This window comes from Astyanax mexicanus, chromosome 24, assembly GCF_023375975.1.
Source record: "Astyanax mexicanus isolate ESR-SI-001 chromosome 24, AstMex3_surface, whole genome shotgun sequence".
Lineage (NCBI taxonomy): Eukaryota > Metazoa > Chordata > Actinopteri > Characiformes > Acestrorhamphidae > Astyanax > Astyanax mexicanus.
This window is the reverse complement of record NC_064431.1, coordinates 7,226,719-7,515,076: the sequence shown is the minus strand read 5'-3', so window position 1 is coordinate 7,515,076 and position 288,358 is coordinate 7,226,719. Positions and strand designations below refer to the sequence as shown.

The 288,358-nt window shown below is 37.1% G+C and overlaps 13 protein-coding genes, 1 long non-coding RNA gene and 1 other non-coding gene across 21 annotated transcripts; 7 read left to right on the top strand and 8 right to left on the bottom strand.

The window, feature by feature from the left end:
• The first annotated feature begins 13,050 nt into the window (after positions 1-13,050).
• LOC103034269 (BPI fold containing family C, like) lies at positions 13,051-38,093 on the top strand. Of its 4 annotated transcripts, none has more exons than XM_022682336.2 (18): positions 13,051-13,149; positions 17,186-17,376; positions 19,098-19,178; positions 21,260-21,380; positions 24,665-24,779; positions 25,870-26,001; positions 27,400-27,555; positions 29,833-29,896; positions 29,989-30,049; positions 31,862-31,953; positions 32,077-32,253; positions 33,229-33,288; positions 34,606-34,773; positions 34,859-34,926; positions 35,940-35,982; positions 36,074-36,137; positions 36,232-36,308; positions 37,895-38,093. In XM_022682336.2, exons 4-18 carry the CDS (start codon positions 21,272-21,274, stop codon positions 37,931-37,933), a joined length of 1,425 nt encoding a protein of 474 aa, XP_022538057.2. In that variant the 5' UTR covers positions 13,051-13,149; positions 17,186-17,376; positions 19,098-19,178; positions 21,260-21,271; the 3' UTR covers positions 37,934-38,093. The 4 variants fall into 4 exon arrangements, with proteins under 4 accessions (XP_022538057.2, XP_049327697.1, XP_022538055.2 ...); XM_049471740.1 differs by having other exon boundaries at positions 19,025-19,178; XM_022682334.2 differs by having other exon boundaries at positions 19,009-19,178.
• Positions 38,032-48,006, bottom strand: cdk5rap1 (CDK5 regulatory subunit associated protein 1). The gene is made up of 13 exons (XM_007251374.4): positions 47,488-48,006; positions 47,288-47,391; positions 46,654-46,688; positions 46,434-46,534; positions 45,252-45,456; positions 43,896-44,016; positions 42,317-42,550; positions 42,070-42,167; positions 41,454-41,509; positions 41,221-41,351; positions 39,879-40,028; positions 38,902-39,042; positions 38,032-38,319 (listed from the first exon to the last, which is right to left on the bottom strand). The coding sequence occupies exons 1-13, from the start codon at positions 47,747-47,749 to the stop codon at positions 38,209-38,211; spliced, it is 1,749 nt and encodes a 582-aa protein (XP_007251436.3). The 5' UTR covers positions 47,750-48,006; the 3' UTR covers positions 38,032-38,208.
• Positions 48,007-52,081: 4,075 nt separating this feature from the next.
• On the top strand, positions 52,082-59,468 carry ghrh (growth hormone releasing hormone). The gene is made up of 5 exons (XM_007251376.4): positions 52,082-52,339; positions 53,619-53,721; positions 57,321-57,425; positions 58,291-58,395; positions 58,508-59,468. Exons 2-5 carry the CDS (start codon positions 53,639-53,641, stop codon positions 58,626-58,628), a joined length of 414 nt encoding a protein of 137 aa, XP_007251438.2. The 5' UTR covers positions 52,082-52,339; positions 53,619-53,638; the 3' UTR covers positions 58,629-59,468.
• Positions 59,469-60,462: 994 nt separating this feature from the next.
• On the bottom strand, positions 60,463-74,199 carry rpn2 (ribophorin II). Of its 2 annotated transcripts, none has more exons than XM_007251377.4 (17): positions 74,096-74,198; positions 72,599-72,786; positions 72,394-72,489; positions 72,123-72,298; positions 71,301-71,376; positions 70,793-70,927; positions 70,068-70,244; positions 69,820-69,938; positions 69,160-69,265; positions 68,632-68,723; positions 68,084-68,198; positions 66,807-67,001; positions 66,597-66,683; positions 65,675-65,770; positions 65,394-65,469; positions 64,138-64,267; positions 60,463-61,104 (listed from the first exon to the last, which is right to left on the bottom strand). In XM_007251377.4, the coding sequence occupies exons 1-17, from the start codon at positions 74,106-74,108 to the stop codon at positions 61,089-61,091; spliced, it is 1,893 nt and encodes a 630-aa protein (XP_007251439.3). In that variant the 5' UTR covers positions 74,109-74,198; the 3' UTR covers positions 60,463-61,088. The 2 variants fall into 2 exon arrangements, with proteins under 2 accessions (XP_007251439.3, XP_022538054.2); XM_022682333.2 differs by lacking the exon at positions 60,463-61,104 and adding an exon at positions 62,297-62,390 and having other exon boundaries at positions 74,096-74,199.
• Positions 74,200-76,986: 2,787 nt separating this feature from the next.
• On the bottom strand, positions 76,987-90,429 carry mybl2b (v-myb avian myeloblastosis viral oncogene homolog-like 2b). Its single transcript, XM_022682332.2, has 15 exons — positions 90,178-90,429; positions 88,707-88,794; positions 87,348-87,419; positions 87,128-87,220; positions 85,528-85,748; positions 83,951-84,098; positions 83,783-83,839; positions 82,566-82,766; positions 81,469-81,744; positions 80,546-80,688; positions 80,356-80,455; positions 79,539-79,649; positions 79,098-79,214; positions 78,832-78,975; positions 76,987-77,792 (listed from the first exon to the last, which is right to left on the bottom strand). The coding sequence occupies exons 1-15, from the start codon at positions 90,204-90,206 to the stop codon at positions 77,664-77,666; spliced, it is 1,929 nt and encodes a 642-aa protein (XP_022538053.2). The 5' UTR covers positions 90,207-90,429; the 3' UTR covers positions 76,987-77,663.
• A 1,183-nt stretch (positions 90,430-91,612) lies between these two features.
• Positions 91,613-93,833, top strand: si:ch73-303b9.1 (uncharacterized). Its single transcript, XM_007251378.4, has 2 exons — positions 91,613-91,639; positions 93,045-93,833. The coding sequence occupies exons 1-2, from the start codon at positions 91,624-91,626 to the stop codon at positions 93,680-93,682; spliced, it is 654 nt and encodes a 217-aa protein (XP_007251440.3). The 5' UTR covers positions 91,613-91,623; the 3' UTR covers positions 93,683-93,833.
• Positions 93,834-95,370: 1,537 nt separating this feature from the next.
• ift52 (intraflagellar transport 52 homolog (Chlamydomonas)) lies at positions 95,371-107,814 on the bottom strand. Of its 2 annotated transcripts, none has more exons than XM_007251379.3 (14): positions 107,723-107,814; positions 106,470-106,629; positions 105,384-105,471; positions 104,820-104,949; positions 104,638-104,713; positions 104,478-104,549; positions 102,415-102,541; positions 102,210-102,293; positions 100,990-101,058; positions 100,332-100,486; positions 99,908-99,995; positions 99,025-99,133; positions 97,444-97,589; positions 95,371-96,484 (listed from the first exon to the last, which is right to left on the bottom strand). In XM_007251379.3, exons 2-14 carry the CDS (start codon positions 106,586-106,588, stop codon positions 96,440-96,442), a joined length of 1,308 nt encoding a protein of 435 aa, XP_007251441.3. In that variant the 5' UTR covers positions 106,589-106,629; positions 107,723-107,814; the 3' UTR covers positions 95,371-96,439. The 2 variants fall into 2 exon arrangements, with proteins under 2 accessions (XP_007251441.3, XP_022538052.2); XM_022682331.2 differs by having other exon boundaries at positions 106,470-106,615; positions 107,723-107,772.
• Positions 107,815-109,859: 2,045 nt separating this feature from the next.
• srsf6b (serine and arginine rich splicing factor 6b) lies at positions 109,860-116,164 on the bottom strand. Its single transcript, XM_007251384.4, has 6 exons — positions 115,934-116,164; positions 114,245-114,405; positions 112,650-112,774; positions 111,238-111,440; positions 111,021-111,098; positions 109,860-110,920 (listed from the first exon to the last, which is right to left on the bottom strand). The coding sequence occupies exons 1-6, from the start codon at positions 116,038-116,040 to the stop codon at positions 110,488-110,490; spliced, it is 1,107 nt and encodes a 368-aa protein (XP_007251446.2). The 5' UTR covers positions 116,041-116,164; the 3' UTR covers positions 109,860-110,487.
• A 944-nt stretch (positions 116,165-117,108) lies between these two features.
• On the bottom strand, positions 117,109-123,489 carry acot8 (acyl-CoA thioesterase 8). The gene is made up of 6 exons (XM_007251383.4): positions 123,329-123,489; positions 123,049-123,185; positions 121,939-122,164; positions 121,679-121,836; positions 120,128-120,319; positions 117,109-117,922 (listed from the first exon to the last, which is right to left on the bottom strand). Exons 1-6 carry the CDS (start codon positions 123,460-123,462, stop codon positions 117,807-117,809), a joined length of 963 nt encoding a protein of 320 aa, XP_007251445.1. The 5' UTR covers positions 123,463-123,489; the 3' UTR covers positions 117,109-117,806.
• A 3,748-nt stretch (positions 123,490-127,237) lies between these two features.
• On the top strand, positions 127,238-242,567 carry phactr3b (phosphatase and actin regulator 3b). 2 transcript variants are annotated; one of them, XM_007251380.4, is made up of 13 exons: positions 127,238-127,483; positions 180,995-181,156; positions 182,797-182,871; positions 185,902-186,054; positions 188,716-188,946; positions 190,228-190,423; positions 191,240-191,415; positions 194,652-194,805; positions 234,263-234,318; positions 237,153-237,214; positions 238,545-238,685; positions 240,109-240,185; positions 241,885-242,567. In XM_007251380.4, exons 1-13 carry the CDS (start codon positions 127,369-127,371, stop codon positions 241,898-241,900), a joined length of 1,614 nt encoding a protein of 537 aa, XP_007251442.3. In that variant the 5' UTR covers positions 127,238-127,368; the 3' UTR covers positions 241,901-242,567. The 2 variants fall into 2 exon arrangements, with proteins under 2 accessions (XP_007251442.3, XP_049327689.1); XM_049471732.1 differs by lacking the exon at positions 127,238-127,483 and adding an exon at positions 172,620-172,776.
• LOC125787478 (uncharacterized) lies at positions 238,692-240,101 on the top strand. The gene is made up of 3 exons (XR_007429349.1): positions 238,692-238,987; positions 239,094-239,285; positions 239,389-240,101. It is a non-coding gene; the product is annotated as an uncharacterized LOC125787478 (long non-coding RNA).
• Positions 242,568-259,654: 17,087 nt separating the features above from the next.
• On the bottom strand, positions 259,655-266,138 carry ppp1r3db (protein phosphatase 1, regulatory subunit 3Db). Its single transcript, XM_007251386.3, has 2 exons — positions 265,836-266,138; positions 259,655-264,244 (listed from the first exon to the last, which is right to left on the bottom strand). The coding sequence occupies exon 2, from the start codon at positions 264,231-264,233 to the stop codon at positions 263,334-263,336; it is 900 nt and encodes a 299-aa protein (XP_007251448.2). The 5' UTR covers positions 264,234-264,244; positions 265,836-266,138; the 3' UTR covers positions 259,655-263,333.
• Positions 266,139-267,769: 1,631 nt separating this feature from the next.
• On the top strand, positions 267,770-274,785 carry fam217bb (family with sequence similarity 217 member Bb). The gene is made up of 6 exons (XM_022682330.2): positions 267,770-267,859; positions 267,987-268,234; positions 268,442-268,511; positions 271,312-271,379; positions 272,001-273,012; positions 274,018-274,785. The coding sequence occupies exons 2-6, from the start codon at positions 268,044-268,046 to the stop codon at positions 274,255-274,257; spliced, it is 1,581 nt and encodes a 526-aa protein (XP_022538051.2). The 5' UTR covers positions 267,770-267,859; positions 267,987-268,043; the 3' UTR covers positions 274,258-274,785.
• Positions 274,786-279,040: 4,255 nt separating this feature from the next.
• pdrg1 (p53 and DNA-damage regulated 1) lies at positions 279,041-284,098 on the top strand. Its single transcript, XM_049471734.1, has 6 exons — positions 279,041-279,276; positions 279,908-280,054; positions 282,061-282,133; positions 282,938-283,012; positions 283,093-283,173; positions 283,617-284,098. Exons 2-6 carry the CDS (start codon positions 279,977-279,979, stop codon positions 283,697-283,699), a joined length of 390 nt encoding a protein of 129 aa, XP_049327691.1. The 5' UTR covers positions 279,041-279,276; positions 279,908-279,976; the 3' UTR covers positions 283,700-284,098.
• trnaq-uug (transfer RNA glutamine (anticodon UUG)) lies at positions 280,842-280,914 on the bottom strand. The gene has a single exon. It is a non-coding gene; the product is annotated as a tRNA-Gln (tRNA).
• Positions 284,099-288,358: the final 4,260 nt, after the last annotated feature.

Sequence of the window (288,358 nt, the reverse complement as noted above, 5' to 3'; positions counted from 1 at the left end):
CGAATTCACAATAATAGGCCACCTGACTGGTGAGTTTTTGTGTGTACTTAATATTTTGGCTGCTCTGGCATACTGTAGGCATACAAATGAGTGATCTTAGTTGAACGGCTGTACTTGTAGGAAAATTAAGCATTGATTGTTGTGGTCTGTTGGACAGTAAATGGTACTTTTGTTATTTGTAGCTGTATTTGTGGGCTGTTATTGTGTATTAATTTCATATAGCTAATTCAAGACAGAGAATATGTAGTTATTTCATATTCATTTATGTTCAGTATAGGTCGGCAGGGGTGGGGTGTTGCATAAGGAGTACCAACTATATTAACTGCAGGCCACTGTAAAATACAGAAAGAAGTATATGTTGAGATTTTGAAGGAAACTGAGGTTAGTAATCTGTGGTTTCAGACTGGCCTTAGGTGACTGAATTTAGGTCTTCTTGCAAAACAGCAACCTGCAGCATAAGTCCAAATTAGTTTAAAACTTTTAGAAGGACACCAGAATCAAGGTCCTGTCAGAGCCCAGGTTTCAAACCAAATGAGAATCTATGGCAGGAGCTCAAGGTTAAGGTCCAGACTCAAGAACCATGTAATTTGGATGAGCTGGAACAATTTGCCATGGAAAAATGGGCTAGAATCCCTCAGGAGACATGTGCCAACCTAGTTAGAACCTATACAGGGAAAATGTGATATCAGCTGTGAGTCAGACAGGTTGCAAGGTTGCATACTATTGACAGATCAAGCATAACATTATGACCACCTCCTTTTTAGCAAATGTTTCTCCACCCATCTTATCATTTCCACTGATTATATACAACACTTTGTGGCTCGATAATTACAGACTGTTGTCCTGTATCTGTTTCAATGCATACTTAATTATATATTATCCTTTTTTCACCCTGTTCTTCAATACTCAGGACCCCACAGGAGAAAAAAAAACACCACAGATCAGATATTATTATTATTATTATTATTATTTGAGTGGTGGGTCTTTGATTCTCAGCACTGCAGTGATTAGCACTGATTAGTATGGTGGTGGTGCATGAGGTGTTAGTGTGTGTTGTGCTGGTATAAGTGAATCAGACAGAGCAGTGCTGCTGGAGTTTTTAAACACTGTGTTTAATCACTCTGTGTCCTCCATTCTGTTACACACTCCTACCTACAGCTGTTCCACATTGCAGATAAAGTAAAGTCAGAGACAGAAGCTCTGAATCTGTTATTGCACAGTTTTTGTTTGTCAATGTCTAGTCCTTCATCAGTGGGTACAGGACACTGCCCACAGGACGATGCCCACAGGATGCTGTTGGTGAACTATTCTCAGTCTAGCAGTGACACTGGGGTGTTTAAAAACTGCAGCAGCACTGCTGTTTCTGATCCACACATACCATCACAACACACACTAACCCCTCATACACCACCACCATGCTAATAAGTGCCAATCACTGCAGTGCTGAGAATAGAAATAGATGTAGAAGTAACCTACTCTTTACTTCTACTCGAACATTTTTCACACAATTATCTGAACTTTCTACTCCTCACATTTTCATTTCAGATTGTTTTCATTCATTTCATCATAAAAAAACACTATCCAGATAAATCTCTCCATCCAGATAGAGTGAATCTGATTGTGATTGGATGTAGAGAAGTATAAACATATACCATTCCGACACCCTATTGGTTTGTACCCTATTGATCCATCACACCTGCACACGTCCCGTCCCCCACACTCCAGTAAGAACATAGCAGTCGAATGTAGCCTAGTATGAAGAAGAACCATGCAGAGACTCAGGAGAATTCCAGACAAACGTCCAACTAAGCTTCTTAATTATATTTACATTCTATTAAATACATATCATACTTATCAACATTAACATGTTGATAAGTATGGGGTAGTGCACTATAGTGCACTATAGGCTCCTGTGGAAAGCGGAACTTTTACACTTTTACTTGAGTAAAAAGCTTGAGTTGATACTTCAACTTCTACAGAAGTATTTTAAATCCTAGCACCTATGTACCTGCCCATGTTTAAAAGTGATTAGCAATCAGTATCAGGAGCAGTTATTTATGTTCCATCTCTTGATACTCTTTAAATTAAGCTCAGTTTTCCACATGTTTGAATATGTTCAAAAAGACAAAGGTTTTCTTGGGGTTTCCTAATATTGTCACATGACTGTAAAGTATGTATATAATTAAACATATAAGGTATGTCAGTATTATAAGTAAAGGTACCCTCATTTCAAAGCAATATAACCACCAGCCTGCTAGTATATTACTCTGGCTTTTTAACACATCCTGCAGCCACACAATGGAAGAATTTTATTGAAAGCGGATCTGTTGTGGTTATCAATGAAGGAGAACCTGGTGAGGATTAGGAATGCGGAATCCCTCCACACCTTCGGCACTGACTAGAAATTCAAAGGGCTTTTGGATGACGAATGAATAGAACATGATGAAGAAATAAAAAAAAGTGAGGTTTAAAGACACAGCAGAGAGCAGAGCTGAAAGAATGGCTGCAGGAGGAGATGGAGATGTATTAGGAGGACAACAGTGTCAGAGCAGTCATAAAGGGCCCAATGGTATGCTAATCTCTTTTCATTCTATACTGCACCCTGTAAATTATGGAGCACAATCTGCAGTATGCATTATGCATCATGGCTTTGATACAGTCAGTGCACATTGCATTTGTAATATTAGTGGCTATAAAGTAAATATGAACCTTATACAGCCAGATAGTGTAGCCACTCTGTCAGATATTCTTCAAATTGAACACGCTGTGTACACTCACTGACAAAAATGGTGTTGGAAATGAATTTTATAATAAAGTGAAAGGATTGAGTCCAATGGAGAAAAGAGACTCTAGAACCCTGTTAAAGCCTCTAGCCTTGATACAAGATGAGCTACAGTTGGGCATGTAGCCCTACAGGTTCCATATTGGCAACCTGCAACACATTTACCCACAGATGTTGAATTTAGGTCTGTAAGTCCAAATGAATAGAGCATGATGGATAAATTGCTGGGAATCTTTTGCTGTGTGTGGGTGAGCATTATCCTGCCAAAAAATGAGAGTTGGAAGTTCTGCAACGAGAGGCAGGACACAGTATGTACTGCAAACATTACTGAACTGTCAGTGTCTCTTGTATCATTACTAGAGGTTGACCAACTGTCGTATGCATGGCTGTAGTTCATCACACCAGCAGTTGGGACAGTGGGCCCTATTAAATCGCTCTTTGTCTTTATGCTTGACTTAGAGTGTGTCATTGTGTCTTGGCTATTTTAAAGACAGAAAAAGTATGTCTTGCGCATCTCAAAATCACTTTCCATACTCTTTAAGATTTGTCCTAGGTGCGCTCTGACTTTGGCGTATTGCTTCTTCAATGGTGCAGCTACCTGGACGTGTCCAGCTCTTCTTAGTAGAGGAAATTTGGTTTGCTGTTGATGTAAAAGTTGGGTTGGTATAGCTGCCAACAGGCACACGCTATGGGTTTGTGCACTCCTGCGTGTCTATCTGTGCATTACAAGCAGGGGTGTACCTGCATTGGGGACGCCCCTATTTTAACAAATTCACTGCCAACATAGCAATAAATGTCTGACTGTTGACATCTGTCTAGGTTGTATTCAGTCAGTGGTGCACATATGTTTGAACACACCTCATTTCCAGACCACCACGCCCATCAGCTTAGATATATCTTCACAAGCACTGTTGCTATTTAAACAAGACATTTTTCTGCAGCATATGAGGAAATTTTATTTTAAAGGGGACATGGTACTCAAAATCCATTCATCCGTATTCTGTGAAAACTGAAAGCTGTTTTCCGGAAACATATGCTTCCATGAGTCATTTGGCTGCTCCCTTATTGTGAAGTCACAATAAGGAAACCTGCATAGAACACCCTGGCCCCACCCACCAGCCGTCAACCCCACCAGATCCCCATACACTAGATCAGTTGGAGAAATGCCCTTTCGGTCTGCTGGTTGAGAACCTCAGTCAGTACACAGCAGGATTGGCCAGCAGACTTCTTCCGATGTAGGGATCTGTACCTACTGTATTTGGCAATTCAGCAGAGGGAGATGTAAGTGTGGTAAATGCTCACTGTAAACATGGTGTGGCCAGCGACAGCTTATTTGCATAAATGTGACAGAGCCCTTTAATGTCATTTTGAAATGGATTGGAAATAGTGAGATCTCTTGATGTGAGAGTGATTTTGTGTAAAGAACTTCATGAACATGTATAGCCCATAGACCTACTCTAACTTGTGTAAAAATAGCTATAACACGTCCCCTTTAATATAAGTGAACTCTTACTCCCTTTGTGCCGTGATGTGTAAAACACTGGACATTCCAGCCACCAGGAAACATGACAATATCTCTGTACATCAATGCACAGCAGTACAGGAAGTTTTCTTCTCATATGAGCCTTTTAGTCAGCAGATGGAGCAGAATGTTAGATTTGTTGTTACAGCCCAGCTAAAGAATCCTTTTCTCTAGCCGCGTTAGAAAAACAAACCGTGGCCTTAATGAACCCAACGCATGCACATGAACTCAGCCGCACTCTGAACGGAACACAGTGAATGTCTGATCCTTTATACTGTGCGTACCTTTGTCTAAAATACCGACATCTCTCGGAAAGCTATTCAAAGTCAGAAGAGGAAATGAATATTTCTGTTACTGTGCAGAAAAAACGGACCACCTATCAAATGTTGTATTTACCTTAATAACTGCAGGTTTTTCATTACCTGTTTCTGGATGATGCACTTCTCAGAAGCATATTTGCACAGCAAGTCAGAAAACATTTTTATATAATTTAAAGTGTCTATTTTACAGCTCTCTTTACGCAGGTTAGAAGCGGTATATGGGCTATATAAAAAACATGTTAATGAAGTTCTTTACACATCACCAGCTCACCAGCTCTATTTATACCAGTTTAAGTCCCTTTCAGAATGAGCCATATAAGGGATCTGTCACTTTCATGCAAATAAGCTGTTGCTCGCCAAGCCATGTTTACACTGAGCCTTTACCACATGTTAGTGTTAGCTTGTGCTAAATGGCAAAAAAGAGAAAAAAACAGTTTATGCTTAACATTGATGGAAACAAAAACTCAATTTTAAAGTACTTACATCTTCATCTGCTGACTTGCTGCAGACAGTAGGTACAGATCCCTCCCTCAGACAAAGTCTGCTGGCTAATCCTGTTGTGTACTGTCTGAGGTTCTCAACCAAAATGAATGAAATGGCATTTCTTTAACTGATTTAGTGGGTGAGGCTCTGGTGGGGATTGGCAGGTGAGTGGTGGTGCCAGGGATGTTCAATGCAGGTTTCCTTATTGTGAAGTCAGAATAAAGGAGCATCTAAACTTGTCATAAAAGCATATTCCTGACAGCAAAGACCCAAAAAATGAAAATACAAAAGAATGCAAAAAGTGAGTGATATCAGCAGTTTTCATTTGCATTTGTTTACTCTTTTATGACAAGCTACACATTGGTGAACAATTTTAGAAAATTGTCATTTAATAAAGATTTGCAAACATATTTAATTGTTCATGGGGACCTTGTTCTGTTTCAAAGATACAGTCATGGCTGAAAATGTGGGTACCCATGAAATTTCTCCCAGAAAATGATTGCAGTTACACATTTTTTCATACACGTTTATTTGTTTTGTGTGTATTGGAACAACAAGGAACAGATAAAATGTATAAATTTTCATTGAAAACTTCATAAATTGGCCAAAAAAAAATGATGGACACCTTTTCCAAACTGTGGGTAAATAACTTTGTTTCAAGCATGTGATGCTCATTTAAACTCACCTGGTACATGTAGGTGTGGGTAATATGAGAAACCAGAATAAAAAGGAAATTAAGGAAGTTGAGAAAGAAGTTTACTCAATCTTTGCATTGTGTGTCTATGTGTGCCACACTAAACGCGGAAAACAAAGAAGAGAACTGTCTGAGAACTTGAGAACCAAAATTGTGGACAAATATCAAAAATCTCAAGGTTACAGGTCCATCTCCAGAGATCTTGATGTTTCTTTGTATACAGATGGTGGATAAGCAGCCACAGTTAAGTTCCAAAGAACTGAAGCCGTCCTGCAGGCTCAGGGTGCATCAGTGTCAATGACACAAGAAACATAAAAGCTAGACTTCAGTTTGGTTTAGTTTTCAAATTAAAATAAAGAATAATTTACATTCAACTAAGAATTCAGTTGTATTTAATGGACATTTAGATGAATGTTACTTGACTATCAATAAGGCATCAACAGGCTGGATAGCACAAAGGTTTATCTCTGCTGAATATGGAGGCATTATGATCAATATTAGGTGATACGTTAGTACAGTGAAACTGAACTGCATTATGTTGTGTGTTTGTGTGTGTTTTTATGTGATGTGTGTGTCTGTGTGTGTACACATTCATTACATTCCTCACACGAGTCTCTCACCTCCTCTCTGACTGGTGACAGGTGGCCTTGTGCATTCATGAGGAACCTCAAATCCCAGCGGAGTGCGTACTGACACACAGTCACATACCGTATTGTCTCCCTGATGTGCTTCTTTAAATCTTCTATACAGTGCTACAGCTTCATTGTTACCATCTATAAACACAGTGCATTGTCCATTTTCTGTATCATAAAATAATAAGAATTATATTCTGCCTACCTGTTTCTGTTTATTTTTCCATGTGCTCTTTAAGCACATGGCCCTGTTTTGTTGTTCTCACCTGTGGTTGTCTGTTACCCCGCCCCCTTGTTATTTTCACCAGGTGTTTCCAGTCTCTTATTGTGTACAGAGCCCATTTGTTAAAGTGTTCTTGGTCTGGTCTTTTGTATTCAATATGTATTTCGTATTTAACATAATGTACATACAGGAGTCTAAACAGTGTTTAAAAACTCAAGCAGCACTGCTGTGTCTAATCCACTCGTACACACCTGATTCCACTTGCTTATTCAGTTATTTCATAAGTAATCCACTCCCTGTCCATATAAATTTGGCCCTTCTCACAGCAGCTTAGATTTTTGCACTTGCCTATTACTTCCACACCCAAAACTCTGCCAAAAGTCATGGGATAGCGGTATGTAAACTGATCATGAAGTGTTATCACAGGGAACGCATACACCTGTATAAGTCATGAGGAGTTATCTTGTGCATAAGGCTCAACACTGGTCAGCATGCTCATGGCAAGGCAACGTAAACTGTCTGAGATGGATTGAGGCATGATAGTGGGTGCAAGATTTTGCAAGAAGTTTGCCCTCCACACTCTGGCGTTCTAAGATGCTTTTAAAATAAATAGGTCAACTTCAATAAAAATGTTAAACTCAGGCTTTCAATTAAATGGACATTAATTATTTTTAAATAGATTTTATATTAGAATATTCGGTAACACTTTCTTTGAATATCTCTATAAGACTCTATAAACATACTCATAACACGTTATAATGCATTCATAAGGCATTATAAACATGTCTATACATATTTATAAAAAAATATAATTCATTATAGCCATGTTTATTATGCATCATGAACTGTGATTATAATGCATTAATAGCTGTGTTTATAACATGTTACAAATCAATACCAAGAAACTCAGTCCCTGCTTGCAGACTTTATTATGACTAAAAAAGATTCTAACTTTTAAACACACCCTCAATAATCCTATAAATATATTTTTACCAACTCATAAATTGTTCTTGTCTTGAACATAATATTAGTTATAGTCAATTATAATGTATTATAACAGGTCTTTGTGCGCTCTAAGTAAAGTGCCAGACTTTTATTGTAGGACTAGATTATTAATGATAGAGATATATTATTTTAACATATATATTATAAGCTTAGCTTATAATGTATTATGATCACAGGTTATAATGCTAAACAAACATGGCTATAATGGGTTATGCGTTTTTATAAATATTTATAGCCGTGTTTATAATGCCTTATGAATGCATTGTAAGCTGTTATGAACGTGGTTATAGTGTCTAATAAAGATGACATTCATAGAAAGTGTTACTGAATATTCTTCTTTTACAGTCTTCTTTTGTATACATTACAGGCAAAAAACATATTTTTATATTTTTATATTTTTATCATTTCCATCACTGGAACATAATTTAGGTCTGAAAGGGTTACAGTAGCCTTTCTGTCAGCTCGAACCAATCAGGTCATTTTCCATTCACTGACCCACTGACTGTTTTTCTTTGATGACTCTATTCCGAGGAACCCTAGAGACTGTTGCGCATGAGAATCGCATGATATCAAAACACACAGAATTCTGCATGAAATTCTCATTCTCCACCCTCCCTGTGGACTCCATTTTGGATCTAACAGGGCACGTGGAGCTTTGCCCGAGCACACAGACGAGGGGCACAGAAAAGCCTTCAGCATCGCACACATTGCTCCCTTTATCCTCAGCACACTAGGCTATTGATCCTGACTGCCTGTCGCATCGCCACACAGTTCAACACAGCTTCATTCCGTAATGCTTTTAAAACATCTCTACAACATCAGAAAAAAGATATTACATTCAAAATCCATTTATAGAAAAAATGATGCCATTATCTGAAGCCAAGTGCTACACTGAAAAGCTTCTATTTCAGAATGCTCTGGAGACAAACTGTTTTATCAATTGCTTTTTTTTAGCCACTTTCAAGACTTCAGAGAGAGATGAATGGCTCCTCAAAGGCTTAAAGGATATTTTTGAAATAACAAAACACAAGAACATGTTGCTCATTAGCTTCATATTAGCCACAATGATTCCTATTTGTTTTAATTACCTTTTGTGTATATTATTCTGCTAAATGCACTGTCAGTTTTCAAAATGCCTTAAATGCAAAGCAAGCCATATTTAATAAGAACATATTCAAAAAAATTTGTCTTTAAATGGGCATTTATCAAGATTTAAAGCATCAGTCTCTAAGGTATTTTTTATATAATTTGAAAGTAATAGTATTCCTAAGGTGAAACAAAATATTCTAATGGTAAATGGTAAAACTGTTAAAAAATAATGTGGCTTGCAAAAGTATTCATACCCCTTGAACTTTTCCACATTTTTCTCACCTTACAACCACAAACTTCAATGTATTTTACTGAGATTTAAGTGATAGACAAACACAAAGCATTGCATTAGTGTGAAGTGGAATCGAAAATGATACATGGTTTCAAAACTTTTATCAAATAAATATCTGAAAAGAGTGATGTGCAAAAGTATTCAGCTTTACTCTAAAACCCCTAAATAAAATCCAGTGCAGAAGTCACTTAATTTGTTAATATTCCAGCTCTCAGTATAAACACAGCTGTTCTGTGAAGAACTCAGCAGTTTGTTAGAGAACACTAGTAAACAAACAGCATCATCAAAACCAAGGAACTCACCAGACAGGTCAGCTGGTAGAGACAAACCCCAAAGCACTTACAGTTGTAATTTCAGTGAATGGTGGCTCTACTAGGTATTGATATAGGGGGTGAATACTTTTGAATGCTGTCAGATTTTTATTTGATATAAAAAAACATGTATCATTTTTGTTAGACACTCATTTGCGAGTCACCAACTGAAGCATCCTTGGTTTTGTTGTGTAAAAATAATAAATCCTTGTGAACACATAAAGTATCTCACAGTAGTGAGTACACCCCTCATATTTTAGTAAATATTGCATTATACACTTTGATGCAGTGTAAAGTATTCAGTGTACAGCTATAGTATAACAGTGTCAATTTGCTGTTCCCTCAAAATAACTCAAAACACAGACACTAATGTTAATGTTGAAGGTGTGTTTAAGTCATTTTAATATTGGAAAACTGCTTTGAGGGCCAGTTCCTGTAGGGAGGGGATCATGCTCTGCTTTAAAATGTCACAGTACATGTAACTGTTTGCAGGCTTTCTTGTGTATCAGCTTCAGAAGAGGCTACCTTCTAGGACAGTGCCATGCAGAGGCACTGCAGGCTGAACCCCTACTTCTTCTGGATATTATGCTGAATACATGGACTCAATTTCTGTGATCGACCCTGGAGAGGCCAGTTCTGCTGTATGACCTTCGCCATTGTGCTGTATCTCAGTTTTTTAGGGTGTTAGCAATGTTCTTATAGCCAATGCCATCTTTGTTCAGAGCAACAATTCTGTTTCTAACAGCCCAAGAGAGGTTTCTTGCCATGAGGTGCCATGTTGAATATCCAGTGGTCAGTATAAGAGAATTTTACAAACATGCTCCCCTTTCGCATCTGAGATGTTGTAACACTAATGAGTCACATGGCACTGGGGAGGGAAAATGGCTAATTGGGCACAATTGTGGTGTGCTCACTTTTTTGCCAGCAGTTTAGATATTAATGGCCGTGTTGAATTATTTAGAGGGAACAGCAAATTTACACTGTTATACAAGCTGTACACTGACTGCTTTTTATCAAAAGGTTATATCTTCAGTGTCGTCCTATCAAAAGATATAATAAAATATTTACAAAAATTTAAAGGGTGTACTGAACATTCTTGGACACAAAAACACACTAGAAAAACACATATAAAGAAACTGATGTTGTCACAAAGCAGCTTTAGAAAACAAAAAATCTGACATATAATAAAGAACCCCCAGTGAGCACAGAGGCAAGGGGATACTCCCTCAGAGCTGAAGGGGAAAGACACCAAGATTGACACAAGGTGTTATAAGGTGGACCATCCTACCACTGGTCAAACAGCATTGAAATGAATATAAATCATTATGCATTTACACAGGTCTAATATATTCAGGTGTATAGACAACACGAGTAATGTAAGCAGTTAGAGTTCATGTAAACTTCAATGTAATCAGTAGTGGAGAGTGAACAAGTAGTTCAAGGCATGTTGCAAAAACTGAATGATGGGCAGCTGATCTATGGTGAGTGATGGAGAAAGCTAACTTCCAGATACTTCCATCAGTCTGGCGACACAGAGTACATGAGATCCTGAGGGTCCAACATCCATCGGTATTGGGTCAGTGGGCAGTCAGTAAATCGGAGGAGGGCAGAGAGATGGAATTAGTTTTGATTGGATTCATGTAAAACAGAGAATATAAAACATTATCAGAGTGTGATTATCTAATGACTCCGGCAGATCTGAATAAAACAGCCTAACTAAAGGGAGAGAGCCAAAAGGTAACATAGACACGGAGGCACCATGAAACACTGGCATCCACCCACTCCACCGTCCACAAACCTGAGTGACTGTGTGCAGTGGAAGAACAACAGCACCAGCATCTCAGTTTACCCACAATTCCTTGTGTCCATTAACCCCTGGATCTGCAGCCTTATCTAAAGGGAAAACATTAAATACCAAAGCTAAACTAAACTTGAACATACAGTTATTCGGGAAGGTTATTCCAGAGTTGGGGCGCTTTATAAGAGAAAGCTCTTCCTCCTGCAGAGCTAATCGTGGTGGTTCATAATAGGAGATGAGGTCTCGCAAATAAGGGCTTACACACCATATAGGCCCTATAGAGCTTCTGGAAGCTCACCTACTGAGCTGAGCTGAGTACAAAACATCCCTCGACTCAGTAGTTTTCATTACACAGATGCCACTTCGCAAAGCTCGATCAAAATAAATAACACCAGCATTTACAGTAGCGTCACACCCTGATGAATGATCCCATCGCGGTGCCCTCCCAGCATTCACGGCAGCACCGCTGTGTCACTCTCCTGCTCTAACAGCACCGCAACATCCATCAATACAGCAGCCTGATGGGAGGAAAGCTGCATTTGCTGCTCAACTCGCCCAGTTTCCTCACATCAAAAGCAACTGCAGAGCAGCCAGAAAGAGACAGACTCAGCACCACTGCTCTTCTTTACTCTTCTTTGAGAGAACTCTGAAGGCAAAATGTTTTATGGATTGATATCTAAGCTTTAAATTTCAAATTTGTAAGAGATCACAGAATATTAACTTTAACTCAAATCACAAGAGCATAATGTTGATTCTGTTTAAATATGACTTTTTCACTACTGGGACAGAAAGCACCACACTTTTTTACGAGACCCAGAATGCACCACACACTGACATGACTCCCTCACATGATCACATGGCTCTGCACACAGCACCTCCAGGAAGTCAATCACCAGAATATTGATCACACCTGTTTACACTGATATACAGTATATATGTCAGGGTTGGGTCCAGGAAGGACCAGGAGGCGGACGCAAATGCAAGCTATGAGTATATTTATTATCCAAAATAAACACAAAATAAACAAGAAAAAACTTAACAAAGGCAACCAGGACTGAGAAACATAGAAAAACGACGTTGGGACGTACAAGAACCGACACCGGAACAGGAAACATACGGGCTATAAATACACACGGGAACAAGAAATACTTGGGGCTAAGGGGCGGAGCTACAACTGAACACAGATGACAACAGAAAAGGTAAAGAGCACAGACGGGAAACAGGGCAAAGTTGTGACAATATATACCTTCCTTCCACACACACTTCGCTGATTATTGTTTCCTACACCTTTAATAGACTCTTGGAATCTGGAGAAAATTGGTAATAGGGAAATGTTGACAGTGTCTGACCACACAAATGTGCTTCTGCTGGAATGGTTAAAAATTCCTATAAACACACTCCTAAACCTTGTGGAAAGCCTTTCCGTAAGAGTTTAAGCTGTTATAGGCGTAAAGGGTGGGCCGACTTCATATTAATATTAAATCATATGGATTAAAAATAGGATGTCACTCAAGTTCATATGCGTGCCAAGGTAGACAAGTGAATACTTTTGGCAATATAGTAATATAGTGTATTTTACATGTTTGCCGCCAAAGTCTTTTGGTAGAAATGGGACCACAGCATTCCAAGTTCAAGTCCAAATAAGGGCATCCACGTTGGTTTGTCTATAAGAAAAATGAATGGAATTTATGTAAGCACAAATGTACTAAAGTGCTTGAATGGCTCTATATACAATTTCCCCACTGAACATTATGGAGTCCCTGAGTCCCTGAGGTCATTTGCAAATACCTTGCACAGACTCCAGAGTGGTATCCACCCTCTTCTGATCAGCTGTTAGCCCTGCAGCCCTGTGCTTGCTTCTCCTGCTGTTGCTACTACTTGTTGGAGCACTTAACATACTTCAAGCAAATTTACTAAACACTGTCTGGCCCACACTTATGCTTTCATCCGGTCCACGTACCACCAAGGAACGATGCTGATGGCTTTGTTAGGAACAAGGTAAGTTCAAATGCCATGGGAATCTTTAAACATAGCTGCTGAAACTGGACCATTAGTTCATTACCTAGGCTTAGTCCTGAAATTTACATGAGGTATTATTAACACTTTACAACACCATAAAATTATTTAGTTCTAAATATTATAATGCATAATATTATACAATAGAATACACATCTCTGGAAAAAAGTAAGAGAGCACAAAAATAACAAGTTTCTTTGATTTTACGAAATTGAAAACCTCTGGGATATAATTAAGAGGTAGATGGATAATGACAAACTATCAAACCAAACTGAACTGCTTGAATTCTATAAAGCATAAAGTTATCCAAAAAGCAGTGTGTAAGACGGTGGTGGAGAACATGCCAAGATGCATGAAAACTGTAATTAAAAACCAGGGTTATTGCACCAAATATTGATTTCTGAACTCTTAAAACTTTATGAATATGAACTTGTTGTTTTCTTTGCATTATTTGAGGTCTAAAAGCTTTGTCTTTTTTGTCATTTCAGTCATTTCTCATTTTCTGCAAATAAATGCTCTAAATTATAATATTTTAATTTGGAATTAGGGGGAAATGTTGTTCGTAGTTTATAGAATAAAACAAAAATGTTCATTTTACTCAAACATATACCTATAAATAGCAAAATCAGAGAAACTGATTCAGAAACTGAAGTGGTTCTTCATTTTTTCCAGAGCTGTGTATTATGTTAGGTTAAATTAAACTGATGTTAACGATGATAGCAATTTTTGTGTCCAGTGATTTGATCCAAGTACACTACCAGTCAAAGGTTTTAGAACACCTCTGTTATTTAGTAGTCCAGTAGAAGTGCTGTTTTTTAAATCCATTTCTAAAGTTCACTTTATTTCCATTGAACAAAATTTGCTACCACAAAAAAACATATTAAAAAATGTCAAGATTGGCCATGATCCTGATGGAAGTCTTTATTGTTCTACTAATTCATTTTCTGTATTTAAGCTTGCTTGAGTAAATTCATTCTCTAAAACTATTAAATCTCCATTTTACATAATTAACATATTGTGTACACGTTGAGTGGACCAATGGGAATGCTTCAAAATGACACAATTCCATTGAGAGTTAAAAAAGTTCTTTCTTCCTGTGAAGTTCTTGTAAAGTAACTGGTTTGAATGGTATTTAAGTTCTTATAAATTTAAATTTAAAGTCCAGTGATTGTTCTCTATTTCTCATTCCAATGCCTCTTTCTTTTGGATGGATGGATGGATGGATGGATGGATATCTGAAGCATTATCTTTCATCATTTCTTCTTCTTTCTACTACTGACAGATGACAGTGACCGTGACAGTGACTCCATTGTGCTCTGCTGAATGATTCTGCTCTTTGAAAAGGCTTGAATGACAATCAATACAAGACTATCAGCATGGTCATTGATTTCATGCTACATAATCAATGTGTGTGTACTTGTTATGCTCAGCCGGTGTGGAGAATAGGAAGCTATGCGGGGAATGTCTGAAGACTCTTTGATATTCTGCTGTTGTTTATGGGCAGATGCACCTGGAGCACAAAGGAAGGGATTTTCAGATCATTTAATGACTTGTGAACAGGCCTGTGGAGTGCTGTGGCTTGTTTAAAATATCCATCATCCATCTACTGCTATCTGCTGGTGGAGTCATGCTATTACATTCTGAATATGAGCAATTACTGATACGGTTGGGAATAGGCAGAGTTGCCAGGTTCGCGGTTTTCCCGCAAATTGGGCTTGTTTGAAAATCCAGTCTCGAGTGAAAATTCAAGGGTGGCGGGATGCGTTTTTTGGGCTACTTTTAAAAAAAAGTTGGTGTTAAAGTAAAAATCATTTTTAACTAATTATGCTTCTATTAAATGTTCTTGACTGGGATATAGACTGTTATAAAATAACTAATAAAACACCAATGTTACAAAATTATTAATGAAAGATAAATATTAATACTGATAATAAATCCCTTATAAACAAAATACTAAGTCGTACACTCATAGATGTTTTGTCATTTGCTTCAAACGTCTGACAGACATATATTTCGGGCTAGTGAAGCTTCTAAAGGGCGGGTTTTACAACGACTTTGGGCTGGATATTTTTGTTGGACCTGGCAACCCTGGGAATAGGTGGGAAAACTATTCCCTTATTAATGACATCCACTTACCAGTACAGTAGTTTGAGAAAATAATTGTAGTCTTTAGCAGCACAATTTTATAAACAAAGTAATAAAAAATGTAAAAGATAACATGTGTAGCTAACATTAATTGTACTGTACAATTGGTGGTAATTATATCTAATTTAGACAATTTTAATTAACAATTGTAGAAGATGTACAGCGTATAGACTTAGTGTTAAATAAAGGTGTATATTTACAAATGCTTTGTTCATTTGAAATTTTTTAAGTATTATAAGGCGCACTATCAATGAACATCTATTTTCTGGTCTATTTTCATACATAAGTCACACTGGATTACGAGCATTTTAAGCAACATTATAAAGAAACAAGGGTGTCGCCATGTTTTTGCTTCTAATTCAAGCTGGTCTTGCAGCTGGGGCGACAAAACTGTAAATCTTCTTTTAAAAAAAATATTTCAAAGTCATATGAGTGCTGGATGTTAATCTACACAGACTTCTCTCCTGAAAACTGTTTATTTGGTGAAAAAAAGAACATCTGTTTACTTACAGTGAGCTTAGACTTGCAGTATTTTAGCATGGTTAGCTGCAGTGGTTTGTAGCAGCACTAGCTACAGTTAGCAGTTTGTTTTAACAAGGTAAACATGCAGACTAGCTAGCGCTTAGCGCTTAGTGCGGTTAGTAGCTAATGCTAATACTGCTTTAGCATCAGTGCTACAGAAACTTCACTGAAATTCCTGTTAATATAATGCTGTACTTTATTGCTCCTTACAACCTGTCTGGAGGAATTCATATATAAGGCACACTGGATTTAAAGGTACACTGACGGCATTTAGGAACATTAAAGGATTTTAAGTGTGCCTTATAGTGCACATTTTGATAGAGTATTTTTAAGTCTGGGTCTCTAGTACTTTATACATGTTTGGTTTCTACCATACACAGTTGAGGCCTTTACCTGCTATTTTAAAGGCATAATCCACCCAAAAATCAAAGTCTGTCAGCAGATTTTTTTTATTTTTGGTGGGGTTCAAGTCTTAGTTCACCCCCACCCCCTGTAATTCACTTCCTGCTTTTACTATACTCTTGTGAAAATGATCATTAAGGACCACTTAAGAGCATTAAAAGTATCTTCAAATTAGGTAAAGAACACTAAAAGTGCATTTCCTTTATGAAAATACACATTAAACATACTTTGTCTGTATTTCCATAAAATGTATTTCTAAACAATATGTTTTAAATTATATTTTGTGTAGATAGAAAAAAAAGTATATAGTGGCATTAAATCCTGTGGCATTTGTATTTCCTTTTCCAGTAGCATTAAGGTGTACACAATATGTTCATCAATATGCAAAAAAGTACATTTACAATATACTTAAAGTGTATTAAAAATGTGTATTAAAAAACACATATTTAAATCTACTTTTTGCAGAAGTGTACGAAAAAAGCACTTAAAAGCACAATTTAATGCTTCTATGTTGTGTTTAAATATAGCTTAATTACAAGTAAAATATATTTAAGTTGCCATTAGTTATTTCAAAGTACATTTAAGTACATATTTCTAAGTACATATAATATATATTTAAGTACATATTTTAATTTAAAAAAAATATGTACTTTTCCATGTTAAGTACACTTTTAAAAATATACTTAAATATTTTTTTTCTTTCCAATCAAACAATAAAAAAAAAAATTCTGCATTAAAAGTTATTTTTGTGTATGCTCTCCTCTGGAGTCTCCAGACAGAGCTTGCAGAAAGTGAAAGTAATGTTTTTTATGGTATTTCAACAAGTTAAATTTGCCTCATTTAGCAAAGTTTTGTGGTGTGTGACAGAAAAGGTTTGGTAAACAGTGCACTAGAGCAACATTCTCTTTTGAAGGAAACCTATTCATTGACCACTGCCAAACTTGTTTAGGCACATATCTAGTTAGGAGCATGTGGTGTAAGAGAATTTTGGAGCCGTCTCTTCCTGGAGAACTGGAGGTCATGCGTTTCACTTCCCCTTTCACTCGGCTGAGCTACCAGTTCCAAAACTGCTCCTGCACTGACAGATAGAGAAACACAGAGCGAGAGAGTCCACACATCACTTCATTACAACAAAACAAGGTAAAAAAAAATACTTTTACTACTTAAATTCACACTTTTATCTGTATTTTCTACTCCTTACATTTTAAAAATACCCTCATTACTCCTATTTACATTTCAGCTTGATTTCATATGAGTTTTCCTTCTTATTTTAAAAAACCCTATCCAGATAAATCTCTCCATCCAGATAGAGTAAATGTGGTTGTGATTGGCTATAGAGAAGTATAAACATATACCATTTTCTGACACCCTATTGGTTTATACTGTGATCCATCACACCTGCACACTTTACGCCCCCCCACACTCCAGCAAGAACATAGCAGACGTATGTAGTCTAGTATGAAGATGATCCGATGATCCGACTCAAGAGAACTCCAGACAAACTCCAGTCCAACTAAGCCTCTTAAATATATTTACATTCTATTACATGCATTTTTAACGGGCCTATATGCAGCTGAAACAGGGAACAGCCTAGTGCATCCCAAATGTATTAACATCAACATTTTAATATAACATTATAGTCATTATGTCTTTTAGAAAAACGTGTTTTGTGGAGGAAGGGGTTGTAATGCACTATAGGACCCTGTGGCGTGGCCTAAGCTTTTTTTCTTAATAGCATTTTTCCCCTTACATTACTTTTACTTTTATACTTTAAGTACTTTAAAAAAAACAGTACTTTTAAACTTTTACTTACCTTCTACAAAGGTATTTTAAAACCTTATCATCTATACTTCTATCTGTACCACTTTAAAATAAGACTACCTTTATAAAGGGTTTATAAATGGTTTACAATTAGTTTATTAATGGTTACTAATTAGGTTGTAAATGCCTTAAAAATTATTAATAATCAGTTATAACACATACGTAGAAAGGGCAACAGTATAGAAGGCTGTGGGTTTACTATTTGGCAAACAACAGGTCATTGTTGCCCTTTCTATGTATGTGTCATAACAGATTATTAATGATTTTAAGGCATTTGCAACCTAATTAGTAACCATTAATAAACCATTTATAAACCCTTTATAAAGGGAGTCTTATTTTAAAGTGGTACCGATAGAAGTATAGATAGTAGGGTTTTAAAATACCTTTGTAGCTAAAATATCTCAAGTTTTGTAATCAAGTAAAAGTTTAAAAGTACTGTTTTTTTTTAAACTACTTAAAGTATAAAAGTAAAAGTAATGTAAGGGGAAAATGCTATGAAGAAAAAAAGCTTAGGTTGTGCCACAGGGTCCTATAGTGCATTACAACCCCTCCCTCCCCAAAACACATTTTTCTAAAAGACATGATGACTTTAATGTTATATTAAAATGTTAATGTTGATAAATTTGGGATGCACTAGATTTTAAGGCATTTACAACCTAATTAGTAACCATTAATAAACTAATTGTAAACCATTTATAAACCCTTTATAGAGGTATTATTATTTTTAAGTCGTACCCTTCTATCTGAGTAATGAATGTAAATACTTTTCACACCTTTGTGTTTGGGTTAGATAACAGTCTGCTGGACTTTGTAAGCCCATCTAACAGCAGATATCTAGACACAGTCATAGCCTGAATCTCTTTCACAAACTAATCAGATGAGATCACATGTCCAGCTTTGTCAGGTCAGGCTTGACGCTTCGTTTTTTGGCTTCTTTTTAATTTGAGCCAGGCTTAATTCAATTTAGGCCCCATCAGGAAGCCAACCCCTCAGTCATGTGGATCCAGCCTGTGCTGCTGATAAACACACAACTCTTTCAGAGCTTCCCAAAACCCGACTCAGACACCACCTAACCCAGCAGCAGAGGAGCAGGAGTACAGCTAGCGGTCATATGATCAGAGGTGGGTAGAGTAGCCTGTTCGACCAAATGTATAGTTAGTTTATAGAAATTATTACTCATGTAGAAGTAAAAAGCAGACTCATTGATTAATCTAGGGTTGCACCGATATGAGAATTGTGGGATTATGCAAATATTTGTTTGTTTTTTTATGTGAAATGCTTAATAACTTAATAACAATATAGAAAAGGAGGAAGGAAAGTAAAAACAAAATGGATTAGCATAATGGGAAAATTGGACACTAGTGTTCCATTAATAAGCATAACAGTACACCACATGTTTTTTAAAACTAAAAAAAGAACAATAAATAATAAAAACAATTTTCTAGCAAATATTACTTACACAATACAATGTGTCAAAAAATCTTGTGTTAAAAATATTCTAATGGTAAGTTAACAGAACAAGAATCCTTGTCTTAACAATTGTTAACCAATATTTAGAATTTTAGTTCATTCCAAATTTTGCGGTAACTTTACTTGCATTTTTTAACTTGCAAGTTAATCCATCATAATACACATTTTGTGTTACAATATTAAAATATTTCATTTGAACCACAATTTCATTTATGTATTTCATTTATTTGTGTACTTATATAAGCTATATTTACATTACCAGACTGAAATGATTCAAATCTGTTTTGTTTTTTTTTGCCTTGATGTGAAACAGATCAGAAACAGATATACAAATATGGCAATTCAATATCTGTTTAGTTCAGATTTGCATCTTTTTGATTCTGTTCATGTTACTAGTTACTAGTCTCAGAAACCACAAAGTAACAGCACCCTGATATTGATATTGAATTATTTCTCAGGCCTAGTTGAAATTTAAACATCTGTGTGATGTAATAAAGGTGTATACTTAAGGAATGATTGCCTATGCTATGTGTTTAGCAGTATCACTATTGCTATTATTCCATTAAATGTATCCAGCCATATACTGAGTTCCCTTTTAGAATTGCAGCTGTACCTAAGCTGTAGTTTATTAGCCAATGTTCTTCCATTGTTGGGGTTTTCTGAATCAACAGAACAGAGGTATTCACTTTTCACCTCATACAAGTCTGGTTTTGCTCTTGTCTTGTGGTTCTGAGGTTTGTATAAAGCCTACTTCCAGCTTTTAATGGTTTCTTTCTCTTCTATGGTTAACGTTTTTCAATGACATAAAATTTTATGAAGTGAAAGAATCGTTTATCAGTTCCTTTGTCTTGCTGGGAAGTTGCAAGCTATTGCAAGAGAGAGTAGGTCAAGACAATGAAATGTCAGAGTTAGGACATTACCCAATCTTTGATCATGGATCAAACTGCTGGCAACCTTTTAAGTGAACTTTAGATTCAAATTAGTTTACTGTCATTATACACACCAATCAATCATAAAATTAAATGTGACATCTCATTTATTTTCAAGGAGGTCCGATAAACACAAATGCAACTTACACACAAAACATACATTATACGAACATGAAGAACTTACTCTTTCTCTCCTGCCCAGCCCCCCAAAATATAACTCATTATTTTATTGTTGATGATTATGGCTTACAGCCAGTGAAAACACAAAAGTGTGGGCAGTGTGCCAAGTCCTGCTGAAAAATGAAATCTGCATATCCATAAAAGTTGTCAGCAGAGTGAAGCATGAAGTGCTGTAAGATTGGAAAATACTGTACTGACCACTTGACAATACACAGAAGTCTGTGTAGGGCCACTGGCTCACCAAGAGCTTGTCTACAAGTCTCAAGATTCAACTTCCAGCAAATAGCGATATGAGACAAAAGATGCAAAACATGCAAAAAACGTTATCATTAAGTAGTAGAAGTGTTTTCTGCAATACGATGTTATGATGTATAATATCCTGTTTTTAAATGTTTTAAATCAGTGTTTGTTTAACGGTTGAGAGAACAGGCAACAGGATGATCAAATGCACTGACATACTGACTAAAACACAACACCATCAAAGCCAGACTGGAAGCATCTGAATTAGCAAGGCACAGAAGTGTGTCAGTGTGCTTTCCAGAAAAACAGCAGAATGCTTATGGAGAAACAGATTATTGGCCATGCTGCTGGACAGCTCTAATGACCATGTGTGCTTCTCCCAGGCCAGAGTGGACATGGTGACCCTGTGGTGCGTGCTGACTCTGCTGGCCTTGCTGTCTCCGGAGGCATTTGGAACTAATGCTGGAGTTAAAGTGAAAGTGACTCAAAAGGGCTTAGAATATGGTAAGTAGCATACAGCACAAAACATGGTCTGAATGCCAGTTTACACTGTGTTCCAAATTATTATGCAAGTGATATTTTTCTCAGATTTTCCTAAATGGTCAATGCAAATGACAGTCAGTATAATTTCGAAGTCATGCCCCATAAAATCCAGTTTTATTGAACAAACCTCCCAAAGATAATGGTATTAAAAAAAATGCAAAACTCAAAATGCAGTGTTCCACATTATTACTCAGGCCACAGGTTTCAAGCAATATGGGAAAGAAAAAGGATCTCTCTGCTGCTGAAAAGCAGTGTTGTGCCAGTTCACAGCTTCAGTTCATACATGCTCAAAGTGAACAGTTCACGTTCAAAGTTCACAATTTTAATTCTGAACTAGTTCAAAGTTCAGTTCATTTGACTTTTTTCGTGAGATATTTAAATAAATATATTTTTTTTAGAAATCACTATACGTTCTTTGAAACTGCTCATTGTAGACATTTGCTCATGACACTGTAATTGTGGGTTTCATACCAGGTAATGAAAATGTTCATAAGGAGAATCGGTGTCTGTCTCCATGCATCACTTCCACTAGCCATTTTTTTTTTTATTGCAGCGCTTTCTCTCACTCCCGTCATTGGTCTCTCTCTCTCTCTCTCTCTCTCACCCTCGCGCTCCACGCTCTCGTCGTTGGTCTCTCTCTCTCTCTCTCTCGCCCTCGCGCTCCACGCTCTCGTCGTTGGTCTCTCTCTCTCTCTCTCTTGCCCTCGTCATCAGTCTCTCTCTCTCTCTCTCTTGCCCTTGTGCTCCGCGCTCTCGTCGTTGGTCTCTCTCTCTCTCTCTCGCCCTCGCGCTCCGCGTTCTCGTCGTTGGTCTCTCTCTCTCGCCCTCGCGCTCCACGCTCTCGTCGTTGGTCTCTCTCTCTCTCTCTCTTGCCCTCGTCATCAGTCTCTCTCTCTCTCTCTCTCTCTTGCCCTTGTGCTCCGCGCTCTCGTCGTTGGTCTCTCTCTCTCTCTCTCTTGCCCTCGTCATCAGTCTCTCTCTCTCTCTCTCTCTCTTGCCCTTGTGCTCCGCGCTCTCGTCGTTGGTCTCTCTCTCTCTCTCTCTTGCCCTCGTCATCAGTCTCTCTCTCTCTCTCTCTTGCCCTTGTGCTCCGCGCTCTCGTCGTTGGTCTCTCTCTCTCTCTCTCTCGCGCCCTCGCGCTCCACGCTCTCGTCGTTGGTCTCTCTCTCTCTCTCTCTCTCGCCCTCGCGCTCCACGCTCTCGTCGTTGGTCTCTCTCTCTCGCCCTCGCGCTCCGCGTTCTCGTCATTGGTCTCTCTCTCTTTCTCTCTCTCTCTCTCTCGCCCTCGTCATCAGTCTCTCTCTCTCTCCCTCGCGCTCCGCGCTCTCTAGCCAATGTTTATTTACAGGGATGTCTGCCGTTCATGACACATAATGTGAACTAATTCACGTTCAAGTTCTTTATAAAACAATGTGTACCGTTCAGTTCAACGTTCACGAAAAAATTAGCGTGTTCAATGAACACTTTCTTTTGAACTCGTTCACGGACAACACTGCTGAAAAGTGTGAAATAGTGCAGTGCCTTGGACAAGATATGAAAACTTTAGATATTAATACAATAACAATTTATATAATTCTGCACATTTAAAAAAATACCCTTTGCAGTTCTTTACAACCAATAATATGCTTTGAAACTGTGTTGTGCATAATAATTTGGAACAGTTTTTTTATAAAAAGTATTACTGTTATCATTGGGATTTTTTTTTATAAACTGGAAGTTATACCTAACTGGTCATGACTTGGTCACACACTAACTCTCATTTTTATTGGACATTTGGAAAAAATTGAGAATCACTTGCATAATAATTTGGAACACTGTGTATTAGGTACCATTATATGTACATGCAGTGGCTTATCATAAAGTATTCATACCCCCTTTCCACCACACATAGTTCTTTACATTCAGGCCAAAAAGTTAAACTTTGTTCTTATCTGACCACAGCACCTTCTTCCACATATTGGGAAAAGTGTGTCCCCTATATGGCTTGTGTCAAACTGCACACAGCACTTCTTATGTCTTTCTTTCAACAACGGTTTCCTTCTCGCCAGTCTTCCATTAAGTCCAGATTTGTGAAGTGCACAACTTATAGTTATCTTGTGGACAGATTTTCCCACCTGAGTTGTGGATTTCTGCAGCTCCTCCAGCGTGACCATGGGCCTCTTGCTTCCTTCTCTGACCAGGGCTCTCCTTGCCTAATCTGTCAGTTTGTCTGGATGGTCATGTCTTGGTAGAATGCATGTACAATACTTTTTTCATTTTTGTATTATGAATTGAACAGTGCTCCTTTGGATGCTCAAAGATTAAAATATATGTTTTCATAACCTAACCCTGCTTTAAACTTCTCCACAATTTATCTCTGTCCTGTCTGGTTTGTTCTTTTGTCTTCATGATGCTGTTTGTTCACTAGTGTTCTCTAACAAACCACTGAGTTCTTCACAGATCAGGTGTGTTTATACTGAGGCTAAATTACACACAGCTAATTTAGCCTTAACTAATTAAGTGATTTCTGAGGGCAACTGATTGCACTGGATTTTTTAAGGGTTCAGAGTAAATTGGGTTGAATACTTTTGCCAACACTCTTTTAATTTTTTTATTTGATTGAAAGTTTAAGTTTAATCATGTATCATTTTCATTTCACTTCACAATTATGTGCTACTTTGTGTTGGTCTATCACCTAAGGTTGATTATTGGCCTGGTGGTTTACAGTACTACTCAAAAGTTCGGACACACCTAACCCACATAATGTGAATTAGAACATTACTCAAATATTCACTATTCACTGTATACCTGTAACTCTACCTCTTCACAACTTTACAACTGATGCTCTCAAACACATTAAGAGACAAGGAATTCAAGTAATTAACTCTTGGCATGTTCAGCACAGCTGTTAACTGAAGCCTGAATTCCAAGTGAATTGCTCATAAAGACGTGCAAAGCTGTCATCTAAGCAAGAGGTGCTACTTTAATAATTTAATTGTAGATGTTTTTCTTCATAGTTTGGATGACTTTAGTAAAATAATAAAAAAAAACACTGAATTTAAAGTGTGTCCAAACCTTTGACTGGTACTGTATATAAAAAAATACATGGAAAAAAACAGTATAAGGCAGGTATTTCTAATAAAATGATCAACCAAAGTAGATACAGAATGGGTGTTTCTAATTTTACGGTATCTTAGTGCAAGTATAACACTAAACATATTGAATCACTTTTATATCAACAATGGTCGGCATTTTTTGGACTGCAGGTCGCCAAATCGGGATTGCCGCCCTGCAGGAGAAGTTCAAAACCATCAAGATCCCAGACCTGAGCGGGTCAAAGAGTGTGTCTCCTATCGGCAAAGTCTCGTACAGTCTGACCGGGTAAGAAGTGCACTGTACTTACAAGTCAATCGGCTGCTTTGGCACATGGCCATGAGCTTCTAATATACTGTGATTTCATTTAGTAAATACTGTACATTTTCCAAGTACAGGGAAACACAAAATGTTGCCAAAAGTTTTCGCTCACCTGCACGGCTTGGATGGAGCAGCTCGACCATGGAAACATATTCCACAAAGATCTTTTCACTCTATACTGTTCTTGATCTAATCTGAAGCTATATGAAGTGTGGAGGTGTGTAGTGAAGAACTCTGAAGCTACATGAAGTTTGGAGGTGTGTAGTGATGATGAACTCTGAAGCTACATGAAGTTTGGAGGTGTGTAGTGATGAACTCTGAAGCTACATGAAGTTTGGAGGTGTGTAGTGATGATGAACTCTGAAGCTACATGAAGTTTGGAGGTGTGTAGTGATGAACTCTGAAGCTACATGAAGTTTGGGGGTGTGTAGTGATGAACTCTGAAGCTACATGAAGTTTGGAGGTGTGTAGTGATGATGAACTCTGAAGCTACATGAAGTTTGGAGGTGTGTAGTGATGATGAACTCTGAAGCTACATGAAGTTTGGAGGTGTGTAGTGATGATGAACTCTGAAGCTACATGAAGTTTGGAGGTGTGTAGTGATGAACTCTGAAGCTACATGAAGTTTGGGGGTGTGTAGTGATGAACTCTGAAGCTACATGAAGTTTGGAGGTGTGTAGTGATGTATTGACTCTGCAGAAATCCACTGACCCCGCACTGTTATTTTACACTGACAGAGCACAGAGTCACGGTCGTTCCCAGTCCCATTCTATGACAGTACCACACTGGAGTTCACTGAGCTCCTGAGAGAGACCCATTCATTCGTGTTTGTAAAAGCAATCTGCATGACTAGCTGCTTGGGTTGGCACACTTATGGTCATGAAAGTGATTGAAACACCCGATTTCTGAACTGATTTGGATGAATGAGCGAATACTTTTGGCAATACTGTAAAAAGCATTATTTCCAAACTGTAAAAAGCATTATGTCCATTATCCATATTATATTATAACATTTTAAAAGAAATTGTTCAGAACTGTTACCTCATGTTCTCAACAGGATACAGATTTTAAATCTGGGGCTGCCTGAGTCTAAGCTGGGGTTGGTACCTGGTACTGGAGTCAGCCTGTCCATCGCCAATGCCTTCATCAACCTGCACGGCAACTGGAGGGTAAAATACCTGCGGATAATGTAAGCAGAAGCAATCAATCCATACAGTCGAGGCCGGCACTAGCCATTTGGGCGCCCTAAGCCCTAAAAAATACTTTTGATGCTTAGTATTTGCCCTAAGTTTGACCCCACATTGACCTCCAAAATGCTACAGTAACATCATATCCTAATCTCAATTAATTCTCATATCTTTAATAGTTTGGAAAGGCTTCTTCAAAGATTTGATGGGCTCATTTGATAACAGTTTAATTTGCTGGTTTTATAGGACTCCAAATTCTAGTTTATGAAAAACAGGGTACCTCTTTAAAATAAGACTACCTTTATAAAGGGTTTATAAATGGTTTACAATTAGTTTATTAATAGTTACTAATTAGGTTGTAAATGCATTAAAAATTATTAATATTCAATTATTACACATATGTATAAAGAGCAACAATGACCTGTTGTTTGTCAAATAGTGAACCTACAGCCATCTATATTGTTGCACTTCTACGTATATGTTATAACTGATTGTTAATCATTTTTAAGGCATTTACAACCTAATTAGTAACCATTAATAAACTAATTATAAACCATTTATAAATCTTATTTTAAAGTGGTACCAAAAACAGAATATGTTTGACCTTTCTGTTTCTCCAATATGCTACAGTAATATGACTTGAAACATATACCTTAAATACAAGAGAATTATTAGATTTTCGTACTTTATAGGACAACAAACTCTGGCCTACATAATACAAAATTGGCAATTTTCCTACATTTGCCATCTCATTAATTACAATTCTTATATTTACTTATATATAAGTACAAATACATACATATTAAATACTATACAAGACCTTCGTGGAGTCATTGATTATCCTTTGATTTTCTTATTTTATGAGTCTAAATTCTGCTCTATATACAACCATTTTTTTTTTATTTGAAATTAAACATGATTAATACTACAGACATATTTGATTTTTTTTTTCTTTGATACGATTTTAAATTGTGTTTTTTACATAATGTAATGTTTAAAAAATAACGGACTTAACCTGAAAACAGATGTATTTTATTTTTAGTAAGAGAAAGGTCTACACTGTAGTTGTCTGTCAGGTGTATATTTGTTCATTAGACTTGTTTAAATTATGTTTATTTGCTGTAGCTGTAGAATTGTTCAACTTTCGTTTCCATTATTAGTCTCTGCATGAGTAGCAACGAGCAGCTTCTCCCCCTGCTCTGCTGTGAACGCAGCTACTATGCGATACATGGTTTAGACGCGCACTCCAACTTTCTCACAGATACTTTTTCTCACAGATACTTTTTCTCAGAGATCTTTTTCTTTAGCAAATATGCTGCTTTAGTATTTCTACTAACATGCTATTTTTATTTTAAATACAGTGTTATTATGCCTAGCTAAACTGGTGGATTGTTCTGCAGAAAGGACAGCGGCTCCTTTGATCTGGCTGTGAGCGGACTGACCATCTCCACCACCATCGCTGTTAAGAGTGACGACACAGGCCGGCCGGCGGTCAGCGGGGTCAACTGTGCAGCCACTGTCGGCCAAGCCAGGGTCAAATTTCATGGCGGTGCCAGGTAATCATACCTACTAGTAGGAGGAAGTTAAGTGACAAAGTGGCATTAGATGAGAACCTTTTTTATTTTGTTTTTTTTTAGCTGTAGTTTGCAACTCCTGCTGTGCAGCTTGCCATGATAGAAAGAAAAAAATACATATATAAAAAAGTGATTAAGCTGAGAAAAATATCATTTCTGTGTAGTCTGAAGTCTTATAGATATGATGAATAGTCAAACAAAGTAGAGTTGTTTTGCCAAGTTGGTGATCTAATATTGGCATGTAGTTGAACTGTTTTATTGAAGAAATAGTCTGTTAAAAAATCTAACTAATTCTATTTATCACTGACCCCAAATGCAGTCAATCAGTCAAGACATGTTTGCTATTTGACATTTGCCTCTTTAGTTTACAACCAGAGATGCTATGCTAATCTTGGACTTATACTGTTAAACTGCAATTTAAGCTTAAATGTTTAAATACGGTTTATCAGTGCTACTTTACTTGCTTATATAATTCATGTAAATGTGTGAAGAAAATATATAAAAACTTGGATGATAATCCAAGTCCAGTTAGCAAGTTTATTAGCAAATTTAGCCTAGCATCTACTGTTGCAAACTAATAAAGCTCACACTAAAACAAATAGTTTTGAGTGGTTGTTGATTTTACATAAATAAAAAATAATATATATGCTGGTATGACATATCAATTACGATTTCATTACAACATGAATACGTAGTATTTTTAAAACCCCCAAAAATGACATTAATGTGTGTTCAAACTCCCACACCCAAGGTATGATCTTGCATTGCCTGGCCCACAACAGATTTCACTGACCACTGAATTTCCTAGGTTTTCTTCCTCTATCTGGTTTTGTGTAATTTATTGTAAGTTGTGCTTGTCTGGTCTTAGTGTTAAAGGCAGTAAGAGCAAGTTACAAGTACAGAGATTAGCTATTGGCTAAATGATATAGTAAGTACTGATACAGTAATACAGGATTGTCATAGTTAAAATGTATGTTATGTGAAATCTCTGATATTAACTGAGTAAATATATTTCAGTTTAGTTGGATAAACAAATGGAGATAATTTGGCATGATCAGTCTGTGTATACAATGTGTTACCTCAGCTGGTTTAGGTGAATATAATGACTTTGAGTTGGATTGGGCAAATTTAGTTGTGTTTTGTCACACAACGATTTTGTCTGGATCCCAAAAATATACTTTTATGTTGAGAAACAGAATTCAATCAGTGCAACCACTGCCCACAACTCAGTTTAAAGCATTATTTGTTGACTACATGTGTATTAAAAGTGTTATAGCTAGTTTTCTGAATGTGTGGTTAATAAAAAATCCATTACATTTTTCTCTTAACTAGTATATTCTTTTACTACAACAGTTTCACAGACAAACCAAGTCTCCCTGAAGCTGTGGGAGTCTCCCACATTTCGGTAGCGGCTCCCTGATGCCCGCGAGTCACATATAATCTCCCGGAATTCAGAACGAGTGCCCCAAACGCGCTCACAGGCCACAGAGTTTTTTTCTCTAATCGCGTGTGGGGAAGGAGAGAGAGAAAACAGAGAGGGTTCTGATTGGCCTGTTCTCTGCAAAGAGTCTGTGAGACAGCTTTTAGTTTTTTTTAGCAGTTTTTAGTGTGGGCGGGCAGTGTTTTTCCCCCCTCCCGGACGGGATTTGTTCAGTGAGTGAGAGAAAGCAGATCATGACGGAGGCAATATTAATAATTATTGTAATATGATATGAAATGTTTTTGATGTTGTGCAATTTTTTGTGCTATTGTAACTGTAAATTTTTGGCAAATAAAGGCTTTTTTCCCCCAAAAAAAAAAAGGGAAAGCAGAGGCAGGGCCTTCCAAAAAGAAAAACGATAAAAATAATTTCACCTCTGAATACTCTAAATTTAATAAAAAAAAAAGTCAAATTAATTAAAATAAAAGTAATGTTTCGTTATCCTTTGGTGTGTGTGCAAGGTTTTTTTTGTTTTGTTTTTTTTGGCGGGGGGGGGGGGGGGGGTTCAATATCACTTCTCTAAAAGTAAAAGAAATGGTTTTACTCAACATATTCAAAGAAGTGGAACTGTCATTGTCCTGCACGTTCCCATGCTTGCTTTATTGTTCTGTCTAGTTCAAGAACAATAAGCTCTTTATCAGACAGACAGGACTTTCAGCAGCTGCACAGCTGTTCTGTCAGAGCAGTCCTGAGCTCACTGACTGTCTGAATACCTTACGCTGCACAGAGTAATTGATATTCAGAGTAATACCGCTTTATTCTATTTTCTCCCCAACCAGCTGGCTGTATAATCTGTTTAGTGACTACATTGACAAGGCTCTGCGCAGTGCCCTGCAGAAACAGGTGAGCTCCCTGGATGATGAAAAAAATAGCAAGCCAACAAAAAGTAATAATGCATGACAGCTATTTATGAAAAATAATGCCTGTTGTTTCAGATCTGTCCTCTGGTGTCTGATGCCATAAATGAAATGAACCCCCGCCTGAAAACATTAAATGGTACATACTACTGTTGAGAAGGGAATGAATGTTTTCAGTAGTACAGTATGTAATTCATTATGCTTTAGATACATGTTCAGTATAAAAAGTGTAATATGCTTAGTCCTATTCAAATTCACAGGTTACAGACATTTCTTTGAAGATGGTTTAATACGCTTAAATGCCACAGAAATGTTCACGTCCAATGATGTATGCTATGCACCATGAAAGCTAAAGAATGCTGGATATGATTTATGCCAGAGTTTCTTGCCTGTTTACACGGACAATTCTAGTCATAAGCCATCCCCTGGGTTAACTTTTCATGGTCAGTTTACATACTGCTAGCCTATGACTTTTGACATGTCAGTGTTAGTGTACCATTCAGCAATAATAAAAAAATAAAAGCTGTATAATTGTTTAGCTGTATAATTAGAATATCATTGAAAAGTTGCTTTATTTCAGTTATTCAGTTCAAAATGTAAAACTCATGTATTACATAAATGTATTACACACAGAGTGATCCATTTCAGGTGTTTATTAATTTTTTTATAATTGATGATTATGGCTTACAGCCCATGAAAAACCAACAATCAGTATCTCAGAAAATTACAATATTATATAAGAACAATTGGTACTTTTGTCAGTGTGGGCAGTGTGCCAAGTCCTGCTGGAAAATGAAATCCTCATCTCCATAAAAGTTGTCAGCAGAGGGAAGCATGAAGTGCTGTAAGATTTTGTGGGAAAACAAAACTGCACTGTATTTTTGACTTGATCAGGGGTGTCCAAATGTTTTTGTTGGGGGCCAGAAGGAGAAATATATTTGAAGTCACAGGCCACACTCAGTAATGAAACAACTAATGAAATATACCACTTTAATTAATAGTTTTTTCCTGATTATTTCATTTACACACCATTTTACTTGACTTACTATCTTTATCTTTGACAGTGTTGTGTAAATTAAGATTTTTCAAACTGATGTTTAATTTCATGATGTCTCTTAATATAAAACTCCTTAATTACGACAACTTGCAACAGCAAATGGCCCTCGGCCGTAGTTTGGACACCCCTGGACTTGATAATAAAACACCAGCAGATGACATGTCTCTCCAAACCATCACTGATTGGTGGAAACTTCACACTAGACCTCAAGCAGCTTGAACTGTGTGTCTCTCCACTTTTCCTCCAGGTGTTGGTCTGAATTACTGCAATAAAGTCAGTGTTCATTGATATTCACTTTTTTTTAGATGCACTAGTACTAATACCCATTTATGCAATTATTTGCTTATCCAATCAGATATACAATTTTACAGTGCACATAAAAGTAAGTTTGTGTGTGTAATATAGACTGACATGCCAAATGTCATGGGATAGCAGTATGTAAATTGATCATGGATGTTTCACTTTAGTACAGTTTTGGAATACCCACACATGTCTAACTTGGTATCATGGGGGATTTTAGATAGTAGGGACACCCACAGTGTCACGTGAAATATGTATAAAAAAAAAAAAAGGCATTACCACCACAGTGAACAGAGTGCAGTGGGTGATAATGATCGTGACAATACTGGTGAAAAAATTTAGAACACCTAGTTGTAGTTATTAAGATGAAAGTGTGAATGTGATGTGTGTAAGTGTGTAAAAGCTGCAGTAGAGAGTAACAGCAGTAACTCCATATGTTCCAGCACTGCTTTATTACAGACAAAGACTGATACTTTTGTCAATATTGTGTAGTTGTTTTCTATTGGACAATGACAATATGTGAGAGTGTGAGAAACAGTGTAATATGCCTAAAAAGTCATTTAATTCAGTAATTTTAATTTTCCAACTTCATAGTTTTAGCACAAGTTGACAAGTATGCTGAGATTGAATATTCCATGGTGGAGTCACCTGCCGTGTCTAACTCCAGCATTGATCTCAGTTTAAAGGTGAATTTCCATTTGATTGTCAAACCAAATCACACTCAGAGAAGATTCTGGACTCAGAAGTTTCAGGTGATTCACCTGATAATTTTATTTTATCTTCTTTCCCACCACTGCTTTTCCCTTCAGGGTGAATTCTACAATATTGGACAGCATAAGGAGCCTCCTTTCTCCCCCTCCCCATTCTCCCTGCCCCCTCAGGACAGTAATATGCTGTACATCGGACTCTCCGCCTTCACCCCCAACTCAGCCGGCTTCGTTTACAACAGCGCCGGAGCCCTCAGCCTCTACATCACCGACGACATGGTGAGCACAATCTACTGGAAGCTGCTAGCTTTAACTCACCAGCCAACCTGTGTGGGAGTTGTTAAAAAAGTCATATGCCTATGTGCAGAATCATAAGATCAAAAGACAATGCAACCGAGTTATAGATATTACAAACATAGATAGGATGTAGGTTGTAGATTAATACTAAAGTCATCTAAACTATGAAGAAAAGATTCTTTAAAGTAGCACCGCTTGCTTAAATGAAAGTTTTGCACATCTTGGCTGGATTTTCTCAGTCATCTTTATGATGTAGAGTCACCTGCAATTCAGGCTTTCAGTTAACAGCTGTGCTCAACTCATTAAGAGTTAATTAATTGAAAATCTTGTCTCTTAATGTGTTTGAGAGCATCAGTTGTAAAGTTGTGAAGAGGTAGAGTTACAGGTATACAGTGAATAGACCTATTTGAGTAATGTTCTAATCCAGATTATGAGAAGCATGATCTACTCAACCAAGTAAAGAAAAAAAATACAAAAAAAAGTAAGAAATGAAGGTCAGTCAACCCCCCAAAAAATTAAAGAACTTTGAAAGTATCCTCAAGTGCGGTCGCAAAGACCATCAGAAATGTTATGATAAAACTGGCTCTTATCAGGACCACTCCAGGAAATTAAGACCAAGAGTTACCTCTGTTAGAAAGGATAAGTTCATCAAAGTTACTAGCATTAGAATCTGCAAGTTAACAACAACCATATACATTGAGGTGGAGTAACACATATAACAATAAATAAATTATCTGGTTAGTTTATAAACAACAGCACTCATAAGCCATTTGTTCAAGTATTCAGTGTAACTGTTTGAACAAGTTGAACAAGTTTTCTCTCTGTATCTGATGTACTTGAATTACGAGGGACTATAAATGATGTATAATAAAAGCAAAAAACACTGCTGCACTTCTCAAACAATCAGTAAAATGTAATCAATATGTCAATATGTTCCAAACTTGTTTCCCCAAACAGATACCTCCAAGTTCTCCCATTCGACTCAACACAAGGACGTTCGGAGCCTTCATTCCTCAAGTATGTATTTTATTTTATTTTATTTATAACTCAAGCATTCTATACTGTATATAATTTGTCTGCTCTCAGACAGGTTGAGCTTGAATGCAATTTAGAGAAGCAGTTTCATGATCTTCTGCTCTTCTGCAAGAGCTTCACAATATACTGTTGAGCCCCTAAACCAATCACAGTGTTTCATTACAGTATGTTGCAAGCAGCACCTCAACCTATCTCAGTTACAGATTACAGAGTGAGATCACAGATCTCTGACTCACCAGCATGTTTTACTGCTCAATGTAGTAATTTTCAATTCCTAGCGCCCTGCTAGGACTCCCCCAATACTATGATGCTACTACAGGTGTGAGGGTGATTGCTAGCATGTGCTTCACATGACACTTGAACTGCTGCTAGTGCAATGTCTTTGCACAGATCAAAAAACGTTTAGAGGTAGAATGCTAATGCCTGGTTCACACTATGTGATTTGTGTGAGTGATTATGTCAATCATTCACATAATTGTGAGTCTTTCCTTCAGTTGCTTTGGCTTTAAGACTACATGACTAATCAGCAACATGGGGTGACCAATGGCACCATTTTTTGTTGTGGGAAAATCCAGACTCATCTGGCTGCTCAACACCACCACGCCAAAACTACACTAACACACACTTAGAACTAACAATGCCATGCCAGAGAATCTCTACAGAGGAGAATACACACTTGAAAGTAACTCCCAAATAAATGGGTTCATATGGAGCAACTAAGTCAAATCAGAGTTTATAAATGTCTAGACGTTTTTATGCTGAAAAGAGCTTTTTATGCTGAAAAGAGCTTTATAAGGCTCTAGAAATCTGATCCACCCAGAGACTTAAAGGCTGATTACACTGTCTTGAATACCAGAGCCTTTGAAAACATTCCTCCGATCTGATCATGCTGAGCGTTTGCCACATGTTAAATAAAAATACTAAATAATACTGTGCTAAATAAAAAAACACAAACATGCTGACTTGCTACTGACAGTAGGTACAGATCCCTCCCTCAGACAAAGTCTACTGGCTAATTCTACTCCGTACTGTTTGAGGCTCTCAACCAAACTATGCAGGTTTTCTTTTTGTGACGTCACAATATGAAGCCATCCAAACAGCTGATAGAAGCATATAATTGCTGACACCAAACTGTTTCAGCTGATTCACAGCAAAGGGATGGATGGATGTTTGGAGGGATTTTTTCATGATTGGAGTGATTATGGGGCAGCCAAACCCCATGTGGAAATACAAAAGCATGCAAAAAGTGAATTTTGCATAATATATCCCCTTTAACTTCTCTACTGGTTTGTTTGTCAGATTGCTAAGCTGTATCCAGGTCTGATGATGAAGCTCCTGGTGAAGACAGCGAAGGAGCCAACCATCATATTCAAGCCCAACTACGTGACTCTGCAAGTGAACAGCACGGTCACGGCTTACGCTATTCAGCCCAACACCACGCTGTCTCCTCTCTTCATCCTCAACGTGGTGAGTCACACAGAACAGAACCCGGGGCACCGTTCCGGCTGCAGATAATATTTTCCATGACACGTCATGCATCTTCTGCCCACAGGACGCCAGCGTGAGCGCCAAGATTTATGTGACTGGAATTAAAGTGGCCGGAGCTCTGACCCTTAATCAGTAAGGCACAGATAATAAACCCACTGTATACACTGATACACCACCACACTGCCTTTCATAGATTTGGAGCTTTTGTTTTCTAATACTTCTGTATTAAAAAAATATAAACTATTAAACAGCAAAATATAAACAATAAAAAAATACAAATGTTATAAGGAAAGCTCTCAACATTAACGTGTTGTAATTAGATTAAAAAATGCAATCCAATTAATCACAACAATATTCTGCGAATACCTGCGATTTATCGCACTTGTTCTTCTTAAGACACAAGTTTTTATAGTGGTTATTAAAATGTAAATAAAACAATGAATGTAATGTAAATGCAAAATGTAACAATTGTTATTTAAGATAGGACAGACATTTTCAATTATTTGCAAAAGAAAAACACACTTAGGCTGATTGTTCTGGCCTAGTACTGCCACATAACCTACAAAAATAACTGGTGCAATAGCATGCTAATCATAAATAGTTAAAAACAAAGACTACCAAAACTAAAAAAGCCTAAGGCAATTTAAACATGTAACTAATTTAAGCCTACTATGAATTAGATTTTGCTGTATTGTTTGTTTAAATTTAAAATGGTTGATATAATTTTTCTTGCATTACTCAGAACACTGTCTACAGTCATGGCCAAATGTGTGTTTTTTTCCAGAAAATGATTTCAATTACAGATGTTTATTTCTTTTTGTGTATTGGAACAACACAAAAAGAGGGAAAATTATATATAAAAAAATTATGCGCTTCCAATAACCATCAGCAAACTTCTACACCTCACCTCTTAAGTGTACTTTTTTCAACAGTAATTTATAGATTTCTTCACAGGAGTTCAGTGGGATTTAGACCGGACTCATTGCTGGCATCTTCAGAATCTTCAATCGCAATATTCTGTGGAAAATTTGCAATTAGACATTTTTCTGGGAGAAACACTTCATTTTCTGGAATAAAATCAGGAGTACCAACAGTTTTGGCCATGACTATATGTTTTAAATCTTAATACACTCGTTTGCCCACAGAATTGACATGACCTTGGGAACCAGCTATGTGGGACCATTCCAGGTAGGAGAACAAACATGCCCATTCAAAAATATCTAAAGAAAAAAACACCACACGTTACACAGCCACATAAATGCACCAATGCGTTCTACAGGTCAAATCACTTGACAACATCTTCCTAATGGTACTGAAAGTCGCAGTCATCCCCAAGGTTAATGGTGAGTACACACTCTGCACACACTCCATATTTCTCATATTCTCATTTTCTCAGCAGCTTTTTTTAAATCTACAAACTCTACACAATCTCCACAGCCCGCCTTCAGCAAGGTTATCCTCTGCCTGCCATCGGAAAGATGAATCTGGTGAACACTCAGCTTCAGATTCTGAAGGTACAATTCAATCATTGATATAAATAACCATTATTATGTGAACTGATGCAGTTTTTGAAGCAAGGGATGTGAATATGAAAGTTTTATATTTTTATTATTATTATTATTATTTCAAACCTCTACAAAACCTGTATAAGTTCTGTGTGGTCTGAAGCTGTGTGAGTATTTAACATTCCGCCATCAACAATATCAAATCTGTACCAGTAATACGTCACAGACAAATTACTGTACCTCCCACAATAGACAGTACAATGGAGGGTGACGATCATGACTGGTGGCATCCTGCTATAATTGTTCATGTGAACAGACAACCGACTCACATTACAGATTCACACCACACGTAATGCAAGGGGCACAACACATCCTATATCTTAAGGCACAAGCCTCTGGACAGAATTCTAGTGCCTGTACCTTGACATTAGGCATATCACTTATAGCATACTGAGTTAACGGGTTTGCTGGTGATTTCTGATTCAGTAAAGTAAAACTAAATATCATTTATATATATATATATATATATATATATATATATATATATATATATATATATATATATATATATATATTTCTGTAAATATTTTACTATATACCTTTTCATGGGACAACACTAAAGATATGACACCTTGATACAATGTAAAGTAGTCAGTGTACAGCTTGTATTGCAGTGTACAGTCTTCTTATAGCATAGGCCATCTTTATATAGAGCAAGAATTATTTTTTTCTTTTTTTTAGAGCCTCAGAGAGCTCTTTGCCATGAGGCACACATTGAGCTTTCATTGACCAGTATGAGAGAGTGTGAGAGCAATAACACTAAATTTAACAAAACTGCTCTCTATTCACATCTAAGACCTTGGAACACTAACAATTTGCATGACACAGAGGAGGGAAAATTGTTGGCCATTTTCACTTAGTGGTGTACCTAATTTTTAATCCTTTAATTTTCCCAAAAATTGACAGTGCACCTTATAATCCTGTGTGCCTCATGTATGAATTTTACCAGTCAGGTATTAAGTCTAGCACTATCGGCCGGCATTGTTGTACCTCTAGTGCTGTGGTTAGTGGCTAATGCTAATGCTGCTGCACCCAGCCATAGTGCTGAAGAAACTTCACTGAAAGGTTATGAATTACAGTTTTGATTAATTAGACGCTTTCCCAGCATCCCCATTCGAAGGGAAACATGGCAACACCCTTGTCCACTTCGATGTAGACATTCTTACTATTATCGCTTATTGTGCCTTATAATCCGCTGCACCTTATGTATGAAAATAGACCAGAAAATAGACATTCATTGATAGTGTGAAAAATACGGTACTAACTTTTGTTGCCAGTGGTTATTTTGGGTTATTTTGGGATATTTTGAAGGCACAGCTAATGTACACTCTTGTATAAGATGTACAATGACTACTTCATATTGTATAAAAGTGTCATATCTTTAGTGTTGTCCTATGAAAAGGTATAATAAAATATTTACTAAATATTTGAGGGGTGTACTCACTTTTGTAGGGTACTGGAGGTACTGTGCACTTTAAAGGCAGTTTTGCCATATCTCCTATGTTATTTACACCTAACGTATATTGTTTTTACAGGACTACATGTTGATCGGGACAGACGTTCAGTTCACATGATGAGCCATACTTCATGCCCACAACTGTTAAATTAGTGTATTAATTTCTCTAATGACATTCCCAATGAATATAAAGAAATGATTTTCAAATGAAGGAAATCTGTTCAGACAGATCATTTAATAGCACTGTTATAATACAAGGTCTATGTAAGATTTCAAATAAGATTCCAAACAAATAAAAAGTGATTGTTTTCCAAATAAGTGTGCTTTTAAATAATAATCCATCCATAGCCTCATCACAGTCACATACAGTACAAGTCCTGAGGAACCTGCAGGTCAACACGAGGCTGCCTGTTCACTGAGAAGCTTGTGGCTGTTGATGCTGTCGCTCAGGGAGGTGTGGCTGATGGCTTGTCCTCGCAGACTCTGGGAGTTTGCTGATGTAATCTGTAAAGAGAAACAGGGCAATAAGCATCACAGCAATACAACAGCCAGGTTACAGCTACACACAAGAGACTGCACAGCCTACCTGTTAAACTAAAGAACCAGTTTCACCAATGGAAAGCTTATAGCTTATATTCTCATTACTAAACACATACAGAATCATTCTATACCAGTGTCATTTTATCCTCAGTGCCAGTCAAAATTTTGGACACATCTCTTTCACATTGTAAATTAAATATTGAAGATATTAAAGCTATACAGGAATACGTGCAGAATTACAAACAAACCAGAATATGTTTTATACTGTAGATTCTTCTAAGTTCCAAATTGAGCTTTAAAGGCAGATTTGCACACTCTTGGTATTTTCTCAGTGTCTTCATGAGGTTCATCTCAGTTGATCAGGTTTAGATCAAAGGATTGTGGAGGACAAACAGGTTACAAACAGGGTTTTTTTTTGCCATTGTGCCCCTAATGTCTGTTACTATTAATATACAATGTATAAAATAAATTAAATGAAGAAATAAACAAACAACATTGAATGAGAAGTATGTCCAATCTTTTGACTGGTACTGTATGTGAACTCACCTTCACTAGTACATAGTCCCCGGCTTTAACAGGTACAGTACAGGAGTCTGTGGCCTGAGAGGGCAAATCCTTTCTGGGGAAAATCACCTTCAAGTTTCCATCATTCCGACCACACAGCTCCTGAGATGATCGTTTACTCTCCTGCAATGAACAGATACGATCTAATGAATGCATTTCCAACATTTTCAACATCAGATCGAAATGAATAAGCACCAACCACAAATCAATATTATTATACTAGTGCATCTTGAAAAAATTGGAATATCATTGTGATCTATCATATTTAGTGAAATTTATTCAATTTCAAACGTTTATTTATTTTATTGTTGATGATTATGGCTTACAGCCAATAAAAACCCAAACATCAGTGTCTCAGAAAATTAGAATAGACAAGTCCTGCTGGAAAATGAAATCTGCATCTCTATAAAAGTTGTCAGCAGAGGGAAGCATGAAGTAAGGTTATAAGATTTTCTGGAAAAACACTGCACTTTGGACCTGACATAACGCAGTGGATCAACACCAGCAGATGACATGGCTTTTTCAGCAGGACTTGGCACACTGCCCACATTGCCAAAAGTACCAATTGGTTTTATGTAATATTCAAATTTTCTGAGACACTGATTTTTGGGCCATAATCATAAATAATTAAAGAAATAACTGCTTAAAATAGGCCACTCTGTGTGTTATACATCAATATCATATATGAGATTAACATTGTGAACTTCTGAATTACAGAAAAAAAAAAACTTTTTACTGATATTATAAATTGTTAAGATGCACTAGTATATATTTCTCAAGGTATTAAAATGCTGTTTACTACCTATAGAGACACATAAATGTTTTGCTAATATTAATGAGCTAGCAGGCCCTGTAGAGTATTATATAAACTATTATTATTCTCTAGGCAAACTGTTACCATCAATATTACTGTATTTTTAGGTGGGGGGTTTCCTTCAAATAGCAGATGTAATACTTACTCCCTCCACTAGGATGAGTTGTGTGCTGCCAATGAGAGTGGAGTTGACCTTAGCTGCCTCTTCTCTGAACACAGAGATCAGCTCTTCTAGACGCCTCTGCTTCACCTCTGCAGGAACGTCATCCTGGAGACGGTGGTATGCATGCGTTTTCTATAGAAAACAAACAAACACTGTATTCTCAAAACTGATATGCCCTCATTACCATACAGCTAACTTTTGTATTCATTTTTATAAATATAGTAGTGCACTGTTACATGTCCACACAATATCTACTGTCAATGAAGTACCGATATTGAATAAGCATATTGAATATGATAGTTATTGCAGACATGTTGACATTTTCACAGTGGTTTGGTTTTTCAGCTCCACTGATAATATGACACTTTGTAGTTCCTAAATAATTAATGTAGTCCTGTATCTGTTTCTCTGCTTATGTAATAATTATTATTATCCTCCTCTCACCCTGTTCTTTAATGCTCAGGAAAAAGATACAGGACTACAGTCTGTAATTATAAAACTACAAAATGCTCCTATATGCGTAGTGGAAATGATACAATGGATAATGGGTGTAGAATATCTTAATACTGTGGCTTGACTGTGTATTAGGTTATGGCATTCTTGAGATTTTCCATGTTTACACAGACAAACAATGTACCCTAGTGGACAAACCATATCACACTTTATTGTACATGATTACAACTGCAGAGTGTTGCTGAAATGTATGTACAGAATCCTGTTCCTTCTAATAGTGCTCCAGATAAGGGGTGGGCAATATGGCCCTAAAATAATATCACAATATTTCTTGTTTTTTTCTTGTTTTTTTAATATGACAAATATAATGATATGTCAAAACACTGAATTAAAAAATACATATTTCAATTTCAATTTTATCATTGCACATGATATGATATGGTACACCCCTAACTGAGATATTAAAAATACAAGAAATCAGATTTGTGACAGAAGTCAATGATCCAGAATGTCATGATACTAATAATGCACTCCAAATATCTCCATATATCCAGGATTAAAGTAAAATAAATGATAAATGATATAATCTGTCCCTAGTAGATATTTAATGGTAAATGAGAACAGTATGAACTTTTCTTTGCTAAAAACAGCAAAAAAGTGGTACCCTGATGTGATAATTAGGGGTGGGTGATATGGGAATGGATAATATTTCAGGGTATAATATCGTTCACAATATTAAAAACTGTTGGCAATATTATTGTGTATGATACGATATGGCACATCTCTTCTCCATATTAGCCAGTATTTTTTAGAAATCTCCTCAGTTCCTTGTGTAAGAAATGGGTCATTATTTCTTGAACACTGAGCTCACCTTTCTCATACTGTAGGCGAACAGGAACCCTATATTGTAGCCCACCTCCCTAAGCAGAGACATGGTCTGCTGGTGGTCTTCCTCTGTCTCCCCACAGAAGCCTGCGATGAAGTCACTGCTCAGACTGGCCCCTATCATAACGTAACAAATTACAATTCACTTAGTTTACCTAAACACACAGTTCATCATCATTTGACTCCTGGGTAACTATCTAGAATAAAGTGGTATAATACCTGGTATAATCTTTCGGATGTTTTCCACCAATTCAAGGTATGCTTCCCTGGTATACCTGAATAATAAAAAAATATTCAAATCAAATTACAGAGCAATGTAGATTAAAGCAAATTAGAGCTTAGATTTTAGATGGGCCGAGATTTCCCACCACTTTCCTCGGGCCAGGTCGGGTGGGGTTCCAGAAAAATAGTCTGAGACGTAGGCATCTGTTTTTAATGCTATTTTTATTTTATACAAAGCTATGACATGATAATCACAATGTAGATAAGTAACAAATCAAACAAACTCTACTTGTTCGCATTTGTTTTGCAGTGTTGTGTGTAGATGTTCTTAAACATTTTTCTCAAATAAAAGGTCTATGCTTCTTCAGTGTTGCAATGTTAATTAGCATAATTCTGAACAGATTTCGCTCACTCAAACAGCCCAAAAACAGCCAGTTTATGGGGCGGGTTGGGTCGGGCTTGGGCAGAATGTCCACAAGCTCGGGCGGGTCGGGTTGGATTTTTTGGGCCCGATCTAAGCTCCAAAGCAAATTAAGTCAATAAACCTAAACAAACTTTCCTGGTTCTATGTTATACTGTATCACATTATAATAAAGTCCTTGGCATGGCTTACCCACGTCTCATCGTCTGTAAAACCTGAGTGCTGCCACTTTGAGCTGGCAGGTGGATCTGCTTGCAGATGTTTTTCCTTTCCTGGATCAACTGTAACACCTGCAAAAAATACAGACAGACAACACATAATAATCTGATACTATGCTAACGGACCTCCCGGCCTGTGTAGTAAAGCCACTACAGATGGTTCAGAAAGCCAGAAAGCAGCAGCTCGCCTTTTTTTTTTTTTACGGTTCAGTAGAGTTTACCTCATCTGGGAAGTCTTTGGGATGTGGGGAGGTGAAGCGGATCCTCATGTCAGGATCTATAAGGGACACGCGGTCCAGAAGTTCAGTGAATCGCAGCCCGCCCCGTTTGGAACGGTATTTGGTGCTGAAGCCTCGACTGAGGTGTGTACTGAGCTCAGAGCCCCTGAACTGCTCCTCTGAGAGGTCCCTGTAGCTGTTCACATTCTGTCCCAGCAGAGTCACCTCTTTCACACCCTGTACACACAATCATTTCACATGGTTACAATCTGAAGACATTTTTCTCTAGAATTGCCAAATTAACACATTAATATTGATTATTTAATCACAGAAAAAAATAACACCTTCCTTGGTGTTCTTTGACTTTGCTACAGTTCCAGTCACTGTAATGCCATGGAGGTGAAGAAAACAGCTCTGATTATTCTATTAATGGCATGTTTTCTCACTTGCAGGATCCAATAATCAAAAAGATGAGGGTGACATTTGACTCTAAAGGATAATTTATGTTTCTAACTGAAGTCTTACCGTATTTTAGACTACAAGGCGTACCAGATTATAAGGTGTATTTTAAGCGACACTAGTAAAGAACAAGGGTGTCACGGTCGTTTCCCTTCTAATTCTGCAGGTGTCACTTCTTTTGGGGTGAGTTAAACAAGCACTGGATGTTATTAGGTTCATTTGGGTGAGTAAAGCACTTCCTTTTATTTACAGTAAGCTTAGATTTCCAAAATGTTAGCCTAGCCACGGTTAGCAGCTGTCCCTGCCACAGTTAGCAGCGTTTAGCATTTGTAAACACCCGACACCCAACAGTGCTGCACTGAGGAAACCTGAGCGTTCTGATAACCTAGGGTGCTATCAGTTAGCGGTTTGTCCCATGTAGCTTGTTTTAACACTGTAAACATGCAGACTACAGTCTAATATTTTCACCTCTGACAGGCGAAAGAGCTAACGCTGCGGTTACCGGCTAATGCTAATACTGCTCCAGCCTTGGTGCTGGAGAACTTTACCCTTAGAGCGCTTTACTTTAGCGCAGGGGCTATACTGCTCCTTAATACCTGATTGGTAGAAATCATACATAAGGTCCAGCAGATTACAAGGTGCAGAATTTTAAAGAATTTTATTTTTAAAGTTATTTAGCTAGATAACGTTAGCTAACTAGCTAAGACATAATAGCACATACGATGTATCAGCTAAATAAGGGTTAAATCAAACACGTTCAGAGGTTTAAACCCTGTTTTTTCCCCTGATTTTGGCCTGTGTTAGCTTGACACAGAGCAGATATTTGGCAGACAGAAAGTAAGACACATTGTCATTTTCATAAAATATTGTGTTTGTTTGGAGACACCATTAAAATGTTTTAATATTGAGGTATACTGTCCAAACTTACATCACAGTATATCATCTCCACAAACCAGTCTTGGACATAATAACAAAAATTTAAAACATCTTATCTAAATAATTTCTGTGACATAAATAGAGCCCGTTCAATAGTCATCACTGAATAGCTGAAAATATGGTCCCTTTAAAATAAACATGGACAGTACACTCAATTCTACAGCTGTGAAAGTGAGAGAGCATTCACCTGATCAGACAGCATTCGGACTTCTTCCAGTATGGAGAACACAGGCCTGCTTCTCTCTCTCCCTCGAGTGAATGGTACCACACAAAAGCTACACATGTTGTCACAGCCCCGCATAATAGACCTACAGCATTCACAAAAACAGTCAAATAAATGACAAAATATAAAGCTAAGTGTCAACATTAGGACTACCATCTTACTGAGGGACAGTAAAGTTCACAGAGGAGTCCAAAACTAAAACCAGCAGTCAATATAACATGCAGGCCTTTTTGGCAATGTTCTGCCTGAAATGACACATCTATATCTTGAGGTTTTCTATTAAAGCACTACATATAAAGGTTTCATGTTTAATAAAAAAAAATATAAAGTGAATCTACAACTGTCAAAATATAAGCAGCAGCTCGAAAAGAAGCGGTGGCTGGCTTCAGATGTGTCGGAGGAAGCACTTGCTAGTCTTCACCCTCCTGGTGTTTTGGGGTATTACTAGTGATAGGGGTAGTCCTAATGCAGCGTTTCTCAACCTTTTTTCTATCATGACTCCCTTTAACAGTTTACAATGTATTAAAAACATATACTCTGCATTATTTATTTGAGGGAGCTAAACGGGGGGTGGGGGTTGGGGGGAGGGGGTGCTGGCGCAATACTTCAGGTGAGAACGAGGGGTGTTGCTGGCGGAATACTTTATTTCAGGTGAGAGGAGGGGGGTAATTTACAATTAGCGGGAATATTTTGGCGGCACCCCTGATGAAGCCAGACGGCACTCTGGTTGAGAAACAATGTCCTAATGAGTGGGTTGGTTAATTGGCCATGTAAATTGGGGAGAAAATTGGAAAAATTTAAAATGAATTATAAAAAAAATTAAAAAATTAAATAAAAAAATATATATATTTAATTGAGCAAACGATAAAGCAGTTCGTGCTCACGTTTTCTTTTGAGTGGTACGCGCACTACATTGCGGAGCTTATTGTGACCAAATAAACACAAATACAGTCAATTCCAGTCATGAATAAAGGAAATGAACATTTTACTGATGCAGGATGACTGTATGTGTGCTATATAAACCATATCAAGTCAAAGATATAATGCAGTGTGGAACACACCTCATCACAAGACTCACAAGACAATTCTTTACAACATTCATCACACCTGTGTTACTGAAGAGGATAAAATACTCCTAAATAAGCAAATACCAGGAATTATTGATTTATTTGGGTCAGTCTTACAGTCTTACAGAATTTAACAACCAATATTCTTTAACGAAAGTTTACCCTATTTACTTGATTAGCACCACCACATGGAGTAACACCACAATATTGCAATATTGATACATTATCCCACACCTAGGCTTGGTACACTTACACAAAAGCACTGTGTCCTGAATTGTGCACGGGCATGACATCAGCGTAGGTCTCCTCTAGAGAAAGCAGGACGTTACTGGCCCTCTGCCCTCCGTGAGCGAGTGACAGGAGCCTGGGCAAATCTCTGTAGGCATCTGGTCCAGCTACAACATCCACCAGTTTCTCCTTCTCCAACAACTCTGTCTTCAGCCTCTCTGCCATGCAGCCTAAAGCAGTGATTCAGGGGATAGGACAAATCACAGGGCATGCTTTAATATGATACAATGCCCAAGATAACGATAATATCATGATGTTTTCAGTATAACAGTATCACAGTATCACCAATATATTCTCTACAATACTTCATGCCATCTGAGTATGCACAGGCTGAATGTTATTTTAAGGAGGTCCTAGGATACTTGTATGTATTTTTTCCAAGAAGAAATGATTCTCTGAAATAATTGTTTGTTTAAGAAAATATATATTTTTATTAAACTTTGTAGTTGCTACAACATATGATTTAATTTTAATGAAGCGGACAGAGTACAGTATCTCCCTAACACTTAGCCAGCTAACGTTAGTTTAATGTCTAATGTTAGTAATGTTAATAATAATTATAATATATATATAATTAATAATAAATCAGAGTTTAAACTGTACAGAACTATTACAGACAGACTGTAGATTACTGTGAAGTTAAATGTGTTTAATGGACACTGTATTACACTGTATGCAACTGTGCTGCAAGTCCCACCCACACCAAGACCTCATTGGTCAACTAAGCATGAGGAGAGGCCAATCAGGATGCTCAGGATTTGTCACTCATTTCCTATGTCTGTCTTTTCTCTTGTGTGCGCTCTCTCTCTTTCTCTTTCTCTCTCTCTCCCTGTCTCTGTATCACACTTTAACGACACATCTACAATAAAATTCCACGTCGACAATTTTTTATAGTCAATGCCGTGTATGTCGGCTAATTATTACAGCCCTAGTCACTACTAATGATTTTTGTCTCCATGTGAAAACATTATAGTAAATATTGTGTGTTATGAAAACGTCTTTAAACATCCAGATAATTTTTTTACCATATTATCCAGCTCTACCTCTACTGATAAATATATAGTATCAAGGAGGGCACAAAATCCTACATATACAAATGACAGTGGCATCGAACAAAGCTAAAATACATTGATGAAGACAAAATTACCTAAGATCCCAATCTTTAACTGAGCGCTGGCCTTTAGACGTTTCTTTTTCAGTAATGTGAGCTGCTTAAGCCTGTTCCAGATGGTCTGCTCCGCCTTTTCCCTAAAGAAAATTACAATAGAGAAGTGTCACTTAATAAACACAACAGTGTGCAGATATACATGAATAATAATAAGTAGATTAGTGTTTATATTGCATAAACAAAAAGAGACCACACTAACCTTACAGAACAAGTGACGAGAAGCACCACATCTGCCTGGGAGAGAAAATTAAGAAGCATAAGTCAAAGTGATAAAATACAATACCAGTTAAAAGTACAGTCAAAATAACACGTCTTTATATAATGTGTTTTCTACATTTCTACATTCTACAATTAAGAGATATATCTATGTATTAAACAGTAAAAAAAAAAGTTTGTCCTTCACAATCCCCTGATCTAAACCTGATGAACTGAGATGGTGATTTGAGGTGATTTAAATGGGATGAGCTGGAGCTTCACAGCATGAAGGAAAAGCAACGACTATTGTTCAGCACCTCTAGGAACTCCTTCAAGACGCTGAGAAAACTATTTCAGGTGACTCTACCTCATGAAAATACCATTATTAAAATACCAATTGTGCAGATCTGTCCTCAAAGATAAGGGTGCTACTTAGAAGAATCTAAATCTAAAGAAAGAAGACACATTGAATAAGAAGATGTTTGTCCATACTTTGTCTGGTAGTGTATTAAATCACAATGTTTACAGGAATTTCCACAATACACAATATTATCAATATTAATCTGACTAAATGCATGAATGAGAGAATAATTTCAGCCATATAGTGTATCAGTGAGAGTCACAGTGGGAAAACTAACCTCTGAAAGCTCAGATGTCCTCAGATATCCTCCCTTTTGCAGAATGGACCATGCAATTTCAGTGTCGTTGACGTTCATCTGACATCCATAGGTTTCAAAATACACTAGATCAGAAAATATGAAACATTTTACCACCAGCTAACCTATATGATTTATTAGTTAACACAGAATACAGGTTGTTAGCTATCTAGGTTACACACCTTTTGGTACACTTGCTGGGGAAATGTGGGGCAGATAAGGCTGTTCATACTCAGTCTGTGGGTCAGGAGGAGGATTTTGGGGTGGAGAGGTTTTGATAAAGTCCTGAAAGTCTGGACCAGAAGTTAGTCTGCTCTTAAACCTCCCCACTCTGCTCTCCTCAGTGTGTTCAGAAACTGAGCAAAAACACCTGGATTTATTGGCTATTCCAGGCAAATGTCTACGAACTGAAAACACAAAAAGCCTGAGGGTGCTGGAGAACATTCTGGATTAATATTAACTAAAATATTCCAGATAACAAACCAGGAAAGTGAAACACACGTTTCAGACGTCCTTTATCCTGATAATAAACACGAATAAACTCGAGAAATTGTATGAAATAGTTCAAACAGCTATTAACTATATGAGCTGGTCTTGTTTTATAGCTAAACAGATTATTAGCTAAAGACGAACACTGTAAATAACACAATTCACGTGTAACCTCGCGCAGTGTTGACATTGCCGGTGTTCGGCTAAGCATGGCTGCAAAACCCGGACTTTTCAAAATAAGAGTTTAATAATTTTACAGTTCTAACTAAAGACGTTTCAGCGTTGCTTTAAACTGTATAAAATACATTTAAAATGTATGTATAAATAGAATTATTTGTTTTAAATATGTGTGAATACATTTTATGCAAGTATTTCCCATTATATGCCCAACAGGACTTTTATTTTTACAGGATTTAAACTTACCTCAACAGTGCATTTTAGTTTTAAAGTAAAAGCATCGTTTTATCCCTAATTTATTTAATAAAATATTATTTTAATAATAATTGAAAAAATAATGTTTTAATACATAATGCAATACCTAAAACAATTTCTGTCTATTTATCTATCTATCTACAGTGGCTTCCAAAAGTAACCATACCCCTTTTTCACATTTTGTAATCTTACAACCACATTTTAAATGTTTTTCAAAATCGGTTTTATTTTTTTTTTTTATCAAATTAAAATCTGAAAAGTGTGATGTACAAAAGTACGCTTAACCCCCTAAATACAATCCAGTGCAATCAACTGCCTTCAGAAGTCACTATATTAAGTAGTTAATGGAGTACAGCTGTGTGTAATTTAGTGTTAGTATAAATACACCTGTTCTATGAAGGCCTCAGTGGTTTGTCAGAGAACACTAGTAAACACAGATTATTTTTACATTATTATTACAGATTATTACACAGATTACATGTGTTATCTTCATTTTTCCCACAGAAAAATGTGTGTGCATTTCATTCCTGACTACTGTGAGAGAGAGAGTATATCTAATTATCATGTATCAACAAATTAACAATATTTAACTAAGCTAACTAAGTGTGTGTGTCATTAATGTATACTGTGTATAGGAGTATGTGTTTATCATTTATCATAAAATTTGCCTGTTTTACAGTTTGTAAAACTAGCTAACCAATTTTTATATAAGGCTATAGTGTGATATCACATATCACAATATAGCAACATAACAAATCACACTGTGTTTTTTTTTTTTTTTTTAATTACAATTAGAATATAATAATCTACAGCACTGGCCTGAGCAGTCACACACTTGTTTACATTACACTTGCATCACTGTGTGTAGCCACTGATAATTAAAGTTTTTAATCATTTGGAGTTCTATTATTAATAAATGTTTGTAAAAAAAATAGGCATGTCATTGTCATTCGCTCATCAATCATTAGCATTTGCTCATTAATTTTATTTATTAATAACTGAAATGTGTGAAGTAATAAAACATAACAGCTTGCTTAAAACAGCCTGCTTAAAAAAATATAAACCTGTCCTAACCTTTGAAAAACATTAACTGCAATCATTTTTTATTGTGATCAATTGTGCTATAGAAAGGATGATGTTTTTGTGTACTTTGGTATGTCAATACTCACAATATGTAAATCAGCCAATCAATCATACTTCCCCTCTTGGGACGTCCACACTGTTCAGCCCAATCAGCTCTTACCTAAACCCATACATCACCCAGTGCCCCTCTTGAACTACCCATCCCATTTTTTGCATTTTTCAAATTTGAGGTGGACTCGGGAGGCTAAAACCCGGGGATTTGGTTACCCATTAAAAAGTCAGTTTTAACACTTTACATTTAAATCAGGCTCTGGCTTATAATGACAGTTTATGGGGTGGGCTGGGTCAGGCTTGGATAGAAGATGCACAGGCTCGAGTAGGGTCTGGCTCAATATTTTAGTTCCAAATTAATTTCTAGTTTGTATGTGTGTGTGTGTGTGTGTGTGTACGCTTGCTTGTGTGCATTTCTATTGATTGTATTTACACAATTAATAAACAGCTAATTAGCTAACGCTAGCTAGTTTCTAGGAATTACTGTGAGTAACTTTGACCAGCTTTTTTGTTGTGTCTCTTTTGTTGTGACTTCTGAATATATCTCGTCCAGAAATGGTAAATATAAAGTCTGAAATGGGTTTCTCTGTAAATGTAGCAATATTTGTTAATCATCCATGACAGAACAGCTAGCTAGCAGGAGTAGCTACCTATCGAGAATAGCAAATTATATTTGCTAGATAGATAGATAGATAGATAGATAGATAGATAGATAGATAGATAGATAGATAGATAGATAGATAGATAGATAGATAGATAGATAGATAGATAGATAGATAGATAGATTATCTGTTTATTTATAAATGTACTGTACATATATATTTAAATATACATATTATACACAATGATTTTGTATTCAAGTTTGAGAACTTCAGGTGGGTAGATGCCTAGAAAGATGGGTAGATATTTGTGTAGGCACATAGACTTTTTTTAAATGTGTTTTTTCCAAGTGTACCAATATTTTTTATTGTTCAGAATTCCTAAATATTTCTAATTTAGTTTCAGGACTTTAGGACCTTCCACATGGATGAGGGAGTACTTGGAGGAGGTTTCTGCAGCTCGCACGAAGCCTTCCAGGCCCAAGATTCCATCGACCTACAGCTGCATCTCCAGGACCACTTGGGGTCTAAAAACAATTTAAGTTTAATTTAGGAACATATCAAGAACATTTGTTTTCATATTCATACTAACAACCTTTAATATTAATATCCTTTTTTGTGCTTCTCAGTTCAGGCTGCCTTCTGTCCCCCAGTGTGGTACCGGACTCCACCCCAGGGACCAGCTCCACTGGAGGACAGACTCTTCTGCCAGTCCATGGTCTCAGTACCGCGGTGTACCAGCAGGTGTTCGTTCCACTCTGTGGTGGACCCTCTGGTGAGATTTTAAGGAGATCTTCGGTCGTGCAGACGAACACCAAGGTCCCCACTGGGACTAGGTCCCCCCCTCACTTTGACCTGGACACCATTGCCTGGACAGCCCAAGAAAAAGAAGAGGTGCAGGTACTGAAACCATCATACTTTAACCTCAACTGCCAGTAATGATGGATAAATGGGTAAATAAGGTGTTTGGTAAATAGATGGACACATATATGAATAGGTAGATGGTAGATGGGTAAATAGATAGATGGGTAAAAAAGGATTTAGATAGAAATATAGGTAGATGGGTATATAGATAGATGGGTACATAAATGGGTATAGATGATGGGTATGCATGGGTAAATAAGGAGTTAGGTAGATAGATGGATAGAAAATTGGGTAGATAGGTAAAAATAGAAAAAAAAATGTTTTAGAGTTTAGATTTTTCAAAGTAGCCCCTCTTGCTTAAATCACAGTTTTGCACATCTTGGCTGGATTTTCTCAGTCAGCTTTATGAGGTAGAATCACCTGGAATTCAGGCTTTCAGTTAACAGCTGTGCTGAACTCATCAAGAGATAATTACTTGAATTTATTGTCTCTTAATGTGTTTGAGAGCCTCAGATGTGTTGGAAAGAAGTAGAGTCAGAATAGAAAAACATTAAATTAGAGGTTGTGTTTAATCTTTTTCTTTCATTTATTAATTGAAATCAATATACTTCTCCTAATTTATTGTATTCACATCTTGTATTCTTTTTTCTGTTTTTTTGCACTGAGCTTTTCAGACTTCCAACTTTCTAATAAATATAACTGCTTTTCTAAAGAAAAGAGCATCTGAAAAAAATATATATACATATAATCATTCGAATTTATGGAAGCCCATTTCCGCCACCTGAAGAAAAAAAAACGTCCTCAACTAAGTCATAATTATGAGATAGAAAAGTCATATTTATGAGATAAAAAGTCATCTCATAATAATGACTTTCTATCTCATAATCATGACTTTCTATCTCATAATTATGACTTAGTATCTCATAATTATGACTTTCTATCTCATAATTATGACTTACTATCCCATAATTATGACTTTTCTATCTCATAATTATGACTTTCTATCTCATAATTATGACTTACTATCCCATAATTATGACTTTTCTATCTCATAATTATGACTTAGTTGAGGACGTTTTTTTTTTCTTCAGGTGGCGGAAATGGGCTTCCATACGAATTTACATCATAATACTAGTAAAAAAAAATGTAGATAGAGTGACAATAATATTTAATTGTAATCTATCAGTGATGCCTAATTAATTAGAGAGAGGTTCAGTAAAGGCAGCAGTAAAGTATGTTTGATGCTCTTTTTGGTACAGTAGGTACTAATGAGGGGCTGTCACGTGGTACCTCCCTGTGTGGTGAGCAGTGGAGCTTCAGGAGCCTGTTGCTGCTGCTGCTGCTGATTTCCCTCCACTCTCCACAACCACTCACAACATCTTAACAGCTGTGAAGGAAGCTGAGGATGACACCCAACCTTCATAAGGACTAACCTGCACCCGCACTCTGCCTCCTCTCACACCCGGGACCACCTGAGCAGCTTTTACCAGCAACTGACCTCCAAAGAATTATACAGGTGAGCTTATTATAATTAGATTAGTGTAACTGGGAGAATTCTCTGTCTGGAATAAGCTTGCTTTTATTGTGATTTTTTATTTATTTATGTAATTTATGCGTTTCTGTTCTAGCAACAAGTCATACCATAGAATCCAATCATATAAAACTCCTCCAAAGACAAAAAAAAATATTGATGGAATTGTGATTGGAAATGTACAGAAAATTGTGTACAATTTTATTCAACTTATCATTCACAGCCTGGGTCAAAAGTGATTCATTATTTATATCTTTGCAATAAATGTATTTAATCACTTAATATTCAAGGTATTTCTTACTTAACTGGTTTTGGATCATCATACATCCTTATTTTATTTTTCCCTTTTTATTTTTTTGAATATAAACCCTTTTTATATCACTGCCCCTCTAATGTCACCTGTTCCCTGTCACTTTGTTTGTGTTTGTATTTAAGTCCTGTTTTCTGTCGTATTATGTTGTTGTTGTTTTTGTTGCATCGTTAGTGTTCCAAAGTAAATTCTGCTGTCCTTGTCTTTGACTGGTAGTCGTATTTGTCTTGTATTTGTGATAGTCTTAAGATCTTGTTGTCTTTTCCTGTTTGTCTTGTTCTTCCATTTTCTGGTTTTTAAACTGCTCTATGCTGTTTTTTTTTGTTATATTAAAAATGTGTCATTTAAAGTCCTTATGAGTCTACCTATGATGTCTGCATTTGGGTGCACCTGCTTCACCACCCTGAAAACCTAACTGTGTTTGTGTGTGTGTGTGTGTGTGTGTGTGTGTGTGTGTGTGTGTGTGTGTGTGTGTGTGTGTGTGTGACAAAATGTTGCAAATACTAAATAAGTGTTTGACCCACTCACTGTGACAGAAACTATTTACTAATGAATATGTAATTTTTAACCCCTGTTTGTAAATTCAATGTAGTAATATAAAAAAAATCAAAATAATGATCAATGTTAATCTAAAAGTATTACAATCATAAAATAAATAAAGACTTTTAAAGAATTAAAAAAAAAACTCAGCCAGCATGAGATAAATGGGAAATAAAGCATAGAAAAAAAAAAAAAAAAAAAAAAATATATATATATATATATATATATATATATATATGAGAAATCAGTCTTATAGGGCTGTATTGAAGAACTACAGCAGGCAATATTGTCAGCAGCTCTTGCATTGTCCACTGCAGTGATTAAAACAGAAGAAAAACAGGGGGAAAGAGGGAAGTGTTGGTTCAGCGTTTTGTGAAATGTAATCCTGGGTGTGTGTTTTTTCTCACTGGTCAGTGTGTTCAGGTCCAGTCAGGATGATGGAGAGAGCTGTAGTGCTGGCACTGTGCTGCTGCATGTTGATGCCTGACCCGTGTGCTCCGCTCTATCCATCACTACGGTACGACAGACTCAACCTGTGTTTCTGTGTATGATCAATATATAGATACAATAATTATTATAAAAAGTGCAGTTATCATTTTATTTGTTAAATTTCTATTTTCCTCTCATTTTTTCATAATTTTTTCACCTTCATTTTTCCCTCAGCTTTTTGGTGGAATTATTGGAGTACATTTTCTGCATTACATGCAGATGTTATTCACTGAGAAAATACTTATTGAAAAAACATTACTTTAAATGTGGTGTACAAACAGCAACACATTAACTATTTTTTAATTATTATTTTAAATTGAGAAAATAAAAAGTAAACCATCTTTTTATCATATGTTTTTAAATATTTTAGTCTAATTTTTAGCTTTGTTCATTTTATTAAAGCAATTTATTAAAATACAGATGTATAAAACACAAAATTCCATAAAATTCAGATTTGTAAATATTGGAAACCCCTAAAAAAGGACATGCTAATGTTATTCACTGAGAACATAATTTGTGAAAAAAAAATCAATTAATAATTTACAAAATCAACAAAGTTTGAATAGGATGCATAAAGCTTTTAATATGTAATCCATCACTGTGGGAAGAAAGACACAATCTGTCACTAAATATGAGAAATACATAGATAAAATAACAACATTTTTTAGGTTATGTTTCTTTTCTTAATATTTTAGTCTCATCGGTTTTTCACCAGCTTTCTGCTTTACATTTTCTCCTGTGACATGTTGATGTTATTTATAGAGAAAATATATATATATATATAAAAACACTTTAAATCTGGTGTGTGCAAGAAAAGATTTATTCCAAATATTTATTTTCTTTTTTGTGTTATTTAATTTGTTTCATTATGTTAAATACAGAAATAAAGAAAATAAATAATGAAATGTTAATTTAGAAAATTAGCAGAACAGAATATAAAACTTTAAATATATAATCCATCACTACGATACAACAGACACAACATGTGTTTCTAAATATGAGGAATACTCAGATAACATAACTATTTCTGTTTCTTCTAGTTTTTCCATTAGCATTTTCTTTGGCTTGTTTAAATCACTAATATTTTAAAGATCCTTTCGAAAGATTAGGACATCGGATATGAAATCTCATGAGCTCGGGGACAGTGTGTGCTGCAGCAGTAAACACACATTTATACATAGATTTTTTTTAAATAGCCCTTTAGGACATTAGTCTCATAATTCTATTGTCAGGCAAAACTAAGTTTATCCTTATCTTAGCTGTTTGTTTATTTTCTGACATATTCTGAATCTGGCAGTTGTTATTTTTTTTTTACATTGATTCATAATTTAATGATAAAGAGACCAATAAAAATGCTCTAAAAAGACCTGATGATTTGATAATTACATTTTATTTACATTATCTTTTCATTAGAAGTTTAAAAAATGCTTTTTTCTCCTCAAAAGTCATTTGGTAATATAGATTAAAATGTTTTTTCAAAAAGTAATATTTATCATTTGTGTTATTTGAAGCCATCTATTTTATTAATTATTTATAATTATAACATGTATAAATAAATATAAATACAGTAAAAAGTAACATAAATGAAAAAAAAACAAAATCATATATTAATTAGTTTATGAGAACTATAAATAAGATTACATGAGAAGAACTTTAGGTATATGTTAATGAGCACAGTGTTGTAAAAGCACTAATTTTGGGTATAATTTGTATTTAATTTAACCCTTGTGCAATCTTAACATTCCATTTACTCCTCTTGCCCTACAAAAGCCCCAAAATAAAGCAGCCTAATTGAAGTTTGAATCCTCCAAATTTATATTCTCCAGGATGATTTTTTTGGATGGCTGGTGTGACGAACAGTAGAAAGGTGGATGGGATACAATATGCTGGACATGGGCAGCTGAATACACTGTTGGCCCTGGAGTCATCCTTATGATGTTTGATGCTGTGTCTATTAGAGAGAGTTTGTGTGTGTGTGTGTGTCTATTAGAGCGAGTTTGTGTGTGATTTCTATACTTTTTTCTGGTGTTTAAATGCTTTTATAATTCATGGGTCAGAAATGACCCATAAGACCATCTTTGTACCCTAGTGGTGTACAGCCCACATGGAAACATAAACAAAAACAAAGTATCACTCTTTCTAATGATGGGGTGCCTTTAGTAAAAGTCAAAAACATAGTTTAACTTATTTTTTCTACAGCTAAACATGGGCGCGGGTCACTTTTGACCCGCAGGACAACACAATGGTTAATATTAGGGTTTTACTGAGCAAATGACCTCTTACTGCCCAGATTTAGAATCAAATAATATAATTGCTTTGCAAGATTTTTATTATATAGTTAGAAACATTGAACTTAATTTATATTACCTTATTCTATTTCCACAACATTCCATTGAAAACACACCCTGTGTTTTTCATTGGTAACTGAATGGAATCTAATTAGTGTCCAGTGGTTCATTTAGCACACCCATACTGTAGGCACTCAGGCAGTGTGTTGTGAAAGAGAGAAAGGGCTGTGAGAGGCTGTAGAGGAGCTCCACAGTCTGAACGCTGTGTTCAGTCTGGATCACAGGTCACTGTTCTGCCCTCAGGCCACACAAGCCCTTTGTTGTGTTAAGTAGCGCAGGGCTGCGTGATTCATTTATTAAAGATGATGAACGCGCTTTTATTGCGCTTCTCTTTTCCACTGGCCTTCTTTATTCTGTCCGTCTGTCACTAAATGTGTGTGTGTGTAAGTGTGTGTGTTGTGTGGATGTGTAAGTCAGTATGAGTGTGATGGCAAATAACTATAAAGATTAGCATTTATTTTACCATGCAGGACTTTAGCATGTTTTAGTTACAGAAGCCCATTCCTGCAACCTGAAATAAAAATATCCAACACAGTAAATTGCTATCACACTATTTTGAGACACTAAGTAATTATTTTTTAGAAACTACAGTCACATTTCACAAAAGTGAGTACACCCCTCACATTATTGTAAATGTTGTATCATATTTTATTTATGGAACAACACTGAAGATATGTAGAGGTATATATAAAGTGTTAATCTATAAAATGCTATAATAAAACATTTCCCAAAATGTGAGGGGTATGCTCACATTATTCTGAGATATTAAGTCATTATTTTGAGATACTAAGTCATAATTGAGAGATACTAAGTCCTATAGTATCTCAAATAACCTACAAATAACCACTTATATAAAAACACTGACATATAATCTCTAAATAATGACAATTATGAGGAAAATAATCACCTCACACTTTTGTGGTAGAATATATATACATACATATATACATTTGGAAATGTTTCTTACAATGAAAAGATCAAAATAGCTGGTTGTAATTAATTAGCTTTAACAATTTCAAAATTCAAACATGTGAATTTGTTATCATGTAAAAAAATGTTTTATATATTTTTAATATAAAAACTACATTGTAATATCCACGTTGACTTATCTTTTAGAATTAAAACCTAATTGGTTATTGATTTGACTGTGAATAAACATTTAAATGCCAGGTGGGTTATTTGAACTGTTTATTAGAAAAGTAGTTTTCCTCTCTTGCTATTGGACAGCCTTGAATTTATGTGCAAGTTTTTTATTCCTGTATTAAACCTTGTTTTCTAGATTTGGACAGAGAGCTACTGCTATTCTAATGAGCTCCTCTTTGGAGGATCCATTGCAGCTGCCCACAGACTACAGCACCGCCCACAGTCAGGAGGTGGAGTTTAGGTCAGTCTGGTCACTTCATTTCCTTTCATAAAGCTGCATTCAGTTAAATTGAATTTCAGTGCCTCTCCTTCTGAACTGTATTTTTAAAAAACATGTAGTTTTTTGGGGGTTAGGGGCCAACGGTGGTAGCAGCTCGGTGTACTATTCTCAGTCCAAGCAGTGACACTGAGGTGTTTAAAGAGTCACTAAACCCTAAACTATATTTTTTCCAGTAATAGCTGAAATGTGTTCCTGTAATGTAATGAAACATAACAGTCCTGCTTAAAAAATTATGAACATTTAATAACCTTTAAAAACGCTTTTATTGTGGTAATTTCTGTCTCTGCAGCGCCCTCTCAGCTTCAACTGTTCTATATATGTGGATGATGTTTCCATGTACTTTGGTACACAGACACATCATAATATGCAGATCAGTCAATCAATAATACGCTGCTGACATCTAACCATCTGCGTCTCACCGCTCAGCCAATCAGCTCTCCCTCCTGCCCTGCCTCTAAACCCATACATCACCCAGTGCCCTGCCCAAACTACCGCTCCCATTTTTTTTAACTTGTCACAACGTTGAAATGCATTTTGTCCTAAAATATAAAGTGTCTTATTATCAGATAATGAATAAAAGAACACAGCTGAAATTTTGTCAAAAATTTTGTCAGGAAGTCATCTTTTGACCAAAAGGGAATGCTACTTAATGAATGCTATTTTTCCCCCCAAATTTTTTCAAAACTTTCAAAACTTTTCTGGGATACTTAAATTATTTACATATGTATAAGGAGTGGAAGGGTTTTATTACTCAAGTAAGTGATTTAAAATGTTTGAAGAGTTGCTTTAGATTGATCATGTAAAACTACTGCTGTACTGTTTTCAGGTCTGGGAGACATGCTGATGCCATCTTCACTAACAGCTACCGGAAGGTTCTCGGCCAAATATCTGCCAGAAAATTCCTCCAAACCATCATGGGCAAAAGATTCGGGTACGTTTAAGCGGTGATGCAATGTTTACAGTTCTCATTTCACAGTTTAATACTGGAGCATTATCTCAAAACTCCTACAGAGCTGACTGTGAGTGTTTTCTTTATATAACAGGCCAACGTCTGAGCGCTTCGTAAAACGGCAGTCTGGGATTTTTGAAGACACCTTTAAACAGGACCTGGCGTCTATCGAGAGAGAACAAAGTTACAGAACCAAGAGGACTGCAGGCTCTTAGATAACAGCTCACACACACAGCAGCTAAGTGTACATTGTACTGTTTGTGAAACTATGTACCTTACATCTCCAAAGAAAATGTTCTCCAAAGTTTCATTTGCTGTCTTTTCAATCTTCTAAGTAAACAATGTGCTTGCTGAGTAGTGATCAAGAGACAAATCTGTAGAGGGTCGAGAAAATGTTTAGTTATTAGAGGCTGCAAATCTTTCCACTGTAACAGAGGCAAAAATATATATTAATATCAGTTTTAAGAAGCTAAAAGTTTTGTTATACCACCATTATAATGCTCCAGTTCTGACCCCCAATATGGTTGACTGAGAGATGATCTAAAAGTGCCAATATTGCACGATACACTATATTTCCAAAACTATTCACACGCCCATTCAAATCAGTGAATCTCAGGTGTTCCAATCACTTCCATGGCGATTCGATTGGACACGTTTGGGTTTGGTGGAACCCAGGAAAATGATATTTGTCTGACTGTATTGTGCCACGTGTAAAGTTCGGTGGAGGTGGAAGTATGGTGTTGAGCCTGTTAGTTCCAGTGAAGCTTTTTCAAAGAAACATTTTCTAAATGGAAGACCGTTTTTAGATGGGCAGTTTTTCTCACATTAGTGTCACTTGTTCATTTTTATTTGGTGCAGTGATGACTCTGTGGTTAGAGCACCAAGCTATGGATGACAAGGTTGTTTAATGCCTGGTGCTAAGCTGCCACCACTGGGCCCCTGTGTCTTCTAAGGCTGTCCATTATCGTATATTTGTGTGTTCACTGCATGGATGGGTTGAAGCAGTGTGCATTCAGGTTGTCTTATCTTGTCTATGTAGAACAAGCCACTTATAAACAGCTGCATTCCAATTGTTTAATACTCCCTAATGCAACAGAGTACAAAATAGAGAATAATCTTTATACTGCAGGTTTGGCTGGTTAGTACACAGACTATTAATTTACCAACTTGTTTTGTCCTAAAAGCAACTGTTAAGTATGGCAAATTACATCCAGCCTCTGTTGCTACTGCACTGGCATTAATATCAGCCAATTCTTCTAATATGGTTCCAGATGGGAGTAGCTCCTCCCTTTTCATTTCACATTGCAGGGTGGGAGAATAGTATCTATTCAAAATCAGACCAGACACTATGTATTCTGAATATTTGAGTGTAATCAACAAATGTATCTATACTACACTCTCAAACACTAAGTTAAAATTCGTAAATAGCACTTGTAATTGGAACCAGGACCAGCAATATACACATGTGGACCGTGTTTAGTATTGGCAATGAAAATAAAGGATGCAAGAACACTAGGGAGGTAGAGTTTGCTAAACCTCATTGTTTTAAAACGTTCTGCATTGTAGACTGACACTAAAGTCATTCAAACTATGAAGAAAAACTTATGGAATTATTTAGTACAAAAATGTAGATTTTAGTTGACAGCTATGCTGAACTTGTCAAGAGTTAATTACTTGAATTTCTTGTCTCTTAATGTGTTTGAGAGCATCAGTTGTAACTTTGTCAAGATGTAGAGTTGGTACACAGTGAATAGACCCATTTGAGTAATTTTCTAATCCATATTATGGCAACAAATCTTCAACAAAGTAAAGAAAAAATGACAATTCATCTAAAACATTACGCACCAGGAAAAGAAGAGTGAGTGTTTCCTCTGTTGAACAGGATAAGTTAATCAGAGTAACCAGCCTTAAAAACCACAAGTTAAGGCACCCCAGTTACCATGTGATTCCTTATGTGTTCCTTCAAAGTATGAATGACTTCAGTATTAATTTACAGTGTAGGAAATAAATGAAGAGAAAAGGAAAAAAAAAAAACTCCAAGACCAAGACTGGTGGTTTTTGTTTTTAATTTGTTTTCATTACAAAAATGTTGTTGGTTTGCTGCTGAGTTGAATGTTCAGACTGTAAAACTGGCACCAAATGAATTTCAAAAATCAACATTTTAGACTAAATCAACACATTATTACCTTTAGGAATGAGTGGGCATGACCAACATGCACAAAACCCTTTTGTGCTATGTTGGAAGAGTGGGGGGGGGGGGGGAAGACATACAAACATTCAAAGCCCGAAAAAGTTATGTTTGGAAAAACAAAAACTGAAAAAAGGGAAAGGGAGAATTTTTACAGTTTTTTTGTGAGAACCCCATGGGAATACACTTGGACAGAATCAGCAAACACCATGTAAAACCACCAGAACAAATGTATCAATTTTACAGTGCATTCAGTTTTTCCATTAATAAAAAAAAGTAATGATAATGTCAAACTGCATTCATGTTTTCAGATTTGGAGGCCTTTTTTTCCTGAACAGTCTATTCAAAATGAACTGTCTTGAGCTGTTACTGCCATGCCGGTTAGCTTCAACCAGACTTATGCTTCACTTGTCAGATTTCTTTACTTAAATAAAGACATGAACAAAACAAAAATGAAGCGCCGGTCTTCTCACGGCTGTTTTTTCCATCATTTTCCTTCAAGTCTGAAATAGAAAGAAAAATGTCAGTTTACTTTGAGCTCTGCATTGCCATACAACTGGTAAACATAGCCTACAGTAAGGCCCAATTCCATTTCACCCCTTGGCTCTAACATTTAGCTCTACCCCTGTTTTGCATGTGCATGCCTAGGGGTAGGATGTCCTGATTTTTGTTAGGCTGGAGGGGTAGGGGAGTCTTAGGGCTACATGACCCTTCAAAACAGAGATTTTTTAGAAGCACACTCAAAACGAAGGGTTGAGAATCACTGGCAAGATGGTGGCAAAAGCAACCAAGGAACCCCAAAATTCAAGTATTTTCCTTGTTAAAAATTACACTAACTACTACACTGCCAAAGTTTTAATGTGTTATCGCTAGTAGTTCATCTCAGTAGCTAGCTTGCTAACTTTACTTTTCCACCTTAAATGGTGCAACAGACAGCAAAAGCAGCAGCATTTAAGGTGAAATGGAAAAATAAAATGTAATAAAAGCTTCTAAAAGCTAATTTCAGAAACAAAAAATGAATGGACAATAATTATTAGGCAGGGTCACCTACAAGACCACCACCACCAGCAGCCTGGTAATGTTATTTATTTACTGTATTGGTGCTAATTGGCAAATGTCACAACCTTGAAGGGTTGTCCCAATTCTAATGGGTAGGGGTACAAAAGAAAAATGGCATTGGGCCTAATTATAGTGGTAGTAATGTACACATGAATTGGACAAGTGTGCTTAACATCAAAATGACAATGACCTGAATGCTACACAGAGTACTTCAGGGGAGGATCATGCAGGTCTTTTTAACCAGACAACAGGGAGGTTTTCAGTTGCAAATCACAGGCATGGACACAACAAGCACCATATACAACTCTCCAACAAAGTAAAACTGAGTGCCCCAATCAAGAGGCCTCTGAATATAAGCTTAAAGCTTGGAAACCACTGTCTGGAAACAAATGTGGCTCATTAGGATTGAATGAATTAATGAAGAAATGAAAGCAATGGGAATGATAGGAAGGCAGCAAAACCACTGGTCTTCAACAAGAATGAGTAACACAAAGGCGATGAAACTATTAATGAAGAAACGCATTCGCAAATGTACGCGAATGACGTCTCAGTGCTGCCCACGCGATGCAAACACGTCCATGCATTTACACTGCAAATGTAAAACGGATGCTGCTCTTTTGTGGATGCAAGCCTTACTTCAGCCTGGAAGACCGGGCTTTGTTACTATCAAAAGGCCTTTTACCGCAGACTTCTATACTTAGCCAACCTACTACTCTGCTCAGCAGCAATCCTGAAAGAGGAGGAGAGAAAGGAGAGAAGCAGCAGAATGGAGGGTTAAAGGAGCATTTAGTGGAAGAATCAAGTCCCCTCCCCACCACCCGCAAAATGTTTCGGCCCATTCCTAAAGCACTTTTAGGTATCCAATGCTGGATATTTTTTTAGTTTAGCACTGTAGCTTTGAGGATAATGTAGCCTAGAAGGACTGAAACTTTATACTTAAAAAAGCGATATGTTTGATTATGCTGTTGGATAGCCCAATATCAATGAAAACTCCTTCAAAGTGTTAATGTCATATCAGGGCTCCAGACTAACACCATACCACAATCCCAAGGATGATAAAAATAGCACACAGGGTGGGATTAAAGCTCTTTTTGGGTTGCTTAATAAAATCAGATTACATTATGGCAGTAGAAAAATACACAAATAAACACAGTGGTAAAGCTAGTATGGCATGACTGACAGAAAGCTTTGGGATGGTTTTGGGACTGTTATGCAGCATTAGCCACTTTCAAAATGTTCTGGTATCTATATCTATGCTGACATGTTTATGGACACACTTTTTTATTCTACTGCAATGACCAACCAAAGCCAATTATGGGGGATCACAGGGGCATAATGCCACTCAGCTCTGGGCTGTGGAGTAGTCAAACTGATTTCTAAAGTGCCAGAAGCTAGAGCCCAAACTCACCAATGCACAAATTGCTAAGTGGTCAAATCTTCACAGCAAATATCTCAAAATCTAGTTGAAGGCCTTACAAATATAATTTTATACTACTGATTTTGAAAGAAAAATGGGACGAGCTGGTTTCCATTGAGCAAGCTTTTTTCGTGATCATGTATATTCATATGCCAAAAGTCAAGAGTTGCATTTAACCTCACTCAGAAGATAACACCTCACAACGTATACAGGTGATACGATCAGTGTACTTCCTTCTATCCTAAGACTTTTGGCGCATAATGGTGTGCAGAAAGTGGGCTAACTGACTACTGAGTCACGCTACTTTAACCTCATAGCTCCAGTGTAAACTTCAGGCACCAAAGGTCCCCCCACTGATAAACCTGAGGTAAAGAAAACTGTGTAAAATAATACTTTTAAACAAATTTGCTTCAGAAAGGACAGAATAAGAATGTACAAGGGTGTAAAAGATCAGTCCCAGACAAAAAAAAAGTTGGACTAATCATTTAATTAATTAGCAGCAGCAAAGTGGTTGTGAAAGTAGGGTTAATTTAAGCATTTAAGTACTCAGACATTTTCAGCTGCATCTATAAACCCTTCATATCCCAGTGGAGGTTTCTGAGGACACTACACAATAATAATGTGAAGGATCGCTATCCAACAAGGCTTCATCTGCTCCTTATGGGCATGAGACACAGAACAAATGCTATTCTGTGAAGCTAGCACATCATCAAGACCAATGCACACAGGCTCTGAAGTGGCAGAGCAAATCTGAAGGGATTTGGGCTCAGTATCCCGCTAATTTTCTCAAGCACTTTAAGTGCTCTTACACAAACTACACTCTTATACTGATCTTAGATCAGTTTAACTAATTCTACTGATGCTGGGCCTTAGGGAGGAGGAACCAGTGATCTACATGTAGATCTACATAATATAAGCACCTTTAATTACCAGTGACTCACTCACAGGATTTCCACTAATGGCAAACTAGGAAACCTCAGTAGATTATTTTTCCCCAAACGACATACATCTGTTGAGTTTTTTAACCTCACTGTAAATGTGAACTGGATGTGTACTGTACCTTTTTACTGCTTTCTGGGCCAGCATTCGGTTTCCGGCCAGGAATGTAAGGCTGCCAATGATGGCCAGGTACTTAAGGGTCTGGAACATGTCGAGATGAGTCCAGTATACGTACATCAAGCCCAGCATAGCTACAATAGAGATAGGGACACAACGCAGAAATCCTTAACCGACATGATCAATTTGTTGTCAAAATACAAAAATACAAAAATTTAAATATGTCTTATACCTGAATTTGAGTAACACAATTTCACTTAAAAAATAAGCAAAAGTTCTCGTTCTAAGCATACTTTAAAGTTTCATATGCAGTGTAAGATTTAAAGGTCTTTTATTTTATGGTTCTTTCATTAATTTTGCGGCAGTCTCTAGTATAATGAGCGCCCTGTGAGCTGTTTTTTTACTGCTCCTGTTTCAGGCTGTTTTAGTTGGTGGAGGAGTGGGCAAGGAAGAACTACAGGATTTTGGCTCTTACACATGAATATTTATGAGATGCAAACTTCTTGCCTTTGATAAGCTAACAGCACTGTGTGACGCTCCCTCCAAAGCTCTGCAGTAGGCGGTCGCAAGCCAAGGTGGGCGAGGTCATGAATCCTAATTTACGGGTTGACATCAGTCCGGAGGCTTTTCATGATTCACGTGCAGCATGCATATGCTACTTAGAGTGACCTACTGTATTTCATAAAGAGCAGTAACTAAATGCTTTCTAGCAAAATGACATCTTTAATTCAAAGAAGTTTTAATTATGAAATATACAGCAAATCCAGGGTTCTTGCACTTAAGACCTTTTTAAGACCTTTAAAGACTACTCAATAATATTTTAGACCAAAGACTTTTAGCACCAATCTCAGCTTGTGTCAAATTCCATGTTTCGAGCTTCTGCTTCTTTTCTAGATGGGCTAGTGTTTCTCTGTCTTGGCTTAAGACTTAAATGCCTTCACACTCAAACTGGATGGTCTTCTTGCATAGTTTGCAGCAAAACATTTATTAAATAATTACAATTAAGGAATTAAGGAAGCGTCCCAGAAACACAGAACAAAGACGTAACCTCAAAAAGAAAAAGTAAACATTTAAGACTTGACTAAAATAAATGTGAGGCCTTGAATGGAAATCTGGCTGACCTTAAATTCATGGTTTCATTTTGTACATTTAAGACCTTGAAATCACTTGCTTGCTTAGACCCTTTTCTTGCTTGCGATATTTAAAGAACACTGACACCTGTTCAAATGTTTTCAGTGGTTCTAAGGTTTATGCACTCACCTGCATGGCCGATGTGGAACAGCAAAGAACTGGGAGACAAACTGAAGTTTGAAATGTTGGCACCCAGCTTAAACCACTGCACAGAAAAAAGGGGTAGGGGTGGGTTAATTTCTAAAACCCCCTTTTAAGTGGCAACACAAATACAAAATTCTGTTCTATGTAATGCAGAGAACAATATTTCATGCTTAACCTCTGACAGCTGAGCAAACAGTCTCATCCTCAATATGAACCAATATTAACTGAAAAGACACTGTTTCTGGAAACGGATGTGAAGTGCTTACCAGAATGAGCAGTAGTAGTAAAGGGGAGAGAATGAGGGCGGTGAAGGTGTTGGACAGAACAGTGGGTGGCCTCTTCTCCGGCTCACGGAACAGATGCTAGAGGAACAGAACATCATCTTTTAAACACTGCAGTTACGTTTACGATTTATGCTCAGTTTCCTCACATAAAACAGGGATAGTTTCCCCAGACTAGCTGCTCCTCCAAATATTATGTGAGGATGCCTCAGAGGTGCTCGATTGTGTTTAGGTCTAGAGACATACTTGTCTCTTGTCCCAATTTACACCCAAGACCTTGAAACACTAACGAGTCACATACCACCAGGGAGAAAAAATGGCTAATTGGGCACAAATCAGCCATTTTCAATTAAAGGTGTGCTGATTTTTGTTGTGAGCAGTTTAGATATTAATGGCTGTGTTAAATTATTGTGAGGGCATAGCAAATTTACACTGTTATACAAGATGTACACTGACTACTTTACATTGTATCAAAGTATCATATCTTCAGTTCTGTCCCACAAAAAGATATATTAAAAAAATAATTGTATAGCCCTAGCATTATCCATACCTGGGGAAACAGCAATTTATTTTTGTACTTTACATAACACTAAGCAGTTAACAGTCAGTTTGGGCACACCTTCACATTCATTGTTTATTTATTTTTCTCTATGTATACCAGTATTTAATTCTAACTCACAACTGATGCTCATAAACACAAAGAGGGACAGAATTACAAATAATTAACTCCTGACAAGGCACAGCTGTTAACTGAAAGTCATTCTAGGTGACTCTACCACATAAATCTGTGGGTTTTTTTTTCATATATAGTACTGTGTATCATAAAAATGATAAAATGTAAAAATTTTAAAATTTATATATTTTTTTCAGCATTAAACAGTGAAATTTGAAATTATAATGAGCCTACCTGGATCTCTGGTTTGGGAACATACAGATTCTTGGACTGAATAGTTGATGGAGCCTCTTCCTCAAGGAACTTGAGAACAAGATCAGCCTGTAAGGAACGTTTAAAAATATGTATTTGAAAATTAGTCAAGATCTCAAACATGTGCAGTGTTTAACAACACTAAAACACTGGTTCAGTTACAGATATCCCATGTTTAATATGCTTCCATACCACATTCCACAGGACTGGATTCTCCAGGGTAGCATCTCCCACCATCAGATACAGTGCATAGGTGCCGGACATGGAGTCAAACTCAGTCTTTCTCTCAGCCGTGTCCAGCTCAAATTTATACAGGTTCTTGCTGTCTGGTTCTGCCACAAAGACCACCTCCTGACCAGTCTTTTGGTTGTGCAGCCTCACAAAGGTCTGAGAAAGGCAAAAAAAAATTTATCAGCTTACTCAAGAACCTCAGAAATAGTAATACTCGTAGAACTGGGCAGGAGTGGCTGCCCATACAGACATCCTGTCATAGAGAAAAGCAAAATAAAACTACATTGGTTTAACCAGAGGCTTTTTGGTCATACTGTACATGCCCTATATTTCATGTCTGAAAAGGGTTACAAAAGCTACTCATTAGCACTGTAAATTTCCGGGCTAATACTTTTGGTCATTGACGGAAGTCTTGTTGAAAAAGGACATAGCAACATGGCATATAACTGTAATTTAAGTCAATCGTTACAATAAATGTTTCACTTTGTCAAGGGCTTTTACATTAATAACTGGGTGCACAATGAAAGTCAAAAAGTTTCCTGATGTTCACAGCTTGGTCAACCTCATACCTGTTTTTGCAAAGACAAAAGTTTTGTTGTGCCTTTAAATGATATGAAATATTTAGTAGTGAGGAAATGTCACGACTTGACTTGTTGCACAGGTGCAGTGTCCCATCACAGTAACATGCTGGAATTCACTGAGCTCCTGAAAGCGACCCATTTTTTCACTAATGTTTGCAGAAGCAGCCTGCATGTCTAGGTTCTTGTTTTTATATGCCTGCAGCCATGGAAGTGATTGGAACACCTGAAGTTAGTGATTTGGATAGGTGAGCGAATACTTTTGGCAAAATATTGTATCTGTTCGGATACATGCATTGTGTTTTAGAAAGACCAGTTTAAACCCCTTAAAAATAAACAAATATTTATTTAACTTTTATTATGCTTTTGGACTGGTGCCATTTTAAATGGGTGAGAAAAAAAAAAAAAAAAAAAAAAAACCCTCATTGTCTGGATTGTAAGCCATTCTTTTAGCACATAATAATACACTTCATTAACCACGTTTCATGAGTGCTATAATGTTTAAAAAAAACTGAATGCTTGTTGTTTTAATACAAATATATGGTGATGGTTTGAATAAGCTAAAACATGTTTTTAATGCTTGTAACCAACTCCGAATATAAAAAATATTACACTTTCTTTAATACACTATATAAGTGTCTGTGTGGCTGCAGCACATACCTGGTGAGGTGTGAGCTCCACACCAGTGGTTTCATCTACAAGCTGGAAGGTCATTGCAAAGTTCTGGTGACTGTCCGCTACAAAGGATGCCTTGGACTTGCTGGGATACTCCACTCTAAAAATTAAACATATACAATATAAAGCTGTTGTGTCCATGTTCACACAGCAGGTAAGTCAAATCCAATTCTCAGACATTTTTAATTCCGATTTGGACCACTGATTTTGTGCAATATGTGGTTTTAAAATTTGATATCAGATTTGTAGCAATGTGTCTGAGCGGCCAGATCGGAATTCATGGGCCCTTTTATGCCAAAAAGAATATTTATAAAAAAAACAAAACCCAAGTGACTTTTATGCCAAAAGAAAAATCAAAGTAAGTCTAGATGTGGAAAATGGGCAGCAGCAGAAAAACAAAGCAGAAAAAACTGGACTGGAGAAATGATGATACGTATGATCCATAATATTACATTCATGATTTAAAGCAAGTTCACACGTATAAACATCAGTTTCACAATGAAGCAATACAGAGCACATTTGACTGATCTTACCTGGTGGTCTTGGTGCCAATGCTCTGATCCTTATCAACCACAGACAGGTCCATGTTATTAATGGCCACCTTGGTGGAGACTTTTACTTTGAGCTAACGATACGGAAAAAGAAATAAAACTCTTTAAAAAACAGAAAAATAATTTAATACCAGGTAAAAGCTCTATTGTATACAAAACAGATTAATGAAAGAAAGAGCACTTTGTGTGCTGCACTGAAAGAACTGACAGCATTTTGTTCAGGGATGAAGTCAGAGAAAGACTTTACGGGGAAAGACGACCCCCACTTGACCTTACAATTGGACACTACAATGACTATATAATTGCTCTTTCAAAGCTGTGCTAATTTGGTTAAATTGCAGAATGAATCACCCAGCTTGAACAATTAAGGGGTGAAAAGAGAGCAACTATCTGACTTTCACGTAGCAGCTTATTCAGGGCTACACATTCACGTCATAAACACTCAACACTGAAAACAGGAATGCATGCATTTATAGTTTAGAGTCAAACCTGGAAAAAAAGACAACTTACCTCAACATGGTTTGCGACCAAACGGCTGTCTCCTTTTACAGCGACAGAAAACTGATAGTAGCCACTAGCAGGCTTGCTAGCCATGAAGTTCAGCTCAAAAATCCCACTAAATATGAAGAAACAGTTTAAACACATGATCAGGAAAAAGTATAGTACACTAGCTTCCGTTACACTTTATCTACAGTACTATAGACAATTGGGCTCTGACATCAAGCTGATTGGCTCTCTTTGTTGAAGGATAAAAAGGTCTTCTTATTTACAATGTCTCTGCAGAGACAACATGTAAACATATCAATGTGTGACAGATGTGTTACAGGGTCAGATTGTTTCACATTGCAGACAGATACAGGTCACGTTAAGATACCCAAATACAATCTTGTAACATGCGCATAGGCTAATTTATGCTTCTGTGTTCTGGGGAGGTGCACACCAGTCTATGGTGTAAGCTATGCATAAAGCATATGTAGGTTACAATGTAGAAGCATAAATTAGCCTTTGGCTTCAGGTGCATCTCATTTGTTTTATATTAAATCTAGTGCTGTGGCATGCAGAGCCTTAATCATGAAGATTGTGTCACTGTTTTCATATTATTGGGCATAATTGTGTTTATATACCTCTTATATCAAACAACAGAAAAACAATGGTTTGTTATACACATACTCTCTCAGGGTGAATGGAGTCTTGCTGAGGATGGCAGCCTTCGATGCCACAGAGCTGGCAGATTCCACCACCACATCAGCTGAGCTTAGAGGCTGGCAGAGAACATCTGTCACCTGGAGCTGTGGCACACAAACACACACAACATCAATACAGCATGCCTCAAATGAAATGCAGTATTAAATCTATGGTTAATTTTATTATTATACTAACTGCCTCACTTCATACCCTGCAGAGAGTGAAGTTTTTACCTGTAGGAGGGGCTGGCTGTGCGACACTGTGGCAGGGCCCAGAGCACTGACGATTACCGGCTTATGGAAGCGGTTGTTGGAGAAAGCTGCAGCAGCACTGGCCACACTGAAGATCTCGGACAAAGAGTCCCACGACTTCTTACTGAAGATGGAGTTCACCAGCTGGATCACCTGATCCTGTAAAAGAAAAGAGAGATAGTTTGCCCCAATGCCATTTCCCTTTTGCCCCCATCACTTAGCTGCACCCTCAATTGTGCAAGTTTGTATCTAGGGGATATAAACTTGAAACTTGTCTGGATAGAAAAAAATGGGGTAAACATTTCAGTGGGGCATTTCAATTAGATGGTTGTAAGAAATCATGGTAAGCTGGCTGCACAAGCGGGCAACAAAATCAGAAAATATAAATTTTCTTTGTTAAAAATTACAATAATTATTGTATTTTTGGTCCACCTTAAATGGTACAACAGTTACATTCTGGCACCTGTTGGCATTTAGGGTGGTATGGAAAAAATTGCAAATATTGACATTTTAGAAGATCCAATGTCCTATGAAAGACAGCAAGACGTGTAAAGATATTCGCAAGTTATTGATTTGAAAGCAGCAATTCATTTGGTGTTTATTGTAAGATGTCTAAATAGATCCAATTTACTATTATAACCTTCCTTAAAAGTGTGTACTCCTTAGCTATACACAACTTTAAACAAGCAAAAACATCAGAACTTTACCTCTTTCAAAGGGGGCTCCACATCCACATGGTCAGAAAGAGCATAAGCTGCAGACACAAATAGTGCTGTGGCCTCTAGACCTTCCTCAAACTGCAGGTAGACACCACCCAGGTCATCCAGCCGAGCAGCCAGATCCTGCAATTAAAAATTTACTAAATCAGTGGTCTTGTGAAATTAATAGATTTTCCTTTTTTGATACTTAAGCTTTACAGAACATTATACGATGAAAAGAAGGAAATAATCAACACTACCAACAAGTTTAACATCAGTAATCACAGCAATACATAATCAATTATTATTATTTTATCATCATCATCATCATCATCATCATAATCATCTTCACCATTTTTCTTCTTCTTATTATTATTATTATTCATAACATGCCCAAGATAAAAATAGTGTTCTTGGATTCAGATCTATTAATTCTCATTTAGGAATGAATAGGTTTTCCATTGACTCCAGACTGGCACACACAGCCACACACAGGCTGAAGTAAATTCTCCCTCACCTCAATTTCCTCCAGGATCTCTCCAAGTTCAGCTTGCTGAGAGAGGCGGGAGGCTGTCTGCAAAGCCAGGGTGATTCTGTACACACAGGAGCAGATTATTAAACATCTTAAAGGTGTATTCAGGTGTGATGCATCAGCAAAAAACAGTTGATTAGAACAATTTTAATATGAGTTCATGTAACGAGAAAAAAATAGAAAAGCTATGGTTAGTCCAGTTTAACTGGATGAACAGCAGGATATTTTAAATCAGACTGTAGTTTATGTGACAGATTCTTTTAATTGGTCACTGCTGATGCATCTAGACAGTAATCACATTCATAGCAGCAGAAGCATCTGGACACAACTACTGTGTTGGATCAATTATGTCAGATCAGTGGTAAGATTGGAACCCTTGCTGCTGAATGGAATTAGTTTGAACTCTGTTGCTCTTCTGTCTAAAAAAAAATATATTTTTTTGCAAATATGAATATCTTGTGTGTGTCATCCTAACATTGAAACATCCGCAGTTCTGAATGAGATTATAAAAATCCCAAAAAGTCATAACTATCAAAACATTAACATGGTTTACAGTTTTTCCTAAATTATTTTAAAACCGAAAAATAATCAAACACAACATGCTGTAATTGCCATCAGTGAAAATCAGTGGTACAACACAAACTCAGCAGATAATGTTGATTCAAAGGATTCACAATATACATTAAACTATGTCTTAATGTATTGAGTATGTACAGAATCCTTAACCCAAGTAGTCATCTTGCCAATGCTAAGATATGCCTGCAAGGCTAGTTTTGATACAGTGATGATACAGTGGAGTATACTCACGCCAGGACATTGTCCTCCTTGGAGATCCGTGCTTTTAGGGCACTCACCACCTCCTGGGAGGCCAGAGGGAGGCCGAAGGAGCTGAGAGCACTCACTGCCTGATGGATCTGTGAAACTGTGGAGTCCTCACTAACAGCAGCATGGAGTAAATCCCGCGTCTCATTCGACACATGGATCTGAAGAGGACCACATTAGCAAGAAGTTGTACCGAAGTTTTTAAGCAACAACCCATATAATTATCATTCTATATAAGTTAGTTTTGCAGAAATACCTCACAAGAAGCTAATGCTTGGCTAGCCTCCGCAGCATAAAAGAGAGACTCAACACTGGAGGAATCCACGTTTGCCTTAATGAAGCTGCATGCACCCTATAAAAAAAATAATAATTAAAAAAGCGTGTTACACCTACCGACAAGAAACAAGGAAGCAAAAGATATTATAGGGATTCTTAACCCACTACAGCATGCCAGTCCTTACATTTGCATCAGCCACGGACACTCCCAGCTTGCTCAGGCCAACAATGGAGAAATATGCAGATTTTAAGTCTGTAAATGGCTGGCTTAAAATTGCTTGAAGCCTGTCTACATCAGAAGGTGACAGATGATGTGATGGGGTCAGTGCTTGGGCTCCAAGAGCCAGCATGAAGACCAGCAGGCTGACCAAACCTGTAAACAGAGAAAGGATGTTAATGTTGCAAAATATAAGCATGAACATTAAGAAAAGCATTAGTTTATCAAACATTAATGGGGCAGCTTCAGAGGGACTTAGCCTTGAACTAGTACTGGACTGCACAACATTATGAATTAATATTGTTTAGGAATGCTTTTTCCAGCAGTATCTTGTTTTAGATGCATGCTATTAAAATTTGTATCTACATTTATCCAAGCCTAAATTAAATAAAATCTAACCATTATATGTGCTAACTTTATTGCCTATTGAGACACAATAGTGGAAGTTTGATTGCTTACAGACAAGTATTACTAAGTTTCCTAAAAGGGAATGTAGGAGTTAAGAGTTCAGAAATAAATATTTAGTAGAATAACACAGGGTTTTAAACACAGTTTCCATGCATCTCGGCATGTTCTCCTCCTCTCTGCATGTTCTCCTGCACACTACTTTTGGATAACTTTATGCCACTCCAGGTGCAAAAAAATCAAGCAGTTCAGCTTGGTTTGATGGCTTGTGATCATCAATCTTCCCTTTTGTTTATATTCCAGAGGTTTACAAGTTGGTAAAAACTCATCATTATGTGATATCGTGTATATCAGCGATTCTTGACTGCGATTTTGATTTTATTAGACCACTAATTACACCAATTATTTGTAAGCCAGTTAGCTACTGATGATAAAATGCTTTAACTTATATTTGCATTTGCACACGTTCATCATGAAGCCAAACCCGGATGCACACCCCAATGGAATTCTATAGGACGTCATCTTTAACCGTCTCTTATTTTAGAAGCACACTATTAAAATTTTACCTTATCTAACCTACAAGAAAAAGAAATACAGGAGTTTTTAGGAAACTTTAGGTTCTTGTCTTATTCATTATTTACCGACATGAGCTGCAATTCAGCAAATGAATGACAGCAGACAGAGAGCAGCAATAGGAAACATTCAACTATCCAAATCCTTACAGACCTTAACATTTGTATAATAGCTAATTTGCCGCAGTAGATTAGTCGGTATATTAATGCAAAATAAACACAGAGAAGAGCTCGAGCCTAAGACTAAATTAAACAAAACCTCCTTCACGCGCGTGAGCGCTTAAGCGTTAGTTACTGCAGTTAGCCACCAAGCTAACCTAGACCTGTACTAAAAACCCGGAGGATAGCGCCACTTTTAATAATTTTAATACAGAGCCGTTACCGGAAGTAGCTCCTTATTCAAACGCACGAGATAAACTCACATTTCTAGCAGAATTAGATACAGAAAAATAAGAAAAAGCGATAAAACTCTGAGACAGAGGACTTACGGAGCAGCGCCATGTCGCCGAGTGCAGCGTCACCCAAAGAGAGAGGGGTTAAACCTTTTCAGCGCGGCGCGGGGAGATCATCTCCAGCTCCACAGCCTTAAAACTAATACATATAAAGATACAACCCCGATTACAATACAATTAAATTTAATGCCAAGATTAAATGAACCGAAAAAGATATATGAAAATATAAAAAATTTTATACTATAGCTATTTTGTTAAATAAACGACAGTAGTTACAACCGTCACTCCCACACAGCGATAATGGTACACTCCAAACGCTAGGAACTAGGAACCAAATAGGAGAAATTATTATTTAATTTTTATTCTTATTATTATTTTATCTATAGTAAGCGGAAAAATAAATAAAAGCCAGGCATGTTGTATTATTTTTTTAATAAAGGTAAATATTATATTGTTAAGCAAAAGCAAATCTTGCAAGATTTATAAAAAAAAGAAAGAAAAGAAAAAGGGCGGGGGGCGTTTTTAGGCATTGTGTCTATCTTTGATTGGCTGTGCTCTGTACAGCGCGCTCGGATTCTGTCCAATCAGAGCCTTTATACTGAATAAGACTAGTTCCACAGGTTACCTGTAAGGTGAATTTGGCCCTTACTAGGGAATTTGCAGTGGTGGCCTTTATTCCTATAGTATATACAGTACCAGGGCCAACCAAACGTTTCGACACGCCTCTCTTTATTTCATTTATTTTTTGCATTGAAGATTATTATTAAAGACATGGAAACAATTAAGGCACAAATACGGAATTACATAGTAAACAAAAAAGTGTTTGGCCTCCAAAATTCCTTGACCTAAACTTAACCAACTGACATGGTGATTTGGGATGAGCTGGAGCTTCACAGCGTGAAGGAAAAGCAGCAACTATTCCAGGTGACTCTACCTAATAAACCCACTGAAAAAATACAAAGAGTGTGCAAATCTGTCCTCAAAGCTAAATTTGGTTACTTAAAAGAATCTAAAGCATGAAAAACATATTCTGGCTTGTTTCATTTAATTAGTCTTCAATATTAAGTTTACAATGTAGAAAATCACAAAAAGAAAGAACACATTCAATGAGAAAATATGTGTTCAAACTTTTGACTGGTACTGTATATGTAATGTCATATTTATACAAAACATACTGCATACAACTGGGTATCAGAAGGTATGAGGAAATTAAATGTAAGACGTTTAAAGACTATTTAATATCAATCAATGATACAATTAAGACACCTTCACAATAACAAAATGTCAAAATAGCATACAATACCAATACTACGTTTACTCTAAACTTGTGATAGATATTCTTAATTAATCCAGAGGGAAATTTAGCATACAATAGCAACAACACAATAAGATTAATAGTCAGAGAACGTAGAATAATAGATAGATAAATAAAGGGTGGCTTATGTGGCTAAAGCCCAGGATTTTTTGTCAGGAGCCTTTAATGTTTTTAAGATAGAGACAGGGATCAGGTCTAGAGATTGTGCTGGCCACAATAGGGTCTTAACCCTCCTATTATGTTCACGTGTCAGGAACAGTAATGATGTTCCAGGGTCAGTTTGACCCGGTGCATGTTTAATTAGATGTCTGAAACCTTACAAAGCAGTGTAAATATTGATCTGACATAACAGTAGGGGTTAATCTGGTGGTCCTTCATTCACACCTTGTTTGACCTTGCAGTCCTGGAGCAATTATGTCCTGCTGGAAAAAAAAGTCCTTTGCAAAGACAAATCTGACTGATTCCAGCCTAGCTGACACATTCACAGATCATCACCGATATTTGCGATTCTTTTTGTAAGTTACTTGATGTCATCCTGCAGTTTCTGGCTGATATTTGAATAAACTGACAGTAAATCTCCAGACCTGATCCCCAAACCTCAAATAAAGATGATCTGCTTGAATTTTTTTGCCACTGTATCTTTTTAATTTTTTGACCATTTCTCCTTTTCTGAAAAGGAATGCTCTTAATGACGATATATATATATATTTTTTTATAATTTATAGAATAAAGTGGTCTCTTATTTTTTCTGAAACTGTATAATCTGACTGTGGTAGATATGCTGCAGAAATTAAGAATATACTTATACTAATATACAGTACAAGCCAAAAGTTTTGACACACCTTCTCATTCAATGCATTTTCTCTATTTTCATGACTATTTACATTGTAGATTCTCACTGAAGGCATCAAAACTATGAATGAACACGTGGAGTTTTATGTACTTAATAAAAAATGAGCTGTCCTCCACAGTCACCGGACCTGAACCCAATCCAGATGGTTTGGGGTGAGCTGGACCACAGAGTGAAGGCAAAGGGGCAACAAGTGCTACTAAACACCTCTGGGAACTCCTTCCTTCAAGACTGTTGGCAAACCATTTCAGGTGGCCACCTCTTGAAGCTCATTGAGAGAACGCCAAGAGTATGCAAAGCAGTAATCAGAGCGAGGTGGCTATTTTGAAGAAACTAGAATATATGTTTTTTTTTTTTAGTTATTTTTACTTTTTTGTTAATAAATTCACATGTTCATTCACAGTTTTGATGCCTTCAGTGAGAATCTACTATGTGAATAGTCATGAAAATATAGAAAACACACTGTACTATATATACAAACTATGTATGTAAAGCTACAGAGCCAGAAATGTTCATTAAGGTGGGTTTTTTGAAATATATTCTTCCACTATTTAACACGTTTTCCCTACAAATGGGTTACACACAATATTACATCTTAAAGATCTGAAAATCAAATTTATTTACAGGTAAGTAAAAAAAAAGGAACTTACTGATGTTGTTCCAAATTGTATTGGGTATTTATAATAGGAAGGTAATCAGGTAATCATATATATATATATATTGTAATTTACACTAATCAAATTTGAACAAATTCAGATTAGGTTTATGTGGCAGATGATGATTTTATTTAATTTTTTTTCAGCACTACATACAGCAACCAGCAGTCAAGCTATTTAGACAAACAAAGCAGAGTGCGGTGGAACTCTCAAGGCAGAGAAGCATAGTTAAGCAATGTGTATAAAATAGGATTACAAAATTCTACACATCACAATTATCCTAGTTAGGAAACCAGTAGAGACTAGTGTCTACCTATAGCTTGGATGGTCCTCATTATCTGCTGTTTCTATATTACCATTATAGAAAATGTAACAAAAAGGTGAAACAACCCTGAATTGTCTTTTTCTACATAACTGCTCAAGTGTAAGGGAATGTGATGCCAAGGTAAAGGCATGGGTGCATATTTCACCAAGCATTTAAGAAGTTCAATAAATTAGAAACACAGAATGTATGTTGAATGTAGTCTGTGGTGCACACACTCTGTGGTATATAATCACCACAACCTGAGAGGAATGACTGATAGCACAATCACTAATTCACCATGACTGACGGTCATAAGAACAAAGCATTCCTGATATCTACAACACTGCTTTACATTCATCCTTTCTATTACACATTATTAACAATTCCTTTTTTTTTTACATCTTAGTTTGTAACATGAGACACATTTTATGAACATTTACGATAATTTATGAATGACCGTTGGCAGGTTTAGTGCAACCTCAGGAGAGGATAAGAGCTCGGGGGTGTGTGCTGCTCTTCAGTGAGCGAAGATAACGCCGGGCTTTCTCAGTCATGATCAGTTGATCCTTCGTTCGACCACATGCCACCGTTTCCCATGCTGGGGTCATCTAAAGGAAAGTCAAACCCGTATATAGATTAGTAGGAGCAAAAATCTAAGAAGGCACTTTAGGAGATGCAGATATAAGGTGTAAAGATATTAATAGTGGGTGAAGAGATATATACTGGACTATAATCAAAGGTGGAAAAAGTACTGAAAAATTGTAATTAAGTACCTTTACTTTGCTAAAATTCTACTCAAGTAAAAGTACCCATCTAAAAATCTACTCGAGTAAAAGTAAAAAAGTACTCAATTTAAAATGTACTTTGAGTAAAAGTTACTTTTAATTATTTGATGTAAAAAGTACAACAAATCATAAATTAAAATGTTTTTATGAACTATTATTCCACATAATTTTATTTAGACCTTTCAGGCAGTATTTGTTCAGACCACCCCATAAAACATTTTTAGAACGGCATAGGTTTCTATGATTTTTGATTCTTTGATGTGGAGGTTTTGAAAGTGGACAGCTCTATCCGGACTGCGGGGCACATTTTGTATTGCATGAGGAGGTTATTGCCTTGTTATTCCAACGGCAAGCATCTTTTTTTATTTTTTTATTTAAACAATTGTCCCCCCCCCCCCCCCCCCCAGCATTTTATTTTTTAGTCAGTAATTGGGAGTTTTCCAATGTAGCGAAGTTAATTACTTGTGTCAAAATGTACTTGAGTAAAAGTAAAATTACCTATTTAAAAAACTACTTTAATAATTGACAAATTACTCATAAAATCTACTCAATTACAGTAACTTGAGTAAATGCAATTCATTACTTTCCACCTCTGACTATAATAATATAACTGTTATAAAATAACAGTGGATCAACACCAGCAGATGACATGTCTCTCCAAACCATCACTGATTGTAGAAACTTCACACTAGACCTCAAGCAGCTTGGACTGTGTGTGTCTCAGATTTTGTATTTCCTTTGACCAAAGCCATAATCAAAACTAAGGTTGGGGGGAGGGTGGGGTGGATTTTTTGGGCCAGATTTAAGATCTAGCCTCTCATCCTGATTTTTTTTAGGATTCAATTCATATACCATAACTTACAGGAATCAGTTTGGAGGTAGGTTGTGCAGGTTTGGTTGGTACTCCACTTTCATTAGGGCCAATGATGAAACCCTGGTCCAAGACATTCTCTTCCTTCTTCACTGTAATTGAGGAGTTCAGGCAGCGTGACAGTGACTGGTCTGCCTGTCAGACAAAATCATGCACAAGCACATCTTAGTACTTACTCTTCATAGTAAAAAAAAAAAAAAAAAAACAAAACCAAACAACCATAACCAAATTCTTGTAATGCAACACAGTTTTCATACCTTTCTGCTGGGTTTGGTAGGAAAAATAGTGTGCTGTCGTCGAGCTGGGCCAGGGTCATTACAGTCCAACACATCCAGAGCCAATGATTTGCGGACTTTCTTCATGGGAGGCCGATGCTGAGGACCAAAACCAGGACACGTTCAATAAAGTGGAGCAACAAGTGCTCCTTAAAATGTAAGACCCCTATTGTGCATAACATTGATAAACTCCACTGAGCTTTTTTTCAAGCATAGAATAAATGTCAGTACATATCGGTTTGAGAGGTCTTGACAATTATCGGCCGATATTATTGTGAATCCCTAAGTGCTATATGACCATCGGCACACTCCAAATGGTTATGAGGGTTATGAGAAATAATGGCAAGAAGGCTTTGCCAAAAGACCAAAAGGCAAAGAGAACATGTACAACAAATGTAGATTGGGACTGGGTCGTCCACTTACCATTTGTTTGGGTCTTCGCTCAGGTGGACTCTCGTCCTTCACGATGAGCTCAATTCCAGCTTCGCTGCGCAGAACCTCCTTCAGGTCCTCCTCTAGGTTAGGTGTTGGGGGCTACAGAAAGGTATAAGAACATTTTCCTCAAGCACAGACCTTTACACAGACTCATAAGGTGCACAGGGTTCTTGCAGGTTTCAGTGAGTTAAATTTAAGACTTTAGGCATTTTAAGAGCAACTTTTTTTCTTTTTAGCACCAATCGTAGCTTGTGTAAAATTAAATGATGGTTTGATGGACCTTGAATGAAAATACATACATTTTAAGTCTTTTTACGACCTTGAAGGAATAAGCAGTAATAAATGTAAGCGAGTGTGTGAAGTGGCTACAGGTGTCCAATTTCCAAACATTGGATTTTTTTTTCCTGCACCAGACACAAGGCTCATACAGGTTGCCAGATTGACACACAGTGGCAAGTGACGAGTCATATTCTGTAGCTGATCAGTGAAAATGTTTTCATGCTGTTGTGTTCTATATCTGGCAACTATAAATGTGGAGATGGAAATTGGGAAATGGCGTCAAATAAGAAAATACTAGCTGGACCTCTCCTGACTAGACCTGGCAATGCTTAAACGTTGCATGTTCCCTTAATATTTAATCATATATCTTGATGATAGAGCTTGATCAGAGTTACTACAGAAATTTTTATCCTTAATGGTTCCAAATTTGAGACATTAAGACGGTTTACGACCCTGTCGGAACATTAAACTAAACTTTTAAACTATTATAAACTATTTTTGATCGACCTTTTAAAATTGTACTCACCAGAGGTCGTATAGGGCCGTATTTCTCCAAAGCATTTTTAAACGGGGTCGGAGTTCGAGGAGTATTGTCCAAATCAGCCTTGTGGTTTGGCGTGATGAACCTGAAAAAGGAAATGTATGAGGTTAGATACTACTATGGAGGAATGTTGTTTAATTAATTAAATGAAAGTAATGGGAAATTAGATACATACACTGAGTTTTCTTTCTGAGTAAGGGGAGTTTTGTCGCGGTGCAGGGGCGTAGTGACTATGGCTTTTTGGCTACAAACAGGAGTAGAGGTGAGGGAGGGGTTTTCCAAGTCAAATGTGTCTTGTTTGGTCCATAGGTTTAGAAACTAAAAAGGGATAAAACAAACAATTAAAGAACATTGGAAAGTTGTCTAAAAAAATTATGTACTATAGAGGCATCCAGCTCAGGTTCATCTAATTACTTAACACAAAAACGTTACGATGGTTTTGGTGAAGTTGTGTTGAACAGATTGTTTTAGTGGCAGAAGTTACTTAAGATTAGGTTTGTCACAATAATTTCGTTATCAATTTATCGCAGAACATATAGATAAAATTTTCTTATTGAGGAGAACCTGTTAACCTGAATGATTCCTTATTATTTCAAGAACAATCAATTCTCTCAGACAGGCCTGTCACAATAAGATTTATCGTACAGTTTATGGACTGAATAGCTGTTCACAGACACTCTCCATCCATAAAATAATACAAAGATGGTAGAAACATACCCCAAGAATTGTAGCGAAAGGTGGTTCTACAAAGTATTGATAGTGGGGGGCTGAATACTTTTGGAGGTCACACTTTTCAGATTTTTATTTGACTTCACTTTTGAAAATTTTGTTCTACCGCACAATTATGCGCTACTTTGTGTTGGTTTCTCACTTAAAATCTAAATAAAATCCATTTAGGTTTGTGGTTGTAAGCTGACAAAAATATATATATATATACTTTTGCAAGCCACTGTATGTCGTTTTTCGCTTTTATTTCTGAAATAATAGTGTATCACTGTATTAAATGGGATATAAATTCTAAACTAAAATGTAATCTTTAATATAGCCAATACTAGGTCTCAAAAATACTCTAACAGCAGAGTATACATGTATTCTTACCTGTGAGGGAGAGAAGGGGAGGATCTTTACAGGAGTGCTTTTGGGGGTCATGGAGTTGTTGGCATCTGGAGACAGGGCAATGCGACGGCGTGTTCGTCGGCTCAGTATAGATGGGGGTGTGGCTCCACCAGGAGAGATTGGGATGAGCTCCCCTTTACTGCCCTTACTGAGCTCCTGCAGAGCGCTACCCTCAAGCCGAAACTGTAAAACCTCTGAACTCTGGCTTTCATCTGCAGAAAGGTCAAAATCAGCCAGATTACACCAACCCTCCAGGTCCTGCAGGAAGAGAAAGATGGGGATTATTTCATAGCAAGATCAACAAGACCTTGTTGGTGGTCATTAACTTTCAAAAAATTAAAAAGTAAACCTCAGCAATTAGCTGTTGTAATCTTTAAAACAAACAAAAGCACCCATCCAAAACTTGGCAACTCGGGGCACAGAGGCAAAATAAGTAAATAATAATCTAATTAATAAACAAATAATACAGAAATATTAAACTGACTTAATGGCAATTCACAAAAAATATACAAAAAAAAGTATTAAGTACTTATATATTTCCCTCTCAGTAAAAATATTACAATAGAAAAAAAAGCTTCTTCACAATAGAAGAGTGATACGTTTTTTTTATTTATCAAAATATAGTTAAAATTCAAATATATAAATTCCGCTAATATTTACAGCTCAACTGAAGATATATTTAATTAATTTTTGGGTTAACATAGGTACATCAATCAAAATATCCTGCAAAATCTATCAGGGGCAGCATATGTTTAGCCATCAGTGTGCAGAAAATATGCATTAAATCAACAATAGGAAGCATAAATGAAGGGAATGACAAAATAATCATGACCCATCAATAACTAATCAATAAAATATAAATACATACATTTTTTTCGCTTTGTTTTTGTTAACAGAGCTTTGGTTCAATAATTAATTGTAGTGCTTCACTCTACCTAATTTTATTTCCGTCTTAAACAGAGCACTGTTTCAGTTTCTAGTATATTAGTCCTATGCTGAGAATAATCTGTGTATAGCAGTCAGCGATTAGCATAGAACTGTAGAATACTGAATTACTCATTTGTGCTTTGTAAACTTACCCCATCCATCATATCCATAACCTCCTTCAGAGTGGGCGCTGCCGAGGGCGAGAGGAAGCCGGAGCCGTCTGCCTCCCAGCCCGATATACTCAAGGCGGCCCCGTTATCAGATTCACTCTTAGGGGTTGCCGGAGCTCGGGGGCGTTTAGGAGTCGCAGAGCTGACTGGAGCAGCTTCAGCTTTCGGAGGTTCAGGATGAGCCTGTAAAATTTAAAAGTCCATCAGATTTCTACAGTTTATCCCAAAAACTAAGACTAAGATCTGTTTCCTGCCTGAACGTTGCTTCCTTAGTTTGGATAATACGGCAAACAATAAAAAGGAGGCTTTAAGCTCACCAAACAGACCTGTACCAAACTGCAAAATCACAACACTCACCTCAAATCATTTCTATTAAAAAAGGGATAAATTGTATGCATAACATGTCAAGACCACATAAGTAAATGCATTTCAGATTACTGAACAACTGTTCAAATGTTTTTGAATTGTGCTAACTGGATTTCAAAATTTAGAGTACCAGTCAAAAGTTTGGACACAACTTTTCATTCAATGTGTTTTCTTTCTTTTTATGATTTTTTTTTTACATTGTACACTTAAAAATGAAAACTAAATTAAAGCTATAAAGGATCACTTTACTGTACATCCTGTACATTTGCACTCCTGGACACTACACTACAAACCTAACTTAATTGCAATACATGCACAGGTTTATGTTTAGTATTTGTCATATCTGCTGATACCTGTTATCTCCTATACTTAATTTATTCTGTTATGCACTACCTCATATCTACTGATTAATCGACTGATTAATTTCACACTTTGTATAGTTTTTGTATTTATCTATCTATCTATAGAATTATTTAGTAAAAAAAATAAAAATGTTAAACAAACAAGAATGTGTTTTATATTTTGGATTCTTCAAAGTGGCACTTTTTGCTTTGATGCCAACTTTGCCCACTCCCAGCTGATTCTCTGGGTAGCTTCATGAGAGAGAACCTGAAATGGTTCTCCAACAGTCTCCGACTCCAGTACAACTAGACACGACCACAGACATGAAAATCCTCCTTATTTTTTTTTTTTTTGTTCAAGCTAGGAACAAACATTATTATTTATAATTAGGAGCTTGAACTGGACATAGGCATTCTTCATTGGTGAAAAGCACTAACTGTATCCCCAGGTTCTTGCAAATACACAGCACTTCTACAAACATAATGTTTTACCTGTGTCACAACTTCTACAGACAGACCCTCTGTGGCGTCCTTGTAGCAGAACTCCTCCTACAGAAACAAATGATGAAAACACTGACTATGAGAAAGAACACAATAATCAAAAAAAGAAATAAAGACGCACAAAAAAAGTCTACACAAAATGGGGCTTAAAAACTATACCGGCGGATCAGCAGTGTGTTGAACTACAACCTCCTCTGGCTCAGGCTGAGGAACTATGTGTAGAGTTGTGTCCACTCCAGAATAGTAACCCATCTCAACCTTACGCTTGATGGTGGAGTTCCAGTGGTTTTTCACCGCATTATCCGTCCTACGTGAGAAAAGATTAACAACAAGAGAAACAGTTTAGATGGAAACATCCTTAATAACTTTCTGCTTCTCAGGATCTCAGGGCGTTTTCACCCCTGAAAGCATGTCTTTGCTATATTGTATAAGGTACATTTGGTCCGGTTAGTTTCGGTTTCACACTGCAACTGGATTGTAGATTGCTGTTAACTTGACGAGTTGCTTTGCCGTGCGTAGTGCTGAATTCTAGCTCTGTGTCAGAATCCGCCTCCCCTTCACGTACACACACACACACACTCTTTTAATTTAAGTTTAATACTTTCTCAACACATATATGTGCTGCATCGTTATAAAGCAGTAACTTAAATGGCTTAACAGAGCGGCAGATGGCACAGACACCAGGTTTGATGAAGCTGCTCAGCATTGAGTGAATCTCATAATACTAGATACACGGATAGCGTTTTTTCCGCCAAAATGAGAACCTTGGTGCTCGTCAGCGACCTAAGCCACATTTGCACCAGATTTATTGGAACTGATGATACATTACAGCAGGGATGTCCAAACTTTTTTTGTTGGGGGCCAGAAGGAGAAATATATTTGAAGTCACGGGCCACAGACTCTGTAATAAAACAAATTATTAAATATACCACTTTAAATAATACTTTTTCCTGATTATTTCATTTACTCACCATTTTACTTGACTTACTATCTTTATCTTTGACAGTGTTGTGTAAATTAAGATTTTTCAAATTGATGTTTCATTTCATGATGTCTCTTAATATTAAACTCCTTAATTACGGCAATTTTTAGACTCATTTGCTCTTTTTCAGCGCTAAAACTGTGCACTCTCTCCGCTTTTAGGCTCTTTTGCCCCGTTTTTCTGAGCTAGAAACGTGCACCCGCGCCGCTTTTAGACTCTTTGGCCGTTTTTTTTTCCCACTAGAAATGCGCACCCTCTCCGCTTTTAGACTCTTTGGCCCGTTTTTCTGCACTAGAAATGCGCACCCTCTCCGCTTTTAGACTCTTTGGCCAGTTTCTGACACCTAGTGTTCAAACTTTGAATCTCACATTATAAAAACCTGCTTAACAGCGGGCCAACTTTCATTCTATTTCTAAAATACCTCGCGGGCCGCTCCAAAAAGGAAACGGGCCGCAAATGGCCTGCAAGCTGTAGTTTGGGCACCCCTGCATTACAGAATACATCATCAACAGAGGACCTTGCACAATGGCTCTAAGTTTGTGCTGAAGAACCATGCGTACTACTCTTTGGTTCTATCTGGGAACAAATAGAGTGAATTATTTATTTAATACCATGACTAAGTATATTTATTAAATACCAATACAATCAGTTTTTTTTCTGATACACTGCAAAATATATTGCAGCAATTATAGCACGCAAGAAAATGTTATTCAGTCTGCTAAATGTGTACCAAGTGGGTCTTTTTAGTGCTCACCTTCCAGGCAGTAGTTTGGCAATCTCAGCCCAGCGGTTGCCCAGAACGCAGTGGGCCTTATAAATGATCAGGTCCTCCTCTGCGGTCCAGGAGGATTTCTTCACATCAGGATTCAGGTGGTTATGCCAGCGCTCGCGGCACTGCTTCCCCAGGCGCCCCTTTAGGTGCTTAGCCACCATGGCCCACTGCTTGTTACCATATCTATTCACCAGCTCTATTACCTAGCACAAAAAAATGTACAGGGTGGAAACTGAGGATGTGAGTCATTTTAAATGCTTTTACATTTACTCTTCTGTGCAAAGGTTTTAGACACCTGTGTAAATTATGGTGTTTTCACACCTGAAAGTCCAGACCAGAGTCTGCACCAAGGTTTGTGTATTTGATACACGGTGTACATTTAAATCAGTGGAACCTGAGTTCACTGATTTGGAAGGGTGAGCGAATACTTTTGGCAATATAATGTATACAGTGCTGTAAAATAGATTTGTTTTTGTTTTTGCTTTTTAATCAAACTATTAAATATTAAAAAAAAAAATTTAAAAGTACATTTTATGTTAATGATAATTTCATTAATTAAAGGGAAAAAAATCTGTCGAAACCAACCTGGCCCTCTGTAAAAAGGTATTTGCCCCTAGACCCAATAACTTGGTTGTGCATTGCTTGGCAGCACAACTGCAATCAAGCCTTGGATGGTTTTCAAGAATGAACCATCCGCCTGTTTAAGATCATGCTACACCATCTCAATCAGACTTTGACTAGGCCACTCCAAAACCTTAATTTCATTTTATTATGGCCATTCAGAGATGGACTCGTTTGTGTGTTTAGATCATTGTCCTGAACTCAAGTATGCCTGAGTTAAGTCACAAACTGATGGCTGAATAGTCTCCTTCAGGATTGTCTGGTAAACAGCAGAATTAATAATTCCATCTATTACAGCAAGCTGTCCAGGTCCTGAAGCAGCAAAGCAGCCCCAGGCCATCAAACTACCACCACCATGTTTTACTTTCAGTATGATGTTCTTTTTTTTATTATTATGTGTTAGTTTTACGCCAGATGTAACAGGACACACCCTTTCCAAAAAGTCTTTTCTCGTCAGTCACATAATATTTTCCCAAAGTCCTAGAGTGCATTAAAATGTTTGTTGGTAAATGTAAGATGGGGCGTTGTGTTCTATTTGGTCAGCAGTGTTTTTTGCCTCTAACTGAGGTGGGTGATGCCTCAAATTCTTTAGATGTAATTTTGGGACCTCATGGATGAACTGACCATGCCCTTTCGGAGTAATTTCGGTTGTAATTACTTTTTCACAAAGGGCAAAATTTGTTTGAATTGTATTTTTCCCTTAATAAATTTAAAAACTGTCTTTTTTTATTTTCTCAGAGATAATCTGTCTGATATTAAAGTTAGTTTGATAATCTGAAAAAATGTAAATGTAAGTACAGCAAAAAGCAAAAACAAGAGAAATCTGTAAGGGGCAAACTTTTTACGGCACTGTATATATATCCATTGCCATTGAAGAAAATTATGTCATGCTGCTGCAACCATTAAGTCAAGTCGTTTAAAATAGTAAAAAAAAAAACACTGAATTTATATCCTGTTTTACCTTTTCATCTTCTTCTTTAGTCCAAGGTCCTTTGACAAGGTCTGGATCCAAAACTTTGTACCATCGGTGCAGACACTGATTTTCTGATCGATTCTAAGAAACCATAAGTATGTTTTAGCATTTACTTGTTGAGTAACTTAGTATTAAACAAAAATACCCAGAATCACTCCTGCTTATTAAATAAGCAACAGATTTCATACACAACTTAAAAAGGACATACTGGAAGAAAACTGGCGATGTATTTCCAGTCTGCCGTTCCTAAACTCTGAACCAGCGTTCGCAGATTATCATCCTGGAAAACAAACAGAAAACACTCAGATATGTAGTACATGTATACTGAGAAAGAAAGCTAATATTACCATACTCTACTATGCTTGCTTAGCTTATACTCAGACAGCTCTTGTTTTACAGCAAGACAAACAGTACAAACAGTACTATATGTACAAAGCAGGCAGGCTTCCCTTCCAACATCTAATTTGAAAATTCGTATTTCATGTGTTGAATATACTGATCAGTGTGGCTGGTTGGATCATAAACAGACACATTAACTATATCGATAGGAGGTGGATCCTTATGTTTGTGTGAAACGTTGCTTATCAGGAAAAAACATAAATAAATTGTTAGATTTTTATTCACAGCAAATATGTTTTTAGATCATGTTTGTGTTAAATGTCTGTAATCGGATCATAAACAGCAACAGCAAATTAGTTATGTGTTGGCTCTTAATGTTTAGGTTAAATATTGTTTAATAGATTATAAACAGCCACACGAAACTTAGCTGTTAGGTATTGGATATTTACGTTTTTTTAAATGTTGCTGATCAGACCATGAACGTAAACAGCAAATTAATTGTTAGGTTGTGGGTTGTGTATCTTCAGATTTGGGTTAAATACTGAAGACCAGATCATAAACTGCCACAGAATCTTAGTTGTAGGATCAATTTGTTTTGCTTTTATTTTACTGATTGGATGATAAACGTGTAGAGTAGCTACGTTGTTAGGTGTTGGATATTTATGTCTGTGTTAAATGTTGCTAATCTAATCGCGCACAGAAACAGCTACAGTAACTTAGTTATCTGTTGGAACTTAATATCTGTATTAATTGATCAGCTCATAACCAGAAACAACAAATTAACTGTTCGGGTCGTAAACGGCCGCAGTAGCTACGCTGTTAGGCATCGGACCTTGTTGTTGTTGTGTTAAATATCGGTGATCAGACCATAAACAGCCACAGCAACTCAGTTATGGTTGAAATCTTAACACTTGGTCAAACATTATTGATTGGATCATAAACATGGGTTAGATACACATTAGATTTGAAATCTTCATGTGTGTATTAAATATTGTTAATCGGATGATAACGTTTGTTGTATATGTTGCCGATCGGGTCATAAACAGCCAGAGCAACTTAGTTGTGTGTTGGAACTTAAAGTTTGTCTTTAACATTGCTGGTTACAGCAAATTAGCTGTTATGTGGTGGATCTTAACAATTGTGTTAAATGTTGCTACAGTAACTAAGTTTTGTGGCCGTTGGATCTCCCATTAATGCTCTCGACTTTTAGCCATACAGGCTAATTTACCTCTTCCTGCGCCCACTTCACTTTAACTTTCCCGCAGTCCTTCTGGTCTGCTACATCAGAATCAGTGTCCTGACAATCTGGATCCTCTCTGCAAACATTTAAACAAACAGGAAATTCTTGTTAACAAGCTAACACGATGACCATGTGGTCATCAGCAGCAGTGTGCTGAGTTGTAGTGACATCATTAGAACTTGTAGTGTTTCTAGCTCATTCCTAGGAAAACCAGCTTGTCAGCTAGTACAAATGGCTGTGATTATGTAAACACTTGTCTAGCTAATTATAGAGTAGTAGAATTAACTAGCTAACAAGAAAGTGGGGGGTCTGCCCACGGAGCTTCATTATACAGGCAAAAACAAAGAGATATATTTCAAATGTGTCCTTCAACCACATTTAGGCCCAAGGAAATGTTTGTGTACATTTATCGAGTTTAAGATATTCAATTCCCTAAATGTTTTATAATGAAAAGAAATATTGTGGAGGTCTATTTTGGCCATCAATTACCTCATAAAAAAGTTTTTTTTGGTTATAGTTTCCTGTCTCTGGGCAACATTGCACAGTTACAGAACACATAAAGTGGATTGATATAAAAATGGCCTGATTTTTATTCTGAACAAATACAAATATAATGCAATAGATACAGAGGGTTAAAAGGTCATTGTTTTATCTACATTTCTTCCTACACACAAGACTAGCTAGGTTATATTTCGTGAAATGTGGTCTAAATTCAGGTACCAATGATGCTTTTAACTTTAAAAACAACATATTACTATGTAAAACTTTGTTTTATTTTGTAGGCAGTTAACTAGTTAGGAATCACAGTAACTTAACAACGTGAACAAAGTTATATAAATGCGTCTACAGTTACTTTGAACTTCATGCAAACAGATTGCAATAATTATAAACAGTCTACCTATAATAATGAGTTTTTTTTCTTGCTTACTTGCTTTAATGTAGGCAGTCCAAGTCCGAAAAATAGAACTCCGTTTCCAGGATTTCGTTCCAACAGCTTAGGCGGCTCCGCTGCAGCCGCGCTATACACAAAACTGCCCGGACAGTTAGAACGAAATCCTGGAAACGGAGTTCTACTTTCCGGACCTGGACTATCTACTTATATCTTGAATAAAATACAATAAAAAACAATGTAAAACAAATTTCATAAATATTAGAACAATTCTAAACTAGAGTAGATTGTTCAAAAGCCCAAATAAACGTATAATACAAATTCTTTTTTTTTAACAAATAAACAGTAAACTAGTTAGTTGTTATATTATTTAGGCGGGTCTCCAGTTCCCCTTGTTGTTTAGGTTGGCTAAACCTAAAGCTACAATTACAAACTCTGATTTCAACAATAGAGCCATGTCAAACTTTACCACCATCTAAAAGCTGTTTATTCATGATTTAAACATCATATTTTTAATTTTCCTCCAAAATACAGATCAGTAAATATGTGTTATCTGAGTTATTAACTTACCCGCGCGTCCTAGAAAAGGACATCTCCATCTCTAGGCGCGTTTATCCGAGATCCTCTGATCAAAACCCGCCAATTTCCTCTGATTCTGCGCTTCATGCAGTGAGATGCTTTAAATCCAGACTCTGTATTTAATTATTAAGGGCAGAAATGTTCTAAAACTTCTCGCTCGGACCCACAGCCTCTGGAGCACACAGGAGTCGCTCTGCTGCTACTGCTGCTGCTGCAGATCCGCAAACTAAAACTCCGCGCTTTTTTCGTATGGCTTTCCCGGGAGCGACGTCACGCGCATGCGCACCACCAAGACCCAGACAAGAGCACAAATGTAGGCAAATTATTAATAAATTAACCAGTATATTAATATGTAAAATATACATAAATATATCAGAAAATAGGTAATTGTTCCATTAAAATAACATTTTTTGCACAAAATTAATTACATGACGTATAGTTTTGTTTTTATTTTTAAATTTATTTTTTGTTTTTAAATTGCTCGTTTTGCATTTTTTTATTTTATCTTTTTATTAATATTTTGCATAAAGTAACTGCAGCAATGTTTGCGATCTTGTTTATTTTTTTGCCTGTTATGTTAATTTTTAAATAATGTAAAAAAGATAAATAACTAGCCAAAAATAAAAGAAAAATAGAAAAAAAATTGTAGCTGTGTGTGCGCTTTTGCATAGTTCTAGTAAGACTTTATTTAATGTTTTTAACGTTCAGTAAAAATCCAGTAAAAAAAAGCTATTTACAATTGTTTTATTAAAATAAAAATGATTACCTTGAAGTAAATTACGTGTTGTGTTTATATTTGCACAGGTTTAGTACAACTGTAATTTTTTTCTATTTAGTTTTTTAGTAAACCTTTTAGGTTTTTTTACTAATTCATTTGACTTTTTTATTAATAAAAATGATGGTATGTGTGTGCGATTTTGAATAATGCTTGTAAGATTTTTTTTAACCTTTTGTCTGTGTATGTGCATATTATTTTTTTTATTTATTAATTCCTTTTTTATTATCTGATGTTGCACGATTTTATTGAAGAAGTGTCAGAAAATATTTTTTCATAGGGGTTGGTAAATTTTTATTACTATTTACATTTTTTGCATTTTTTAATAAGACTTGTATCTGTGTGAAATGTTGCATACTGTATTTTACATTTGAAAATGAGCTATTTTTATTCAATATTGCTATTACATATATTCCATTTAACATTTTTGTTCATTTCTATTGTATTAACATTTTTTTTACTTTGAATAATACTTCAGTTATGTTATTTAAAAAAAAAGTTTATTTTAAGTTTATTTTAAATTTCAATCGTATTTGTCTGAAAAGTAATTTATAGAAATATATCTAAAATGTTTGATTAAAGATTCCAATAAAACTGAGCAGAAAAACGATGCAAGCCTATAAATACAAGCTGAGAGTGAGTGAGGCCTAATCTGCACAGGGATGGAGGAAGAGAGGGGTAGGCCTGGCAATATGGCTGTTCTGTTTAGATCAGTGCATGTGTTTACTGTGGCTGTTTCTCGGTTAGATTCATGATTGGAGTCTATTAAGCTCTTGTAACTCAAGAGTAGCACAATAAACAGTAATCTGGCTATATTAACTGGCTAGTATCCTTTCTGTTGGAGCAAGGATCTGGTAATCATTTTTAAAACATTAATTAGTTGGGGGGAATGCATTTAGGTAAAAGTTACTAAAAATATTTTTTGTGTCTAATGTTAAATTGGTTCAAAATTTAATAACAAAAGCACTGTGAAATAGCTAGTCAGTTATATAACTTGGCTGGGACAGGAAAAATGTGGTTATTTAAAGAGGTTTTTTGAATTACAATGTTAAATACTACTATTTAGCTCTTTAATATTACAATTTTAACCTAAAGAAGCCCATGGTGATTATAGCTATGTGCCACAGATACCTAAAAAAATCTTTACAGCACTTTATCCATTATTTTAATTCGTTTCAGAGTGATATATAACCCACTGAGCATATTAAAAGCAGTATCACCGGACCGTGTTTGAATGCATGTTATTTCATCTGACTTATTTGTCTGACCGTGCTGGAGATAAAACTAAGATAGTTCCTTTTTAAAGGAGTGTTTTTGCTTTTACAGTTTGGTTCAAAATGTTTTAACAATTCAAGTGCTTTGTTTTCATGTTTTATGTCCCATATACATAGTTTGGATTTGATTTTTTTTACACAAAATGGTTGAAACATAAGTCAGCATTATAAAGTGACCATCCATAGGTTTTTAGAGATTATGTGCAATGGCACTGAGCATGCTAGTTAGAACTGGTTGGTTATTTATCTAAAACCAGTACATACAGTACCAGCAAACATTTAGACACACCTCTTTACATTTAATGTCTTCTTTATTTATTTATTTATTTTTTGTGTAAACAGTGTTAAACAAACCAGAATATGATACATTTATCTTTGAGGACAGATCTGCACACTCTTGGTATTTTAATCTCAGCATCTTCATGAGGGAGAGTCACCTGGAATAGTTTTCTCAGTTTCTTGAAGTAGTTCCTGTAGGTGCTGAACAATAGTTGCTGATTTACCTTCACGCTGTGAAACTTCAGCTCATCCAAAATCACCTCAAATCTCCATCTCAGTTGATCAGGTTTAGATCAGTTTGTTGTGGAGGACAACCATTTGTTTTACTATTTACAATGTTATTCCATATTTATCCCTTAGTTGTTTTCACATGTTTATTATTAAACTACAATGTGGAAATAAAGAGAAAAAAAAAAAAACACTGACAAGGTATCCAAACTTTTGAATGGTACTGTAGATATTTTAAAATGTTTATTATTGGGACACACTAGCACCCCAATGTGTGAACTGTCCTCTCTCTCTCTTTTTAGACGGTGTGAAGACCTTTGAGGGCCTGTCTTTGTCAGGGTTGGACAGGGGCTTTGTCACAGATGGCAGTCTTTCTGCTTTGTCCATTCAGATGGATCCCTTCAAGCCACCCAAGGAGATTGTTGTAGAATATTCAGAGGCCGCTCCTGCTCTACCAGCTTCTTTTGATCACTCCTCTAATGTTTTGTCACCTTTAAATGTCCCCAGCAAGAGCTCTCTACTGTCTCCAAGCACCACCTTGACTGCTGGCCTGAATAATCTGGTAGCAGGCAAGTCCTCCACGCCTTACGAAAGGGTTAAATTCCTAAAGCCCATCCTGGTCAACTCGCTGGACCTGTCCTGCATTGATCTGACCACCTCCCACCCTTTATGGGAAGTCTCTCAAATCAGGCCTTCTGTGGAAAGCCCAAAGTTGTGCCTGGACTCCAGCAAGTTTGAGTCAACATGGAGCCCCAGTTATCAATCAGTTCCTCAAACGCTGGCAGAGATTTCCTCGCTGATCTGTTCGGGGACTCCGCCAGGCAAATCTGCCACGGAGGAGTATCTGAGGTCTACCTTCCAGGATTCCAATCTGCGCCATGCTGTTTTGGAGCTTGCAGAGGAACAGCAGAAAGGTCTGGCCAAAAACTTGGCTATCTAATTGTGTACTGATGTTGTAATGTTTTCTTTTAGGGGCACTATTGGAAACTATTAGCTATTAGCTGCCTGCTTGAAACTGTATTTAATGGCTGTATTACAACTGTATGTAATGTGTATTTTTGTACCTTAAAATAAACTGTGGTATTAATGCATTTAATTAAATTGTTATTCAAAGAACAATAAAAGAGGGAGACTTTATTGGAATTATAAACATTAAAGCATAGGTGTATATATAATGTGCACATGCAGAGGTGTCAAGTAACTAAGTTATCTGAACTTTCTACTTCTACTTCTTGCCATTTTAAAAATAGCCCTGTTACTCTTATTTCATTTCAGCTTCAGCATTCTGACTTCTCTTTATTAAAAAAAACATATCCAGATAGAGTGAGTCTGATTGTGATTGGATGAGAAGTATAAACATACCATTCCAAAACCCTTTTGATTTATATGCAATCCATCACATCTGCACACGTGTCCTATAGGACCCTTTGTCCTTTATGGCATCTTTTGTCTGCTTACAATACATTAACCTTTATACTTTAAGTAGTTTTGAATCCAATACTGTTACACTTTTACTTGAGTAAAAAGAGTTAATACTTCAACTTATACAGAATTAATCCCTACTATATATACATCTATCTGATTAATGAATGTGAATACTTTTGTGCACATGAGTACACTTTTCTATTGCACTTTGGGTTCACTGAGAATACGTAGAGTATGTACTGGAGGATTCAATTGTTTCAGTCCTGTAAGTTACAGGAGGCATAAAGTGCATTCCTACACTGCCTGGCCAACAAAAAAAAGTCTCCACCTGGATTTAAGTATGTAAGTGATGCTACAGTTGGTCAGGTCTAGGTGCAGCAACAGTATGTGCTGATAACAGTATATAGCTCTTGCTTCTCAGTCGACTTGACTAGTGTCAAACTAACTCTAGTGCTGAACTTCAGTAACATGTCTTAAATGACTTAATTCACTTTGTGTGGAAAGGAAAATTGTCTACATTGCACATCTTTAAACATTCAGAAGAACTGCAGCTTATTAGTCTTGCAAATCAGGCCGAAATGTTGTCCCTGGAATCCCGGATTTCCAGCATACCAATCATAGGCTGAGCATGCGAAGGAACAGCAGAAGGGTCTGACCAAAAATCATTGCAAATTAATTGTACTATATAGTGATGCAGCAATAGGTTTCTTTTTTAGGTCACTATTAGGAACTTTTAGCTAGTATAGGATAATTTATTAATTGTCCACTTGAAACTGCTTAAAAGTACTGCTTAAGCAAGGGCTGAGCAAACACTATCATCTATTTGTTCGCTGAAACTATTATCTGTTTGTTAGCTCAATATTTAATGACACAAAGACACCAATGGGACAAACTTTTATGTTCCAAATTTTATACATGTATTTTTACTAACATAGCTGTCAATAAACATGAGAAACATTCTAGACATGAAAAGATCACTCTGCTATGTATCAGTATTGACAAACTAGAGAAGAGAAAGGCGAACTGTCAGAGCTAACTGAAATGCAACATAGTCTATATATATATAAAGGAATTTGTCTAATCTCACAGCTTGTATAAATATATTTAGATAATTCTTAAAAACTCAATATATTGCCCACCCCTAGCTGAAGTGTTCTGTAATGTGTTTGTTTGTAAAGCATTAAATTGAATTGTGATTCAAACAACAGTTAAAAAATGTGTTTATTGAAAACTGCATTTTATAAACATCAAGGCATGGTGATATTGTACACATGAATACACTTTTTTTATTCAGCCTTGGGTTCACAGAGAATGTACAGTACGGACCTGTAGGGAACCTTAATCTAACAGAGCTAATCTAACAAAACTCATTATTGGTTATTTGACAGGTTTAATGGATGTGTTTGAGCAGGTAACACACTAAACCATACTAATCTAGCAGTTTTTTATTGAGAATGAAAAGAGAAAGTAATGTTTGATTTGCTTAAAGACTGTCCTAAAACCCTATAGGACAGGGTTGCTTATTTAAGCATTTTAGATTGGTGTAAAAATGCCTCATTGTTCAATAAGTATATATATTGTTCAATAATAAAACGTACAGATGCATTGTTTAAGGTATTTTACTGACTTTGCAAAATAATGTTTGTTCTCCTTTAATTATGATGTTCCTATATAGAAACATAGGAAAAATTCAAGACTCATCTCTCAATGTAATTTCTAAAAGTACTGCTTTATAGCAGGCTTGATATTACAATATGCTCATTTTTAATATCTTACATATATATTTTTACATATATTTTAATATCTTACAAAATTTTTTTGAATATATCAGTATTTACCATATAGTGTAGTTTTTAGACTTTAATTCTCTGTGAACTTTAGTGCTGAACATGTGCAGAACATTCGGTTAAATATGGTTTAAATACGAGTTATAAAATAACTGGAAATGTGTCTTCTGTATACTAAACTCTGCCACACTCACACACACACACACGTACACATCAGCATCCAAAACCAGTACATTCAGGTCCAAATGCTCCTCGCAATGAGTGTAGATATGAGTGTCTGAAATGGGGTTGCTTTAAGAGTTAAATGTACAACTATCTTCTTGTCTTCTGATATTATAAGAAAGGCGTAAAAGAAATCCTAGATCCTGACTGGTTTCACACCAAGATGTAGTAGAAGATTACATGCTGTTCGAGTCAATTCGTGGCTTCATTCAACATCTTTTAGTCCAACTCTTCATTCCTTCACTTTCTTAAGTTTTCCAGCTTTAGAACGGAGAAAATCTCGCCTGTGTTGTGTCGATATCATGTTCCTACAGAAGAAGAGAACAATCATCAGTTTTAACAAATACTAATCCATGAAAAAGATTTCTAGTTTGAACTAGGGGTGGGACAATAATAATATTCCATTTTATTGTATCATATCAATACGTGGAATTAAATTTAAACATTTTTATTGAAACACAGGCACTCTGAACTCCTTAAGACTCGCCCCCCCCAATTTACAAAACTTACAAAAGTTACTGATTCATTACTCCACATGGTAGCGCTAATCAAAGAAGAGAGTAAACCTGCGGTAAAGTATATTGGTTGTGAAATTCTGTGGGACTGTCACAAATTAATCCATAATTTCTAGTATTCGCTTATTTAGAAGTATTTTATACTCTTCAGTAACACACATGCCATAAAGTAGAGCTGGCCAATATGTCAATATTTACTCAAATTTATTTATCTTTTTTCCCCCCACTTTCTTCCAATTTATCTGGGCAATTATTTCACCCTTTCAGCTGCTACTGAGCTCTATATTCCCCATCACTATTGATGCCACAACACAAAGAGGGAGTCAGACACCACCTCTTTTTGAACTGCTGCTGATGCACTCGGAAGAAAAAGCGCAGCGACTTAAACATCAGCTCACAGATGTGGGAGGGCCATCTACCCACCTAGAGAGAAAGGCCTCCGGCAGCGGATGGCAAGCTACATGAATGGGATTCAAACCAGTCATCTCCCAATCAAATTGGCCACTACTGATAAATATTTTGTGCCAAAACATTTCAATAAATATCATATATCATAAAACTGTCTTTAAATATTGTGATATAATATTTTTACAAATTAACAGATCTATATTGCTATCTAACCCTAGTGTGTGATTATGTACATCATTTGCATTATCGTGGGCAACGTATCGTGATTTTAATGTATCATAAGGTGCCCTGTGATTTTCAACCCCTAGTGTAAACATTTATATATTTATGGATGTTGGACCCACCTGGTTCAGCTTTTTAAACTCCACCACCTGAAAGAAGATGTGCTCTAGGATGTGTTTGGCGTCTCTCTTTTCTTTGTCCAGTTTTCCATTAATTCCTAGAATGTCTCCGCATTTTCGCACATAAAACTCGAGGTCATCGTCAGTGCCTGTAAGAGAAGAGAAACAGAGCAAGTCATGATTGAGTGATGGCATAATATTCTCCCCAAATTTGGTGTATCAGCCAAGATGTGTTTTGGTTTGTGTTTTGCAGTGGACGTATGAGGCTAAAACTGCTTAAAATAAATAAATAAATAAATAAATAAATAAATAAATTATATAAGGAAAGTTAGCCTAGAAGAAACTGAAAGCCCAAATCGTTAATTTGTCTCAACCATAACAGTTTGTTAAAGGTGCTACAGAATCATTTATTGACAGTTTAAGTTATTATTTGATTTAAGATAATGTAAGGAAATTACCTTGATTGGGGTGAAAAATTATAAATTGCTATTTAACATGTTTATTAAAACCTTCACAGCTGCCTAAAATTATTTTACTTTTACCTGATAGTATTGCTTTCCAGCTGGCACAATTATTTAAATAGCTAAAACATTTGAAACTAACTAACTCGCCAGTCAGGTTACCTTAAAGAATAGACTGTAGCCAGTCACCTGCATTAGCTTCTGGGCTTTTTACCTGCTCCAGAGGCATCCATGTGGACCTAGAGTAATATTTTAGGTTATGTTCACCCAGTGAAAAAAGTAAAATGGGCCCAAATCAGATTTTCTGACCAAGTGCGACATTTCTTTTTGCTGTTTACACACTCTTTTTAATGTAACCCATACCTGACATCTGTCTTAACAGTTTGTGCTGTGTAACTGATGTGCATGTGCAAAACAGCATCGCTTCACGTAAAGTTTTAGTTTTACCCTTGTCAGAAGCTATAAAGGAGTTCAGGCTGACAGCTTCCCCTGTTTGCTCAATGCCTTTTTTCATTTTGTTGACGTAAATATCGCATAAATTCTGATCTGGCTGTTCAGACAGTGTCGCACTGCCAGAAGACGGATAAGTATGGGATCTCAATACCACATCTTATTCGAGTTGCCCGAATATCAGATTAATTGTGTTTTTATTTACACACAAAGAACAGATCTGTGTCAAGGATACAGGCCACATTTACCTACTGTGTGAACACAGCCTCCATTTTCTTCCAAAGTAGTCATTGCAATTAGCTTGAAAAGGCATTTAATAGTGGGCCAGATGTATGAACACTTTTGGTTTTTGAATTGGCCTGTTTTACAGCTCTTTTCCTACATTTTGCCATTGCCTGAGGACACAACAGTGTTTGAAATTAACATGTCTTATCCATACACAAACCCAATATTATATATAGTTTTGTACTGTATGAGACTGTTATCTTCTTCATCGACTTGGTGAAAAATTAACTCAAATGCAAAATGTAAAATGAAAACTTAGGCACCAAATCATCTTGGCTCACTGAATTCACTTGGGAAAAGGGGAAAGCTGTCCACACCACAGCTTTAACCATTCCAAAGTAAAGGTCACCAGTCACAACTATACAGAATGTCATGACTGCGGACTTACATTTGTTTGACAGTTGGGCTAGTCGCACTTTCTCTGATGAGAAGGTTTCGTCAAGGTCAAAAAGGTCAAGCATGGGTGGGGGCAGGTCTCTAAAGGCAGGCTGGAAGACCTATGCAAACAAGTCAAACACAGTAAATACTTAAGACTAAACATTTACACAATGATAGGAAATACAAATGCAAATTTAGCACATACACTCTAAGCAACACTCTAAAAGTTCTGATTAATATTAAAAGGGTAATTTGTTTTTTTGGAATGCTTTTTGGTAGGGATGCCCAAATCCGAATCATTTGATTTTGAGTATCTGCCAATACCGAGTGCCGATCCGATACTTTGGCAATGCAGTAAAAATCACAACCATTAGTGTTTTTTTTAATTATTTTATAATTATTATTAAAACAATAGTATAAAATTTACAATTTTACAAAGTACCCAAAAGCTATCTAATTTATTTCCATTTAAATATGTATCTTTTCTTAAATAAATGAAATGTTTATAAAAATAAAATATAACACAGAAAGATGTTGTCACAATTCTCTGAGGACATTGAGGCAACTCAGTAAAAAAAAAAAACTGTTAATATGCATTTTACAAAAGATTAATTTCATTGTGAATATTCCTTGTGAATCTCTTAAAATAGTGCTTAGTATTACAACTCTTGTTCTTGTGTACTGACTTACCAGGGGGAACTAATCATAGGGAACAAATGAACACACACACAAACACACAGACTTTTTGGTGAAAAAAAAAACAGAACCCTGTGAAAGAACCCTTTAAATCTCCAAATGGTGCAATATAACACTGCTGAGAACCCTTTTATAAAGTATACAATACAAGCATGCCCATAAGCAATAGGAGACCATTGTACGAGAAAGCCGCTTACAGCGGGCTGCAGAGGTGGCAGTGGCGTTTCAAACTGTGGTGTGATCAACTGAAGTGGTTCATGTTTGACATTCAGTTGCTTGTAGGCCCTGGAAACAACAGAGACTTTATATCAGTACTGAAAGAAAAGATGATTGTGGTAAAGTATGGGTACTAAAAACTAAAAAATAAAACATTTATACACGAATATTAAAGAAATAATCAGTAAAAGTAAAAGGGTACAATACTAGTGTCCTGTCCTGTCTTATGACTTATGGCATGTCAGTGTATTTCAATGTTAAACTAGGTGATCCTAATATACATATGATATTAAGCACTTACATAAACATCATAGAGCTACAGGACACTAAAGTGACACTACTATCATAATATAAAATAAGTGTAGCATTTGTTTATTAACACACAAGCACAAATATGTTTGTTACCTGATAACAGATGGAAGGGTGTCGGTTGACAGTTTAAATAGAGACATATCAAAAAGTGAGGTGAAGTCCCGTGGGTTTTCGTCCCCCTCCTGCAGACACACCCTCAGTCTCTCAGACAGGCAGCCTGTGTCTGGTAACATGGTGTAATCTGTGATCTGGAAAAGTTAAAATCAATCAGTACTAAATGAGAACAAATGTGTGAAATCGCTACATCAGTCCAATTTTAAATACTAGACAGAGCTGACTGAAATGCCAAGATGATGCGAATGCGAAGCTCACACAGGTTGCCAGATTGGCAAACAGTGGCAAGTGACAATGAGTCGTACTCCTTTAGCTGATCAGAGAAGGTATACAACTGCAATGTTTTTATACATACTATATATAAAATGTGGATTTTATATAAATGTGAGCTTAAAGTACACTGGGCTGCATTAGCCAAAGCTGAACATCTCAAAAACTGTATGAGTAGAGTCTGCAGAAATAAGTTGCAATATTAAAAAATAACACAAACAAAGAGAAAGATAAAACAATAGGCTTTAGTGGTTATATGGGATAGGTTAAAGTGAAAATACAATGCAGTTACAGATAATAGGAAAAATAAACAATAATGGCTTCCAGAGCGTACAGGATTTTGAGTGATGAATAAAATATTGCAAACCTCTGGGTCTTCTGCATCTATTTGATTAAGGTGAATGTTGTCAGTCATCAGCCACTGGAACAGAACATCCTGCATCACAGAAATAACATATTAATGCAACAGAACTTATGACCAGCTAAAACATTCTCTTAGCCTTCATACATGTAAGAGTAAACAACCCAGTCAGTAATTATTAGTGCTATAAAGCAATTTAAAAATAATTTATAATACATATTTATATGCTATGTGATTATTTAATCTAAACTAATTTCATCACATTCATCACTTTTAGCACAATTTTAGCAATGGAGCAAATAAATGAATTGTTAAATTTCATATACATAAAAGTCCACCTTCTTTATTCCAGATATTTACCATAGCACCATCGTCAGGCCTAAATCATTACCCGAATGGAACAAAATACATGAACAGTTCTTTACACTTCTAAAATACTTTGCAAACACTGTATGTGCCCAAACAATATAAGGCAACAGACTGTAATTAGCTACATTTAAATTCTATTGATTACAGACCATCAAAACATTGTTAAGTTCATTTAAAGTCAAACGAGCAACAGTTCATGAATGCAGTTTTATTGACCATTTGTGATGAACCCATTTACCTTACTGCTCACGCCTCTAACAATCAGATACCCAGACAAACCAGACTACAGTCTACATTCTCAGGGTAGAGAGCACAGTGTAGTCTGGGAAAGCGCTCTACACGGGTGTGTTCAGGTTGCCCGTTTGTGTGTCTGTGTCACTCTGCAGTTTTATCTGTGAAAATAGAAATGCAATGACAGCTGCTGCTGCTACTGCTGCTTTCTGAATCACGCGTTGTGTAGTCACGTTTCTGGGGTGGTGCACATAAGTTATGCTGTAAAGTGTATAGCTGTGCATAGGGTATATGTAGGCTGTGGTGCAGATTTGAAACAGAAGCATAGATTAGCGTTCAGAGCTCAATACCACGCTCTTCTTTTGGATTATGTTACCTGCAAGTGAGAAAATGTGTCATTTAGAATGCAAAGCAGAGCAGTTTCATTCAGCTTCTTTACGTTATAGTGATCGGAACTGTAGCAACGAGATTAAGCAATTATTTTAAACAATAATCAGCCTTTATTTTTTTTACTCATTACTTTTTCTGTGATTATTTCATCTACATTAACGCATTCATTTGACAGAACTACTACTACTACTACTAAGAAGAAGAAGAAGAAAAAAAATATTATCCCTGAAGCTCACCATTATTTTACTGTTCTCCTCCTTGTCCAGATACTGGTCACTAAACATGTGACAGGAACCCATCACTGCCAGTTTACCTGCATTCTTTATTCAAACACAGACACATTAGCATAAACTTGTAAAGAAAAAGAACAACGTAAAAACATACAGCTGATCATAGGTCAGAGATGAAGTACTGTGTGAGAGAAGATAAACTGAAACTCACTGGTATTTGGTATAAGGCCAGAACTGGCCGATTAAGAGGGAAGCACACAGAGCCGGTGGAGAGAACAGCTGCAGCCGGTTTCATTACATTCAGTGTCGCTCCATATGGATACACAAATGTGAGGGCCCTGGTTAAAGCACAAAAGTTCATTATTGGCACATTATTTCATATGATCTTATGTTTATCAAATCAGGGCTCAGCAAATGTCAATTGTAGGAGAAATTCTGGAATCCAATGCAATACACGCAGTACCTGTTAAAAGTTTGGACACACCTCTTCTCATATAATGTGTTTTATTTCTTTTTATGATTTTTTACATTGTAAATTTAATATTGAAAACTATATTAAGGTTATACAGGAACATTTTGTAAACAAAAAGTGTTAAACCAGAATATGTTTTATACTTTAGATTATTCTAAGTACCACATTGAGCTTTGAGGACAGATTGAACACTCTTGGTATTCTTGGTATAGAGTCCTCATGAGGTAGAGTTACCCATCTCAGTTGCTCAGTTTTAGATCAGGGGATTGTGGATCACAATCACCTTTTTTGTTAACTATGCAATTCCATATGTGTCCCTTAATAGTTTTCATCTTTATCATTTTAATCTAAATTGTAGAAAATAAATGTAATAAAGAAAGAAAACAATGAATAAGAAGGTAGGTCCAAACTTTTGACAGTTATAGTAATGCACAGAACACTACAAACATTGATTATCCCTTAAAAGAATGTTATGTAGTTCCTCTTTATAGTTTAATATTGTTATATTCCACACGACTTTTTTTGCATGGATTACTAAATTATCTAGTCTGATCCTTATCTAGGTCACAAATGCAGATAAACACCACCTAAGTAAAGTTATAACACAACCAACTGCACTGTTGATTTTTTGTTCAATTTTGTGTTTTTTTTTTTTATCACACATAAACATCCCCAAGTGCAGGCTAGAAAAAGTAAGTGAACTGTCTAAAATACAGTACAAACCTCCACTAAATGTTTCCTGTAGTTAGGACTTAGACTTGCATGTGTGCGATTCCCTCTTAATAACATGCCATCACGTCTCTACAGCTGGAGTTACACTACACAACTTTAAGCCCAATTTTACCCCGGTTTACAGTTGGGGTGAGTCTGTGTGGTTCTAGATGGTTCTAGTCTGCAGAACCCGGTGCAGTCAGAGATGGCAGTCAGAGTAAAAGTTGAATAGTTTTTGATGGACTGAGACTTGATTTTAACCCTTAAAATTGCATCAGACTTTAGTCTTGAAAAATCAACATTTGATTTTTCGACCCAATTTTGGGCGGAATCTTGTAGCATAAACTCTTCACCAACTCGAATCTGAACCGACTCCATCAGCAGCCAATAAAAACTGACCTTTAATGAAGTAACCATTTATCTATAATAAAAAGTGAGACACATAAATAGCATAAATAACTTTTTTTAATATAATTCTAATTTTCCGTTCCATCATATAACGTTAACACTATTACAGCAGCTGAAGTCGTATCTGCATCTTCCATTCTTCCAGCTTTTTATGTAATGAGACAATGCTGTCCATGTCTCTCAGCCCAGCATGTTTTTACAGACTCTTTTGTTTGCTTCTGCACAAACAGCAGCACAAACAAGGACTGCAGCAAGCTCATGCACCTTCATTTTGGCACCTAAATTTCCTGGGTAACGCGAGTCACGTGGATAGTGGCACATGTTGACAGGAATCTGGTGGTATAGTGTATCAGGCCCAGTCGTGTAGTGTGTGCTCTATATTGGTTCAGATTCTATATTAATCGCCAAAAAACAGTGTAGTGTAATATGTCCAGTCTGGTTATAATCTGCTTCCACTTTAAAAGTTATGTAGCGTATCCAAGGCTTAAAAGATTAAGGTCAGAACACTGATGACCATTGTAACTTTAACTTTAAATGTAACTTATAACTTACTATACTTTTGTTTCTATGGAACAGGCTATAAATATTCTAAAAGCTTTCTTATATAATTCTGAACACAAATTCCCAGTAGTTCAGAATCACCATATTTTAATCCTGAATGCATGCACACAATAAAGACTTACTGTGCATTGTTTCCAGGGCTTTCATCATCAATGATCCCTGTTACCACTTTCCCAGCTGCACGACTGATCTCCCTGCGAGACACAGCGAGAACATACAGTATTAACAATAGAGATAATACAGGAGTCAAAAATAATATTTGTAGCTTTTAAAGTAAGAGACCTGTTAAGAACACCATTGGAAACAAGTGCTTCTTTGGGATGGAAATACTTGTAGTACACATTTCGCACTACAGTGTCTGCAAAGAGAAACAAATGCATTTGAGGTAAACTGATATCAGGTTAATTAAAAATGCCATATAGAGCCAAATGTTTGTTTACTGGTATTCACTTAATCTTGCTCACCACTGTTGACCATTATTCCAAACTCTTCCAGGAGAAAATTGATATTGGTGTCATATTTGACTTCTCCTCCTTCTCCAAGCATAGCAAGAATATTTCCTCCACTGTTTAGGTACTGCTTCAGGACCTCCAACTGTTGAAATTATCAGACATAATCCAGGTTAAAATACAGAGTACGCAGCCTTTTACAAATGGAAAATGTAATCTGTTCCCATTTTTCATGACTTATCTACATAATACAATATGACATTTTGCATCATACAGTGCATTATACATTATACATTATTATTCGGGATATGCCAAATTTTGGGCATCCAAAATTATTTAGCCGAAAATTGTGGGAAGATAAGAATACTTTATACCTAACATAGCAACACAATAAAGTTTCTTTAATAAGCAAGACAAAATTATTTTCATGCTATTTAATTAATTAACTGTAAAGAAATGTAAAAATAATTGGTGCCTTTTTGTGGTTCAGGACTTTTTTAACATTACTACTGACCAACGCTGTGGTAACAGAACAAAGTTCAAAAGAAACCAGTCTACGACAGGTGATTAGCACCTCACCTCAGCAGCCGTGAACTTCTCTCTGGGACCTGCAGTAATCCACAGCTTCACACCATGTAGTTTCTCTGTCGTGAGCTCTTCTTTGATGCTAAGGAGGAACAATTACAAAAACATCCAAAAATGCAGCAGTTAACACCACACACGTTGTTTTGAATAAATCTGAGAAACAGGATATTGATGTAGAAACTAGGGGTATGGAGGGAAGTGTTCCACCCATTACCAGAATCAAGAAAATTTGGCCCTTTCAAAAATCATACAGCAGAAAAGCAGAAGCTCTGTTTAAAACTTTTAATTTGAAAGCGAGTTTTGGCAGGAAATCGGGCAGCCTTTATAATTTACACACTGTGTTTGCTTTTAGGTTGCTCTGGGTCTTTTTTTCATTTTTTAAGGTTTGTGACACCTGTTCAGAACTGACCTCAGCTTTTGTCTGATTGGAGCATTTGGTTCATTTGCACCAGCTTTAAATTTAAGGTCAGTAAAGAGAGCACAACTACACAACTGGCCACCAACGTCAATAGACTTTAATTTCAGGCTGACATCAAATGAAGAAAACTGTACGTCATGATAATGTCTAACAGCTCCTGGAGAATGCACGCAAACCTTGCTTTAAAAGTAACATCTACTTATAAACAGAGTACAACATCTTATAATAAAAAGAAGTTCCGAAAATATTGTATTCTGTTTATTTTTTTGTGGTTTACTGATTCCACAAATGTTGTAATATGGTTTATACACTGATGTACTATCATAGCTACAGTGGAATAAGCTTATAGCTAATACAGTGGATTTGGGGGATAGGGTGTCTAACCCCTATGTATGCCTTGTACTTGGCCATGTGGTGGAAACTGGACCCTGAATAGCGATGGAAGGCCTTTATGTCTCTTTGTCCCTACATTTTGGAATGAACTCATTTCTAATTACAATGACATGATGGGGTGGCTCAACTCATGTACATTTCATCGCAACTGTGTCCAATTTCCACCACAGTCATCAGGGGCAATGCACACCAGAATCTTCCTGTTGTGTATTTGGGTTAAAGTAAGTGTCTGTGGAAGAACTGACTGATTTTGTGTAGCACAGTTGTACCTTTGAATCTTCCACTGTGCCCTTAGCCTCTTCTGAAGAGACTTGTATCCACTGTTGGCAGTAAACAGCTCACGTTTGGAGGAGTTGAAAATTACGGTGGTCCGTGGTTCTTTATCCATCGTGCCTTTAAGAGCTGCCTATGTTATCTAAAGACAAAAATCTGATGAAGAGAAAAACAACAATTGTTTTAACAGTTCTAACTTTCCAAGGATTCCAAGGCCCCTGTTAATATAAATAACTCATACATTTCTATTTAGACAAAAAACTAATCGTTTGAATCAGATGTTTTAGAGCAAGAAGCGAAATGAAAAATGGTTTCACAGTTGTAGTAAGTTAACAACAAGAATATAGCTAGGTAAGCTAGTAAAATCAATAAAACAAGCAAATACAGCTCTTGAAAAACATTATGAACCACTTCAGTTTCTTGATCAGTTTCTCTGATTTTGCTATGTGTTGGTGTATTTTTCGTGCATCTTGGCATGTTCTCCTCCACCAGTGTTACACACTGCTTTTGGATAACTTTATGCCACTCCTGGTGCAAAAATCCAAGCAGTTTATCTTGGTTTGATGGCTTGTCATCATACATTTTTCTCTTGATTATATTCAATTCAATTCAATTCAATTCAATCAAAGTATCTCATGGCTTTTAAGTGGTCTCTTTTTTCCAAAGCTGTATACTTTATTACATATTCTTGCACATATGTTTTTTTTTGGCCACTTGTACGTCTCATTATATTGGATATACATAATAAATTAATAAGGTACGGTTTAGTAAGTTACAGTGTAAAAACTGTCCCACAGAGGCTAACCTTTAGCTAGGTAAGTTAAACTACCTTTTAACATAAACAGTCGTGCTTTTAAAGGCAGTAAGTTAACTAGGCTGTTATATTTTTCCCATTAAATTATCAGAACTATGGCGCGTGCTAAGACAAGGAGTAATTAACTGTATGGTTTATAACCGTATTTACTAGCTAGCCCCTTCTAAATTGGATAAATACCTAACTAACGTTAAATATCTGAAAGCGCCGTGCTAACGTTAGCAGCTAGTTAGCTTAGCAAGCTAACTAACAGTCAGTTAGCCCGTTAGCCAGACCTGGGTAAGACTGGGGAGAAATCCGCGCATTATTAAAGTAAGCGCGTTTACAGCTCGGATACGAACTACAGGGTTATAAACTATAAACCGCGACCACTGCACTGGTTTCATTAATAAAGAACAGTTTGTTTAATTAAGAAGCAAAATATTGAAATTTTACCTCAACATTCAGCATCGTTTTTCACCCTTAGCTGCCGCGGTGCATTATGGGTAAGTGCTGAAGACAACAGTAACCACGGACGCGTCGCCCATAGTAACCAGTAAATCATATCCAGCTCTGGAAAAAGACCACTTCAGTTTCTGTAAATGTTCTATTCATGTGTATATGTTCGGGTAAAATGAACACTGTTGTTTTATTTTATAAACTTCATTAACTGAGATGGTGCTTTCGGATGAACTGGAGCTGCACAGCGTGAAGGAAAAGCAGCAACTATTGTTCAGCACCTCTAGGAACTCCTTCAAGACGCTGAGAAAACTATTCCAGATGACTCTCCGTCATGAAGATACTGAGAAAATACAAAGAATGTCCTCTGTCCTCAAAGCTAAATTTGTGTAATAACTCAGCGCAGACATTAATGTACAAATAGCTGCAAAAGCTAAGTTAAATTCCTCTTACACACTTCCATAATGACGTCCACGGAACTAGACTGCTTGCACTTATTAACCTTCCGCTTGACAATGCCCCACAGGTGCTTAATATGGTTTAGGTCTAAAGAAACATACTGGGCAACCCATCACCTTTACCTTCAGCTTCATCAGCATTTTGGAAGTGCGTTTGTGGTCGTTATCAGGTTGTAAAACTGCCATGCAGCATAGTTTCTGAAGGTAAGGTATCATATACCTTTGCTCCAGAATGTCACAGTACATGTTGGAATTCAGCTCACCAATGCCAGAAGAATTTGTTCAGCCGCACTGTAGACAAGGGACTGTAGTCTTGGTACTCCTCAACTAGGGCGCCGCTCCAAAAATAGTCACACTCAGATATTTGGTTGGACCACCTTTAGCTTTGATTACAACACACATTCGCTGTGGCATAATTTCCAAAAGCTTCTGCAATGTCACATCATTCAATTCTGTTCAGATTTGCATTAATTCTCTGCAAGATCTTGTATCGATGGAGATCTGGACCACTGCAGAATGTCTTTTCCAGCACATCCCAAAGATTCTCAAATGGGTTCAAGTCTAGACTCAGCGGTGGCCAATCCATTTGTGGACATGGATGTCTCATGTGCCCTGAACCTTTCACTCTTCATGGCCGTGATATCAGGGGAAAAAAAAAAAAAATAAATATATATATATATTAATGGAATAACTTTGTTATTCAGGTAGTCAGCGGACCATTCTTTGGGCACTTAACATTGCTAAACCTAGAACTGACCCACAGCCGCAACTCCAAATCATAGCACAGCTATGTGGCATCACTTCAGCCACCTTGCTACCCTGATGCTCAAACACTCTGGAACAGGAAAATCTGTTAATTTAATATTTAATGCCAAACATGATCATAGTTTTCTATTTGAATGTCAACCCTCAAGAATAATACGCAGTTTATAAAGATAAGTTTGAATAGTGCTCTAAAGAAAAAAAAAAGAAGAAAAGAATGGTTCTTCAGCAAACTTCAACTGTTCTCAGCACATTCTACCAATGTCTAGTTTTACATGGATATGTGTGGCTTGAATTCCTGTATAAGAAAGGTTATAATCATGGAGGCAGGAAATTGATCGTCCTACACCCAGTAATTTGTATTAAATCTACAATACATATGCCCTTCCATATACACAATATACAGACCTAAGTACTTTTTTGCTGACCTAAATATTGCTCATTGCGCTTGCTTTACAAGAAAACTTTAAACCAGGCCTGTCAAAATAACCTTGTTTGGATGATATACATTATCCAATAATAACTGTAATTGAAAGACAACTTAATCCCACTGCTCACGTTGCATAATACAATTACACCATAATAAGCACACAAAATGTTCAATAGTTTGAAAAGCTTTGACTTTGTGCACCTAGGCTAGTCCACCCTGTGTTTATGGAGGCACTGATGTATCAATCACTGCATGACTTTGCTAAAATGAGGTGCATTCATGCATACGTAAAAAAAAAAAAAAAAAAAAAAAACACCATGTCCACAAAATGAAAGAAAAGGGAGGTTAGCAAAAATAATTGTGCCGACCCATATAATTGAAGATGATTGATGAGCCAAGAACGTAAAACAACAAACCACTCATAATTGTAAATTGGGTGGCTGCCAACAACCCACAATTTCAAATGAAAGTGCAACACTCTGCATACAATAGAAAATCAACCATGTTTATTTAACTAAAACATTGCAGATTACTCAATCAATTTAAAAATGAAACAGGACATACATGGAATAAATTCCTACAACTTCAATCCTCAAAAATGCCAAAAGCACTAACAAGAAGAAAAAAAAGGAAAATTACTGTACAGTGAGTCAAGCCATTCTATTACTTAAACCAAGCTACTCCAGGTTTACTTAACAGATGACTAATGAAGACATTTGCAGTCAGGCTTTTTTCCAGCCACATGAAATGCTTACATTTCAGTGAAACATTGCAAGACCATCCTTTTAAATTTACCAATTTGCACAGGAAGGCTATTCAATTCAAAATAGCTCAAGCAAATCCTTATAAAGAAGGGAAACTGAGGAGGAGGGGTCCGGTGTATTACTGTCTAATATGCATTTTTAATATTTACAATTCATCATCAAATCCTTTGTTTTCATGCACTGTTGAAAACGTGGTTTTATCTACTCTGAAGCACCAGTGAAGTGCTCTGAAAATAGTCAAAGCCTATTATTATTTAATTAAAAAAAAAAAAAAAAAAAAAAAAAAAAAAAAACCTAGTCAGGCATCAATGCAAGCTCAGCCCCTCCAATAGCTTATGAATGAGACCTTTAGTCCTGTGAGGCAGATCTAGAACGAGAACGGGACTTTGATCGTGAAGGAGAACGGGACACTGAACGTTTGGCAGGTGATTTGGAACGGTCACGATCCTCTTGGGGAGAAGGAGAGCGTGAGGCAGACTTCGGCCGCTCGCCATTTCCGTTTTCCATCGGTGATGCTGAGCGGCTGCGTGACTTTTTGCTCACAGACTGCTCCTTTGAGCGGCTTCTAGAACCTCGCTCAGATTTGGGCTTCGAGTGACTCTTGGATCGGGACTTGCGGCTGTCAGAACGGGAGCGTGACTTGTGACTTGCTGAGCGACTGCGAGACTTTCGGGTGCGAGAGCGAGAACGGGACTTCTTGGACCGAGACTTAGCAGGAGACTTTGAGTGGGACTTTCTCCTAGACCTGGAGCGGGACTTGCGGCCAGACTTTGAACGAGAGCTGAAAAACAAAAATCAAAAAGGTCACACTGCTGACACTCATGTCCACACACACATTAAACGTTTAAAATTATTTGATAAAATAAAAAATGCAATCTTACCGAGAGCGAGACCTTGAACGGCTTCGTGAGCTCCTGCTCCTCCGGCTTCTGCTACGGGAGCGGCGCCTGCTACGAGACCTGTTACAGAAATGCCATAATTAAAGATGGCATCCAAAAATATATAAATAATTTTTTTTTTTTTTTTTAACAATTAAAAAAATAAGACAGACCTACTCATGGATAGGTATTCTATATGCAAGCAACCTGATAGACCTACCTGGATCTGCTACCAGAGTAAGAACGGCGACGTTTAGGCTTGTCCTCCACAAGACGAATTTTTCTGCCATTGATATCAGTGCCATCCAACTTGTCCACTGCTCTTCTCAAATCAGAGTAACTGCGGAACTCAATCACTCCCTCGTTGGGGCGTTCTTTGTGGGCATCAGCATAGGTCACCTCACCAGCCTGCCGCATAAAGTCCTAAAATCCAAAGAAACTCATAAGAATGCCACTCAAGCTAGTATTTGTAAAAATTATTTGCTAAAGGGTTGCAACGGTATGAGATTTTCACGGTATGATAACCGTCTCAGAAAATACCGCGGTATCACGGTTATCACAGTTTGTTACATATATTATTAAACTGACCCTTAAAGAAATTACAACAAAGGTTTTTTGTTCAATTAACTATTTATTGTAGAAACCTGGAACAACTATATAGATAATGTCTCCTTAAAAAAAATAAACTGTACACCATTAGGTGAAGGAAACCAGGTTTTTCCACTACTCTTAAGGTCATTAAGGGTGTATATAATTATATACACACACACACACACGTGTCACACATTACATGTCCTCTAAGAAGTAAAGATCCTGTGTTTAAACTATTCAGTACAATTATTTAAGTTTAAATTATTTAATATCTGATAAACTGAGCCTGGGTCAGTGTCTGATCAACAACTGTTGTAAACGTCCGTTTTACTGCCAAGTTGGTATATAACCAGATAGAGGGGATTTATTTGAGTCTGGTTTTAACACATGAAAAACAGGCACGTCAGAATTTGAAAATTAACGCATGTAAATGAATGGCGTCTTTCACATCCAGTCCGGCGAGCACCTTTAAACGGACACGTGAATTCGTCGTAGCACGCACTTCACGCCTGAACCTGCGTGCCCGAATTTCGGATAACTCAGCGCTTTTGCGGGCGCTTACCGCATGGGTTGTGCACGACTACAAAGATTTTATTTATGTTCAGATTAAAATTTAAACTAAACACATACTTTGCGCTGCACGACGGGGTGGTGTTCTTGGAGATGGGAGAACAGGTTTGACGTATGTCCACCTTTAGCTGTGACTTTACGGCCACATTGATTATAAATCGGATAACCATCCTCGGGTGCGCTCGGCAGGTATCTGAAATAGTCCCACACTGCTGATTTTAGTTTAGCCTTTTTTTAGGCGGACAGAGATTTGTTTAGTCTGATGCACTTTCTGCTGTTCTCACCGCTGTGTGCTGAGCAGCTGAAGCGGAGCAGAGTTGCGCATGCGCGGGTGAGTTTCTCCGCTGGCTTGCTTTTTACCGGTAATAAGCAAACACACACGGTATGATAACCGTGCATTTTAATACCATGGTATACCGTGAAACCGGTTACCGCTGCAACCCTACTAAAGGCTTAGCCAGCTTCATTTACCTTAAGGTCCTGCCAGCTGCAACGACTGGACAAATTTTCCACAATTAGCCGGTACTCTGTGCGCACGGGTGGTCCATACTTATCTCGACCAGAGCGGCTTCTGCTGCTGTAACCACTACTACCACCTTTTAACAAAAGGGGGGAAAACAAAAATTAGACAATCACACAGGACATCTCATAGCTCCACTGAGGGCAACCAATCAAGACTTTGAAATTAGCTCATGAATATTACTTTGAGCTCTCTACTTCCCCCCCACAATGTGGAGTCAAATATTCCTTACTGTAGCTTTACTCAGCACCAGACACTCTGAAAGCAATAAATGAGATTTTATATTAAACAAGAGGGGAAAAAGGAACATATATAAAAGGAGATAAACCGTGGCAGACTCCTGAATGTGTTCAGTCACATTGACTTATGTTTGTACTACTGTTTTTATCCAGCAGCCTAACCATGCCTCTGCTGCCGTTATAAGGAGCCCATTAAGTAACCGGCATACACAAGAACTAAGTGGAGCCCAGAATTTAGTTATGCATGGCTAACAAATGAGCACTCCCATTAACTTTACATACAGGAGCAATCTGACCCATGTTAGGCATTTATAACTAATCTGTGTGATAAATTATGAAGCACTTGATTTTTCAGTCAGTCACCTCATGGGCTCCGTACACTGAACAAGCCTAATTGAGTTAAGAAAATAAAATAAATTGACTCACATACAAGAAAAAAAAATGAACTGGAAAAGAACCCATACTACTTAGATGCTGACTAGCATTACCTTCCTAGTGACAGCATATGATAAAGCAACGGAAGCCCATTGCTCTTTCACTAAAGACTAGATGACTGCTACATCTTTCACATTAACCTCTCCGATATTTTGTTCAACATAAAAACCAATGGGTTTCCTCACCATCACCCTGGTCTATTGGCAAAAGGCTGCTGTCATCATGGCTTCCGGTTAGGTCAGCCAAGGGTCAAAGGGCAAAGGTCACACACACATTGTAAGGTGAAAGCCAAGGCCAAACGGGACAGGCAGTCATCTTAGCCTCAATGGACTCGGACTCAGCCCGCACTGGACTCTTTCAAATTGAAACATCAAGGACTTTTGTTAATGTTGATTTCAAATGTATACATATAGCATGATCACATGTCAAATGCTTTGTTTACATGCCAGTGAGGCTTCAAAACTTATTAAAAGGGGCAAAAACCACTATGTACCAGAAACTGACGTACAGCCATCACTTGACATGCAAACAGTCATGTTTCCTGCCAAATAATTTACTTTCAATAATGTATAATTAAAAAAATCTGCCCTTTGGCACATCCTTACAGAACACACCTAAACAAATGAAGTCACATTTTAGGTTGAACAGCCAATTAACATATAGCAAACTGGTCCGACTTCTGTGCATCATGAGGCAACTGCCTAATGTGGACAACAAGTGTATGTTGGCCAGTATGAAACACTAGGAACACTTCAGTCACAGCTCCTGGAAAGCTTTTCAAGAGAATGTTATGTTTGTTTGATCTGACCATGAGGGGATTTTTTGAGGGACAAAAAATATCTATATGGCTGTATCTTAAAGGCTGTACTTACTGCGTCCACCACCCCCATAACCCCCACCATATCCATCTCTGTCCCGCCGTGGTCCTCTTGCATGCTCAACTAGGACACGCTCACCACAGAGCTCTTTGCCATTCAGTTCGTACACAGCATCGTCAGCATCACGGGTGTCCTCAAATTCAACAAAGCCGTACCTGTGAAACATACAGAACAAGGTTAGAGGAGCCATTCATGGAACAGTGCACAGGCTCTTGCATATTAAGCAACCTACCTATGCAGTGTTCACATTTTGGATGAAATAAAAGGCAGAAGGGATCATGGCATGATTGTTCAAACCAGCTAATCTGGTGCTAACCACCAAGCCACATTTAAAAATTCCCGTTTTCTTGCAAACCACATGCATGTCTTAAACAGTGACAACTGATCAAAGCCAGCCTGCTAAAGCAGAACTGAAGTGTGACAGCACAAAGTCACTTAGAAAACATGCACAAATTATTATAACGTATTGGAAAATCTTTGCCTCTAAAGCTTTTATACAGAACATAATTTAACAAACTATGCCATAGAAACTGTAGCTAGAATTTAAATAATTTAGTTAATTGACTAAGCGACATTTTACCACCACACCGAACTGTGTAACTGTTTTTGGAAACATCTTTACAAAAAAAAAAAAACAAAAAAAAAAACAAACACACACACGCAACTATTGTTTTTGCGCTTCCCGTTATAATGTCCAATAATACTACGGCTAAACAACGTGACAGACGTGTCAATGTTCTATTGCATCTTGTATAAGCTAGCTAGCACGCAAACTAAATATTTTCACCCTCACTTTGGAGCAAGATGTACAACAATTAGTATTGCGCTCACCTTTTCAATTGTTAGGGGAAAAAATAGCTCCAAATGAACTGTGAAAACAAATTCTATGTTTAGCCTGCTAGCTAACTACTGGTTAGCTTAGCTACGTTCCTCCGTTTCAGACAAGGAAGTTGGTTGAATTCAACTAACGTTAGCTAACGTTATTTAGACAAAGCCTGGCTCTGGCCGCGCCTAACTTAGATTAACCCATGTGGGTTTGTTAATATTTACAACCCAACACACGTATACTTAAAATAATAAACGCGTAACGTTACAAACATTATCCAGAACAGGGCTTTTCTTCCACAGCTCCTCGAGTGCATACTCTGCACGGGGCCGAGAAACTAGCCAACTTACGCTACCCTAAACGCTAACCACTCAGGCCTAGCTAACTGTGCACGTTTACAACAGCTTTTCAGATTTAAGTTACACACACGAAATATAGCTAGGTAGCTAGCTAGCTAACTACACCTAAATTTCTTACATTTATACCTTAACATCTTCAATTGCTAGGACAAAACACGACTACCTCATTTGCACGCGCCCCCGTCAGCTAGCACTTCGGCTGAAGCTAACAAGCTAACTGTTAGGTTAGTTAGCTAACAGTTCTCCTTCACGCCCGCCATCTTGAGCACGCGGCCGAATTTGTTTTAAATTTCAAAATCAAACCGACAGCATTCAAACGGGTTTAACTGTCACATCGATGTGGTAAAGCTAGTTTTGCTGTGGCTAATATGTATTTGGATAGTTTTAGTTTTGGTAGATTAACGATTTTAGTTTAAAACACGCATATTGGTGCACAAAACAATGTGAACAGAATGGGAGCGTTAGCTACAGCTAAACAGTTCTGCTAGCTCCACTTACCCGTTCTTCAGATCGATCTCCAGCAGCTTCCCGTAGCCGCTGAAAAAGCGCTGAATGTCCTTCTCCCGGACGTGGTAGCTCAGTCTGCCCACGTAAACACGCGGCATTTTTGCAAATAACCTGCTTTTTCCTCACCAATGAACAAATGAACTGGATAACACTCAGAACAAAGCTCGGCCGTCCGCTGCTCTCCGCGCGTGAGTGTGAGTGAGGATCCGCGTGGCTTCAGCAGTGTTCAACTTATAGCAGTGACGACAGCAGCACGGCTGACCTCACAGCCGGTGTGTAGATAAACTATCCAGATCTGTCCTGAGACCGGTTTAATATTAAGATAAAATTTAACAGATTTGTATGGAAGCCAATTACAGCCACCTAAAATAAAATACATATCTTTGGTCCTTGCATGACTGGCTAAAATGTATCTTATTAACTTAGTATCTCAAAATAATGACTTTTGTGTCACAAAATATATCCTCACAAAAATTATTGCAATAAATTATATAATTTTTTAGACAATTAATATGGCACTATCATATTGATAATATAATAGCATAACAAAGCATTCATACCATTTTAAACAAAACATAATGTTAATTAATATTAAAATATATTTTTAATATATATCTTCACCTACTACAGTTCACACTGTTTATATGGAGTCACAGTTTTGAAGCATTGGTCACTGCATGACTGGCTAAAATGACTTAGCATCTCAAAATAATGAGATAGCATCTAAACATAATGAGAAAGCATCTCAAAATAATGCCTCAGTATATCAAAATAATTACTAAATAATTATAAAGTATCTCAGAATAATGATAGCCTCTCAAAATAATGAGAGTACCTCCAAAAAATAATGACTTTGTTTTTAAAACTAATGCCGGATATCAACAATATCACATTTTCTTGTCAAAACCAACACTGAGATCCTGTTGTGTTTCTTAAAAAATAAAACAGAACCGTGTACTATTTTAAGTTCTATTTGATTACTACAGGGCTAGATCCGATTTTTCTATAAGGCATAAAGAAAAAAGAATACAGTATTTTCTGCCAAAAGTGGCTCATTGCCATTTCTTACACAAACAGTTTAAAGCAATGTGTATACCATTTTATAACATTAAATGTTTAAAACAAAACAATATAAAAAATGAAAATATAGTGACTGAATGACAGCATTAATTAGGCAGAAATTACTTTACTCGTCTATACATTTATACAAATCATCCAGAAACTTAAGAGAGCTATACATTTCAGCCTGTATACAAACATTTTTATTTCACATCTGTACTTTTCCACACCTTTGGAAAATAGCCAGCTGCAAAACCACATCAGTATAAAGTGCAACCATCTCTGATTTACATTGGAAATCATCACATTATATAAGGCTGTATAATTAACAATAAAATAATACATTTTAAATATAAAGTATTGTTACATTCTGGTCTAAAGCAATTTTACTTGCTTTAGACACTGATCATTAAAGGCACAATGCATTCCAGACAGTATTTGTTTTATCAATGGTGAGTGTTTCAAATGTTTTTAATATACAAAGAACACAGTGATCAGTTTCAGATCTTCCTGTTGAGTGTTCTGTGAATGGTCAATCATCGGCAGATCATCTGAGTGCTTTGTGACTATGTATATGTAAATTGCTGTTAACTGCCATTGACCTTATAACTATAATTACATGTAGGCATGTGCCAATAAAAAAAATTAACATGATAAAATATCATGATAAAAGGTTTAGTTTTTTTCATTAAACTGTATTAAGAAAATACACTCTGTGTATAGGATTAATTATACATGTTCTATTCAGATTTTTTTTAAATATCAGTAGTGTGTTGGTGCGTGGACAGATTGTTTTCAAACTCATTTACAGTTTACTTTGAGTCGTCTGTTTTACTCTTAGCACTCCTTCTTGTGCACAAGAAGCTGCAAGAACGCCATCTTGCCTCCACAAGCGGCCATGAACCAGCCCCCTGCTTCCACCTGCAATAGAGAGTTCAAGAAATGTATATAACAATGAGCGGTGTTTAGAGCTGGCACAAATTTTGAAAAGACTCATTAAAAAACCTGAATGAAAAAGGCCAACAATGACAAAAATACCCAAATACAATGTTTTTGACACGTTATAATGAGGTTAAAAAGTTTAAGAAAGAAAAAGAGTATTAGAAAATCTTTTTCATGTAAACAATGATTCATCAAGCCATAAGCAAATCCAATACTAAGGCAAATAAGTCCGATTTTTTTTTGTTTGACATACAGTATATATAGACAAAGATGAACTTGTGTTACATTTACACCAAACATTTTCTCACTACCTTTAACTTGACCCTATTACTAATGGCTTATGGATACTGGTCATGATACATTTTTAAAGGTTGGTTTTGGCATTCTTAAGATCATTTTGCTCTAATCAATCAACCCTGGGATGGTTTTGTGGTGCTCGTTCTGTCTGGCATTTCGGAATTGCAAACACCTGCATAAAAAAAAAAACTGCATCTGTCTGTAAAGATGAATCTGTGAAGAGTGAGGGCCAATTAAATCTTCTAATCGCAGTAACCTATGCCAAATATGCGAAATTTTGTAACTGTGCATGACTTTTGCAATACATTTCAATAGAAACTCGTAATTTAGAAAACATTTGCAATATAAATTTTGGAATGTTTTTTTTTGTGGGTTGACTGAATGGCCCTAATTAAATCACTCAGTTTAATGCACGTCACAATTGGCAGTGTACACCTTCCTACAAACAGCTGTCCAAAGACATTGAGATCATAAACTACCGTTAACCATGGAACCTCAACTCTATCCAGAAAGTGTCAATGGAAATACATAGTCTGATGTTTTCTCAATATTCTCAAAGATAATTAGAATGAGTAAAGATACACATAATTTCGCTTCTCTTCAGACTTTAATTTTACCTCATTTAAGACATTTAATGTAAAAAAAAAAAAAAAAGGGTTGGTTAGTTGGAGGACCAAATGTTTGCCAGTGGAGGTGGGCTGTAGGGGCATTGCAGGCCATTTCATTAGCAAGGCGTATGGAGCCCTGGGCATCACAGGCCAAAGCAGAAGGAGAGCCATTGGGACCAGCATAAAAGCAGCAGAGAAGGCATCCAGATGGCTCTGGTTAAAAAAGGGGGCAAGTGGGGGCCATAGGGGGCCACTTGGACACAGACCAGGACTTGATCAACCCTGATCAGGTCACCTGGCAGAGGGTGTCTGTTTAAAAACCCAAAACACCCGGTGAAGCCAGGATACAACACTAATGATGTGTCCAAGTCTGGGCATCAGACGTAGATATATGTAGAATTTCGACTCATTTTAGAGATTTAATGTAAAAAAATAAAAAATAAACAATTAAGTGCCAATTAAACCTGTAGCGGTAATTATGTTATCAACTTGACTTATAATCTTATAAACATGGGATTGATAAGTTTTGCCGCTATGCCCGCTGCAACCATTTGTATTCTCTCATCTGGGGGATGAGCAGGAGACACACGTGGTATAGTTTTGCTGCTGCTTTAGTCTTTTACACCATTAAATTAAATGACAAACGGACATCTTTAGCTTCTGATGAAATGCAAGTGTCTTAACAGAAAAGCAAGCGTTTTTACATCAGCAAACAGCTTTATCAGCACAACAGTACATTGCACTTTATATGGTAAAAAATGATTTGATCTGTGGCTCCAGAACCACGATTCCTTCTAAATATTGAGATTCTTTTGCTTATGTGATTGAGCTGGTATGTTGAATTGATTTAAAACATTTTAATTTATTTTAATTATTTATGTTGAACATTTAAACACTTTCTATTCCACTTCCAATTTCCCAATCTTCCAAACTTGATTTAAAATGGTGTAATTGCATTTAACCATCATTATATTATTTGTATAACTGTAACATCTTCTATTGCAATAAATCTTGGTGCAATATATCGTCCATTAAAAAGTTATTGCAGCAGGCCTTGTGTCAGATTACATTTATTACTTCATGTTTAATGGTGTGTAGAATATGGTAGTATAGTTTGAATGTTGGAATAATCTAGAATGTTGTGAATGGGTTTAACTCAGGTGTGGTATAATATGTAGTGTTTGATTTATTTATTTTTTTCCATTTACAGGAGCATGTCAGACTGGTCAACTCAGGGCTTCACCAACCCACAGAGAGGTTCCCTTGGAACATAACTCACCTGCCCATGGACTCTCACATTCATACAGCATCCACTCATCTGAACGGAAAGTGCTGTGGAACCACATGGCATGGTCGAGGGAGGCTGAGAACTGGACCCTGTATTTAGGGTAGGGCAGCAGTGCAGTGGGAAGTAAAGAGTAGTCTGACACATAAGCAGCAACACAACAGTGCAGTTTCATATCCTCCTCCCCTGAAACAGCAAATGCACATACATTATTCATGTCAATAAGATGAAAATTGCAAAAAGTAATTAAACTTTGAAAATGGACAAAGAGTATACCAAAACTTTTGTCTCTGTGTTTACTTTATCTACAAGGTGAAGATGCTAAGTAGGAGTGTCTAAAAGCATGGATGACAGTAAGTGAACACTAGGTGTGGGAATGACAGGGAATCTCACAATATGAATATATCACAATACTGTGATTTTGAGATATTCAGAGGACGATTTGGAAGTTCTGGGACCCCTAATCAAACAAATATTTTTTTTAAAGCAAAATGCAAAGGTGAATCTTGCACAATCTTTTAATCTTCATACTGTAGTTAAAAATTAACCATCCTGGTTTTGGTTTTGGCAAAAGAGTTGATAATAAGTGCACATAATTCCTATTTAAGCCTGTGCCTGTTTTTAGCCTCTCTGGTAATGTCCTCCAGTTCTGCATGTTTGCACTGTTGACTCTCCTTTTTTCACAATATCTTAAAATGCTGTGAATACTGATCCAATACTGAGTAAAATCCAGAGCTATTGAGTGCAAACTTGCTTGCTCTTTCAAAAACTGTGCAACAAAAACAGAACACAGAATAAAGAATAAGAAAAGAATAAAGCAGCCAATTCAGAGTTATTTTCTCTCTGTTGTTGGTGTAAAACAAAGAAATAATGTGTTTAGCTGTGTTTTTAATTAAGTCCACCACTAGATATATCACAAAAAATTCTCTACAATACTTCCTGTGTCAGTGAAGAGGATAAAATACTCCTAAATGTGTAAATACCAGCAATTGATTTATTGGTGCCAGTTTTACAGAACTTAACAACCATAATATTCTTTACTGCAGGTTTACCCTATTCATTTGATAATAGCACCACCACTTGGAGTAATGAAGCAGCAACTTTATTTAATCAAAATGGGAGGTCCTTAAGTCGTAGGGAGTACCTAAAAATATGAATATCTAACATATTGATCCGATATGATCAAAACAATAAGATAGATTGCAATATTGGTATAAATCCTCAGGCAGCACTTCTGTGTCTGATCCACTTGTACCAGCAAAACATACAGTACACCAACACCTCATACAAAACCACCATGATAATCAGAGTCACTGCAGTGCTGAAAATCAAAGACCCGTCACCCAAATAATAATAGCTGTGGTGGTCCTGTTGGGTCCTGAGTATTGAAGAACAGAGTGAAAGTAGAATAGTAATCAAGTATGCAGAGAACCATGACTACAGTCTGTAATTACAGAACTACAGAGCTCACTTATGCTCAGTGGAGCTGACAAAATTGATAAGGAGTATAGAAAAATGCTTGATAATGCACAGTTTTGTCCATACCTATATGCCCTCTTGCTCGGACCCAGAAAAGCTTTTTTGGTTCCATGGAAACGCGTCTATGGAAATCAGGCGGATTCACTGGTTTGATCTCAATGGGAACCTCTTGTGCCAGTAATTTATTCAAACCCTGCTTGGTAATATCAGCCACATTTGGATCTCTGTAAAAGAAGATGCCATGGTTAAATGAAACTGTGATAAATGTTTGCTTCTAGTGTAGTTTACTTAACAAAACTGTGAAAGTGAATATTTTTAAGTATTACTCAAGGAATCTCTGGATGAGCTCCTCAACAGTAAGCAGGGCCTCAGGTGGTGGTACGCTGGGCATGGTGAACTGATGCTCCAGTGGACTAGGCTGCATCATGTGAAAGGATGCCTGACATATGAGTATTGGCTGACCGTGCTGGATGGCCTTCACTAATCGGACACAGAAACTGCGGCCATCACGTGTGCGTTCTACCTGGTAAAGCACTGGAACTTTGGGATCTCCTGCAAAACAACAAATAAATGTATACATATATAATATACCTTTCGTAATCTCATTTCCAAGTCACTAGGTAAACGTATCCAGACAACCCTTTTAATTAATGAATTCAGCCACTTAAAAGTGCAGCCATTGCTGACACAGCTGCTCATTAGCCAGAGCCTTTAAATTCAGCACCGATCAATAGAATGTTGATGAAAAAGATGGTCATAATACTAATCATGCTGGCGAGATGGATCCAAAGCCCTCAGCCACATTCTTATATCTAGTGAAGAGCCTTTCTAGATGAGTACAATGTGTAACTCCAGCAATAGGTGGACAAATCAATGCATTTGGCCAGTTCCCAGTCAGGGATTACGCTTAGTTTTTTTGTGTAGTTTTTGTTGGGCTGACTTGAAATGGGCAGCAGAATTTTTCCCTTTTTAAATCCAAAACTTGACAGGTATGTATATGAGCAATTAGTGCAAAAATTTCCTGAACATATTTTGTAAAGGCCATAGACTTATTCTAACTTGTGTAAAAGAAGATGTATAATGTGTCCAGGTTAATAACTTCAAATGTATTGATCCAAAACTCAGTATATCAAATCTAGGCAAAAGGTGAAAGAGCCAGAAAATAGATTTGAAGATAAGGATCTGAATTTTTAAATCTTTAAATGTATGAAAGTCAAAGTTATTTGATGTTTTTTTTTTCAACAGAAAATTTTGCCAGCAAGTTCAGAACACAAAAAAGTGTTAAAAATCTAATTTATGAAATATGACACTAAATATATATATATATATTTTTTTTACTTAATAAATATATAGACGAATAAGACAGCTTTTAAGCTCCATTGATTTCTGGTTTCTTGTACCTGTCCAGTACTGAAGTTCAGTGCCTGTTATCTCACCTGCTCGTACGAAGTAGCAGTGCAGTGAATGGGCGTGAAGATCATCGGTGACAGATTTGGCTGCTGCTACCAGAGCCTGGCCGATAATCTGACCACCGAACAGCCGCTGAGTCCGAGGAACCCAGTGATGCTTCCCTCTGAGGAGCATGTAATTAAACAGTTAGATATATAAGACAGGTGATATCGTTTATGGGTAAACCAAAACAGGTAATGGCAGTGAATGATCAGCAGGAGGAGAACACGTGGATTCAGCACACGCTGTAAATAATAGAGCCCCTACCTGTACAGGTCAGTGTCGAGCTTCTCCAGGTTTAAAACACTGGTGACTAAAACGCTCCTGAGATCCGGAGCGCCGGTAAAACCCTCAGCCGCGCTCATCACCTCCTGCTTCTGCTCCTCACCCGGCTCAGCCATGTTGGAAGTTCTACTAAAGAGTGTACAGAGAGGAGAGAGCACACTTAGAATCTCATCCTGGTTATTAGGAACACCAGAGGGCGCTTCCGAGGGAGTCCAAAATGAATGGGTTCATACAGAGAAATTGTACAGAGCCACTAACAGAGTCACGACTTACTAGGGCGTGGAAACGAGATATATAAATAGTGGGGACGACTCACTAAGGCGTGGGAACAAGATAATTAAGTCATAGGGACGACGTTTATAGCCATATATGGAAGACCATCTCATTCCCATGCTTAAATAAATGGTAGCTATGCACAACAATCTCGTTTCCACACTTTAATAAATTGTGGCTACACATTAGGATCTCAATCCCACACTTTAATCATTTTTGGCTGTACATTAGGATCCCATCCCCATGCTTTAATAAATTGTAGCTATGCATTAGAATCTCATTCCCACATTTTATTAAGCTGTGGCTATGCATTAGGATCTCATTTCCATGCTTTAATAAGTTGTGGTCACACATTAGGATATAATCCCATGCCTTAATATGTCATGGCCACACAGTAGGATCTAATTCCAATGCCTTAATAAGTCATGGCCACACATTAGGATCTAATTCCCACGCCTTAATAATGTCATGGCCACACATTAGGATCAAAATCTCACGCATGAATATGTTGTGGCCAAACATTAGGATTTAATTCCCACACCTAAATAAGTTGTGGCCACAAATTATGATCGCATTGTATCTACGCATTAGGATCTAATTCCCATGCTTTAGTAAGTCATGGCCACAAAGTAGGCTCTATTTCCCATGCCTTGTTAAGCTGTGGCCACTTATTATGATATAATTCCCACACCTTAATATACTGTGGACATACATTATAATCTAATTCCCATGTCTTAATTTGTCCCGGCCACGCATTAGGATTTAATTCTCACACCTTAATAATTTGTGGCCACACATTAGGATCAGCTCACCAACCAGTCAACCAGCCAAAAACGCACAGTAGCAGTAATGCTAGCGTATCTGTTGACCAAATTTCGATAGCTGTATAAAAATAGAAATATAAAAGTATGTTTTCTTTGGTTTCAAAGCGATATATGTTCATCTACTTTCTAAAACTAAATAATATTATGATCAAATGGTTAGTTGATATTTTTAATTTGAGTTTTTAGCCGATTAGCTTAATTTACCCCTATTCATTTTGGTCTCCCTCGCGGGCTCCCTCTATCGGTTTCAGTAGTGGGTGGGCTCTTTTTCCATAAACCGGCTCAGCCCATAGTACGACACGACAAACCCCGCCCACTGCGCTTAGATTGGCTAGCAATTTGTTTTATTCATTTATTGGCTGTATAAAATTTAGTAATTTTCGTAAGTAGGACAGAGTTCAAATATGAGATGTAGATAAGTTGTAGTGACCTCACAGAACAAAACATAGATAATAGAACGTCTTACCAATCAGATAAAAAAAGTTTCTTCAGTAAAAAAAATACTTGTATTTTAGCAACGTTTGTTTATTAGTTTTTAAATATGTGTTAATACAATCAAATATAAGTACACTTATACATACCAACAAAAAATAATAAAATAGTATATATAAGAATAATAAACAGTGATACAATTAGACATTAAAGTATCGACTGTCTTTCAAACCCTACGCAAATAAATTAATTGTTGATATAAAAATATCCATCATATAATTAAAATAAGACGAAAAACAAGCCATTGAAGAGGAACATAATATGAACCAAAAGACAGCATTTTTAATAATTTACGTGTTAAAATATTTTAAAATAATTGTATATAAAGTTTATAGAAACAAAAAAATATATAAGTGCTATTTTTTTTTTTATAAAATTGATTTAAAAAAAACATGTCTTCCACAAAAATTTTTTCGTCTTCACATTATAATAAGAAATGTTCTGAGGAGCAACCAGCCAATCACAGCATAAGGGGCACGGCACTGCTAGCCAATTACAAACAGTGAAGTGTGGCTTGCCACAATAGATTCTGTTTTTTTCTACATCACGCTTTAAGTTAAAAGCCACGTAAGGAGAAATTCATCCATATCGATATAGTTTTACTATTCAAACATTTCAAAAAAGGAACAACCTTTATTCTGGATGACCATCTAACACTGTTAGCATCCCAGCAGCATTAGCTTAGCATGCTAGCAGCATTTGTTACTCGGTTCAGATAAAAGGTGCTATCGTCTGAACTGTGTATCAAATCCAAGACATGTATTGAAACTGTCACATTAAAACCAAAAGGTGTCAGAAGTATTCACATTCATTACTCAGGTAGAAGTATAGATGCTAAGGTTTAAAATAATTCTGTAGAAGTTGAAGTATCAATTCAAGCTTTTTGCTCAAGTAAAAGTGTAAAAGTACTGGATTTAAATCTACTTAAAGTGTAAAAGTAAAAGTAATGTAAGGGGAAAATATTCCATTAAGTACAAAAGCTTGGTCTGCACCACAGAAGCCTGTAGTGCACTTGAGTCTCTGCACGGATCTTCTTCATACTAGGCTACATACGTTTGCTATGTTTTTGCTGGAGTGTGGGGGCGTGACGTGTGCAAGTGTGACAGATCGTATAAACTAATAGGAATGGTATATGTTTATAATTCTCTACATCCAATCACAATCAGATTTACTCTATCCAAATGGAGAGATTTATCTGAAGAGGGGTTTTATTTGAACGATGAGAAGCTGGAATAAAAACGAGCTGAAATGAAATAGGAGGAAGGCTATTTTTAAAATGTAAGGAGTAGAAAGTTCAGTTAATTGTATGAAAATGTAAGAAGTAGAAGTGAAAAGTAATTTAAAAAATATTTACGCCAGTAAAGTGTAGATAACCAACATTTTTGCTTATGTAAGGTATTAAAGTATTTGTACTGTGTTACTTACTTATACTTGACATCTGATAATGGCAGCATTTACATATTGTCTGTATTTAATAGTGAACTGATGAAATATATCAGGTATACTAACGCTTAGTGCAATTAGCGGCTAATGCTAATAGTGCTGAAGAAACTCCCGTATAGCACTGTACTTCAGAGGAGTGGCTTTACTGCTCCTTAATACCTGACTGATAAAATTCATACAAGGCGCAATGGCGATTTTTGGTAAAATATATATATATTTTTTGGTGCATCATATATTGCAAAAATATACGCTATTAACTATCATATATTAGGTTGCTAATAAAGATCTCTTTCCTCAATCTGCTCCCGTGACACACCAAAACATAATAATAATAATAATAATAATAATAATAATAATAATAATAATAATATATTATATATAAAAAATAAAATAATAAAATATTGTCTAAATAGGTCTAAAACTGCACTTCTAGAACTGCAGATCTAAAACTGCAGCTCTATAACTGCGGTATCTTAATATTAAATATTATATCCGCCGCTGGGGGGCAGCGCTGCTCTGTGAAACTCTCTTACAGTACAGTATATATATATATATATATATATATATATATATATATATATATATATATATATATATATATAACATATTCTGGCGGCTTATTATAAGACAAAAAGGCAAAAAAGCCTTAGAATCTTTAGCTGCGTTACAGTAATTATACCATATAATAATAATAATAATAATAATAATAATAATAATAATAATAATAATAATGTTAAATGAAAGATTGTAGAAGCATTGTGTGTGTGCACCAGATACTTGGATACACGCACCACCACCACGCTTGTTACACACACTCGCACACATACACACACGAGGGCGCACACGCTCGGATTTTCTCCCCCCTCCATCCGTGTTTGGCTCTCAGATGCGAGACCCTCGCAGCTGTCAGGCTGAATCGTGTCCAGGTTGCTGGACTGCGCGCCGCTGCGTGTTCAATCTTACATTAATCCAGCGCGCTCGTGCCTCTGCATGGCTACAGCGACCGGGACGACTGGGCTGGAGGAGTGTGTGCAGCGGGGGAGATCTCAGAGTGATCCGAGCGTCCTCACCGAGGCTCGGATAGTCTACAACAACAACAGCGCAGGTAAGAGAACCGAGAGCCTGCCTGGGAGCCTAGGAGCTTGTCACCAGCTTCATCCATCCATTCAGCTTCCATCCTCCATCCCCCCAGTCTGTTGCTGGCTGCGGTCTGCTGCTGCTGCAGTAGCTTTCAGTGGGAATGGATGGCAGCATTCATTGGATTGAGGGCAACGGCTGCTGTTTAGATCAAACCAGCAAAAAACAAGCAAAATCAAGCAAGAATCTAACATTTATTTTTTTAGTTTAATATTTATATTTAGAAGAGTTTACTGATTCATATTGATGTCTACTGATGTTTACTGAGGTCTACTGTACTTGGATGCCACTGGCTCGTTTGTGATGCAATGGACTAAATCATTAAATCATCAAATCAACTGAGATCTAATCTATTTCTGCAAGAAATGCAGCAAAAATATTAATCTAACTGGGTGCAAATGATGAAGGATTGAGCTAAAAGACTCTACGTCTAACCTGATGGCTTTTTATTATGACGTGGTGGGCTTCCCCATGACTAATGCAGAGGTCCAATACATTACATGTCTTGCATTTGGACATGCATGTGATGAGGCAGGCCAAACTAAGCCATGATCTTCTGTCTTGGCCTTCATTAATATTATGAACCAGTTATGAATCCATTATCTCATTTGTTTCACATTTGAAATTTAACGCATTAAATAAATAGTGGCATCATGGTGCCTAGTATTAGTGTATTTACAGCACTAGCCTTCGTCCTTGCTCATACACATATGTTCACACACAAATCTTGCATCCCTCCGTCATCTGCTGCTGTGCAGCGAATGTGCAGATGTGCAGCACTGCGTGTAGTAATGACCTCCAGCTGCTGAGCAGAATGTACAGTGGAGTGTGTTTTATTGGAGCCCCTGCCCGCCTCCCTTGCTGACATCACTTCAACCTGTTTTGTATGTGAGGCTGCTGATGGGGGGATTGCCTCATTAAAGGTGACTGATGATGCACTTGGGGATCTGCACACAAAGGTGGAGATCATTTAGAACAACAGAGTATTACATGCATTTGGACATTTTGCAGAAATTACTGACAAGGACCACTTCATCAAAGAAAATATACTGTATATATAGTGTGGAAAAGGAAAAGATGATCTTCATGTGTGTTGGGCTGTTGCTAGGAGACAAGGCACGATCACAAACCGCACAAGTTATCAGTATTGAGGTGTTGAGAGACAGATTTGCCTTAAGTTCTTCCACTGCAAATGAAGAGGTTCCTGTCTAGCATCCGCTGATACATCCAGATCAAAGCAGCATGTAGATGGTAACTAATTGTAGATATTCTATACTGTTTTTTAAAGGTTAAAGTGGTTGTAAAACTGGTCATCCAGACAAAAATAATATGCTGGTAAACCAGGTATTATCAACCCCCTCTAAAAGTGTTGGAATCCCCTTATTTCTGCTGTAGACTGAAAACATTATGGTTTGATATTTAATTATGAATTTGAGAAAAATTATCAACATTATAGTTTTTATTTCCCGGTTTACATAAGGATATGATATACTGTTCAGAAGGTGTTCTGAACTGTTTCTGAGAAGATAATGACACAAAACACACCTCCAAAACTACAAAGAAGTTTATCAGAAGCAAGAAGTGGAAGGTTTTAGACTTTGCCTAGTCGATCTCCAGACTTAAATGCTGTAGAGCGTAATTTTTAACTGCGAAAGTGGAGACTGAAGGGAGTAAACCCCCCATGCCCCAAAAACAAAGGCCATCCAAAATAGGCTGTGGTTAAAGCCTGGAAAAGCATTACAAAAGAGGAATACAAAAGTATAGTGCTGATATAGTAAAGGCTAGTGAATGCAACTAAATATTAAGTCTTATTCACTTGAATCTATTTTAAGTTCATCTGTTCCAATACTTAAGTTGGTTCCAGAAATGGGTGGGTTCAGAAAAAAGATGCTATCTTCTAAACTGTGTATCAGATAAAAGCTGTTGATCTTTTCTCTCATATTCCTCTTTTAATGCCATACGAAATGCCTTCAGTCTATTGCAGAAATAAATGCTACTCAACCAGCTTGGTCATCAAGGTCAACCAGCTTGGTAATTACAGTCATCCAGCCTGGTCATGCTAGTTATCCAGCTGATGGGCAACCAGCTTTGTCTTTATAATCAACCAGCTTGATCATCAGCCTCAACAAGCTTGGTCATCATAGTCATCCAGCTTGGCCATCAAGGTCAGCCAGCTTGGTCATCAGCCTCAACGAGCTTGGTCATCATGGACATCCAGCTTGCTCATTCTAGTCAACCAGCTTGCTCATTCTAGTCAACCAGCTTGGTCATCAAAGTTAACCAACTTGGTCATCAGCCTTAACGAGCTTGGTCATCATAGTCATCCAGCTTACTCATTCTAGTCAACCAGCTTGGTCATCAGCCTCAACAAGTTTGGTTATGCTAGTCAGCCAGCTTGGTCATCATAGTTAACCAGCTTGGTCATCAGCCTCAACGAGCTTGGTCATCATAGTCATCCAGCTTGCTCATGCTAGTCAACCAGCTTGGTTACAGTTAGTCAACCAGCTTGGTCATTATGGTTATCTAGCTTGGTCAGATTGATCAAGATTGCAGACCAGCAAAAATAGCTCAAATCAATACAAAAATACCATATGCTGGTCAAAATCTAAGACAGTCAACCTGCCTAACTAGCTTGACCAGCTAGAGTCAGCCATGCTGTTTTTTCAGCAGGGTTATGTTAGCACACTGTAACAAATACTGCATTAAGAACATAATTGAATAATTATGTAGATCTTTCTGATGGCCCAATTCATTGTTGGCATGGTTGCAAATGCATGCAAATTTCAAAGGACAGCAACAGGCTGTAATTAAAGATAAGATATATCCTTGTTTCAGAATTTTCTTTGAGGGCCAGAAGCCAATAAAAATCAGGCCACTTGTACAATACACAGTTCATTTATTATATCTACATTTTGCAGTGATGAGCATATTGAAAATGAAGCAGATAATCCTTGCAAGACCAGCATGGCCAAATATGACCAAAATCAAATGGAAGATGTTGTATTCTATGCTGGCCAAGAGCTGGTTAACCAGCTTGCTTACCAGTATTTTTTAAATAGATGGCCGTTTTTTCAAAAAGCTTGACCATCAAAGACCAGCTTAGAGCAACAAAAGCTGTTCTTAAGAATTTTCTGCAGAAAGATTTAACGTTATCCAAAAATCCAAGGGATGCAGTGGTGCTTAAAAGATTGTGAACCCTTAAGTTATGACCTAAAACAAAAATGAATATAACCCTCATAGAAGTCCTAAAAGTAGATCAAGAGAACCCAGTTAAACAAATGAGACAAACAATATTATACTTGGTCTTTTATTTATTTATTGATAAAATGATCCAATATTACATATTTGTGAGTGGTAAAAGTATGTACATTTCTACGATTAGCAGTTAGTTTGAAGGTGAAATTAGAATCAGAGTTTTTCAATCAATGGGATGACAATCACGTGTGAGTGTGCAGAGACTGTTTTATTTAAAGAACAGTGATCAAATCTATCAAATTCTACTCTTCACAACACATTTTGTGTGTGTTGGGCACAACCAATAGAGATTTCTTAGGACCTCAGAAAAAGAGTTGTTGATGCTCATCAGACAGGAAAAGGTTACAAAATCATATTTAAGGAGTTTGGACTCCAGCAATCCTCAGTCAGGTCACATTTGTGCAGAAATATAAAATTCTTTCAACTTTAAAGCATATTGTATATAGAAGCAATTAATACAGTAAGGTGTGAGTAAAATTATTTGTATATATTTGGCTCGTTTTCATTGATTTGTTCTATACAACTGATGTTAGCTAAATGCTAACGCTAGCAAACAAGCTGGTGAAAAAAAAGCAGCTGGCTAACTTAACAATTACATACTGTCCAACACAACAAGGTCATATTGTAATTTTTTTTTTACCCTGTAACTGTACTTACTATTTCACCTCATATATTATGTTATTGTGAGCAAACTTTAGGCTATATCTTATCACAGCTTTAGCGGATGCTACCTCTTTTTCCAGTAACATATGAGGCAGTGTTGAATTAGCACAGCACAGCAACAGCAGCTTCTCAAACTGGTCCAACACCCTGCTATTTTTGTATTTTATAATTCTGGAGATGCCACTGTGCTGCAGTGTGATGGGGAAATGTGTTTAAACTAATAACGAGTCTTTATTTAGCAGGGCTAAGTTGCATTTACATATATATATTCCTTGCTAGGCAATACAGCTGGGTAACCAGCAAAAAGCAAGTGATGTGTTTTGATCTCTGGTTGGTTAAAAAATAATACAAATCCTTTGATGCTTCTCAGATTTCAAATAACTAGTATTATGCTAAAATCCCTGAGAAAAAGCTACTCAACATTAGGAATCATGCCCACTGTGTAGTTCTGTGACAACCCTTCCGTTCTGGAAAGATGAAATGGAATTAGTGATTGAATTGTGTTAAAAGCTCTTTGTTTGCTCATCGGCAGCTGGTAAACATCCATCCTTGGATTTGCAGCTAATCACTTGACACTGTTCCAATATTGTTGTACCTTTGTTACATCCGTTGACACAGTTAACAAGTTGTTCTTGTAGGTCCAGGACTTTTACTTTTATTGAAAACTCTCGTTTTAGTTTGGAATGTGTAAGCAATTAGAAAGAGCATGCTAAGACTAGGTTTTATACTGAATTAACCTACAACAATAGTATTGCTAATTTTTTTTTACCTAGTGCTGGGAGGCTAATCCAAGGAATTTGATTAATGAAATTACAGTTTTAATGAAGATTAAATCATCTTCATTGTATATAGAATATATTAGCAGCCAGTAGATAGACTAGCTCTTGTGTCAAAAACCTGTAAAGAACTTTTATTTTTTTGCACCTTGTTCAATATAAAGGCTGATTGTAAGGTTGAAGGGAGCTGCTTGCTACTCTTTTTTTTTTTTTTTAAAGCTAAATGAAATATTTGTTTTTATATTGGTTTGCTGCAGATCATTGTTCTGCTGCAGAACCCAAATATGTTTGGGCTTAAGGTCACAAACTAATAGCCAGACATTCTCCTTCAGGATTTTTTAAAGAGCAGAATTCCTGGTTCCATCAATTACAGCAAGTTTTCCATGCCCTGAAGCAGCAAAGCAGCCCCAGACAAGCCTTTGTGTTCATTTTGGTCAGCAGTGATTTTGTCTTGGATATCTTCCATGGAGGCCATTTTCACACAGTCTCTTTTTTGTTATTGAATCATTAACACTGACCTTAACTGAGGGTGGGTAAGGCCTGCAGTTTTTAGATGTTTTTCTGGGTTCTTTTGTGACCTCCTGGAGGAGTTGTTCATGCCCTTTAGCAGTAATTTCGGTAGGTGGGTCACTACTGGGAAAGTTCACCATTATTCCATGTTTTCTCTATTTGTGAATAATAGCTCTCACTGTGGTCTGCACATGACGTTGTAACCTTATCTAAACTGACCGATGACTTTCTTCAGATCGGGGCATAATGTGTTTCATTTCATACTTCATGTTGTTGGACAGATTTTAGTGATTTCTTCATTTTACAGGTCTGGCAGTAATCAGCTGATTTAATTCAGCTTTTCAAAAGAAAAGTATGATTGATCACAGATAATTCATGGCAGTTACTTTTTGGTTTGCATAGTTTTTTCCCTTAATAAGTGAAATCATCATTTAAAAATATTTTGTCAGGCTATCTTTGTTTGATATCAAAATTTGTTTTGCAAATCTATAAGGGGGCACATACTTTTTCACAGCACAGTATTTGCAGAAATAGAGATTACATTTTTTTCAGCCCAAATATTACCTGTATAAAAGTGATGCATAATAATTAGATTAACTTCAGCCCCAGTTCTGTTCACTGTTGCAGCTGAACACCCGCATTACTAATTGTTTCAGGGGGTGGTCAGGGTGTACCATGCCAAATTCATGCCAGCGTGGTTTTACGGGTTTTACCTTGACAACAGGGCAACAGTTTAGTTCTTTGTGCCTTCTGGCAAGTTTGGGTGCCAGCACTTTTTACACAGCCGTTGTATAACAAGCTTGGAACATAGTGTGAGAACATATATATATATATAAAGAACAGGCCTGGATTTACGGACATCGCATTTATTTAACTGAATCTCTTCATTCTCAAATGAGGCTGACTGTATATTATCTTACTCTGCATAACATGTATACGCACAAAATGCTATGCTATAATTAAACCATTTTACCAAATTAATTAACTGCAGACCCACAGTAAAAATATACTGTAAATAAAAATAAATAAGACCTTAGATATTTGTAAGCATTGTGTTTAGCTCTATTCTAACCCAAAGTGTCAGTTGAGACAGAAATAGGCTAAATATATACATCATTTTTATTTAGACCTTTTTTTTGGTTTGACAGTCCAAAATCTGAATTTGCTCATGCTTAATACATTTTTACAAGATCCATTAGGTTTATTTTAAAGTGTTACATTAGTACTAAGTTTGGTTCACAATTCATTACTACCAAAAACAGTGCAGTCACTACTGAAAACAGTGAGGTCACTACTGAAAACAGTGAGGTCACTACTGAAAACAGTGCGGTCACTACTAAAAACACTGCATTCACTATTGAAAAGAGTGGCATTACAAACAAAAACTGAAAATAGTGCAGTCACTACTGAAAACAGTGCAGCTTCTACTGAAAACAGTGCAGTCACTACTAAAGCAATGTCAATACTAATAAAAACTGGGCCATTACTACCGAACGCTCTGTTGTCATCAAAGAAAACAGTGCACTCATCAGAGTGCAGTCACTGGCAGCAGTATCATTACCCTAAACGCTGCTGTCATTAGTGAAAACAGTGCCATCACAATAGAAAGCAGCCCTGTCACTGGTGAAAACAGTGCACTCACTAGCAAAACACAGTGCAGTGCCAAAAATAAGCTATATTGAATTGTGTGTCAAATCATTTCAGTCATTAATTGTGAAATTAAATTACAATAAAAACATTTAAGGTTGTAGGCCTTAAAGGGCACATCCTAAATTAAGTACACTTATGCTTGTGTGGGTTTATGATTTTTTTTTTTTTAAATAAATTTATTTCTAATTTTTCCCCATTTTCTCCACAATTTTGCAGAGCCAATTACCCAACCCACTCATTAAGACTCCCCCTATCACTAGTGATGCCCCAACACACCAGGAGGGTGAAGACTAAAACATGCTTCCTCTGATAAATGTGAAGTCAGCCACCGCTTCTTTTCGAACTGCTGCTGAATTTTACACAGCATGAATTTTAAACAGTTGTAATTTTTTTACATTTCATATGACCTTTGTCAGTTTTTCTGTATTCCTTTTTATTCTGTTTTGTGACATCATAATCCTAAAATCTAATCTATTTTAAAATTGAGAAACTGAATGCTTTAGGTCCTTTAACCCCTTCATTTAATTGATCAATAGCACATGACTGCACTGCAAAAAACTAAATCTTAGCAAGTGAAATGTTCTACATTTAAGGCAATAAATCTTATTTTCTTCTCTGATAAGACTTTTTGTCTTGCTAAACATTGTAAGTGTTTTTAGTGAGATTATTTTGCTTTTTTTAAGGGATAATTATCTTAATCATTCCTACTTAGAATTTGTACCTAATTTTAAGTAATTTGAACTCAAAATAAGCACAATCAAGCAGCAATCAAGTTATTCTGATTCTTATGTCCAAAAACAGTGACTTTTTTTGCTTGATTTAGGTGTTACTGCACTCATTTTGAGACTTTTCCATTGCTTTTTGTAAGAAATCTTACTAAGAAAATTTAGCTTACCCCATTGGCAGATTTTTTTGCTTAATATACATATATTTGTCTTAATTTGCATACATTTTGTCTAGTTTTGCCAATGGATTTTTTGCAGTGTGTTGGTGCAGATTCACGTTTTGCTTGTTTACTGTTTGACATATTTGGCATATGAGATGCAGTGATGACGCGCCGTTGGCCAGCCCCCTCTTTCTCCTCTTTCTCCGTTTCTGCTCCAAAATGAAGCCTTTCATCCCTGCAGCACACCCACTGCGGCTTTGATCTCGCCTCTTCAGCATGCACTTGAGGAACAGAGCGAAAGCCCTCGTTCTGAAAGGAAAGACTAAATAGACTGAGGACTGAAAGAGGAGAAAGCGATGGAGACAGGAAGGGAAGTAAAGAGGAGGGATGAAAAAAAATATGAGAGTCCGAGTGTCAGCAACCATCAACTGGTCAGAATAAATAGACCTAAATGTACAGACATTCTGGCCTGTTCTATAAATCTGTCACAGCTATGGCAGCATATGTTACAATATATACAGTGGTGTGAAAAGGTGTTTGCCCACTTCATGATTTCTTATTTTGTTTCATGTTTGGTACTCTTCACCCTAGAACACTAACGATAAATTTAGCAACAGTATCACTAACGTTGGGTATACACTGTATGACCAGTTTTGTAACCCTTCTTTAATTTAACAACATACAACATCACATAAAATATAAAAGGTACCATGGATGACCCTATAAAAAAGCTGAAAAATTATTGGAAAGTTTGAAACATGTTATCGCCTGATTTAAACACACAAACACTAACATCAGGTAAATTACACCCAGTTACTCTCCATCACTAATGTCGGATGAAAATCATCCAAATGCATGCCTCTTGAAAAAAACATAGATGGAAGGAGGGAATCAACCATAACCTTAATGACAGCAGCAACACAATGAAAATCAAATGAAACAATTGTGTGGGTGAAAATCACCCGGCGTTCTAGGGTTTAATGTTTCAGATCATCAAACGCATTTAAGTATTAGTCAAAGACAACACAAGTAAACACAGAAAAATTGTCGTTTTTAATGGATTTTATTATTAAGGGAGACAAAAAAAATCCAAACCTACATGGCTCTGTGTGAAAAAAGTGTGTACCCCCCAAACTGAATAACTGGTTGGGCCACCCATAGCAATTTTGGTCCACTCTTTTTTGCAGAATTGTTGTAATTCTGACAAATTAGAGGGTTTTGCAGCATAAAGTGCCTTTTTAAGGTTTTGCCTCATCATCTCAATATGGTTTAGGTGAGGACTTTGACTAGGCCATACCAAAGTCTTTACTTTGTTCTTCTTCAGCCAGTCAGAGGTGGACTTGCTATGTGTTTTGGATCATTGTCCTGCTGCAAAACCTACGTTTTTTCAGCTTGAGGTCGCAAACAGATGACCAGATATTCTCCTTCAGGATTTTATGGTAGGCAGCAGAATTCATGGTTCCATTTATCACAGCAAGTCTTCCAGGTCCTCAAGCAACAAAACAGCTCCAGACCATCACACTACCACCACCATGTTTTTACTTTTACCCCCGGTTTTAATGGGACACAAAGCATCCAAAAAGTTCAGCTTTTGTCTTGTCAGTCCACAGAGTATTTTCCCAAAAGTCTTGGAGATCATCAAGGGCTTTTTTTTGGCAAAATTGAGACCAGCCTTAATGTTTTTTTTTGCTCAGCAGTTTTCGTCTTGGCACTGTGCCATGTAGGCAAATTTTGCCAAATCTCTTTCTTATGGTGAAGTTATAAATGCTGACCTTAACTGAGGCAAATGAGGCTTGCAGTCCTTTGTATGTTGGTGTGGGGTCTTTTGTAAATTCTTGGACGAGTCTTTGCTGCATAAAAAGAGGTTTCTTAGTACTTAGAAAATCACACTTCTTTCATTTTCATGGTAATATCTACCAGATTAATGATTATATTTACCCAGTATTATTTATTTATCTTCATTCATTGATACTCACATTGCATAGCTAACATCAGGACATGTTGGATCATTGACGTCTAGCAAAATATTGTAATGTATTTCTTTTGGACAATGTCGTGCAGCTCTATACCCAGCCCTAGTGTTAAGGGGTGAGTGTTAAATGTATGGTTCTCAGTTCGGACGGTTCTGCCAGCGACAGATCCACGCAGCAGGGACAACATTGTGTGCTGTGCACTGGACTGGAGGAAGCGGTGACTCATGCCTTTCTCTTGCAGGTCAGTGAAGCAGCACCTTCTATGGACTGAACAACGAATGTTACTGACATTCACATGGCCTCTAATGCGGTGCGGTCAGTGCGGCCAATGTCTCACACCAATCATTTACCGATCATTTTAATCATGCTGAAAAAAACTGTAGGCCTAGGCTGTGCTGTTTTCTACATATATCTAGCCAGACTAGCTAATTTACTGCTGTAGACCTTGAATCATTGAGGCCTACAGTTACTAGTGCTGTAGACCTGGCGGGATTTTTACTACCAGTTACCTATATTTAGTTATATACACACCAGTGAAGCATAACATTCTTGTTTCCACTTGACCACCTAATTGTTTCTACACACCTTATCCATTTTTTCAAGCTCCACGGATCATATAGAAGCACCCTTTCATTAACGAGGCTCTGACATACTTTTTGGTTGAAAGTAAAAAGATAAAAAGAGGTTTATTCAACATTCACCATATCTATATATGTAAAACATGTCTTTAGATAAGCATCTTTTTAACCATATAGTGCTTGTTGAGGGTCTGTTTCTCTGTGTACTTTTAATAACCTCCTGTTCTTTAATGCTCTGAACCCCACAGGAGAGAGCACCACAGAGCAGCTATTATTATTCGTGTGGTGGGTTTTTGATTCTCAGCACTGCAGTGATACTGATTGGCATGCTGGTTCAGACTCAGCAATACTGCTGGAGTTTTTAAACACTGTGTTCGTTCACTCTCCTCCATTCTATTAGATATGCCATCCTCTAGTCCTTCATCTGTGCCCACAGAACGATGCTAACAGGACGCTGCCCACAGGACGCTGTTGGTGAACTATTATCAGTCCAGCTGATCTGAGTGCACATTAATTAACCCCTTAAATGTGTAAGTGTTAGCTAATTAACTAATTAGCTAATAAGTCTAAGGTGGAAACTTTGAAGTTTGATGCTCACATTGGCACTCTAGAGATGGAAAAGAATGCTTTTTATTCATTTTCTACATTGTAGATTGATATTAAATACATCAAAATAACTTAGGGATACATATAGAATTACAAAGTAAACAGTAAAAAAAGGTGTTTGTCCTCCAAAATCTCCTGACCGAATTTGATTTGAGTTGGGATAAGCTGAAGCTTCAAAGCGTGAAAGAAATATAGCAACTATTATTCAGCACCTCCAGGAACTCCTTCAAGACTGAGGCTGAGAAAACTATTCCAGGTGAATCTCCTTCATGAAGACACTGAGAGTGTTCAGATGTGTCCTCAAAGATAAATGTGCTACTTAAAAGAATCTAAAGTATAAAACATATTCTGGTTTGTTTAACACATTTTGTTTACAAAATAATTCAACATGTGTTCCTGTACAGCTTTAATGTGGTCTTTAATATTAAATTTACATTAAAAAAGGACAGTTATAAGTTTAATTTAGTCCTAAACCTAAACTAGAACATGTGTCATAATACACACCAGTGCTGTAGACCTGGTGTGACTGTCCCATTTTTATTCATATTAATTTGAGTTTTTCGATTTTCTATCTGGCTAACCCCAGTCCCCAAGACCTTGGCATCATACAGCAAGCCAACATGATGTTATAAACATTTCAAATAAATAAAATAAATGACCAGGTACAAGTGAAAGCTAGTAATTGTATGAATGTCTTTCTCTGAACGGAGCATCTCAGAACTGCTGCTGGGGTGGGTGTTGGTAGAGTCTGCCACTTACTGTATAAGCTGGTCTGAGATCATCTTGGGAAATTTTTGATACTGATTCGTGAAGCAAAAAACTGATCCTAGATCAGTGTAAAGTGGAGCGCCTTCCCTGCTCCCAGTGCAGCTCTAGGGCTTCTTTACCCGGATTACCCACCTCCCCATTTCCCAGCTGATCCTATTGAAATAAGCTGCCGCGCTCACACATCAAAGGCACCCACCCCCACGTTTTACGTTTTGGACATTGCTTTCTTATTTATTGGCTGGAAATCTGACGTACACTGCGGAATTCAAATACAGTAGTCTGAGCCATCTGATTTCAGTTAGATTGTATGAATCGTTCAGTCCTGTGTTCTGTACTGATAGCTGGCAGTCGTGTTTTATTCATCAGGCCCCTATATTTAGCCGTTGCATGAATATTCAGAGTGGTGATTAATTCGTAGCATTCTAAGGAGAACACTGAACCAAGTGAAATTGGGCTGCAAGACGATTTCGATGAAGAAATCTACTTATGACTTCCATGCAGCGGCTTTAATCTTTTGCAGATTAGAAAAATATTTAATAATAATACTTTGATTATTCAGTCAAGGTATAATTAGCATAGCAATAATAGGTCATTGCACCAAAGCACCTTTACTATAAATGGACTTTAAGACTGTTTCCTCACAAGCGTAGTGTAATTTACGTAAGGAGTGTATATATGTTGGCTGTGATGGTTTCTAACATGGGTCACTTGTTGTCTGTTTTAAAAAACACATAAAAATCTTATTAATCTTAAGGAATTACAGCTCATTTACAACATGTTTGACTGAAATGGGAAAAAGACAGAGAGGTTATTTGTTTGTAAATAATTACCTAAAGTCATTCCTGCTAACAAAAAAGAGAAGTATATGTAATTATTTAGTAAACATGTTTAGTAAAAGTGTTAAATAAACCAGAATATGTTTTATATTTTAGATTCTTCAAGGTAGCACCTCTTGCAATGGCTTTCAGTTAATAGCTGTGCTAAAGAAACAGGAATAAACTGAGAACAGAGCGCCAACTAAAACCAACCATGAACTGATGTGAATCGCACAAGACCAGACAAAGGAAGCCTGAAACAAAGGGATTATATACATAGAGACAGACAAGGAACACCTGGGGAAGATAACTGGAGGACTGGTTACAAATTAAACACAGGTGGAAACACTTATGACAAGATGGGGTTAGGGCGGAGACAAGGAAGGACACAGAAAGAACACAGAGCACTGGTAAAACACGACAGAAGCGTGACAGAAACACAAACTCGTTATTTGAAAGTATTTACATCTCCTTCATCTAATGACTTGCCACAGACAGAAGGTATAGATCCCTGCCTCAGACGAAGTCTGTTGACTAATCTGGCAGAAAATGGCGGATTGTCAGTTGATCTAGTTGGTGCAGTGCAAATTTCTTTATTCTGATATCAGAATATGGAAGCCATCCAAACGGCTCATAGAAGCATATGATTTCTGACACAGAACTCTTCATCTGATTCACAGAAAATGAATGGATGGATTTTTTTGAGCTTGGAGTGTTTAAAGAGACCCAAGTTAAGATACAAAAGCACGCCAGTAGTGAGTTTTGCATGATATTTGTCCTCTTTAATGATGGTGTTTTTGGCTTTGTATAATGCTAGCAAGTTTAGTATTCTGGCAGTATGCTGAGGCCTTTAGAAACAAGATCTTGTCTTCATTTCTTGAAACTGATACTCAGGAATAATCATCCTTTGTCTTGTGTTGTGTCTGACTGGGTTGAATATTACAGGCCTTGTTAATTGCAAATGCTCAGTATATTTGTATTATAAATCTGAATGTCCCCGTTTCTTTTCTCCCAATGAAATTTGCCAAGCCAGGATGAGATTCCTTCAGTCCAACCAGTAGCCTGAGTGCTGTGTGATAGGGTGTGTGTCAGCAGCTAAAATCTAGGCCTTGTCATTACTAATTGCTGCTAAAGCATGAGCATGCACACTGTCTTGGCTGCCATCATTACAGAGTCTCTATGAGAGCCAGAAGCCAATAAAAAGCAGGTCACGTAAGCAGGGCATTTCATATGCAGCCACAGTCTCCATTTTACAGTGTTGATTATGGGAAATCTCTACCCACAGTTCAACAGACTGGGTCATACTAGGCCAGCATTAGCATTCAGAAGTCTGGGTCCAGTGTTTTCAATAACGTGACGCCAGTGTGCTTGGAAATGTACACAGTCCAACCACAATATTGTGACCACCTTGTTATTTCCTTCATGGATTTTCTGTATTATCAGCTCAACTGATTATATAAGGGCACTTTTAGTTCTGCTATAATTAAAGACTGTAGCCCTGTATCTATATATGTTTCTTTGCAATGGTCAGGACCCTCATTTGTTGCCAATCATTGTGTTACGAGAAATCCAATTCATACTTTAGTCAGTGGCCCCTTTAATAAGGTCTTTAATAAGAAATCACCCACCTCCCAAATAATAATGCCTGCTCTATGGTGGTCTATCCTGTGGGGTCCTAATCATTTGAAGAACAGGGTGAAAGGAGGAAAATAAAGCAGTATATTGCCTTGATTGCAGCATCACAATATATAGTTGTAAATTGTAACTCCCATATCGTATCATGATACATATCACATCGCCACTACAGTCCTAATAGTGTATATCTATGGCAGTTAAGAAAACAAGAACTGTTGTTGTACAGCACTCTCATCCTTGCCTCATTAGGGGATTGTCAAAAACGACCTGCTCTAAAAAAAAAAGAAGCTCTACCCTGTGCTGAGAACTGGGCCACCTGCCTGCCTGCTCCCCTGACAAGTAAAAAAAAACAGAGCTAAAGATGGAGGTTAACAGACGAGGAGTGTGGCCAAGTGTATCTGCCAGAGCTGAAAAATGTCCTTGCATGTCTTAGGGTGTTTTCACACCAGCACTATTTGGTTTGGTTAAAATGGATTCTGGTTCGTTGGCACCCTTTGTGAGGGTACCACTAAGACCCGCGAGAGAAGGTGCTCTCAGACCGGTTCCAAACGAATTCCAGAGTGGTTTGTTTGTGGTGAAAATGTGATCCAACCTCAGTCAGACCTGTCAAACTGTCAAATATATAAGTCGTGTTTGAGCTAAATGGCTATTCAGGTGCAGTTTAAACTGATATATTAGCCAGATCTCTGCTTTTAATCCATGCTTATCTGTTGTCAAACTGAGAGTGTTACTTGCTGTGCTTGCTGCTTTACCAAATGGATCTTCACACCATGCATCCCATTGAAAAACTGTGTTTCCAAGTGCAATGGCAAATTTTCAGCATTCAGTGTTAAAGCAAATTCACACTGCACAGCTATACAGAGGCTGGTCTGGACCATAAGACGTTCTTGCTGTATTGCTCACATGGTTTGTTGGGGAGCATTTTTTTTGGTGTGTTTAGGTTTTTGCCTGTGTGAAAACAAACCAAACCAAGGGGGTAAGCGCTCCAAGTAAACAAACTCAACTCAACATGTTAAACAATAGGAAAACAATGTGTTGCATCTGCATTCTTGCCTTTTCCCTGGTCTGAAATGGATTCATTCATTGACTTTTATGCTTTAACTGAATTTAAATGGAATTGCAGTAAAATCTAGTTGCCAATGATGGAAAGTTTGGAAATTTGAAAAGTTGAGTGTTAAGAAAACTATTACAGTATCTGTAAACATTAAGTTATTTTTGTAAGATTTGTGCTCGGTCATGTCCACGCACAAAAGCATATTAACACTGACAACTGCGAGGTACATACTTCCAAATCCAATGTGTGACATGATTGGACACTCCTTTACTGTCCGACAAAGTCATCACACCTCAATCCCTGTTCTCAGACTGGTAAAACAGCTACAATATGTACCCAGTTAGAGTTAAACTGTTTGAGAGCCATATTAAAAGCACTGGTGTAGTCCTTGAGTGACTGAATTGGCACAGGACCACTATGGCAACTACCTAGAAACATCATAGCAACCACTAAGGAACACTATAGCAACCACCTAGCAACCCTGTAGCAAGACCATAGCTACCATGTGAGATGCAATTGTGGCCACTTAGCAAACCTGCAGGCATGTAACAGTAATAGACGTTATCCTGACGTAAAATTTCAACCCATTCAACCTGAAATTAACATGTATTGACATTGGTGGCCAGCTGGGAATATCATAGCAGCCACCTACTGTTGCAGTCCCGAAGCAGCCATGCAGCATTCATTAAGGAAAACCATAGAAAACAACTATTTTTTCATAGAAACCACCAGCAGCACCTTAGCAACACCATAACAATCACCTGATATGCCATAGTGACCACCTATCAACCCCAGAGCAACCACCTAGCAACACCACATCAATCACCAGTGATAGCACAGAAACTAGCTATCAACATGGAACCATGGAAACCACGTATCATAGCATAGTATCATAGCAACCGTCTTGCAACTTACCCCTAAAGTGGAAAAAATTCAGACATCTATAATTTTGTATTTTTTAAACAGCAGCTAGCATCATTATTAATGTTGTGTTTTGTTGTATAAGTTAAATTGTGGAGAATATATATTTTTGGACAGCAAGAATTTTATTCTTTAATGAAAGGATTGGTTAATATAATTTCATAAGTGTTTAATTTATTCTAACATTTTAAAATTTATACAGTAATATCTCCAGTTTTTTTAATCGATGTGTCACGATGCCCTGTTGCATTTTCACACCCCTGGCTGAGGCCATATGAAACATGACTGCTGTCAGTGTGGTCAGGCTGTGACGAAAGCTCTTTTTTAGGCATTAGTGGTTACCTGGCCACCTGGCTGGTGGGAGGGGGGTAGTGGTGTGCCACATTTAGTCATGGCCAAGGTCATCTGCAGTCCACATAGCCTGTTAGCATGTCCTTGTATCCTCCTGTACTGTTACTGTACATTAACAGCAGAGCAGAAAGTGAGAGAGAGAGAGAGAGAAATGTGGTTTCAATTAGGGCTGCATATCACTGTGCCCTCAGCTATGAACAGCTGACCTTGGATTTACGTAGTTTGTCATTAAGTGATATAAGCATCCTGACCCACGTTAGATCCTCACTGATGAGTTTCGGTAGGCATTTCTTATGGATCACAGGGATTGAATGCTCCAGCAAACATTCATATTTGGGTTGAAGCAACACAATGTAGCATTTTATCTTTAAAATAAGAGCTTTAAAATCATTGTCAAGCTCCACTGACTTGTAACAGTCTTGGACAGTCATGTCTTTGTCATGCCCACTTGTCCAACGTGCTAATTAATGCACTATGAAACTTTAGTGAAGCAGTATATAACACAGTGCTTCTGAGAGCTGCGAACCACTGTGTAACCCAAGACATATTTGTATAAAACCCTCTAATATTACTTGTTAGATAGAATGCTTTTGTAACTCTAAGCTTGTCCAGAAATGCATGTGTAAAGGGTGTTCTTTCTTTACTGTTTTTGGTATACAAGTATAAGTATAGAAGCTGGCCTGAGGACTTTTATTATGAAGCCCACAATAGTGTGTTAGCCACAATGGCTAACAGCTAACTGGTGATGCTAACTGTCTTTGTGAGCTGAATTAGTCACTGTTTTTTAATAACAGATATGCAGCACTGTGCTCGTTAGATTAGTAGGTTTAGGTGTTTGATAACAGATGGATGGTGCTGTGCTCATTAGATTAGTAGGTTCTGGGGTTTGATAACAGATAAATGGTGCTGTGCTGGTTAGATTAGGTTCTGGGGTTTGATAACAGATGGATGATGCTGTGCTGGTTAGATTATTAGGTTCTAGTGTTTGATAACAGATGGACGGTGCTGTGCTGGTTAGATTATTAGGTTCTAGTGTTTGATAACAGATGGACGGTGCTGTGCTGGTTAGATTCGTAGGTTCTGGTGTTTGATAACAGATAGATGGAGCTGTGCTGGTTAGATTAGTAGGTTCTGGGGCTTGATAACAGATGAATGGTGCTGTGCTGGTTAGATTAGTAGGTTCTGGGGTTTGATAACAGATGAATGGCGCTGTGCTGGTTAGATTAGTAGGTTCTGAGGTTTGATAACAGATGAATGGCGCTGTGCTGTTAGATTAGTAGGTTCTGGGGGTTGATAACAGATGGATGGCGCTGTGCTGGTTAGATTAGTAGTATTGAGGTTTGATAACAGGTGGATGGTGCTGTGCTGGTTAGATTAGAAGATTCTAGGGGTTGATAACAGATGGATGGTGCTGTGCTGGTTAGATAAGTAAGTTCTGGGGTTTGATAACAGATGGATGGTGCTGTGCTGGTTAGATTAGTAGATTCTGGGGTTTAATAACAGATGGATGGTGCTGTGCTGGTTAGATTTGTAGGATATGGGGTTTGATAATTGATGAATGGTGCTGTGCTGGTTAGATTAGTAGATTCTGGAGTTTGATAACAGATGGATGGTGCTGTGCTGGTTAGATTAGTAGATTCTGGAGTTTGATAACAGATGGATGGTGCTGTGCTGGTTAGATTAGTAGGTTCTGGTGTTTGATGTGGTAGGTGGATTATGGCTATAGTTCACTGCAGTCTTTAGTTATTGACCTCAGAACCCCGGAATGCTGCTGTTGGCCCAATGCTAGCTAGGTTAACAGACTGCTAGTGTCAGTAGAGAAGGCTAATTACTAACTGGCAAGGTAAACTGAATTCCTAAACTCAATTAATCACTCATTTTTGATGACAGGATGATATTTTGTGCTGAGATGAAGTAGTTCTGTTGTATGATCTGATATGTTTATTATATCTGTATGTTACTCTGGTTTTCAGTTATTAATTTCAGAACATTGTCATTGTCCAGCCCTAAGTATAACTTAGGAACAGATTGTCCCGTTTGCATTGCTTTGCATCTAAGTAAGCAATTAGTAAACCCTACCAAATATACATACAGAATAACACTAAAATGTCTAAAATGATGAAATGAATGACAGAGAATTTAACACCCACTCCCAACTAAACAAAAGCTAAGACAGTCTATACTTGTATAATAGCGCTTGTTGATGCACAACACTCAGCCATCCTCTGTCATTCCTTCAGCTAAATATCTGCACAAACCAAACAGAACATGTTTTGAAGGGAAGAGCATTCAGACAGAAAGAAGAGGAAATGCACAGCTGAAACGCTCTCAGAAAGGGGTGGGCATTTTGCGAGTGAAACAAATCTGAGATGAGAGTTGAAAGGAAAGAAAACAACCGAGAGCAAACTGGAAAAGAGAAAGAAAAAACATTCTCTCAAAATAGGTCAAGGCTGTGCAGTATTTAGTTTGGGAAAGACTAGAAGTTTCTGACTGCAGTGCCTGAATTGTGGCCCTTGTGGAGCTTGTATTTAAAAAGAAGGAATGAAGAAGCTTTTCTATGTGTTGGATAAACTGTGGTAAACTGTGATAAACTGTGTTAATTTAAAATGTAGTGAGTTTCTTTATACGACTGGTGTTCCGGTTCCGGTCTCCTCTACGCGCTGGGTTAACAATGGTGCTTTTCTCTGAAATAGCTGTAGTTTGTCATGCTGACAGGGCAGTTTGTAGAGATGAATATGCACCCTTGTTGTGAGCCTACAAGTCTCTCTCTCTCTCCCTCCTTTTCTCTATCTCCCTCTCGCTTTCTCTCTCTCTGTATCTCTCTCGCTCTCTCTCGCTCTCAGTACCTCTCAGAGATGTCCCTGACTTTGCCCTTCTTCAGCACCACGGACAGCGTCTCCCAGATCATGGCGCTGTCCCTGTAGTCCAGTCACATCCCAGGAGACTACAAACCCTACAAACCCTGCCTGTGTCATTGGCCAGGGTTAGTTATAGACTTAACTTGACTTGGGGAAGGTCAGAAATTGGACAGGGTTCGCTATTACCTTAGCTTTTGGAATAGTTGTGCCATTGGCTAAAGTTAGCTATAGGTTTAGCACAACCATTAGGTAGGATTAGCAGTTAACTTCGCTTTGCTACTGGCTAGAGTTAGCTATAGGGTTAGCTCAACCACTGACTAGATTTAGATATAGGTTAGGCTCAAACACTGGCTTAGGTTAGCTATTGGCTGCAATTAGGTATTAGGTTGGCTAGGGCTAGGTTTGGTTGTATTACATTGGCTAGGGTTAGCTAAACCATTGGATAGAGTTAGCTGGTTAACTGTAACATTGGCTAAGGTTAGCAATAGGCTTAGCTGTGCCATTGAATGGAGCTGTGGAGTAGCTTTACCGATAACTAAGGTTAGTCATAGGTTTAGCCGTGCCATTGGCTAGGGTTGGCTAAACAACTGGCTAGAGTTAGCTGACAACTCTAACATTGGCTACAATGAGTTAGCTATTGAGTTAGGTCTGCTATTAGATACAATTAGATTTTTGGATTAGCTCTGCCACTGGCTAGGATTAACTATAGTTCAAGTTCTTTTATTGGATAATAGTAGGCAAACCATTGGCTATGGTTAGCTATAAGATCAGCTTAACCATTGGTTAGGATTAGGTATTGGCCTAGCTCTTTTGTTGGTTTTGCTTAGGTATTAGGTTAGCTCTGACATTGACTAGAGTTAGTTATAGGCTATTGGGCTATTGAATGAAGTCAGCCATTGGGTGGTTGCTCTACCATCGGTTTTAGGGTTTGCTATTTGGTTAACTAAAGCATTGGACAGAGTTAGATGGGTAGACGAAGTTCTTGAGTTGAGTTGTCCTGTTGCTATAGAAACCATTGCTTCAATTAAAGCACCCTCAAAGAACACATTTTAAACAAGTAGGGTTAGCTCTGCAATTGGGTAGCGTTATCTAAAGTTTAGTATTACTTTTGTCATTGGCTAGAGTGAGATTTAACGTTGCTTCTGCACTTAGGTTAGCTTTAAGGCTAGCTGTGCCTTTGGCTAGAGCAGAGACTTTGACCTGGGTTAACAACAGGGCTAGATCTGTTATTAGCCAAGTTGAGGGACATAAGGCGAGAGATCATGGCCTATGCTTCAGTGCTAATTGATGCTGGGCATGGGCCGTTGGGCAGAGCGGTAGAAACAGTGACTGACCAGCTTGCAACCCCAGGCTTGAGAGAGCAGAGGGATTATGTATTGGAGTTGTCACTCAAAGCTGTCCCCAGTCCATTAATTTGCCAGTCTGTGCATAATTTGCTTAGGAGCAGATTAGCTCAAATGCAAACAGCCTCAAATTAGAGGAACTAAGGAAACTGACAGAACGGTACATGCTGAGAGAATAACTCCTATCCACAGCATCTGCAGTGTAATGAAGCAAAGCGTGTCCGTTGTATATTTGTATCTTGTACATATACAGAAAAAAATAACAGACCACTTAAAAATGATGGGTTTCTTTGATTAGAGGAAGATGGATGAACAAGGCGGTCAAAACAAGCTGAACTGCTTAATTTTTTGCACCAGGAGTAAAGGCATAGTTATCCAAAAGCAGTGTGTAAGACTGGTGGAGGAGAACATGCCAAGATGCAAGAAAACTCTGATTAAAAACCAGGGTTATTCCACCAACTAATGAATATGAACTTGTTTTCTTTGCATTATTTGAGGTCTGAAAGCTCTGCATCTTTTTTTGTTTTTTGTTTTTTCAGCCATTTCTAATTTTCTGCAAATAAATGCTCTAAATAACAATATTTTTATTCGGAATTTGGGAGAAATATTGTCCGTAGTTTATGTAATAAAACAACAATGTTCATTTTACTCAAACATAAACCTATAAATAGCAAAATCAGAGAAACTGACTCAGAAACTGAAGTGATCTCTTAATGTTTTCCCGAGCTGTATTTCCACCAACAGTACCGGGGTCATTAAGATGCTAATTTTAGCATCATCTTTTAGGTCACAAAAGAGGCAAATTATAGCCTACATAAATGGTTCCATGTACTGTTTTAACCTAGTTTTCCCCTTTCCCATAATATGATCAGGGAAAATGGTACTGTGCATACACATGCATTTTTAAAAAGGACCAAATAAGAGTGTGCCTTCTGAAATATTTAATATTACAGGCATCCAACATCAAGGACACACTGAATTTGAATTGTTAACCTCTGGTAAACATTCAGTTGTTGAATCTTTGACCGATCAGCCATAACATAACCTCTACCCTCCATACAGATTTTACTACTGTATCTGTTTCTCACCAATCATTATTATTAACCTCCTTTCTCCCTGTTCTTCAACGGTCAGGATCTCACAGGATTGGCCACCAGAGAGCAGCTATTACTACTTGGGTGGTGTGTCTTGGTGCAGCAGTGCTGCTGGAGTTTTTAAACACTGTGTTCACACTATGTGGATCAGGTGTAGCAGTGCTGCTGGAGTTTTTAAACAGTGTATTCACTCTCAGTGGATCAGGTGTAGCAGTGCTGCTGGAGTTTTTAAACACTGTGTTCACTCTTTGTCTATCACTCTATTAGACACCCCTACCTATAGCTGCTCCAACTTGTAGATAAAATAAGGTCAGAAAAAGAAGCTCTGAATCTGTTGCTGCACAGTTGCATGTTGGCCATCCTCTATTCCTTCATCAGTGCCCACAGGCTCAGGACATTAGCAGCTGGTTGTTGGCTATTCTCAGTCCAGCAGTGACACTGAGGTGTTTGTAAAATAAATGCAAAAAAAAATGCAAGTTTTACTTTAAAAAAATATAGCAAACAACATTTTTTGCTACCTTATTTTTAAGTATAACCCGCAAAGCTTTTTTGAACATTTTAACATTATTTTGTCATTTAACTTAACATTACTTAATAATAAGGATGCAAAAATGTTGCACTACATTTTTAAGTAAAACTGGTATGTCATTTTTGGTCATTTTTACAAAAAATCTTAAACTATTGACATTACTGCAAAAATGTTGCACTATATTTTAGTCATTTCTAGTAATTTTTAACCAAAAACTTAAAAAAACACATAAGTGTTTCACTACATGCCTTAGAAAATTATCTTTCTCTAGAAGGTAAAATTAAGCTCTTTCTAATGTGAAAAGAATAAGAGAGAAAAAAATATATAGCAGGTTGTAGTACATATACATTTATATACTCTTTTTTTTACATTTAATACTACTTTTTTAAATATGCATGTTTAAAGTAATAAAAGTGATATAATGATGAATAGGACTGAATATAAATATGTGAAATATGAAATGAATATAATCTATAGTCTTTTATGTCTTATCTAAATCTTCTTCTCATTTTCTGCATTACCATCTTGCATTTGTGTACAATTAGTTTTACTGAAAAAAATAATAATTAAAAGAGTATTAATTCCTAAGAATATGTCCTACAGTGAATCATGAAGTATGTGTGCCCTCGTCTGACTTAAAAAGATAAGGATGGAGTCAATGAAAATAGTGCGTAGGCCGCTGGATGGGTGTCTGCCTACACATACGCATTCGCTGTCTGCAGAACCCTGCGCCGAGCAGACATGTTCGGCTGAGAGACAGCATTACCCATGCCTGCTCGATCCCGGCGTATATGCAGTATGAATGTTGTAGGCGCTGACCTAAATGCTTGCAGAGCCGAAGCACATCAAAACACTGCACACGAGAACACACCCACCTGGTCCTCGCTGCGCAACATTTACAGGCCTGGAAAGCCTCGGGCTAATGCTGCTGCTAGTACAGAATGCTACATAACATAATATCGCTAAACATTGGACCAGAACCTTTTGATTAGGTAACACAGTTAGGAGGAGGAGGTATGGCGGTTTTATTTCAAGAACATACTACTGCAACAAAATAAATATTACATTTTTATTTGGTAAAACTATTAATATTAGGCCTGTCGCAATATGTTTTTTTTTTGGACAATATATCGACTCAGAAATTACTGCGATCAATGATATTACAATGATAGTCATTTTAAGACCATTTAATGCCACTGACATAGGGATAACAGAATAGGGTAACACTTTCTATGAATGTCATCTCTATAAGACTCTATAAACATATTCATAACACATTATAATGCATTCACAAGGCATTATAAACATGGCTATACATATTTATAAAATGCTATAATTCATCATAGCCATGTTAATTATGCATCATGAACTGTGATTATAATGCATTAAAAGCTGTGTTTATAACATGTTATACATCAGTCCCAGCTTGTAGACTTGTATCATGACTAAAACAGCTTCCAGCTTATAAACACACCCTAAATAATCCTATAAACATATTTTTAACCACTCATGAATTATACTTGTTTTGAATATAATATTAGTTATAGTCAATTATAATGTATTATAACAGGTCTTTGTGCGCTCTAAGTAAAGTGGCATACTTTTTCATTGCAGGACTGGATTATTAACGATAGATATACACTATTTTAACATGTATATCATCAGCATAGCTTATAATGTATTATAATCACAAGTCATAATGCTTAATAACCATGGCTATAGTGGGTTATGCATTTTTATAAATATTTATAGCCATGTTTATAATGCCTTATAAATGCATTATAATATATTATGAATTTGTTATAGAGTCTAATAAAGATGACATTCATAGAAAGTGTTACCCAGAATAGCAAAACAAAGCAATTATACCATTTTAAAGACAACACAATTTCATAGTTATGAATGGATCATGTATAAACCAATAGGGTGTCGGAATAGAGTATAATTATATCTCTCATCCAACCACAATCAGATTCACTCTATCTGGATGGAGAGATTTATCTGGATTTGTTGAACGATGAGAAGCCAGAATAAAAACAAGCTGAAATTAATAAGGAGTAACGAGGCTATTTTTAAAACGTAAGGATGAGGAAGTTCAGATAATTGTGTGAAAATTAAAGAAGTAGAAGTTATATGTTGTCTGAAATATAATTATTCAGTAAAGTATAGATAACCAACACTTTTACTTAAGGAAAGTAACAATGTATTTGTAATTTATTACCTTAATAACACTTCTGCTCAGGAATACTATTGCCTTTAATTTAACAGAAGAACATTTAAGGACTGTCACTTTAATTGAAATGCTTAAAATAAAAATAGCTAGTTTTAATGCACTGTTGCTTGATAGAGACATACTGGTGGATTGGATCAGATCAAACCCTCAAGACTGTAGTGTCTGTTCTGAAAAAGGAAATTTGGTATTGTGCCATCTCATCTCTAATTGGCAGGTCTGTTTCATTTAGTGCTGCACATCAATCAGACAAAAACTGCCATGCTTTCCTCCTGGACAGACACAGACCCGAGATTTCCTCAGATTTGTACTAAGACCTCTCCGGTCACCCGCAGAGAAGGAGGCGAAATGCTAAGAGCTTAAAATGGAGGATTTTTTTTTTTTTTTTTTACAGTGAAGGAAGATGTTCTTCCTTTCCTTTTTTTTCATGCTGTAATTAGGCCAGAAGGCTGCCACCCATGCACAGCTGCCTTTGAGTGCAGGCTGAAGCTCACGCTAACATGAAAGAGATGATAAAGAGCGAGGGAATTAAGAAAGAAAGAAAGAAAGAAAGCAGGTAATAAATGAGGAGAGGGAGGTTTGAACTTAAAGCTCATCCTCAGGCGCTGATTCTCAGTCTCTTATGGCACTGAGGAGACGGTTCATTGAGAAAGTGTGTCTCCATGCTATTATTACAGCAAGACCATGATCTGCACCGTGAGACCTAGTTCAGGAACCTGTACGGAACAGCACTGATGAATAATAAGAGCAGTAATGAGTCTTCTGCTGTTTTGGGAATGTTCCTTAATCACTATTCCTCACGCTGGAAAATCTGTACTATACTATACTATAGTATACTATACTACCTTATACTATACTATATAATAGAGCTGGGAATCATAGGGAACCTTAAAGTAACAATAACATTATGATACAGTGATTCTGTGATACTTGACATATCACAAGAGAATCCTCTATGATACTTCACTGCATCTGTTTTATCGAAGAAGACAAAATATTCCTAAATAAGCAGGAATTATCGACGTATTTGTTTCAATTTCACTGAGTTTAGCTGCCATTATACCACAGTTAGTGTTGACCCTGCAATGTGATTGGCTGAGAGGCGTTCTATGGTAATGCAGTGTAACCGAAGCTCTCCATGTATTACTGCGACACATACAGGTAACCCAACAACGATGCAGCGCTTACAAACCAAACAGCGCAGCTACAAACAGAGCAGCAGTGAAACTAATTTAACTCGCGGCGTTTTTATAACTAAACAGATCATATTTTCTCATCCTCTTTAACTCAAAATCCTTCAATAAACAGCAATAATGGAACTGTGAAATCACAATAATACACTCGAGGTTCATGCTATAACATAATATTTGCACTCCCTTTCATGTATTATTGCTTAACTATTTTCCGCCACAGGTTTACCCTAATCATTTCATAAGCTCCACCATGTGGAGTAATAAAATTTCAAAAGTTCAAAAGTGTCAAGTTATGAATCTTACTTAAGTAGAAATTTTGTTATCTTTACTTCAGTATAATTACTAAAGTAATTATTTTTACTTTTTTATCTACTCCATACAAATTGTACACAATTGTCTGAACTTTCTACTGCTTACATTTTACATTCACGTATGTAGCCTATTATGAAGACGATCCGTGCAGAGGTTTAAGAGAACTCGAGCTCTTGAAATGTCCCAACTAAGCTTCTTTAATATATTTACATTCTACTAAAATACATTTATTTGTAATGGACATATATGCAGCTGAAACAGGGAACAGTCTAGTGCATCCCAATAGGACACTGTGGCGCAGCATAAGCTTTTGTCCTTAGTAGCATTTTTTTCCGTTTACATTACTTGTACTTTAGATTTTTTTCTTGAGTAAAAAGCTTTCGTTAATACTTCTACAGCTTCTACAGAAGTTTTTTAAACTCTAGTATCTATAATAATACCTACAGAGTAATGAATGTAAAAAATTATGCCTCTTTTATATATCGAGTATTGCAAAATCACAGTATTGTAAAATCATTATTATGAATTGCAACATATCGTGATAATATCATATCATGAGATGCCATGTTATTCCTATACCTATCCCTTCTGTGTTTACTACATTGCAGCACAACATAAATCAATATTCTTGAGACAATATTAATGTTCCCATAAAGACCAATGTACCCAGCAGTGGAGCTTTGATTCACCATTGTAAGAAACATAAATGATACCCTAACAATGATCCCTGCAAAAAGCTCTTTTTTCTTTCTTGGGCTGCAAAAAAAAGACTAAACTAATCCATGAGTGGAAAACTTGAGGTTTCTAACCTTTGCACAGATGTTGAGAGACATCGACATCTGGATGCTGCAACCCTGGGTATGACTAGTGTTTTTATACGAGATTAGTTTCTGGGCATGCTGTGTGTGTGTGTGTGTGTGTGTGTGTGTGTGTGTGTGTGTGTGTGTGTGTGTGTATGTGTGTGTGTGTGTGTGTGTGTGTGTGTGTGTGTGTTTAGGTGTGGGTTTACAGAAGGGCGTCCTCTGTTAAGAACATAAACACAACAAACAAACCACATACAAACAGGCTAATGCTAAAAGGCCGTACATATTAAAATATTAAATATGATACATCATCTTTTGACCTGTTTGAACCAAATAGCCATTTACTGACTTGGACATGTGATTTGGGCCCCTTATTGGGCTATAAGTGAAGTGCAATCATTGACAAGCATCAAATTATTTTATTAAAACACTCCAAAATACAGTCAAACGTTTGGACACATCTGTTCTCATTCAATATGTTTTCTTTCTTTTATGATTTTTTCCTTGTAAATATATTATTTTTAAGGCATTGTTTTGTAAACAAAAAGTGTTTTTGTACAACCACAATATGTCTTATACTTTAGATTCTTATAAGCACCATATTTATGTTTGAGGACAGATCTGCACACTCTTGGTATTTTAATCCCAGTATCTTTGTGAGGCAGAGTCATTTGGAATAGTTTTCTCAGTGTCTTGAAGGAGTTTCTGAGGGTGCTGAACAGTTGGGTTTAGGTCAGGGGCCTAACACTTTTTTACTGTTTACTACAGAATGCCCCTAGTTTCTTCAAAATAGCCACCCTTTGCTCTGATTACTGCTTTGCACACTCTTGGTATCATTCTCTCAATGAGCTTCAATAGGTGGTCACCCGAAATGGTTTTCCAACAGTCTTGAAGGAAGGAGTTTCCAGAGGTGTTTATTAGCCCTTGTTACCCCTTTGCCTTCTTCACTCTGTGCTCCAGCTCACCCCAAACCATCTGGATTGGGTTCAGGTCCGGTGACTGTGGAGGACAGCTCATTTTTTTGTTAAGAACTCCACATGTGTTCATTCATAGTTTTGATGCCTTCAGTGAGAATCTACAATGTAAATAGTCATGACAATAAAGAAAACACATTGAATGAGAAGGTGTGTCCAAACTTTTGGCCTGTACTGTAGCTTAGCTGTGACGCAGCACTGCAGTGTTTCCTGTTGTCTTCCAGATTCAGGCTGTAGTACAGAACGCTTAATAACTCTGTGCAGTTCTTCATGCAGCAACGTCCTGCTTCTGAGTGACAGATAGAGCTAGCCACACTGTGAGCACACTGTTACCTCAGGGGCCAAACATGAACAGTGCCAGACTGGGCCTCGGAGAGCTGGCTGGAGTCCCTTTTTTCAGCCCCTGCGTTTCTTTCTCTCTCTCTCTCTCTCTCTCTCTCTCTCTCTTTGTCTCTGTGCAGCCGTTCCTCACACAGCATTGAGCACAGTAAAAAATAAAAGTGTTTTCACACCTAACTTGTTTGGTCCAGACTTTCAGACTGTTCAGTTTGGGTTTCAGGTGTGAAAGGGGCCGTGAACCACTGTCCCAACAAAGGACCAGAGTTTGGTCAGACCAAAGGAGACCAGAGGTGTTCTCGCTCTGGATCTGATAAACCATGGTCCAGTTCTTCTGGACGGTTTAGACTTTCAGACCAATTACAGGAAGTTCAGTCAGTCTGAAATTCAGAAGTTCAGAAATCCGACTCCCCTGACGTGCAGGCGCGTCACTTAGCAGTATGAGCATAAAAACTTAAACTGAGAATTCCTTTATTTACTGTAACAGTAGATTAACCTTTATTTATAAACAGAAATAAAATGAATCTGAGGAGAATCTTTACACTTTACATTCTGCTGCAGGGTGAAAGCGTGAAAGGGAGTCTGATTCTGACAGAAAACTAACATTCTACAAACCAATTATTATGATGTACAGAGCGACTCCGCCCACGTAGCTATGATGACAATAGAATGTAGTTAATTGCTTAAGTCCGCTCATTAAACTGCTTTGTGAAATCAAAACTAACTGAATCTAATGTAAACTGGAATTTAAGGCTTCATGATAAAAGTCCCCCAGGTCAGTTAAACAAATTAAGAGCATCCGGTTTTTATTTTATTTGGACTATTTTATTTTAATTTGGACTTCAAAATATGGTAAAAAATCAAAATTCTGTTAATATTTGCTTCTCATTTTAATCAGGGCTGGTATATTTTATTATTATAGAGCAACATATTTCACCTTTTAGTGTAAAAAAAATGTCTTAAAGTATAGTTACTCTTTATGACATATTTGAGCAGCTTAGAATTTTCTATAATAGTTTTGCAATGTTTATGTGAAGCTATAATAAAATAAAAAATGTATCATTTTAAGCTTTGTTACATACATTCATTTCGTACGTAAAAATATTTGTGTTAAAAAGCATAAATGGCACGTTTTATTTGTTTGCTTCTGGTTCAGACATTTAAGGACATTTGAGACATAGTGGAGGATCTGTAGATGCTGTTCTAGGCGATTAGCTCCTACTGAACATGCAGATTACAGTGTGTATGTGTGTGTGTGTGTGTGTGTGTGTGTAAAGCAGGGATTTCCTGGTCTGGTCTGAAAACAGATTTGGCTTTATTTTTATTCTGATCCATTATTAGAGCTATTTTACCTGTCTTTGAAGTATTTAAAAGATGCCACAAAGTGAATTTAATCAGTATTCACTATAAATTACTGTCCAAGTTATTATAAATGTGTATATAATAACACTTGCATCAGCATTAACAGACATTAGACCAGCAATTAAACAAACCACACACAAGATCTAAGTCTGTGGCCTGCTGATTACTAATGTATCAGTAACAGCACATTATTATAAGCTTATTGGACATGTAGTAAATTGGACATGTTGGTATAACCTCAGTTCATGGCTGTGCACAAATTTAAATATTGTGATATTGTATATATGATTATTCTAGGTTTATAAGAAATTGATATTGATATTGCATCATATCACAATGTTTACTGTAGTGATTTTTAAAAAGCCAGTATTGATTTTTAAGTATTGTTTAGTGTTGTGTTTAAAACCCCGTCCACCTAGACAGCAGTGTTGCACTCTGTTGTTAGATCCTACAGTTTTGTTTAAATAAAATTATGTGTTTTTTATATGTTTTTGACAGTATTTTGATTTAAACAATCGCAGTATATTGCAATATATTGAATCTTAACCCCTTTATCTGTTCGAAGGCCACACTGAGCCAGCAGCCACATTCCATTTCTTAAAGGATAATAATAATAACTGTTTACTATATATATTTAACAATTAATATATTATATATATTATATTAATATATATATATATATTGTTTTTTATTTACTTGAATGATACATTTTTTATATGTTATTTCCCTCTGTTTTTGTGAAGGGGTCAAAATTTGCTGTGCTGTGTGTTTTGCCTGGCAGGAGCAGGCAGGAGCCTTTTTTATTTTATTATAAAATATCTGGGTAGTTTTATTGTTTTTTTAAATGAATGAATGAATATTTTAATGTGCTGAGTTACTAAGTTTAACTGAGAGCTTTAATGGAGAAAATAAGCATTGTTGTAGCTCCATATTCCACATTTCACAACCTTAAAATAGGGAAATATGCCATCAGCTTTGTGTGTGTGTGTCACAATAGACTGCCGGTGTGAGCAAAGGACTACAACACAGCATGGGCATTCTCAGTGTGTCAATGTACATGTGCATTTTGATTGTTCTTTTTCCCCAGTGATTAGTATACTCAATAACGTCAGCTTGTGCCTAAAACTGTTGTTTAGCTAAATTGAATTAGTTTTACAAATCTTGACATAGCTAAAGTTTGTCCTTTACAGCTGTAATTATTAGGTTTATATAGATATTCAGTTCACTTTGTAAAGTGATATCAAATTTCTTGGAGGTTAACCACAGTGATCAGTTTCCCAGCTGTATTCACATGGTTAATGGCGAGGTGCATTAACTGCTTTATGTTTATGTCTGAAAAAGCCAGAACAGTCAGGGCGGTATGAGTCAGAGGCACTCTGCTGTTATCAGCCACTGTATACACTGTACATAAATATGGATGACTCCACCAGTTTAGAAGTGGATGATGTGATGGAGGACCCCAGAGACCCGAGGCTATTAGTTTCTGTCTGGAGGTTAAGTTGAAAAGTCCGAGCAGGGGGACGTTCTCGCGCTCCCTCTGCAATTTGCATGTTTTAGAATTACATGTTCTGCCTGGCATTCTGATGAAAACGGGTTCGATGGGAGTGACTCAAAGGTCAGTGTCGTGTTTGAAAAAGAAACAACAGCTAGTTCTCACAACGTGACGGAGAAACACTGCTACAGTCTGCCAGCCTGCGAGCGTGGGTGCGGAACAGAGACAGTTCCGCTGCAATTAGATTAGATAGCTCATAACACTGGGAACCCTTTGACAGACATCATTTAAAGGAATATTTCACTGTTTTCTCATTAGAAGCACTATCTGTAGCGTGTGTGTTGTTTTTTGTCAATTATACAGGATGCTCTTTTTTTTTTAAAGCATTTTTCTGTGCCCACAAAGACCTGAAACTCATTGACTCGAGGCTCGCTTATAATAGAATCAGGTGGGCAGCTGCTGAATTCTGTGAATAATATTTGAAATATGTTATTATATAACTCGTTTTCAAATTTTCATCAACTTCTGTTACATTTAACCAGGAAAAGTGTAATAGACTGTGACCTTTGTGAGGACAGAGAGCTCTTGAGTTCTTGTGAACCCTCTTTTAAGTTTTGAACAGCAGAGCAACATCCCTCTTCTCAATTTTAAACACGATAGCGACACAGTAAAAAGCTATTCTGGTTGAGTTTTCTTTAAATGTATCAGAGAATGGAAACATCTGAGCTTGGTAGATGGAACAAACACTATACTACAGTCATCTAATGTATGAAGAAAACATCTAGAATTATGTAGTAAACAAAAAAAAAGTGTTAAACAAAAAAAAAATCTATTTTAGATTATTCAAAGAAGCACCTCTTGCTAAGATGACAGTTTTGCACATCTCGGCTGGATTTTCTCAGTCAGCTGAAATGGCTCTCAGTTAACAGCTGTGCTGAACTTGTCAAGAATTAATTACTTGAATATATCGTCTTCTTAATGTGTTTGAGAGCATCAGTTGTATAGTTGTGAAGAGGTAGAGTTACAGGTATACAGTGAATAACTCTATTTGATTAATGTTATTATGGCAAGAAATACTCAACTAAGTAAATAAAAATACTTTAGGAAATGAAAGGTCAGTCAATCTGAAACATTTCAAGAGTTACCAGCCTCAGAAACCGCAAGTTAACAGCTCCCCAGATAAGAGCACTTAAATGCTTCACAGAGTATTTTGGTTTAACATTTTTACTTAATCATTGTTACTACATGATTCCATAGTGTGGATTATTTCAGTATTCATTTACAATGTAACTTTTGACTGGTACTGTAAGTGTGAATGTTTCAGCAATGTTCTGCTCTGTTCTGAGTACCACCAAATATGTCAAAATGATTGTCTATGGTAATCAACCATGCATTCTAGATAGGGATGAGGATAAAAACATTGCAGTGCTGCTTTTAACGAGCTCACCAGGACCTTGTTGCTGGAGAAGCCTCAGGGACGCAAACAGAGCCTGAGAGGAATCCACAAACTCAGCGCTTCTGAATATTTAATGCTAAATGTAAACAAGATTGTTTTTGTCCTCCAATGTACTCTCGGTCTATCAATACTTCACTTCTTATTCAGTTAAGGTGTGCTTCCAGTGTAGTGGAAAATCAATAGTAAAGCACTTATCAGGCATAGCTCTGTAACTACAGAGGTCTCTTTGAGACTTTGAGTTTTGCTGCGGAGTTGCAGATGTTGTGGCTAGTGCTCGCTTTCACTTGTAGCCTCTCGGGACTGACCACAATACTGCCCAGTGGGCCAGTGTTTGCAGACGTCTTGCCTCTCTTTGACCGCAATCATTATTGTATATGATGTGATTATGCTCAATAGTGATATACCGCCCTTGTTCAGCGCTGTTACTCTCCACTCTCCACTCCCAAGAGGCGAATTCAACCTTCCGGTTGCTTTTGATTTATAATATTGGAGGCTTCTCCTACCCTCTGCTGCCTGCAGCGTTCACACGTCTCCGCGGAAAAGCTGTCGGGAAACCGCAAAGGGTTCTATTTCCAGAGGCACATTGATCGCTGTCACAATAAACATTCAGTTAAAGCACTCGTCGCCCTGAAGAGACGCCCGCTCGAGGAGGCTCCTGTTACATGCCAGTTCTGGACATAGCGGGGCGAGCAAGATGGAAGGGAGCAAGGACATTCGACAAAATTGGACCACGACTAATCAATTTTACAACATGGCCTAGTTAGCGCCGGGCGTTTGTTAGCAGGCCCATGGACGCTTGTGTGGAAATGGAGGCATATGGTGGCAAAACAAACCTCTTGACATTTTGCCATGCGGCATCGCTCTCCTTGATATTCTGCACGCCACCACGAGGATGCTAGCTGTGCTGGTTTAAAGACTGTAGTGCTTTTTTTTAGAGCTCGCTACGCCACTTCATAACAACCTGAGCCACTGAAACAGTGTTCAAAATATTTTAAAAAGTGGCTGAGTAAGAGGTGTTTGCTTGTGTGTGCTCAGTATAACATGTATGGAAAGCCCATGGAAATACAGTGGTGCTTAAAAATTTGTGAACACTTTAGAATTTTCTATATTTCTGCATAAATCATGAAAGTGGATAAAAGAAAACCCAGTTAAACAAATGAGACCAACATATTATATTTGGTTATTTCTTTATTGAGGAAAATAATCAAATATTACATATTTGGCAAATGTATGTGAACCATTGAAAGTGAAATTAGAGTCAGGTGTAGTGTAATAAATTGTGGCCTTATCTTCCAACACTAACCTGTAGTGAGAAGGCCAAACTACAGGAGTTGGCCATCTGAGGGCCATGGGACTACAATGGAGGATAGTCCATAAGACCTCTTCACACAGACCTGTGGCTATAGGGAGCCCTCCTGTGTGTTTTTTAGCTTTTTTGACACTTTTCTTGTAAAACAGTAAAATGCCATGGCTGCTGAAAAAAGTCCTAGAGGAAACACCTCATGGTTTGGTATACATTATTCAGCCTTTTCACAGAAAATGATTTGTTTGCCAAATATTTGAAACATTCCTGCTAACCACTGAGCAACCACCAGCCATGGTGCATAGTCTTTGGTACAGCCTGAGTCCAAAAGCCTAGTCCAACTGCAGCGTAGACTTTCTCTAACCCCAGGAAAAAAACACTGCGCCACAATGTGGCCAGCTCAGCACATACAGTTACTCCAACAGCTAGCCCAGCATCAGCCCAGATATCTGTATCAGCACATGAATAAATGCTTAAACAAATATCTAAAGGTACTGTTTTATCGATCTCCAAAAGAGCTGAATGTTCTGTCTTCTGTATAACCTTTTAGAAATGCATTTCTTTATGTTATTGTTTAGGTCTTGTAATGTTTTTCCAGGTGGCATTACAAATTCTCAATTTGTACATTTATTTAATGTTAATATATCAGGACTGGCATCAGCAAATATCCCAGCTAGCAATTTCTGGTTAATAGAACGTTTTCTGAATGTTACAGTTAATGTCCTTTTTTGTAGACATTCTTATAATGTGTTTATTTAAGGGTTTTAAACGTTATGGTAACGACGCTGTAACGTTACTTGTGTCAGTTGTGTAAAACTTGTTTTAACATTTTGATAATGTTAGTATTCGTCTAGCTCAACATTGTAATGCAAACGATTATTATATTACACGTTTTCAGGCTAACCTTCCTGGAACTGGGATAGTACTATGGAAAAGGGCACCTGAGCAAATAATCTATTTATCTGTTCGAGGGCTGCTCCTATAAACACTCATTGACAATCAGTCAAATACATATTATACTGTCAATTACCACCTCATTAAAAATATTGCTTGTTTTGAACCATGTACAATTATAAGGAATCTTTTAAATCGATTGATGTGATCTATTAGAAACATGGTTATTTATGAAACCAAAAGTGGTTGTTCTGTGGTTGCAGAACTTAAGCATGTAAAGCAGCAATATGTGAGAACTGGTATTTCCTGTTACTGGCTTCCCCCTACAGTAGGTATGTGGAATTCACACTTTGTGCTGCCACAAAGGACATGCTTTACACATGCATTTCTTGACAAGCTGAGAGATACAGAGCCATCACCAACAGTAAAAGAAGCATTTGGACTGTGGTGGTAGAGTAATATTTCATGTGATTTTACAACTCACAAACAATAATAGTTATGCAGTATTAAGCAGTTCATGGGAGTGTTGTCCTACTCACTTCACCAAAGTTACACAGTGCAGTTAACAACCTTCAAGCCTGGAGTAACAATTCTACAGATGCTGTTCTCCCTATTAGCACCATAGCAATTTCAAAGTGGTTATTTTGAGGTAAAAATGCTACACTATCAGTAATAGCTGTGATTATTCCCATGCTACATGTGATTTGACAACTATAATTCACTCACTCACTCACTCACTCACTCATCGTCAACCGCTTTATCCGTTAAGGGTCGCGGGGGGGCTGGAGCCTATCCCAGCCGGCATCGGGCGGAAGGCTGGATACACCCTGGAAAGGCCGCCAATCCATCGCAAAACTATAATTCAATTCAATTCAATTGTATTTATATTGCGCTTTTTACAACAAAGGTTGTCACAAAGCCGCCTTACAGGTAAAACAGGTCCACGCCTCTTATGAGCAGCACCACAGAGATGCCAATTTTATGGTGACACAGTGGCAAGGAAAAACTCCCTTTAAGAGGAAGAAACCTTGGAAGGAACCAAGACTCAGTCCGAGGAACTCATCCTACTCGGGTTGACCCGCTCAGTACAATCAAATAACAAACAACACACAAATAACAGAACAAAACAGTACAGAGAATAAGCTATAGCTAATGTAACAGGTACTAATTTATGAATATAAAAATGTGATGGGCACAAACAATAGAGCTATAGCTAATACAGAAACAGATACTGAGTGTGTTAATGTTAATCAGTGCAGGGTTGCGGAGCCGGAGTAAAACACAGCGGGCAGTGGAGAGTCAGGCTGGGAACATCAGGAACAGGACATCAGGTGACTGTCAGTAAACAGTTAAAAGGTTGTAAATGTAAAAATCAACTGCTCACTGCGATTCAAGTTTTAAGTTTAGGCGATATCCGTTTTTTTTCATACCGTCATTAGGTGTCCAAACATTACCCTGGTATATGGTAGGGTATCAAGGGAATTCACTTAGTTTTCATGGTAACTGAGAATCTCTTCACCACAGAAAAACTCAAGTCTGTCTTCAGTACTGCTGTTTCTGACTAACTAACCTGAGAACTGATCATAAAAACTCACATCTAAGAAGTGAAGTTAGCCAGCTAGATAATAATGTTAGCTAATAGGCTAACCATGTTCCAGCTTAATGAGGCTAAAATCACAGGTTTGGAAGATAAAATATGATCAAACCTGTGCACACAGTCGAGTTAATGATCTTTATCTTGATGGCCTTTGATTTAAACTGAGCACATTGCTCAATTTGCAGTGTCAGATTTGTCAGTGAGTGCCCTTTCCTGGGGCAGTCTCAAATGCTAATGAATGAATGAGCTATTTTGCTATTTTGGCCTGCATTACCCAGACATGTCATATTCAGGAAATACCTTCTCTTTTTGAGATCCCGTTAAAATTAGTAGTGTCAATCTATAAAGAGTTTTTATCAGATTTATAACAGTAATATTCTGTGATGAATTGCGATTTTTTGAATTGCGAAGTTTTTTATAGTGGATATTTAAATGTAAATAAAAGAATGAATGTAAGAAATGTATATATTTATATATTTATAATATACATTTATATTAGTGGTGACAATGAAAATACTAGTATATACTTGTATGTATGAGGGGAGATAAAGCCAATGTGGGGAGCAGGAATAAAAAATGCATGATAAATTGGATAGAGGAAACTTTTGTTGCATTATTTTAAATTAGAACTTAATTTGCTGAGTATAAAATTATCAGAAGGTGTTTGGTATTGCACACATGCACACAATGGGGGGATGACCATTTAAATGGCCTGGGGAAAATTTGTAATGGCCAGTATTCAGTAATGTGTACACTGTCCCTTTACTAGACTCTTGCACTAAATGCGTGGGGCATGTGTGTAGCATGTGTGTAGTGCGTTGGGTGGGAGCAGCTACTGATTCTAAAATAATTGCGTGCTTTAACGCTTTAACATTGACAGAGCTAGGTAAAATGTTTTAATACTGCAGTGTACGGTATTACAGTTATACCGCCCATCCTCCTGCTGATGTTACAGTCATTATACAGGCTCTTATGGCAGACCTTCTCCTGCATTACCCAGATGTGTGATGAATGGGAAACATTATGTAAAGCATCCACAATTTACCCTCAGAGAAATGAAAGGAGACGCTGTAGGCTATCTGCAGTTATGTGCTGGATGAAAAGTAAGTAGGCTATATTGAATTGTATAACTGGTACACAGGAGCATGGGTGGAAGTGCTGGAATGTGCAGAGGCAGCCTGAGGTCTTTGAAGGAGGCAGTGATTTAAGACAAGGAAGGTGTAATTAGGAAAAAAAGAAGTGCGGAGGTTTAATGTGTGTAGCAGCACTTTAGTGTACCAGTTTTTGAATAAGTTTCATAAATTATATGAAACGTAGCTTCAAAACCTTCAAAAAACACAAAAAATGTATGATGAAAAGCCTCTTCTTGGCTTATCCCTTTCAGACTTGAATTATGTTCCAGTGAAGGAAAAGTATAAGAATGCCATTTTTTCTAGTATTCTAATAAAATATCTTGATAAAAATAATTAAATCCAATTAATTAAAATATTTCATCGTTTTTTAAAAGTGTATTGCATCGGAAGCCTGTGTTCGGGCCTGTCACAATAACTGTTTTTTATTGCAAGTTTAGCATAATTTTAAATATTTTTTATGCCACTAAAATATCTGCAGTACCAGTCAAAAGTTTGGATACACCTTCTCATTTAATGTTTTTAATTTTTTCCTACTTTGTAAATGAACACTGAGGTCATATTGACTATAAAATAACACATAGGGAATCATGTAGTAACTTACTTGTGTTAAACAAATCAAAAATACTGTGATTTTGCGATACTCAATATATCACAGGACAATTCTCTATGAAACTTAACAGCTTCTGTGTTATAGAATAAAATACTCATGAAATAAAAAAACACCAGAAATTATGGATTAATTATTTTCAGTTTTACAGCATTTAACAACCAGTATTCTTCACCGCAGGTTTACTCTAATTATTTGATTAGCGCCACCATGTGGAGTAATGAAGCAGTCATTTTAGTAAGTCAGATTGGCTGTGGGTCGTACAGAGTTTAGAGTGCCTGTGTTTCAATAAATATATCCATATTTGACACCTTGTATTGATACAATACAATACAGTGCAGTACAATTCAATACAATACAATACAATGCAGTACATTATGCAACAGTTAGTTCCGACCTCACAATCTGATTGGTTGAGAAGTGATCTAGCCGTGATGATATTTCGTGATAACATCACGGCCTTCTCACACTAAACTTGTATCTCTCCGCCGATGCGCTGCCGAGTAACGGCGTATATACACAGGACACCCGCAGCAGCGTTAGCTTAGCACAGACTAGCGCTAGTTCTTTCGTGGAAAAAAGGGAACAAAAATCGCTCGGTTAATACCGTCTTACAGCCAGAACGCTAACCAGCCAGGCCAGGCTAAGCTAAGTTAATGCTGAGCTAAAGCAAGCTACGCTAACCTAACCACAGTCCAGCCAGCTAGCTAAAACCAACACCACCCAGGAAAATAAGCAGAAATGCTAAAATTCGCAGTTTTCACCTGAAGACGACTCCATGGAGCAGGAGAGGAGAGTATTAGCGTTATTTCACGCTGCTAACGTTACCATCTTCACTATTCCCAATTTTGCTTTCAAGCTAAATTTCGTGGTGTTAGTCTGCCTGAACCATACACTGTATGTAGTTAAGTTGTGGTGGAACTACTTTTTGGTGGAAGGCACAGTCCATATTAAAGCATATTCAAACTGAATTTCTTAAAGTTCTTTGATTTATTTTCTTTATATATTTAGTAAAAAAAGAAACTGTTGTATAAAAGCAATAGAACACTCGAGGTCGTGTGTTATCGCGAACACACTCCCTCTCGTGTTCTATTGCTTAAATATAAACAATACAATACGGTACAATACAATACATCGCCAATGACAGTATTTTAACATTATTGTGATAAATTGCACCACACTACACTTTTTCTGAGCATATCATGGATATGGTCCCCATCCAGCATGTCAACATGGGCCGCTGAATGACTGCCCAGAAGCTGTCCTGCTATGGCTGCCAGAATCCTTTTTTATTTTGTTGATGCACTTCTGCTGAATAAAAAAATCAATACTTTATGTACTAAAATACAATAACAAATAACTATAAAACAGCAATATAACAATAGACCAGCGCAGGCATACATCACCTTCCTGTTGGCCCTGTTTGGGTGAAAATAAACCCAGTCTGTGTGCCAGCAGCTAATTGGAAGTACTATTGGCACCATGCCTAAAAGCTGCTGTATTGCATTTTGCATGTCTAACCAAAAAAAAACAGAAAAACAGTTTCCGACTTTACTTTCTTTAAATGGTGAAGGACTACAAAAGGAGAGATCTGTGGCTTCAGGCCATTTGCAGGAGGATGAAAGGACTATTTCTGCAATTTCCTTCTGGATCAATAGTTTAAAAGTACTTCTGTCTAAAAATCTGTGGCACCCTTGTGAATACTGTGGAAAGCACTTAATTGCAGGCTAGTTAATGATGCTGATGTCAACAGTTATAATGAGTAGTGAAGGATTGATGCTGCAACAGAGTGAAACACAAGTAAATTCCAATTGACTGTTGGCCTATAACACTAGGGCTAGGTTAAGCAAGGTCCAGAACATACTGTTGGGAGTATTGAGGCCAGGTCATAGTCTGGTTGAGCAAACTTTTGTCTGAACAGGAGAGAGTGTGATTGGCCACCAAAGGAGTGGTGGTTCTCTTCTCAAATGTCGGCCCACCAGTGAAGACCAAGAGTGTCTAATGAATAATGTTCCCATATATCAGTGTTTTGATCGTATCAATATGTGGTTTCAAATATCTATATTTTTATTGAAACATATGCGCTCTAAACTCCCTAAGACTCACCCCTAATTTAAATTACTAAAGGTACTGCTTTATTACTCCATGTGGTGGCGCAAATCAAATAAATATGGTAAACCTGTAATTAAGAATATTGGTTGTAAAATTCTGTGAAACTGGCAATAAATAAATCTATAATTCCTGGTATTTACTTATTTAGGGGTATTTTTAATCTTCTTAAGTAACACAGATGCTGTGAAGTATAATAGAGAATTGTCTTGCAATGTATAGAGTATCGCAGAATCACAGTTCAATCGTGATATCACAATTATCATGGGTAACAAATATTGTGTCGTGATGCCTTGCTATACCCACTCATATTAGGGCCAGGCCATAGTCTCTTTAAACATTTTTTTTTTTGTAACAGGAGGCAGCAAAACGTGCAGTGGTTCTCTACTAAAAGAGTAGTGCCCACCTGTGGAGACCCTTGTCCACCCTCTAACCCAATACCAATAAGGTTAATAACTCTCCATCCTACTGATCTAAATGAACACAAAAACACCAATAATCTGCACAAAACAAAATAAATCCCTGCTAACAGCCCTAATTAAGAATTAAGAGCAGACACTGAGCATGCTGCCACCCCATTCTTTTTGCCATTAGAGCAAAAAAGTGTCCCAAATCCAATTGACAGCTTTCCTTGTACAAGCAAGTCCACTGTGCCATAGACTTTTTTATCCTTTTGGTTGGCATAAAAGTCGCATTTATCCTGATCTGGCTATTCAGACAGAGTTGGATTACCCTAAATCAGATATGTATCAGATTTCAGCACCACATAATAAAGTGGCCCAAATAAGAATAAAAAATGTAAGATTCTATTCTTATTCTATTCTTTTTTTACACTGCCACACAAATGAGACACCTGTGTCACATATAGGTTAAAAGATGGGATTTGGGCCACATTTACCTGCTGTGTGAACATAGCCTTAATAAAGCAGTTCCCATACTTAGATTAGTCTGAGATTGTGGCAATGATAGCTTTTCTGTCTTGAAGCTCCCAATGGTGTCTACTTACATACTGCTAGCCTCCACCATGGTTCCATGGTTTGGGCTTTGCCAACGCCTCCAGAGACTCCTCCAGCTTTTGAGCCTGATATACTGGTTATATCTAAAGCGTAATAGACTCTGCCTACGCAGACAGTATTCTGACGCAGGAAAGCACCCAGTCATGTCCGGATCAACTGCTTGCATAAAATTGTGCTCACTGAAGTACTTTTGTTTTCCAGGGTTTTTAAAGGCAGCATAGACATAGACAGTGTCATTCAGTGTGTTTGTAATGCACTATTCAACTTAGCTGTTTTAATTTTTAATAACTATTACAGGATTTAAAACACTTTAGCTTGGCTGCTTGGCTAAAAAGATCTTACTGATCTTACTAATCTTAGCTAAATTGCTACTGTGTCCTTTTATCATTTTCTTCAACTTGACTTGTGCTGATATGTGTAACTAGATGGGATACAGTGCTAAACAGAGTGCTAAACATAATGCTATAGCACATTCTGTCTGATCCCACCCATTTTTCTTGTGAGCGAAACTACTGGAACATGTGACCCTCAGATGTGTTTTGTTGCGCAATTGTGTCCTGAAACATTCATTATTCAAACAACAAATAGCGCTTAATGTCAATGCTCAGTTTCAGATTTCAATTTTGGAACGCCCAGAAGGAAATGCCTTGATTGGAGTGTCCCGAAGAAGAAATTCGTCAGTGGTGTACTAAGTAACAGATGTTGAACAGGTTGACCAAATAAAACAAAAAGAAGTTGACAACAAAAAACTTGTAAGTGCTGTAAAGTACAACCCCAATGAGACAAATATTATCTTTTATGCTATCAATGTGATGGAAATCAATGTGATGGAAAGACTAAAGTGTGGAGAAAGAAAGGACAACTACCAATCGCGAGTCCTGTTGAATTATACACGTATAGAATTGCACAATCAATCCACATTTCGGAAAAAGTTATTGTGTATGAAAACAAACCAGTAATAAATAACTGCTCCCCCATAAGTCCATTGGTTTGGTTCTGAATTGGTTCTGGGTGTGGATTCATTTATTTGGAAAGCATCCTAACATCCTAAGATACAACCAACATACTTTTGCTTCCCATCATGATATTAAAAACAAAACAGCTCAAGGAGAGACATCAGCACTGGGGACATAATGTTTCTCAGAATAACACTGATGGGCTACATTGACCTTCCACCTATGACTCCTGCTGACAGATTTGCAGGAGCACAGACTGCAGTTACACCCACAGCCTACAGGCTTCTAGACTGAAGTTTCTTCATGGTCTTACTGACCCCCAGACGTCTGAGAAAGTCTTGGCCTCGTCTTCCATGTCAGACTGGGTGGCCACCTGACATTTATCACACTTCTACACTTCCAGGATTCCCCTTGGATCTACTGCACCTTGGTCATTTCCAGATGTGATAGCAGAGCTCACATCTGGGTATCGTAAAACACGAGATCACCACGTGTGGATACACAGCTGGTGTGCCACGAGAGGAATCCACACAGGAATTGGCCATGACTGACATGTCCCTGTTAGGGCGTTAGGTCGGGGGATGGTCTGGCAGCAGCATGGTATCAGTGGGAATCTGGCATGGGAACGTGTTCTTCCAGTGCTGTTGTACTGCAACCATGTGCTAATAGGTTTGGACAACATGGCTATGGTTTTCCACACCAATCAAGATGGAAACAGTGTGTTTAAGATCCGCGTTCATTTCACCTACAGCCTTCTGAGATTGGTGCTTCCCTGCTTTGCCTCATTGTGAAACTGTTAGGCCTGAACAACCAGCCCAGACAAAGTGGTGGTTCAGAGGATTTGGAGCAAATATGGCATGGATTCCGTGGATTTGTTTGCTAAAGTAGACCCGACCCACCACCATCTGTGGTTTTCCCTGCTGAATCCACTGAGCCCAGACATGTTAACCCCCAACTGGTTGGATTGGCTGCTGAACACCATTTTCCCTCTTCTTGGAAATGCAGCACTCCACTCAGCACTCCAGATGACCACCATACTTGTCAGTCACTGAGAATGTGCAATTGTGCTGGATTTCAGTGACTGTCACATGGCATAGCATGCCACTTCTAGATGATTTTTGTTGAAATAAGGTCTTTACCAGGGCATATACACAGAACAAGCGTAATATTATTACCAGCTTCTTGTTTCAACACACCTTATACATTTCTTCAGCTCCTATGACCACCACAGATATTATTTGTGTGTTGGATCATTCTCAGCACTGCAGTGTAGAGCTGCAACAACTGGGCGACATAATTAGCAACGTTGACTGTAAAATTTGGTCGACACAAAATTTCATTGCTGATGCGTCATTAATGTGTGATGTGGCAGACTACACACTGTGGGAGGGGTAATGAGCTCACACACAGGGTTCACTCTCAGTGTCTCTAAAATGTAAACACATCAGACAAGGGACAAAACAACACCCATACTCACTGTACATTAGCTCATTATACATTTAAACATATTATCAGGGTGTAAATTTCAAATATAGTGTCTTCAACTATCTATGGAGTGATACTGAAAAAAAAAAAGAGTAAGTTACCGCAAGCTGCACCCAGGGTTGCCAGGTCGAGCAAAAAGTCTGTCTAAAACCCTCCAGTCAGAAACTAGCCCCTATATCTAAGGTTTCCACAGAAGTACATATCCTAGTACATTTTCATTTTGAACAGTTTACAATTAAGACTATTTGGTGGCCATTGTAAATATAAAAGTAGCCCAAAAACACAACCTTCATTTTTTGAATTTTCACCTGGAACTATTAAACAAGCCATGTTTGGCGGGAAAACCGTGAACTTGGCAACTTGGGTTTCAAGAGGCAATTTAAGTGTGCAATACAATGGAAAATATTAATAAAAAAAGTAGTAGAACTAAATACTTATAAAACAAAAACATAATATACATAATAAACATCTTAAACAAACGTAATGGCAATTTACATCAATTAATTGTGTTGACTTTGAAGCTTTAAAGTCAGAATTACAAACTTCTATGGAGAGCAGCAGAGTCTCTGTCTGGAAAGGCAGAGTTCAATGTAAAGGACAGACTCGGTTACAGCCATATGTGTCTTAGTAACCTTGCTTAAAGGGAAATTTCACTGAAATCCTCTGCATAATTACATTAATAAAGATGTAAACAAAGTCATTTAGAGTGGTCTACTCTAAAATGTGTAATTTGGCTAAGTATTCCACTGATTTAACGAACCATTTTTGATATAATAAAAAAATTCCTCAATTTAATTTTTCCTTTAATTAAAAAAATCCCTCCTTTTATTTAATCTTTCTCAATTAAACAATCTGATTCTAGCGGGTTGCAAGTGGTCTTTTTGAGATACATATTTTAAGCATCTCAAATAATTACTTTGTATCTCAAGATAGTGACTTAGCATATTAAAATAATGACTTAGTATCTCAAGATAATGAATTAGCATCTCAAAATAATTACTTAGTATCTCAATATAATGAATTAGCATTTCAAAAGAATTACTTAGTATCTCAAGATAATTATTTAGTATCTCAAAATAATGACTTAGTATCTTAAGACAATGACTTATATTCTCAACATAATTACTTCGTATTTTAAAATAATGACTTAGCATCTCTAAATACTGACTTAGTATCTCAAGTTAATGTCTAAGTAACCTTTAATTAATTTCTTAAATATATATATTTTTTTAATTTCTTAAATTAATTCCTTAAATTAATTTCCTCTCAAAATAATGACTTAGTATCTTAAGACAATGACTTATATTCTCAAAATAATGACTTAGTATTTTAAAATAATGACTTAGCATCTTGAAATAATGACATAGTATCTAAAGATAATGTCTTAGTATCTCAAAATAATTCCTTAACATCTCAAAATAATGACTTAGTATCTGAAGATATATGAATATTTTGGCTCTTGTGTGAAGGTGCAGTCCAGGCTGGGCTAGTGGGAGAGCAGCGCGCATGTGCTGCCGGGGGCTGAGGGGGTTACTCCGGGGCCGCGGGGCGCGCGCACGAGTCAGTCCATTCACTGGCAGCAGCAGAAGCAGCCTCGCGCTCAGCTCTGTGCACGCGCTGGAGCAGGTCTAGGGTTGTGCCTGAAGAAGCTGCAGGAGAGATTGTACCGTAGCACAGAGCTCCGCTGGAGTCTCCAATTAAAAACTTTCCGGAAGGAAAAGGCGGCTGGACATGACGCGTGAGTGTGTGTTTAATAAAGAAAGCGTTACAGTTAAACTGAGGGTCTGTAGTTTTCAGAGTTTCAGAACTTCTTATATAGTTAGCTGATTGGGTTTAAAGGAGCGTGGTTTTAAAGGGGGAAGTTAATTGATTTTTCAAAAGTTGTATGATGAAAAATAAATGATTTATGGCGGTTTGATATCATTTTTGTTGTTGTTGAAAGAAAGTAACGGGTGAAAATAATACAAAATCTTCACAGGGGCTGTAAATGGAACCAGACTTACCAGAAACATATAATGGCTTCAAACAAGGTAGTCCAGAAAACATTATTGAACAAAAATGAAAATAAGTAAACAAATTATTAAAACATTGTTTGGGTCTTTTTCCTTTCCATTTTAAAATACTAAGATGATATTTTAAAATATTAAGTTATTATTTTTAAAATACTCATTCAGTAGTTTGAGATGCTGAGTCGGTATTTTGGGGTAATCTGTTGTTATTTTGACATACTAAGTCAAATTGAGATATTCTGTTGTTGTTTTAAGACGGTCATTATTTAGAAACTAAGTTGTTATTGAGATAATAAGTCGTTATTTTGAGATGCTTTGAGATGTTAAGTCATTATTTTGAGATTTTCTTTTAATAGTTTGAGATACTATATTGTTATTTTCAGATATTCAGTCATTATTAAACAAAAAATAAGCAAACAAATGCTTGAAACATTGTTTATTTTTTTCTGTTGTTTTGAAAACGTTTTGCCCTAAAAAAGAAGCACCAGATATTTGACTCTTAAATTATTTAGCTAAAAATGAACCTAAAACAATCTCCAACAACTTTCTGTGTTTGCTGAGTAAGTAATAAAACTGTATAATTTATACCAAACAATGACTAATTAATTTATTTTCAGTTAAATAACAGTATTTACTTTAGGGGGCTAATCAAATTTGCAGAAAAATCATATTTGCCGGTTAAAAGACGGCCTTCAAGCTGTACAGGACTGGCATAGTAAAGTTAGCGCAGCTAACCTAGCATTAGCATTTGTTTGTTTACTAAAAGACTGGACTTTTCTGGATGTAGCACTGGCAAAATGGGTTGTGATGTGCTGAACAGTACCCAGAGTCCATTGTTGTTTTGTAGCGCTAGCGTTAGCGGTTTTGAGCAAGTTTAATCCACTTTTCCTTCTCCTCGCCCTTCCTTATAGATCCATTGTTTCAAATTAACAGGCTTCTGTAGAGTTTTGCAGTTGCAATTTAATGAAATAATATAAAATTCTGAATCAGGGGGGACTAACTTTGCAACAGGAGGCCACAATTGTTCAGTAAATATTTTGAATATTATATTTTGCAGTTTGAAAATAGGTTTTTTAGGTTTTTAGGTTTTTTAGTTTTTTTAATTCAAGCAGTGGTAAAAAAAATAAAGAATGAAATGGCTCTGTTTGTTTTAAACAGTGCTAGTTCATATTGGCACTAATGTTAAATGTGTAATTGTACAATTTCAGTGCATCAACACATGCAAAATGCATCACTCTGAATGACTTTGTTTACATCTGAGCAAGTGAGGCATGCATAAATTTGTCCTGTGATGCTTTCTTACATGCGTTTCTTGCATTTCTTGCTCCGTGCATGGTGCATTTAAAAAATTTGTGCTAACTAAAGTTGGTAAATTACATTTTGAACAATTTAAAATGCAGCATTTGTGAGGGAGACTTTTGATTTGTGTTTCTTTGTATTTTGTTGGGCAAAAGTGTGTTTACCCTGCTGTGAGCACACGCTGTGCATCACGTCAGGCTCAGAGCACAGATTTGTCATGCATATGTCTCTCTGAGCAGCCTGCACAGTTTGCATTGCGTCTGCAGCCAGTTCACTAAAGCCCACAGATTTTGTGTCTTCTCCATCCAGCTGTTCCCCTCTCGTGCAGTGTGATCAATTTTTCACAACAGCAGCATCCCCCGGACCACGCTCGGATTAAAAATAGAGGGATGCCTGACTTGCATTATGCATCGCCATCTCCTGATTGGCCGGGGCCGGCTTCCTTGTCACTCTGCGTGGCAACAGCCTCCACGTCCGCCCAGCAACCCCCCGTTTTTCCTCTCGTGCTTTCGTGCCTCTCTGCCTCCGAGGGGCTTTTCTGCAGCATCCGGAGTGGTAACCATGGCAACCACAGTCTGACTGACCTAGGGTGCGCCCATGCTAGCTGCAGCAGCTAAAAGGCTTGACCTGGATTCTGCGCCGCTGGTTTAGTCGGGCAGACAAGACTTGAGCCGCTTGACCTGCTTCTCGGTGTTCAGGGCCGAGGGGTGCCTACCTCCCCCCCTCATACGCCCACCCACCGAGCAATCAGTGAAAAGAACCCATGCCAACGAGCCCAGCCTTCATAATACACTCAGAGATGTAGCCTGTCTCAGCCTGGAGTTTCATAATGTGTTTTAAATAGCACCCAATATAACCCAGCATTAATACTGCTTTCCTATGCAGCAGTGCATGGGATTTGCAGTCATTACCTCAGTACTGTGGTAATTAGCAGCGGCAGTGGCGGTGGTGATGCTGCTGATCCTCGCCTAGTGAAGCATGTTATTCTTATTATGGGTAAAGTGTAGACAAACCTGAGTGAGCCTGAATGATTTAACAGGATTAGCGGTTGGATAAGCCAGTGTTGAGCAGATGAGGGGTCATTGAGAGTGGAGGAAACAGCATGCAGGAAAAGTGAATGATGCTTTCGCTGCTATTTCTGCTGCCTGGCTACTCAAGCGATACTGTAACTATGGTCAGAGTGGACCCAGTCTTAAATTCCTATCGGTATATTTTGCAGTTGTTATATGCACAATAGGATACTATAATATAAACCTATATTTTTATTTATTTAGTTATTAAAATTGTGCACACCATTTAAATGTATGGATTTTTAATTTATATGGATGGCAGTTTATATGAATGGTCCTCAGTTCTTAATCCAAATGCTTTAGTCCTGTTTTGCGAAGGGGTGCATAGTTAAGGTGCAATGTGATCTATGTTTGAGTCTCTGTTATGAAAAAAAAAAACATAGATTGGATCGTTATTGTAGTAAATTAGAGAATTTGAAAGGCGTTTATCTTATTATTAATATGATTATGTGCATCAATATAGAAGTGGTTTTCCCCTCCTTTTTCTTATTGTTTTCTTATGGTTCGTTGTCAAATGTGGGCGTTTGTTGCCTTACCTAGACAGCATTGTGGGAAACCTCACTTAATACGGTTCAGAAAAAACAGCAAAATGGCTTGTTAGTTGTTAGGGGTGTGGGATAGTATTGATGTATTGCAGTATTTTGTTTTGCAGTACTGTATTGATTTTCAAAAACACAGTTTTGATTTTAAATATTTGTTTTATTATGTAAATATTAGTGTCAGAAGTGGTTCAGTTATTTCTGTGTTTAAACCCCACCTACTAGATATCAGTGTTGTGTTGTTAGATTCCACTGTTCTGGTTGAATAAAAGGTAAACTTTTCTTTTACTCAGATTTTATAAATTTGGTAATGTGTTTCTTTATACTATGATATTTTTTCTAATATTTGATTTAATCACCTTGCTTACAGTATCCCAGTATATTGTATCGTGATATGCATCGTATCGCCAAGTTCTAGCCAATACACAGCTCTAGCATTTACTGGTTTATGATCTCACCAAGACCACAGTATTTACTAAAAAAGCACAGTAGAGAACTGCCAGTAAGTTTCATTAATTTATTTCAGCTTCAAAATGACTTATTGAATTATATGAATTATTATTATTATTTTATGTAAGTAAAGCTTGGGTTAGTGTTGGGCGATATATCATAAATATCATCAATATATTTGATATTTGAATATATTTTAACTTATATAAATATAAACTATTACCATACTTCTAATATAGCACTTTCTATGCATTCTTCCCGTTTTCACCTATTCCATCTAATTCAGGGCAGTTTGAGCCAGTGGAAAAACTAAAAAGAGTGCAGTTGTCTTATCATTAGATATTATCTTCACAGTTCGATACTTACTTGTAAAGTACACAGTGTGCAGTATTGCAAAGGAATACAGATACTTTAAAACAATAATATTTTAAGGTTTTTCACCAGTTTTATGCAGATTTCTGCACAATAAAATCACTGAGATGCTGTTGTGAAAGGGTGCATTGTAGAGAAATATACTAACTTTACTAACTTTACAGTCTCTTTACAGTGACTATCAATGTTTACAGCCCAAATATATCAGTTTTATATGCTAATCCTGTACACCTACACTTCTTTTAAGTTTTTATCATTGATTCAGTTTTTTTTTATTATTATTATTCAGAACTATTTTCCAAGATGTCTTCAACACCCTGCATGTAGTTTCTCCACCATGAGTGTATATATAAGGAAGTACATTTAAGGTGCACGCTTTTAAAATACATATTTGTTACCATTTAGTCCAAGTATCCGCTTGCCTGCATTGCTGCGTTTGTTGATGTGAGGCTTGGATTTGAGCTGCTCGGTCATGGAAACTCTCCATTCCAAGAATCTCTCTACATTTTTCTGCTATTGATCTAATCTGAAGCTTTATGAAGTTTGGAGGTGTGTATTGATGTAGTGACTCTGCAGAAAGTTGGTGAACTCTGTGCACTATGCAAGTTGCTGCTGTTCTCAGTCTCTTTCACTGCGTTATAATATCACTGACAGTTGACTGTGGAATATTTAGTAGTGAGGAAATTTCACGACTGGACTTTACACAGGTGCAGCATCCTATCACGGTACTAGGGGTGGGCGATATGGCTGTAAAATAATATCACAATATTTCCGGGTATTTTTGTGAAAACGATATACTTGCCGATCTAGGAAAACAGAAAAATAATTTATTAATTTCAGGAATATAGTATAGAGTATAACAGCATAAACATAATGTGGCAAAATAAATAATATAGCATAAAATAATATAATGCAGCAAATAATATTGCAGAATATTTAGTGCATGCATATAAACTGCAAACTAAAACAATTATACAATAAATACACTTAAAGCTTCACAGTAAATGATGGACTACTTTTAAGACAGAACATCTCTATTATCACGATATGGATTTTTAATATCACGATATTTCTGTGTTACAATATATTGTATACGATATAATATTGCCCACCGCTACACGGTACCACAGTGCTGGAGTTCACTGAGCTCCTGAGAGAGACTTAATCTTTCACTAATGTTTGTAGAAGCAGTCTGCATGTCTAGGTGCTTGCTTTTATGTACCTGTGGCCATAAAAGTGATTGGAACACCTGAAGTCAATATTTGAATAGATGAATGAATAATTTTGGCAATATAGTAGCTTTTTAAGGGCATTAATGCGAAATTCTGCTGGCTGCAATGGCTGTGTAATGGCCTGCACACTTTTCAAAAATAATCTGTGCATATTCAAGTGATCTCCGTGCCTGAATTTTTTTTCTTATTTGGATCTTTGTTCAGGTTTGAGCAAGTGTTGATTTTTCTGAGCCGGTAGGTGTGACATTAATGCAAAGCCTGAGATAGAGATAGAACCCAGCGCTCACGGCGCAGCCCACGGCTCATCTGCGCCGTCCCTGAAGTGTCAGCGCTGTGTCTCCGTCAGACTGCGTGGGAGAGACTATTTCTGTCTCCGCTGCCTCCCAGGCCTCCTCGCTCAGCAGCCACTCCACCCCAACCCACAACACGCCGAACACTGCGCTGGGCCCAGTGGTGCAGCTCGCTCAGAAGGCCCAATCCTTCCTGTCTCTGAAGCCCCTGGGAGGCAGGAGCTGCCTGTCTTTTGACTGTGATCAGATCAGCAGATGTCTGTCTTCTAGACTGATGTATGCAGCTGGTGAAGGATGTAGATTAGGGTGGTAATCTCTGGGCAAGGCTTGAGAGGGTGATCGGGGCTCAGTGTGTTTGAGTGGAATTGTTTCTTTGAGTAATTTAAAGTGATAGTTTGAAGTGGTGATGCACAATATATCGTTTAAGCATCGATATTACAATGTACACAAGTGAAGTGCGTGATGGTCACAACAGAGAACATGCATTGAGAAATTACACACTTCTCATTTTACATGACATTATCTACCAGATTAACGAGTATATCTGCATAATATCGTTACTTTTACTCCATTGATTGATACACAGCTTTGGTAAGAATTGCTGTATTTTGTTTGTTTTTGTATTGCTGTTTAATACAGTACTGACAGTTTTAGAATACCACTGTGTTTCTCTTTATTTTTGCTATTTATGCTCTTCAGCTCCAGTCAATAACTGAAAATGGTACAAAATGCAGTGAACATAATTTTGCATTAAACTGCAAACTTTGTAAAAGTATATTGTATAAAAATCCACTTTGCATCAAGGATAAACACTCAACAAAAATGATCTTGTTGTTCCAACAGCTAAAAAAAATAAATTTCTTTCTCATTGTAATATGATTTAAAGAAACAACGCATTATTTATCAACAACAAAAAATAAAAGTTAGTGTGACTGGGTTGTAACTCAAATTGGGAGCCTGTTTAAATCTACCATTAATGCACATTTTTGTTGATCAAATTTTTGTTGATCAAATTTTGTTGTCTGCATAAAAAAAGCCGGATGTCAAAATGTATTCTTTAAAGTAGCACCATTTGCTTAGATTAGACAGTTTTGCACATCTTGGCTGGATTTTTTTCAGTCAGCTTTATGAGGTAGAATCACCTGGAATTCAGGCTTTCAGTTAACAGCTGTGCTCAACTTGTCAAGAGTTAATTATTTGAATTTCTTGTCTCTTAATGTGTTTAAGAACATCAGTTGTAAAGTTGTGAAGAGGTAGAGTTGGTATACAGTGAATCGCTCTATCTGAGTAATGTTCTAATCCAAGAACAAGAAGAAAAAAAAGTTGCAAACTTTTGACTGGTCCTGTGTGTATGTGTGTGCTTTTCACACAAGTAAAATCGGATCTCATCCAGTTGTGCAGTTACAAAGGACATTACTTCAGAAATATTTGATAATGGTGACATGGTCTATTGTGTTTATTTGTATATTTGTTCACATATATAACAGTGCACAGTTATTAGTTAGTCATGCAGTGATCAATGTTTTAATTACTCCATACACAGTGTTTACTGACTGCAGTAGGTAAAAAAATATTATGTATTTCCCAAACTATGTTTAATTAAAATGTTGACTTTGAAATTTTACAATTGCTTTGTTATGCTATCATATTACCATTATCTTACTGGCATTTAATAGCCTTAAAACGACGACAATATTGTTAAACGAAATAATTTCTGGGACAATATATTGCCTACAAAAAATCTTATTCTGGCAGGTCTACTTATCTCATTTATTTATTTTTTAAATATATATTTATTGTGACAGGCCTACCATAAAGTAATAAAAAGGCATTAAAATAGTATGTTTCTCTCTAAAAAAACCAGCATGTTCTTATATAGCATATTAATAAAACCATATAAATGAATAGATTTTAGATGTTGAAAATCCATTTTGGCATTTTTTCTGTGCTTAATGCATCTCAACAAACCAAACATTGCAGACGGAAATGGCACTCGTTTCGTAGAATGACTCAAAACGCCTATTATAGCTTATTTTAGCACAGCAGGCCAGCTTTTAGCTGCTCTGCTGTTCCAGATTTCAGTAAATACACTGCCATCTGAGTCTGTCTGGGCCGCGTGAAGCAGACATAATGCAGTTCTTCTGAATCGGCCAGTGAACTGGTTCTTTCTGTGGGGGAATGTAGGAAAATCAGGGATGATCACTTTTGTGTGGCGCTGGGCTGCAGGGCTGAGAGAGACAGTAGGAGCCATTCACTCCAGTCTGATGGTGATTAGGAGGTCTGCATGCTTGCGGGATCACTGCTGTGGTTGTTTTTCTCTCTTCGGTTCGCTCTGTGCAGCGTGTGCTCGCTGAAGCTTAAAAAGACACTGTGATTTCTGCGCAACGACTATTTCATTCCAGTGGGTTAATTACAACAAAAGCGTAGCTGCAGGGACATGACCCAGATGTGATTTCTCCTCTGTGTGAGATCCCTCTGGGTAGGGTACTTTTCACTTCAGCATCCTGAGATTCAATTAACGCTTCATTTTAATTACTTCTAATACTTTTTCTGTGTCTGTGACAATAACCGTTCACTAGTGTCTCCCGTTTGTATGATAAAGAAAAGATTTCCCCATAATTGCTGTGTCTTTTTGCGATTTTTCCTACCTGAATGAAGCTCAGTGTTTCTGTTTTTTCTCCTCTCTCTCTTCTAGATGTTATGGAGCAGCAGAGAGCCCTTCACTCCGGTTGCCTGGTGACAGGGGTCCGTACGCCCCCCATACGACGCAACAGCAAGCTGGCTAGCCTGGGCCGCATCTTCAAGCCCTGGAAGTGGAGGAAAAAGAAAAATGAGAAGTTAAGGCAAGGCTCCACAGGTGAGACCTTGGGATACACTAGACCTTAAGCCTTCAACAGGCCTTGGCTGGTATACAGGCCTGGTATACAAGTGTAGATGATTAAAAAAAAAATGTTTTCTCTGCAGTCTAATAATTTTATTTGCATTCTGTAAACTCTGAGGACTTTTGAAAACTTTGAGACTCCTACAGGACACTTGGAGAACCTGTGTTTTCACTCTTTACTGCCCTACTCTTTAATTTTATATCAGTTACAGGGAAACTTAAAAGCTCCCTGTTGCTGTAAATACTTTATATCTCTTACAACTCTAGATTAATTTATTATAGCTGCATTTTAATCCCCTAAACATAGCAAACTATTATAGAAGATGCTCACACAAATACCTGAGATTATTTTCCATAATTTTTGAGGAAGGAATGTGCTTGGAAAAAAATCTTGAATGATTAGGGATATTATTAATAGTGAAAGTAAGAGCATTTCCACACAAACAATGTGAAGGGAACTCAAGGGATGCTATGCTCTGGTGGACAACCTGAGTATACTGAATATAGACCAGGTTATTCTATCAATGGCATGGGCATATTCCAAGATGACAATACCAGGATTCATGGGGCTGAAATTGTGAAAGAGTGATTCAGGGAGCATGAGATCATCATTTTCACACATGCATTGAGAGTTCACCACAAAGTCCAGACCTTAACCTCATTGAGAATCTTTCTCCAAATCTCCCATCATCAATATAAGATCTTAATGTATCTAAGATTTAAATAAATGTTGACATTGCAGAGGTTTGTGGAAATGATGCCACAGCGAATGCATGCCGTAATCAAGGCAGTCCAACCAAATATACAGAACAGACCAAAAGTTTGAAAACCCCTTTTCTCTTTCAATGCGTTTTCTTTATTTTTATGACTATTTACATTGTAGATTTTCACTGAAGGCATCAAAACTATGAATGAACACATGTGGAGTTTTATGTACTTAACAAAAAAATGAGCTGGCCTCCACAGTCACCAGACCTGAACCCAATCCAGATGGTTTGGGGTGAGCTGGAGCACAGAGTGAAGGAGGCAAAGGAGCAACAAGTGTTACTAAACACCTCTGGGCACAAGAGTGTGCAAAGCATTGATCAGAGCAAAGGGTGGCATTTTTGAAGAAACTAGAATATAATAGAATAGAAGCTATTTCACCTTTTTTTGTTAAGTACATAACTCCACGTGTTCATTCATAGTTTTGATGCCTTTAGTCAGAATCTGCAATGTAAATAGTCATGAAAATAAAGAAAACACATTGAAAAAGAGAGACACATATTTACAGCTTTTGCTCAGTACTTTGTTGAAGAACCTTTGGCAGCAACCACAGCCTTTAGTCTTTTTGAGTATGGTGCTACAAGCCTGGCACTCCTATTTTTGGGCAGTTTCTCCCATTCTTCTTTGCAGAAACTCTCAAACTCCAATAGAGATTGGGCTCTGGCCTTAACCCTGACTCTCCCAGTACCTGCTGCTAAAAAAAAAAACACAGCATGCTGCTGCACAGTAGAGATGGTATTGGCCAGCTGATAAGCGGTGCATGGTTTCCTTCAGACATGACACTTGACATTCAGGCCAAAGACTTAAATCTTTGTTTCATCAGAGATTTTGTTGTGTGGTGCCCCCTGCAGGAATGGAGAGGAAAGTGGCGGCTCGACAGCCTCGTGATGAGCTGGTGAGGAAAGGTCTGGCAGAGGCGGGTACAGGTGAGAAAGAGCCACACACACACTCCTCCCCCTCAGAGTACGCAGAGAGCCTATTAGTCAGTGTTCTAACATTTAGCACGCAGAGTCCTGGACGCAGCTCATTTCACACTATAAGACCACCAGGGGAGCTGTAAGGCTTTTATGAGAGTGTGATGACAGCAGCGTAGTTCAGCCACCTCCCTCCTGAGAGGAGCCAGGATGACCTTCCTGATGAGCAATTGTGGGTAAATAATTCTGAGGGTAATGTTATAGTGATGTTAATGGAGTGCTGAAATAATAACTGAGAGATACTGGATTCTGTTCGTCTAGGTTGGTCTACCGAACAGAATTGTGGTCTAATTCACACTCTGTATAGTGTAGATTGTATGTGACAGTGAAAGTCAGACTTCAGACATTTATTTAGTGGTGTTTATAATGATTTTTCAAACAATTTAACTTACTTTTTTTATTGCTCACATATATTCTTTGTGTAGTTCGTACAGTTTAGGGTCAAAAGATACATAAAACTAGATGCTGCTAAATAAATGTCTAAAAGGATACCTACAAAAAATGTGGATGTGAGGAGATGATTTAGATCAAAATTACTTTTTTAGTTTTTTTTATAATTTTATTTCAAAATTTTCAAATTTTCTCCCAAATTTACACTGCAAATTACCCAACCTACTCATTAGGACTCCCCCTATCACTAGTGATGCCCCAACACACCAGGAGGGTGAAGACTAACACATGCTTCCTCTGATTTCAAGCTGCTGCTGATGCAGCATTGCCGAGCAGCCAGAGCGCTTGGAGGAAAGCGCAGCGGCTCGGTTCTGACACATCAGCTCACAGACGCCCTGTGTTGCGGAAATCTCCCTAGGAGTGATGTGGGGAGAGAGCGCCATCTACCCACCCGGAGGGAGCAGGGCCAATTTTGCTCCCTCTGAGCTCCAGCAGCTGATGGCAAAGCTGCATGAGTGGAGGTTTGAACCTGCGACCTCCTGCTCATAGTGGCAGCGCTTTAGACCGCTGGACCACTTGGCGCCCCAAAATTACATTTTTAAAGATTATTTTAGGAAGGTATTAGAACGATATTTCATTCACTTTAGTTCAAGCCTAATGTGTTTAATAAATTCCACAACAGATGCTGTCTCAAAGCAAAGTCTTCCAGATCAAGAGCCGTGATGAGAGGAAAGCAGTCAAATAAATGATTAGATGAAGTAACAATTCAAAATTTGTTTCTACGTTTTACATATAGTGCATTTCCACCAAAAGAACTCTGGTCCATGAGCCAGTTCCATTCAGGCTTATAAGAACCGTGATGCTTTTCAGTGAGCCAGTCCGTGTTTCCACCAGTTTAAGTGGAACCCATAAAATGTCACATCGTACGTCATCAACAGAGGGTGTTGCACAGCGGCGGTGAACAAAAGTGGTCATGGTTAATGCAGAAGAACCTATTATTCTTATCCTAGGTTTCCACTGCAAACTGATGTTCTTGATTCCAGAATCTACTTTTGTAGGAGGAAACGTGGTGAACGGTGCCGGTTCCATGTCATTGGAAAAGCGAGACATTCATTATTTTGTCTTTGGTGATTTGTAGAGACATAAAATGTTTTCTCAGCTTTTGTAGAGATATCATTTTAGGGTGATTTTACACCTCAGAATCCGTAACAAAGTCTTAACTAGGTTCTTATTTTAGTCACATACTTTTGGTCCGCAAGGTAGTTGTGAAAGCATCCATAAAATGCCCTACCTGAACACTAAAAATGGTCATGAATGCTCTAAATGGTCTCTATTTTAATTTATAGTTATGATGTATAATTAACATTGTTGTGTCTTGATGCAGCAAAAGAGCAAGCCTTTCTGACCGTAATGATTTACATCTTTGACAGGATGATTTAGAAATCTACAGTTAGACTGAGTAATCCAAAACAATTCCAAAATAATCAAAACAAAATTATCTTACTCATTTATATTATCTTGTTTCCTGAAAGGCCTTAAAATGTCTTAAAATGTCTGTGTGGAAGTGTGAAACCTTAAATTTAAGGTCATTATAAAGATTAAAAATGCAGGCAGGAAAAGGCCCTGTTTGGCCGCTACCTGCAGGCCAAAAGACGTACGTGGATATCAGAGTAACACCTCTGGAGTTTATTCAGCTGCTTGTAGTAGAAAACCTGAGAAAGTGTATTTCAGTGAGACTTGGCTTGATAACAGTGCAGATTTTCACAGTTGGTTTCAAGCGGTCTCCAGTAATCGATATGAAACTTGCAAAAACTAGGGGTGTGCCATATTGTATCGTCTGCAATAATATTGCCAACATTTTTGAATATTGTGAATATTATACCCTGAAATATTGTACCACTAATTATCACTTCATGATACAACGTTTTGCTGTTTTTAGCAAAAGAAAAATTCACTCATTTTCTATTATATATCCATTCCAATTCATTCTCATTTTCCATTATATATCTACTAGAGACAGATTATATCCGTCCAGTATCATTTATTTTACTTTATTCCTGCATATATGGAGATATTTGGAGTGCATTATTAGTATCATGACATTCTGGATCATTGATTCTGTTACAAATCTTATAAAAATATAGATTTTTTTTAATATCTCAGTTAGGGGATATACCATATCATATCGTATGCAATAATAAAAGTACATTTTCATTTTGTTGTAGAAGTTTATTCTTGATTTTTTTTTTTGTGTGTGAAAATACCATGAAATATCATTATATTATTTTAGGGCCATATTGCCCACCCCTAATGCAAACTATGCAAGAAGACTATCCAGTTAGGGAGTTGAGCAGTGGCTCAAACCCTACGCAATTTGACAAAAGCTGAGATTGGTGTTAAAAAGAAGAACACAGGTCTAAAATTTCACTGAGAGTAGTCTTAAAATGTCTTAAATTTATCTCACTGAAACCTGCAAGAACCCTGGATCATCACTGCTGTTACTGTAGTTTCATATAGTTGTATTTATCATTGATCTAAGTCATCCAATATATGTTTGTTGTCTGATATTTTGAGTATTTTTTTTGTATGCAGGGTCAGGTCTGGCATGTGGGGGGAACTCTGAGGAGCCAGGGACCCCCACCCAGGAATACTCAGATACCGAGGAGAGAGAGGATGAGATCATGCCTCCACTGGCCAACGCCTCTGAGGAGATGGAACCTGATGATGAGGACAATCCTTCCACAGGCATGACTTTTCTTCAAACCTGTATTTCCTATTTAATGCAGTTTCTCTATAAATCATTACAGTAAACTATGTAAAATGGATTGACACTGTAACACAATGACACACAACGTTTACATATCTGGCTTTTTTCTATTTTTAATTGTTAAACAATCCTGAGCTCTTAAGATTCTGCACAACCTCTGTAAGTGTACCTGATGCTGTATTTATTGTAATATGTTTTCAGTAGAGAGAGATGCACATTAACAGTATTAAATATCTGTGTTGGCCTACATTTACCATATATTGGCGTATCCCTACTGCTAAAGTATCAACGTGAGATCAATTGTTATAACACTCCAAATGTGCAAAACCACCAGCACTACTCCACTTAAAAAAAAAAAAAAAAGCCACTAGGTGGCGACAAAGATCACAGTATTTTGTAAAGGAGCACTTCTCATTTAATGTTCTGATTTGTTTCACAATAACTGATGTAATAATGTATTAGAGATATGAGTATGTGTATGTTGTTGCTGTCCAATGAAAATCAAGTACAGTGGTGCTTGAAAGTTTGTGAATCCTTTTATAATTTTTTTATTTATTTATATATTTTTATATATTTTTATCCCATTTTCTCCCAAATTTCACGGCCAATTACCCAACCCACTCATTAATAGTCCCCCTATCATGGCAAGCTACATGAACAGGATTCGATCGGCGATCTCCTGATTCATTGTGGCAGCACCTTAGTCTGCTGGATTACTCAGAGCCATTGAGAATTTTCTATATTTCTGCATAAATGCAACCTAAAACATCATCAGATTTTCAAAAGTAGATAAAGTTAACCCAGTTTAATAAATTAAACAACATTATTTTAATTATCCAATATTGCTTGTTTGAGTGGCAAAAGTATGTGAACCTTTGCTTTCAGTTGATCAGACCTGCACACCAGCCTGGAGACAATTTAGCCCATTTTTCCATACAGAACAGCTTCAACTCTGGGGTCTTGGTGGGTTTTCTCACATTAACTGCTCGTTTTAGGCCCTTCTACCATATTTCCATTGAATTAAAGTCAGAACCTGGCCATTCCAAAACATTAACTTCTTCAACCATTCTTTGTTGTTGTGTTCGTTGTCTTGCTGCATGACCCACCTTCTCTTAAGATTGAGTTAATAGACAGATTTCCTGACATTTTTCTTTAGAATTAGAATTTAGAATCTAATATAATTCAGAATTCATTGTTCATTCTTCAATGAATGCAAACCATCCTGGCCCAGATGCAGAAAAACAGGCCCAAACCATGATGCTACCACCACCATGTTTTACAGATTGTATAAAGTTCTAATACTGGAATGCAGTGTTTTCCTTACTCCGAACAATTTTTTTATATTTAAACCAAAAAGTGGTATTTTGGTCTCCGCCATTCCAAAAACACTCTCCAAATAGCCTTCTGTCTCGTCCACGTGATTTTTAGCGAACTACAGACGAGCAGCAATGTTCTTTTTGGAGAGTCGTGGCTTTCTCTTTGCAACTCTGCAATGCACACCATTGTTGTTTTCCTGATGGCGGACTCATGAACATTAACATTAGCCAAATGTAAGGGAGGCCTTTAGTTGCTTTGAAGTTACTTTGAGGTCCTTTGAGACATTGCTGTCTATTACACGCCTTGATTTTGGGGTGATCATTGTTGGTTGTACACTCCTGGGGAGGGTAACCATGGTCTTACATTTCCTGCATTTGTACACTGTTTCTGTTTGACTGTTGATTAGGGTTGGGCAATATTATATCGTATACAATATATCGTAACACAGAATTATCGTGATATTAAAAATCCATATCGTTATAATAGTGATGTTGTCTTAAAAATAGTCTATTATTTATTGTGAAGCTTTAAGTGTATTTATTGTATAATTGTTTTAGTTTGCAGTTTATATGCATGCACTAAATATTCTGCAATATGTTTTGCTGCATTATATTATTTTATGCTATATTATTTATTTTGCCACATTATGATTATGCTGTTATACTCTTCTACTATATTCCTGAAATTAATTAACTATTTTTCTGTTTTCCTATATCGCCAAGTATATCGTTATCGCAAAAATACCCTGAAATATCGTGATATTATTTTAGAGCCATATCGCCCACGCCTACTGTTGATTGTTGATTGATTGTTGAATTCCATTGTAGAAATGGTTTTGTAACCTTTTCCAGCCCGATGATAACCAAAAACTTTTTTTCTGAGGTCCTCAGAATGTCATATTGAATAATTTTCCAATTATTTGACCAAATATAATATTTAGTTCTTTTTTATCTTTTTTTTTAATTTGATAACTTTTTGAACTTGATAGAACTAGAAATCTGATTATGATTTATGTATGCAAAAATATAGAAAATTCTGAAGGGTTCACAAACTTTCAAGGACCACTTTATCTCCAAAATACCAACTTTACAAAAGAAAGATAAAAACCTTTCTAACTTTAAATAAAATAATATAATTTTGTATATTTTATTTTTTATTGTTTCGTACAGCACAAAATTTTGACATAGTTTAGAGGGCAGTTTGTGTGTTCAAATGATGTGGTAATCTAAAGGAGATACTTGTTTTTCATTAGAGAGGAACGATACAAGTTTGATTTTGTGTCCTCTGTTCCAACGTGAGGCTGCTTCGCTTGATGTTTACAGTGAAAGACGTCCCAGACGAACCCGAACCCGCAGGGGAGCCGAGCCGAAGTGAAGAAGAACAGGATCAAGAGGTTTCTTTCTCTGAGGCCTCCAGCAAGGACAGCAGCACTCCTCCCACTGAAGCTGTCGAAAGTCCAGAGGAACCAAAGGCAGAGCCGCCGCGCAGAGAAGCCCGCACCCCACCCCCAAAGCTGCCAGCCAAACTCCTGCCCAGACTGGGCAGCCTGGACAGTCCGTACCAACTTACTGATTACGCTTGAACAGTTTTAGCTTTTAGAAACAGATTTACCCACATGCAGCCAATCTGAGGGGTCTAATAGCAAAGTACAAATACTCCATTACCTTACTTAAAGGGGTCCTAAACCCTCTGATTTTTGTTGACTGCACCTTAAGCTCATGTTTTAAAAAGAAAAAAATTGTGAGGGGTAGTTTGGGAGGGGCACTGGGTGATGTATGGGTTTAGAGGCGGGGCAGAAGGGAGGGCTGATTGGCTGAGCTGCAGCAGCAGCGATATTATTGATTGAGTGATCTGAGAACACAGACACATCATCCACACATATAGTCTAAATATGGTTTAGGTTATTTAAAAATTTTATTAAAAATAACTCGAAAGGAATTGGAAAATAATCTCAAAAACGATGAGCTATTCCCTTGTAAATCCATCTTTTGAGCCCCAGAAATGAGGAGGCTTTGTAGAATAATGGTTGCAATTCATACATGCTTCATAGGCTATTTTTGTTCAACTACTTGAATTAAACCTGAAAGTCTAGACTTCAATTTCATCTCAATTTCATCTGTTTCATTTAAAATCCTGTGTGGTGGCATGCAGAACTTAGATTTTGAAGATTGTGTAATTTGTCTAGTGGTATATAGGGTTACAGGTTTTCTTAGCTTTTTTTAGTAAAATTCTTTATTATACTTAATAAAAGGAAAGTTTTAGATAGTGGATAGTTACCATTTTTAATTTGTGTCTTTAGTCATTTAGCTTTATTAACAAACCTCAATTCATATTAGACACACTTGTGTTCTCCCTCCAGTGGTTTAACGTAATTTTCTCATAAAATGGGGAGATTGGTAGGATCTCCATAAACCAGCTCTGGTCAGCTAGGGTTAGCTTTTAGCTTTACACAGATATTCAAAGCAGCCCTTTTTGTGTGATTCTTTCTCTGGGTTGCCGGTATGGGCTTTTATTCTAGCATAGATATCTTTTAACAACTCTTTCCAGATTTGTTCTTTCACTGGTCAGATAGGACTACTTTAAAAGTGTTTACTGATTCTAAATTCCCATTCTCTGCAGCTTTGAGTAGGCCTTAAATGGCTTTCACTTTTGGACTGGGTGTGTGTCAGTTGTAAGGAAGTAAATAAGTAAAACCAGGACTGTTAAGAGTTTTCTGTTATGGAGTTTTAATATAGAATAGAGTTATGTTTTTTTTTTAATCTAGTTTTCTACTTTTAAGGCTTTCCTCTATAGCTACGTTTCAGTTATGCTGTATTCTTTCTTTGTCTTTGCAGGTTCTCACCCCAATCATATGCGCCCTGCTCCAGCCACTCTTCCCCGGAACTTCACCCTTCCCAAAGACGCACTGAGGGGCCGTATATCCACCCCCACAGGTTCCCCACACCTGGGCAATATGCACCCGGCACTGCCCCCCAGCTGCATCATAGAGGAGCTGCACCGAGCACTGGCTACCAAACACCGTCAAGACAGGTGAGAAATTAATGTATAACAGTTCTGTATAACAGTACAATGTAGTATTGCACAGTATAGTGCTTGGTAATTGTTGATACATGGTATTTGGGTAAGTAAATAAGCTTCTTAAGTAAGTAATCTTTATTTCCAGTACAAGTCATAAGTTTGGACACATCATCTTATTCAATATTATTTATTTCTTTATTGAATTTATTTTTTACATTGTATATTAATATTAAATACATGAAAACAGTTAAGGGACACATATGGAATTGTGTAGTAAACAATAAAAAACAATTGTTTGTCCTCCACAATCTCCTGATCTAAACCTGATGAACTGAGATGGTGATTTGAGGTCATTTGGGATGAGCTGGAGCTTTACAGCACAAAGGAAAAGCAGCAACTATTGTTCAGCACCTTCATGAAGATGCTGAGAAAACTATTCCAGATGACTCTCCCTCATGAAGACACTGAGATTAAAATACCAAGAGTGTGCAGATCTGTCCTCAAAGATAAATGTGCTATTTAGAAGAATCTAAACTATAACACATTCTGATTTGTTTTACAGTTTTTGTTTTCAAAACAATTTCACATGTTCTCCAGCTCATCCCAAGTCACTCATCTCAGTTGATCAAGTTTAGGTCAGGGGATTGTGAAGGACAAATCCTTTTTTGTTTGTTTGTGTACTATGTAATTCTTTGTGTGTCCCTTAATTGTTTAAATGTCTTTATTATTAATCTACAATGTAGAAAAAACACAAACATTTGACTGGTGCTGTATGTCTCACAGGTAAAATTTTAGTGATATATTGTTTCTTTGTTAACTCACACTCAGTTTCCATGGTAAAGAAGTCCGCAGCTCCCCGAAAAGGCGCTCTGATGGACGTCTTTCACGCACCTCCAGCACAGAGGGAGAGCAGCAGGGTGGAGAAGTGGAGGAGAACAAGGAGAACATGCGGCTGGACGAGTATTACAGTGACCAGGACAGCTGGAACGAATCTGTGATTTCCGGTATGATACACTGCAGATCGTTACATCATGTTTTCAGCAAACAGTAAACACTGTCACGAAATGTGAATAAAAAGGCACGTTTTCAAAATTTGTGTTAACTAATGACACTATACACTCACTGAGCATATGTAGTAGGATATTTTGTAGTTCTGTAATTACAGACTGTAATCCTCCTTTCACCCCGTTCTTCACAGGTCAGGACTCCAAAGTAGGGGTTGGCGATATGGCTCTAAAATAATATCACAATATTTCAGGGTATTTTTGCGATAACGATATACTTTGCGATATGGGAAAACTAAAATAATTCATTCATTTCAGGCAAAATAAATAATATTGCATAAAATAATATAATGCAGCAAATAATATTGCAGAATATTTAGTGCATGCATATAAACTGCAAACTAAAACAATTATACAATAAATACACCTAAAGCTTCACAGTAAATAATGGACTACTTTTAAGACAGAACAGCCCTATTATCACGATATGGATTTTTAATATCATGATATTTCTGTGTCACCATATATTGTATACGATATTATATTGCCCACCCCTACTCCAAAGGACCACAAAAGAGTAGCTATGGGGTGGATACAGTGTTCATAACTCCAGCAGCACTGATGTGTCTGATCCAGTTATAGTACATTAGCACAACACATGCTAAAGTGACTTTCACATCTACCTTGTTTGGACACAATTTGGGTCCAAACCAAAGTAACAGGTGTGAAAAGAAACCAAGGACCAGGGTTTGGTTTCACCAAAAGAGATGTTTTCGCTCCATATCTACTGAAACGTGGTCCAGTTTGTCTGCAGTGTGAAACACTTCTAGATTGTTCAGACTTTTAGACCAACAACAGGAAATTGAGGAAGTCTTTGAACAAATCAAATATCTGCCAGAATCAGCTAGAATTAATCACATCACCTGTCAAACCAACTCGCCAAACTCATAACTAACATTCTACAATCCAATTAATATGAAGTATAGAGAAACTCCGCACATGTAGCTGATGATGACCTGATGTAGTAAAGTTTTCAGTCTGCTCACTAAACTGCGGTGTGAAACCAAAACTAACTAGACAAAATGCACAGAATTCAGTGTAACAAAGGCTCAAACCTTAGCGTGGTCCTGACTTTCAGGGGTAAAAAAACACACTAACACACCAACACCATGCTAATCAATGTCACTGCAGTGCTAAGAATAGGACATCACCCAAATAATAGCTGCTCTGTGATGGTTTTCTCTCTTGTGGGACCCTGATAATTGAAGAACAGAGTGAAAGGAGGATAATAAAGCAGATAAACAGATACAGTAGCAGTAGAAACAAGGAGGTGGTCATATGCTTTATGCTAAAGTGCCCTAAAGCTAGATTTATCAGCTAAATCTGGTGCTGTTTCCCACAGTCTGCTAGCAGACATAAGGGCACTATGTATAAATATGTCATAGAGTGCATTTATTCAGTATTTTAGTTCTTAGTTTACGTATAAATAAGGATGCGCAAAAGATGCCTCCGTTTTTCTTTTATAGTAAGCTTTTTTTGGCTGGTTTATGTCATTAGGACAGCCCCAAAATTTATCCGGACAGAATTATTCCTTATAAATTCAGTGTGAATGCGCTTGGCTTAGCAGCTGTAGTCAGGTAACTGTAAATGCATGTAACTGTCTTTTTTGTAAATCATCGGCTGCACCCCAATCAAATGCTGCACACTTCTACTATAAGGTTCAGTACCAGTCAAAACCAGTCAAACATTTGAACATACATCCTCATTAATATTTGTTTGTTATTTTTATTTTATTTGCTAAACTGTTGATTAATATTAAAAACTAGATAACTATGACGGCCCACGCATGCAGTTAGGTACTACACAAACAGTGTTAGGCCTTCACAAATACCTGACATAAATAAATACCCAGACTGAAGGAAAAGCAGTTAACAAGTGCTCTGCACCTCTAGAACTCCTTTAAAACAGTTGGAGAACTGGTTCTACATCATGAAGCTAACTGAAGGAATCAGCTAAGAGTGGTCAAAGTTGGCATCAAAGAAGTTCATTTAAATAGTTAATTATTTAGTAAAAGAAAAGTGTTAAACAAACCAGAATAAGTTTCATATTTTAGATTCTTCAAAGTAGCATCTCTTGCTTAGATGCCCCTTTTTTTGCTTAGTTTTGCACATCTTGGCTGGATTTTCTCAGTCAGCTTCTTAAGGTATAGTCTTGTCCCTTTATGTGTTTGAGAGCATCAGTTGTAAAGTTGCGAAGAGGTAGAGTTGGTAAACAGTGAACAGCTCTATTTGAGTAATGTTCTAATATTTATTATGGCAAGAAAAACTCAACTATATAAAAAAATTATGTCTAAGAAATGAAGGTCAGTGAATCTGGAAAAAAAAAAAAACTTTAAGAACTTTGAAAGTATTCTCAAGTGCAGTTGCAAAGACCATCAAAAACGTTATGACGAAACCGGCTCTCATCAGGACCCATTAAAGGAAGCGCAAGAGTTACCTTTGTTGCTCAGGATAAGTTCATTAGAGTTACCAGCCTCAGAAACCACAAGTTTACAGCTCCCCAGATAAGAGCACCTAAATGCTTCACAGAAGTTTAATAAATAATTCCTTTGTCTGGTACTGTATATCTTGGGTATTTGAGTATACTCAGTCTTTGAAACTAAATCTATACTGCATACTACATACTCAATCTAATTAGTAATAGAAATTTGTGTTTATTAGTGTTTTATTAGTATTACTGTTTTAAATTTCAGCAAAACCAACACATCTACATATATCCTTCTATTTACCCTACAACAGTTTATCCACATCTATTCACATCAGACTTATAAGGGGTTCATTTTGAATGAGGTAAAATAAAAGGCAGCCAATTAGAGCATATCTCATTTAACTTTATTAGTAACAGCATCTTGTGTAAGGCGGAAAAAAGAGCTTTAAAGTGGTGATTTGGCGAGATTTACCTGCTCTACGGTGTTTTTTGTTACATAAAACCATAGCATTTTAATCAGAGGAAACAAATAGGCTTCCATGTATTAAGTTGTGGTCAGAGGAGATTATGGGGTTGCACTGGATCAATAGGAGATGTTTCCATTAACTGTCACTGTGTTAATCTGCAAGATGGAAATATAGACATTGTTCTATTGTGGGTTATTGGGTTTCGTCGGGTGGGCAGTTATTTGACACCATCAGTTAAAGTGTGTGTATGTGTTTGTGTGTGTGTGTTTGTGTGTTTTGCAGGGACACTGCCACGGCGGATAAGGAAGGAGCTTCTGGCTGTGAAGCTGCGCAACAGACCCAGTAAGCAGGAGCTGGAGGACAGGAACATCTTTCCAGTCCGCAGCGACCAGGAGCGGCAGGAGATCCGCCAGCAGATAGAGATGAAATTGGCCAAGTAAGTGACCTTTTGAGCCTGTCTGACCAATGGTCGTTTCAGTGCATTTCGAGTCTCATGTCGTCACTGCCAAGCAAGAAATTGAAATCTCTAATATAGGGGTGCACAATATTGGCATGTATCCAGAGTTTCATGGAGTTTTATCACGTGTGCTGAATAAATGATTCCACACCCAGGACTGATTCTGGGCTCGTCTGGGGGAATAGAGGAACTTTTTCCGAGCTGTGGATCGATTGCACAATTCCGTTCATCTCTTTTACATACAGTGAGGAACAGCAGCAGGAGCTCCTCAGATAAAGTGCTGTTCTCATTTCTCTCCAGGCAGGACAGAGCGAGTCAAGCGTTTGGCTCCATAGAGCTGAGCTACTATTACTTCAGTGTGTTAGCTTGTTATGCTAGCTGGCTAGTGTTCGTTTGCGAACTGTGCCACTATGCTTCTTTGGCGGAGCTGTTCTATACAGCACTCCGCGGCACCTCTAGCGGTATGGCTGTATGGCAGTATGTGAACAATGCATACCAGTTTTAATTTCCCCTCCGGGATACCGTATGAACCGGTATACTGCCCAGCACTACTGCCCAGCACTACATATTGGTTAACATTTCTGTTAAGAGAGTAAGTGACCTTTAGAGCCTGTCTGACCAATGGTCGTTTTAGTGCATTTCGAGTCTCATGTCGTTACTGCCAAGCAAGAAATTTAAATCTCTAATATAGTAGTGCACAATATTGGAAAAAAGTGATGCAATACATTTTCTTATATATATATATATATATATATATATATATATATATATTGTGATTTAAAAAAAATACAGGACATTTTTATCAAGCTACAGTATTAATATATTTAAAAGGGCTATAGTTACTGCTTTTGAAGTTTTTTCACATTGTATCCAGAGTTTCATGGAGTTTTATCACGTGTGCTGAATAAATGATTCCGCACCCAGGACCGATTCTGGGCTCGTCTGGTGGAAAAGAGGAACTTTTTTCGAGCTGTGGATCGATTGCACAATTCCATTCCTCTCTTTTACATACAGTGAGGAACAGCAGCAGGAGCTCCTCAGATAATGTGTTGTTCTCATTTCTTTCCAGGCAGGACAGAACGAGTCAAGCGTTTGGCTTCTTTGAGCTGAGCTACCATTACTTCAGTGTGTTAGCTTGTATTGCTAACTGGCTAGTGTTAGTTTGGGAACTGTGCCAGTATGCTTCTTTGGCGGTGCTGTTCTATACAGCACTCTGCTGTGCCTCTAGGGTATGACTGTATGGCAGTATGTGAACAATGCATACTAGTTTTAATTTCCCCTCCGTGATACTGTATGAACCGAATGAACAGGTATACTGCCCAGCACTACCGCCCAGCACTACATATTGGTTAGCGTTTCTGTTAAAAGGGCCAGTGAGTGTAAGTAAATGATCTGTTCTATTCCTGCACGCTGTTCCACTCAGCTCTGTGTCATCAGGTTCATTGTTTTTCTGTTTTGTCCCTCGCACTTAATAATGTCATTGCTGGAGAGCGTGTGTAGGTGTGACAGCTGTCAGCGCTGTGGTTCAAGATGTATCTGTGCTTTTAGCGCATGTGAGAAAATTCACACGTGCTCTCGACTGGAGCAGGGCCAATGACACTCTGTGTTATTCATTGGGATTCAGCAAAACAGCTTCATCTGCAGATTAGATAGTTTTGAACTCAGAAATATTACATTGTTTTTCGCTGACTCCAAATTAAATGTGATTATCTGAGACACGTGTGATGTCCAAACTAATGCTAACATACCTAACAGGTAGAAACAGCTGAAAACATCTTTATACCTGCACTATCCTCATTTACAATTACTGAGCACTTCATTGGGTAATGTATTAAGTCAAAATTTGGACACCCATTCTCAGTCAGTGTTTTTATTTATTTATTTGTTTGCTTGTTTTCCTGCATTGTAATTTATATAGAAAAGTAAGTCATCCAAACTATGAAGGAACATAAGGAATCATATAGTAAATTTAAGTGTTCAACAAACCAAAACACTCTGTGAAGCATTTAGGTGTCTTTTAAATGGGGTGCTGTTAGCTTGCAGTTTCTGTTAACTCTAATTAACTTGTATGCAATCCTGTGCAACTGAGGTAACTCTTGCTCTTCCTTTCCTGGGCAGCCTTGATGTGTGCCCATTTCACCATAACTTTTTTGATGGTCTTTGCGACTGTACTTGAGGATACTTTCAAAGATTAAAGTATTTATTTTTTTGTTGAGTAGTTCTTGCCATAATATGGAGTGAAACATTAATCAAATAGAGCTATTCACTGTATACCTGTAACTCTACCTCTTAAACACATTAAGAGACTAGAAATTCAAGTAATTACTCTTAATAAGTTCAGCACAGCTGTTAACTGAAAGCCATTCCAGGTGACTCTACCCTATAGAGGCAAGATGTGCAAAGCTGCCATCTAAGCAAGAGGTGTCTACTTTGAAGAATCTAAAATATAAAACATATTCCGGTTGAACACTTTTTTGTATACTAAATAATTCCATATGTTTCTGTTCATTGTTTAAATGATTTTAGTACTAATCTACAATGCATATAATTTTAATGTCCTACATGTACTGATTCATAGAATTGACAAGGGGCCAGATTAACAAATGTATCTTACAAGAATTTACTACTTGGATGAGCTTTTTTGTTAACTTCATTCTCAAAAGAATGTTAATTATTATAAATGACTGTCATTTCTTAAAGCCTTAAGAATATTTACACTTTTCACTTTTATACTATTTACTTCAGAAAATTTTTCTGGCAATGTTTGAACTCTTAGTTTGATTTAGTTGTTTCTCCACTTTGCTTTTTTTTCTTACAAATGATCTAAATAAAAAAAAATAGGTATGTCTTTAGACAATGTTTGGAAAAGTCTTAATTGTTTTTAAAAACATTCTTATGAACTTCTTAGTATTATCTTAATATTCTTGTAAGTATACCTTAATTCTTAATTCTTAGGAAACATTTTCGTAAAGATGAGGCATTAAACAGTGTTATGCATACTTTCAACTTACAAGCACTAGGGGGAGCCACACTATCATATATTACTTACACCATTCTTCTATTCAGTCCACTGTAACAAAAGAAATACTCTTCCTGGCCAAACCTGTACCTAATTAAGCAAATATTTAAGAGCTTCCCATTGGATAATTGCTGCATGGGTGATTATGCTTCAGATGGCAACAAGTTATTTAAGCTTAACTGATGCAGGCAGTAGCATCTCATTGGTTTAACAACCATGTGGAAAGACTCCTGTGGTCGTGGATGTTGATCTGTTTCAGAAGGGTCAAATTATTGGCATGCATTAAGAAGAGAAAACATTTAAACAGATTGCTGAAACTACTTAGATCTGGTAAAGAATTGTCCAATACATTATTTAAAAGTGGAAGGACAGTGGGGAAACATCATCTTCCCGAAAGCAATGTGGTCAGAAAAAATCTTAAATGATCACCAAACTTCTCTTAAACATTTGGTGAAAGCAGATGGTAGAAAAACACCATAAGAATTCAGAGATATGTCTAATAGCGAAACTAAAAGCATTTCCACACACACATTGCAAAAGGAGCCCAAAGGATTGGGATTAAACAGCTGTGTAGCCTTAAGAAAAGCAATCATCAATGAGGCTAACCGGCAAAAACAGCTTATATTTGCTGGAAAGCATTAAGATGGACTCTCCAGTTTTACCCTGTTCACGAGTAATGGAGCATCAGGGTAAAAAGAGAGGCAGCTGAAGTGAGGCACCCATCATACCTAGTGCCTACTGTACAAGCCTGTGGGGGTGGTGCTATGATGTTGGTTTGCTGCAGTTGGTCTGCAGGTTTAGGTTCAGCAACAGTATGTGCTGAAAGAATGAGGTCAGCTGACCACCTGAAAATACTGAATATAGACCAGGTTATTCCATCAATTGATTTTTTCTTCCCTGATGGCACGGCCATATTCCAAGATAACAATGGCAGGATTCATCTGGCTCAGATTGTAAAATAGTGCAGGGTTCAGGGAGCATGAGATCATTATTTTCACACATGGATTGTTCACCACAGAGTCCAGACCTTAACCCTATTGAGAATCTTTGGGATGTGCTGGAGAAGACTTTGTGCAGTGCTCTAAATCCTATCATCAGTACAAGATCTTGGGGGGTGGGGAAATTAATCCAACTCTGGAGAGAAATAAATCTTTAGACATTGCAGAGGCTTGTGGAAACAACACCACAGCAAATGTGTGCCGTAATATTAGAGTGTGTGACCTTTTTTGGTTGTAAAACAAAACGTCCCAAAGCATAGACAATAAAGCTTCTTCATTAGAAATGTGTTCTTTATTAAAACTGTCTCCAAGGCTCTGAAGGACTGCCAGTGTTCTCATTAATATTCACATAGCCCACATCTCTTTTTATGTCTTTGGAACTGGTTTATTTTCAGACAATACACTCTGACTTGTTGCATACAAATGATTGACATCTGTGGTGTCAATCATGCCAGGGAAACACATTCGCCCACTCAAAGTGTGTTTAATGCCTTGAAGTGTGTTTAATGCCTTGAAGTGTCTAATGCTGTATATATATATATATATATATATATATATATATATATATATATATATATATATATATATATACAGCATTAGACACTTCAAGGCATTAAACACACTTTGAGTGGGCGAATATATATATAAATATATATATATATATATATATATATATATATATATATATATATATATATATATATATATATATATATATATATAGCTATATATTAAGGAAATATGACTTCAGTTGTGTAACACCACAGGAAAAGTATATTCACTATGTCTACAGACATCCTCTCTATATACTAAAAAAAATAGGTGCACCCATGCTGATATGGGTATTAAATGCACCTTATTCACTCCGCGCCCATGTTAAAATGAAAGCAAGGCTGGCGGGTACACTCCTAAACCAGAAAATTCTATACAGCAACAAGGGAGCTGCCTGAATATCCAGCAGTTTAAATGGCAGCACCTGTGTGAACAACTAACCTCACTAAACTCTCTGAATTAACGGTGAAAGCAGATTCCCCGGCCTGTTTTACTAAAAGGCTACAGCAAATGGATTAAGGGTTATGTGCACGATGTGGAAGGTAGCTTGGTAATTGCCTTTGTTTGCTGTATTAAAAACTTGCATAATAGCTTAATGACTGTAGAAAAATACCTTGTTCATCTAACTGCAGTCCTCCTTACAGGTTTCACTCCTTCTTTAACTTTCAACCAGTGTCTTAAAGAAACACTCTTTTTTTTAAAGTGTTCTGAACTTACTTTTGTGTCCACATTAATCTGTAACACCAAATCAAACATAAAATGAATGTTAACATCACCGTTAAATGCCAAATACAGTCCAGCCAAGCATTATTAGTACTCTTGTAAGACCAGACTCCCCATGGTAGGATATTAACTAGCTAGCTAGCCTACCCCAAAAAAGTGCTATGGCTTGAGTAATGTTACCCTCACTCATTTTGACAAACTGAGAAAATAACCAGTTCAGGGTTAACTAAATCATAGCTGGAGAACTGGGTTTAGCTAGCTTGCTGTCTCTCTTGCTAATGTTCATCTGGCTAGAGTGGCTGCCTTGGTATTATTAATATGGCTAGCCTTAGCTAGCTAACTAGCACAGTAACATGCATCTTAAATTGAAATACTGATCTTTACATATTTTATGAATCCATTTACAGCAAAGTACAGGATCTTTGGGGGAATTTTGGAAGCATTGCTAGTACCCAGCGATCCAACACTTTCAATAGTATGCCACAGCCTAGTTGTAGTAGTAAATAAAGTGTATTGTAAACAAAAACATGGGCAATAGAATTGGACATGATGCCCAGTGCAGTGGAACAGTGTGTGTGTTGGTAAATCTAGTATCTTTGGGATGAATTATACAGTATCGGTACTTTAGCACTTAATTCATCTTGAGTTTCTAGTTTATATATAATTCAAGGATTCAAGGAGGTATTATTTTCATTGGCATCACATGTGGTACATGAGGTGGAACGAAATTGTGATCTCACGATCCAGGTATTTATCTTTATCTATTTTGTATATTCTATTTTTATTGTATTCTTTATTTTATCTATATATCTATTTTAATAACAGTTCTTGGGTGTCAAGATAGATATATAGATAAAATAAAGAATACTATAAAAATAGAATATACAAAATAGATAAAGATAAATACCCCCAAAAATAAAACAAATAAATAGGGAAGATGTTGACCCTGCTTAGAAATGTGTAAATTTCCTTGATAAAAAATGAATGTCTAGTCTCGAGTCTGTATCAAGGTTTATATGTTTTTAAATTGTTCACATTTAGTTTGTTTCATGCTGCAGTTTAGTGAGCTGCATCTCCCTATTCTTTACACAGATCAGTTTGTAGGAGGTTGTCAGTTCAGTTTGGTCAAATGCTGTTCCAGATGTTCCAGGTTTACTGAATTCAACTTCCTTACTGAACCTGATTGCATATGAATCACATAACAGAATAAATATAGCCGATTAACCTTGGATTCCTTTTATTTGTGTTTATAAATAAGGATAAATCTGCAGTCACCAGCATAACCAGAGAAAATCTGTTGTACCAATACTGCATGAGTGCATGAGAAGAGGACTCATTGGTTGATGGAATTATTACTTTGAGATTTTTGTAAATTTACTTAAAATTGGAAAAGGTTTGGATAGAAACCAAAATAATGTCTCATCAAACATTGGGCAGCACATATTTGATCCATCAGGTTTTTTTTTTAGAACTTTGATATATTGAGTGCTTTGGACATTTTTAACCTTTCAGTATGATTTAAGATGTTTTAAAACATCTTAAATTGTGCAAAATATTGTTGACTCTTATCTCTTCTATTGGCTGAGACACAAATAATTATAATACCAAGCTTTATAATTTAATACTTCAGTTGGAAAAGCTGAATATAAAGTAGATATCAGTCTTATGATTTATTATTTGTCTTGTGATTTTTTAAAAAGCTTTTTCCATAAGATGTTCTAATATTTACTCAGCAGTATTTATTAGTAATCGTTATAAATATGGCCTTGATATGCCCTTTAAACTTGCATTAATGAAGCTATTAACCCAGCTTACACACACTCTGTGGTAAGACCGCATTACACTCTCTGGCTCATTCCGCATTACACTCTTGGCTCTTTTGAATTCCCCTTCGATTGAGAGAATGTGCAGCTCAATGCAATGTTAAAGAAGTGCACTGTCAGTAATCTCAGGGGCTGAAAATAGCCTGCGATGTCTTACTACGAGTCAGTGGAGCAGAAATAGAGAGAGAGGGAATGACTGAAGCTCTGTAAAAAAGACCTACAGCTTTTCATTGCTGTCTTCAGTGGATTTTTAAGAAAGACTCCATGGATTTCCATGTTGTTAGCCTAACCGTTTAAGCCTGTTGCTAATACAAAGTGTCAGGCTTTACAAGTGCGGGCCAAATCAGCCTCATTAAGCCCACTAAGCCCCTTTATTCTCCGCTTCTGTGCTCTTTGAGCTTCCCGCGTATTCTCAGCAGCACAGCAGGTTCTAATACTGAAAGTGATGAAGTTAGCATTGAGCCTGGTAATTGAGCTTAAAGGGTGCTTGATCAAAATGATCCTGAGGGGTTTGTGCAGAGTGGTGGGGATCCGATTTCGATAAGCAAATGCTGATATGATACACATTCCGATACAAGAACTTTTTTCATACACATATTTTCCTTTTTTTTTCCTTTCACCTGAAACCAGTGCAGCTGCTTGATTGAAAATTATTCATTTCTTTTAAGATTTATTTCTTATTTTCTCCCATTTGTCCCACGCATTCAGCTGCATGTGAGCTATATATGCCCCCATTACTGGTGATGCCACAACACAAGGAGAGTGAAGACTAGCACATGCCTCCTCCGACACATGTGAAGTCAGCCACTCACTCTTTTTGAACTGCTGCTGATGCAGTAGTAGCATCACATCGCGTTCGGAGGAAAGCACAGCAACTCTGTTCTGATACATCAGCTCACAGACAGCAATCTTCCAGTCATAGTGGCAGCGCTTAGCTCGCTGGACCACTCAATGCCCCTGATTGAAAGTTAATTGTATGATGGAAGCGTATCTCCACCCCACAGCTTGATCCAAACAAACTAAGAAGCAGCTAAATGGTACTAGTTTACACAGTTACTGACTGTTAGCTGCAGTAGGCTATCTTGCTGGCTAGCGTCCTGGTATTGTTACTTGATTTATTAAACTTAATGCAGCTGTACTCTTAGCCCTTGCAGCATTCTGGCGTTACTTACATTATAAGTAACTCTAAAATATGTCCAAACAAACATGTTTGTCAAACCAACAGCTAAACCTTATTGCACACTCTGAGACTGGAGCTGCTGCGAAGCTCGGCCCTGTCTATTCTATAACCGATATGTTGATTATGCCAAAATCGAATTTATCCTATGTGTAGTACATATGATTCTATGAAACAATTCAGTGCAACTTTATTAGAATATGTTAGAATTCATAAAAAAAAAAAAATAATATGAAAATATGACTCTGGTGTAAAATTGACTTTGGGTAAAACATGATAAAAAGTACTTAACTTTGATGAATAGCACACCTCTGTTCTCCCACAGCGTTCCGAGAGCCAGATATTTTAACAGTTTGTCTTCAGACTGGGTGACACAGGACATCGTTATCCAGCTCAAAGTAGCTCCACACCTCCTTGCTAGAATCCGGAGAGCCCAGACTATTAATAACTTCAAAAGTGCACAAGAAGCTTATTAAAAACCACTGTTTACATCCTATAATGCTAGCCTCAGATCTGTGCGCCGCCATCTTTGAACTGAAAATAACATAGACATGTATATACATAGACTCCACATAGCGTAGCAGCCGAAGTCTAGGAGTCTGTGTACAGTATATACATGTCTGTTATTTTTAGTTTAGTGATGGTACGCTCAAAGCTATTATAGGATGTAAACAATGTATTTTAATAAATGCTGTGGGAGAACGGAGGTGTGCTATTCATCAAAGGTAAATACTTTTTTATCATGTTTTACTACACCAAAAGTCCATTTTTCACCAAAGTTCTCCTTTAAGGAAACTTTTTACAAAGTTATTGGAATATATTAAGTTATAAAGTAAAATATAAAAGTATTAAGTACATTCAACTTATCCAGTCTTAAAATGTAGGTACAGCTTATTATTAATAATTATAATAGTAATATAACTGTAGTTACTCATGACTGAGCAACACAATGTTCAAAAGATTATTCCATGAACCCCTGCTCTCACGCAGCTGTAGTCGCACGTGCAGTTTTGACAGTTCACACCCCTCTGAGCTTTTCACACCTTTGTGTCAAACTTCTCTCTATTAAAGCTCGGTGCGACGTTTCTGCTCATGTGAGTGCTATTGTTGTCTCCTCTAACTGTCAGACTCATTAAGCGTGTTCTTGCACGTGCCAAGCAGGCTCTTCTAATTAGTGCCAGCGACTTGTCATTGACAAAGCACCCGAGATGCTTCCTGCGATGGTATTTCTTGTTTGTTTTTGTCGGAGGTACACAGCTGGTCCTGCCACGTGATTTTTTTCGTACAGGACACCCAGGTGGAGTGTAGGAAATAAGGACACGTTCCTTATTTATATTAAACTAAATAAGATGTGTGTTCCACATCTGGCCTGACCGGTCACCCGCGGGAGTGTCATATCGTATATGACATAGCGCAATAATATCCCAAAACATTTTGAAATTAACAATTTTTTTTATTGCAAAATAGCCTTAAATATTGTGATATTAATTTAAGGTCATATCGCCCACCCCTACTGTCCACTTTCTACATACAAGTAATGATTATTCTTCTAAAATCATCTTAATAAAAAAAAAGTTTTTTTTAAATCCAACTATTTTTTACAAGAATAATTCTTTTTAAATGCCATTTACTCATATGTAACCATGTAGTAACTTAAAAACGTTAAACAACCAAAATCCTCTGTCAATCATTTAGGTTCTCTTATTTGGGGTGATGTCAAATTGCAGTTTCTGAGGCTGGTAACTCTGATGAACTTATCCTGTGCAACAGAGGTAACTCTTGTTCTGATGCGAGTCAGTTTCATCAAAGTTCTTGAAATGTTTTGGATTTACTGACCTGATTTTTTTTTTTCTTAGTTGAGTTCTTTACATAATATGGATTAAAACATTACTCAAATAGGGCTATTTACTATATACTTCCATATGTTTTTTTATTTATAGTTTGGATTACTTTAGTATTAATCTACAATACAGAACATGTCCAAACTTTTGGTGGATACTGTATGTTTACAAAACAAATCTTATGCCAGGTTCACACTACACGATTTTAGCCCAGTTTCTCAGTCGCAGACAGTTTTTTGTTTCTATTTCTTGAATTTTAGAAAGCAGAATAATGTGTTTTAAGCATAGAAAGCATGCATGTATATTTCAGTTTATTTAAAGAAAACAGGTTTTACACTGTAAAGCTCTAGCATTACTACTACTGTGAGCTGATTGGTTGGCGGGCTGATCCTGGAGATACAGGTAGAGCATGTTTAAAAGTCTAATAAAATAAATAAATCTGCAGTACTGAAACATTTGTGAATTGTTATTAAACATACTGAAAGTTCTGTGTTTAGGTCATAAGTACATATTTCAGTATAAAAATAACCAGACACTTAAAAACTTAAGAAAATGTTTTGCTCAGCTGCTTTATTTGAACCCGTTCATGTTGGACTCACTTCAAGTGCGTATTCTCTTCTATAGAAATTCTCTGCATGGCATCACCATTTCTTGTGTGTTTAGTTCTAAATTGTTCTCGTGACAAAACGTGTTTTTGGAGAGCCGCCATGTGAAACTGTGATTTTGCAAAGCGAAAAAATTGTGTAATTTGTGACCCCGTGTTGCTGATCAGTCATGTAGTGTGAAGGTCTCTACAACTGAAGGACTCACGATTACAGCACAACCAGTCGTGTAGTGTAAACAGCACAAGAACTGACGACTCAATAAGTACTGTAGTGTGAACCTGGCATTAGTGGGAATATAGAATGAGTTTCCCTGAAGTGTAGTAAAAATATGGAAGGAGATTTAAAGGGAGTATCAAAACAAAATCTTTCTTTGAAGTTCCACACCAGCTTGGATGGTATCCACCATTCACTTTGGTGGGAATATTGAAAATGTTCTTCCCTTCGAGTCAGAAGCATTACTTAGAGTGTGTGGTGTTGCTCTGAGGGTTTGCTGTGCGTGCTGTTATCTCAGGTGTAACTGAAGCTCTGGCCCTGTGGGAGGGCTCACTGCGGGCCCTCTGTGAGGTGCTGAAACCCTCCGCTGTGTTTGGATCTGGCCAGAGAGCACGGCCATCGCAAAGCTCCACACAAACAGCTTACGTAAAAGCAGCTCCAGTGCAGCTTACGCAACCCGGAGCCGGGAAATCGATCCTCAGCGGAGCAGCACAGGGCGGCCGGGGTAGGTTTAATAGTGAGGGTGGACTGGTGCTGTGAGGACAAACCATTACAGGCCTGAACCGGTCAGGCCCCAGGCCTTCAGGAACACTCTATTATGACACTGACCGTCTAAATGGGCTGAGTATCGACATCATGACATCAAGTAGCTGCTATCATGCACCTCATGCCATGTAACATCACCATGGACATCATGTATTCTGTATCTGTTATCTCAAAATAGTAACGTGAGAACTTGGTGTGTGGCAAATCACAGATAAGCTGGTGTTGCTTTTAAAGTGAACAGGAAGGGTTTGCATGTGTTTGCGCACTCCCCATCTCATTTAATGTTTTATCCTTATTTTAATTTTTTCTACATTGTAGATTAATATTACAGGCATTAAAAATATGAAGAAAAACATATGCATTTATTTACTAAACCAAAAGTGTTAAACAAACCTAAATATGTTTTATACTTTAGATTCCTAAAAGTAGCTTCTTTTGCTTTGATGACCACTTTGCCAACTCTTGGTATTATTCTCTCAGTCGCTTCATGAGGTAGAAACTGGAATGGTTCTTTTAGGAGTTCTAAATGTGCTGAGCTCTTGTTAACTGCTTTTCCTTCACTCTTCACACTTCCAACTCGCCCTAAACCACCCGGGTTGGGTTTATGGTTTTTATATCTGGTGTTTGTGAAGGCCTAAAACTTTTTTGTCTACTCCCCAACTGCATATGTGTTCCTTTATATTTTTAAGTCTTAAATATTAATCTACAATGTAGTAAATAATATGAATAAAGAACAAATATTAATGAGAATGTGTGTCTAACCTTTTAACTGGAACTGTATGTTCTCATAATCTTATTCTTTAATAAGAAAGGTTTAAATCTTATCAAAATCATTAGAAATTTTGTATATTTGGCATATTTAAGAACTAGGCCTGTCACGATAACTAAATTTTCAGGACGATATATTGTCCCAGAAATTATTGCGATAAACAATATTTTATAGCGCTACTATAGAAAAGGCTTTTTCTTGCCTCTGGGCTCTCAAAGGTGCTTCAAGACAATGTGCCACAGTAATAATATTCTAGCATTATAATGATAAAAGACCATTTTACAGTGAAACTAACTTTTTATTATTAAGAGCAGACACTGGCTTCCAATGTAAAAATATTTTAATATCCTAAATAAATTAAAAAAAAAACGTACAACCACCCTGGGACTCTGTGGGTTCTGACAAAACTGCATTTTTTAAATAAAGTAACAACAAATAGAAATTAATATTTACATTAATAAAATATTTTTTTTTTAAACCCAATGGCTGTTATTGACGTTGGCAAAAAAGATCAATAACGTAGTTATCGTGACCGGCATAGATAGAGAGATAGAGAGATATATAGAGAGAGAGAGACAGACAGACAGACAGAGAGAGACAGAGAGTATATTTTATTTAGTTTTCTCTGAGAAGAATTTTTGTCTAACTTACATTGTGTACATGTAATTTCTTTGCTTATTTTAGGAATAATGATCTTAATCAGTCTTACTTTCTACGTTCACCTCAAATTAAGCACAGAACTCTCAGCTCAAAATAATTTTTACATTTTTACTTGACTTATGTATAACTTCACACATTTTGAGGCTTTGCTATTGCTTATTTTAAGAAATCTTTCTAAATATTTGCTTACCCCATTGGCAGATGTATTTACTTAGTATAAGCATATACGTCTCAATGTACATACATTTTGTCTAGTTTTTCTAAATGAAGATTCTCCATTAAAAGAAAAATGTAGTCCAGGACTAGGCTTAATTTGATTTGGTTTACTTTGCTTGAATCCTAACACTTAAGACATGATCTGAGGTATAATATGACTCCAAACATGCAGATGTACTTTTTAGTTTTTCTAAATGAAGATTCTCCATTAAAAGAAAAATGTAGTCCAGGACTAGGCTTAATTTGATTTGGTTTACTTTGCTTGAATCCTAACACTTAAGACATGATCTGAGGTATAATATGACTCCAAACATGCAGATGTACTTTTTATTGTACTTTCCGATTTACAGTGAAGTTACTGTAACTGTTAACTCTTAACTACAGTCTGAGAGATGACTGGGTGTGGACATTTTGAATATAATAAACAGATTTTTCTAGATTTCAGATCTTGTGTAATGTATAATTTAGCACTTATGAAAGAGATCAATGCAGAAAGTGTGTCATGTCCAAACCGGTTACGGTCAGAGCGCAGTCATCAGTGAGTCACAGGGTGACGAGGGGAAGACCCCTAAAGTCATCCGGCACAGACCTGCTGCCACTGCATAACTGAGTCTCTCTCTCTCTCTCTCTCTCTCTCTCTCTCTCTCTGTGTGTGGTATGCGGTATACACGGTGGATAAACACAGGTGCTGGCTTCACTCAGTCTGAGATCAGCAGGGGGTGGAAACAAGCCGTCCTCGCTGCTCAGGCACGGGATGGGTCTTAAGTAGACAGGCTAGTCTGTTGTGATGATTGGAGGAATGGCTTTGAGTATTTAGCAGTACTGATATATAGAGCTATGTACTGAAAACAAAAGTGTGAAAGTATTCACATTCATTACTCTAGAAGAAGTATATAGACTAAGTTGAAGTATCAATTTAAGCTTTTTACTCAAGTAAACATGTAAAAGTGCAAGTTAACTTCTTAAATATAACAATATATAAAAGTATATAATATAAGGACAAACAATGCCATTCAGGACGAACGCTTAGTCCGCGCCACACTGTAGAGTCATAAAGTGCACCCTTCCCTCCCCAAAACACATTTTTCTAAAAGTCATCATGCCTATAATGTTATATTAAAATGTTAATGTTGATACATTTGGGATGCAATAGGCTCCCTGTTTCAGCTGCATATATGCCCATTGTAAATGAATGTATTTTAGTAAAATGTAAATATATTAAAAAGCTTAGTTGGCCTGGGGGGGTGGGAGGGTGGGTGGATCACAGTATAAACCAATAGGCTGTCGAAATGTTTAGATTTCTCTACATCCAACCACATCAGATTCACTCTATCCTGATGGAGATATTTAAGGAGAAGAAAGTTTGGATAATTGTGTGAAACTGTAAGGAGTAGAAGTAAGAAGTTTGAAAAATATTAACTTCAATAAAGTATAGATTACAAAAAAATGATTTAAGTAAGGAAATAAAGTATTTGTACTTCATTACTTGACACCTCTGGTTGGCAAGAACTTAGCAAAAATTTTGTTTAGATAAAATGTTATAAAGGATAAAAATTATTCTTAGTGAAATGATCTAATTTTAAGGCAATAAAACTTATTTTTTCAGTCTGACTTTTCTGAATTGTCACATCTTATTTTAATTAATTTGACTTGAAGGTTATTCCAGTTGTTGTGTGCACATTTAAGCCTAAAATCAGTGATTTTTTTTTTTTTTTTGCTTGATTTAAGTCTAACTTCATGTTGAGACTTTGAAATTGCTTATTTTAGGGAAAAAAAAATTGGCCTAGCATATACGCCTCAATTTGCATATTCTGTCTAGTTTTTGCCAGTGATATTAGCAATTCTCTGATAGGAATTTTTGTCTTCAAAGCAATGTAAGTGTAAGATAATTTGGATTATTTTAGAAATAATAATCATCTTAATCAGTCTTATTTTGAATTTTCACATTATTATATTAAGTAATTGGAACTTAAAATAACAATAAAAAGTCACCAGTCACCAGCTTTTCTGATACTTTTGTGCAAATTATAGGTGTCTTAGATAATTATTTCAATGATTTTGAGATTGCTTCTTTTTAAAAAAAAAACATACTAAGAAATATAATATAAAAATATAAAAATTCGAATGTGTTTTTGAAAATCAATGCAGTACTGCAAAACCTAATTCTTCCCTAGATATTCTACTACACCCCATCTGATGCGTAACTTGTGTAACAGAAAAAACAGAAAAATGAAAAAGAAAAAAAAAACACCTCTTGTTCTGGTTGGGCATTCCATCGCAACAAAATTTCTTTGAATGTTTCTAGATTTTTTCCCACATTTTAATGAATAGGGATTTAAACGTCTGTGCACCCTTATATGCTGATGATACTCTTCTAACACCAAATCAGCCACATGAGATACCACGGCAACAATTTGGCAACATGAAAGCCTCTATGGCTATTGAGACATCATAGCAACCCCATAGTATCCTAGCAGCTTAACAATATCATATGGTGCATCCCAGTGGCATACTAGTTAGTATTAGTAAATAGCTTTTGAGTATGTATTGTGTCTACATGTTTATGTCTATATGTTGTCTACATGATAAAAGTTGTCTACACTTAAGTTAAATAGGTTTGGACATGATGATCATTCCATATTAGGAAGTGTTATAAAATATATTTGTAATAATAGCTTCGTAATAATGTTTGGAGCCAGTATAAGTTCACTGTGTACAGATGGAAGGTCCATTAAATATAGCTGTTTGTCTCAGCCTTCTTCCTGCCTGTTTTTATAAAAGCTTTTGAGAACTGTGGGTCAGAGGCCTTGCATTTGTGCAGTTTTTCAGAACACTGGAACTGGGCTGTCTTTTACCTTCTAAAATGGCCAAGAACAGAGTGTGCAGAGTGCTAGTCTTATTAACCAGAGTAGAACGTGGTTAGAACAGCTCTGTAGAATGGTTTCTTTGGTCTAGTAGTTTGATAAAAACTGGCTATCTGAATGAAATATGAGCCTAAAGATAAACATTTCAGCTTTTAATTCCAGATATTTACTGCTGGATCTGATAAACAGATGGCACCTTTTGTCAGAACTCACACACTTTTCCTGTGAGCAAAAGCTGGTAACAAAAGTGAGTACACCTTTAAGTGAAAATGGCCAAATTTTGCCCAAAGTGTCAATATTTTGTTTGGCCACCTTTATCTTTATTTTAGAGCACTACCTTAACTTTCTTGGGCATGGAGTTCACTAGAGCTTGCGCTTATCCACCTTTAATTTGAGGATGCCCCAGAGGTGCTCAATTGGGTTTAAATCTAGAGACATAATTGGCCTGTCCATCACCTTTATCTTCAGATTGGAGGTGCATTTGGGTTGTAATCATGTTGGAAAACTGCTATGTTGCCCAGTTTCCAGAGAGAGGGTATGATTCTGCTTCAAAAAAGCACAGTCCATGTTGGAATCCAGCTACCCAGTGCTGTCAGAACTCAGTACAGCCCAGATCATGAGGCTACCACCATGATGCTTGACTGTAGACAAGAGACAGTTTTCTTGGTATTCCTCACAAAGGCGCCCCCACACATACTAGACATTGTCTGAGCCAAACAAGTTTATCTTGGTCTCATCCCACCACAAGACATGGCTTCAGTAATCCAGTAATGCTTTTGAACTGCTTTTCTTCAGCAAACCGTTTGTAGGCTTTCTTGTGCATCAGCTTCAGAAGAGGCTCCCTTCTAGGACAGTGTCATGACAGAGTTAATGCAGTGTGTGGCGTATGGCCGGAGCACTGCAGACTGACCTTCTACTTCTTCAAGCTCTGCAGCAATGCTGGCAGTACCCATATATCAATTGTAAAGCCAATCTCTGGATAGTACGCTAAAAGAGAATTGTACTGAAAACAACTAATTTAACAGGCTTGCTCCCCATTCACACCTTTTTAAATTTTATGTAATGTGTCACATGATACCAGGGAGTGAAAATGGCTTGTTGGGCACAGTTTGGCTATTTTCACGGTTTGGGCAGTTGTGGAATTAATGGCTGTGTGTTCAGTAATTTTGAGGGCAAAGCATATTTAGACTGTTATACAAGCTGTACACTGACTAATTTACATTGTATCAAAGTGTCATATCTTCAGTGTCATCCTATTAAAAGATATAATAAAATATTTAAACTAATGTGAGGGGTGTATGTGAGATATTGCATGTGCTGTAAAGACTTTATTTCATATCTATTAATAGCAGCACAGGGTTTGCTGTAATGCTGTATTTTAATGAGGTGGTGTTGTGGCTTAAATCAGTGGAATTGATTTGACTGCAGTGTTTCTGTTTATATCACCACCTGGAACAGCATGTAGCTCGCATGCAGCACGCTGTAAGTGGCCGCTACTCTTCCCTTACAGTAGTAGCCTTATGTAACTGTGATGCAGGGCAGATTTTGCCTTTGCTTGCTGCTTAAAATAGCAACTGTGTGTCTGGCTGTTTGAGGCTCGATCAATACTTTCCTCCTGTGTGTCTGCTTGTGTACAGCACATCATTAGAACACTGCTGTGACCCAGAAGGGTGCAATCAGCATTTTCTGTGATTAAAAAAAACTGCTTGGTTGCAGATAAATGTGCAAAATTTACTGAATGATTTTAAAAGGTCAATCTTGTGTAGCTTCACATTTTATAGTTCCAGAAATGGAATTTACGTTGAAAATATAAATTCACTACATATACAAATGTTTGTAGACACACTTCTCTAATGAATACTGCATTAAAAAATGACCAGAGCTGATAAAATAAAAAAATAAAAAAATTCCTTCTGGACTGTGTGCGTGTATTGTTATATAGGTCATTATATAACATATAAACATTACATAAACAGTACACTATCGGACAAAGGTTTTAGAACACCCCTATTGTTTTGTTGTCCAGTACCAGTGCTATATTTCCTTATCTTTCCTCATCTTAGCAATGACTTTATTACTGGCCTTTTCCTGTCAGACATCTAATTCTTCTCTTCACTGCTAAAACTAAGACTTAGTCCAATTCTAATCTGAGCTAAAAGCTAAAGCTGTTGCCATGTGGGTCAGCCAGACGTTGTCTTCTTTTAGCAGTTTTTTCTAGTTTCTAAGAGTCTTTTGAAGGTGTAGGAAACAATAATCACTGCTCTCTGTCTTCATCTGTTAGTTCTCTAAAGAAAAGACTTCTACTTTTATTAGTTACAGAGTTCTCTGTGTTTCTGTGTCTTTTTCTAGTTATTATGATGAAAATGTGAATGTGCTGTAAATATGTAAATGCTGCAGTAGAAAGAACTGCTTTATTACAGATAAAGCTCAGTTTATTTTTTGATTGCTACTTACTAGCTGCAAGCTGTTAACCAATACATTTGTTGCTAAAAATCACTCCTCTTCTTTAAAACAATATATTCCTTTATTCTTTTTCATGTTTTTTCACCATTGTTTTGGTCAAATTGTTAAAGATCTTTTTCTTTTGTTGGATTTTATACCGTTTCCGGTTATTGACTGGACCTAAAAAAAATTAAATGGCAAAAAAAGGGAAACAATTGGGGTTTTCTAAAATGTTTGACCAGTGTTGTGCATACTAACAATGCATTTTATATATTTAATATAATATAATATAATATAATATAATATGTATGAAAAATAATCCCACATATTCCATTCGAGGCGTGCTTATATTACTGTGGTGTTATGTGCTTTTATGTAATATATATATATATATATATGTATGTGCTCTTGTGTAATACGGCTTTGAGCACATCAGCAGTTTAATTGTGGCACACTGCACCAGAGCGCAGAGCAGTGGGTTGGGCCTGGAATGGGGGATCCCTCTCTGTCGCTATATTTAGCCCACTGCATCGCTGCTCAGGCTGGAAAAGAACTGCAGCAGGAGTCCTCTACGTCACACAGGCTGTTGCTACCCCACAAAGGCAAAAAATCACCTCCCCTCCCCACCTTACTCACACACACACACCCAACCCTTCTGGCCAACTCTGAGTGAACCCGCCCACTGCTCCAGTGCCTTCGTGACATAGTGTATTGTCTGATTGGCAAAACATAATGGGTGTAAATATAAAATATGACATACAATATAACATTAACTAAGAACAAAAACACAGATTGTGATTTTAGGTCTTTGAAAACACAAAGCGAGCACAGCCCACCTTTACACAGTGGTGTGATGAATACTAATCATGCCATCAAGAGTGCTTATGCAATGCTGCACAAGCTACACAATATGTCCAAACGTTTGGGGACGCCCCTTCTCAGTGAAAGGGTTGTGGCTAAAATTGAAAACAAATTAAGAGAATAGATGCAAGACAAATATTTACTTTGTCCTGCAGCATCAAATTACAGTTTATTCAATTGTGAGGGCACCTAAAGGTCACATAATTATGCATTTAATCCAATGATGGTGCATGTAACTGGGCACTCATTTTCCAGGCATTCTGGGCACTATCCCATCACATTTTCTCTAATAGAAATGAAACCTTTTTGAACACTGTCTAGTACAGGGTGGCAAAGGAGACACAAGACTTCCTAATGGCTGCTATTACTACAGGAACAGCAGATGGACACACATTTAGACATCTTATCTAATTTTCTTGATCTAGAGGCACATCATCATTTATAGGGGACTCTAGTAGGCGCTCAATTAATTTTTTCCTCACAAGAAGGGCACCCAATTGGCACTTTAGGAACACTCCTTAGCATTCAATTTGTTTTTTTTTTTATTTCTACATCATAAATACCCAAATTATCCAGACTATGAAGGAACACAAAAGGAATCGTAGTAAATTAAAAGTGTTAAAAAAAACATTAAGGTGGCTCTTATCTGGGGTTAATTTACAGTTTCTGAGGCAAACTTTGATAAATTAATCCTGTGCAACAGAGGAACTCTTGCTCTTCCTTTTCTGGTCCGTTCCTGATGAGAGTTGAGTAGTTCTTCTCATAATATAGACCAGAACATTATTTAAATAGAGCTATTCACTGTATACCAACTCTACCTCTTCACAACTTTACAACTGATGCTCTCAAACACATTAAGAGACAAGAATTTCAAATAATTAAGTCTCGACAAGCCTGCGACGACTCTAGCTCGTAAAGCTGACTGAGAAAATGCAAAGATTTGTAAAGCTGTCATCTGAGAAAGAGTGCTACGTTGAAGAATCTAATTTTTTTTTAGTAAATAATTCCATATGCTTTTCATCATAGTTTGGATGATTTGGATGATTTTTTTTATTAATAACAACGCACTAATTTTTTTGCATTCAGCTTCTTGAATTTTGCTTACATTGTTGACACAGATGTACAAAAGCGCGTGCACACACATCTTGCCTAGTCCCTGTAAAAAAAAGAAAAAAAAAGGTATGTCCAGTAGAAGCCAATGCAGTAAAATAAATGGCTACATATCACATCCTTATCTTTACCACATATTCAGATTGCAGATTCATTAGTTTCAGTAGAGAACAAAGCGACCACTTTGAAATTGAGTATTGAAGATCCACCAATCAAAGAAATCCAAGTCAGCAACTGTCTGACTTGCCAGTTGGCAACCTCGCCTGTCACCTGACTCTCCAGCAGCTCCTTGAGCTCCTCCTGGGGTGACCTTTCTATCAATAGCCGCACGCACAGAGAGAAAAAATAGTCGATGCGGGGCCTCTCCATCAGTGGAGAGCTAAAAATAGCCTGGCAGGCTGATGCATTATGCTAACACCAAGCCGAGCTACTACTCCTTCCACCTCCGCCGGCTGGCTGTGAACAAGGAGCGAGCGAGAAGGGCTGCGTGACGGAGGGAGCTGGCACAAAGGCAGAAAGCAAAGGGACAAGGGCAGCTGGGTATTTGCGTCTGATGGTGTTCGAGCCGCTGCTAAAATATCAGGGCGCCCACTCACAGCTGCTCCTCACATGCCGGGGCTCAGCAATTATATTTTCACATTGTAAAATAGCCTTTATATTAGGCTTCATGCTGTTAACATTGAGCTATTGTATTGTGAAGATAATGATGTGCTATGTATAGCTATGCCTTATATATATATATATATATATATATATATATATATATATATATATATATATATATATATATATATATATATATATATATATGCTATATAGGGTTCTACTGGCAATACTTCTTTTACTAAAGGGATTTGAGAAGCTGTGTTCGTGCATTGACACATCTGTATCCACAGTGTCTGCAAATTTAAGAAGCATAAGAAGGGGCATCCACATACATTTGGGCATATAGTGTAGCTTGTGCATTATTGCAGTATTACATAAGTACTGTTCAACTGTTTATCATAGGATTAGTATTCATCACACCTTTTCTCCTCAGTGTAAAGGTGGATGTGTGTCAGTGTGGTGTGGTTGCTTGTTGCTATGGTGAATAAGGGATGAAAATGTGATGCTCTAATTCATGCATATAAATCTTTAGAACAAAAACAGTAAAAAAAAAAAAGATATATATATAAAAATATGCGAACAGGACATCATGAAAATAATTAAAGAGAATTTACAAATGAATGAAATGTCCTCTTATAAAACACATAAAATTCAGAATTGCTTGGTTTAAAAAGCTACATTTAAAAAGCTACAGAACTGGACAAAGTGATGTTTTATGGAAACATCTGAAAAACATGCTTATAATACATGCTACATCACTGATTTACCAATATTTATTAAAGAGGACACTTTTTGCATGCTTTTGTATTTCCACTAAACATCCACCCATCCGTTTTCTTTAAATCATCTGAAAGAGTTTGGTGTAAGGAATCATGTGCTCCTATGACATCACAATAAGGAAACCCGCATAGAACCACCCTGGCACCATCCCTCACCTGTCAACACCCACTAGAGCCCCACCCACTATATCAGTTAAAAATCTGCCATTTTGGTCATTTTGGTTGAGAACCTGACTTTGTCTGGAGGAGGGATCTGTAACTACTGCCCATGACAAGTCAGCAAATGAGGAAGGTGTAGGTACATTTAAATAATGAGTTTTGTGCTACAATTGCAGTTAAGCTTGAACTAGCTTATTCGTGACTTGTTATTTAGCACAACCTTATACTAACGTGGTATATGTTAAATGTAAACATGGTGGGGTCAGCAACAGCTTATTTGCATACTGAAAGGGACTGAAACTGTCAAAAATAGAGCTGCGGAGATCTCTTTATGTGAGAGTGATTTTGTGTAAAAAAAACTTTATAAAAACTTTAACCTGTGTAAAAAGATGTATAGTATGTCCACTTTAATAATATTTTGTGTAAATAAACTAGTAGAATCATCTTTACAGACATTTACAGTCTTTTTAAATCCATGTTTCTTGGCAAAACAAGTGCCAAGATGGACTGAAATCTTCACGCCTTCTGGCAATGTCCACCATATGTCTGGGTGTGCAAACACACTAGACAGTTCTGGGAGAGCAGTGACGTTTTGGCATTTCAGAATGTCTAAATCAACTTTTGAAAAGCTATACGTCATGAACAAACCATCTATAGGGCCAGTTGTTTCCCATCACTAGCCACCCATTACAACTGATGAGAATCACTAGTGCATCAATACAAAGTTGATATTAATGTGGAGTATAGGGTAGTATAGGGAGTATATTACAGGGTATTATATACAGTACCATTATTTATTTAAATAACCCTTTACTATCACTCTTTGTTTGCCATTGCCTGGCTTTTCTACCTCATCCTAGTGGAAAAATCGTATCTTTTATTTAAGTGCATTTTTTAAAATTATTTTTTAAACCCACCGCAGTGTTGTATACATTTCCCAATAGTAAAGCCTTTCACATCGAGCCTCCCTGAATTATTTACACCCAGTAACCCAAATATGGAGACATTTGAACATGTCTGTGTAATTACAGTAATGTACAGTAATGTAAGATTTTATAATAAAGGAAAAAAACACTGCTCCGCTGTCCATGGTGCTGTATAGGCACAGTTATGACAGGGGTCTAAAAATGGCACAGTCTTTACTGTAATTATCTTCATACAAGTCTCAGCAGCAGCTCCTCGTGTGAGTGCAGCCAGTCAGGTTCTAAATAAAGCTCAGGCACAGTTTCCAGGCAGCTTCAGCTTCAGCACCGCACGACTCACGACTCTCGACTCGCCCGACTCCCTTATGATGGAGCTCCGCAATCATTACCAGCGCTGGCACTCGCTCGGTGGCAGTCGTGGTTGCTAGGCAACCGAGTCGGTCAATAGTGTGTAGTAGGGTTGTATTTCTCCCTCGCTTTCGCTTTGTTGCTTTCTTTCCTTCTGTCTCTCTGTGTGTCTCTCGCTTTCTCTGTCTCACTCACAATTTCTCTTTCACACTTACATTCGTTCTGTCATTTTTCTGTCTTTTGCTTTCTCTTTGTGTTTTTTGCTCTCTTTTGTCTCTTTGTTTCTTGCTCTCTCTTCTCTCTGTTTCTTGCTCTGTCTCCCTTCTCTCTGCCATTTTTCACTCTCTGTCACTCTTGATTTTATTCAGTTCTTTCTTTCTGCAATTTTTCTATATTACTATTAATCTCTCTCTCCACTCTCTTTTTGTCTTTGTCTTATTCATTCCTTTTTGTTCCATTCTCTTTCTTGCTTGTTCTATCTTTCTCTCTATTGTTGTCACTCTTTCTTTGATTCTCCTTCTCTCTGTCTTTCTTTTTGTCACTCATTCTCTATTGCTCTTTTTATCTTTGTTGCTCTCTCTTTCTTTTGTCACTTTCTTTCTCTGTTGTTTGTCTTTGCTCTCTTGTTCTCTCACTCTTTTTCTGTCTTTTATTTTCCTCTCTCTATTACTCTTGAGTTACTTTCTCTTTGTCTCTGTCTTTACCTCTTTTTCTCTCTCTCCGTGGATCTCTCTTTGTTTCTTTCTCATTGTTGCTCTTTCTCACCCTTTTCTCTGTCTTTCTCTGTCACTCTTTCTTTTATTCACTTTCTCTGTCACTCATGTTCTATTGCTCTCTCGATGGCTTTCTTTATTCCTCCCCACTCTCTCTGTGTCTCTCATTTTCTGTTACTCTCCTTTTGTCTCTTTCTTTCCATATTTTTGGGTTTCTGACACAGTGTGTTTTCTCTTTGTTTCTCTTGTTGATCCTCTCTCTCATTCTCTCTCTTTTCTGCAGTGATGTCTCTCCATTAAAGCCTGTAAAACACTCATCTCCACTCTCCAGGGACATACCTTAGCATGAATTACTGCACAGGAATGTTCAGAGCGAGTCTGAGGGACATTTGCATTGTAAACGTACGTGCCGTACAGGCGGTACACACAGTACACAGCGTTCACACAGATCGTGACTGATCTGTGCAGATGTACTAAAGTGTCTTGTTTGTTTTCACCTCACGATTGCTTTTGATATCGGCCGCATTAATAGAGCACATTATGCAATAAAGTAAACACAATCTCATTCGCTGCACTCTCACTCGCAGATCGTTCCCTCTCCAGCCAATTAATTTCTTCATCTTTTTCTCATTTCCTCCATGTAGGGGGAAGTACCATGAGGTTTGGAATGGAAACGCATCAAGGCTGTTTGCTTTGTCTAATTTCTTCTTTTCCAATTACTAGAATTAAAACGGCACAGTGAGAACACTCATTTCTTTCAGAAACACAAATAGTGCTCAAATATTCCGTAAATTGGAACATTAGTTGAGCCCTTTCTAATTTGATGTTACGTAAAACCATTTTTAAAGGACCAAATATAAGACTTTGTCATTTACCATAAAAATAGTAATGATACAGAGGATTTAAAGAACCGTATGAATGTTTAAATAGTTCTTTGTATGGCAAAATCATCCTTTTCTGTTAAAAAAAAAAAAAAAAACATTGAAACACCAATTTCAGATTTACTTGAGTGACTTGATAATGAAATGTTATTTCCGGGGACGGTCCACCCTGTATAAGTTGTGTGGTGTTATCAAAAGAAGAATGTTTTTTATTAAGATTAAAGAGCATTTAAATGCTTACATTGTTATTTGCCTGGTTAAATAATTGTTCTTTTTAGTTCTTTTAAAGAGCCTCTTAAAAAATAAAGCATTTTAAAATGGTTTTGAAAAAAGTATTCTGATTAATCACCTTTTTTCCTTTTGATCAAAATGCTGTATGTTCCGATGTTAACATTTGCATTTTTAAGCCTTTTTTAGCAGGCCTGCCCTAGTGCCAGATTATTTATCTCTCTGAAAAAGCAAGTTTAATAGAAAGTTTGTATTTAAAGTCATTACAGTTACAAAGTTAATTAAATTTAAAGTTAAATAAAATTAGTTTTATTTATAACAGGTGGAAGCACAAATCAACCAATTACAGATGAGAGGCAGATTATGAGGACACAATTCCACAATTACACGGCAAGAGGCAGAAAATGAATCCTCTATGCTGTATGTATCATTGCAAAAATATTTTATTAGATATTAAGATATTATAAACTACAAATTTGACATGCTGGCAAGTTGGTAGACTCCAGAGGGTTAACTATTAGTTGACAAATGAATGTTTGGAGTCAACAATTTTTTATGATCGGCATTGACGATTATATCGACTAATCGTTGCAGCCCTATCTGGAATTTCCGGAAAATAACCTCTGGTATGTGTGAACGTTTTCTATAATAATTTTCTAATGTTTAGGTGAATATATATATATATATATATATATATATATATATATATATATATATATATATATATATAAATGGATATTATAAATTGGTCTAGTGTTGTAAGAGATATACAGTATTTAGTGTATCTGTTACCGACTGATGTTCATTACAGGGAACTTTGAAGTCCAACGTTTAGTTGTGTTGTACAGTTTAAAATACTTTCTTATTTTGCTTCTTTTTAGAACAATTTCTGTTACTAGTTAGTCTAAGACCCCTTTTCAGTACTATGTAGAATATAAATATGTAAAGCTCTGCACTCGCTATTACTTTTTCATAGCAGTGCTCCATCTGTCACGACTGTTGAACTGAGGATGATCCGGGAGGCCAGTGAAAGGGCCGTCAGCAGATCAGATTCAAGTCCTTTAACCTTGTTTTTGTTTAAAGAAGCACGTATCCCGTATCGCTCACTGGATCTCCCATGCCGGCGCTAGTTTGGACCGGTTACCTCAGCCATACGACTACACTATCGACCATGTGCCCGAGGCCTGCGCGCCCGGCTAAATAAAGCACAGCATCTCCTCCAGGCAGCGGCCCAATGCATGTCAGCCTGGTGCCAACGGCAGCACAAGAACTGGCGCACAACACGAGTAGCGTTGCTAATGACGCTGGAGCCGGATGTTACATAGACTGTCAATTGCTAAAAAAGCCCAAATTCTGGAATTGCATGCTGTCACCGCACCGCTTCACCAGCCCACTGCCACAGTCCTATATTTACATGTGAAAGCAACTGCTAATTATCAGATGCCATGGATTCTGCAAAGGCATTTACGTAAATATTAGCTCTGCTCCCACCATGCCGTGTTGCGTAGCTTTATTGCATCACATCTGCGCAAAAGGAAATCATCCCAGAAATAACCCCTGATATTCATTTTAATAAAGGTCACAAGCAAAGGTGAGAATATTGATAAACCGAAGACCTGAAAGATGTGAAAGGGATGGCAATATAATCTCTAATTAATGTGGCCAAACAGTGAAGCATACAGAGCACGAGAGAACCCCCGCTCCTCTCACAGATACTAACAAAACAAACAGGCCCTCATTGGAATATTGGTTGCAGGAGAGGACAGAGTTGCTATATAGGCCAATAATGGACATTGGCTTTCGAAGGCAGGCACTTTACAGCAAACAGGATTATCAATTTGTGTTTGTTCTCTTTACGGAGCACACAGAATACGAGGTCTATTTTAGGAACAGGGTTAGCCTGGTCAAAAATCATAAGGCCAAAACCAAAAAATAAATAAATAAATAAAAATAAATATGCTGTTTGAGTCTAATTCCTATAAGTCCAAACTGTTAACTGGACAATACAATATCATTTAAACCTTTGGTCGGAGCTCTTCTCATTCAATTCTTTCTTTTTATGAATACGTGGAATTATTCCGTAAAGAAACATTGTAAAAAAATAAACAGGATATGTTTATACTATATGTTTCATACTTTATATGTCTTATGTTTTATACTTTAGATTCTTCTAAGTAGCATATTTATCTTAAAGGACAGATCTTGCACACTCTTGGTATTTTAATCTCAGTATCTTCATTAGGTAGAGTCACCTGGAGTACTTTTCTCAGCATCTTGAAAGAAGGAGTTTCTGGAGGTGCTGAACAATAGTTGCTCCAGCTCATCCCAAATCACCTCAATCATAATTTCACTTCATCATGTTTAGATCAGGGGATTAATGTGGAGGACAAACACTTTTTACTGTTTACTACAAAATTCCACATGTGTGTCCCTTAATCGTTTTTGTTTTTTAATATTAATGGACAATGTAGAAAATAAAGCAAGAAATAAAGTCACATTTAAAAAGATTGTGTGAACAGCCTAAAACGAATATTGGATTTGGTTATAAAAATCTGATTTAGGTCACCTTTACCTTCTGTGTGAACATAGCCTATGTTCTAGTGAAATCTGATACATATCTGATTAGTGGCAATGTCTGAACAGAATTTGTACAATTTTTGCGTCAAGGAAAAGAAAAAAGTCTGCAAGAACTAAATGCAAAATAACCATAAGGAAAAGGGGAAAATGAACAACAGCAATGAGTTAAGGGCTTCAGTGGCAGAAAAACAAGGTGACGGAGCACTTGGTCCAATAGCATTTGAAGACTTGTGTCGCAGCTGTGGGGTGTTCATAATGAATTGTCTGACCGTGGCTACAGATTGCAGCTGCATTTCTTTAATCCTGAGCCTGAACACATTCATAGCTCTTAAGAATGTGACGAGGATGAAACCGAAACTTCATGTGAAGCGATGCTGTTTTGTGCATGTACGTCAGTTAAACAGCGCAGACTGTTTCAGATAAATGTCAGATATGGATCACATTAAAAAGATTGTGTGAACAGTCTAAAATAAATATTAAATATCTGTTTGAAGGCATTATTTGAAATAATTTTGCTATGTGTTAATAAAACTTTGTGTAGTCTGCTTTTTTTTTTTTTTTTTCTCAGATGTGTATGGATTGTACAACTTTTACTACTATTAGTGAAGTCTCTTTCCTGTAATTGAATAGTTTGTTTAAATAAATGTTTTATCCTTTGGACAGTACTCTGTGTCATAGGTATCATTATTTTCGGATCAGACTCTTTAAACCATTAAAATCTGTCAGTTCGAAAACCGATCACGCATCCCGGTGGTATTTAGAAGCAGACACAGCGGGTGATGTCTCGATCACCACGTTTTAGAGAAGGTGACCAGCACTTTGGAGGCGTTTGAAGCTGGCTGGACTCACGTTGCCCCCTCTGTGGGTGACACAGAGACATGGAGAGACTCCCTGTATTTGATATCCCTCGTGTCGCTGTGTAGTAAAGGGCAGGCCTGGGGTCAGCCAGAAGATTTGATGAATTATTGAGATCCGGCCAAGAATAGGGCAGCTTTCATGGTTTGGCTTTTGAATAGGGTTTTTATTGCAGGGTGTCCTTTGTGATCTAGGTTGCACAGGTGCAGTAGAGGGAAAAGGTGGGTACAGAGCTGAGTGTGGAGGCAGGCCGGTCACGTCGTTTGTCTCGCCTGCTCTGGTAGGACATCTGTTTGGCTTAAGGCACTCGGCGCAGAACGGTTCTGCTCTACTGACACACCATATGAAAGTCACACCACTGGGACTTTTCTTTGGCACACGATGGGGTACGTTCTTTGAACAGTAGGTCCTAAATTGTTCTTGGCTTGCTCATACAGTTCTTATAAACACTTCTTTAAGCTGGTGTGGCACCTTTTGTGTTACATGTATATTTACGTTTTCTTTAAACATTTTTATTAAGTCCCCACCGAGTCATTAAGTGTGCTAAGTATGCTAGATAGTGAGAGTGAATTGGCTGTTGGACTAGGTTCGCATATTAAAGTGGGTAAGTGGCCCAAATCCAATTTTCTCCCTAAACCTAATGCTAAACCTTTTCTAGTTCACACTGTATTTTGTTAAATACAGCATTGTTTAACACGGGCAAATGTACTATGCGCATTTGTTTAAGTGCACATGTGCAGAAGAAAAAATTATGCTTCATGTGTAGTTTCGGTTTCATCTTCAGCAACATTACAGAAGCTATCAAGGAGCTTCATGTTAAATGGGCATGGGTTATTCAGCTATGTCCATTTCTTCAGTTTGTGTTTAAGGTTCCTTTAAAGTTTCTTCTAAGATTTATGTTTTTCTTTGACCACCTCCTTCTGTAGCCATGTTTGGCTTTTTGCAATATGTGCTTTCTAATTTAGTTTGAACAGAGACATCACCTCAAATATTTATGAGGTCTCTTACTTCACTTTCCTGCGATTAAGATGTTCTGTTACATGGATTCTGATCTCGGTGTTGAGTTTGAGTCGCTTTGCAACGTGTCAGATATATTTCAATAACACATAAAATATCACAAATTTGAATTAAATATCAGATTTACTGTGTTTTGTTCAGTTCACACTGACACACACACACTGTACATCTATGTTACATATGAATAAAAAAAAAGGGCAATTTTTTCCTTTTGTGTGAGTGCAGCCTTAGTGTTCTCCTCCAAGCACGTTGAACTGTCTGATAATGTTACATTAGGTACTGCTCATTAGGGTGTGGGAGGCTTTCATGAATTATTTGCTTCTCTTCACCTGTAGTGGAAAATCTGACAAAAAAATCACACAACACATCTCATGTTTTAGTTTCCTTGTAGGACCTACATACATGCTGCATATCTTGTTTTCTGTGTTTAACTTATCCAGCACACCAGATCAGAAATAATCAACTAACTATAAAAAGTCCTTTCTAAGCTGAAGTAGGTGCATTAATGCTGTGGTCACAGCAGAGTTGCTTTTTTGTTACAATATTTGTAACATAATAGTGCCCGTTCAATGAGAAACATGTTGTGTTTTAAGCTTTTGGAAGATACTTTTTAAATTTCTTCTATGCTGTTTGTTTGTGATATCACTAAATGTAGGGTTGTACATAAAGTCAGCTTTTTGAGAAAAATGTTGCGCTTTCCTGCTGTTTGTCTGACTATATATTGATTGCAAATTGTATTATTTATTTATTTTTTAAACTAACTAAGCATTAGATAATAGGCATTAAATGTAAAGCTAAAGAGCAATAAAAGCACTGCTTTACTGTGGGCATCCACCCCAATGAAGAAGCATTTATGTAGGCAGTAGGAGATTCTGAGTAAAGACATTACAAGCTTTTACTTGGCATGAATTAGAGTAAAGAATGTTGCCATGTCCCATGGAAGCTAAAAAAATCTGGCCTTGACCTGAAGTTTGTCTGTTTACATAGACAGTTTTTGCCAGATGCCGTTGGTCACAATCATTACCACCCACTACTCTTTCCATTGTAGGAGGTAATGCCTTCTATGATGTACTCATATATCGATTGTGAAATGTTAAATGGAATATCCCATTGCTCTAACATTGTCTTGCCATTAACACTCTGACCAGTGTTTAACCCCACTCACTTGATAACACCTGACAACTTATACAGGTGTGGCCATTTCCAAGCTGTCCCCTGTACATTCTTCTATCCCAAAAAGGTTGGGGAATCGAATAGCATCTCACAATTCGATATTGTCACCATACGTTGCCCATGATAGCGCTAATATCACGATACTTCATGTCATCTGTGTTACTAAAAAGAATTAAATACTCATAAATAAATACATTTAAATAAATAATAAATTTTATTATAGCGCCACCACGTAAAGTAATGAAGCAGCAAATTTAGTTAGTCAAATTGGGTGAGGGGCAAAAGTTATTGAGTTTAGAGTGTTTCAGGAACCTATCAATATTTGGTGCCAAGTGACAATTCAATAGGATCACAATATTGATACATCATCCCACACCTACTGCCCCATGCTTTTGGCCTGTGTGTAATTAAATGCTGATCCACAAGCACTTAGACCAGTTCTGGAACAGGGGGTCCCATGGTTTTCTTGTTTGCGTTTGACCGAACTTCATCTAGCTGGCACTCAGGCCAGCACTCAGGGACAATCCCTGGACTTTCTAATAGGAAATTACATAAAACCTCCAAACCCTCCCACCCGTGCACTAGATATGTACTCTTAGTTACTGGATCTGACGCCTACAGCCCTCCAGGCGTCTTGGCTGCACTTAATGGCTGCTCAAACCCACAAGGCATTTCCTGGTACTTCCTGAGTGTCGTGGTCCCCTCGTTTGGGCGGAAGCTTGGGCATTAAGCCATAGCTCAGTGGGCAAACGTGGTGCAGGGGCCAGGGTCCCTGACTCACGTCCACACCCTGACAGTCCCTTTAAAGCCTGCTTCCCTGCGCCGCCTCATCGCTCTGACATGTCGCCAGGATGCCCAGAACATCGGATTCTTTCCTGTGATAAGTGAAGCACAACGAGGCCACTTGTAAAGGAGCTGAGGAATTGAAAAGAGTCTGACTGAGGGAGGTCATAGACGGGCATTGACAGGGAGGAGTTGTCAACTGTGTCTTGCTAGGAGTCATGTCATACGAGAGGGTGAAGAACAGAGCTTGGAAATGTATTGATATTTGGCTCTTTTGTGATAAATTACCTTATTGTTTTAAAATATGCGTAGAAAGATTATTAAGGATATGACCAGTGCTTGAAGAACACTGACCCAACTGTGCATTTAATTATAGAGATCGTAAAAATCCTGTTTGATTCGTTGAAGTGTAGCAAAATTTGTAATAAAAATCGCTGTACTATTCATGAAGCAGTATGCAAATAGCAGAAACTGCCACTGCTGATGCATTTGTCTGCATGTCAAAGTACGATAAATACTGTGTATCGTCTTAAAACATAGTGTAATAATATTTTTGCCAGCTCTGTCAAGGTTTTACTGTTTTATATAAAAATTAGAATTATAATGTATTGACCAAAATTAAGAACTAAATCGTAACCAAATTGTGGTCATACTGTCCAGCCTGTCCTAGTGCAGAAACTTAAATAAATTTTTAACAGCAAAGAGTTTAGTATCTTCTTTTCTTTTTCTTTATAAAATGATCTGTGTGGGAGTGCATCTCACATCTCACAAGGATTTTTTACTCCATTATGATTCTGGAGAACAGTGGTCCTCAAACTGTCCCTCAGGATCCTCCCAGATGGTCCACATTATTTATTCAGCTCATATTCATATAAATACAAAGGAAGTAGAGTACAGAAAAAAATTAGGCAACCATCTGGGAGTCTTAGAAGACTTTGGTTTGAAGACCATTGCTGTAGTGTACTGAAATGTTTAATAAAATCTGAAATGTAATTACAAATGAGTAATATTGTGTAACAATTAATAATATTTTTATAATTGATTCAGTTACTTGTTGGATAAATTGACTATAGTAAATTGGAATTTTAATTTTATGTTTGAAATCCACACCACACATCCCAGTTCAGTGTGAAAGTATCTTGCTTTATACTGCACAAATATATACATACTAGTCAGGAACACAGGACCTTCTTCCTGTATTTACTTTATAGGTCCCGCCTTAGACAGCTCTGACTAATCAGAAGGGACAATGCGCTCATTGTTTGTTAGGGAGCATTTTGGTGCATTTAGGTTTTTGCCTGTGTGAAAACAAACCTAACAGATTTCAGTGGATTTACCTTCACTTTCTATTGCTTAATGCGATTTTGCTACATTAACACTGTGCTAAGACTACAGTAATCAGATTCTGCTGAGCATTCACCTTTTTTTTTTTTCTTTTGAGAGAGAGAGAGAGAGTGTCTCCCAGGTGTCCCACCGTATACTTTGTGTTTCCAGGACTCGGGCCAATCCCAGGTCCAAAAATAGCCTCCTCTGTTTTTTTATGTTGCTGTTATTGTTTTTGATTGTGAAATATATAGAGCTAACTATAGACCTCTGTCTTGAGCTCAGGCTTATTTTCTGCATGAATCACGAGCATCATATCCCTGTCACGGTCTGTTGTCGCTCATCAATCGAAGAGGGGGAACACAGCGTTCGTTACGAACACTGATGGCTGGCTGTAGTGCCTTAATTAGGATCTGTCACTAGGGAGCAGGAGTGTTAAATAGTGCAGAGGCTTATATTGAACGTGTCTGATGTGGGAGATGGATGACTTTTGGGTTCAATTGACAGAGAAACATTGTCAGTGTCACCTTGTGAATTGGAACAAGAACAGCTTGGTGCTAAAACCTGGATTTGTCTGTTCCTGTAAGGCCATAGTTAAGAATAAAGTCATTCTTGTACCCAATCAATTATGTATTGATATTGCATTTGAATTTGTACAGATTGTTACAGATGGCCTTAAAAATGTAACCGTGTTGCAAATATTTTAGTATTACTGTATATTAGTGGTGAACAATACGGCACCAAAAATATCATAATATTTTAGGGCATTTCTGAAATAACAATATTTTTGGCTGTATGGAAAAAAAAAGTATATATATATATATATATATATATATATATATATATATATATATATATATATATATATATATATATATATATATATATATATATAATTATATATATACATGTATATTTCAAGAATATACAGTACTTCTGCAAAAAAAAAAGTTAGTTTTCTTTAGTATAAAAAAACATTAACATTCACAGGAATTGGGAACAACAATAACTTACTATGACAGTTGTCTTCTATAAAATAATAGTAATGTAAAAAATAAAGGTAACAAGGAAACCCAGGAGGACACAGGGAGAACAAGGATACTCCACACAGATGGGGACTTGAACCCAAGACCCCAGCACTGAGATGTAAATGTGCTAACCACTAAGCCACCGTGCTGTAATAAAATTTGTATATATAACTTATATCTTATAAACACAAATGATAATGCATTATGATCACAATTTGTAATGAGCATGGCTATAATTACTACATTTTTTATACTGCTGCTAATGTTTATAATGCCTTTTAATGTGTTATTAGTATTTTTTTGTCATGAGTCTATTTGGCATGCAGTTCATAGAAATTGTTTCCAAAATAAATAATATAACAAGTATTGGCAACACTTCACAGTAAAGGTCACAATTAACAGTATTACGACATTATTAAATAACACTAACTGTTTTTTAAATGTTGTAAATAATAATGAATCGAGGCATTAGTAAAAAGATGTGTGATGATTTATAATAAAACTATTAACGTTAATTAATAATTAGTTGAGACACTCTGTTGTAAGTACGTTAAGTGTTGCCAATATTTACCACAATATTAAAGTTCAGAATATTTAGTGCATGCATATAAACTGCACACATAAACAGTGATACAAATAAATACAAAATATCATTAAAGCCTCACAGGTAATAATTTAATGCTTTTAGGACAGATTACCCCATTAATCAAAAGATTATTGTCTACGATACAATATAGCACTCCCCTACTGTTAATCCATACTGCTTGCTAAATTTAGCCTCTTTTGTTCAATGGCTGAGGGTGTCCTGCTAACACTGGCCTGTCACTCGCCCGACTGACCAGAACTGCTGATTATTGACTTGACAGTTCCAATTATCTCTGCAGACAATGTGGAAAGTGAGAACGTGACCAGTCTTAACGTAAGTGTTAAACTGTACACAAATCAGCCATAACATTAAAACCACCAGATTAAAATTGTTACAAGACTCTATTAAATAAAAAAACATGTTGAAGTATGGACAGATATTAGCAGCAGGTCCTTTCTGACCTATAATGCCTGGTTTACATTACTAGTGCATCTCAAAAAAATATATATCATTGAAAAGTAACTTTATTTCAGTAATTTAGTTCAAAATGTGAAACTTGTATATTATATAACTGTATTACACACAGAGTGATCTATTTTAAGCATTTATTTATTTTATTGTTGGTGATTATGGCAGCCTATGAAAACCCAAAAACCCAAGAATATTATATAAGACCAATTGGTACTTTTGGCAGTGTTGGCAGTAGGGCTGCCACGATTAGTCGACTAGTCACGATTATGTCGACTATTAAAATAGTCGACGACTAATTTAATAGTCGATTAGTCGTTTTTTTTTTTTTTTTTCTTTTTCTCTCCAAACTGCTGCGACTGCCTTTCTGTCCTGGACGCACATGCGCAGTAGTGGAAACCGGGGTAGGTAGTGGACGACATCTCAGGACATTATACAGACAGGCTCTGGTTTCATGGCTACCCCGCTACAGAACTCAAAAGTGTGGGATCACCAAGAAAATAAAAGTGAAACGCGTGCAATGCAATATCTGCAATGAAGAACTTGCCTTCCTCGGCAGCACAACCGCGATGCACGAGCACCTGAAAAGGAGGCATGTTGTGGCTGATTAAATGACGAAGAAGCTAAATTGCTATTTAGCTGCTAAAATTAGCGTAAACAGAGCGTTAACTTAGTACTTAACTTACTCATCTTGATAGCTTTAAAACAGAGGTCACTAATAGGCGGACCGTGATCCGGATCCGGACCCAGACGTTGTCACAAATGCCGTCCCAAACCGATAAACTACAGAGAAGGATTTCATTCTGACTGTGGCTTCTGTTTTCAGTGCTTTTTGGTGCAGTAAACTCACAGATCAGTCATGTGTGGTGTAAAATCACCAAACGCTCTCCTCTGCCAATCAGATCTGTGCAGACCGCTGCCCTGTGTACGGTAATGTACACAATATCTGGACAGAGAGGCATTTTTTATTAATATACTTTTTTTTCATAATAGTTCAAACAACCTCACGGTTGAGATGTTTCATAAATGCCAGTGCCTTATCCTTATTTTACACAGTTGTTTACACTTTATGCTAAACAGTAAAATAATTGTCTAACAAGCTGCATATTTCATTAAAGGTTTAATGAACTATGATTTTAATTGTTTTTATTTTTAGTTAGCATATAGCTGAAATCTAATGTTGGTTGTATAATAGCAGCTGCATTCTATTGTGATAAACTGTGTTTTATATTCAATTAACGTATGATCCGATTAGTCGACTAATCATAAAAAATAATCGGTGATTAGTCGACTATAAAAATAATCGTTTGTGGCAGCCCTAGTTGGCAGTGTGCCAAGTCCTGCTGGAAAATGAAATCCACATCTCCATAAAAAATGGGAAGCATGAATTGCTGTAAGATTTTCTGGGAAACTCTGCACTGATTTTTGACTTGATGTAACACAGTGGACCAACACCAGCAGATGACAACTTAAAATAGATCACTAATACATCTATATAATAAATGCTTAATTCATAAATATAAAAATAATTCATTTTGAACTGAATTATTGAAATAAAGTAACTTATTGATGATTTTCTTTTTTCTTTTTTAAAGATGCACTAGTACATGACTTTTTGAGCGATCAGGTCATTGTGCTTTTCACACTACACGACTGGTTGTGCTGTAATCGTGAGTCTTTGTTGTGGCTTTCGCACTACATGAGTGATCTGCTGTACAGGGTCTCCAATTACACCATTTTTCATCACTGTCTTGTCTGGCTGCTCTTAAAAAAAACACCTTATATCACAAGAACTGAACGCACATAGGATTTAGCGATGCCATGCAGTAGATACATTGAATGAATAGGTGGCTATCTCTACATAGCCAGGGCACTGTTACACACTCTTATCTAGTCATCTCTCTTTAATCCTGATTCTGTTTCGTTGTTTGTCATTCTGATAGCCCCATGTTTGCAGTAGCTCTTGTATCAGTGCATTAGCAGCATCAAGGTTGCTCAGATAACCAGCAAAAGCTGTAAGAAATACATGTCACATGGCAAAAAAAAACTCCTGGGACCTACCAGACCCCTTTGTTTTTTTAAGATGAATATATTTGGCTTTGCAAAAACACCTTGGTACCATTTTATTAAAACATTTTGTCCCCTATTCACTTAGGAAAATGTCTGCTGCTTTAAAGTTTATATCCATGTGTATCCATTACTATTTTGTTTGGTAGCTTCAGCAGTATTTAGCTTGGTTAGCTGATTATAGTAGTTAATGTTAGGAGAGAGAATGCTCTCTTGGACGCAGTGGAGTTCTACCTAAATCAAAACCACACAGGTGAAAGTCCCTCACCGTGCTCCCCTAGCTAGGAAACATCTGAGGGATTTTATACAACTCCCTTTAAGTGGTTCCCTTGGTAAAGGAAAATCCTCTTTTTAAGATTCATGCTTAAGGGGAAAACCCTGAGGTGATTCATGCAGACGGGCACTAAGCCACCTGGTTTCCATAGCAACAGAAAAAGATGAACCCACACTGGCAAGGTAGCTTTCTGTAGACTAACAAAATTTTAATGTGTTTGTTGTTTTTTTTCTACTTTCACTTCAGTATTTCCCTTGGGTGAGCCTCAGCGGCTCACATATGGTAGAGCAGGGTGTGAGTGAAAACTGCCTAGAAACAGTGAAATGATGTGAAAACAATGCTTTGGTTCAGTGATTAATTGTATTTTATTAATTTTATTAAAAAGACACATGCGACACGGGAGCTCCGAGCGGTCCAGCAGACTGAGGGGCTGTCACTATTATTTGAAGATTGCTGGTTTGAATCCAAGCAGACTCTGGTGCAGAAAACTGCAGATGTGGGAGCTGTCTGCTCCCAGTGCCATGTGTGCAGTTGTGTGATTGTAAATGTTTCCAAGCAACATTTCCAATTTCAGCTTTTGCGTACCTACAAGCGAAAAGTTTGGATGTTCAGAATTCTTCTGTGTTGAAAACGAACCTTGATGAAGAGCACTTCCTCCAGATGAGCCCAGAATTGGTCCGGAAAGTGGATTCATTTATTCGAAATAACGTGAAAACTCCCAAAGAGAGAGCAGAAAGAATACAACTGTAAAAAAATTAAAAAGACATCATGCAGAATCTCAGTTTTAGGGTGTTTTTCAACCGTAGGCCAAAACAGTTGTTTTCAACTTCTATTTTGCAAAGTAAAAATGATTTAAATATATAAGTTATTTAGCAAATGTAATTTAAGATGCAATGTTAATTAATAAGATGATAAGTTGATTTATTTGCAAAATAAGCATGTTTAGGTCGAGGTTAGATTAACATGCTAGTTGTGTTATTAATGAGAATCTGATTGAAGCGGTATGCATTTTACACAAGGATAAATGGTTAAAAACAGAGTCTTTGGCAACAAAAGACCCTAAAGCTTTAAGTGAAGCAGCTGCTGTAACTCTGACTAAATGAACAAGAAAAGCAGCATAAATCCAAACGAAAATAAATACAGCAGTAAGTAATGAGCACTAGACTTCATATGTCAATTTAGATTTACAGTCAGTCTCACTTTTTTGAGATGTACAGCTCTGAATGATGAGTTTCTTTGATTTTACCAAATTGAAAACCTCTGGAATATAATCGAGAGGATGACTGATGATCACAAGCCATCAAACCAAGCTGCCAGGAGTGGCATAAATTATGCAAAAGCAGTGTGTAAGACTAGTGGAGGAGAACATGCTGAGATGCGTGAAAACTGTGATTAAAAACAATGGTTATTCCACCAAATATTGATTTCTGAACTCTTAAAACTGTATGAATATGAACTTGATTTCTTTGCAGTATTAGAGGTTTGAAAGCTCTGTATCTTTTTTTCAATTTGGGACAAATGTTGTCTGTAGTAGATCTTAATTAGATCTAATTGAACCAGATTCAAATATATCAGGAATCCACAAGGCAGGAAATGCCATAACACTCTTAGAGATTATTTTCTTTAAAGATTGCAGCCTATCACGATTCAATAGTCTAAACTCAGAGGGCGTGAATGTAAAACCCTCTCCCAGAGACACAAAGCCTTGCTTACAGTGATAGAGGGGATTCTGTTTAAATGAATCGACTCACAGCGACTCGGTTCAGAGGATCGTAATTTGCATGTCACGCCCCCGTGTGATGACGGAGGAGGAGATAAGCAGCCGTAGCGCGAGAGATCCCCTCAGTACAGCATCTCCGAGCCGCGCCGCGCGCGCTCTTTTTACTAGCTTTTATACTCGGCTTTTATACCCACCCTTTATAGAGTTTATACCGGGCTTTTCTATGCCGCTGCGGATTTTGTACTCTGTATCTTTGGGACGCGAGTCGCTGTGTTCAGGGAATCCCGGGCTCAGGTGATCTCCCCCCGCTTCCACATGTGGAGGGGCTCCAGCTGTATCCAGCCTCTGCGGGGTTCAGACTGCAGATGGAGGTGGACGGGGGTCTGTAGGATGGTCGAGCGGTCAGGCGCACACTCAGACATGCGGGCAGCCGGAACAGTACTGTAGAGCTGAAGAAGCTGAAGAAGCTGAAAGATGGTGCAGAACGTGATTCTGGTGTTTTTCCGCAGGAGACTCAGCCAGAGACCCGCGGTGGAGGAGCTGGAGAGCAGGAACATCCTCAAACGTGAGTGACAAATTAACACAGCACACACAAACACACTCTTACACTCTTCAAACACACACTTACACACTCTCCAAGTGCACATACACTCCCACAATTATTGAGTGTGGAACCTGTTGATGATCAGTTTTAATTCCATCCAAAGAGCCCATAGTGTCTATGTAACAGGCAGGCAGGATTTCTTAAGGATTTTTATTAAAGCATTACATATGAAAGCATTACAAGCATGTTTTATGTTTGATAAGAAGCATTACTGAAAATCCTAATCCTAATTAAAAAACATAAAACATTAAAAAATGTTTTTCTCCTAAACTAAACTAACATTTTTAATCAATATTTTCCTGAATGCAAAACAAACATCCCGTGTCCTCCAACCCCTTCGTTTCATTTAGCTTAGTTTAGGTCTATGTCTAATTAGAAAATTTCAAAGAATTTATGGTTGATTCCTCTTATTAGTATGAAATTATTAAGTGGACAGGCAGCTTCACCAATTGTCTCAAAGTTTTCAGAATGTAAATATTATTTTATTATTATTATTATTATTTTACTACAGAGAAACAGGACACTTATAGCACATATACAGGCCAAAGCCTGTTAAATGGTTATGGTTTAATCCAACAGACTTTTCCCTGATGGCAAAGAACACTGAATACACCTTAATCTCTTGGTTTCACTACATCTTTTAAGGTTGATAATGAAAAAAGTTTAATCCTAAAGCAATCCTAAAGCATTTCAGAAAAATGTTCAGTATGTGATTGGGTGTACCATGTTAAAATAAATCTATAGTTTCTGAATTTAATTCACAGATCGCATAAAGAATACAGCTACAGTCTGATGCAAAAGTCCTGGCCAACATATTATGAATATGTTTTTATTTACTTACAGAAAATAAGGTCACATTCACATTTCTGCACTCTGTATTTGCTTAAAGGAACTGGGAGGTGTAACAGATTAGTAGATTATTTATTGTTTTTATAATCTGTTAGGTTTAGAAAATAAAAAGATGAAAGGTTAAAATTCATGTATATTTAAGCGTTTTTGTTATTTATATCTTTATTTAAAATTTCTAAGTTGATTTCCTGTAAAGAATCCTGTGTTTACTGTGAGATCAGGGATGCACAAACCTTTCTATAAATCAGTATGTGCTGTATGTGTGTAAAGCAAATCCCTTATTAACTTTCAATGGAAGTGTGTGTATGAAGATGTTATCAAAAGTAATTTTGGAGCATTTTCTTTGTGCCATTCTTTGTTAATTCAATAGAAAGAACAGCTGAAAAATCCAAATTATATTACAAAGTTAAAATGGCAAAATGGAGATATATGGGTTTTGCATGACTTTGCGACTATATGCTCCATGTATTTTAAGAGATTAAATAGACGGTACATAGTCAATTGTCTAATAATATTAACTTGCGTCACAAAAGTGACTCCTACTGTAAAACATGTGTAAATAAATATATTTGTCCTTTGCGTGTGTAACAGATTCCCACGCATTCCACGAACAGCATGTAACTGTGTTAATTAGAAAGTATGAAAGCATAATGAGATCATTATCTGCAGTTATATTTAGCGCACTTGCTGCTTCCTCCGCAGGTTCTGTAGCAGCTCTGCTCTGCTGGTGGGGCTTTTGTTGATTTAGCTGAAACCTTTATTCATAGCGGTGTCCTGTTCTGGGGCACCTGTTCCCCGGGTCGGGGCAGCTGTTCCCCCTTGTGCTTTTGAACTAAAGTGACCAGAATGTCTCTCGGGACAGACTGAGATCCGCTCCTTCATTATAGAAGTCCAAAAACAACTTTTCTCACTCCATCACTGCCCAAAAAAAGGAAGTCAGGCCTGACCTGACCTTGTTCGAGCGATTTGAGTGGATTTGAATGAAGTATTATCCATGTGCTGTGGCTCAGGCCGACACAGCGAGGCTACGGATAATCCAGAGTGCTCAGTATTTGGGGGGAAAAAGGGAACGTGAGTGGCAGAAAAAAAGAAAACAGGAGAGAACATTTAAGTCTGCTCTCTGAGGATGTCAAATGAGTGAGCCTGTGCTGTCTAATAAGAACAAATTGCAATACTTTGCCTCCCCTAGGAGTTCCTCCTGCTTTTCACTACAGAACAGCTGCCAGCACAGATGTTGCAGCCGCCCAGGCTTAAAGTGCTGCTGATTGAGCAGAGTGATCAGTTAGTTATGTGGTAAAAATAAACACATAATGGTCTTGATTTCTTCAGCAATATTGAGATTAATATTAAACATAGGATTTAGTAACTCAATTCAGTTTCTTTATCAAATATTAGAGATTAGGGATGTACTGATGTGGGAATTCTGTACTGTATATATTTACCAATGCCAAAATACACATTTATAACCTACAGAGAGACATACCCCCGTATAATTTATTACTATAAAACTAATTAGAAAAGAAATAAAAAAGGTCTTGAATCAGTGTGTGACAGTTGAAGTAGAACTTTTCATTCTGACACATTCTGGTGATTGCAAAAGCAACATAGAGTATTTATATCACTGTTATTGTAAAGACATGTAGCTTCAAAAAATTGGAGAACTACTTTTCATCAATTCATCATTACATTCCCACACTATATAATCAGTATTATCATCACTGTCCAATGAAAAACTCTAAATCTCTAAACAACAAGTTTTTAGGAAGTTTGTGTTCAAATTAAGTATAAAAATGAATATATAAAAGTAGGTATATAATCAAGACAGTTTATAATATATAGACTGTCTCTATTCTGTTCTCATGTGTTTGTGTTTTCTCAGTTATTTCTACTGAATATTTCTGTTAGTTTTTATTAATTTATGTTTGTTATTCTCCTGTGTGTTGCAGAAAGGAATGACCAGACGGAGCAGGAGGAGAGACGAGAAATTAAACAGAGGCTGAACAGAAAGGTACGAGCCCGCGGGTCGCCGGCCCCAAGAATATTATCTGTCCTAATCTCTCAACCTTCAATCTCACTCTAAATCCCAGACAGGGCCGTAAACACACAGACAGGCTGGCAGACACACACACACACAGGCACACACGCGCATGCATTCGTGCCTGCACGCTACTTGGCACGAACTGTCCTCAGAATGAAAAGGAGTAGAGATTACTGCAGTAATACCAACTTTCATTCATTTCATTCACTGCAGCTCATAGAAAGACTTGGCCATTCAGAGAATCTTCTTACTGCTGTAATGATAATGAGAGTCATTGTTTTGAGCCCCGTCAAGAAGATTGGGATAAGTCCGCAGAAGATATTAATTCGGCTGCCATCATAAAAACTTTCCAGCAGTGACATCACTTTATTGAAGATTATTTTGGGATTAGTGCAGAGTGGGTCATGCAAGCTGTGTGTCTGTAAGGGTGGGAATCACAGGGCATATCCCGATACATTGCCCATGATAACAGTGATATGACGATACTGTTATATTATGCGATACTCAGTATATCAATATATAGACAATTCTCTATGATACCTCACATCATCTGTGTTACTGAAGAGGATATAAAACTCCTAAATAAACAAATACCAGGAATTATGGTTCATTAGAATAAAAATATATTGATATTTGACGCCACATATTGATACAACATCTATCTACATATTGTCCCAACAAACTGCAGTCAGGGACGTTATATTGTCCCACAAATAACTGTGATAAACATTTATAAGACTATTTTCAAGGTAATATTGCCATAACGATATTCTTGGCGATATGACAAAAATTTAAATTAAAAAATATATTTCAACAATGTACTACTGCAACAAAATATTAAAGTTTTATTAGGTATAAATATAAGAGTTTTGTATCTTAAGTACAAAAAACAATGATGTTTTTCTATTTCATTAAAAGTTACTGATCAAGAGCCTGATTTTCTAGAAATAAATAATAATAAAATGTAAACAAAAAAAATAAAATAAAGTGCAAAAACAACAAAAATCTGTCACAAAACTAGTGCAGCATGTTTATTGCATGCATATAAACATGCAAACAAAATTCAAATGAATACAATAAATACTTTTCAAAACAAAGACAAAAGTAGACTGCTTCCAGGAATATCATGATATCACGATATGGAGTTTATTAATTATTTAATCATTTGGTGATATTATTGGGTACAATATGATATGACACACCTCTGGTCTGTAAACAGCAACAAAAACAACAGCCAGATATTTGTGATCTGATCTGTATAAAAGCTGAAGACTAATAAGCTCTCTTTTTCTCCATGTAGCTGAACCAGCGGCCCACGGTAGACGAGCTACGAGAACGAAAGATCCTCATCCGCTTCAGCGACTACGTGGAAGTGGCCAAAGCTCAGGACTATGACAGGAGAGCAGACAAGCCCTGGACTAGACTGTCTGCTGCAGACAAGGTATGTCTCCCCCTGCAGGACAGCGGGCTGTGTAGCACTCTGATGTTTGAGACAGGCATGCTGTCATAACACTCAAACACGCCACATTTTATGCAGTATGCATTAAAAGCTTGTACCATTTACATTTTTACATTATATTACATTTAGCGGATGGTTTTGTCCAAAGCAACTTACAAATAATTATGTACATTAGCAAAAGAGGACATAGAAATTCCAGACAAATTTTTTTTGAAAGAACCTAAATGAGGCTAAACGAGGAGGGGGAGCAGGAAATGAAGTTAGAAGTTGTTAGTTTGTTAGAGGTGTTAGGAGAGTAAGTGCTCTTTGAAGAGCTCAGTCTTCAGGAGTTTATTATTAAAGATAGTGAGAGATTCTCCTGATCTGGTAGTAGAAGGTAGTTAGTTAGAGGTGTTAGGAGAGTAAGTGCTCTTTGAAGAGCTCTGTCTTCAGGAGTTTATTAAAGATAGCGAGGGACGCTCCTGATCTGGTAGTAGAAGGTAGTTAGTTAGAGGTGTTAGGAGAGTAAGTGCTCTTTGAAGAGCTCTGTCTTCAGGAGTTTATTAAAGATAGCGAGGGACGCTCCTGATCTGGTAGTAGAAGGTAGTTAGTTAGAGGTGTTAGGAGAGTAAGTGCTCTTTGAAGAGTTCTGTCTTCAGGAGTTTATTAAAGATAGCGAGGGACGCTCCTGATCTGGTAGTGGAAGGTAGTTTGTGTGCTATAACCCTTTAGAAACCCAGTTATTATCTAATATTTAACATACCTACAAATGTTTAATTACATAATGCAGGGTGTCCAATCCTGCGTTGGAGCCACAGGTTTTTATTACAGGCAAATGTCATGAACCGTTTAAAGACTGGCCTGTTGATCACACTATAAGAATCAGGTGTGCTGCTGGTTGTTTGGAATTAAAATCTGCAGCCACACAGATTCATAAAGTTCATATTTATGAAGTTTTATAAGTTCAGAAATCAATATTTGGTGGAATAACCCTGGTTTTAAAATCAAAGAAGCTCATAATTTTTAATTGGTCTCCTTTTTTCCAGAGCTATATACAACATATACATTTTGTATATAATAAAAACAAATACATACACTTAACTTGTATGTATACATACACTATAACATACAATATTGCACTGTTCAGTGTACCAAGGTATAATATGTAAACAAGAATATTTAGATGTTACATTGCACACGACTGAATCTAGATGTATGCAATGTGGTGAGGGAGATAAACCAGTAGATGCAGTGTAATTGTGATTAAACTAACTCATGGGTAACTGTCTCATTCTGTAAGGTTTTTACATTTATTTTAATGACCAAAGACATAGAAAATGCTTCTAGCTTCTCGACCTGGATTCCATGTGAACGTCTGCACGTGTTTTCGCTCTGCCTCAGTCCCCGTGTCCTCTCTGTCTTGCAGGCAGCAATACGCAAAGAGCTGAACGAGTTCAAGAGCAACGAGATGGAGGTCCACGCGTCAAGCAAACACCTCACCAGGTCAGTGTGGATACAGCTTATTCCTGTGTGGGTGTTTATTTGTTGGTTGTGCTGTGGTTTTAAATTTATCAGCTGCTACAGTCTTGAAAGCTGTGCCGTTCCTTGAGCAATGCTGTAAAAAAAAAATGCTATAAAGATATTAAAAAGAGATTTGGCAAAAGATTAGCCAGAAGTGCACAAAGATTCTTTTCTAGGACTGTTTTGTTAGTATTTAAATATTTAAATCAAATGATTATTGGGATCATTTAGTGGTTTTAAAAAGAACAAGCAATAAATAAAATATTGAATTTAATTTAGCATCATCACACTATACATAGCTTTAAACGACAAAGTAAATCCTAAATAATGACTAATATACACATTATTGCCAAAAGTATCCGCTCGCCAGCACTGTGTTTAGTGATGTGAGGTTTGGTTGGAGCTGCTCAGCCATGGAAACCCATTCGATGTAGCTCTCTGTACTCTACTGTTCTTGATCTAATCTGAAGCCACATGAAGTTTGGAGGCATGTAATGATTAAGAACTCTGAAGCTACATGAAGTTTGGAGGTGTGTAGTGATGATGAACTCTGAAGCTACATGAAGTTTGGAGGTGTGTAGTGATGAACTCTGAAGCTACATGAAGTTTGGGGGTGTTTAGTGATGAACTCTGAAGCTACATGAAGTTTGGAGGTGTGTAGTGATGATGAACTCTGAAGCTACATGAAGTTTGGAGGTGTGTAGTGATGAACTCTGAAGCTGAAGACTGAGCTCCTGAGAATGACCTATTCTTTCACTAATGTAGGAGCAGTCTGGTTGTCTAGGTGCTGCTTTTATACACCTGTGTCCATGAAAGAGATCGAAACCTCGAAGTTCAATGATTTGGATGGTTGAGCAAATACTTTTGGCAATACAGTGTTGTATTTTAATTACGTTTTTGTATATTTGCTTACTTTAAAATATGTTCTTTTTAGGTTTAAATGTGTTTGATTATTTGTATTATAGAAGGTCAAATAAGCACAAATGTCAAAAGGACAAGGGGCTCCCAATAATTTGTCTTGATTTTTGGAATTCAGTTAATTAGTTATAAATTACACTTTTAGGGTTTTTGATTTAAAATTATGAATTGAAGTTGGTGGGAAAATTTAAAATATCTGTATATATTTTCTTCATTCGAATTCCAGATAAATAGTCTATCCCTGATTAATTTAATCCGTAAATTATAATCAGTGATTTGTAATTAGAGTAATTGTGGCAGCGTACACTACTGCAGGACTTCAATGTCATTGTTTACAGTGTTGTTTAAGGGGGCCGCTGCATTGTCGAGCATGACCTTCCCTTACAATGCTGATAAAGCTGCACGTACATCTGTATAAGGGGGTCGTCCTAAAAATAGCCCTCGCCTCCCTTTTCTGAAGCTGCAAAATGTGTGGAATCTGCAGGCATTAGCACGGCCTGACACACATAACAAATGTGCCCCTTGTGTTTCGCTTACGTTTGTTTTGCGTTAGTCCCCATTTCTGTAGGCAAAAATAGCCATTAGCTGCTAAACAAGGTCCCTGTAGCTGCACCACCCGCCCTGTCTGCCTTCTCTTTCTTCTCCTTTCTAATTATAAACACCTGTGATTTATGATGACCTCTCTATATACTCTATCTACTAGATACAGTGGATGCTAACATGTGTCCTTTCTCTCTCTCTCCTTTTTCTGTCTTTAAACCAGGTTCCACCGGCCATAGCAGCGAGGTTTCTTCTGTGAAGAATATGCTGGACATCAAAGGAAGTCCTCAGGAGGAACTTTCCTGTGCCCTGGCCCATGAGGCGGTCCCTGGAGGGCCCTGCAGGTTTTTTTTGGGCATTAGTCGAACCTTGGAGGCTATGTCTCTGGAGCTTCAGCCTGGAGAAGCTAAAGCTCGTTCGTGCAAGCTCTGTGAAACTCTCTACTCAGCCAAGCTTCGTCTCTGTAGATTTCGGTACCTGTTTATTTTTCATTTTCTTCTCTCCAGAAGAAGCTTGATGATGATTATGAAGAAAAAAATCAAGAAGAAAAGAAACCCAGGCTCTTTTTTAACAGACTCTTTTTTTAAGTTCGCCTTTCAAATGCCAATAGGGAGGGACGTTGGGGGAGGGGGAGGTCTTGCATGTGACTCAAAACTCAGAACCTTTTACCCTCACCAGTGCCGGTACTGTAGTCACACCCCGAGAGTTTGTGGGCTCCCACTTAAAAAAAAAAAAAAAGAAAAGAAAAGGAGAAAAAAAGAAAAGGAAAAACAAACAAAAACTTGAGTTTCATATCAACTGTATAAATGTCAGTCTGAGGGAATGGGGGGAAAAACGGAATTCATGTCTTACCTTTGTAAGCACTATTTATTGTCTGCACAGTACAAGTTTTGGATTTTTGAGAAACACCAGTGTCTGTCTTTTTTATGGATGACTGTGGATGAATGACTATGAATGTGACTGATGATCAGAGATGATTTTGTGGAACAGTGCATGGGTCAGGGGCTTTTTTTTAAAGTAAATCAGCCTAGAGAAATAAAGGCAGTTTGCTTTGTATTGTAGTGAATTGTTGCATTAAGATTATATGGAGATCATTCTAAATTATCCAAATTCCAAATAACAGTCAGAGCCACAGTATAGTTTACAATGTCACATAATATGACTAATAATTGCAATAAACAATATTACTGTCATTATATGGTATGTGTATATATATATATATATATATATATATATATATATATATATATATATATTATACCACTGATATAGAGATAATACACAAATCAAGCATTATGACTATTACATTTAATATGACAATGAGGTGTTTAAAAACTCCAGCAGCACTGCTGTATCTAATCCACACATACCAGCACAACAAACACTAACACCTCATTCACCACAACCATGCTAATAAGTGCTAATTACTGCAGTGCTGAGAATAAACCACCACCCATATAAATACCTCACTACTACAGATTACTCACCTCGCTACAGTTTAAAAATAAAGAATGCAGAGACACAGATACAGGAATACAGTATTTAAATTTAGAAAAACAAAGTGCTCCTATATGCCAAGTAGAGCTGGAAACAAACAAACAAAAAATATATATATAATGGCTGTAGAAACAAGGAGTTAAATGTAATGTGCTTGATCAGGGTATAATAGCAAAATAATGCATTTATCTTTGCTTAAAAAGCATATTGTCTATTTATTGAAGTCATGTATATACTGTGTATTTCATGAGATGATAACAATTATCACAGGCCTACTGCTACGACAGAATTAGCATTGAGAGGAATATTCCCATGTAGAATTCCATTCCATTCCATTCATACAGAAAGAAGAATATTCAGTAGATTTCTGTGAATCCCTCAAAATAGAGTTCTTGAGTGACCTCTCCAAAACCTCACAGATTAGCAAACTAGTCTTTATGTAGCAGCAAAGCTTGTATGGTTTTCATAGTGACGGTGTTACATAAGCCGTCAGTAAGAAAACCTCACTGGCCCTCAGGAAAGAAGAAGAACTCACCCCATGACCTCATAGAGAGTGGGGGGGCTGTGCTTAAATGAATGAGTGCCACATTAGAGAATTGGATTAATTGGTTCAGAGCTGCAGACATAGCTTTTGCTGATCGTACAGAACTTATGATTAACATAAAGTTTGTCTGAACATCTCACTAATGGTCTCATTTTACTTCTAGCCTCATCTTATTTCTAGTCTTGTCTCACTACGAGTGTCGTCTCAGTACTAGCCACATTTCTACTCTCATCTTATGCCTTGTCTTACTTCTATTTTCGTCTCACTACAGTCTCGCCTCACTTCTTGCCTCTTCTAATTTCTAATCTCCTCTCACTTCTAGTCTTGTTTTACTGCTAGTCTTTGCTAATTTCTAGTTTTGTCTCATCTTAATTCTAGTCACATCTCACTACTAATCTCGTCTCATTTCAAATTTTGTCTGATTAATAGACTTGTCTCACTTCTAATCTCGTCTCATTTCTAGTCACATCTTATTTTTAGGCTCGTCTCACTTCTAGTAACCCTGTAGGTCGAGGAATGTTTAATGAATGTCCACACAACTTCAGAAATGGAATGTACTATTCATCAGGCACTCACTATCAGGCCAGCCTTGCTCTAACTCTTATAATTCACACTGCCTTGCCATTAGCAACCTGGCTAGTTTCAGCCTAACTCACAAGATATCACCTCACAACTTATACAGGTGTATGAATTCCAAAGCTGTTCCCTTAAAGTGGACATATTATGCAAAATTCACTTTTTGCATGCTTTTGTATTTCCACCTGGGTCTCGGCTGTTTAGATGACTCGAGAAACCTGCACTGAACCACAATCACACCACCTATCTAACTTCTGTTGCCGTTGAGCATGAACTAGCTTGTTCATGTTTTGCACACAAGCTAACACTAATGTGTGGTAAACTCTAAATGTATACATGAAACTGGCAATAATAGAGATCTCTTTTATGTGCAAAGAACTTCATGAACATGCTTGTGTAAAATCATGTATAATGCACGTCCTTAAAGGTGGATAAATGGTAAGAAACCCCACCACAGATTGTGACAGACAGAAATGGCATTTGAAAATCTGTCCAAAAGCAGAAAAGAGTTGAGATGCTCCTATTGGTCAGTCCTCATTTTAGGATTACCCAGCTTTACTGAGAAATCCTGCTTTGTGAAATCTCCTCCAGATAAAGTGCCAGCACCATTCATAAAAAATATGAAAAAATTAGGGTTGCCTGCAGTTTGCTGTAAAGTTGAAAAAGAAGATTCAGGGTCATATAAAATCCATAGATCATTCTGAACCTAAACAGTTAACATTATATATTTGTAATATAACAGTGTTTACATTTATTCATGTGTGGAAATCTACACACACCCTGTGTCCTTACACATGTACATTAGCTCTAAAGCTAACATCTTCCCCTACAGACTCTCAGCACCGACCCATCCTCTTTACCAGAGCTTTAGAATCCAGTTTTCCTTCACAGACTCTCAGCACTGACCCGTCCTTCTTCACCAGAGCTTCAGACCCCAGTTTACCTTCCCAGATTTTACTGTCTAGGCTTTTTAAAATTACATTCAAGTGTTTGGACATGGTGTGACTGATGAAATATGTAGCCCCTTAATGGCCAGCATTCTCTGGAGTGATGGAGCACCATCCAGAACTAATCATCCAACATCAGTACTTTACCTCACTAACCTTACTAACAGTACTGTTCCATTTCATCATTTAGTTTAAGCATTCCTGGTGAGGAATGAATGCCTCATTTGTCCAGGTGTTATGCAGATGTCACTGCACAGTAGAATAGTGCACCAACATTACACACAGTGCTTAATCTACTTGAAGTCTTTAACTTTACCTGATCTTCAACATGTTTATTAAAGGCCAATCATTTTTTTTACAACTGAGAAAGCAGCTACCTAATCTCTGTCATCCTATAGTTATCTGCTTTTTGGCCAGTGCCACATGTGACTGGCAATTAACATGTCTCCATGTCTGAAAATGATGCCCCCATAGGCTTGTACGGTAGGCATTAGGCATGATGGGTACATCACTTCAGCTGCCTCTCTTCTTACCCTAATGCTCCATCACTCTGGAACAGGGTAAATCTGGACTTCATCAGACCACATGACCCTTCTTCTATTGTTTCCACTGAGTCCAATATTTATGCTCCTCAACTGAACTGAAAATTATTTTCTTAAGGCTGCACAGCTGTTTATTCCAAATCTCATTGAGTTAACTTTGCATTGTACATATAGAAATGCTCTTACTGTCACTACTAAACATGAGTTCTAGTGTTGTTTTCTACCACTGGATTTTACCAAAAGTTTAAGTGATGGCCAATCACCATTTTTCATTCATAATTTTTTTTTTTTATGAAAGCTTGTGTTTGTAGATTTGATCCAAAGAATTAAAATGCTGAATGGTCCTTTTTCAACATTTATTTAAGTAGTATCTGTTGAATAAAAGCATGTGTACAACGTTGGGGACAAATTATTCCATGCATGGGTAATTTACAAAAATATCAATTCATATCTGACTACCTCAGAAATGTCTAAAAAGCCTCAGGATCCAGAGGGTTAATTTTGGGACAGCTTTCGGTGGCATAGCATCTGAGAAATGCAACCTATGCTTTGGAACACACAAATTAATACAAGTTGTACTTCATGCAAACAAATGTAAACACATATTAAAATAAAAAGGCCTATTTTTTATAATGTCACTGTAGACATCACATACATGCTGCTCAACATTTTAGTACCCCCAACCCATCTGTTGCTACACACTCTTTGTGATTCATCACTGGTTCACTGTTGCCAGATATCATTTGGATTATACATGATTCAAAGCATAGCACGGCAAAGCATCGCTGAAATGGTAGAGTGTTTGTGTCTCTGCTTCGTTCAGATCCACACATTACCCATAAAACATCTACCCAAGAGTGGCTTTGTGTTTAGGAAGCGATGGAGGATGACGGCTAACACAAACTGTGCATTAGCTATTTAAGAGATGAGCTATTCAACCTATTGATAATTGCTTGGACAACAGTGTTATAAACACTTCACAAAAAGATTTAAGTGTTTTAGGATACCATAAAAACATTATATCCACTTCCTTCTAGAAGAGCTGCATCTTTGGTTGAAGCCACTAAATTTAAAGCATCCACTCAAATGTTCAAACGTTCGCTTTTACCATTTATTGAAATATATTCCAACATCAGAACTTCAATACCCAGAGAAATTATTCCGTTCTGGAGCTCCAGTAAACCAGATGCATCAGGATCATGTGAGTCTCGTAGATTAGCTCCTAGGCTAACATCTTACCTGACAGAAGGTTTGGGTAGATGTTTATGATGGTAAATGATCCCCTTCAGCAACAGATGGTTACAGTCTTTTTTGTTGTGTTTGAAAGCTAGTTAGCCAAGCGCTAAATAGTGCTAAAAAAGGTTAAATAGCCTGTTTTTGTTGGTGAGTTAGCCACATAGCTAGCCACAGCAGTAGCCTATGTCTGACTGCATTTACTTTGAGTATGATATATCCATGGACCATTTGCTTCTTATGAAATGATCAGACATCCGAGTACAAAGGTAGAAAAAAATAATTCTGCCTTCAGATCCACTTAAGAAGTTTGTTCTTGCGACTTTGTAGCTTCTGTTTAAGTGTTTTTTCTTAGAAACAACAGGAACACCCTGGGGTAAAAGCTTTCACAACAGAGAGCAAGTACATTGCCTGGCCCAAAAAAGGCTATCATTGCATTTTCAGCCTCCATAAAGTATAATGTAAGGGGCAAGCACATTCCCTATATCTACAGGTATATGTACATGTATGTGTCTGTAAATCTTGGTGAATGGAATGCTGAACACAGGTTTCTTATGGAAGCGTAATGAAGCTTAGATAACAGAAAACACTGTATGAGTGTGTGATGCAGATGTGCCTCCTCTCAGCTCATGGTTTTCCTCTTTTTAGAGGGAGGGGGGTGTCCTCTTTTTGAGGATAAATGTCTTATATAACTGTGAGCAGTGAGAGACTGGAAGAGAACCCAGAATGGCTGTGATTGTGAGATTGTTTGAGAATGGAAGAGAGGAAGCACGGGGGTGCAGCTATCCCACCATCACACAATCCTTTCTGTATTTTTTTTTTTTAAACATCAGGGGCCAGTTGTTCAAAGGTAATCTGATCGGATTTTGGTTATCGGATTGGATCAAATCTGAAAAACGGGTTGTTCAAAAGGAAAAGAAGCATTCTGAAATCGGATCAGATCACGTAATCCAATCCTAGTTTGTAAATGGATCAAACCTTCAGTTTCTGTTGTTCAAAACTTTTCAGTAGGATTTGGATAACTTTGATCCTAAAAAACAGGATTACCCTGATCCCAACAAGGGGTAGGATTTCAAAGTGGATTTCATGAAGAAAATGTGGTAAAACTTTAAAATCAAAGTTTTAAAGTAAAAAAAAATACATTTGTACAATTTAGTGTAACTGTTATATACTTTTATTTCTGTTTTGCACTTGACCTGTTTAACCGTTACAGTAATAAAGTAGACATTGGCTACCAATTAAGCCTTTTTCTATAGTAACGTAAAAATAAAAACAATCTTGACCCCATTAAATAAACCCCTCAAAAGATTTCAATAACAAACAAAAATAATAAATTGATTTTTTTCATCTACGTCACTGTCATTCATCACTGTATATTAATGTCAAAGAAACATTCATCAGATATGAAGCTGTCAAAAATAATTTCGAACAATTGCATAGAGTTTGTTCTGGTTCTTCAACAGGCTCAGGTGCATCATGAACATCACAGAGAGGGACATTGCGTCTGGTAGCAACATTGGGCAGGACAATACATGCAAGTGTTATGTTGCATGCTCCCCGTGGTTCGACTCGCAAATAGTTAAGTCATGCAAAGCGTCTCTGCAGAACTCCATTTAAACGCTCAACTGCTCGTATTGTTTTGCAATAAGCAGTATCTTGTTACTGCAAGAAAAGGAGTCATCAATCCCCGTTTGTTGGTTCTTCTATCTGTTTTTTACATAGCTGGTAATCCGGATTAGCTAATCCTGAAAACTGTGTTTCTGGATGAGGTTGATCCAATCCAATATTGCTTTGAAAAACTGGCTTAAAAGTAAGACAGATCACCTGATCCTGGATAGCAAAAAATGTGATTACCAAATCTGGATAATTTTGATCCGGATTACATTTTTTGAACAACTGGCCCCAGAGGATTGTTTGCACACACACAAACACACACACAGATATATGCTATACTCAGTCATAAAGCATTATTTATTTTGGAAATTTGTGATGTAATGCACTGCCTGGCCAAAAAAAAAAAAAACGTCACACACATTGGCTTTGATTGTGGCTTTACACATTCACTGTGGCATTGTTTCAATAAGCTTCTGCAATGTTACAAGATTTATTCCAATCCAGTGTTGCATTAATTTTTCACCAAGATCTTGCAGCAGCATTGATGATGGTAGAGTCTGACCACTGCACAAAGTCTTCTCCAGCACATCCCAAACTTTCTCAATGAGGTTAAGATCTGGACTCTGTGGTGAACTCTCTCAATCCATGTGTGAAAATGATGATCTCATGCTCCCTGAATCACTCTTTCACAATTCCAGCCCCATGAATCCTGACATTGTTATCTTGGAAAATGGCCGTGTCATCAGGGAAGAAAAAAATCCATTGATGGAATAACCTGGTCTATATTCAGTATATTCAGGTAGTCAGCTGACCTCATTCTTTTAAGACATACTGTTGCTGAACCTAAACCTGCAGACCAACTGCAGCATCAACCCCACATCGTTTACTTACTTAAAACCACAGGCTATTTTTTTTAACATAACATAATATAACATAAAAAACATTGTTGAATAGCCCACCTTTTGTTGAATAGCCCACCTTTTGTTGAATAGCCCACCTCCATTCACCCCCCGCACATCCGAAATACAACGCTTTTTGACTATAATTCTTAAAAATTCGTAAAAATTGCGATTTCTTTGCATGGGCAATGCTATGCCCCTAGCATTGTAAGCCTGTTGGGAGCATTGACTAAAAGCGCAGTATTTCAGAATGCTGGGGGTAAAGGGAGATGGACTTTATATACTACTTGATCTTGGCTTGATCTTGATTGTTGACGTGAGTGGACCACTATGGTCAGATCCAAAGGATTTCTGAGGCTTTCAGATGCAGAGGATGCAGTGTAGATGCAGAGGAGTCTGGAAAGAAATTTAAAAAGATCTCAAAACAATCAAAAATCAGCCACTGGACCATTGTTTTTCACATACACCCCTGATATGTTCAACAATTAGCATTGTGCACTGAAGACTCTGTGCTGACTGTTGTTCAGATCCTGTTACGGGTGTGATTTACTGCTTGTGTGACATGTTTGGATGCAGCAGTGCCAGCAGCTCACTCTGCAAGAAGCTGTAAAACTGCTCCTGTCTTCTGTGTTGGTTACATAACTGCGCCAGGGCTGCATTTCCTCTCCGCCCGGCGTATCGTTTTATCACAACTAGTCCCGGGATGCTGATTTACGGCCTGCTGACGGAGCCCAAACAGCCTGGTAAGAGAATAGAGAGGTGCAGCAAGCCAACCTCCTACATACACACACACACACAAACACATATTGTGGATAACTAGAATTCAGCATCTATACTCATTTAAGTGTGGCCGTGCACTTTAGACAAAATACATTTTCATATGTATTTTCTCTGTCATGTAACAACCTTTTTATCTTCAAACAAGCAACTTTACAACCATTGTAGCTTTCAGTGGAAGTCAATGTGATAAGATTTTATTCCAAGTAATTTTGGTCCGTTTTTATTGGTCCATTCATAATGATATTCTGACACAATCCCAGCAACAATTGCCAGATTCATATATGCAAACAAACATACAAATAAACACAATGGACGATGTCACAATTACCAAATATTATTGAGGTCATATTTTTTTATTGTACGATAAGTCAATGATGTAATTATGACGGACCTACCTCTGGGCCCTGTTGTATCAATCTGTATACGAGCCATCAGCCTTTGGCAGATTGGTATTTTAATGCTGCAGCTACCTGGACGTGTCCAATGCTTTTTAGCAAAGGAAACTGTTTTTCTTGGATGTTTAGAAAGCAGCTGTTTTTGAGCACAAAGGCCATTTTAATAGCTGTTTTTTATTCTTAGCACAAAGGTTTTTTAGTATATGTCCTGAAGTGAGTGAGTGATTATGTTATTAACAGAACCTGCCCACAATTTTTCTAATTGCCTTTTGAAATAGAATTTAACCTCAAGCAGACAAACAACTCCTTTCTTGGCTTGCTAGTGTCAATGTTTGTTTTTGTCAGTATTAAATTTTATTTTTTTTTCTTTGTTTTTTTTATGAGATCCTTATACAAAAAAAATTATGTTTCAAAAATACTCATTATTCATACAGTGTGGACTAATCATAGTTTAGAATAATAGCAGTTTTAAGGAGAGATGGGTAAAAGATCTCCAGTTTGTCAGCAGATAATTTACGGTAAGAGGAATGTTATTTTATTTTGTATTCTGTTTATAGTTGATGTAAAAGTTGGGTTTGAGCACTGCTGCTGTCCATGTGTGGTTAACAAGCAGGAGTGTATGCGCGTTGGGCACATGCATATGTTAAGAAATTCACTGCCAAGATAGCAATACACAACTGACTGTTGACTTCTGTCTAGGTTGTATTCAGTCAGTGGCGCAACTGTATTTTTTCCGTTGCAAAAATAGCAATATGCCAGAAATGTATCTGAACACACCATATTTTGAGACCACCACACCCATCAGCGAAGATATATAATTACAAGCACCATTGCTATTTTAATGACAAATGCATGAAAACAAATGGTTGGCGGGGTGTATAATAGAAATGAGCATCGCAATCTACCTTGTGCAGGGTGTAAGACAGGACCATCTGCACAACTGACTTGGCACCACCAGGATATTGGGTTTAGGGGGCAAATACTTTTTCAGTCATAGGGCCTGGATGGTTTGCTTAGATTTTTTCCTCAATTAATATTTTTTTTATTTTATTTCAAATTTTGTTTCCATTTCTCCCAATTTAGCTAGGCCAATTGTCCCACACATTCAGCTGCTACTCAACTGTTATTCAGCTGGTGATGCCACAACACAAGGAGGGTGAAGACTGGCACATGCCTCCTCCAACACTGCCGAGTGGCCAATGCACTCGGAGAAAAGTGCATTAACTCTTTTCCGATACATCAGCTCACAGATGCCTTGTGCTGATCAACATCATCCTAGGAGTGATGAGGGGAAAGAGCGCCATCTACCCACCCAGAGAGAGCAAGGGCAATTGTGCTCTCTCAGGGCTCCAGCAGCTGATGGCAAACTGCATGACCAAGATTCAAACCAACAAACTCCCAATCATAGTGGCAGCGCTTTAGAGTGCTGGACCACTCAGCGCCCTACCACTTCACATTTTTGCCTTTTTGTATTTTACTCAGGTCATAATCGTAAATATGCAAGTACAGCATAAAAAAAAAGGAAATCTCTAATTGGACAAATACTTTTTCACAGCACTGTTTATTATTTGCTATATGATTTCTAACCTAGCCAGTTACCTTTTATCACCTTTAATGACCCGATTGGTGGGCTTTTAAAAGTATAAAATAGGTCAATGCATAACAGTGAAACAAATATTACCACCTTAAATACAGGAAAGAAAAGTCAGGATAGAAAAAAATGAAGGGATTGTCTGGTCTTGTCCTGTCTGGTCACCTTTGTTTTACCCCCAATTGGTTCACGTGAGGTCAACATACATTCACACTGTTTTTTAAGCTGCTTTGTGAGCCCAGACTTAAACCTTGGCACCGTTTCTCTTCAGGTTTTTGTCTGTGTTTAATCATACGCTTGAAGGAAAACACTAATCATATGACTAATCATATCCACTGCCCCACAAAGCAGATACAGAAACACTGCGGTTCAACTCTGAGGCAGTGTACTGATAAAGCTTCAGTTCTGCAGACTCATGTGTTTGTCTTGTTTCTGCACGTGAGCTCTAATTCCAAGTCTCTAATTTGTAAAACCCACAATTACTGAAGCTCTCGTGAGCGAGGCGCGTACCACAGAGGACCTGTTTGCTATTTTTGAGAGCTTCAAATGTACACTCATCCTTTTGTTATCTCAAATTTGGTACAGTTTCTCGAGGGCAAAACAGAGCCAGTTACATCCTCACATTCCTGAGTGATTAATATTAACAAAGGCATTTAAAGCTCATGCATAAAGAATAGGCTTGAGTGCCTCGATCCTTTCATACTCTTTATCTGGGTCATCCTGTTTTTCGTACAGAGGTGTGGGTGTCTGTACTTAAAAAACAGGGCCTGTAATGGGCAGACTGTGAACACGCAGTACCGCAGCAATCGCGCTATTCTTCTCACTGCATTGTTGAACAAATGCAACTATGTTCTGAGTAAAGAAGAAGCAATCATGCCTTCCTCTTCTTCCTTTTCTCTCTTTTCCATCGCCCTCCCTCCAGTCTGCTGCTTGTAGAATCTCCTTGACCTGGTCTCTCCTCAGCAACAATAAGCCTTACCCCACTTAACCAGGTCAGAATAGATGTGTGTTAGTTGTGTGGAGAAGGTCAGCAGAGCACAGACTCGTGACTCGTCCAAGCAAAGCAAATCAGCCGAGTGGAGGACGGTGAAGCAGAAGTGAGTGGCGGGCAAAAATTGAGGTCAAATTATAATGGCTGAACAGTGGTGGGCGTTAGGACATAATCACAATATTTAAAGACATTTCCATAGTGCAAGAACACATTTCACAATATTTCTTTGTCAATTGTTGAGTTAGAGTTTACAAAGTATCTGTTTTTCAGCACCAAGGCCATCTTAATGGCTGTCTTATTATTGTGTTACCTTAAGGAGAGGATTTTTTTAGAATATGTCCTGAAGGGATGATTATGTTAGTAAAAGAACCTGTCCACAAATTTTCCAACTGCCTTATGGAATAGAGTTCAATCTCAAGCAGATAAACAGCTCCTTTCTTGGCTTGCTGGTGAATGTCAAAAACCTTGCTTTGTTTTATTTCTGTTAGTATCAAACAGCTAAGTTCTTAGTTCTTAGTCTTTTATTTTCTAAGGTTTTATTTTTGGCGAGATCCTTATACAATATTTATGTTTCAAAAATTTCATACAGTATGGACTAATCATAGTTTGGAATAAAAGCAGTTGCCACAAGCAGCTTTGAGCTTTTATATGTCGAAAATATCGTATTTATGAGATGAGAGCACATAAACACCACCACAAACTCGTATTTACCAGTGGAAAACTTGGATTTTTAGATAAGCCCCAAGTTTCCTAGTTGGGGGGAGTGTCATAAACAAGAGGTCATGGTGGCTGCCAGTACAGGTTTTAAAAAAAGGTTTAAAATGTAAAAGTTTAATATGATTAACGTTACTCACCTAATGCGTGTCTTATTCGCTTCATTCTCTTGGAGTAAGGCAAAACAACCAAACTTTTTTTTATGATAATAGACCAAAAGTATAAAAAAAAAGGATTTTCCTAATGGCGTCCATTTTCACCCAAACAAAAAACACTCAAACGCATGTCAAGTCTTATTTATGACCTCCAGCTGTCACACCTTAGCCTGCGTCTGTCTTTTTTTCTCCTTTTTTCTGCTCCTGTCTACTGTTCTCTTGTATTTGTTTTCTTCCCCATGTGTCCTTGAGCACATGGCTCTGTTTTGTTTTGGTCTTGTCTCCGCCTTAGCCCCACCTGTCACATTTTAACCCTGCCCCCTCATTCCTTCCCCAGGTGTTGCTTGTCGATGCCTGTGTATAAATACCCATGTGCTCCTTTGTTCTCTGTTGTACTTTTTGTTTGACCCTGTCGTGTTCTACCCCACTTTATTGTGTGTTTTCTGTCAGTTTGAGCCTCAGTCCTGCCTTATTGTGTAAGTTTCTTTTTTTGGTTTTCTTTAGTTTGCTTGTTTATTTTTTTGCCTTTTTTTTGCTAAAATTTGTTGGTCCTTTGTTTGTTTGTTTAGTCTCAGTGTTGTTTATTTGTCTCTGTTTTTGTTCTTAGACTTTTTGCTTTGTAATGGCCACTAATAAAGGGACAGACTTGCATTTGCATCCTGCCTCTGACTCTTTACAACCTCAAACCTCCTCCAAGTAGGAATTTTCGAGGAGGACTTGAAGGCAGTGAAAGCATACTTACAGAGGGCGTATCAGTCCTAAACATTTTAAGGTAAAACAAGATAAGAAAAAATTAAGGATGGGTTACACCTACAATTGACAATTCTATTGCCAACTACTATGGACAGCATTCCCAATATTCCCAAAAAAGGCCACTGTTTAGCCATTAGTATCATTATGTAACGATATTATAATATTGCCACTAACTCTAAAGCCCAAATGCTGCTGCAAGTAAGAAGCATATAAGCAGCAAAGGAAAGATAAAATAATCACAGGCCGGCCCCCCAGCATGAGCTGGTTAAACCAATTAACTTATTCTCTGGGAGTAACCTTTTCATACAGGAACCCCAGGTGGCAGTGTGGCAGAGTCAGCGGATGAATGCAGAATCTGCACTAAAAAGCAACGGAGCAGCATGACTCCTGCTGATCTCTTCTCTTTTTTGTACTCGTATTTTAATATATATTTATATATTCCGTGTCCTCCAGGACAAGCAAGAACAGGCGGGAGGCGATGCTTATTTCGCAGTTCTTGATGTTCCTCAAAAGCCTTTCAGGGTCATTGCCACTTTGTCATTGGTCTAACCGAATTATAGCAAGGATAACGGCATCATTGTACGCAGCAGCTGGGGATGTCTTCATTAATTTGTATGAATGTGATGAGATGGTTTAGGGCGGGGGTCTCATCTCAGTCTCATCTACAAAGGGCTGGTTACTGGTTTTCTTTCCAGTCAAGAAGAGCATATTTTGGTGTGTTTAACATATTTTCTTTTTTAGTTTTTATTAGGGGTGTGACGAGACACTAATATTACGAGACGAGACGAGACACGATACTGGGTTTACGAGAACGAGACGAGATTTAATAATAACATTTTAAAGAAAACGTCAAAAATGAAAAATGGCTTGAAAATTTTATTTGACAAAATAAAAAAAATTGAAGAGTTTTATTTGACAAAATCATATAACACAAACCTAACAGACTGGTTTCTCTCACACATTGATTCTATAAGAAATAGAAATAAGAATAAAAAATAAAAATAAAACTTTTCTAGGTCTTATATAGTGCAAACAATAAGTGGAAACCACAACCAGTCATATTAAGACTAAGGTTTGTGTTTTTTTCTCCTAAATTTCTTGTAATTTAACTATGCATAACCATAATTAAGACTGTGCTTGAAGTGCAAACCGAGACAGAACATTTTTTAAATACTGTTTTTTTCCCCAGCAAGTCTTTAAGCTTAAGCTTGACGAGAAATATCGTCACGTTTTATTCTCGTCACACCCCTAGTTTTTATGTCAAGCAAATAGTTCAGTATGTTTTTCTTCATAGTTTGGATGACTTTAGTATTAATATACAGTGTATAACATTTTAAAATAATTAACAATGTGTGTCCAAACTTTTGACTGGTACTGTACATCTTTTTACAGTAAGGTTTTCACAGAGTAATATTACAATTATTTTTTAATTGAACTTGCTTAGTCTTGTGCAAAGCTATTCTGTTGTATTGCCTTATTTATTTTCTAAATAAAGTCCAGGATTTCTTAGTAGCAGTTTGCCATGATATTTAAACCAAACATAAAATTAACTTTTACACTTAGGCTTACAAGGGAAGTATGTGTATCCAATGATCAAAGTGGGGAAATACCAAAATCTTTGAAATGCCACCAAGCAGTTACTTCCTGCCACAATAAGATTAGTGATCAGTTTGATGAAGTGGGAAATGGTAAAATTCTTGAAACAGAGAACCAATTTATCGTTTCAAAAACCTATTTTTAATCACTGATCAAATCTGACAAAAACCACTTCAGCAGATCTACACATCAAGTGGGCCTTTCATTATGAATCAGCAGCCTGGTCTCTGGTTCAGATATGAGTGTAAGGAAGTAAAGGTTCTCACAATGCTCAGCACAGCATCTGCTTACGGACAAAGTCCCGCCCTTAACAATAGGAGCTAATCAGCTTGCTGGTTACACTGCTATTGGAGGAGGGTCAAAAACATTGTGGTGCTAGTGAGGAAACCCCCACCTCGATGTGGGGATATGGTAATTTGACCTTCACTTTCGAGTCTGATTCAGTCCTGTAAAAAAAACCCTAGCCTGAAATAACACACATTTACTCATGATGATGTTATGTTCTTAGCTGTGTGGTTTTTCTGTGGGGTTCTAGAGTCAGCTTTTAGAGTAAGGTCATTGTTTTTGATTGATTGGTATTAGCTGACATAAAGGTTTTATTACCTGTATCAAAAAAGAAACATCATGTCATCTCTAATACACTAAAACATAGTATCCTCTCAGGCAGATATATAAATGACTACAGGTGTGGTCTGATGAGACCCTGGATCTTTCCACAGGATGGCGCAAAAGTGGTTCAATCACCGCCTCTAAAAAGGCTCTGAGAGGCTTCATTTGGGAAGTGTACGTATTGGTGGAAGATCACTGACTGCTTAACAAGCCTCTATGCAATTGACGGCAGTTGGCAGACTTTAGAAGGAGGCAGGACGGTTGTTTTAATGAACTTCCTGCCATCTAGGCCATCCTTTAGTCAGTCAGCCACCATTGCCTTTATTTGGAAAGGTTTTAATATTAAACTTTTCACACTTAGCCATAATCATCAGTTTAATGAAAATTAAATGCTTAAAATAGATCACATTGTGTGTCCTGAATCTATATAATATACAAGTTTCACTTGAACTGAATTACTGACATAAATCAACTTTATGACTTTGATAAATGGAACCATAAATTCCACTGTCTACCAAACAAATCCTGAAGGAGAATGTCTGGCCATCTGTTTTTGACCTCAAGCTAAAACAAACTTGGGTTCTGCAGCAGGACAATGATCCAAAACACATCAGCAAGTCCCCCTCTGAATGGTGGAAGAAAAACAAAGTGAAGATTTTGAGTGGAGTGGCTTAGTCCAAGTCAATCACCTGAATCCTACTGAGATGCTGTGGCATGACCATAAAAAGGTGCTTAAAGCTCGAAAACCCTTAAATGTGGTAAAATTACAATTATTTTGTAAAGATGAGTGGGCCAAAATTCCTCCACAGCGCTGTGAAAGACTCATGGCCAGTTACCACAAACGTTTGATCGCAGCTGTTCTTGTTAAAGGGGCAAGAACCAGTTATTAGGTTAAGGGGGGCAAACACTTTTTCACACATGGTAAGTAGGTTTGGATTTTTTTTCTCCCTTAATAATAAAAATATTTATTTAAAAAGGCATTTTGTGTTTACTTGTGTTGTTTTTGACTAATATTTAAATTTGTTTGATTATCTGAAACATTTAAGAGTGACAAACATGCAAAAAAGTAAGAAATTATGAAGGGGGCAAACACTTTTTCACACCACTGTACATAAATTTCCCTTACATTTACACATTTAAGGTTTCATTTGATTTCTTTCCAATACATTCACTTTGTGTTTAAAGCAGCTCTAGGTCATGCATTCAAAGAAAGCCAGTTACACAAAGTGTTTATATAAGAAGTATTCTGAAATCAAAAGGCAGTCTGAATAACTTGGAGGTTAGAAATCAGAGGCTAAAAGCAGGGCTGGACCGCCCTCGGGCACAACATTAGAGGCAATTACTGCATATTACAGTAATGCACATTAATCTGCAGATTTATTTATTATTAAGTGGACTACGCAAAGCAAGCAAAGCTTTTTTTCACCCAAATATCATTACTGCTCCAGTTTACACAGCTGTCCCTGATGTGACTCCCTCTGGCTTTGGTCAAAGCTGACGGCTAAGCTTGTTTTTGTAACACAGCTCTGCGCTATACTTCAGACAGTGTATCATGTGCCCCTGCAGTCGGGTCAAGCATGGATGGACGCCTGCCTCAGATGCCATTCGTTAAAGGCCGCCAAAAAGATGTGTGCACTTTCTCTGGAGGAAAGGTCAAGGATAAGTGTAACCTGAGTGAGTAAGGGTTTAATAGTACACAAGTAAGTTTAATTTCATATAAAAAATTAGTGTGTTTCAAAGCTGTTTTTTACTATACCAGTCAATAGTTTTAGAACACCTCAATGTTTTAGTTATTCAGTAGCAGTGCTGTATGGCCCAGACAAGCTGCTTTTTATTGACAATGACTTTATTACTGCACTTCACTTGTCAGACCTCTAACTCTTCTCTTCACTGCTGAAACTGAGATTTAGTCCATTAAGCTGAGCTAAAGGCATTGCCATGTTAGTCAGCCAGACGTGTTCCTTATGAGATTTAAGATTTAGGAAATCACTTTCTGCTTTCATCGTAATTTCTTTGAATAAAAGACTTAAACTTTTAGTAGATACAGAGTTATATGTGTTTCTGTGTGGTTTTTTTGAAATGTTATGTTATTTCAGAATGTGCTTTGTGTTGTGTAAATGCTGCTTTACTACAATGGTTTGTAAAATATCAATTTTTGGCATCTATTTCCAGAGCTCAGTTTATTTCCATTGCTACAGACCATTTTTTCAGTTTAGAATAGAATGTAGAAAAAGTGCTTTAAAGTGAAGGCTAACAATCCATTGTTAAACAGTGTTTGTATGACATTTAAACATCTATGATGTTACACATATGCGTTAGGAGGCCCCACCTTACAAATTATAGGACTTACGGTATGGATGTGCTGCTTATGTCTTGAGTAGGATCTAACTACATAAAAGGAGACCATAAATTTAGCTACATTAGCCTTATTGTCCCAGTGCTAATTGGTGGGATATCAGTTCCGAATACGTTAGCTGCATTAGCTTCATGGCACCAGTGCTAATTTCTGAGGCACAGACTACTACGTGTTAGCTAGCTATATTGGCTACAGTGCCCAGTGCCAATTGTTGGGATATAAGCTTTCAGTACTTGTTAGCTACATTGTCCTCTTATACCCAGAGCTAATCGGTGAGGTACAGATTTCCACTACTTATTAGCTACATTATCCTTTTAGCCCTAGTGCTAATTGGTGAGGTACAGGCTTCCACTACTTATTAGCTACATGTTTCTCTTAGCCCCAGTGCTAATCGGTGAGGTACAGTCTTCCACTACTTATTAGCTAAATTGTCCTCTTATACCCAGTGCTAATTGGTGAGGTACAGATTTCCACTACTTATTATCTACATTATCCTTTTAGCCCCAGTGCTAACTGGTAAGGTACAGGCTTCCACTACTTATTAGCTACATTGTCCTCTTATACCCAGTGCTAATTGGTGAGGTACAGGCTTCCACTTATTGTTAGCTACATTGTCCTTTTAGTCCCAGTGCTAATCAGTGAGGTACAGGCTTCCACTACTTATTTGCTACATAAGCCTCATACGTTTATTGCTAATTTGTGGGATTTGAGCTTCCATTACTTGTTAGCTACATTATCCTCATAACTGTGGCACTAATTTGTAATGCATAAGCTTTCACTAATTGTTAGCTAGCTACATTTCCTTCATAGCACCAGTGCTGCAGCTCTGAATCTGCAGCCTCCTATACTGCAGTAATACACTGTTGTACAGTACCAGTCAAATGTTTGGACAACGTTTTCATTACTATGTGTATTCTTATTTATGTCTCGCTATATCTCTCACAATCTTTAAGAAACTCCTGAAGACAGAGCTCTTCAAAGAGCATTAACTCTCTTAACACCTCTAACACACTAACTACTTCTAACCTCATTTCCTTCTTCCCCTCCTTTACTCCTCTATCCCATTATTTCCCTTTGACCTCCTTTAGGCCCTATCTAAAGATGTTTTTACCTTTAACTTCTATTACTTTTGTACATGACTATTGTAAGTCGCTTTGGACAAAAGCGTCTGCCAAATGTAATGTAATATGTGTTATTTACTACATTGTAGATTAATATTAAGCTTTGAAGGGACATATATGCAGTTCGGCAGTAGTAAAAAAAAAAGTGTTTGGCCTCCACAACATAAAAACCCAACCTGGGTGGTTTGGGGCGAGTATGGGCACAGAGTGAAGGAACAGCAGGTAACAAGAGCTCAGCACATCTATAACTCCTTTAAGACAGTTGGAGAACATTCCAGGTTCTACCTTATGAAGCGACTGAGAGAATAATACCAAGTGTGGGCAAATCAAAAAATCCAAAGTATAAAACATATTTTGGCTTGTTAAACATATTTTTGTTTACTTTATAATTAAATATGCGTTCCTTCATAGTTTCGGTATCTTCAGTATAAATGTACAATATAAAAAAAATTAAAGAAAAAAGAAAACAAGAACTGAAAAGAACTGTGTCCAAACTTTCTACTGGTACTGTATGTCTTGGTGGTAAATATCATCTGAGTTCCTGCCGAGTCCATGCTTCAATCTGTCAGAGCTGCGTTGGCGGCATGAGGGGGACCGACTCAATATTAAACAAGTGGTTTTAATGTCATGGCTGATGATGTTTGATGATGACCTAGGATGATTCATTTTGTAGTTATTAAACAAAACATGTGCTGGTATAATCAAAATGACTGTGAATGGAATAAAACTCTTGAATTAATGACTCAGAGCCTCCATTAAATGAATCCTAACGCCACGGTATAATCCTGCGCTACAGACTGCTCTGAGTAACCCAAAGACTGAGTAGACAGTAGAGTGTACCAGACAGTCAGTCAGTGAAACTGGGTCAACAGGCAGACAAGTGACAAGTGAACAAATTCCAATACCTGGCTTTGAGAGAACTGAGATGAATACTTACAATGTCTCGATTTCACCCTGATGTAAAAGGCAACAGAAAGTAAATGAGAGTCCTGGTTTCTTTCAGAGATAAAATATGAGGTTGTTCAAAAATATATATTTTATAATAAAGGTGCCGTATAACAAGCTTATTAGTATTAATATTTCTAATATCACCAAAATATGCAATTTTTGATAATATTTCCATCCAAACAAAACAAAAACACGTGTGTGAGCATATTTAATAGGTTGATAGTACCTTATAAAGAGAGATATCAAATCACCATGAAAAACCATGTCCATTATTTGCATTTATTCCTACTCTTATTAAACCTAACCTTACGACTATCTCTTTGTTCATAGACCCATTATCTTTTTTTTCCATTATCCTAAGAACACTGCACCAACATTGTGGGCAGTCATGAAGGACGAGAAGATGACCTACAAAAATTGTGCAGCAACAGATTCAGAGATTCTGTCTCTGACTTTACTTTATCTACATGTTGGAGCAGCAGTAAGTAGGAGTGTGTAACAGAGTGGAGGAGAGTGAGTGTTTAAAAACTCCAACAGCACTGCTGTATCTGATCCAATCATGGGTTTAGAAACAAGGAGGTGGTCATAATGTTTTGCTTGGCTGGTATATGTCAAAATCTGAATTCTAGTTTTAGTGTTGTTGTAAACTACAGTATTATGTTATTCAGTATATAGGGGGTACAAATGTATTCAGATAAAAACAGCCATGCATTGTGACATTAATGCTTTCATTCTGAAATACTGTTATGACCAAAAATGCCATTTTAATGTATATGTGAAGCCAAAACACAGACAAAACCTCTTTATACTATCTGGAAATGTTTAGACTTGGCTTTAGTGACAACATGTTACGATAAAAGGTTTTACCTTTATTACTTGTAACGGACATTGCATTATTATTGTGAAATTCCAAGGATTTCTCAAATTATTGAGACAAAAAAAAAGTGTTTTTTACAGAAGTTGTAAAAGAATCTGGGTTGTTAATGTCTATAATATATAGTACCAGTTTCTTCATTTTTCCTATTTTCCACATGTTAAATTAATATTGAAGAAGTTAAAGCTATACAGGGACACATGCAGAATTATTCTGTAAACAAAAAGTGTAAAATAAAACAAGAATATTTGTATACTTCTAAGTACCACATTAAGGTACAGATCTGCACACTCTTTGTATTTTAATCTCAGTGTATTCATGAGGGAGAGTCATCTGAAATAGTTTTCTCAGCATCTTGAAGGAGTTTCTGGGCAATATATTCTGATATCTCAGTTGGGTTTAGGTCAGTGGTCAGGGGATTGTGGAGGATAAACACTTTTTTTTACTACGTAGTTCCATATGCACCCCCTTAATTGATCTGATGTCTTTAATATTAATCTACAATGTAGAAAATTAATTACATAGAAAGTAATTAATAAAAACACTGAATGAGAAGAGGCATCCAAACTTTTAACTGGTATTGTAAATATAGCCATTCTATTTACTATTCAAATGGACTCTTATGTAGTTAAATTGTATTTATCTAAAGTTACTGTTTTCACCTACACAGCTGTGCATGTACCCCTCAGCCACGAATGGTTAAAATACATGATCATGAGGCAGGATACCTGCATTAGTTTACATAATATAATTTAAGTAATGAAGCTTTTATAGGTATGAAGCTCTGAAATGCTTTTAATAATGTTGAAAAATAAGTCAAATTCTTTTTTACAGATAAAAGTAAGTAAATGTTCAGGGGAGGCCCAAAATGCTTTGCATTTAAAAATATTGAATGCTGTCTCTATGTGTGGATCTCATGGTGCCTCCTTGTGGTGGTTTAGGTGAAATGCACCATGCTGTCTTCACACTCTTTGGGCACAGTCAGCTTGTAAGTATGGCAGGCAAGTTTGTAATTGTGTCCATCATTGTTGTCCCAGTATTCCACTCCTTGACTCTGAAAGCAGATGGCGAACTGCAGCGTGGCTCCAGGTTTCAGAATGAACGGAGGAACAGGCAAACGAAAGCGAAAAATATCAGATTCTGGCTCGTCTCCATTCCTGTGCAGGGTAGACACCCAACAAGCTTTGGATTCTGCGCTGCTTTTCCAGTCTGTAAAAGAATAGCGCACTGTTACGTCCTTCTCAAAGGCCAGGTTTAGGACTTGCACTGTACCGATGATGCCCAGCTCTGAGCAATGGACTTGCTCCAGGCAAACATGCTGACGGCACAGTCGCTGCAGGAAATCGGGCTGGGAGGCCATGTTCTCTGGAAAAGATGGCTGAAAATAGGGTAAAGTCAGTTCTAGGTGCTTCCCAAAGGCTAGCTCAGAGCTCGCCAGTAGCCTACAGATGACGTGCACTGGCACAGTGGGGTCTTCGCTAGCTTTGAAGAATTTCACGCGCTCGAGCTCCAGGCCCAGGGAGTCCACGAAACGGACCTGTGAGCCCCTGCGGGCCTTCTGGTCACACGACGAGGAGACGGACCTGGACCTTTGACGCATGATGGCCCTGGGCTCTGACTCACAGCTCAAACTCTGGCTGGTCACCCACTCTTTGGGAGGCGGCAGATTGCTAGGGGGGCGTATGGCCACAGGCTTCCTCTGTGGAACAGGCTGCGGATCGAAGATGTGTCGAAGGCGGATGGTCCGGGCAGGGCGTGACCCTTCGCAGAATGCATTTAAAGATTGCAGAGCTGAGTCTGCCTGTCCAACAGGTGGTAGATTGTAGGACGTTGACATTTTTCCTACAGCTTTGGGACATAAGGAAAGATTTGTTGAGGTTTTTAAAACAACAGTACAATGCAATTTTACATTAAAGGACCAATAAGGGTTATATTTGCTGTAGGAACTCATAAAATGAACAGCATGTATCATTATATATTAAGAAAACATGTTCAGTTTAAGTTCTGGCAGCTGGTGTCAGGACTATAGCACACAACACAATAGCAGACCAACAGTTTGCTGAAGACATGAAAGCATGAAGCAAACTGTTTTAGCAGAAGCAGCATTAGGTTGTTCTACACAGCCTGAAAAACCTCCTTAGCCTCCTTTCTTCTTAGCAAGTAAGCACTGATTAGCTAAGCATAGCTAGGTAATATATCACAACCACTAGCGTAGTACTAAAGTGCATTTTAGTTCATTTCAGCATTTAGTTGCTTCAAAATCACAGAAGGTTTACCATTTAGTGACATAAAACAATTATAATAGTTGTTTAGTTAATATTAAAGGGTCATGCATCAAAAAAACTAGTTTAATTGGTAATAAAAACTCTTTTTAATTACATATACTAAAGGTAAAAAGAGCTCCTTTGCGTTGGATTTTGGCAAGGTAAAGCTGTTGAAAATGCTAATGTTAGTTTGGTAGCCTTTAGCATTAGCCGACAGATCAGTGACTTTTTACGGGACTATTATGCAATGTGAGTCTATTTGTGCAGTACTTGCTGGGAATTGTAGTGACAGAAAACATAACATTATAAGAATATTTAGCTAATGTTACAGAAACAATGTTCTAGGAAAGTTTGGAACAAGTGACAAAATAACTCGCATACCATTTACAGCTAGATGAATAGTAACTTTAAGAAAACATTAAAAGTAACATTTCCAAAACCAAAAATTGAAACACTGAAAAAAAATGACATTGTACCAAAACATTTGACAGATTAACAGGTCTAACATCTAAAACCCGTCATAGTTCATATTATGAAACTTTTCCCACTACACAACTGATAAAAACATTACCCAGATAGCAAAAGGATGTTAAATCAGCGTAAATGTTTCCATCGCTTATACAAATTACTTTGATTCAACATTTATTTAATTTTATGGTTTTATATGTATGGTTTGTATTAAAATTCACTTACATTAAATATTAAATGTGTATATCTACATTCTATTCTTACATTTAGCAAAATAATTAATATTATTAGCAATATTATTATTTGTGGAAAGAACCTTTCACCTAAAAGCATTAATGTGAGTGTAGATTCAGAGCTCAGGCCAACCATTCAAAACCTTTAACATAAGAATGTAGATGCAATGTCAGAATTTCAACATGTACTGATGATGCCGATGATTAGGCAATGTTAAAATAAAGGTTGTTTTAAGGTTAAAGTTTTCTTAAAGTTTCCTTCCACCTTAAAAGATGTAATGCACACAAAAAAATAAAGTTTATTTAATGTTGTTTGCTATCAGAGTAACAATTAAAATCATATTCTTTGTAAAAAAAAACACAAGGCAATCTAATTAGCTACAATTAGAAGAGTTCAGGCGAGTAAAACTACAGTACATGTTAAATTACAGGACAGTTGATTAATTTGTTACATTTTTCTTTTGTAAAACGTACCTTAAAGACGAGCCCAGCAGTAAAAACAGACACGCCTCCCTCCCGGCACTATGTGCAGATTCTCACGTCCTGTCACTGCGTTTGCCAACCCTACAGCTATAACTTCTCCCACCCTTAGTCTGTTAGTTAACATCCCACAATTATCCAGCTATCCTCTACTCACGCTACATACAGCATTCATGTGCTGTCTGTGTTTAACTATACTGACATTAGCTACTATACTGAGGTTATGAGTGGTAGCAGTGGTAGCAGTATGTCTTCTATATGAGCAGATAAGCCCCTCTGACATTTAGTGTTGTTACCCCTGGGAGGTGTAGTTTGGATGCGCAGTGATAGTGATTATTATTAGAGCACTGGGCTGGAGTCACGCACATGCGCAGCTGCACCCATCTCTATAAATAATACATGAACTTTCACAGACCTGGAAGCCAAACTGTGGTCAGTAAATTGAATTGCCTAGATTCAGAAAACTAAATCAAAAACACATAATAAACCCTAAACTGTACTGAGTAGATTATGATTATGTGTACTACATTTCCCACCCACCCTCGCGGTTTAATCCCCACTTTCCCGCTTAGAATCACATTCATGATTTGATTCTTTTGAACCCTGTGTATATATGATTCATTTGATTCATAATTGTTGTCTTTAAACCTACATACAGACCTACATACAGTCGCAGTCAAAAGTTTGGACACTCATTCTCATTCAATGTTTATTTATTTATGTTTTTCTACATTGTACATGAATATCCAGACTATGAAGGAACACATAAGGAATCATGTAGTAACTTAAAAGTGTTAAACAAACCATATACATGCCTGTCTGGTAACTCTGATTAACTTATCCTGTGTAAGAGAGGTAACTCTTGCTCTTCCTTTCCCGAAGTAGTCCTGATAAGAGCCAGTTTGATCATAACATTTTTGATGTTTTTTCGTCAGGACTTGAGGATACTTTCAGTTTTTTGGATTGACTGACCTTCATTTCTTCAAAATTTTATTTTCTTTACTTAGTCGTCTTAGCTAGAGGTTACTACCACTTAAAAGAGTGTAAAATATAAAACATATTCTGGTTTAACATATTTTGTTTGCAAGCATGCAAGACATGCCAAAGGTTTTGTATCTCTGCATTCAACAAAGTTCTTACGAAAACCATGCATCCAATTAAAAAGCTGTATACAATTCAACCTTTCCTGAAAATTTTTTGCGTTAGAATAGATATCGAAAAGGAACCAGTTAACCCGACAAACAAAACGACTAGAATAAGAAGAAGGAAGAAGAATCAGAATATCGAAGAACAGTACTCTGATTGCATACTTTAATCACACACTAATATAAAGAAAAATATACAGATGATTTCACTGTACACACTAAGAAAAATAAGTTCAGATTTGTACTTAAACAAGTACAAAGCTTGTCACGGGGGCCATACCTTTTAATGAAAGTCTTTTTTGTACCCATGTTTTTTTTATACCAGTAAAGATTATAAAGATTATAAATATTATCATTAACTTACTATGTGTCAAGAAATTGATGATCCAAAATTGTCTGGCTTTCAAATAAAAAATGTATAATAAAAAATGCTATATTGTTTATTAGTACAGTGATACAGAATGTACCTTTTAGCTGGTTAATGGTACAAATCTGTATTTCCTGCTGTTAGGAAAGAATACCTATCTCCAAAAAAGCAACTTTACAGGGAACACATCTGACCCTGTAAATATTAATATTATACCTTTAAGGGTACAATTAAGAAAAGTGACAAGAAAGTACTTATATCGTACCTCTGTTTTTTAGTGTGTACTTGTGTTAGAGTTAGTTAGGACTTGTATTCCTGGTGTTATTAAACAGCTCATCATATTCCTCATAATTATCAACAATGTTTTGTTTTTTGATTCGTTCTTGTGAATCGATTCGTGGCTCGATTCATTTGAAAGAGTCGTTCAGTAAAAACGAATCGCGGGTCTCTGATCTCCAGCTGCTGGTTATTGTCTGTGTGTGTAAAATCAGTGGCTTATTGTAAGGGTAAGTGACTGTATGTGGGTTTGTTGGGCGGTTTAGAGAGGAAATCGCGCAGACTGGCTAATTGTTCTTTGAGCGTCTCATTACGGACAGGCGATCTGATCACTGATGCATTATTAATCTGAGGCAGGCAGGATCCTGTCCGCGGGAAACATGTCGGCAGGTTTAGCGGGGCTGATGATGGAGAATGAGGATTAATGGCGGGTTCAGCAGCAGCAGCGCGGCCGAGGCGAACACACCCGGAGCCCAGCGCGGAGCTGCAGTCGGCGGGGCGGGAGGGATGGGGACGGTGCTGCAGGAGAGGCCCATGCAGAACAGCCACAACCAGCCCGCAGCCAAAACCAGAGCCAAGCCCAAAGATCCAGCCCCTGCACTGAGGTAAGAGCCACACAGCAGGTGCAAAGCTTCTCAATAGAGACCAAAAAACATCGCCCATTTCTCTTTAATATCATTCATCAGTATGTAAACAACGCCATTTCTGAATCACCCCCTACCTCTGTGATCTGAGCTGTGTAACAGCCAGTCTGCTGTAATCACTGTACACACTAAACACACTGACCAGATCTTCATTTATCCCACCATCAGGAGAAGCACCAGCTCTGCAGGACATTCTTCACGTGCAGAAAAAAAGGAAGATCATATGGCAATCGAAAATGTGAGTTAAGATATGTCTACAAAAGCTCATACAAATACATGTTACATTTCTAGTGCTGTACAGGTACAGTCAAATGTTTGAAAACACCTTAAATGCATTATTGTTTCATAATTTTATCTTTAATTTGATTTAATCTGATTGTGGTTGGATGAGAAATATGAACAAATTCCATTCCGACTCCCTATTGGTTTATGCGATCCATCACACCTGCACACGCCATGCCCCCACACACTCCAAGAACATAGCAGACTTATGTAGGCTAATATAAAGATGATCCGTGCAGAGACTCAAGAGAATTTGCTATCACAAAATGTCCCAAATAAGGTTTAACTTTAATTAACTTTAACTTAAAATATTTGTATTTTACTAAAATGCATTCATTTACAATGGGCATATATGCAGCTGAAACTGGGAGCCTAGTGCATCCCAAATGTATCAAAGTTAACATTTTGCTATAACATTATAGTCATAATGGCTTTGAGTAAAATTTGTCTTGGGGATTTTGTCCTTAATGGCATTTTTCCACTGACATAACATTTACTTTAAAGTAGTTTTGAAACCAATACTTCTACAGAAGCATTTTAAACCCCAGCATCTATACTTCTACCTGAATAATGAATGAGAATACTTTTGACACCTCAAGGATCCTCAAGTGCAGTCTGCATAGACCATCAAAAGCATCATAATGAAACTGGCTCTCATCAGGACTGCCCCAGAAAAGGAAGAGCAAGAGTTTCCTCTGTTGCACAGAATACGTTTAATAGAGTCACCAGCCTAATAAAGTTAACAGCTCCCAAGATAAGAGCACCTAAATGCTTTACAGAATATTTTGTTAAGTTACTATATGATTAATTATGTGTTATTGCACATAGAATGACATTAAATGACAGAAAATGTATTTTCTGATAGCAAATCAATAGTAAATAAATGGTGATATTGCACATATTGTTGATAAACAGAATATGCTACACATTGTGACTTAAGATATTCTGCAGAGTAGAGCACTAGAGCAGTATCATGTGAAAACACTGGGAGGTCCTATAAGATCAGCTATAAGATCTCTTGATTCACTCAATGATAAGCAGCTTCATCAAATCTGCTAACAGTGCAGAGCATCTACCACTCTGGCTTTAGTGATAATGTGACCAGAACTCATTTACTTGCTAGGACAGCCTGATCTGGGGCCTCATGTACTAAGACTTGCGTGGACTTCCTACTAAAATGTTGCGTACGCTCAGACCTAAAAGTTCCGTACGCACAACAAAATCCGGATTTATCAAACAGTGCGTAGGCAGAATCCCACGTACTTTCTCTTAGTACATCACAATCAACTTTAAATCAAGCGCAAGTGCACAAAACCATCACACCTGCCACGACTCCTCCCTCAATTACGCAGCGTATAGTAATAATAATAATAATTATTATTATTATTATTATTATTATTATTATTATTACTATTATTATTATTATTATTATTATTATTAGAATAACAATAATAATAGTTATTATTATTATTATTATTATTATTATTGTTATTATTGTTATTATTATTAATATTATATACGCGTAGCGTATGATTACCCATGTTTTAAATTGTATTATTCTAAGATGGATAATAAATGCTTTCATTTAAATGCTTTAAATGAGTTGCTTACCAAGAAGCTACATGTCACGCACTCTGCTTGTTTTCTTATCCTCTTATGCTCTTGAAAATCTAAAACGGATTATAAGCCAGTCATCATCATGGGCCAAAAACACATAATGGTCACGGAAAATGCGCTCTCAGTGAATTTGGCCATTAGCAATATTTTCCAATAATGCCAACGTTGCCGTCTCTAACAACTCCAGCGCAAACTTTTATGCATGTTTATATAATCTAGGCTAAGTGGAAACACATTGAACGATTATTTCTCTAAGCCAATGAAACTGTCTGATTAATTGACTTAAATTTACCCAATAATGCTTACTGAAATGTGTGCATAACGGAAATCTTATTATATGTAATTTCAATGCATTGCCTTTAAGTGTCGCCAAATGACAAAAACACAATATATACGCACAAAAAACAGGCGTACGACCGAAACGAAAGTGACGTGGGGGAATGCGCTTTCTCACGTTCAAGTCAAATTTAGTATGTCTGACCGTGAGCGTGAAATATGTTGTACGCTTTGTTTTTGTGCGTACGCACCTTTAGTACATGAGGCCCCTGGCCATGTTGGCAGCTGTTTTAAATATTTACACACTTTACACAATTATATTCTGGATAGTAAAATCTAAATCTGATATGTAATTATTTATATGTCTCTTTAAATACTTTCCCAAAATCCCTTCTGCCTCTTTAAATCTTGTTATGGTGATCCTACAACTAAGACTGTATTCAGAATGCCAGCCCAAATGCAATTTTGGCACATTACAGTTGTACCTAGAGGCAAGTTTGTGATAACCAGACAAGCAAATCTGACCTTATCACTTACAGCAGATAATCATTTGAGCAGAACATAGCCAAATGTTTAATGAAGGCTTCTCCAAAATCCTGATTCTAATAAATCCTCACAACAACATTGCATGTCCTGTTAAGACAGTTTTGTTTATTTAGTTGTATTACCTTTGGTGCTTTTTGTTACAAAGAATAGCCAGTGGACTTTGGTCTGTCTAATTTTTTTTTTTGTAGAGATAAAGAGAACACTGTTAAATGGTAGAGAAAGTACCATATTGAACACTTTTTTTTAATACCACTACTTTTACTACTGTGATCAATTGTAAAAACTGGGCCCTGTTCCTTTCTCTTTTCTATCTTTAGGGATTACAGGTACGAGGACGCAGGACTCGATGTGATAGGGCCTCAATTATGGTCACCGCAACAGCTCTGTGAGAGTCTTCATTTGGTTGAATTAACATACTTTATGTTTTTAATCTTCCCTCTTACCCAAATGCAGTTAACAATAACATAACTGGTGTGTGGAAGTAGTTTTCATTGGCACTACAGATTCAGAGATGTATAAAATACTAGAGACCAAGATTGGGTAAATGTATAAGTGCTCTATACAAAAAGGTGAGTTGAGTAGAAATTGAAGGACTTGAATTGAAGTCGAAGTGTTCTTTTAGCACCACACTTAAGTAGCAGTACTAAAGTATTCAACATTTTTTGTACTTAAGTATTGCAAGTAGTGAAGTCGTTCTACTTCGTTATTAAACATCTCTTTATTATAGAAGTTTAAAGGCATCAGGTTGAATATTTAATACAGTGTTCTAAATTTATTATGATATTTGAAAAAGCATCCTTTAGTTCCAAAGGGCCAGAGTGTATTCCCTGGCCAATGAATACACCTCCTCCAGCCATTCCACAACAGAACAGGCCACTTTATGGAGTAAACTTTGGACATCAAGCTTGTCAATCTCAACTGATTAACTGCACTTGGGTTGAGTGGGAAATGATGTAAACTTGACTTGTTCTGAAGAATCGCTTTAACGTTAAACCTTCTTATTTAGGAACCCGAGAGAACACATCACCAAGCCAAAGTCCCACACGTCCTCCACAAATGGACCGAGGGAACGGCGCCACAGGCGGAATACACGGCGCGGCAGTGACAAAGACTCAGGCGACTCAGGAAAGCTCCCCACCTCTCTGCCACATTCCTTGACTTCGGTTTCTGCACCACGGCAGGGATTAGCAAAGCAAGAAACCCAAAATGAGACTACTGCCCGTTTACATGAACCTAGAGCTGAGGACACGGACAGCGACAGTGACCTATCTGACACTGAGAGGCTCCCGGGACCTCCCTCTATCACCGCCCCTCCTGAACTGCATCTGCGTGCAGAAGAAATCAACCCCTGTGACATCCGACCTTCACGGGCTGCACATCGGTCCCGCTCTAGCGATGGCTACCCAGATTTTCTACCCCCGCCTTTCAACTCCTGGAGTCTCCAGCAGCTGGCTGTGTATTTAAATACGGATGGCAGGGGTGCATCCCGCCCCAGGCCCGTGGGCCAGCTGGAGAGATACTTGGAACGACTGCTGCAGCTGGAATGGCGGCAGATCCAGACGGTTCATGAGGAGAGCAACAAGGCCATCCCGTTTTCATGGGCCAGCTGCCACAGACCCCATACCAGCCCTCATTCCAACCTGAGTGCTCCAAAAAGCATCCTTCAGTGCCAGAGGGCTTTCCCACTCGCCCTGCTGTCTTCCCTCGCCAAGGCACCACCCCTCCAGCCTCCCACATGCACCTGTCCCAGCTGCCGCAAAAATTACCCCATTTGCAATGGAGCGTGCCGCTTATACACTCACCCACACCACTCCCATTTGAGTCCGCTTCCCGAAAAGAGGGGTAAGGCCCCGGGGGTGCCACGAAGGAGCAGCAGCGAGAGTCGGGCTCAGCAGTTCCAGCGCAAACCTGGACCTCGCAACCATAGACTTAGTGACCCACTGGACAACACTAGTTACCTAAAGCGCATGCAGGCCATTGGCAACATTCGGAATCCAGCAGGTGGTCCATGTGTGGAGGTACCTTCTATTTTTACTCAAATACCATATAATAATCTACCTAGAAATTCCACAGCAACATAAAGAGATATGGCAAGCACTTAATTCCCTACCTGGATGACCTTAAGCATCACAGCTTAAGTAAACCTTTGTTACTACTGGAGGTACCAAAGCACCATGTAACAACACCTACTGGAGTAACACGTGGAAAAACGTACAAACCACGTAGTAGAACATAGATCAAGTATATGATTATGACCACCTCTGTTTCAGCTCCCATGAGCATATAGCACACTTTGTAGTTCTATAATTACAGACTGTAGTCTCTACAATCTGTTTCTCTGCATACTTTATTATTATTATCTTCCTTTCTCCCTATTCCCACAGCTTTTATTTGGGTGATGGATCATACTCAGCACTGTCGTTACACTGTCCCATTTCACCCCTTAGCTCTACCACTTAGCACTAGCCCTATGTTTTGCGTGTGCACTCTAGGTGTTGGGTGTCCTGATTCTTGTTAGTCCTGACCATTGGAAAACAGGGTAAAAGCAAAAAATCGATAATGGGTGTAGGAATAAGTAGGTGGTCATAATGTTATGGTTGATCGATGTATATCGTAACAACCACCAAGAAACACCTAACCCCAACTACTCAGGATAACATAGGAACTGCAATGACATAGTAACCATTATATATATGAATAAAGTAGCCAACTTGTATAGACAACTTTCAGGATTTAGCAAAACCATAGCAGCCACCTGTAATACCATAGAGATCCTGTAGTAATAGCATAATAAATAACTGGCAACCACCTACCAATCACCAATCATCATAGGAACCATGTACAGTAGCCATCTGTAGCATAAAGTCACACACCATAAACAATACTTTTGATCTAATTCCCTCGAAACAAACAGAAAACAATATACCAAGCCATAACTGTGCATACAGTGTTTTGTGTTTATTTACAGCAATCTCAATATGAACCAGTGTAATTACATTATAATATTTTTACATATTTTTCAGAGCAGCATGGAGGTCGGTGCATTGAGGAAAAAAGGCACTGGGGAAAGGAGCCAGTCGTGTGGAGATGTGAGAGAGGACAGCTACAGGAGAGCAAGAGTAGAGCGAAAGACATCAACACAGCATATACGGCAAGACTCAAAGTCATCAGGTGCTACCAGTTCAGATGACTTGCACAGTTCTAAAGACTCAGTCACTGGTAGAACTGCTGGGAAACAGAAACGGGTTGAGTTTATCACATGAACATTCTCGTACATGCCACAAATAAATTATACTGCTCCATCTACTGCCCACTGTCCTTACAGTGGGGCTTAAACGTTTGTGAACCCTTTAGAATTTTCTATATTTCTGCATAATTATGGCAAGGTCTACAATTAGATAAAGAGAAACCAGTTAAACAAATGAGAAAAGAATATTATGCTTGATCATTTATTTATTGAGGAAAATTATCCAATATTACGTATTTGTGAGTGGCAAAAGTTTGAGAGCCTTTGCTTTCAGTATCTGGTTTGATTTCCTCCCTTTGCAGCAATAACTGCCACTAAATATTTCAGATAACTGTCGATCAGTCCTGCACATCATCCTGGAGAAATTTTTGCTCATCCCATTCCTGTAATGTTGGTGGGTTTCCTCCTTTCACAACATTTCCACTGGATTGAGGCCAGGACCTGGCCATTCCAAAACACTAACTTTATTCTCCCTGAACCAATCTTTGGTTCAAGAATGACTTGTGTGCTAAGGGTTGTTGTCTTGCTGTATGACCCACCTTCTCTTAAGGGTGTACTCACACTAGGCCCGTTTTGGTTGAATCGTGCCGGAGCACGGTTCGGCCCCCTCCCCACTCCCCCGCAGGCCTGCACTCACACTGCGCTAAACGATCCGTGCCCGAGCACGCTTTCGTCAACAGGTGACTTTTGTTTTGAAGAACAGTATGCGCGCGCAAAACAATGGAGTTCAGGATTGTACTGTTGTTTTTGTTTCTCTGGAGTCGTTTTGGGCGTGCAAATACGCAACTGAACCAGAGATTCATTGATTGTGCAACACAGCGATTTACTGCTAATTGTGCTGCACGTGTAAGAAGGTTTTTACACAAGCAGCAGACGTCCAGGGAGAAATTTGCAGCTTTACTCGCGGACTACAATTCACGTTTATCAGTAAGGTAAGAGACGTACTTGCTATATACATAAATAGTGACCAAAGGAGCGAAACATAAAACTCAAGTAATAATAAAATGTGTTTGTTGTTTAGGACTTGTAGATAGTAGTCCTAATTTATTATGGGTAACACTAACCATTATGGTGCTCTTTAGAACCCTTTTCAAAAATATTATATGCAGAATTGTGTATAAAACGTCCTCCGTTTACAGTAGCATCGCATCACTGACGTCATCTTGATCCGGGTCCAAGTGAACCGTGCTCGGGCCCACCTCTTCAAGCGGGCCCGGGCACGGTTCGGAGCGATCACACTAGCCAAACGAACCGTGCTTTGGGAGGTAACCGTGCCCGGGCACGGTTCGGATTGCCTAGTGTGAGTACACCCTAAGATTCAGGTCATAGACAGATGTCCTGACATCTCCCTTAAGAATTTTCTAATATAATTCAGAATTCATTGTTCCATCAATGAAGGCCAGCTGTCTAAAACCATGTTACTACCACCACCATGTTTCACAGATTTTCATTTAAACCAAAAAGATCTATTTTTGGTTTCAACCGTCCACAAAATATTGCTCCAATAGTCTTTTGGCTTGTCCATGTGATCTTTAGCAAACTACAGATAAGCAGCAATGTTCTTTTTGGGGAACAGTGGCTTTCTCCTCGAAACACTGACATGCACTCTATTGTTGTTCAGTGTTCTCCTGAGGAGGGTCCAAACTCCACCTTTTCCAGCCTGATGGACATGAACAACTTATCTTTTGAGGTGCTCAGAAATCTCCTTTATTCATGCCATGATATACTTCCAAAAACATGTGTTGTGAAGAGCAGACTTTGATAGATCCCTGTTCTTTGAATAAAACAGGCTCTGCCCACTCACACCTGATTGTCGTCCCATTGATTGAAAAACCCTGATTCTAATTTGAATTTCACCTTCAAACTAACTGCTAATCCTAGAGGTTCACATACTTTTACCACTCACAAATATGTATATATATGTATATATTTTAAATAAATAAATGACCATGGATTTTTTTTCTCCTTTGTTTAACTGGGGTCGGTTTATCTTCTTATTGGACTTATGTAAAAATCTTGTGATGTTTTGGCTCATATTTATTTTAAAATATAGTAAATTCTAAAGGATTCACAAACTTTCAAGCACTGCTGTATGTTGCTTGTATTTTTTTGGTTATTTTGTTTTGTGAACAAACAGCCAGAGCATGTTTCTCTTCCTTTATCATTGCTAGTTATGTTAATGTTACAGTTATTATTTAATGATACTGATGTTTTAGTGTAATTCACTTATGTTTAAGATGAATGTGTATTTTTCTAGGAGATATAATAAGTTGAAGTGCAGCTTGGAAACAGATTATTTTTGGCAATATTAATAATTCAACTTCCTCTGTTACATGACTGACCCAAGACTGCCACGATCAGAAATTGGGACTGAAGCATTCCAGTTTTACAGCAGATGATAACAGTACCTCACAAAATTAGTCTTCATCACAGCACACTGTATTTCAGCACACTGAGGAATGTAAATGTGTGTCATTTTCTATTGCTGTTTGTTATTCTTGACTATGACTTCTTGTTAAGTAAAAAAAATGCTTGTTTGAGGTGTTTTGTGTATTTTTCAAAAACGTTGTGCTTTGTTGTACAATTAACAAAAAAATACAAATACAACAAATTGCCAAAAGACATGGGATAGCACTATGTTCATAAAGTTAATCATGTAGCGTTACCTCAGGGGATGGCTTGGGAACTCCCAAACCTGTAAAAGTTTTATTTTGTGAGTGATGTTGAACACTAGACATTGTGCTCATGGCAAGGCAGTGTGAATTACACTACGTAACAATTTTGCATATATGTTTTCTTCCCAGATGTTTGTTGTTGTTGTTTGTGCCTCAAGTGAATAGAAATAAGGTATTATTCCCCATAAACTTGCTTTTGTGGTCAGCACAATGAGATTTTAAATGTATTTATTATTAAGAATATTCACGAAATATAGCCTTTGGCCCTGTCCTATATCGCCCCTTGGCCCTACCACTTATTTATTTAGTTATGAAATTTTTAGAGGCACATTTAAGGAAGCATTAGGAAGATGGCAACACAAGCGACCAAAGAAACACAAAAATTTAAGTATTTTCCTTGTAAAAAAAATTACAATTAGCACTACATTACCAACTGTTTAATCTGTAGTTGCAGTGTTTTATGGACATTTTCTTTTTCTCTGAATGCCGTTACTAAGGACAGTATAAGGAGAACATGATGGAGGGTAGTTTATGGACTAATACGTGAAAGTAATTTGCAGTTTAGTCATAAATCTGTGAAGACAACACACTTCTGAATGTTTATTGTTATCTTGCAAGGCATACTGTTGCATTGCATAGTAGTGCACATTATTACAGAAAGAACGGGCCGAGAAAGTGATCTGCAGTACAGTCTGCATATAGAACATATATTCATTTTTGAGCTATTATACGCAGCATTGATCAAGTTTTATAATAATTGTGTATTTTTGTAGTGAAATGTTGATTGTTTCTATGATAAAGCACAAGTCCAATTCTTGTATTTTATCCCAATAAATATAAAACTAGCATAGGCTACTGTCATAAAATCAAAGTTCATGAGGAATGTTGGTGTTTTTTATTGAGTTTATATGTAAGCAGTTGAAATATAACAGAACTCGGGAAGAAAAAATGTTTTATATTGTGTTATTACTCGACGTGAGGCCTGATAGTGTGACTAATATTTGGAAGGTTTGATATTTGTTCTGTGGATTTAAAGAATACACCAGTGAACTTCTGTAGGTCTTCCACATATCACTGAAAAACAACTCTAACCAGCTCTGGACTCTACAAGACCTCTGAAAGTTGTCTGAGGTATTTGGCACCAAGACGGTAGCAGCAGAGCCTTTAAGTCCTGTAAGTTGCAAGGTGGAGCCTCTGCGGATCAAACGTTTTGTTTCAGCACATCCCACAGTGGATTGCTTTGAGAGCTGGGGAATTTGGAGGCCCGAGTGACACTTTGAATTTTTGTGTACCTTAAAACCAGAGAAGTACTTCACTACTGTACTTAGATACTAAAATGCCGTATCTAATGAAGTATTATTTTTACTTCTCTACTAAAATACTGGATCTGTATCTACTGGAGTATTCTTTTTACTCCACTACTGTACTTAAGTATTAAAATGCTGTACCTGTAGAGTATTATTTTTTTCTCCTACTTCCACTTTTACTTCAATACATATTTTGTATGAGTTTTATATTTTTACTGTTATACATTTTCTATGTGCTGCATCGTTACTTGTTACAATTATAAAAATGTTAGGAAAAAGGACACAAAAACTATAATGATTAAAAGCCTGTCATCCAGAGAGAGAAACATTAGAATACAATGTTTTTAATCTAGAAATAAAGGTCTCCTTCCGCTAAAATCCACTTTTTCCTATTGCTCTCTGAGTTGTATGTCTCATATAAAACTGTTTCTCAGCCTCCATTGTCCGCAGTAGCTAGTAAAAGAAAATCCTCAGAAAAATGAGTCGATCAGGAAAAGCTGTCTACGTCAACTTGTGAGTTCATGGCCTTGCCAACATTAGCTCGGACCGACCAACACCGGTCAAAGCGGGCGCCGTTTAAGTTTAACAAATAATCATAGTAATTTTGATAATTGTATTATTTCTTATATTAATTTACCCTGTTGTGGTAAAATATCAGTAAATAAATAAAAAACTGTTTTCTGTAGAAAAATGGAAATGTATAAGTCATACCTGTCAAGTCTCCCGTTTTGGCCGGGAAACTACCGTATTTTACTCCTCTCCTCCCGTATTAGTATTTTCCCGTAAATTTCCCGTATTATACTAAATAAAAAAATATATAGGCCACAGGCGACAATGCACTGACCGCTGTGTGTCTCTTAACCAATCGTGGTGCCGGTTCAAGGAGAAAGTCCCGCCTTTCAGGAGAAACAGCCAATCAGCTTGCTGGTTTTGCGGAGAGCTGTTTAGTGTGGGGGAAGCCCCGCCCCTCCCCTCGCTGTGAGTTCAGGCAGCTAGTCGGAGCAGCTGTCGTTAAAACTAATCTGGATATACGGAGATTTTTCTAAAAGAAAGGTAACTAACCATGTAAACTGTGATGAGAATGTATATTTTCCTCTTTCAAATAATTTCTGTATTATTGTTTTTAATATATTTCTATATGTGTATTTTTAACGTCTGTTACATATATTTATAAATCGTTTTCTCATTTATTTATTCACTTATTTATTTCTGTATTTCTTCCTCCGTATGGGAATTCATTATTTTTGTTTCAAAATTAAAGGATGATCCTTGCTTAGTAGATATAAAAATCTTAGTTACTAAAGTTTTTAATTAGTGTATTTAGCCGTTTAGCTCCATTCACTCCTATTCATTTAGGTCTCGCTCGCGGGCTCTCTCTAGTGTGCAGTTATAATGTTATAATTTATAATTTATAAATATAATTATAATTATAATTATATAATTATAATTAATTATAATTATAATTTGATATAATGGGACCGATAGGGAGTGGGCAGGCTTTTCATAAACCGGCTCTGATAGTACCAATCTCTGTGTGTCTGTGTGCATTAAAGTTCAACTATTAATATGAAAAGGTAATTCAGGGTGTAAAAAGTATTTTAGGCATGATTGTGTGTCAGTAGTTACTGATTTTTAATTTTGAAACTGGGCGGAACTGATTATCGCGCGGTCCTTGTTTCCCCAGACTGGGGGACTTATTTTGTATAATTACTCGCTGTGTGAGGAGCTGTGCTGCTGCTGCTGTAGGAGGGAGATGGACTCCAGCAGGGTGATGGAGTATCTGATGGAGGTAGAAGTGGCAGCTGAAGACGTGCTCGCTGATAAACAGCAGGTAACTAGATTAATAACAGCTGTTAAACATCAGATTACAGCTCATTCAGAGCGGAGCTGAGCCTGTTGTAGTTCAGCTAACTATCCCTGTAGCCTAGCTAAGCTAACCAACACATATAGGTGCATTTCGTAAAATTAGAATATCATTGAAAAATTACTTTATTTGAGTAATTCAGTTCAACATATAAAACTCATGTATTATATATACAGTATATGTATGTATATATATATATATATATTACACACAGAGTGATCTATTTTAAAAGTTTAGTTCTTTTATTGTTGACGTTATGATTATAGTCTATAATCATAACGTCAACAATAAAAGAACTAAACTTTTAAAATAGATCACTCTGTGTGTAATATATATATATACATACATATACTGTATATATAATACATGAGTTTTATATGTTGAACTGAATTACTCAAAGTAATTTTTCAATGATATTCTAATTTTACGAAATGCACCTATATGTGTAGGTTAGCTTAGCTAGGCTACAGGGATAGTTAGCTGAACTACAACAGGCTCAGCTCTGCTCTGAATGAGCTGTAATCTCCTGTTTAACAGCTGTGTATACAATTGATTATTACAATATAAAAGCTGCTAAAACTAAGCACATCACCTCTGAACCACAGCAAAAAAAACAGAGCCTAGAGCCTACTTTAAAATAAAGTAAAACTACAAATGTGCACAGTAACTATAAGCTATTATTAATTAAATTAATAATAGCTTATAGTTACTGTGCACATAAGTCTTCCTAATGTGTGGCCTAAAAAGTATAATTAGGTCCCACCGAGATTCGAACTCGGATCGCTGGAGTCAAAGTCCAGAGTGATTAACCATTACACCATGGGACCGGAAATGCCTTTACCACAAAGTTGTAGAAAAGAGCTGATCTTCCTCTCCTAAATATACAGAAAATAAGCTTGGTCCCTGCTCTCCTTCACTATCGCTCATTAGTATAGTCCTGATAAACGATAAGTGATTTGCAGTGGACTCTGTCCCCCTTTTATAGACTCTCGCTCTGATGCGTCGCAACAAAAAACACAGTGGATCAACACCAGCAGATGACATGTCTCTCCAAACCATCACTGATCATCAGTACATTTTACATTTTATTTGTAAATTAAGAGACCAGAGTCTGGAGGAAGAGTGGAAAGACACACAGTCCAAACTGCTCGAGGTCTAGTGTGAAGTTTCCACCAATCAGTGATGGCTTGGAGAGACATGTCATCTGCTGGTGTTGATCCACTGTGTTTTATTATCAAGTCTAAAGTCAGTGCAGTGTTTTCCCACAAAATCTTACAGCACTTCATGCTTCCCTCTGCTGACAACTTTTATGTATTCTGGATCACTGCAATTTCAGAAAACAACAAAGTCAGTCAATATTGTCAGAGTGAACTTGGCCTCATTCTTGGCATTACAGTACAGTACTGCCTAAAATAAAAAATACATTTTATGTCTTAATTGAATTTGGATGAAATGATAGCCAACATTAAGATAGCTGATAGATCTCATAATATTGGCTAGCCAGCTAACTGCACTAACATTTCCACTGGAAAAAAAAACTGTCTTGTCCTGTAAAGAAATGTTCACATACTTTCTGCTTCTTTTTAAAGAATTTCCTCAAGCTCACTGTGTTTCTGTGAAGGGAGCAAATATCCCCAACAGTTGATCATCAATCAAGAATATCCCACTGTTACTTAAAGTAATAATTAAGGCAAACTATTATGGTATTGTTCTTTATTATTGTTTCCTCTTATGTAAAAGAAAATGTCCTCAAATCACTGGAACTCTAGCAGCTGTACCTAATAAAACCCTGTTCAAGGGAAAACTCTTTATTTCAGACAAAGTCAGTTGCAGCAACATAAATCATTCCCACATTTGGTATTATAAGTTGTGGTTTAGTGTTTTTTTTTTTTTTAAACGTGTAGTTAATACAAGTATGAAAAGAAATCTGAAAAGAAGTGAGTTACATTTAACCTAACATTATCTCAATGCAGATTGTAGACCTTGACGCAAGAAGGAACAGAAATCGAGAAGCGATGAATGCTCTCCGAAATAGTGCTGACAGTGGTACGTTAATAATTATTGTATATAAATACATGTTCAAATGGGATAATGCATTATACTGTATGTTCAAAGGTTTGTAGACTTGTGGATGCAACTTGATGAACAGGTGTCTCAGTCAGTGTTAATGATGGGGTATCTGCAGACTTTGACCAAATGTAAAACCTAAATTAATTTATTTTAATATAGTAATTCAAGTTTTGTAAAACTTAACATAAACTGTAATGCTTAATGTAGAGTCTGTACACATAATTTTTAGAGATGCACAATGACATCAAAGTTTTTGAATATTCAAAAATGGTCTAGATTTGTCAGATATTTCAACTTAAAATTTGCTGCTGTATTTATTGCATGCTGGTTAAGGGCAGAGCAAAGCTGCCTGCTTTACTACAATTGGGCGACACTGATAAAACAATGTGAAAACTAACTTCTCAGCAAAAACCTTTCATTTTATTGTTTGAATACAATTGGTTGAAAGCTAAAATGTAAGGCAAATAAATATTACATTTTTTTTTTTTTTTTTTCATTTTAACCGGGTTGTGCAGTCTCTCTGTAAGTTATAAATGTGTATATCTGAATTTGCATGTGTAATATCAGATCTAGGCATTGTCCCAGTATTCTCATATCAGTGCATCCCTAGTAATATTGGTGTGTGTCTTTCGTTATTGTGAAAGGTTTTATGGCCATATTGCCCACCTGTACACTACAGTCAATTTGCCATATAGTGAATATAGAGTCATGTAAAATCTTTATTTTTTCTTGTGCCATCTTTTCATATCTGTCCATGCTTTCATTTCTATTTGTCCACAGATAAAGTAAAAGTCTGCTTTGGAAACATGTTCATAAAATTCCCCAAGGAGAATGCTCAAGCCATGATGCAGAAAGGCAAGTTCAGTGTTTTGTATGTTGAAGCCATGCCCTGTTACATGAACAGCTTTATTTACACTTTATTTACTCCTCTTCAGATCAGGAACAGCTTGACCAAGAGATAACTGACCTCAGGAAACGTCTAAAAGCGAAAGTAAATCATCTCAATGACTTACAAGGTATGGAAAAGATTTGTGCTGTTTTACAGTAGAATATTATTGTAAAATAAGCATTCATTATTAAGGTAACATGCCATCTTGCTTATTTTCTTTAATATAAGAATTTCAATAGGACTTTCTTTAACATCAGTCATTAATGACTCTTTACTGTACAAGATGCCCTTAACTTATCAAGTATATAAAAATATGAAGTATATCATAGAGTTGGGCAATATGGTGAACAATTTTATAACAATTTATTTCTTAACCTAAGAGCCCATGGTGATGAATGTATCACAGATCCTTTAAAAGCTGAGTAAATTTTCTTACAGAAAATTTTTAGTAAATTTACCTGAGGTTTTAAAGTGACACATACTTAACTTCCTGAGAGCAGCACCACAAGATTATACAATGTTTTAAAAGTATGTAACAATATTCATTATCTGTTGTTTTCTATGTTGCAGGAAAGCCTGAACTCAGGGGCTACAACCTCTCTCCACTTAGCAATGATGAACTGAAAGCAGTTAATAGCATCCTGAAGAGATAGGATGACTCGAGACAATGGTGCAGTCCAGAGACTTGAATTTCAGGTGAAAACCTGATGCCAGACCCATGTTTAAACTTGAGTGTGCAATCAGGGGGAGTGTGGGGGAACATATGAAGTCAAGTGAACTCTAAAATCAAGCAGGAGGAAGATTTTTCTACAAACAGCATGAGGACATTTTGTTCAGATATGCAATAATACACACACAAGTGGACTACAGCGATACACCTATTGACACACATACTTATAAAATCTAGAGTTTTGAGTGTGTTGAGTGTGTAAGTGTTAAGTTCGGCTAATGTGTGATTTAAAAATATAACATTTTTATTGTAAATGTTTAATTAAGTAAGATCTCTATTAAATAAGAAATTGTGCTTTCTAAATAAACTTTACCTTACCTTACTTCTTAAACCTTACTTCTCTTTATACTTTTAAAACATCTAGAGCTGTATTATTTACATTTATTAAACCAGATAAACCAAAAGTGATTTAAAATATGAATCCTGGCCAAACAATAAACAAATTTAAAAGTTAAGTAACCGATCCAGAGAACTAGGGATGTCCCAATCACATTAGTTTGTCCCCTGAGCCGATGTCATTTAATTTTGAGTATCTTTTGATACCGAGTGCCCATCAATAGAAAAAAGCAAGAACACATCCAAGTTGTCCCTTAAAGTTTTTTTTTTTAATGATTATTGAAACAACAGTATCAAAATAGCCCAAATATTTTTTTTCTCACAAAATAAACTTTTAAATGTACTAAATTGCTATCTACATGATTTATATTTAAATATGCATGTTTTCTTAAATAAAGTAAAAAATGTCACACAGCAACAATTCAGATTTTTTTTTTTTTTTTTTTTTTTTTTTTTACATGGTCATGTTTTTTGGTAGGGAGACAGTAAAAATAGTGTAGTATGGTTTAAATGAGAAAAAACTAGAATATTTTAAAGAGTTTATTAGTTACTGAGTTTAAATAAGAGCTTTATTGGAGGAAGTTAACACCTGCTGTAGCTGCATATATCACCTTTTTGTTTAAAAAAAAAAACAGCGGAAACTGTGTGTGCAGCAGAGTCTATAGTGAACTTGTGGAGTAACAATTTTACATTACATGTTTGATAAATTGATTATATGGATATTGTTCACCTGATTTGATTCTTTGAAAATTACATCACATGATTGAATCGGGGCCAACCCTAGAGAATACATCATTTAAAACAGGGACTTGTGGGCCACTTTTTTGTAATTAGAAAGCATACCGACCCACAAGAAGACAAATCTCAGTTTACATATATATATATATATATATATATAAAGCACAAGCCCTCGGTTGGGCTGTTTGGGCGGCGGAAAAAAAAATCCCTTATTTTTAAGTCCAAAACTTGACAGGTATGGTATAAGTACGTTTTCTTTGCTAATTTATTGTAGCAAAATACTATATAATTTTTTTTTTTTTTTTTTTTTTTTTTTTTGCTTCATGTAAGTATCTTATGCATTTCTGATAAGTTCACTGTCTGCATCAGGCACCAACAGCTGTCTCTCTGTCATCTATCTATCTGTCATCTAAAGTTTCGACACCCCTCATTCAAGGTGCTCTCATTTTATGATTTTTATTGTAAATTTAATATTAAAGACATTAAAGCAGTAAAGGAAAACATGCAGGATTACAGAAAGTGTTAAACAAACCAGAACATGTTTTATACTTAAGATTCTACTAAATACACATTTATATTTGAGGACAGATCTGCACACTCTTGGTGAGATTTTAATCTCAGTGTCTTCATGAGGGAGAGTCACCTAGAATAGTTTTCTCAGCGTCTTGAAGGAAGGAGTTCCTGGAGGTGCTGATCAATAGTTGGTAATTTTTCCTTCACACTTTAAAGTTCCAGCTCATCCCAAATCACCTCAAATCACCATCTCAGTTGATTAAGTTAAGATCAGGGGATTGTGGAGGACAAATCCTTTTTTTAATTATTGTTTACTACATAATTCATTAATTAACATGCCCCTCAATTGTTTTGTTTTAATATTAATCTATAATGTAGAAAGTAAACAAAAGAAATTAAGAAAAACAGTACATGAGATGGTATGTCCAAACTTTTGACTGATGCTCTATTTATCTCTCCATCAAGTCTAGTCTTTACCCTATTCAGCCAACAGATGGCAGTGTTTCTCTATCAGTTGTATTGTAGTTCTCGCATGGCTTTCAAATGCTGTGTCTAAGCAATTGAAAGTAAAGTGGATGGAAATAGTTTGCTTTATTACTGGTGTTTACGGTTGTGCTGTCTTCAAACATCGCTGGTTTTGATTTTGGGTTCCTCTGTATAATTTTTTCCAGAAGGAATGCTCTGTGGTTTGGTGAAATTACTCTGAACCAGAAGCAATAATGGAAAAGATTTAAAACCCCAAAAGCAATTTTCCACCTAAACTGTGTGCAAAACTACTGTGGACAGTTTATCCCTAAAGCTAAGGTTATTGTTTTATTATGTCTGCTAGAGGAAGACTTGGAAACTGAAGATTGCACTGGGGTCAGTGTGTGACTTCTTTAAGTACAGCTGTGCATATTACTGGGTGGGTTATGGTTATCAAATTAATCATCCTTTGCTATTGTTTTTTCATATCCATGCAAAAACAGTTGATACTTCTTTTTTGTCAAGTTAGAAAAGCAGGTCTTGTGCACTAATAAGCTCTTGCATTGCCTAGAGGCAGCATAGCAACATGCTTATTTCGTGCTTATTCCGGGTGGTGAGTGTGTTGCGTGCAGTGGTGTTGTCCTGGATCTGATCCAGTGTGATTATGAGATACTAGAGACACTAACAGTCTATTCTAGTTATATAATCAGTCATTAAGGCATTGACCCAGATGAGAAACATTATTTTACAGCATGGTGTAATAATGTGTATTAGCAAATTCAAAAACAGCTTTTGTGTGTTTAAAAGTATAATAACAATAAAAAATGTTTTATTAACTTTAATACTCAAAGAGCCAGGGCCAGAACTGCTTTTCATCTGAGAGGTCTTTAAATCCCTAAATTCCCCCAAACCTACAGACCGCTACTTTAATCCTTTCAGCTCTGAATTATGCCCAGTGATTAAATTAATGTCAGATTGCTGTTGTCTTTTTGCACTCAAAAAACAGATTTACAAAAATCGCTGTTTAATAATAAAAAAAAAAAATATCTTGATTTTTGGTTTACTACATAATTCAGTATAATACTACAAAATTACTGCATAAAACTGTGATTGTTTTAAAATTCTTAAAGGACCAGTAGAAATTTTTCTAAATGGACTAAAATATGCTCTTTTACATTGACTTGTAAAAGTAAAAAAAAAATATGCTGCTTTTCTCCAAATGGGCATGTTCAGTTTGTGCCATGCTCTTCGTAACATATAATTCTGACCTGATTTCCAGAAGGCAATCTAAAGTGGAAGCGGGCAAACAGTCAAGAATGACCTGATGCATCGAGTATGTCTGTATCTTACGACGCCAGTTTGGTTCTCAGTTTACGGAAAGTCTTAAGGCCTTTGAAATATTATTATTATTATTTCTTATTGAACTGGCTGAAGGCAGAGGAAGCATATGTACAGCTGATGATGTGAGTGATGGGTGGATATGAGAATTGAGACTTTTAGGTCCGTGTAATGTAATATTATTATTATTTATTATTATACTAGCGTTCCTATTCTTTTAAAGGAGTGCATCTCAAAAACTGAAAATATAATTGAAAGGTTACTTAATTTTAGTAATTCAGTTAAAAATGTGAATCTCATATAATCTATAGATGTAATACACACAGAGTGATCTATTTTAAGAGTTTATTTCTTTTATTGTTGATTATGAACCCCCCAAAAATGTTTTGAAACCCAAAAGTGCCTCAGAAAATTTGAATATTGTATAAGACCAATTGGTACTTTTGGCAGTGTGCCAAGTCCTGCTGAAAAATGAAAGCATGAAATGGTGTAAGATTTTCTCTGAAAAAACTGCACTGACTTTGGACTTGAGATAACACAGTGGATCAACACCAGCAGGTCACATGTCTCTCCAAACCATCACTGATTGGTGGAAACTTCACACTAGACCTCAAGCAGCTTGGACTGTGTGTCTCTCCACTCTTCATTTAGACTCTGGTCCCTCTGTCATTTTTTTTTTTTAACTTTCTAGTACTGTATGCTTAAGCTGCAGTAGCTTTGTTTGCCTGCTGTTGTGTTTCATACCTGGCAACCCAGGGGGGCTAATGGGAATGGGATCAGAGGTTAAACACAAACAGATTTCCACTCTGTAATGGACAATTAAAGAAGACATATAAGCTGAAGCTCTGCTGTAAAGAGATGCTAGTGCTTAGCTAAAAATTAGCTCGTATTTTTTATATCTCATTCGACATATTGATTATTTTATGAGTTAGAGGAGACAATATGATACATATTGCTCATTTAAGCACAACTCTCTCTTAAACAGCTCGAGGGCCTAAGGGTGTGTCACAGCTCTGTTCTCTCGGCTGTGAGTAATAGTTGGACTGGTTTCTATGTCTGATAAATTAGACCTTGCCTCTTGTTTTGGGCTCATGTGTTATTTATTGGGTGAGATTAAAATATCTCCAAATTGTTAATGCCTGTTTAGTGCTGTGGTGTTTTAACTGCACACTGTACAGCATATATAATAGAT

What these genes read in the sequence shown, in the direction of transcription:
- LOC103034269 (XM_022682335.2), top strand. Translation starts at nt 21,272, where the DNA reads ATGGTGACCCTGTGGTGCGTGCTGACTCTGCTGGCCTTGCTGTCTCCG. An exon ending in GTCTCGTACAGTCTGACCGG is followed by an intron (nt 24,780 to 25,869) that starts GTAAGAAGTGCA and finishes TGTTCTCAACAG; the next exon opens with GATACAGATTTTAAATCTGG. An exon ending in TCTACATCACCGACGACATG is followed by an intron (nt 32,254 to 33,228) that starts GTGAGCACAATC and finishes TTCCCCAAACAG; the next exon opens with ATACCTCCAAGTTCTCCCAT.
- cdk5rap1 (XM_007251374.4), bottom strand. Translation starts at nt 47,749, where the DNA reads ATGTTCTCCAGCACCCTCAGGCTTTTTGTGTTTTCAGTTCGTAGACAT. An exon ending in GGACATCTGAGCTTTCAGAG is followed by an intron (nt 46,689 to 47,287) that starts GTTAGTTTTCCC and finishes TTTCTCTCCCAG; the next exon opens with GCAGATGTGGTGCTTCTCGT. An exon ending in AACTCATCCTAGTGGAGGGA is followed by an intron (nt 39,043 to 39,878) that starts GTAAGTATTACA and finishes TGTTCATTGCAG; the next exon opens with GAGAGTAAACGATCATCTCA.
- ghrh (XM_007251376.4), top strand. Translation starts at nt 53,639, where the DNA reads ATGATGGAGAGAGCTGTAGTGCTGGCACTGTGCTGCTGCATGTTGATG. An exon ending in CCGCTCTATCCATCACTACG is followed by an intron (nt 53,722 to 57,320) that starts GTACGACAGACT and finishes CTTGTTTTCTAG; the next exon opens with ATTTGGACAGAGAGCTACTG. An exon ending in ATCATGGGCAAAAGATTCGG is followed by an intron (nt 58,396 to 58,507) that starts GTACGTTTAAGC and finishes TTTATATAACAG; the next exon opens with GCCAACGTCTGAGCGCTTCG.
- rpn2 (XM_022682333.2), bottom strand. An exon ending in AAGGAGGACAATGTCCTGGC is followed by an intron (nt 71,377 to 72,122) that starts GTGAGTATACTC and finishes CTGTGTGTACAG; the next exon opens with AATCACCCTGGCTTTGCAGA. An exon ending in ACTCCATTCACCCTGAGAGA is followed by an intron (nt 69,266 to 69,819) that starts GTATGTGTATAA and finishes CTTCATATTTAG; the next exon opens with TGGGATTTTTGAGCTGAACT.
- mybl2b (XM_022682332.2), bottom strand. Translation starts at nt 90,206, where the DNA reads ATGGAGATGTCCTTTTCTAGGACGCGCGG. An exon ending in CTAAAGAAGAAGATGAAAAG is followed by an intron (nt 85,749 to 87,127) that starts GTAAAACAGGAT and finishes TTTTTGTGCTAG; the next exon opens with GTAATAGAGCTGGTGAATAG. An exon ending in CTGTAGAAGTTGTGACACAG is followed by an intron (nt 82,767 to 83,782) that starts GTAAAACATTAT and finishes TAAATTTTACAG; the next exon opens with GCTCATCCTGAACCTCCGAA.
- ift52 (XM_007251379.3), bottom strand. Translation starts at nt 106,588, where the DNA reads ATGGATAAAGAACCACGGACCACCGTAATTTTCAACTCCTCCAAACGT. An exon ending in AGCCCTGGAAACAATGCACA is followed by an intron (nt 102,542 to 104,477) that starts GTAAGTCTTTAT and finishes TGCTTTAACCAG; the next exon opens with GGCCCTCACATTTGTGTATC. An exon ending in AGCCCAACTGTCAAACAAAT is followed by an intron (nt 97,590 to 99,024) that starts GTAAGTCCGCAG and finishes CTTCTCTTACAG; the next exon opens with GCACTGACGATGACCTCGAG.
- srsf6b (XM_007251384.4), bottom strand. Translation starts at nt 116,040, where the DNA reads ATGCCGCGTGTTTACGTGGGCAGACTGAGCTACCACGTCCGGGAGAAG. An exon ending in GAGATCGATCTGAAGAACGG is followed by an intron (nt 114,406 to 115,933) that starts GTAAGTGGAGCT and finishes TATGTTTCACAG; the next exon opens with GTACGGCTTTGTTGAATTTG. An exon ending in TTATGGGGGTGGTGGACGCA is followed by an intron (nt 112,775 to 114,244) that starts GTAAGTACAGCC and finishes TTTTGTTAAAAG; the next exon opens with GTGGTAGTAGTGGTTACAGC.
- acot8 (XM_007251383.4), bottom strand. Translation starts at nt 123,462, where the DNA reads ATGGCTGAGCCGGGTGAGGAGCAGAAGCAGGAGGTGATGAGCGCGGCT. An exon ending in CTCATCCAGAGATTCCTTGA is followed by an intron (nt 121,837 to 121,938) that starts GTAATACTTAAA and finishes CTTCTTTTACAG; the next exon opens with AGATCCAAATGTGGCTGATA. An exon ending in CCGAGCAAGAGGGCATATAG is followed by an intron (nt 120,320 to 121,678) that starts GTATGGACAAAA and finishes TTGCTGTTTCAG; the next exon opens with GGGAGGAGGATATGAAACTG.
- phactr3b (XM_007251380.4), top strand. Translation starts at nt 127,369, where the DNA reads ATGGCTACAGCGACCGGGACGACTGGGCTGGAGGAGTGTGTGCAGCGG. An exon ending in ACCAAACACCGTCAAGACAG is followed by an intron (nt 190,424 to 191,239) that starts GTGAGAAATTAA and finishes ACTCACACTCAG; the next exon opens with TTTCCATGGTAAAGAAGTCC. An exon ending in GACTGTCTGCTGCAGACAAG is followed by an intron (nt 238,686 to 240,108) that starts GTATGTCTCCCC and finishes TCTGTCTTGCAG; the next exon opens with GCAGCAATACGCAAAGAGCT.
- ppp1r3db (XM_007251386.3), bottom strand. Translation starts at nt 264,233, where the DNA reads ATGTCAACGTCCTACAATCTACCACCTGTTGGACAGGCAGACTCAGCT.
- fam217bb (XM_022682330.2), top strand. Translation starts at nt 268,044, where the DNA reads ATGAGGATTAATGGCGGGTTCAGCAGCAGCAGCGCGGCCGAGGCGAAC. An exon ending in ATCATATGGCAATCGAAAAT is followed by an intron (nt 268,512 to 271,311) that starts GTGAGTTAAGAT and finishes TTCTATCTTTAG; the next exon opens with GGATTACAGGTACGAGGACG. An exon ending in CAGGTGGTCCATGTGTGGAG is followed by an intron (nt 273,013 to 274,017) that starts GTACCTTCTATT and finishes CATATTTTTCAG; the next exon opens with AGCAGCATGGAGGTCGGTGC.
- pdrg1 (XM_049471734.1), top strand. Translation starts at nt 279,977, where the DNA reads ATGGACTCCAGCAGGGTGATGGAGTATCTGATGGAGGTAGAAGTGGCA. An exon ending in TGCTCGCTGATAAACAGCAG is followed by an intron (nt 280,055 to 282,060) that starts GTAACTAGATTA and finishes ATCTCAATGCAG; the next exon opens with ATTGTAGACCTTGACGCAAG. An exon ending in CCGAAATAGTGCTGACAGTG is followed by an intron (nt 282,134 to 282,937) that starts GTACGTTAATAA and finishes ATTTGTCCACAG; the next exon opens with ATAAAGTAAAAGTCTGCTTT.